Source organism: Carassius auratus, chromosome 27, assembly GCF_003368295.1.
Source record: "Carassius auratus strain Wakin chromosome 27, ASM336829v1, whole genome shotgun sequence".
NCBI lineage: Eukaryota > Metazoa > Chordata > Actinopteri > Cypriniformes > Cyprinidae > Carassius > Carassius auratus.
Window position 1 is genome coordinate 26,550,821 of NC_039269.1, and position 257,901 is coordinate 26,808,721.

General features: G+C 37.3%; 19 protein-coding genes, 3 long non-coding RNA genes, 1 other non-coding gene and 2 pseudogenes across 34 annotated transcripts in view; 15 read left to right on the plus strand and 10 right to left on the minus strand.

Moving 5' to 3' along the window:
* The window catches only part of LOC113046443 (uncharacterized), a 1,931-nt gene extending 827 nt beyond the window's left edge, over positions 1–1,104 (plus strand). The window contains exons 2-3 of the long non-coding RNA XR_003276083.1: positions 757–796; positions 967–1,104. This is a non-coding gene — a long non-coding RNA (uncharacterized LOC113046443). The remainder of the gene's footprint in view (positions 1–756; positions 797–966) is intronic.
* A 6,421-nt stretch (positions 1,105–7,525) lies between these two features.
* bcl6ab (BCL6A transcription repressor b) lies at positions 7,526–13,842 on the plus strand. Its single transcript, XM_026206905.1, has 9 exons — positions 7,526–7,675; positions 8,971–9,138; positions 9,229–9,450; positions 10,418–11,104; positions 11,193–11,284; positions 12,156–12,314; positions 12,397–12,527; positions 12,609–12,746; positions 13,198–13,842. Exons 2-9 carry the CDS (start codon positions 8,978–8,980, stop codon positions 13,321–13,323), a joined length of 1,716 nt encoding a protein of 571 aa, XP_026062690.1. The 5' UTR covers positions 7,526–7,675; positions 8,971–8,977; the 3' UTR covers positions 13,324–13,842.
* Positions 13,843–15,807: 1,965 nt separating this feature from the next.
* On the minus strand, positions 15,808–22,116 carry cmpk (cytidylate kinase). Its single transcript, XM_026206906.1, has 6 exons — positions 21,846–22,116; positions 20,360–20,506; positions 18,274–18,426; positions 17,886–17,962; positions 17,601–17,697; positions 15,808–16,640 (listed from the first exon to the last, which is right to left on the minus strand). The coding sequence occupies exons 1-6, from the start codon at positions 21,984–21,986 to the stop codon at positions 16,599–16,601; spliced, it is 657 nt and encodes a 218-aa protein (XP_026062691.1). The 5' UTR covers positions 21,987–22,116; the 3' UTR covers positions 15,808–16,598.
* Positions 22,117–23,694: 1,578 nt separating this feature from the next.
* fam78ba (family with sequence similarity 78 member Ba) lies at positions 23,695–26,477 on the plus strand. Its single transcript, XM_026206907.1, has 2 exons — positions 23,695–24,723; positions 25,737–26,477. Exons 1-2 carry the CDS (start codon positions 24,389–24,391, stop codon positions 26,257–26,259), a joined length of 858 nt encoding a protein of 285 aa, XP_026062692.1. The 5' UTR covers positions 23,695–24,388; the 3' UTR covers positions 26,260–26,477.
* Positions 26,478–29,548: 3,071 nt separating this feature from the next.
* LOC113046069 (UDP-N-acetylglucosamine transporter-like) lies at positions 29,549–35,142 on the minus strand. 2 transcript variants are annotated; one of them, XM_026206909.1, is made up of 7 exons: positions 34,824–35,132; positions 33,937–34,091; positions 33,285–33,407; positions 32,240–32,414; positions 31,982–32,100; positions 31,767–31,900; positions 29,549–30,046 (listed from the first exon to the last, which is right to left on the minus strand). In XM_026206909.1, exons 1-7 carry the CDS (start codon positions 35,017–35,019, stop codon positions 29,956–29,958), a joined length of 993 nt encoding a protein of 330 aa, XP_026062694.1. In that variant the 5' UTR covers positions 35,020–35,132; the 3' UTR covers positions 29,549–29,955. The 2 variants fall into 2 exon arrangements, 1 of the variants encoding a protein (XP_026062694.1); XR_003276053.1 differs by having other exon boundaries at positions 29,911–30,046; positions 31,767–31,857; positions 34,824–35,142.
* Positions 35,143–47,086: 11,944 nt separating this feature from the next.
* LOC113046071 (uncharacterized protein C1orf21 homolog) lies at positions 47,087–53,972 on the plus strand. 2 transcript variants are annotated; one of them, XM_026206911.1, is made up of 6 exons: positions 47,087–47,205; positions 49,838–49,976; positions 50,222–50,307; positions 50,411–50,475; positions 50,565–50,625; positions 52,737–53,972. In XM_026206911.1, exons 2-6 carry the CDS (start codon positions 49,886–49,888, stop codon positions 52,773–52,775), a joined length of 342 nt encoding a protein of 113 aa, XP_026062696.1. In that variant the 5' UTR covers positions 47,087–47,205; positions 49,838–49,885; the 3' UTR covers positions 52,776–53,972. The 2 variants fall into 2 exon arrangements, with proteins under 2 accessions (XP_026062696.1, XP_026062697.1); XM_026206912.1 differs by lacking the exon at positions 47,087–47,205 and adding an exon at positions 49,524–49,758.
* On the minus strand, positions 53,970–55,935 carry tsen15 (TSEN15 tRNA splicing endonuclease subunit). The gene is made up of 4 exons (XM_026206910.1): positions 55,341–55,935; positions 55,175–55,256; positions 54,943–55,078; positions 53,970–54,426 (listed from the first exon to the last, which is right to left on the minus strand). The coding sequence occupies exons 1-4, from the start codon at positions 55,392–55,394 to the stop codon at positions 54,258–54,260; spliced, it is 441 nt and encodes a 146-aa protein (XP_026062695.1). The 5' UTR covers positions 55,395–55,935; the 3' UTR covers positions 53,970–54,257.
* A 586-nt stretch (positions 55,936–56,521) lies between these two features.
* Positions 56,522–61,628, minus strand: acbd5b (acyl-CoA binding domain containing 5b). The gene is made up of 12 exons (XM_026207301.1): positions 61,532–61,628; positions 61,296–61,416; positions 61,086–61,158; positions 60,868–61,000; positions 60,669–60,779; positions 60,434–60,568; positions 60,151–60,209; positions 58,873–59,047; positions 57,445–57,659; positions 57,122–57,172; positions 56,907–57,013; positions 56,522–56,779 (listed from the first exon to the last, which is right to left on the minus strand). The coding sequence occupies exons 1-12, from the start codon at positions 61,617–61,619 to the stop codon at positions 56,770–56,772; spliced, it is 1,278 nt and encodes a 425-aa protein (XP_026063086.1). The 5' UTR covers positions 61,620–61,628; the 3' UTR covers positions 56,522–56,769.
* Positions 61,629–62,750: 1,122 nt separating this feature from the next.
* On the plus strand, positions 62,751–78,378 carry abi1b (abl-interactor 1b). 3 transcript variants are annotated; one of them, XM_026206913.1, is made up of 11 exons: positions 62,751–62,943; positions 67,279–67,446; positions 70,468–70,644; positions 73,226–73,240; positions 73,385–73,491; positions 73,659–73,799; positions 75,410–75,507; positions 75,761–75,973; positions 77,047–77,133; positions 77,590–77,775; positions 77,894–78,378. In XM_026206913.1, the coding sequence occupies exons 1-11, from the start codon at positions 62,788–62,790 to the stop codon at positions 78,067–78,069; spliced, it is 1,524 nt and encodes a 507-aa protein (XP_026062698.1). In that variant the 5' UTR covers positions 62,751–62,787; the 3' UTR covers positions 78,070–78,378. The 3 variants fall into 3 exon arrangements, with proteins under 3 accessions (XP_026062698.1, XP_026062699.1, XP_026062700.1); XM_026206914.1 differs by having other exon boundaries at positions 75,764–75,973; XM_026206915.1 differs by lacking the exon at positions 73,226–73,240.
* A 3,683-nt stretch (positions 78,379–82,061) lies between these two features.
* Positions 82,062–86,523, plus strand: LOC113046073 (uncharacterized). Its single transcript, XM_026206917.1, has 4 exons — positions 82,062–82,856; positions 83,125–83,651; positions 83,798–83,864; positions 84,993–86,523. The coding sequence occupies exons 1-4, from the start codon at positions 82,340–82,342 to the stop codon at positions 86,501–86,503; spliced, it is 2,622 nt and encodes an 873-aa protein (XP_026062702.1). The 5' UTR covers positions 82,062–82,339; the 3' UTR covers positions 86,504–86,523.
* A 2,172-nt stretch (positions 86,524–88,695) lies between these two features.
* Positions 88,696–95,510, minus strand: anxa13l (annexin A13, like). Its single transcript, XM_026206918.1, has 11 exons — positions 95,406–95,510; positions 94,494–94,569; positions 92,500–92,594; positions 91,815–91,985; positions 91,695–91,728; positions 91,496–91,575; positions 91,031–91,099; positions 90,079–90,180; positions 89,915–89,990; positions 89,643–89,755; positions 88,696–89,557 (listed from the first exon to the last, which is right to left on the minus strand). The coding sequence occupies exons 1-11, from the start codon at positions 95,442–95,444 to the stop codon at positions 89,438–89,440; spliced, it is 975 nt and encodes a 324-aa protein (XP_026062703.1). The 5' UTR covers positions 95,445–95,510; the 3' UTR covers positions 88,696–89,437.
* A 1,055-nt stretch (positions 95,511–96,565) lies between these two features.
* ap2m1a (adaptor related protein complex 2 subunit mu 1a) lies at positions 96,566–107,489 on the plus strand. 5 transcript variants are annotated; one of them, XM_026206920.1, is made up of 13 exons: positions 96,566–96,667; positions 97,757–97,875; positions 101,128–101,393; positions 101,619–101,701; positions 102,632–102,637; positions 102,765–102,900; positions 102,983–103,127; positions 103,311–103,325; positions 104,247–104,366; positions 104,440–104,575; positions 104,676–104,773; positions 104,849–104,960; positions 107,000–107,489. In XM_026206920.1, exons 2-13 carry the CDS (start codon positions 97,802–97,804, stop codon positions 107,132–107,134), a joined length of 1,326 nt encoding a protein of 441 aa, XP_026062705.1. In that variant the 5' UTR covers positions 96,566–96,667; positions 97,757–97,801; the 3' UTR covers positions 107,135–107,489. The 5 variants fall into 5 exon arrangements, with proteins under 5 accessions (XP_026062705.1, XP_026062704.1, XP_026062708.1 ...); XM_026206919.1 differs by having other exon boundaries at positions 96,574–96,714; XM_026206921.1 differs by having other exon boundaries at positions 96,586–96,710.
* An 87-nt stretch (positions 107,490–107,576) lies between these two features.
* pcyt1aa (phosphate cytidylyltransferase 1A, choline a) lies at positions 107,577–114,460 on the minus strand. Its single transcript, XM_026206924.1, has 9 exons — positions 114,253–114,460; positions 113,385–113,497; positions 113,202–113,301; positions 111,670–111,786; positions 111,428–111,579; positions 111,195–111,273; positions 110,903–111,045; positions 110,614–110,802; positions 107,577–109,829 (listed from the first exon to the last, which is right to left on the minus strand). The coding sequence occupies exons 2-9, from the start codon at positions 113,490–113,492 to the stop codon at positions 109,593–109,595; spliced, it is 1,125 nt and encodes a 374-aa protein (XP_026062709.1). The 5' UTR covers positions 113,493–113,497; positions 114,253–114,460; the 3' UTR covers positions 107,577–109,592.
* Positions 114,461–115,104: 644 nt separating this feature from the next.
* Positions 115,105–116,106, plus strand: LOC113046446 (uncharacterized). The gene is made up of 2 exons (XR_003276084.1): positions 115,105–115,270; positions 115,613–116,106. It is a non-coding gene; the product is annotated as an uncharacterized LOC113046446 (long non-coding RNA).
* Positions 115,406–115,541, plus strand: LOC113046501 (small nucleolar RNA SNORA13). The gene has a single exon (XR_003276100.1). It is a non-coding gene; the product is annotated as a small nucleolar RNA SNORA13 (small nucleolar RNA).
* Positions 116,107–119,084: 2,978 nt separating the features above from the next.
* On the plus strand, positions 119,085–134,788 carry dvl3a (dishevelled segment polarity protein 3a). The gene is made up of 15 exons (XM_026206925.1): positions 119,085–119,635; positions 123,121–123,190; positions 124,292–124,410; positions 124,532–124,647; positions 124,761–124,887; positions 126,356–126,449; positions 126,525–126,594; positions 126,790–126,929; positions 127,017–127,093; positions 127,189–127,256; positions 128,073–128,222; positions 128,741–128,872; positions 129,886–130,053; positions 131,097–131,300; positions 133,871–134,788. The coding sequence occupies exons 1-15, from the start codon at positions 119,475–119,477 to the stop codon at positions 134,194–134,196; spliced, it is 2,022 nt and encodes a 673-aa protein (XP_026062710.1). The 5' UTR covers positions 119,085–119,474; the 3' UTR covers positions 134,197–134,788.
* Positions 134,789–136,783: 1,995 nt separating this feature from the next.
* On the minus strand, positions 136,784–148,230 carry LOC113046478 (zinc finger and BTB domain-containing protein 41-like; annotated as a pseudogene).
* A 116-nt stretch (positions 148,231–148,346) lies between these two features.
* On the plus strand, positions 148,347–156,344 carry LOC113046479 (protein crumbs homolog 1-like; annotated as a pseudogene).
* A 1,207-nt stretch (positions 156,345–157,551) lies between these two features.
* LOC113046079 (alpha-2-HS-glycoprotein-like) lies at positions 157,552–160,453 on the plus strand. The gene is made up of 7 exons (XM_026206926.1): positions 157,552–157,869; positions 158,178–158,288; positions 158,369–158,453; positions 158,551–158,705; positions 158,791–158,895; positions 159,179–159,241; positions 159,894–160,453. The coding sequence occupies exons 1-7, from the start codon at positions 157,567–157,569 to the stop codon at positions 160,227–160,229; spliced, it is 1,158 nt and encodes a 385-aa protein (XP_026062711.1). The 5' UTR covers positions 157,552–157,566; the 3' UTR covers positions 160,230–160,453.
* A 4,744-nt stretch (positions 160,454–165,197) lies between these two features.
* On the minus strand, positions 165,198–166,605 carry LOC113046447 (uncharacterized). Its single transcript, XR_003276085.1, has 3 exons — positions 165,841–166,605; positions 165,573–165,707; positions 165,198–165,459 (listed from the first exon to the last, which is right to left on the minus strand). It is a non-coding gene; the product is annotated as an uncharacterized LOC113046447 (long non-coding RNA).
* Positions 166,606–167,716: 1,111 nt separating this feature from the next.
* On the minus strand, positions 167,717–172,582 carry LOC113046080 (profilin-2-like). Of its 2 annotated transcripts, none has more exons than XM_026206927.1 (3): positions 172,240–172,582; positions 171,014–171,206; positions 167,717–169,694 (listed from the first exon to the last, which is right to left on the minus strand). In XM_026206927.1, exons 1-3 carry the CDS (start codon positions 172,366–172,368, stop codon positions 169,597–169,599), a joined length of 420 nt encoding a protein of 139 aa, XP_026062712.1. In that variant the 5' UTR covers positions 172,369–172,582; the 3' UTR covers positions 167,717–169,596. The 2 variants fall into 2 exon arrangements, with proteins under 2 accessions (XP_026062712.1, XP_026062713.1); XM_026206928.1 differs by lacking the exon at positions 167,717–169,694 and adding an exon at positions 169,738–170,025.
* Positions 172,583–175,332: 2,750 nt separating this feature from the next.
* Positions 175,333–192,705, plus strand: LOC113046081 (TSC22 domain family protein 2-like). 2 transcript variants are annotated; one of them, XM_026206930.1, is made up of 4 exons: positions 175,333–177,263; positions 184,970–185,044; positions 190,451–190,502; positions 191,401–192,705. In XM_026206930.1, exons 1-4 carry the CDS (start codon positions 175,858–175,860, stop codon positions 191,686–191,688), a joined length of 1,821 nt encoding a protein of 606 aa, XP_026062715.1. In that variant the 5' UTR covers positions 175,333–175,857; the 3' UTR covers positions 191,689–192,705. The 2 variants fall into 2 exon arrangements, with proteins under 2 accessions (XP_026062715.1, XP_026062716.1); XM_026206931.1 differs by lacking the exon at positions 184,970–185,044 and having other exon boundaries at positions 175,334–177,263.
* Positions 192,706–205,109: 12,404 nt separating this feature from the next.
* On the minus strand, positions 205,110–213,599 carry LOC113046082 (neuromedin-U receptor 1-like). Its single transcript, XM_026206932.1, has 3 exons — positions 213,506–213,599; positions 209,285–210,167; positions 205,110–205,883 (listed from the first exon to the last, which is right to left on the minus strand). The coding sequence occupies exons 2-3, from the start codon at positions 210,144–210,146 to the stop codon at positions 205,534–205,536; spliced, it is 1,212 nt and encodes a 403-aa protein (XP_026062717.1). The 5' UTR covers positions 210,147–210,167; positions 213,506–213,599; the 3' UTR covers positions 205,110–205,533.
* Positions 213,600–228,453: 14,854 nt separating this feature from the next.
* On the plus strand, positions 228,454–242,832 carry LOC113046083 (vacuolar protein sorting-associated protein 4B-like). Of its 2 annotated transcripts, XM_026206933.1 has the most exons (13): positions 228,454–228,574; positions 229,414–229,525; positions 229,631–229,731; positions 236,888–236,999; positions 237,212–237,359; positions 237,883–237,941; positions 238,120–238,239; positions 238,389–238,545; positions 238,664–238,812; positions 239,009–239,090; positions 239,646–239,865; positions 239,983–240,123; positions 241,569–242,832. In XM_026206933.1, exons 1-13 carry the CDS (start codon positions 228,554–228,556, stop codon positions 241,668–241,670), a joined length of 1,524 nt encoding a protein of 507 aa, XP_026062718.1. In that variant the 5' UTR covers positions 228,454–228,553; the 3' UTR covers positions 241,671–242,832. The 2 variants fall into 2 exon arrangements, with proteins under 2 accessions (XP_026062718.1, XP_026062719.1); XM_026206934.1 differs by lacking the exons at positions 228,454–228,574; positions 229,414–229,525; positions 229,631–229,731 and adding an exon at positions 235,986–236,244.
* Positions 242,833–244,698: 1,866 nt separating this feature from the next.
* On the plus strand, positions 244,699–255,662 carry LOC113046084 (3-ketodihydrosphingosine reductase). Its single transcript, XM_026206935.1, has 10 exons — positions 244,699–245,117; positions 246,234–246,323; positions 246,772–246,828; positions 247,542–247,607; positions 247,696–247,791; positions 248,532–248,723; positions 248,818–248,901; positions 249,451–249,534; positions 250,393–250,494; positions 252,914–255,662. The coding sequence occupies exons 1-10, from the start codon at positions 244,929–244,931 to the stop codon at positions 253,040–253,042; spliced, it is 1,089 nt and encodes a 362-aa protein (XP_026062720.1). The 5' UTR covers positions 244,699–244,928; the 3' UTR covers positions 253,043–255,662.
* Positions 255,663–257,901: the final 2,239 nt, after the last annotated feature.

The window sequence follows — 257,901 nt, forward strand, 5'->3', positions numbered from 1 at the left end:
GCTGAAGGGGTTTAGATGTCTTGCATTGATATCACTTTATAAAAACGTTTTTAAAAGCACTTAATATTATGCTTATATCATACTTCATTGTTAGAAATATGCAACGGTGATTCAGTTATTTTTTTATGTATGTTTATACTGTACATGCATGTCATTATATAATATTTGTTAGTGACTTAGTAATGAAATTATCAGGAAACACTTTACAGTAAGGTCCCATAATGTTAGGTACAGCATTAGTTAAAATGATCTAACAATTCATGATTTGATAAATCTTTGTTAGTGTCAATTTATAAAAATACAGCTGTTTGTTGTTAATTGATGTTAGGACCATTAAATAATGTTAACAGATACAACTTTTCATTTTATTAATGTATTAGCAAATGATAAAATTTGCATTAAAAGAATAGTTCACTCGAAAATGAATTTTTGGTGAAAATTTACCCTCAGGCACTTTTGACTTCAAATAAGTTCTCTGTCCATAAAATGGCTTTCTCCAGTAAAGAATCTCGTCAGAATCAGGAGAGAAATAAGCACAGATCAAGCACCGTCATTGTCATCGGAGAAAGCATTATTATGGATCATGGACTCTTGCCAGAAGCAATAGTATAAAGTTCAAAGATGTAAACTGATGGACTGGAGTGGTGTGGATTATTGTGATGTTTTTATCTGCTATTTGGACTCTCATTCTGACGGCACCCATTCACTGCAGAGCAAGTTAATGATGCAATACTACATTTTTCCAAATCTGTTCAGATGGAGAAACAAACTGACCTACATTTTGGATGGCCTGAGGGTGAGTAAATTTCCTTTTTTTATTTGTATTTTTTGGATGAACTATTTAACTAAAATTAATAAATGCTTTTTAATTTGTTAGTTCATTTTACCGAATGTAAATTGTTACCTATTCTCAACTAAATTAAGTGATAATGGAGTGTTTCATGTGTTTATAATGCACTTATACAGGGAAAGAGCTGTCTGAACAAATAGTTTAATATTGAACAATGCTGCAGATTTGTTTATGGGCTCCCATCATGCCTTGCATCATGAATCAATAATGCCCGTGACTCTTATAGGATCATTGTTTTGATGGTTTCTGACTTCATTAATGCTGTTGTTGTTGTCAATGTTAGTTTTTGTTATGAAATGTCTTATCTGTCTGCATTTCCTTTAAAATTTTAACTTTTATTAAAGTTTTTTTTTTTAAGAAATTAATATTTTTATTCAGAAAGGTTGTATTACTCTAATCAAGTCACATTATCAACATGTATATTGTTTCACAAGATGTCTATTCCAAATAATTCCACATTCCTATTGCACAAATGCAGACTTCTTTGAAAAACATTTAAAAAAATTAAACCAACCATAAAGTTACTATTTCAAACTAATAAAAAAGATTTAGAGATTTGGAAATATTGTAAATATCCCATTCTTATATAATGTATTTTTGTTGTTTGTCTCATTCTTTTGACACCCACATCTTCACACAGTACGATCTGACCCCATTTGAACAAATAGGCAACTTTAACCGATTTGGCTGATTGTTACAGGCTGTTGTAAATCTTTGTTAAGCTGCATTGGATCTGCATCATTAAAATGTTTAGGAGGAAAAACGTCACACCAGCGTGAGGTGAGGTAACTGGATAGGGCAGTGCTTGATGGAGGAGAAAGTTAAGTAATCAGATCAGGAGCTGAAACAAGAGAATCATAGAAAGGGGTGAGGGATAAAGCTAGAAATCAGTTTAATCTATTTTGACGTATGATTTGGTGTATGATCCATATCTGTAGCAAAAAACGGGGCAGGGCGATTTATATGCCAAAGTTGAATTCTTAGGGATTTTGGGAAAAACCCTATAAGAATGAGCAATAGTGGTGTTTTGGAAGAAAAAAGCACTAATAATTAGGGGAAACACGGTACTTTCTGAATAAAAACTATTTTTTAATCACCTTCCGGTCTAAAACCTGACACTTTTGTTTTTTCTGAAAACTCGTAAAAGGGACAGTTCCTCAGAAAAGCATTGTTTTGTGTCACTGTTACACTTTTGATTATCTTCTAAAACAGAGTGAAAAAAGATTTATGACTCTCCACCGAAAATCAATTATACCGAAATTTTGATTCTTCAAACAGTTCATAAAACTTTGTAAAAGTAATCCATATGAACTGTGCAGTTTCTTCCAAGCAGTGTTGGGGAAAGTTACTTTTAAAAGTAATGCATTAAAAAATTGACTTACATTACTTTTGCATTACTTTTTAAATATGAGCAGTGCTTGATTGTTTTTATTATAAGAAGTTCTATTTATAGCAAATGTAGAAGCCCTTTAATGCCAAAAAGTGTGATGAATAAACCTCAGGCTGAAGGAAAAGTAAATTCATATCTGTACAGTAGAACACAGGAGAAGAAGGTTCAACACGCTTCAGCATTAAAATAAAAACAATGAAGCACAATTGTTAGTTTATCAAGTCATTTTTGCTTATTAATGTGGTTGAACTGGATCATCAAAGATCAGCAGCAAAGACATTAGTTAATAAAATGGGATTAGATACATTTTTTGTTATTCAGAGACTTCTAAGTCAATAAATGGGAAAACAACTAACTGGTGTTATTTCTTTGAAAAGTTACTCAGATATTTTCTTGTAAAACTTTACTAAAAAAGATTAGATAACTTGCATTACTTGTAATGCGTTACCCCCAACACTGCTTCCAAGTCTTCTGAAAAGACACAATCCCATGAAAACAAACCTCATTAATCTTCACGAGTCAGGCACGTGTAGCTTGGCTTCTGTTGACCATATTTGTTGGGCTTTGTATGTGCATTGATCGATGTTTAAACACTCTTAAAAATAAATGTTTCAAAAGTAGTTTTTTTCTTCCACAGTGATGCCATTCATGGTTCACAAAAGAACCTTCCAGTGAATATTAACAAAACTTCTGTTTTTTCTTAGTGTGAAGAACATTTAAAAAAATCTAAATAACCATTTTTTACCATAGAGGTTCCATAGAGGTTAAAGGAAACATAGATTGTAATAAAGAATCCTTTTGTTCCCCAGAGAACATTAAATATGTGATGAACATTTAACATTCATTCCAGAAAAGGTTATGGAAAAAGGTTTTTCAGTTGTTCATATAAAAATAAAAAATATTAATACTATAATAGTATAAAGTTTATAGTATTAATATTTTTTATTTTTATATGAACAACTGAAAAACCTTTTTCCATAACCTTTTCTGGAATGAATGTTAAATGTTCATCACATATCCATTGATGCCAATAAAGAAACTTTATTTTTAAGAGTGTACCAATTCTACTTTAATTAATTCATTAAATTATAGAAAGTTATTGTGTCTCTTCAGTAGACTAATATTTGGGTGAACTATTCCTTAAATGTCAAAGACTGACATAAATTTCTCACCCTCATGTCACTCCAAACCCGTAAGACCTTCATTTATCTTCAGAACACAACTATTTTTGATGAAATCCGAGAGCTCTCTGACCCTACAGAGACAGCAAGGGATCTGCCACGTTCAAGGCACAGAAAGGACATTCTCCAAATGTGACAGTAATAATTAATTCATTACATTAAGATAGCGCTTTTCTGCATTTTTCTAAGCACTCAAAGCACTCTACGATTGTGAAGGGGGTTTCTCCTGATCCTCCTAAAAATACATTTATTTGTGGGTTAAAGATGACAAAAATGTTAAGGGTTTGGATCGACATGATGACATTATTTTCTTTTTTTTTTAAAGAATTATCCCTTTTTGTAAATGTCTGCATTATGACCTCTGTCACTTCATCGATCAGTACTGTTCAAGTATCAAGCAATAGCAGTGCCATTCAATACAGATTCATTCAAAAGTAAACCATAGTTTGGTGCAGTGCTTGACCTTAGATTCTGTACTGTTGAACTGAGGCTACATACTCAATGGATGAGCAATGAACTTCTGGATCTGTTTGGTTAAGTAGTTTTCCACAGCAAAGCGGGCCTTATGTTTCCAGTACGAGGTCATGTGTGCTGAATCGATCCTGACCAGAGAAAACCGACACATGTGTTTCGAAAGTACACGCAGGTGCAAAATGCAGTGCATGTGTGTGAACTGGATCCAGCTCTGCCTGGCGATTACAGCTTCAAACCCCTGTGAAAGCACGTGTCCTGCGTGTTGATGTGTTGAAACAGGACCATATTGAAGGGCCAATAGGCTTTAGCTATGGATTTGCTACTTGCTTGTTAGTTGCAAAATGGCATTTAATTGAATAAACTATCATTATGGAAAGTGTTTGATTGTGTATTATTTTTTGATCCATTTGACAAAATGAATGTATACCTTTAAATGAAGTTGTAAATATTTAGCATATACATAACCTCAAAGTACTGTTATAAAATGACCTTTATAACTCTCATGACTTTAATTTTGTGGTAACTTTAATGAATGTTTTGTGTGCGGGAATGATCCCATGCTAAAATAAATGACATGCAGTATTTTCTAGAACAGTGAAAAGTTGGAGCTACCAGTTATATCACTGGGTGAAAGTTTCTATTAAAGGCATAGTCCATCCTAAAATGAAAGTCCTGTCATTATTTACTCACCCTCATGTTGTTCTAACCCTGTATGACTTACTTTCTTCTATCAACAGGAAGCAACATTTTTTTTTCTTTCTTTTTTTATAACTAATGTCTAGGAGTGCATTAGTATATATGCTAAGCTAATAAAAATAATATGTCATTACAAGCCATGCAGCTCATATTTTTAAATGTATATTGACACACTTGACAACAAACAACACTTTCACACACATTTCAACTCAAATTGTGTTTTATCCAAAGCTTAAGAGAGACAGCGTCTTAGTGTGTTTGTCAAGGAACGAGGGGTTCACCCTGAAGTGTGCAATCAGGTTTTACACCACTGTACTGTAGGTGCAACCTTGCAGATCACTACAGAACCTGGAGGACTGAGATAACCACACTAGACGACAGTCACTGAGTCATCTATGGCCTATATATGAATGCTTTTCTTGGAACAGCCTGACAATTTTCTGAACTGTGTCTTTGATATGTGATAGTGATGAGTAAAAATGACACAGCATTGTTGCCATTGACAAGTGTATTGATGTGTGTTTTTGTGAAATGTATTTAATCTATGTTGATATGAATAATTTAGCATTCAAACTAGAGTTATAAATCAGAATGGTCTATTTGAAGAAATGGTTGGAGAATTCTGACTCTAATTCTGAGATTGGCAAAAAAAAAATTTTTTTTTAGGTGAGTCATAAAATGACCAACAAACAAAAAGTATAGTACCCCGGGTGGGGTGAGCTGGGCCTGCCAATAAATATGTAATAAATCAATTATGTTTCTGAAGAAAAGAATGACATCCACTTTCCACAAAACCAAAAGCACTGAAAACAATATATAAATAACGCAAAACAAATTTCTGAAGAATAAGTCATCGTCCGTATGAGTATGAAAGGTCTGTGACAGCAGCGTTTATTTCCGATAGGGCACGTTCCTCTTCTGAAGAAAGAGGAAGTGTGTATTTGGATGTGTGAGAGGTGGGGGCAGTTTCACAGTGAGGTTTAAGATATATGACATGTTGCCAACCTTTCACAATGAAAGAACTTCAAAAACGATTTCCCATACAGAAGCAATACAGAACTTCACTTAGCTGTCAGGAAGATTTGTAATATCAAAGCGCTACACTGTAATGATTGTCTCGGCATTGCATACATTTCTAGGCCAGTCGTTCATCTCTTCATTATGCCCGTCATTACTAGCATGCTTTGATATGTGATTATATATATATGTGGGGGGGGGGGGGGTCACACTATTGTGATCTTATTAAAGTCATTTTAGTACAATTTTTTTTTTGACCTCTGGCCCTATTTCTTGAGGGAATTCACGATCGTATATTAGTTTTCAAAATATTATGCTTTGTTCTCGGAGTACCTGAAGCACAGTGTGTTAAATGAGATTTCTCTGCACAACCGAATGTGCATGTTTTCAATATCTCTTTGGAACTGATATATAAATAGTGTTGAGAACTTTGTGCACTGCATTATGGTCCTGAATAGCTGCTTTGTTGAGTGTTAAGTTACAGTACACTGCTGAAGCAGTCATGAGTTTAAGTGTGTGTGTGTGTGTGTGTGTGTGTGTGTGGGACATATCAGGACACAACTCTGTATAATGACATGGGTATGACACAGGTATTACAAGAGAGAGGGTGACTTATGAGGACATAACCCATGTCTCCATTTTTCAAAATGCTTATAAACCATACAGAATTAGTTTTTTTGAGAAAGTAAAAATGCACAAAGTTTCCAGTGAGGGTTAGGGTTAGGGGTAGGGTTGGTGAAGGGCCATAGAATATACAGTTTGTACAGTATAAAAAAAATTACGCCTGGGATGAACAAACTTTTCACAAAAACAAATGTGTGGGTGTGTGTGTGTGTGTGTGTAAAAGACCTTATTTGCCTCAGTTGCCATCTTAATTCTAAGCTGTAATCAATCTGTGACCTCCCAAATATTGTGATGTTACTTTAGAGAGCATGTAATTAGAAAAGGACAATGTTAAAAAGATTAAATTCATCAAAAAAGGTATATATATATATATATATATATATATATATATATATATGATCGCCTTCTTAGAGTATTAAAAAGCATTGTTTGCCATCCCAGACAGCAACATAGTGTTGGCCCAGATCCGGCCCACATCTGGCCCGCATGAAATCCATGCGGGCCAGATATGGGCCAAACCTGGGCCGAAACTGCTTGCTGTCTGGGATATTATTCTTCATTATTATATTATAGTATGTTAAAGTATTATTATAATGCTGCCACACATTCCCTAATTCATTAAAATACATGTGGATACAAAGAATATTATTCTTGTAAGAAAAAATATATTTTAACAGGCTTATGTTTCGTTCTTATTTATTTATTTAAACACACAGTGACAAGTGGTTCGATATTTGATCTATTATAAACTGAGCAAAAACTCAATCTTACCGATTTGGAAGAAGTGTCTCGACCTTTTATGAAATAGACAACTCCCAAAAAAATTTAAATAACAATGTGATAATAATGTAATTATTATCGTTATTGTTAACCTAGAACTGAAGAATAGCTATCAAACAGCCACTGTCATAATTATTACACACCGTATACGAAAAGTAAACTTATCACTAATGGATAGGTTTTTCTGTGTGATTTCAAAGTTATTTATCTTAAATCTAACTTATGACGACAATAGCTGAGTTAATTCAATATGACATAATATACACGTTATAATGGAGGGGTCACATCGGGAGAAACCATTTCTGCCGGATCCGTGGGGTGGGAGGAGGAGTGACGTAGATTATGACCGCGTCTCTGGAGCGAACCACTACCTACAGTGGCGCGGAGTGTAATTACTCCGACAATGATACTAGATAAGGTGCTAAACACAATAACATATAGCATACATGTTAGTCTTAAAGCTTCCAGAATGACTGTCGTCATGTTTCTGATAAGCAATAAGTTGGCACTACAGCAGCGCGAGGACAGAAAGTCTGGATGTCCCCTCCTGAGTCTCAGTGGTACAGTCCACTGGTAAAATTCCGAGAATTGCGAAGTGCGTCTTCTCAGAAGAGTTCTTCCAAGAACTGTCTTCGGTGGACACTTCCAAGAAAAATACACCAGGTGATTTTCTTCTATCTAGCAACAAGTCTAGACTAAACACGATACGCTCTAAAGAAACAAGTTATTTCTATAGTTGTTTTTAATTTTGTTTTACGCCAGACTACTTTCTTGTATTTAGAGCTGTCGTGTTATAATTACGCAACTCGACTTCTGTTGGCCTGATTGCGTGAAATACTAATCTCATTCGTCTCTCATTTGTCAGTTTCACTCTCTGTATTAGATTCAGTGAGGTTAAGCTGATTTAGGAAGCTCTGAATTGTATAATAAAGACAGGTTTATGCAACTTTATATGGGAGGGAAACTAAGTTTATTTCCTATAATAGACAGCCTGCGTGGTGCTAAAACAGTAGACGTGAATAGATAATATACATTTTAAATGTCGAAAAGTTTTATTATTTTTCATAGGTATTCTCTGACTTTGTCATTCACTCATGCGCATGCGATTATATGCGCGTGAACTCTCAAATGTATCTATTTCATGGAAAATGTAATACATTATCAGTGGTTAATAAATCCAGCACGCGAATATGCTTTATGTTCGAGTGCTTCAGCATGCAAGCATATTAATGTCGCGTGGTTATTTATGTTTCACTGGAAATCGAAACGCTTGTTTGACACAAAACACCTGTAATAGAGTCTACTCATGTGGCTTTTATTCATAAACTTGTCGCCGTAATACTTTTAGTCAATATGCTACAAGGTTTGATATACCGTATGAGCAAGTGTCACTCACGGGGAAGTGTCTTAAATCATATATTCTGCTGTTCCCTGATGCAGAATTTCTGAAATAGTATCAAAAGGTTAAATACGTCGTCATTGAGATCTGGTTGATCGAAAATAGCAGGATTTTAAATAGTTGAGTATGTATGTAGTGTGCAGTATGTGTGCATATGTGTAAAACATCAATTAGAGATCTTACTATAAATGAAGAACTATTCAAACTCTTCAATAAAATGAACAGACTCAAAGCAAATGTTGACTAAAGAGACAAAGAATATTTAATACATAATATTGTTAGGCCTGAATGTAAATGTAGATCATATTTTCAGTTTGCAACAATGCAACTTTGTGGACATCTAGTGTTCATTTGACTAAACTTGCACACCTTCAGTTTTGACATGAAGATTTTAGGTTAATATAGCCTATTGTGTAAAATTAGATGTAACTATACATATATTTATTAAAATATATATCTGGTGTGATGTAGTTTATTTTTAAAAGTTTACTAGCCAAGTGGAAATATATGCATGCATTCATTCAAATGTTTTACTTGATTCTGGATGCTTTCTGTGCAGGGGAACAATGTCAGGTGCAGCAGACGGCTGCATTAAGTTCACTCGCCATGCTGGTGATGTGCTGTTCAACTTCAACCGCCTCCGTAGCAGAAACATCCTGACCGATGTCACCATTGTGGTCGGTGGGCAGCAGTTTCGGGCCCATAAGACAGTTTTGATGGCATGCAGGTAGTGCTATGATTTTTGCATTTTGCAAAATGTTAAATACATGACATGCAGAGCAAGTGACATTTGTATTGCATCTTGTTTTTTTCCCAGTGGCCTCTTCTACTCCATGTTTGCAGATGCTTATAAAAGCAACTTGGGCATCATAAGTTTAGATCCAAATGTGGACCCCGATGGCTTCGCCATATTATTGGAGTTCATGTATACGTCTTGCCTCACACTTAAAGATAACTTTATTATAGCCACCCTCAACACAGCCACATACTTACAGATGGAGCATGTGATGCACACATGCCAGAGGTTCATAGACTCCAGGTGAGTGCTTAGAAAACTACAAAAACATTCAAACACAGACACCTGACACTGATTTTTATTTTTTTATTTTTTTGTCTTAAATTATAACTTATTATTTGAATTATTAATTCAGAAATACATTTAAAAAAAGTAGTTCACTTCATGTATGATGAGATTATTTTTCATTTTTAAATTTAAATATTTATTTATTTGGGGGGAGGGGCTGCATATAGAAAATAATTAGAGTGATACAACTTACCTGATATCATAAAGAAGAATATATATATATATATATATCGTTTATTGTTGTTTCTTAGGGGAAAAAACTGGCTGCTAATATTACGTTTCTATGTTTTAAGTCTTTAATTCTCTTAAAATATAATATAATTTGACTTTTTTGGACATGGCAAAGTTAATTTACATTTGAATTTGTCATGTAGTCTAGCCCCCAAAACAATAAACATTATTATTCATGATTTTTGAAATTTTGTATACTGTAAATGTAATAATATAATAATATAATGTTCTAATATATATATATATATATATATATATATATATATATATATATATATATATATATATATATATATATATACATACAATTATTTATAATATAATAATTGTTTTATACTGTGGATATAATTTCTATGCTGTATATATAATTTTTTTTATTTTATTATAATATTTTATTTATTATAATATATATATTTTTTTAAATCTTTTTGAACATTTTAATGTGTACGTATACATGAAAGGTGTAAAAAAAAAAGGTGTGTTGTATCACTTTTTCTCATGATTACACCACATGACATTTGTTAAAGTTAGTCATTAAATCAAACAATGGTTAAAAATAGTATAAAGGTTTTTCAAAACAAAAGAAACCACTAAGAATACAAGGATTACAGAACTGGTCTTTAGATTTCCTTTCTTGATCTTAGACACTGTCATTAATCTCTGACTCATCATCTGCTGGTTTTCTCTAAAGGGGCTTGTGTGTAAAGCAGAGCCGAGCAGAGATGCTGGTTAATCACAGCTGTTTATCTTCAGAAGCTCCCTTCCTCCTCAGCGATGCCCTGAACACCCAATCCATGAACTTCAGCACTTACGCTCCTCCCAGCCTGCACTATGCAGTCAGCACTTCCACCGAAAGCCCTTCTCGCTTCTACAGACATCTACCTCTCCCCATGGACACCTCCAACACCACAAACCCGCTCTGGCAGATCCCAAAGACGGGCGTAATAGCCCGCCAGCAGCGCTCCCCTCCAGACAGCAGAGCCTCGGCTCGGACCGAGACTAACGGAGGAGCCACGGAGGCCAGAGAGGAGAGGAACCGTCCATCTGTGCTCATCCGTTCAGCTCCAGCCGAGGGAGACAGGAAGACTCCTCTTCTGAATGCAGAGGTGGAGAACACTGAGCCGTGTCACAGCAGCGGTCCCAAGAGCCCTCTCAGATCCGACTGCCATCCCAACTCACCCGCAGAGTCCAGCAGCTGCAGTCGAGGAGCGCCGTCTCCTCCCGGCTCCTTCAGTCACCCGAAGGTGCGCAACTGGAAGAAGTACAAGTTCATTGTGCTGAACTCCACAGATGACAAGAGCTCACTGACTCCATCCCACCAGGCTGCAGAATCCACCAAGAGCAGTGAAGCTCGGGGGCAGCTCATTATGGATAGCAGGTCAGTGAAGCCAAACTTTAAGGATGGCAGAGTGGCAAGTATTAGTATTTGACGCTTTGTTCCTAAACACGGTGTTATTTGTCTTAAGCTCTGCAGATGAGTGCATCAAAAAAGAGGAGCACGACTCTTCACTTCCCAACACTTCGACAGAGGAGAGCAGCACACGACCCACACCATCAGGTGAACACACTTTCTGCACAGATGGATTTTGGACCTAAAGAGCAAAAAAATTATATTTATTAGTATTTAGGTATGATATTATATATAATGTAATGTAATACCTAAATTATATTAAATATTAATAATTATTTAAAAAAAATATATACCTAATAATAATAAAACAATAATTGTGTTCACTTAGAGGTTTCAATATTTTAGTATTTAGTATTGTAATTAGTAAATAATAATAGCATCTGTTTGTCAATAATAATCTTTAGTTATTACATAATAATAATAATGATAATTAGTAGTAATAGTAGTAGTAGTAGTATCAACTATTTACTAAAACCCCAGTGTTTTTCTGAGTTTGACACAAAAATAAAATGTGTGCATGTTCACTTAAGTATTTTAATATTTTAGTAGTTATTCACTATTATTATTTTAATTTTTATAAAAAAAAATATTTAGGCATAATATTTTATGTATGTGGGTTATATATCTATAATTGACGATATGTAATAACCTATTTAAGTATCAAATAGTAACAAATAGTTTAAGTCAAATTCAATAACATTCAGGAATTACATTGTGTGTGTGTATATATATATATATATATATATATATAAATATTGAACAATATTTAGGTATTAAATTATATATTTGAACTAAACATACCTGAGTTTTATATTTATTCAGTATTTTCCTGTTGTTGTTTTGTTTCTCTTTGGGGCCCCCTGTTGGTCACAGGGCAGTATGTGAGGTGGATGTGAAAAAAACAGCCGAGTTTAAGAATCTTCTTGTTATTACATCATTATTATTATCACACTCTGAACTATCAGATCTGATCTCCAGTGTGTGAATGAATCCTAATAGCTGTGGTGTTGTGTTTCAGAGCGGGACAGAATCTACTGTAACGACTGTGAGTCCAGGAGCGAATCTGATGCAGAAAGGCCACGGTGGCTGCAGGACGGGAAACCGTACAGATGTGACCGCTGCCAGGCCATGTTCTGCTATAACGCAAGCCTAGCGAGCCACAAGTCCGTCCACACAGGTAATTCTGCAGTGCTTTGGAAATCACTCAATCCTGTGTGTTGCACTTTTAGATATTTATACTGGTTTGTTTGTTATAACAGGAGAGAAACCGTACCGCTGCAGCGTGTGTGGAGCACAGTTCAACAGACCTGCCAATCTGAAGACTCACTCACGGATCCACTCGGGAGAAAAACCATACAAATGTGAAACCTGTGGCTCACGCTTCGTCCAGGTACAGTCAGACCCCAGCGTGTTTCTGTACTGTGACAATGCAAAGCACATGCTCTTCATCTTCTGCTTTGGGTGGTTTCAGGTGGCTCATCTGAGGGCTCACGTACTGATCCACACCGGAGAGAAACCGTACCCGTGTGACATCTGCGGCACGCACTTCCGCCACCTTCAGACGCTGAAGAGTCACTTACGAATACACACAGGAGAGAAACCTTATCATGTGAGCATCAGCCATAAGAAACCGGTTTATTTGTAGAAACGGCCAACAATACATTGCATGGGTTCAAAATTATACATTTTTCTTTTATGCCAAAAAATCTTTAGGATATTAGGTAAAAATCATGTTTCATTTTGTAAATGTCCTACTGCAATAAAATTGTTGATTATTAATATGCATTGCTAAGAACTTAATCTAGACAACTTTTAAGGTGATTTTCTCAGTATCTAGATTTTTCTTTTTTTTTTCTTTTTTTTTGCACCCTCAGATTCCAGATTTTCAAATAGTTGTATCTCAACCAAATGTAATCTGATCCTAATAAACCATACCTCAATGGAAAGCTTATTTATTCATCTAAAAAAAACCTCATAAATGGTTTTGTTTCACATATCAGTATTGAATATTTGGACTGAGAAAGCATTTGCTGTGAACTCTTCTTGGTTTCTCATTTCAGTGTGAGAACTGTGACCTGCACTTCCGCCACAAGAGTCAACTGCGTCTGCATCTGCGACAAAAGCACGGAGCCGTCACCAACACCAAGGTCCAGTCCTGCAGAAGCTCCTCCCTCGTGACCTCTTGAAAACACATCAAGCTCTTCAGAGACGTTTAACAGTTCCTTTAGCCAGAAAAGCCATCAGAAGATACATGGATCTCTGTCTTGCCAATGTCCGTGTTTACTCATATGGTGACGCTGCATATTATTTGTTAAATATGGATTAGTGCACCAGCACTTTCAGGTTCAGCCTGCATGATTTCATCATGATGCTTTAAGATTTTAATGTATATACTGTCTTCCAGGCATCGTACGTCAAGCTCTTAGTCATAGTCTAAGATAGTGGGAGATCTCTAGTATTTATTTTTTATTAAGAATGCTATTTCACTCCCTTTTAAGTAAAACTATGCAATGTATATAATATATGACAAGGAATATAGGTACAAAAATAATTATGCAAATTGCAGTGTGTATGTTTTGTCAGTGTGGTACATTTAAAGAAGCTCTGCTTTGTCTGACAGTCATATTGGATTTAGATGTATTTGTACAGCTGTTTTTTTGGTACTAGAGGACCTGAGGTCCTTGCAATTAAATATTTCATACCAAACAAATGCAAAGTTCTGGTTTGATTATCATTATTTCTTTTTGCATATTTAATAATCTTACATTTACATACACATTTTTGATATTATAAAGTTAAATGCTAATAATAACATACAGCCAGATCACAGTTGTGCTGACATTCAGTGATAAAAACCTTTTTTTTTATTTGCTGAGTATACTTAACAGAAATTTTTCATACCAAGAAATTTAAGGTTGGTTTGTGTAGCTACAGTTTTACACACTATTTATAAACATTATCATGATTAGTTTACATGAAACTGTCATTTTTGTGGTGGTGTTTTAGTAATATATATTTTGTTTCAGTTTTATTTATTTTTTCTAAATATTACTATTTTAGTTCAGCTTCATTTACATTTTTAGGTTTTTTTAAGAGCTAACAAATTTACAATGAATAGCTGTATTATTAACTAACATAAACAAAAATGAATAAATACTATAGTACATTGTAAGTTGATGCATTATTGTAAAGTTTTACCAAAAATGCTTTTGTCTCACTGCAGGACCAGACAAATAGACAAATCAGTCACTTCACATAAATATACATATTCACTTTCCTTTCAACAAATGTGTATATTATTTAACCTAAAATCTTGATGCAGAATAGAGTCATGTCAATGAACATATTATATGACATTCGGGCAAGTTAGTGTTGCATACAATAAATATTTAGAAAAAAAAATGTATTCGTAGAAAAAACAACCTGATCATGGAACATATTTGCACATTGTTTAACATTAGATGGTGGAAGCGTCACGCTGATTCGTTCACTGATCTCACTTATCAAGCACTTCTAGTTCTTCCACACAACACAAAACCATTTCTGTATGAATGTAGCTCTGTGCGAAGGGTTATTGTTGTGCAGAAACATGAGAGGTGTTTTTCTCAAGCACGGATTCATTCAGAAAGGCTTATCTGCTGTATGTCACAGCTTTACACCTACACTGCATTTAAAGAGCGTCAGCTATTATTTTCCTCCATTGCACGCGAACAACTGTCAAACAGTGTGAGCACATGCTTTTATACTTGAGAAACTAGATATTTGAATCTTTACTTTTGTACTTGTGTGTGAAACAGAAATTCCCAAGTTGCTTGTTGAGAATCATCTTCACATCACAAACTTTCCATCAGTTGTTGTATATACAGAAGTTCCCAGGTAACATACTGTCTAACTGACTGTAACTTTTTCTGTTGTTTAAGGCTTTTATTGACTGTCAGCCCTGTGACGTTTAATACTGTAATGTAACAACACACTGAAACAGAATGACATACACAACCATTAAGATTATTTCAATGTAAAGTTTTTCACACTGCATTTATTTGAATGCAAAAACAGTAATTTTGTGAAATATCATTACAATTTTAAATAACTAAAATAGTGCTATTGTAATATATTTTAAAACATAGTTTATTCCTGTGATCATAACTGAATTTCCAGCATCTTTATTCTTGTTTTCAGTGTCACATGATCCTTCAGAAATCATTCTAACATGCTTTGATTCTCAAAAAACTATTTTGATTATTAATTCTGAAAACAGTTGTGCTGCATCATATTTTTGGAAAACAAAACATCTTATATACATATATGTAAAAAAAAAAAATACTGACCTCAGGCTACTGATCTTAGAAATATAAGTTCTTTTAATTAAATATTTTTTTTTTTAGAAATTACTAAGAGCTTATGAATCATTATTGAATAATCCTAGGAAAAAATGCTGCTGCTAAGAGACAATAATGCTGGATCTTTTTATTATATATATATATATATATATATATATATTAATTTATTTATTTATTAGTATTTTCAATTTATTTCCTGAGAAGATAACATTTGGTTATGCATATAGTGCCTGTCATATACATGTAAAACTAGCATTCATCTTTTCTTTTCCTGTAGTGCAGAATAGTGAATTACTGAAATTCAAAAGGAGCATCAGATTGGAGTCAGAAGACATTCAACATCAGAACGTTTATTTTTTTTTTCAGTGGGTTCTGTCATCACTGATATTTCATAAATTGTTTTGTGTTATCTATGGAACGGTCACATCAATATGACAAATTCAGTTTCTTCATGAACAACACAGAGATGCTGAGACAATCAAATAAAAGCATGAGCCCCCTTCCCCACATCTTAAAATCTACTGCCTGAGCAAAGATGGCATGTGTTTGGAATACATCAGCCAAAATATGATAAAAGAAAAACATACAGCTAAAACTCAGCTCTCCAGCAAACGGTCCTCAGAACCTGCTGTGGATTATTATACAAAACAATGAAAAAATGTCACCAAATAGGACACAAACAGGTCTGGAAATCTTACTTCCTGTTGGTCATTTAGAGCTCAGAATGAAACGGTTAAGTGCAGGAGCCAATAGGAACTGTAATATTTTCCAACCTATTCTTGGCTTATTTCTAATTGTGTTTTATACACTTAATGGAAGATTATCCTGAAGTTAAGAGCAGAAGCGTGCATGTTCTCTTCCTACAGAAGTGCCCTGATCATTATTGCTCAAGCTTGCTTGATTCTCCAATGAAATATTGTTCTTCATCACTTTAATATTGAGCAAGAAGGATTGCTTGCTCAGCAAAAAAGTGTTCTCCTTTCAGACTTACAAACATCGATAGAAGCACACACTCTCGCATCTAAAAAAAACAACAACTTATTTTACTGTTGAAGGAGTAAAAATGCAGACAATACACAGACACCTTAATGTTCAAGAATTTGGATTTTTGCTGTGGACGTTTAGCCTTCTTTCTCCAGAATGTTCTTCACATCTGCAAACACCTGAAAGAAAAGAAAAACAGACAAAAGGAAGCAAAGTGAAACTTTAAAAGAATGGACATTATTCAACTCGACTGCACTATGCCACAGTAAAGCACTTTAATATTATTTCTATATTATAATAGTATTTAATAATACATCAATGTATTAATATGGTATAAAAACTAAGAAAACACATTAATGCAAACTCAATTTCAACATTTTTCACTTTAATTTTAGTTTTAGAAGTTTTGTTATGTGCTTTTGTAAGTCTTATTTTAATTTTTCTATTTAGCTCCGATTTATTTTAGACTAAGTATTTTAATTTCAGTTAGCTGTCGAGGCAACACTTCCCTTTTGGTTTGTTTGAAGCTCATGTTTTTCCATTTAATAGGTCTATGCACAACAGAATAACAGCATTTTTGTATAGCATCATTGTTATATGAGGGACTGTATATTAAATTTGGGATTTTGAGGAAATTTTTCCTTTTGAAGGAACGGTTCACCCAGAAATGACAGTTTGCTGAAAATGTACTCACCCTTGGGCCATCCCAGATGCAGAGGAGTTTGTTCCTTCATAAGAACAGATTTGGAGAAATGCAGAATTACATCACTTGCACAGCAGTGAATGGGTGCCGTCAGAATGAATGTCCAAGTGGAGTGGTGTGGATTACTGTGGTGTTTTTATCAGCTGTTCGGCGTCTCATTCTGACGGCACCCATTCACTGCTGTGGACCCATTGTTGAGCAAGTGATGAAATGATAAATTTTTCCACATTTTCTAAGTTAAAGAAATTGTTGAAGAATTGAAGAAACATATCTCCTCCATGTTTCGGAAGACCTGAGGGTGAGTCAATTTTCATTTTTGGGGGAACTATTCCTTTTATTTTTATCAGTATGCTTTTATGTCTTTCAAAAACTTTTGATTAATAAAGCATAACAAAATAACTTTAATGCAGAACTGCACTAAAGCCCTCAGTCGTACCTCATCCACTGATCGGGAGGCATCAATGGTGCGCACCTTCCCCTGCTGCTCGTACTGCTCTATGATGGGCCGTGTGGACTGGAGGTACGTCTGGATCCTGAAAAATCAAACAAGGAGGATTCGGAAAACTTGAGGGGAATCAAAAGTGCAAACATACGTTTCCATATAATGCCAAATTATTCAATGACTTCAACCAAACACAATGCATATTTCTGAGGTCTGCTAAAATGATCACAGTAGATCTACTACATGCTTTGCATACAGCTCAATTCATCTGAGATCTACCTTTTCTCTAGACTTTCTCTGTTGTCATCGGTGCGTCCGCTGCTCTTGCCCCGCTCTAAACATCTGTCGATACAAACCTGAAACACACAACAGCTGAAGATCACTTTCAGTTGGGATCTTTTGGGTGTTTACGATTGATCAGCTTTACTACTAGTTATAACATGATATAAAGATCTGTCATGTAATCACTCGATCAGTGTTTCAACCGCAGAACGACATCAGTACAACAGCTTGTAAACAAAAAGTGCTGCTCCATCATAATTGTGTGTCGTTGGAATTTCTAAAAACTATTCCATTATTCATTCGCAAAAGATACATCAATAATCAGCTGGTACTTCGGTCAGCCGTAATGGTAGTGTAATAAATAACTAAAACAGCTGCTCCTCACCTCATTACCGCAGTCAAAGAAAAGCACAAACTTGACATCGGCCTTCCCGTCCATGACACGGTTCCAGCCCTGCAGATTGTCCTGGTTTCGTGGGAACCCATCGATAAGAAAGCGGAAATTCTTTTCATCGGCTTTCATGGTCTCTTCCATTGCCTGACAAATACAGATGTTCCTTCAGTAAAGATAAATATCTGAAAACATCCATCTTTAGAGAAGATAAACGACTAATCTGCTCAGAAAAGGCCTTCAAAAGGCTTAATAATGGTATCGCAGTTATGATTTATTCCTATTATGAGAAAAGCTGGTCCATTTGTGTCTCTCATGTGCCACTCTTTGAATTCTCCTTCCCTCCAGCCAAAAACAGGAAACGTTTTGTGTGTTTTTCCTGTTCGTTTACATGACAATGGTGTTTTGGGGACTATAAGTCGCACTTTCTTTCATAGTTTGGCTGGTCCTGCGACTTATGGTGAGGTACGACTTATTTATCAAAATTAATTTGACATGAACCGAGAGAAAACATTACCGTTTACAGCTGCCAGAGGGCGCTCTATGCTGCTCCGTGATCCTGTAGTCTACACTGAGCAGCACAGAGCGCCCTCTCGCGGCTGTAGACGGTAATGTTTTCTCTTAGTTCTTGGGTAGGGCTGGGACAACGCGTCAAGGTCATCGATGCAAAAATACGTCGACTCAAAATATACGCATCGATTCGACGACCTGTTTTTATTTCTCTAAAAAAACGTTTGCAAAATGTTTACCGTATGTGTGCTGAATATACGCGATGGCCGGATCAACATTCTGTCCAACGTTATATAACCAATCCAGGGGTTGTTCTGCATTGATCTTTTTTTTTTTGGCGGCTGTCAAAGCCTTATTTGATCGCTGTGCCTGACAGGGTGCGTACGAGAGAGAGCCCCGGCTGCGCGCGCACTCACAGTGTTCAAACAACACGAGCGCTTCTTGCTCTCTCTCTCTCTCTTTCTCTCTCTCTCGCTCTCTCCCTCGTGCATATTAACCAAAATCATTAGACACGACAGAAAAAGGGCGGAACGCCAAAGTTTCACGTGGAGCATTCAGGTTTTTTTTTTCTCCATGACATGCTGCTGGCTCCCACAGTTAATTTTTACTTATTTATTTTTTTGGAAAAGCACTCTCTGTATTAGCTTAAAGCCCTACATTGGTTACTGTATTCTTTCAATTGCTCTAAACAATTATTTTGGGTGACCTTTTTTATTGAATGCTAGACATCAAGTTGTTGTTATTTTCATCTGAAAGAAGAAATTTTTATTCAGTAAGCTAGGCCCTATGTGTTCAGTAAGCTTGTTTCAGTAAGCTATGTGTTTTCAAGGCTTCAAGGTTTTATTGAATGCTATCTCTATACAAGTGCAAAGTAAGGCATTCTTAGTCAGTCTTTTATTTTGTAATTTTAAGAGCAATAAACATATATTGTAATGTTAAGGAATTCATGTTCTTTTTTCATTCAGATGTAAATCAACATTTATAAATTGTTAGTAGTTAATTAATGGGGAGATAATCGAAATCGAATCGGTCTGAAAAAATTATTCGTTAGATTAATCGATGCATTGAAAAAATAATCGCTAGATTAATCGTTTAAAAAAATAATCGTTTATCCCAGCCCTATTCTTGGGTCTAAATAAATGCGACTTATACTCCAGTGCGACTTATAGTCCGAAAAATACAGGATTTTTGAAAAAGTGCAAGTTTTAAAAAATGCCACCATTATTGTTTCCGTGTAAACACCCAATACAGGAATCTTTGAAAATGGTGACGTCATGCGTGTGCGTGGTATGTGTAAGGTTTTGTGCAATACGTGTTGATTTTAAAGGCAAGTGCGAACAAACATTCACAACGATTGCAGAGTAGTCTATTACTGTTGTAAGACTGTTACTGTTTTATGTCTATTACGAGCCGTTCTTTGCACTCTCCTCTCCTGATAGTGAAACTGCTGGAATTTGTAATCAAGGTCACGTTCAGTAATAAACCTCCACCGCTAATGTTCCAGTTTCCTTCTACAATCACCATGAGTCATGATGACCTGGAATGCTTTGGCTCGTTAAACAGGACGGACCTTTTTCAGCAAGCTGATGGTGATTTCAACAGGAACTATCTTGCCCTCTTTGATGTAGGTGTCGATGAGCTGCCCAAACTCAGAGCCGCTGCGGCTGCGCTCCTCTCTCAGCAGGTCTCCGGCAGACAGGTGAGTGTAGCTGTAGTTCTGAGCGCAGGAGAAAAACACATCACAGTCAACCAACCTGGAAGACCAGAAGCGTCTTACAAAAGGAGCATGACAGCTGTCATTTATCTGAATAGGATAAAAAGAGGGGTGTGTATGGGTTTGGTAACTGAACCGGCAGCTTTGTTGCAAAGCCTGTCCAGACACTTCTGACAGATCAAATGTTGTTTAAGATCACGAGACACATTTTCAGTCGTCTGTCCAAACGTGTGGCCTCAATAAGCATCCACAAACTCATTTCACAACCTTGCTCAGATGTCATGTGGCTTATAGAGAAGGTTTTGTTTTTCTAGCACTCAAAAGTATAGTATAAAAACAGAGATTGGATATTTTTCGATAAATCTTTTGCTTTAAATGCAACCTAAACAACATAGTTATAAGAAACCAGTAGCTGACGATGTTGAAGTAATGTGGTGTGAGGTTATTCTTTTAAACGATATATCTAAAAGCATTTTAAACTATTATACCCATTATCCAAAAGAAAATGAACCAGAAGAGTCAAAAAACTTTCCTTAACCCCTTCCTTTATAATAATCTGGACAATGTCTAAAACTTTGTATTATGATCACTTCCTGAGTTTATTTACTTCTTTATGATAAATCATTTCATACTCCTCTATTGCAAGTTACTTTGGATAAAAGCGTCTGCTAAATGAATAAATGTAATTAAGTTTTTTTAAGTCTCTTTTATGCTCACCAACAATAAAATAAGTTGATCAAATATACGGTAAAACAGCAATACTGCACAGAATACAGAAAGTATTCAATATTACAGTTTTTACTGTATTTTTGATCAAACTGATGAGCGTAAGACTTTTTTTTTTTACAAGCTAAAATCAAAAAATACAAAAGAAACAAAATAAATAAGTAATTAATAATAACAACTAAACATTCAAAGTCATATCAGTTGTGTGTCTCACACATGTTTTTTTTTCTCAATGCTGATGCCAAATGATGACTGAACACTGCACAGACAGCAGGGTGGGACCTGACTGAACACAGCTCCTGTTCATAACCAGGATATATGAATATGACTCGATGCACATTTTAATTATGATAAAATTAACTTTCTATCAAATGTATTATACCACCATGTCATATGAAACCCAGTATCGCTGTTAAAGGAACCAAACGTCGTTGGGAAATGTTTTTTTCTTATGAAGTGTCTTAGAGCACACACGGAAATAATGAACGATCCTTGCTGCTGCAAATCTGAATCATTAACCCTCTACGGCCCCATAAACCCTCGCTGTCTTGAATAAAGCGCTTCTATAGTTCTCTCTATGAATATGATAAAAGACTTAATGCTACATCTCTCTCACCTCCACGATTCTCGCGCATTGTGTCCCCTTCCCCGCGCCAGGCCCGCCCAAAACAAACACGACCTGCGGATTCATCATCACACTCAGCCTGTGCACGACGCGTGGGATCTCCTTCAGCCTGTGCAGCAGAGCCACAATCATACACCGAGCAGATAAGAGAGAGCTGCACTAATGAATGACCATCGACCCCTGCGAGGCAGGAACAGAGCTGCTTGAACGACCGGCTGATGCGTGTCCAGGAAGTGCGCGGGGCAGATTCCACTTCCGCCGTACACGTGTCCGACCAATCAGAGAGCAGAGGAGTCACTGGCGTGACGTCATGTAAATCACGCCCACAGCTCTGGAAGCTCTCTAGAACGCGCACCCCTCCTGCGCCTGGGGTTCGCGCGCCAGCATCAGCACCCGTGTTGCCATGTCCGCTTATTTAAGATGTTTATAAATTAAATGCGAGCATTCCCAAATGTAGGCCTAATGTTCAGAGTATATTACCGTATTTCAGTTTTGCTGATGCTTGACCTTTATCAAAGCACAAAGAATGACAAATCACAGTGTTTCTGCATTTTCTCAGAAGAAAAGTTCGTCTAAACTACAGAAGTATAGCTAGTTATTTTTTCTAGCACTTAAAGTACAAAACAAGAACAAAGATTGGATCTTTTTTTTAATAACTCCTTTGCCACAACCCAAACAACATGGTCTAAACTAAAAAAAGTTTAATGTTTTTATGTATATTTAATTAAAATATAAAATATATTAACACAAGTTAAGTGACATTAAAAGGTTTTATTATAAACCTTAATCATGTTAGACACCATACTGAATTGAACAAAGATGAAAATGAGTATGTGAGAGGTTCATAATTATTATTTTTTTGTCTACTGAACCTTCTTTTTCAGAAAGATATTTCATCAGCTGTACAATCTGTATTTTGTTAAGCAACAGTACAATCCACTGAAGATACTGTACTTTTACACTTCAAAACTTCGTTTTCATTCCTGTAAAAATAAGTAGACGGCCCTAAATAAATAAATACATTGATTATAGCCCCTTCTGGCCACTTTTAACTAGTTAAACATAATTTAAACAGATAAACTTTGAAAACAATTATTTATTGTGTATTTTGAAAGAACAGTTTTCTCAGTATTGTTTAGCCTATGTTAAGGTGCATATAAACATAATATTAAATAGTGCAATCATAAGCACGACAGAGATCATTTTTCACTTATTTAAATCTAATTTATTTAATTACAAAATAATAAGGTGCAATTTAGCATTGCTTGATCCAGCCTTTATGTTAACATGTCCAATTTGGGTCGCAGGGATTTTGCCAAATAAGACATGCTCCTGGATCAACATCTTTTGATGATCCTGGATCAACATTATTGTCCAAAAATATTGACTTAACACCCCTACCCCTAAACTTAATTTATTCCTAAAATCAGTGGGAAATGATAGCTGATTAACAAGGGTGTAAAAAACACCTAACCCTGATTATAAGCATAAAACTGACATTTCCTGAAAAATGATATCTGAATTCTGATTAGTTGATTAGAAAGTTGTTCCAGGATCAACAAGGATGTTGATTTATGAACATGTTGTAGTGAAATCACGCTCACCGTCCAGGTTGCTTGTTTTTCTTTCGCAATCTGGCAACACCGATCAGCACCTCACTGCAACTGAACAGCGACCATATAGGCACATGTCTGCGTTAAGATTCTCTGCTGTTTTTCATTGGAGGAACATATTTAAAAAATCACTGCGCTATATGATGTTACATGGATTTAGCATGCGCTGTTTTTGCTATTACCTCCATCACCATCTTCGTGTTCTTCAAAGATTTGCACAGGGTGTCTTCGCTATGGATGCAAGGGATGGAAACACACAAAGGAAAACACAAAATTAGTCTAGTGATGCCCATGACATGCATTGCGTTTTTAGAAGTAGCACCCAAGTTTGCATTGTAAATCAGATGCACTGAATCCCTGCTTGGCCGGATCCGTCTGTGTGTCGCTTCCCCCTTTTCAGAAGGAGCCGCATCAACAAAATGTTGGGTAGGTCGTTCACCTGGAGGAAATATAACCAGCGTACCCTCTCTATGCAGCACCGGCTCCCTCTTCAACACTGACATGCCCGAGCCCAGAAGGAAATCCAGGATCAGAGGGCTCATAGCTACAGCTGGACGCGTGAACTGGAAGGAGGACGGGAAACAGGCGCACACCGGGTGTCCGAATCGGTGGAGGCCGGATCACATCTGCTGGGGACGAGCATCAAGGGCAGTGCGGCACTCCAGCGCTTCTAGAGCAGGCGACACGGATCATCCACACACCCTCACCTCCAAAACAGCACCGTAGTCCCGTTACACTTCTCCATCGGTCTCAAAGATGCGCTAGAACAACGCACGCGCGCGCGCGCTCTGAAATGCATCAAAACATGTCGACAGCAGACATGCTTTTCAGCGCTTCCACCCGAAGGGTTTATCGAGAAAATATGGAGTTGGAAATGAAGACGAGGGTCTGTCAGCGTTTCAAGGCGTGTAAAAAGTGCAAATGAATATATTGCTCAAATATATCCTCCTTTTTCCGTCATTGGCCACATTGACACCCCTAATAAGCAGGACCATGGGTTGCATTCAGAGCATCGCCTGCAAGCCCCGCATCCGACGGGAGAACATAGTGGTCTATGAGGTCTCAGCCTCCATTGACCAATGCCCGACCATCATTGAGGAGAATTCGCCCATTGTCCTGCGATACAAGACCCCGTACTTCAGAGCATCGGCCGGGATCGTGATGCCCCCGGTCCCCAGAAACGAAACATGGACCGTGGGCTGGATTCAGGCGTGCACCCAAATGGAGTTTTTCAATACATATGGTGATATTGGCATGTGAGTAATCAGTAAACCAAACAAACAATGACAAGCTCAAGTTTCAGTGCGTGTTACATGATGTTGATAGTCAACTCAAACTAAATGTTGGAGGTTTTTATATGCAATAGTGTTTCTGTTGGGTTTGTGGTGGTCTTCTATTGTTGAGAAATGAATGAGTATCAGGTTGCAAAGTTTGACATCTCTTTATCTTTGTAGAATCTGTTCTTTGTATGTAGTATTTATTGAAGGGTGGACCATTCAAAAAAGAACTTAGAATTATTTTAAAACTCCAGCAAAGCAGCAAACAGGATGCAGAACTCCAATTCAATTTTGAATGAAAAGTAGATTGAAATAGATATTTGTATAACGGTATTTTGACATAAAAAAATTAACGTAATAAAGCCTCTTTCCAAAGTTGTGGAAAAGTTGAAAAAGCCTTAGATTTACTGGTCTTGTGGAGAGGGAATTCATTACCCAGAATATACTTCCTGTATAGAATTCCATTTCTACTTCTACTTCCTGTGAGTTGTGCCCCATTAATTTTAAAATGCACTTATGAATTAAAAGGCAGGCAATGCTTCAATTCAGAATTCTGATCCAAATATATCAACCATTATTTTGCCAAATTGCTCCTAACATTGCCCTCTAAAATTGAGGGAAATGTTGTTGTTCAAGCCCCAAATCAAGCTTTAAACTTCACCCTAAAATACAGGATCATCAAGGAGACCATCAGAGTAGAAGAGAAGCGGACAGAGACAGCTTAGGAAGAGATAATTAAAATGAGTGGGAAGGGTAACTGAAAAAACAAAAACAAAAAAAACACGTTCATGAATATTTCATTCACAGCCCCATGTCTTTTAATCACTGTTTTACCATATTTGTATGAGACACTCTGTACTGAGCAGGTCTGTGCTCACCCGCCGTCCCATCTCTATTCTCTCACCTCGTTCGCCCGTTTGATGTATTAAAGCACTACCGCTCTTTGGACTCATGCCTCTTTTGTTTTCCTGACCGCTATTTCCCTTCCGCAGGTCCAGCTGGGAATTACCTGAGCTTCGAGAAGGACGGGTGAAGGCCATAAGCGATTCTGACGGCGTCAGTTATCCCTGGTACGGTAACACCACCGAAACAGTGACCCTCTCAGGCCCCACGTCCAAGCCGTCCCGGCTAACGGTGAGTATGAACGACAACTTCTACCCCAGCGTGACTTGGGCGGTGCCCATCAGCAACAGCAACACGCCCATGCTCACGCACATCACCAGAGACCAGAGCTTCATCACCTGGCTGGTGGCGCTAAACGCAGACACCAAAGAGCGTATCGTTCTTCAGACGGTGCGCTGGCGTATGCGTGTAGACATTGAGGTGGATCCTTCCATGCCGCTTGGTTCTCGTGCCAAACTGATGGGACGGCAGCACCAGGAACAGCCACACATTCTCAGCAACAACGAGCCCATCCCGCCCAACGCTCTGGGCAGGCCCAATGCCAACGATGCCCAGGTGCTAATGTGGAGGCCCAGGAGAGGACAACCTCTGGTAGTGATACCACCCAAATAGGGGTGTCTTAATAGTGCCTATGGGACATTGAAGGCTGCATGCACTGTTTGGCCGTTGTGGATTCCCAGTTTTGTTGGGTTTCTCAGTTGCTCTGAACTAGTCAGTGGAGAAGGGAAGTCTCTGCGTGCACCATGAGGTTTAACTACCTTTACTTGGTCAGACAGCAAATGATCAAGAGTAACTAGTACTACATGAACCCACTAGGTTTAAGGAATAATTTGCAGAAAAAAATGAAAATGTACTAACCCTCGTGTTTTCTATTTTCTTTGTTCTGCAGAACACAAAAGAAGATTTGCGACCCTGCACCACTAAACCAGTCATAAGGGTCAATGTTTTGAAATTGAGATTTATACATCATCTGAAAGCTGAATAAAAAATGTTTTCCATTGATGTATGGTTTGTTAGGATCAGACAATATTTGGCAGAGATACCACTATTAAAAAATCTGGAATCTGAGGGTGAAGAAAAATCTAAATACTGAGAAAATTACCTTTGAAGTTGTACAAATGTAATTCTTAGCAATGCATATTACGAATCAAAAATTAAGTTTTGATGTTTTCATGGTAGGAAATTCACAAAATATGTTCATGGAACATGTTCTTTATTGAAAATCCTAATGATTTTTGGCATAAAAGAAAAATCTATCATTTCGACCCATACAGTGTTTTTTTTTTTTTTTTGGTTATTGCTACAAATTTACCAGTGCTACTTATGACTGCTTTTGTGCTCCAGGGTCACATGTTTTGTAGAATGTTTCAGCTGTTTTTGTCCATACAATGAAAGCCAATGGGGTCCAAACATTATGTATCATAACATTAATCAGTGCAACTCGACTGGTATCTTTCAAGTCCTCCGGAGCAATGTGATCGCTTTAAATGAAAATGTTAAATCATTGATTAGAATGACGTGAGGGTGAGAAAATGATGACAGAATCTTCATTTTTCAGTGAACTGTCCCTTTTGGAAAACCTTTAGTGGAAATATCTGTACAATTATTACTAAGAGTATTATGTTAAGGTTTTTTTGTGCAACAAGGCCCTAAAATTTCAGGACGGATGTTATCTAATGCATGAAAAAGATTGAATGTTTGGTCCCATACAACACAAAGTGAATCCAGTGACATTAAAAGAACCAAGGGAGGTCACCAAAAGTCCAGTTGGAAATGTACACTTTTGCTTTATAGGACAACTAGCAAAACTCTTTGAAACTTCTTTCAGTCGATTGAGACTTGTGGCTTAATTTCAAATGCAAGCAATTATCTTTTACGAAAGATAGAAAAAGACCGCAGAGTGCATGAAGACAGCCGCCTGTTGAGGCGGAGAGTATTTAGTAATGTCGATGATGCACTGGGGCTGTTCATCCAATCAGACACATCCTGGCACCGGCGAGTCGATAGGAGTTTGTTTATGCTCGCACATGGGTCCGTTTGAGTTTACGCAGTGGGGGCTGCACCATAGGCATTCACCAGATTAGTCACATGCCATACACACTCCATCTGTGCCATTCCACGTCCCCGTCTCCCTCCGTCCTCTCCCACTGAGACTCCTTGTGTAAGTATGACACAGACCAAATTGAGTTTACATTACAAATGTCAGGTTTACCTGTCAAGGGATAAAACGTAAACCCCAAAATGACAATTCTTTACCCACCTTTGTGTCGTTACAGACTTGCATGTTTTTTTTCTTTTGTTGGGCAAAAAGATGTTTTTAGGACTGTTTTGTCCATGCAGTGAATTTTCAAAACAACAAACAAAACATCCTTGACTTTTCTGAAAACTTTTATCTATGTAAAATCATATCCCTTATTGCTGTACATTTTGGACTTACTTTCAAAATAATGCTTTTGCTAATAAAAAAGAAATTATACAGGGCTGTTTAAATATATATAAAAAAGGAACAATAATGATAATATTCTGCCTGCTGTCTTGGCACGCAATGCAAATGAATATTTAAATAAAGATTTATATAAAGATAGCAGATGTTTTTTTTACAAAGAGGGTTCAAAGAAATCAATGTGAAAAACACATACATATATAAAAAATGTTTTAATCCAATATACATTTTTTACTTTTAGGTTCTTTCATCTTTCTCTGGAGACCAACAAACTAACATGCATAAAGCATAAAGTGTGTGGCTAATTCTTTCATGAGACACTGCTAAATGAATACTTATAAATTACTTGATAGATTTATTCATTATTTGCATGCTTTTGATTTAGTGAATTGTATTGTTTTATTGTGCATTGCATTGGACTGGTTGGAAATGAAGAGGTGATATCCAGTCTGGAGATATAATGGAAAATAATAACAATGACTAACTCTTAAATCTAACAGAGAATTTATTCATGCCTGATGCTTTGCCTAAAATCACTTTCAAAGGAAAGTTGCATTGAAAGGTGAGATGCATGCAGTACGACTAAAGCTTGGAGCAAGGTAGAATTCATCACATGATAAATACCTCACATCATCTCCCTCGATCATTTCTCAGTTACATCTTCTGTATCTCTGTCAAAGCCATATTCCTCTTCAAGATGATCATCTAAATAAAGATGCATTCAAACATATAAAGTCATGATCTGAAAATGCAAGAACACCAGCAGCAAATTACTGGTTTTTAGTGATTTCAGCATTTCTTAGAACAGGAATGTGTGCTGAAATGAGGAATAAAAATGTTGCTTAAATGGTTAAAAAATAAATACAAAAATGCAGTCTGCACACTGAAAAATACTGCTCCATACAAAAGTGTATTTAATTATTTACAAGGCAACGTTTCGACCCTCAGGTCTTCATCAGGCCTGATTGTCTTGCACCTGGCCCATATTTGGGTTCATGTGATGTGCACACCACTTCTGTGTGTTCTGATTCTTAAATGGTTAAAACCCACTTTATTTCATACCCCCATGCTTTCCCACTGCAAAACAAGTCTATGCAATGGAAGAGACGGAGTTTACTGTGGAAAGTTTCATAGCGTTGCATTAAGGGCGAGAAAGACCCAGTTAGAGGGGGAACTGATTTTTCACCTCCCTTTTTGCATGCAAGTTGTTTCTGCATAAAACAAACTGTGATGCACCCTATATATATATTTCCACTGAAACCCCCAGCTGAGAGCAACAAGGTCTGACAGTTCACTCTGTTCATTTAAGGACTAATAAAAATGCACTGCGCATCTCTCAGGAGTGTTTTTTCCACCCACAATGCCAGATTATTAGACAAATCAAAATGCAGTCATTACTCCTAATGGTTCAACGTTTTAGAGTCCACTTGTTTTTATTACCAGAATTTGACAGGAAGACGCTTTAGAAACACTTTTTATTGAAAAATGATGAAAATGATGTTTCTCAAAGGATACATTCAAGTAAAACAATCTCTTTTCTCATGTATTGCACACAAAATAAATATGAAACTGTAACATGTTGAATTTGTGAGGCTCTGTCTCAGAGATTCATATTATATGTAAACACAAAGTCCTTAAAATCCTCCGCTGAGTGTAACAAACAGCCCTGCTACCTAATACGTCAGAAGCAGGAGTTTCATTTCTGGTGTTAGTGTGTTGACGTCGTGAAATGATATAACTCAAGTTTTGCACGGTTGAATGTTTTTTTGTGCTACCTTCTGATAGCGTCCTTACAATATCACCGGTTCTCTTGTCCTGAAGTAGAGCATCTCCTGATGACGGTTTATCATCTCATGTCCAGTCTTCTATACTTTACTCGGGTTGACGGCAGGTGTGCTCTCATACCCGTAGAGAAACGTAGCAGCGATAACCAGCATCGCACCAAAGAAAAACACACTACAAAAGAAAAAAAGCTTCATTCTCCTCAAGTTCTGCCAAGTGCAATAAGTGGGTCATTCCCAAGAAACGGTGCCATTTTCAAAACTTTTTTAATAATTTCATTTGAAAAGGTTACTGCTGAACTGCCAAGAAATCATATTTTCGCATCTCAGGCTGAAATTTCCAGGGACACTGCTGTCATAGACGTTCAGGGATCACCGCAGGGGAGACATTTCCAACAATATTCAGATTAGAGCAACATTATATCAACCCTATAAGCTACAACTTCAATAGAGTACTGAATAATAGCAGATACCTTTGTTACAAATAAATTCATAAATGTAACCTTAAATATGTGGAAACACAAAGTTTTTGCATTCCATATCACATTTTTCTCCATAAACCTGACTGATGCGCTCACATCTTTTGCATCGTATCTTTCCTGGCACTGATCAACCGCTTTAAAAACTTGAATTAATAGTAGTTGCAATTTTAAATAACACACCTCTTCCATTTTTTCATTTCACTGTGTCCATATCGCTGTGTGTCCACCAATGTGTTTTTTTTTTTCAAACTGTGTCAATATTAGCGTTGCGTAACTTAAAACGGCAGCACCGTGATGAGAGTCTATTTCAGACTGAGCGCTGCATGTCTGGTTTTTTTCTAGTTGGGAAAACCCTGAGTTGTTTTATTCCACCCCCACACATTTTTAAAAACACAAAAACACGTTTTATGTGCATCTTTACATACAATGGATAATTAGCATACCAGAACACAAAAACGCATTCTGTGTGAACGGCTCCTCAGGGTGCTTCGTCTTCGGAAGGTACAAATACGTGTTTTTTTTAAGTTTAACTTTTTAACCCGAGTGCCTCCTTTTATACTGCTTTATATGTGCATATTATGTGCAAGGTGCAAGATGCAAACTCAACGTTCAAACATGTTCACCTATTTAGCGTTGTGCAAACGTAATAATTTAGTGTGAAATTCACTTTTCTATTGATGGTAATACTTTTCCTTGAAAACCCTTCATCTTCTCAGTGTTTCTCTGGGAGAGCTGTGTTACCCACAGATCCAGTTTCAGACGCAAATATTGTGTGTGTACTTAAAAGAAACGTCCCACCGCTGCAAGCTACAACATACAACACAATAAATTCAAACGCATCTGCTCTGCTGCAGCCTAAAATGGAAAATGATGACCATATCAAACCAATATAATGTATGCACACAAACCTCTGATTTGTTTTTCGGTGGATCCACGCCACGTCTTTATCACACCTGCTATAAATGGACTGTTTGATGGCTTCTTCAAAGGAAATGATAATGTGCTCATGCATAATTTAAATATGTAAAATGACACAAATGTAAATGAACAAAAATGTAAGTGACAAACAAAGGTGTTGTAAAACAGTACAAACCGAACACCTGTGTGTGGATCTACACAAACATACATCTTTAGATAAACCATTTGAAGTGTGAATTAACTGTCTAAGAGCACACTTCAAACAAATCAAACGATTGCTCTGTTTGTTGACCCATCCCAAACAGTTCAACACAGTAACGATTTGCGTGAGTTTAGGGTGGGATGAACTCTAGCCACGTACACACTCAAGTCAAATACACTTGTACTGTGTTTACACTTTGATTATTCAGTATCTTGTGAATTTTACCAGTAGTAAGGGACACACATGGCACCGTTTCCCAAAGAAAGACCCAAATACAAATGCAACTGCCTTACCTAGTAGGGTCAAAATCTTCCAACAAGAAATAAGAGATGAGGGTGGACAGAATGATTGAGATGGATGTGGCAAAGCCCTTCAGGATGTTATCTGCATATTTGATGACAGCTGCAATCACTAACCCACCCAAAGCCTACAGGAAGTATGTGAAGCACGTTTAACACAAATAACACCATGTGGCATGTGCTATTATGAAAAAGAAGTGGAGATGTACCTGAAGAGCCACCACAGTCCACGTCACATGATTGTACCCTTGAAAGAGTCCATTCTCCTGCACTCTTTCTCCGTCGTACGCAAACACTCCCCCGAGTCCAAAAACCAGCCCAAATAAACCTGGAGAAGAACGATGGAACAACAGTGGAGGAGAAAGCACTTGTAAACGATGGCTACCAAAGCTGAATGTGTTTTTGTTTCTTTTCAGGACAAAAATGGGCTGTTTCTAGGTTCACATTTTTACTAAAGATCTGCAGACCTAGCTGAATATTACGGATCCAGACGCTCTGCTTGCTCTCTTTGAGGATCTTTTCAAAGTACACGCCAGCAAATCCGCTGGAGAAGCAGGCCACGAGCACAGCCAGCAGACCCATCAGCTGAGAGCCGGCGGTCAGGTCCTCCTGCTCGGTGCCGGATGAGACTTCAGCTGGCCACTGTTGGGTCAGGGTAAACATGGAAGGAGTCATACTTACAGCATAGACAAGCCTTTTTCTGTTTTGAGAGAAAAACAGTGCTAGAACGAAATAAAAATAAATAATACATCATAGAATTATTTTTATTTATTTATTTATTTATTTATTTAATCAAATATTAAATTAAAATAAATCAAAAATATAATTATTTAAAAAATTTAATTAAATTAGAATTATATATAAAACAAATAGTGAACAAAGATAAATATATTTGTATGTATAAAAAAATTACACATATATACAAATATATACAAATATATATATAATATATATATTTACATTTTATATAAATTATATTAAAAAAAACGTTATTGTTTGCATTATATATATATATATATATATATATATATATAGTTAGTTATATAACTTGAAAATATTTTACAAAAAAATTAGATTATATAATATTAAAACTGATTTGAGAAAACTTTTTTTTAATGATTAAAGATTAAAATAAACAAAGAATTAGGCATCTGTATATATAAATACTTATTTACCTGTTAATACAATATAATATAATATTTGTACAAATAAATTGTTTTTTACTTTTTATACAATCACACAATGTGCTGCAGCAAGTTCAGAGGAAATAAACATGAAAGATGATGGACAAAAGCGTACAGTTTGAGGAAACAATATTCAGTCTAAATAAGAATTAACTGTGTTGACCAATATTTGTGTCTTTTATGTATTTTTATGCTTTTTACAATATAGCATGTTTAGGTTAGCAACATGATAACAACAAACTCTCAGTCAGCGTCCATTTTAACGGTCACAAGGACAGATCAAAGAAATCTGACCTTTATTTAAACAAATAAAGGCTACTGTCCTTACCTGGACGAGTGCAATGCCAGTCATCAGAATGACTAGAGAGAGCCACTGGTAAATGCCCAGTCTTTTCCCCAACATGGACACGGAGAACAGCGCTGTAGTGAGAATTTTCAGCTGATATGTAACCTGGAAAACCAGTGAGAAGGTAAATAAAGTGTGCCTACAGAAAAAAACACATTCGTTATTTTTTTTTTTTTTTTTTTTAGAGAAGAATTTGTTTATTTTCCATTGAGAATGATCTCTGAAGGATCATGTGACACTGAAGACTGAAGTAATGATGCTGAACATTCAGCTTTGCATCACTGGAATACATTACATTTTAAAACACATTCAAATAGATCACATATTTCAATCTGTGATGATATCTCACAATGCTATTTCCATGGGACCTGCAGGTTTCTGTAGAAATGTCAACAGGTTTCTGAAGAATTTGAATGTTTGTCATTCATCAACTAACTCACAATAAACATCTGAATCGGAGTGATAGAAGAAGGAGTTTACTGAAGGAAAACATCACAGCTAACTATATATAAATATAGATATATTTCTAACAATAACAAGTGTTATAAATTGATTATTTGGCTCCATTTTGAAGACATATCTCAATAAATACAAATGTTTATAGCTGTCTTCCTCTGGATTTGTGCTCTCTCACCTGGTAGGTAGCTGCATCTAGATTTGACAGAGCCACATAGAGCAGGTTGTTCTGCAGGGTGTAGATACCTGAGGGAATGGCTAGCTTCAGCGTTAGCAGAGGCTTGTTGATTATTTCCTCCTTCAACACCCGATTCAGTCCACGAACACTGAAACCTAAGAGGCACACACAGCACTGAACATTAGACAGCTCTCCTCTGCTGCTCTGAGCTCCTGACAAGAATGAGATCGCTGTTTCAACGACGCTATCAGACAAAACACAAAGGACACTGAACATTACGCTTGCTATAAACAGGATAAAACATTTAGTTTACTGGGAGCGTTCTTCTCACAGTTCTTGACTGTCAGACACAATCTCAAAATTGAAATTGTGACACACTGTCACACCCCTGGACTGTTTTTGTTGTGTTTTCATCCATCATGTGCGCCATGACCTAGTTTTCCCTCATGTTTGATTGTGTTCAGGTGTGTCTTGTTAACTGTCCTCGTCATCACATGTATTTAAGCCCCAGTCTCCTGCCTGTTCTGTCCTGGATTTACCCTTTTGTGGATTCATGAAAGACTATTTGCATTTATGTTTTATCTTCTTTGTTTGTTTATCTCACCATTGTGTGACACACACAGCCACAATTACCTTTTTTATATTTTAACACATGGTGAAAATAACCTAAAATAACATAAAATATACGTAGCATAGAGCCACAATGACATAAATCCCGGGAAATAATAAAAACAATACATTGACAAAGATATGGATTAGACCGTGAAACCCTGGAGACAGACAAAGAAGAACAAAAGATAACTACTATCTAGGGATCTAATGCATTACTGAAAGACTGCAGGAAACATTAGTTTCCACACATCAGAGATGAGGAGGTGCAAACTCACTGTGTTCTCTGAAGACAAGCAGCAGGCATGCAGCAATCTTTAAGACCTCAGCAAACACTACGGCAGACGACGCCAGGTAGCGCGGCCCGTCGGACTGCAGAGTACGTGAGTAACGCATTGTCAGCACCAAGGAGGTGGTCTGCAGCACCAGCACCCCCAGAGAGACATACTTCAGTCGTGATGAGGTGGACGACATGGAAATACTGGACACCTCCGATGACACAGAGACTGAGGAGAGGGACGACTGCCCTTGTTTGGTCTAACAGAGAGAGACAAACAGAGCTGATTAAAGCCTGATACCTTTTTATATGACATGGGATATGGACATACATCATTACTGTTCAAATGATTGGTTCAGTGGGATTATTTATTTTTTTAATGTTTTTTTAAACATTAAAATCTTGTCTTTATGCTCAAAAAGCTGGATTTATTTGATTATAAATATATACTTTTTATTACTATTAATTAATTCTCTATTTATTTATCAAAAATAAAAGATTTTATTTTATATGTGTGTGTACTGTGTATATTTATAAATGCTGGTATATATTTAAGAAAAATGTTCTATTTGTAAATTAAATATATATATTTAATATATAAATATATATTATATATATATATATATATATATATATATAATATAAATTATAAAAATATATAATTGTAAAAATGTCTAAATATATACTGTATGTGTCTTTATATATACATAATAAATATACACAATACACACACACATTTATTTTGTAAACAAAAACTTTTATTTTGGATGCAATTAATCGTTTGACCACTAATATATACAGATAATCAAATATCAAAATATCAATTTAAATAATTAATGAACAAATACCTCTTTTCAAATGATTTGTTATTATATTTAATAATATACGTGTGTCAGACTGTTTCGCACACATACAGGTGCATCTCAGTGAACTAGAATGTCGTGGAAAAGTTTATTTCTGTAATTCAACTCAAACTTGTTTGAGTCTTTGTTTTTTTTCATTGTGATGATTTTGGCTCACATTTAACAAAAACCCACTAATTCACAATCTCAACAAATTCACCCTTCCTCCAGACACTAAGACCTTGGTTTCCAAATGAAATACAAAACTTGCTCTCACTGAAAACAGGACTTTGGACCACTTGGCAACAGTCCAGTTCTTCTTCTTCTTAGCCCAGGTCAGATGCCTCTGACGCTGTCTGTGGTTCAGTAAATTCCTTAACACATCTGTGTGTGGTGGCTCTTGATGCCTTGACCCCAGCCTCAGTGCATTCCTTGTGAAGTTCACTCAAATTCTTGAATCGATTTTGCTTGACAATCCTCCATAAGGCTGTGGTTCTCTCAGTTGGTTGTGCATATTTTTCTTCCACACTTTTCCCTTCCACTCAACTTTCTGTTAACATGCTTGGATACAGCACTCTGTGAACAGCCAGCTTCTTTGGAAATTAATGTTTGTGGCCATTTTGAAGGCTCATGAAACCCCTGCAGGTGTTTTGAGTTGATTAGCTGATTGACATGTCACATATTCTAATTTGTTGAGGGGAAATGGTGGGTTTTGTTAAATGTGAGCCAAAATCATAACAATTAAAAGTATCAAAGACTTAAACTACTTCAGTCTCTGTGCATTAAATTTATTTAATACACGAGTTTCACAATTTGAGTTGAATTACATTCTAATTTATTGAGATGCACCTGCAGGCCGCCCAGGTATATTAACGGCCGCCCAAATATATTCTGTATGGAGATTGGATTATATGTATCCTTTTTTCATCTGGCCAACATAATGAAACCATCCCGATCGATTAACTAGTGGAAAATCTCCCTTCTACCTCGTTTCGTATCTGCTCATTCTGTGTGATCGATAATGGTTTACTACCGCTGACATACCCACGAGTGCTGCACTACACAGACACGGCGGATATATCACAAAGACAAGGGCAGAGCTCGACAGTGCAGGCCCTTCTGTCGCAAATAAAAATAGATGTGCACGAACTGTAAAATGTAAGGATGAGCTGTTGCAGTTTCAACAGTCTCGCTCAACAACGCTTCTGACTGCTTCAAAGTTATTCTCAATCAGTGAATAGCGCACATTTATGTCAAGCGATTGCTTATGCACTCGAGTTGATGAACTATGACAATGTCTACATTATGATCTTTATATAATATGTTTTAGACGGTTGTAAGAATGCATATTTTCTTTCTCATGTGAAGGATCATTTCAAAACAAGAGTTCCGGTGTTGTTTTCCCTGTGTTTTTTCCTTCTGTGTTTGATCTTGGATTGTGTATACTGACTGTGATTCTCTGCTGCCTGCCCTGACCTCTGCTCATTTCTGTTGCTGATTTTGGATATCCCCTGACATACCTGACGCCATTCCTGATTTCTGCCTGTCTGACCATTCTTTAATAAACTACTGCATATGGATTCGAACATCTCTGTCTCATCGTTACACATTCATAGTAAACTATTTCTGACTGGAATGCTTCCCCATTCCAAGGAAGAAAAGGCTTAACAAATTATTTGATATATAGATTTTACTAGTAAAATATGTGTCCCATTCACTGAGAGAGAATCTACCATTAAAATGCTGTAATTTTGCATAATTTACTATACATATAATAATGCATAATATAGGGTATGTAATTAATTGTAATTGTAGCCTATGTAAATAAAATCAATTTCAATAAATTTAAATATTGTTTAAAAATTACACATTATTTGTCACATGTAGTAGACCATTTTTGTGCTGTGGTAATAGGAGGAATTTCCACCCGGCTACCACTGTAAGTATATTTCATACCTGTAGGAAGCACTTATAACTTATATGATATAATATATATATATATATATATATATATATATATAAAGATTTATTTATACAGAGTGAATAATTAACAACACTACTTGGTATAAACCCATAATGCATTACTAATGCATTTCTAATAATTTTCCCATGCCTCCAAACCATTAGAGCATTATACATCACTAAATGATAATGGCCTGGTTTGATTATTAACACCTCAAGGGAGACGTCGCAAAAAGTCATGTAACTGTTCATTTGTCAGTGTGAGCCATTTTAAAATAAAATCTGGCCTTCACCATGAGAAAATGCCATCTACCTTCAGCACTCATGCATATTAACTCTGGCTTTAAATAAGCTCTCATCTATCATGCCTTGAGAGTCCACATGTCTTTACAATACAATATACACAAACTCTGACAGTTTCACAGATCAATTATCCTCACTCACCCCAGTTAAAACCATCACAGCGGTGTCATTGCTGAGTTTGCATTCAGTCTTTTTGAGCAGCTGTGTTTCAGCAGATACAGCGTCCTCTCAGTGTAGTTACTGAGAAAGCATGCATCAGACTTGTGTAAAAAGCAAAGAGGCCAACATGACCACTCCCACTGACTAACAGCCGGATAGAAGGAGGATGTGATATGGTGTTGTAATCCTATATTTTCATGCAGTTTTTGTTTCACAAAGGAAAAAAAACTATTTGCACACTGCCAGCTGAAAAAAAGCATAGTGATTAAGACAAATGGAGTCTCAAGGTCATGGAAAAAGAGATTGTAGTTTTAAATTAATAGATTTACATCAGTGCAAATATGACTTGGCAAACAGAAGGTTTGGGTGGGATTGAGAAGGCTGGCCAGAGGTGGGGCGTACAACACACACAGGCAGCCTTATGCAGCTCTGAGGCTTCGGTGAGGGGGGTGAAGCACACAATCCTGCTCTGTGTGCAGGAGGACAACTCCTCAGCTCCTGTCCATTGAGATGCCCCCCGCCACCTCCAGCGGCCTCAGTCATGAAGACATGCATTTAATGTGAACACATGACAATTTTGCCTAAGAACGATTCATAAAACATCCAAACACACTAAAGATTTTCCTAAATACACCCACATTATAAATCTTGTCAGGAATATTTAAAACAAGAATCATTCATTAGATGACATTAGAACACTCGGTTAAAGGATTACAGTGTAGTCCCCAAAAACAAATTCACTGTGTTTTTAAATATTTATCTTATCTTTGTCATGAACCATCAAACAACAAGGTTTTAGCCATTTATCATCAAAACATTTCTGAAGATTTAAAATAGAATAGAATTCTACATGACCACTTTATGTTAAATATTTTAACAAGTCAGAATGAAAGGTTTGGTGTTATATTTGAACAGAAATATAGATACTACGCTGAATAACATTTTTGACCTTTCTACACATAATAAAAACTTTTGTAGATTAATTTGATGTGGTCACCAAAATTGGATGTCTCATCTTTGACGGGGTCAAAATTATACACACACACACACACACACACAGGTCATATAATTAGAATATCATCAAAAAGTGTATTTATTTAACTTATTCCATTCAAAAAGTGAAACTTTCATATTATATTCATTCATTACACAGAGACTGATATATTTCAAATGTTCATTTCTTTTTCTGTTTATTTTGATGATTATAACTGACAATTAAGTAAAATCCCAAATTCGGTATCTCAGAAAATTATAATATTACTTCAGACCCATCCAAGAAAGGATTTTTAGAAATCTTGGTCAACTGAAAAGTATGAACATGAAAAGTTTGAGCATGTACAGCACTCAATACTTAGTTGGGGCTCCTTTTGCCTGAATTACTGCAGCAATGCGGCGTGACATGGAGTCGATCAGTCTGTGGCACTGCTCAGGTGTTATGAGAGCCCAGGTTACTCTGATAGTGGCCTTCAGCTCTTCTGCATTCTTGGGTCTGACATATCGCATCTTCCTCTTCACAATACCCCATAGATTTTCTATGGGGTCAAGGTCAGGTGAGTTTGCTGGCCAGTTAAGAACAGGGATACCATGGTCCTTAAACCAGGTACTGGTAGCTTTGGCACTGTGTGCAGGTGCCAAGTCCTGTTGGAAAATTAAATCTGCATCTCCATAAAGTTGGTCAGCAGCAGGAAGCATGAAGTGCTCTAAAACTTCCTGGTACATGGCTGTGTTGACCTTGGACCTAAGAAAACACAGTGGACCAACACCAGCAGATGACATGGCACCCCAAACCATCACTGACTGTGGAAACTTTACACTGGACCTCAAGCAACGTGGATTCTGTGCCTCTCCTCTCTTCTTCAAGACTCTGGGACCCTGATTTCCAAAGGAAATGCAAAATTTACTTGCATCAGAGAACATAACTTTGGACCACTCAGCAACAGTCCAATACTTTTTGAAGCGAGATGCTTCTGATGCTGTCTGTTGTTCAAGAGAGGCTTGACACAAGGAATACGAAGCTGAAACCCATGTCTTGCATACGTCTGTGTGTAGTGGTTCTTGAAGCACTGTCTCCAGCTGCACTCCACTCTTTGTGAATCTCCCCCACATTTTTGAATGAGTTTTGTTTCACAATCCTCTCCAGGGTCTTGTTATCCCTGTTGCTTGTACACTTTTTTTCTACCACATCTTTTCCTTCCCTTCACCTCTCTATTAATGTGCTTGGAGACAGAGCTCCGTGAACAGCCAGCCTCTTTTGCAATGACCTTTTGTGTCTTGCCCTCCTTGTGCAAGGTGTCAATGGTCATCTTTTGGACAACTGTCAAGTCTTCATATCAGTCTGTGTGTAATGATGAATTAATATAATATACAAGTTTCACTTTTTGAATGGAATTAGTGAAATAAAATCAACTTTTTGATGATATTCTAATTATATGACCAGCACGTATAGGTGTGTGTGCGTGTGTGTGTGTGTCTGGGGCAAAACCATATGAGACTTTAAAAATGAAGATTCCTAAAGAAACCTGAAGTATGCAGAAAATATTTGCACTCAGTATGCAAGCAACTGTTTCTATGGAGGAAAACAAGCTACATTTCTAGTTTCACCATTATTTGTTCTTCAAACATGCCCCTTTAAATACAGCAATATCAGCTGTATGCAAAGTGACCCACTCTTATTTTGTTTCAACCATGAAAATGGGTAAAATGCAACAATTTGGACATGGTACTGCATTGAAATCCCCATATCTACTAACGGACTGAACCACATAGGGACTTGAAAAGGAATGATGTTTGTCAACTAGAATCTAAAATCACGTCAATATCTTGAAAAAAAAGACGACATAAAGTGGAACTTAGTCATTTTCCAAAACCGCTTCGAACCAACCGGTGTAACAAAGATGGTATCAGTCACTCGATATGTACATTTAATGATGTTTCAAAGGTTTAATATTTATGAATTAGATAAACGTATCAACAGAGAACACATGCTTCTGATTGGCTCTGATATTTGATTGATTCTGTCAAAGCAGTCGCGTGTTGTTAAAATACGGCGTTATGTTTTCAAAGCTAGCATGCTCTTGCCCTCCCTAACTTGAAGCACAATAAGATGTGAAAGAGAACTGAACTTGCAATCGCATAATGACTGAAAGAGGCTCAGCTTCTTTCACAGCTACTTTTCACAGCTTTAGTGTTTACTATCACAGTTTTCATAAAATCGATACTTTCAGTGAGATCTATCCTGACCCAACATCCTGTTTGACAAGGAAGTGATTACATAATATACAGAAATGTTCAAACATCAGTATGGTTCATTCTTATCTTACAGTTCAATGAAACAACAATGGGTCTGGTAGGTAACGAGTTATTTATATAAAGAAAGAAAGAAAGAAAGAAAGAAAGCAGTGCTTAACTGCAGCTACACCACTGGAACCTGAAAGTGCAGTTTGAGAACCTGCTTTTTATTGTGAGAAGTTTCATCTCTGTCTGCTGTTAATCTGAGGCACATAACAACCTTCTTTTTGTTTAACCTGGAGTAATGTACATTAGAATGTACAAATGGTGAATTAACTTTCTGTCCTGTCAACAAAAGTGATGGAGGGTGTTAGCTGTAAATCAATCTTTCCCCTGATTAACCTGGACTTAACATTTTTCAAACATGGCACAAGCTTTAATAATCAGTTGCATTAAAAATATAAAGATGTTCCTTCCTATTATTTTGATACGGCAAGCTTTACATGGTTTAAACATTTATGAGAAAAATTATCTATGGTAAAACACAATAATATTAACGTGTTTTTAGGAATATGATACTGTACTTTCTGCACAGGAATGTTGGTGGTTATAGACATTTGATTAAAGTGGGTCTCTAAATCTGATGAGCTGCCTATCAGCATACAGCAATTTAGGGCACGTTTGAACGTCCGAATGCTGTCATGTTTGGTTCAGCTCATGTGGTGGCATCTGCAAGTATTCAGACACGTAAAGAGCGTGTAAAGAAGTGAAGTTTGTGCTGTACCTGGGGTCAGAAGTGCAGCTCAAGTTTGTATCGCTGAGTGAGCGTCGAGTCCATCAGCAGATCTCAGCTCTGACTCGTGCATCTCATCCACACTGTCAGCGCGAGCCAAACTGTGTTTGACACTCGTGTTTCTGTCGTGTCAGTTTTACCAAAACTAGTTTAAATGAAGGTTGCAATTTGCTTACAGTGGCATCTGCCGTTATGGGTGCGTAGTGCATGAAAGGGTGTGTATTTTTTCTGGATTTATTTTTCATCCCATAATAAATAGACACCCTTTCATGCAATATACACCTATAACTTAATGAAATAAATCTGGCTTATTTGCTAAACTTTCTGTCCAAAAAGTTTTGTATTCGTTTAAAAATGTATTGCAGATTAATTCAGTAATTTATTTTAACTGAACCTTAATTGGAATAAGAAATCTAAAAATCTATAAATTATGGTTTTTTTTTTTTTTTATTTTTTTTTTTTTTGTATAAATAACATGGACATTGTATTCATCATTAAGATTTTAGGTTACAATATATGTAAAAAATTAGTTGCACTATACTGTCAGTATATTTAACCAAATGCCTTTATCTTTGTTTATGATGTAATTGTGTGGTATGTATTAAAAATATTGCTGTCAAATGATTTTATCGCAAACAAAGTAAAAGTTTTTGTTTGCATAATATATGTGTTTTCTGTGTACGTGGTTAAAGTTTTAAGAAAATATCATATTGAGAAGAGGGAAGATTACACCAAGTAAGGAACTGTATTTAACTTAACAGCCATAACATAGTATATTTGTTTTAAGAGAATATATCTTTCTTACATAAACATGTCAATTTTTTAGAGGAAGTGAGTGATGAGCCAAAACAAAGCCATGACTTATGAAACAAATACATTTATGATCTCTCTATAGATACAACAAACTTAGTCGAAATATCAGAGAATTGGCACAGACTATTCAAGACTTGGACGAAAAGGATGGTTGGGAACCTCTGGATGATTTGTGTGCACTTGAGCCTGTTGAAAGATCGACTGTGTTTCACTTTGTTGAAGTTACAGTGTTGCTTTGATCCCGACCAAGTATCTGCATTCTGCAGGTAAGATGCTGCGACATTAATAGATAAACAACACAATGTGCTGAACTGGTCAAATCGAAGTTGAAAGCAACTTGTTTTATCTTTTGCCTGTTCCTCTTGTGTACTGTTTTTGTCTGATTGCTGTCATTTTCTGCAGAAGATGACTTCCCACAATCATGCTGAAGCTACATATGGCTCAGAACCTGAAGACTGCCATAACCTTCATCGAGCAGGAATGCATCTTTCATCATAAATCACACTGAAAAGAGTGGTTTAACCAAAAATGTAAATGTGTCCAAACATTTACTCACCCTTGGACCGTCCCAGATGTAGATGAGTTTGTTTTTCCATCAGAAAAGATGGATATTCATCATCCACTGCAGTGAATGGGTGCCGTCGGAATGAGAGTCTGAACAGCTGATATAAACATCACAATAATCCACACCACTCCAGTCCATCAGTTACCATCTAGTCCTCAAATTAACAATGGATTTATTTTTTTACAAGCATGCAGCTTTTGGTTTCACAGTATGTCTGTTGATGGACTAGTGAGGATAATTGTGATGTTTATATCAGCTGTTCAGACTCTCATTCTGACGGCACCCATTCACTGCAGAGGATCCATTGATGAATGCTACATTTCCTCAAAATCTGTTTTAATGTTCGGAAACTCATCTACATCTTGAATGACCAGAGGGTGAGTGCATTTTATTATTTTCTTGGCAAATTTAAATTATTTTTATATAATACTCTTTTATTTGAATCCGGGGCAACTGAAATGTTAAGTTATCGTGCAATACTCTTACAAGACTTTGTCACATGGTGGATTCATCCAAGATCAAACAACACATCATGAACTACAATGAGGAGGTATGTCAAAGTATATCATGAACATCATCCTGTAGAGTTTATACATGTACACAAGTTTGGGGTCCGTAAGATTATAATGCTTCTGAAAGAAATGTTTTAAAACAGTGGTCTCAAACTCAATTCCTGGAGGGCCACAGCTCTGCAGAGTTTAGCTCCAACCAGCTCCAAATCACACCTGCTTGGAAGTTTCTAGTAATCCTGAAGACCTTGATTAGCTGGATCAGATGCATTTGATTAGGGTTGGAGCAAAACTGTGCAGAGCTGTGGCCCTCCAGGAATTGAGTTTGAGACCAATGTTTTAAAAAGATAAAAAATAAGTGGTTTTCTTTTGAATATATTTTAATATTAGTATTTCTGTGATCAAAGCTGAATTTCCAGCGTCATTACTCCAGTCTTCAGAGTCACATGATCCTTCAGAAATCATTCTGATATGCTGCTCAAGAAACATTTATCATGAATGTTGTTGACCAGAAAGTTCAAAAGAAAATCATTTATTTGAAATAGAAGTCTTTTGTAACATTGTAAGTGTTTTTACTGTCACTTCTGATCAATTTTAATCTGGCCTTGTTGAATAATAAAAAAAAAGTACTGACTACTTCAAGTTTCAAACAGTCGTGCACACAAATCTTTTATTAATTAAATGATTTCAGGAAATTTTTCCTATTTAATTAATACAAACCTCCCTGTATAAACTAATAGCTTTATAGGACAGTTTATTTTTAAAAGGCACTAAAATGTGAATGTGCTACTATTGTGTAGTTGCCATTAATAACTTTAAACAATTACAAGTTTGTGCCCTTAAAAAAGCCCTTTTACATTTTGAATCCATCTCATAAATTCAAAATACATTTGATATGTTGTCCCAACAAAGATGCATCAATGCTCCACCACCAGCTACAGATGTGATTTCATGTAAACCCTCTCTTATTAACATCCTGAGCACAGACAAGGCATCGAGTGCATCTTTAACACCGACCACGGATATACATGTCCTAAAAAAAGTTATACGACAACAGCTTCATGAACTCGACAAAACTCCATGGATGGCTAGATTATGTGTCTCAAACAGACACAATCTCACAGCCAGAACAGACTCGTCCCAAAGAACGGACTCATTTTGTGAACGAGACCCTGAGAGTTTCTGCTTGAATTTGTCACACATTCACAGCCACCAGACGCGCACGTAAACAATGAGAGTGATGAGAATCACAGAGCTGGCAGCTACCTCAGTAAAAGTGGAGCGAGTGTTCAGGTACTATCGGCTGCAGATCCATGATGTGAATCTCCCGTTCCACCACATCCCAAAGCTACTCTACTGGACTGAGATCTGGTGACTGTGGAAGCCATTTGAGTAAAGTGTCATGCTCAAGAAACCAGTCTGAGATGATTCGAGCTTTGTGACATGGTGCATTATCCTGCTGAAAGTAGCAATCAGAAGATGGGTACACTGCAGTCATAAAGGGATGTGGTCAGCAATAATGCTCAGGTCTGTGGTGTTTGAACAATACTAAATTGATACTAAGTGGCCCAAAGAGTGCCAAGAAAATATCCCCTACGCCATTACACCATTACACCACCAGCACCCTGAACCATTGAGACAAGGCAGGATGGATCCTTTATGTCCTTTACACCAAATTCTGACCCTGCCATCTGAATGTCGCAGCAGATTGCAAATTTTTTCCAATCGTCTATTGTCCAATTTTGGTGAGTCTGTGTGAACTGTAGCCTCTGTTTCTGGTTCTCAGCTTACAGGAGCAGCACCCGGTGTACTCATCTGTTTCAGGGTTCAACGTGTTTTGTGTTCAGAGATGGTATTCTGCATAGCTTGGTTGTAACAAGTGGTAATCTGAGGTTCTGTTGCTTTTTTATCATCTCTAACCAGTCGGTCCATTCTGCTCTGACCTCTGACATCAACAAGGCATTTTCGTCCACACAACTGCCCCTCAAAGGATATTTTCTCTTATTCGGACCATTCTCCGTAAACCCTGGAGATGGTTGTGTGTGAAAATCCCAGTAGATCAGCAGTTTTTGAAATACTCAGACCAGCCTGTCTGGCTCCAACAACCATTCCACATTCAAAGTCACCTAAATCTCCTCTATTCCCCGTTCTGATGCTCAGTTTGGACTTCAGCAACTCGTCTTCACCATATCTAGATGACTAAATGCATTGAGTTGCTACCATGTGATTGGCTGAATAGCAATTTGTGTTACCAATCAATTGAACAGGTGTACCTAACAAAGTGGCTGGTAAGTGTATATATATATATATATATATATATATATATATATATATATATATATATATATATACACACACACACACACACAATTGTATTTTTGATCAGATGGACAATCATAGTTATATAGTTATTACATTTCTTGACAATTTTTGACAAACAATAAAAGTCATTAGATGCAGTAATATAATGTCAATAAAAAATCAGAATCAGAATCAGAATGAGCTTTATTGCCAGGTATGTTCACACATACGAGGAATTTGTTTTCGTGACAGAAGCTCCACAGTGCAACATAATAACAGTGACAGAACAAAAAACACAAAATGGAATAATAATAAAAATTAAAAAAATACAAATAGGTAGATGAGGGACGAAAATATACAAATTGACAAATGTTACAATGAGCATTATGTATGTACAGGTATATTAAATGTTTAACAAACTAAAACACATGCATGATTCACAATGTTTGATGTATTCATGGGTGCATTAAAACAATAATACTGTAAAAGTAAAAAAAAAAAATGTAAGAAGTACGAATTATATTAATATAATGCTTGATTTAATTTCCCAAACAACAACAATGAGCTTTGGGTTATTAAATCAACTTCGGTTAATATAAAATCTAAAAGTAATTTATGAATTAACAAACAAATGTGCAATAATAAATAACTATTTTATAAAAGGATGGTCCCTCAAGATTCGTCACGCTGATATAATAAAAAAAATATATTTTTTGCAATCTGTAAATCTGTCATCAGTTGAGCTGCTCTGTGCTCGACTGCTTCTTTCTGTGCGCGCTGAACGTTTTGCTCATCTTTTCGGAGCATCGATTATTGATGTCTGTGGACTGATCTGTACTGAGCTGATCGCGCTTGAACGCTTTTCCTGATCACGAACAGCACGATTAAACTCTGCATCTGCACTGAAGGTAAGATCCGCCGCGTGAAGTGGTTTCTTATGCCCTTACCTCAATCCGTGTACATAACTTAATTAATTAGAGTGAAGCGTATCTTTGTGTTGCGACCATTGTTGTTGTCCTGTTCTGCGGATTATCACCAACAAATCACATCACATCCAGTTTGATTTAATGTGCATCAATAACAGTTTGAGCCCGCAAGCGCTCGCGATGATCTGCAACTGGAGCGCAGCTAGCTGTGTGTTTGTTTATTATTTGGTTATGAAATGTTTATTATCATGCACGTTCACTACTAGGCCACAGTGCTCGCTTTCTACAAGATGCAATGTTAGTTATGGAAGAAAACCAGTCGTGGGTGCTCCGTGATGACTGTTATTAATATTTTTTGTTAGTTTTTGTTTGGTGCACAGACTGTAATCTCCGCATCACAGCGCATCTTTCTGTGATAAGAACAGTTGTCACTTGTCTGTATGTGAGGAACGACTCCGAGAGCGATTAGTTCTGCCTCACTGGATTGGCTGCTGCTGCTCGTAGCTCTTTTGATGCCACACAAGGGCCCTTTATGCGAGGCTCCAGCTGGACGTGCTACATGTCTGCTCTGATTGGATGATTCTCATGCAGGAGAAATGACGTCTTCCTTTAATTACAACAGTCTGCTTTTATGGGACAGATTGGTTTAATACTGATGACCATGTTAAAATATACCTTTATATAAAATATATGACCCTGGAGCACAAAAGCAGTCAGAAGGAGCATATATATATATATATATTTAGAAAGTTGACCAAATTAAGTCCTTAGCATTACATATTACTAATTAAAAATTAAGTTTCTATATATTTACAGTAGGACATTTACTAAATATCTTCATGGAACATGTTCTTGTTTCTTGGCATAAAAGAAAAATCACAAATTTGAAAAAATGTTTTTTTTTTTTTTACTTTTAATGAGTCATTTTATTTTAAGGTAACAGTATATATCATGATATAGTCATTTTTGCTTTAAACAAGGCCTTTATGATATCAAAATTAGACAAGTAAATAGTCTGTGATTTAACAGGAATAAGAAACTAATTACAAGCCATGGGACAAACAAACTATAAATAAATAAAAAATTCTACATACGTTTTTTATAAAGTAATCAAATGTATAAAAACACTGTATATTTAATATAGTATATTAGTATATACTATATAATATACTTTTCTTTTTAGTTACAAATGTGATTTAGTCAAGAGCAGTGAGAGAGTTTCTCTTTTGTTGTTTGATCAACATGAATAACTGCTGACACTTTAAGAGATGCCCGGATCGAATATACTGTTAAATGTTCAGCTAAAGCCTGGGGAAACTAACATCTGTTTCGGTTAAAGCAGTTTTGGAGGGTGGAAATTATTGCCAGAAATTGTAATGTTTGAAGCGTTTTGACTGTGAATAATCTATATAGAATACAGGTGAAGTAGTAAGAGTAACAAACCATATGGTAACCATAACAAAAAATGCAAAAGTAAAAAGTAAGTAAAATTTGTATGTATCTCACTGCCAAACAACTTCACTTGAAGAACTGATTTAATATTACCCAAATATAATTTATTTATTAAAACTTTGTGTTTGGTTTCAGTTTTCAGCTAGAAAAAAAAGTTATGCAAGTTCGGAACAACATAAGAATGAGTTATCAAATATATATATATATATTTTTTTACATTTATTCATTTATTTTTTGATTTTGCAAAATTCAAAAACTATTTGCCAAACTTCCATTTCGACATTTTGATACAAATCTGACATAAATGGTATCATATAAACATGTTTCCTTACTCTCAAAATATGCTAAATGCAAAAATACATATATCAAGTTGACCCAGCCATTTACTTAAAAATGCTAACTTGTTGTTTCCAGGATTTAGGATTTGTTCCCGCTTCTCCCATTCATTATAATAGCAGTGGTCCATCCCTCACAAAGTCTCTGGTTAAGCTCATTTAAATTTGTTTTATACCATTAGACATGAGAGTACAGTGCCTTGGAAGCCTGCCCGAAGCAAGTGTTCTCAGAAGGAACGTTGATACACAGAAACAGTGTTTAGTTATTGACCGACTGCACAACAAGCAAGCTGCACAATCTAGGCCACTTCTGGTTGTCACACGTCCATAGTTAATATGGCCAAACTGTACCTGCAGTTACATGCAATGACATTATTAATGGTTTAGCGTGCAAAGCATCTATAGAATTAGTTTTATTTCCCCAAGTATCTTTTCAAAAGGTTTTGTTCCAAGTCATTTTCATAGTAATGGGTAACTCATATGACCCTGTGTTTACGTTATATATGTTTAATCTTAACAAGCCTGTTTATTTCTTATCAGTTTCTAATCTATTTCTAATGACTGATGTCCAGACGCATCAGCATCCGCTGCTCAGGCCAGTGTCCCGTTAACCCGAACTTCATATCAGCTGCTCCGCACAAGCAGGAAACATACACGTGACACACCCAGATATGAAACTAAAGTTCAGCGTTTATCAGTACAGATGCACTAAGCTCCGTGTTAGACTACATACACATGCAATAACACGGTAGCATGCAGATTGCTTGGTTTGAGTACTAAATGCTTGGGGTTTGCTGCAGAACTCATGGCTGTGTTTGTTGGGTCAGGTGCAGTAGAGAGTGCCATGCAGGAAGGAGAGGAGAGGAAGTGAGGCGATGGGCTGCACCTCAGCCAAGCAGTTGTCATCTGTACCCAGTGATGAAGAGGGCCGGGGTAAGGCCTACAGCAATGGAGATGCCTTCTCCGGTCAGTGTCCCAGCTGTGTGTCCACAGATATTCACTCTAGATAATGTGATATAGAGCCGGAGTCGGTGTTGAATTTCATTGAGGACTCCAATTTGGTACTGGACTTAGAATTGACTTGTTTACTCTCTTACTATGTTACTGGAGTTACTATACATGATGCAAGTTACTTTAAATAAATATATTTGTGAGTAACTCTGAATCCTGTGTCCTGGTGATTTCAAGTGTACTTGACTCTTTCTGTTTAGATGAGTACAGACTGAAAGGAGTTGAGAAGGTGAAGCTCAAGCATGGAGAAGAGGAGTGCACGAACACACAAAACCAAGAGAACTTGGTAAAGATTGTATTTTAGTATTTTGTATCTCCAAATAATCAGAAAGTCACAAATAATCATACTATCCTGTAAAACTAATTTTTTTTCTCTACATGTCTTGCAGGAAAATAGCACATTTTTGCACAATGGTAGGCAAAAAGATGCCACTGGGAATAGTAATAAGATAAGGTGAGTATGTGTTCGGTTTCTGCTCTAGTATTCAGTAATGGAGAGACGGTGACCAGTGAGATGTTCACCAAGCCTTCATTGTTCCTCAGTATCCACTCTTCAGAGAGCCAGCAGGAGTTCTTCAGGATGCTGGATGAGAAGATTGAAAAGGTGATTGAAGTAGCATCAATGTTACTATTGCTCAAAAGTTCCTGAAGCCCATGGTGTACTTTGGTATTACGCTAGGGCATGTGTATAGAGTGCATGTTATATAAATATTATCACAATCACAGTATGCATGTACTGTACACATGCAGCCTTTTCTAACCATGTGTAAACATGCAGACATTTCACACTTTACACATTGTTTGTCCTGTGCACACTAAATGGAGTATACGTAGAAAGGCTATGTGGTCAGCTGTTTGTTTGCACCAAGACTAAAGTATACGTCAGGTTTAAGCGTTTGCGTAAAAAAAACGAAGTATACATTAGGCTTAAAGGGTTAGTTTACCCAAAATTGAAAATTAGCCTAGGTGTATATGACTTTCTTCATTAAAAATGATCCTTGCTCTTTCAAGCATTAGAATGGAAGTTGGTGGGTGTTGTTATTTGATTTTTTTCCAACAGTCCCAAAGTAGTCAAATAAAGCGCATCCATCCATAATAAAACATGCCTCACACAGCTCCAACCTATAGCGAACCGAATCGAGCTGTAAGAAAAATATTCATATTTAAAACCTATTAAACACTTTTCTCTCACTTCCAATAATTGTTATAGGTGGAAGGCGTTCCCGGGCTGGGTGATGTATGACGTAGCTGGTGATTAGTGATGAATGCAAAAGCATGAAGGACAGACAGCAAAACAAAATGCCGGTCACGAATTTAAGTCACAAACCGAGGATTTGTAAAGAAGAATTTAAGAGGATTTCGATTTAAGCCAGGAGGAGACAGGTTTTCCTTTGGTAAATTAAGGAAACTTTGCTTCCTTTGCTCAAACTTGCGAGACTAGCATATCTCCCCGGCGTGACGCATACATCCTACGTCATCCGCCCGGAGCGGCTTGCACGAATGACAGTTAGCGGAAGTGAGAGAAAATGGTTTATAATGTTTTAAATAACAATATTTGTCTTACAAAATTGCATTGATTCTTTATAAGAGGCCTTTCGGTGCGAGGAACGTTTTATTATGAATGGATGCGCTTTATTTTACTACTTTTGGACTGTTGAAAAAAGCACCCGCCTACTCCCATTCTAAAGCCGCCTTTCCACTGCACACGACATTCGGACACGATTGTCGCATTTCTCCCTCTAGCGACAGTCGCGCAGAACTTTCAAACTGGTCGTGCAGCAACCGTTACCTTGGCATATGATATGATATTCACCATGGTAAAATTAATAATTTTAATGAACATAGTTAATGTATGAATGCATCGTCACAAATCAGATGACCCCCAAAATAAAAAGAGTAGGTTTTATGGGGCTAATCAACGTAAATAATGGTTTAATAATTATTAAATAATTATTTCTGCCATAATTATTATAAACCACCATTTTACAGAAATAGTGTTTAAAGGATGTTATTGTTAACAAAATATTGGTAATTCTGACCTCGCACCGATAGTTTTGATTAGAATACATCACATCCGGTCAGGTGTTCGCATACGGTCTAGTCGCAGAAGTTCAAATATTTGAACCTATCGGAGGCTCAACTTGGAGCCGAAATTTCCGCATACGCATGTGATCGGAACTCCACGCAGCTCCCGCATTCCATTCCATTGGAAACGAATGACTTCCGGTCTTTCGCTTGTCGTTCGTCGGAGACAGTGGAAAGGCGGTTTAACGCTTGGAAGAGCAAGGATAATTTTTTTTATATGACTCAGATTAGATTCATCTGAAAGAAGAGTCATATACACGTTGGATGCCTTGAGGGTGATTAAAACATGGGCGAATTTTCTTTTTTGGATAAACTAACCCTAAAAGTGTTTGTGTAAAAAAAAAAAAAAAAACTAATTATACTTCAGAGTTAAGCATTTGTATAAAATCTGAAGTATACATTAATCACAAGGGTTTGCATAAAAACCCTAAGTGTACTTCAAGCTTAATCATTTGTGTAAAAACCGAAGTAAACTTTGGGCTTGGGTGTTTGAATCAATATAAAAGTACACTCCAGCTTAAGCATGAGTAATACACTTTAGAAAATGTGAAAATCTAGCATGTCTAGTTTAATTGCGTTTTTGTTTTGTTTTTGAGGTATCTTCCCTTAATATGACTTTTACATTTACAGGGACGGGACTACTGTTCGGACGAAGAGGATATGACATAGCACACTGAGACTTTTGACTCACGCCAACATTGAGTCAATCCTGTCCCAAAGTTCTTTACCCTTGCTTTCCATGCCCACTCACCCAACAAGTATGAATCTTCAAGAGTGGGTTCAAGTGACATTCAACCCAGTTATCTGCTCTGTTTACAATCTACACGCTCTCCCAAAAGTCTTACAGGTCAGTATTTGAGACTCTTCTGGACTAGTATTAAAACGGTATGGGGGCATGGAAAGGCCATGGTTAAGGAGACTGGGATTTGGCCCAAGATTTGAATGCGAAAGCCATTTTCAGACTGCTCCTCAATCCCTTGCCTTACACTACCCATAAGCCTTCTCCTACTCATAGACTACATACAGTGGAGAGAGCCATGCTGAGAATCCTGGACTTCATCCTCCCTTTAACATGGACACAACACACGCTGGACTAGCAGTGGAGATGATCTCTCCTGAGGAGGACATACCTACCGAGAGACTTGTGTGATTGTGTTCAGCTCGTCCTGTTGAGACACAGTAGGCGAGAGCGTATGGACAGAAACACAAGGCCATTTCTAGCATTCCAATAGTTTTTTTAACGAAGTATTTTTCACCCACAGTGTATCATGTATATGTCTTTTAGACCTTTTTCTTTGAGTTATGTTACAATGCTCAGGACAGCAGTGCTGTATGTATCATCACTAGATGTTTTAGTTTGATGAGGGCAGTGCAGTTCCTTCAGGGCCGGTCTTGAGGAAGTGTTGGACGGTGGAGATCGATCACAGCATCTTGCTGTGTTTAGAGACACCAGTTACAGCATCTTAAGGTCATGTAGTTTTCACATACTCATTTTACTCTATATAACAGGTGGATATCATGGGTTCGCTTGACATTTATAGTCACTATTCTAGAGTTGAAAACCAGTGCAAGTTTCAAAACCAGCCGTCAGAAAGTTTTACATAGATATGTTTTTATTACCAGGAAGTGCTTCTTCCTTTTACAGTATGACTAATTTGCCATAGCCTTAAGCACACAGTGTTTTCTTTTCTGAAATGAGATACAACAATAAGCCATTAATTTCTGTATTTTCACACTAAAGTGAACCGTATCCCTTATGTATGCTTAAGTTCTCTATATACACATTTGGGCCAAACAAAATTGCCAAAAATGCAAGTGTGATGCTGAGTGAAAAAATAAATAAATACACTACGACCAACTAACTAAGAAAAAGCATCTGGTTTATTGATGTTTTTTTTCTTCATAAAATGAAGTCAATGCAGTGGAATGTTGTTTTGTATTTTTTTACAGAAAAATGTAAAAGTCATTTAGATTTGGAATGAGGGGTGAACATATGAAACGTTTTGGGAGAACTGTTCCTTGGTTCACCCAATCGCTCATCTTCAGAGATAAAAATGAGTTCAGAAATGTATTCAAACTGTATGTGCTACCCAATCCTCACATCTGGAGATTTAGGAATCCTAGACTGTGCGTATCGTCTGGGTGTTCGTCTCACATCTGTAACCTCCGTTTGCGATGCTGTCGACGGCCTTGGTCCCGAATGTCCACCGGAGGGTCAGGGGTCAGGAAGCCGTCACACAGTCTCTGATACACCAGCGTGGAGTCCGAAGCCACTGCACACAAGAGCATCGGGGCACCTCTGTCCAATATACACCGCAACCTGTGAGAGACAGAGGAAATCACATTATCATACGTGTTGAAGCACAATCACATTAAGGCTCACAAGGCAGGTATGAGACCTTGTTTCCAAGTCATGTGTTCTTGCCAAATACCACCTTAACAACATCTTATGCTTGGTAACACTTCATGTAATATTTGTTGGTGGGTGATATGAGATATATGTGCAAAGCTAATGTATGAAAATTTGTTTTATGACCTTTTCAAATGTACATTAAAGCCACTAACCAAACCAAACAGCTGCAAATCACAACATTACAAACTTGTTTAATTAAAAAAAATAAGTATTTGAAAATGAGACAAAAAATTAAAGTGGAAGACGGTGTACTTAATTGAGAGAAGAGCTCCCCATTGGGAAACCTGTTTGGAAACAGTCCTTTCAATTCCATTGGTACTGCTAGGGGCCGCATAAATCAATCATAGAAGCTTTATCATATCCTGGCTCAAAAGCTGCATCTTAGTGATGACAGTATTGTAGTAAAATCTGCTTGTCTCCTACTCTCTGTGTTTGATGGATCTGTGTGAAGGCAGAGGATAGATCATATGAGCCGTTTCTCCATCCTTCTCTCGACCTTCAAGCAGAACCGCCTGTAACTCTGGGCAGGAAACTCCAACCACCTCTTTCCATTTACGCACTGCAAATGAAAAACACACACACACAAAAGGGTTATCAATCATTTTATAAACTTTGTGTTCAATTTCTAACAAAGTACTGCTGTATTTTTCCTCACCTTCCGTCAGATCCATGTACACCAGGAAGGCAGCATATACTTGAGCACTGTCACCAACATCTAAATGCATCAGGTCTTGATACTAAAGAGAAGACTGAATTAAATTACACTTGTGTGAATATGCAATGCATCAGTTTACATTAACAGGAGTGTTACTCGCTCTTACGACGGCGTGCTGTTGGATCCAGTTCGGAGGATCTGCTCGATGTACTTCGTCCATAATAATATTAAACTCTACTCCTTTTATTTCTTAAACCGCAAACTAAATAAATAATGCATGTCACAAAAAGAAAACAGTTTACAGATTCACCACGTGCACGTATATCTATCCGCTCTCGTAGACTACGAATCCTACTACTGCAAAGGCATGGCTCATGAATATTAAACAAGTTGGGGCTTAACGGTCCTCGATCGTCCAATCACGTGAGTAAGTTATTTGTGGAAGCAATATCCGAGACGTTCATTCGCCAGTTTACTGGCGTGTAGCGTCTACCAGCAAATCAGCGTCGTCTACTGCGCGAACGTCATATAACGTAATTAATATTCGTAAGCCTTCGCCATAGTAGTGTTCTTAACTGCACAAACTATTCGTCCTAAATGTTTTGTCCGTAAAAATGTTGCTCTGTAGTTACACAATTAATTTATAGTTCTTGTATGGACGCAGCAGCTCTCAGACCACCTTCCAAAGCCGTGTAATACTTATCTACACCGTGTACATGCTCATAAGTTTAGACACAACCATTGTTATTGTCCTCCCTTTACAGAAGTCCGTGTGGAAAACGCGACATTATCTCATTGCCTGTCTGTCTTTTCAGCAGTCAAAAACACAATTAACCATTCAAACAGTTTATTCATCTTACAAACAAATTACCCGCTTTACAATAACATTCTTATAAATAATGCACGTCTGCAGCTTAGGAAATGGACTTCTTACATTCTTGTCCTTTTAATGGTCCACTCATACTCAGCTATTCTCTTTGATACAGTGAATTTGTCTACACAGTGATTTGCAAAAGCCATAACAGAAAAAGCTGATACGTAAACTACCTGCACTCATAGTCAAATAAACAACCATTAATACACAAAAAACATCTGAAAATATTTTGAACACTACCGTTCAAAAGCCTTTTAAAATACAGTAATACTGTAAAATATTATTACAATTTAAAACTATTTTTTATTTTAATATATTGCAAAAAAATGTCATTTATTCCTGTGATGCTAAGCTGAATTTTCAGCATCATAACTCAAGTCACATGATCATCAGAAATCATTCTAATATGCTGATTTGCTGCTCAAGGAACATTTCTGATTATTATCAGTGTTGAAAATAGTTGTGCTGCTTCATATTTTTGTGTAAACCTTGATACATTTCATTCAAAAATACAATGTTTATTTGAAATGGAAATCTTTTGTAAATTATAAATGAATTTTATGTTTCATGGATCCTAAACTTCTGAACAGTAGTGTGTGTCCTTATGAAGGTCCCGAGGCTTAGTGTGGCTTCACAATATTCACTGTTGTGTTTATATCAGATACGACTCCAGACAACTTCAAAGTCTTCAGGATCTGCGTCTTCACTTCGAACTGAATCTTCACTTCACTCTTAACCATCGAGAATCACAGCACAGACAGTTTTAATCAACATTATTTGTTCACATTGAATATGAATAAAATGGGTACTTTTATCAACATATAGTTTATAGTTAACAGCGCATGAATTAAATCTTACCTCCTCCTCTGTAAGTAAAACTGCACCAGCCAGTGCACAGCAAAGGGCCAGATAACTGTCAGTGCTACAGTGATAGGGGACGAGTTTAAAGGCCACCAGAGCAACCTCTAAAAACCAGGATAAATACAGAATACCATTAATAATTTTATTATTATAAAGTGGCATTTCAGACAATGATGTTGCAAGTATATAAAGTTAACAAACCATAAACAGACCTTTTTTGGTGACTTTGACAAGTGCCGAGTTTTGAGAGGAAGGATTTCAGCCTAAAATAAAACAAAAACAGTAAATCAGCATCTTAGACTGATTTCTGAAGATCATGTGGCACTGAAGACTGGAGCAATGATGCTGATAATTCAGCTGCACATCACAGGAATCAATTACATTTTACAATGCATTACAATATAAAACAGTTTTTTAATTGCAATAATATTGCACATTGATCTTAGTTTATTTGGATCCAAGTAAATGCAGCCTTGGTGAACAGTCTAGGCTTGAGGTGTACATGTATTGAGCCATATTTTGGTGCTGGTCTTACTTGTGATGCTTTGAGGAGCTCCAGTGTGGTCAGTCTGTGCAGCACATCCTGCATATCGTCCTGTAACTGGGACAACATCACAGCGATCTGTGGGTCAAACGCACGCTTGTCCGCTCTCTCTTCAGTCTCACAGCACTGAGCACTTCCTTGGCAACTGCCCTCTGATAAGTTATCATGTTCATCTGGTACTAGCTCAGTTCCTGTCAACTGACAACCTGAGAATATATGAAATATAAATCATCCATCTATGCAATAAATGGTTTCCAGATAAAAACAAGAGTGTATCTCCAGAAGAGAATCTCTGCTGCTGACATTGTTACGTAATTAAACACAGTATATAATGAAACAACAACATTTTAAATACTTTAGCCCTACAGAGCCTACTTTATCAAACTTACATTTACATTAATTCATTCAGCAGACGTTTTTATCCAAAGTGACTTACAAATGAGGACAGTGGAAGCAATCCAAAACAACAAAAAGAGCAATGATATATAAGTGCTATAACAAGTCTCAGTTAGCTTAACACAGTACACGTAGCAAGGGCTTTTAAATAATATAATAAAGAAAAAGAAAGCAGAATAGAGCAAGCTAGTGTTAGAGTTTATATATATATATATATATATATATATATATATATATATATATATATATATATATATATATATATATATATATATATATATATATATATATATATATATAATAAATGAAAAGAAAATAGAATACAAAAAGATTAGAAAGATAGATTAGAAACTTTATACACAAATATATTTGGCCTCCAAATTACAAATCTGATCAACAGAATAACTTTTCTATTGTTATTAATATTTTAAGACAACCACTTAGTAGACTGAAGTAACTTGATTATCTATACACCATTATTTAGAAGGAAAAAAAATTATCTGATTTACATCAGAAGCTATCAGAATTCAATCTTTCATTTTGAGCATATAAATACCAGCAACTGCACCAAAATTAATATTTTTGAACAGTTTGACCCCTCTGAATAAAATTACTTTTTTTCCCTGCTCAAGTATGAGCTCCACTGATCTATCATTAGATCAGACTATATGATTCATAAAATCCAGATGTATTTAAATATGATATATTTGATAGATCATATTTGACACATCTGAATTCTATTAATTTTTATGTTTCAATAATTAAAAAAATTATAATAATAAATAAATCTGACTTATTTAATTGACCTTACATGCTAACAGTGATGAAAGATAATATAGAAAACAATAAATGCAATAGCAATAGTCTTGCCTTATTAGGAAATGATTCCTAGCAGAAGTATAATAGTATTCACTCTCATTGTACATTTACAAATATTGGTAGAAAATTGGCTTGTTGATCACATTATTGCTTGTTGATGTCACAGTGCTCAGGGACTTATTCAAACACTAACTCGAGCCCAACCTCTTCCACCTCGTTCTGACACTCTGTCAGTTCGGACCGGTCCCAGTGTCGGTGGATGGGGGACGAGGGGCTTTCCATCCGGACTCCCACACTGAGGCTCTCCGCTTCCCCCTTGTTGCATGTGGGCCCCCGCCACACTCACATCTGCCAAATGGACCCGGAGAACTCCCAAACCCTAGGGAACGCACCGCATACTCCCATTTATATCGCTGTGACATGACAGACAAATACAGTTCTTCTTTAGTTCTCGCTCTCTCTCCAAAAATTTCACTACTCTCTATTGATGGACTGCAGTTGATGTCACTTAATGTAGTTAAAAAATAAAATGTTTTTGCCAAGCATTTCGAGTCATACTTTGTTTTTTGCCAGGAATCACTTAACACTTCTGGTGATGCATGATGCATTGGGGTGACCTCATAATAACACGATGGATTCTATGGACTCAACCCAGATTATAATTTGCATTAGTGATTGTGAAGGGTTTGTGTGAATTTGAAGACTTCAACACTAAGGTCAACATGACATCAAACAGTTAATCAGCTTATTGAAAGAACTAAATGAGAATTATTTTATAGAGTGAATTTCACGAATCTCACACATTTCCAGGTCACACTGAACCTCAAAATAAAAAGAAAAGGTAATTAAATTAAAAAGGTAGAAAAGGCAAAAAAAAAAAAGGATATTTTTAGAACCTGTTCTTCTTGTAATTCCAAATATTCATAAACACTAGATATTTATATGAAAAATGTATTTATATATTTTCACAAAAATATTTTTTCTTTAAAACTATTTTTATCAATTCCATTTATCAAAAAAAAAAAAAGATTCATTTTACACAAGTGTTGATTATAACAAGAAATGTTTAAGAAATCCTCATATTAGAATGATTTCTGAAGGATCACGTGACACTGAAGACTGGAGGAATGATGCTGGAAATAAATAGGAATAAATAACATTTTAAAATATATTAAAATGAAAATAGTTATTTTAAATTGTAGTAATATTGTAAACTATTACTGCAAAATAAATTCAGCCTTGGTGAGCAAAAGAGACTTTCTTTCAAAAACATAAAAAAATTTCTGACTCGAGCCATAAAATTACTGCAATACAATATTTTTTTTTTAAATCATTATAGAATTTCTATATTACAGAGAATTATGATTGTTTTACACTTGGATTTGTTTTGATTCTGCAAAATGTATGTTTTTATTTTTTTTATTTTAAAGATTCTTGCGCCTGTGAAAGACTTGAAAACATCACTGGAGAGTGAGACTGTACCTTCTCTTGTGATGCTGGATTTCCCATTGAGTCACTGTACATCTCATCGTCTGAGTCATCTGCGTGATATTTGGTGAGAATGATGCCGTCAAATCATCTTTTTCAAACACAGATTTACTTTATGTGCCAATGTAGTTTCATGAAATTATTACTACATCTTTTTTAATCAGAATACAAAACAAAACTTAGCCCCCAAGTCTTGTATTCTCCAGCACAACTGCTAGTTGTGAGAAACTGTATAAACCTTGGGGCTAGAAATTGAGTTAAAGACCAGAAACTGTACCATAAACCAGTTCCTCCTCTTCCTCCTCTGTGTTCAGTGAACTATGAGCATCATCGGTTGAGGAGGACATGCTGTTCTCCTCTCTTTCATTAAACACTGATAAACCTCCTCTCCCTGCTGCAAATGTGCTTGAATCTGCAGAACAGAAAAGAGCGGAGAAGTCCTCAAATACAGCGGTATGAATCATTTCAGATAGCCAAGTTCACAAAATAAAGACTCCGAGTTGTTGCTGTACCTGTCCTCCTCTCCTCCATGTCATCTTGCTCATTTTCCCCATTAATTTCATTTTCCCCCTCTTCAGCTTTCTTAGCATCATCATCATCAGTGTTTTGAGCATTAGTGTTTCCTTTTTTAAAATTCATTAAAATATAAAATATTGATTAAACAGGCAGATATTGTAAGGATACATCTTTAAATGCTTCTAAATAAAGTACCTGTGGATAAGGGTGCTGCTTTACTGACTGCATCTTCGTCATCATCATCATCTTCAACCACTATCTCATAAAATGGGTCAAGAGCGTCCATTAATTCTGCCATCCTGTCTGTGAGCGGGATGGTTTCAATTATCTATGATAAAACATTTGATTGTTTGTGGATTAAACTATTTTCTGTATGATAGAGCTTTATCTCTGCAATCTATACAACTACCAACCAGCTGTATTTCCTGAACATATTCCTTCATGGCTTGTTCCTTCGACATGTTTCCCAAGTTTTTCCATGCCTCCCTGCAAAGAACACACATGTGTTTGGGTTTAATATTCATATTTATATTTACAAAAAGTTAACATTTCAATTGAATAGATACACCATATTTAAAATGGGCTTCTAGATTTTGATGTTTTTTTATGTGATTGATATTTACCATTTAGCTTTACCAATCGGATCCCAAGAGTTGGGTTTGGGGGTGTTACAGGGTCCTGCTGTAGCTTGTTTGTAGTAACTGTAGAACATAACCAGCATATCATCAGACAGAACATAGGAGCCTGTGTGAAATGAGGAAAGAATGATTAAAAGAGGATATGTTATTGTTATTTAAAAGGAAAACCATGCAGTTCAATAATTGACATTGACTTTTAATACTTAATATAGAGGTATTACCATCTTCAGGTAAACTTCGGATCACTTTAACAGCCGCTTCAAACCTCCTCTGAATGGATTTGGGCTCTTCCATTGCCCTTCGGGTCATGAACAGGTTACATCCTGATTGACAGATTGTCAGAAAATGCAATAAACATTTAACCCGCAGACGTAGACCAATATGCATATAATGTAAATAAGGTATTATTTTAAACGTAGACTTAATACTTTTTTAATATGTTAATTATATAGTTCACACTTTCGGTTAATTAGTAATATCAGGTTAATTAATTAACCTTTAAAAAATAAAAATGAACCTTTCGCCAAACTAAGAAATTACTCTATAAACGCTTTAAAAATATATCCGAAATTTTAGGACAAAAAGCAAAACCGCATATAAAATATTACCACTCGGCTCCCCGTGTTCCGTCTGAAAAAAAAATATTCTGTGCGTCCTCCTAGGGATTAACTGAAACAGTTGCAGTTGGGGTGATGTAGTTTTCAATGACGCAGGACCCGATAGTGATGAATAGAACGTAGCGCGCCTTAATCCTACATGATCCACAATGCCTTGCGAAAGTATATTTAAACGGTTTTTGATCGAGCTGAGATTTTTAGCAAGAAGCTGCACATTTTCTGAAAAATCTGAATAGATCAATTCACAATATACAATAGGTTTATAATTTTTGAACAGCATCTGCTCCTTTAGCTAATTTTACTAGGTCTTTGATATTTTTTATTTGTAAGGCTGTGGGTGTTTTTGTTTTTAAATCATTGTACGTCAGTTGTAGTGTTTAGCGCGTATATTTTTCATAACTTATTGCCGCATTATTATTAATTTATTTTATTATACCAATATTTGTATAGCATTATCATCATTGTATAGCATTATTAAATGATTTATTATTATGTAAAGCGTAGGATAACCTCTAAAGAAACTTAAAACAGCGGCACATTCTTAATGTGTAAAAAACTAAAAACAAAAAGTGGACAAAAAGTCTTAATACATCCCTTAGTGAAACTATTCAGCTTGTCGAATATCACATTCTGGTCAGAATGCTGTTGTAGAAAATCGCGGTGTTTCTCACCGCTGAGAAAATCGCACTTCTCTCCCATTGGCCAATAACGATTTCTCAGAGCCGAGCAGCCAATCACAGTCCAGTGCGTAAAGCGCTGCGTGGAGAATCGTCTCACTGCTGAAAAAAGAGGAGCCAACGGGAATCCCATAATGCCAGGCGAGGGACCTCCTGTCGGAGAGCGAAGCTCCGCTGGTTTCAATGAAAGAGGGGGAGAAGAGTAATGCAGAGGGATGTAAGATGGCAGAGCTACAAATGTTGTTAGAGGAAGAAATCCCGGCTGGAAAAAGAGCCCTTGTGGAGAGCTACCAAAACCTTTCAAGGGTCGCGGAATATTGCGAGAACAATTATGTGCAGGTATGGCTCGGAGAAATTACCTTCCCCTTTCATGTATTGTCTGAATCAGTGAGGATGTGATTGAAATGCGAGCACTGCATATGTAGCGTTACAGAGGATCCTGATCAAAACGCTCATCGAGGCGTGATATCTTCTTGAATATGAACGCTGAGCGTTTCTATCTGGACGATATTAGCGTTGTTTAAGGCTGATGCACACAATGCACGAATTCACTTTCAGAGGGTGTGTCAGAGACGAGCCGCTTTCTCTGCGATGGATGGAGACAGTTCTAGTTCTACAAAACATAAATAATAGCTTAATATTCATTATATCGATAGATATCCAGTCTAGTTTCACGATATCTAATCGCATATTGCAGGTCAAGCAGCGTCAATGTAGCGACTGCAAACGTGTTTGAAGCCAATACGTCATTTTTCGAACTAATACGTCATGCTCTGGATGTTACACTGTTGCATTTGTCCGCGGGATTCTTCTTTTTTCTTTTGAGGTCCAGACGGGTGTTGTGCCTCTTGGGTGACATAAATGTGATGAAAGCCCAGATATTAGATATTCATTTCAACCTCTAAACGCTGTTGAACTTCATCCACGTTTTGAATAAAAGCATTTCACCACCAGTGCGGTGAATGATGTGTGTGTGTGTTGTGTTAATGTGTACTGCCTGTGAGGTAGAATTGCGAGACGCCCAGACGCGAAATGTCGGTGATGGTGTGAATGAGTTATTGCTGACACACACCTGAGTGTTAATGTGTGTGTGTGTGTGTGTGTCTCACTCGAGCCCTTTCACTCACACACTGTGAGAAAGCCTGCTAGGGAGCATTGCTTAAGATGTCCAAATGTTGCAATATATTCTTTCAAAGTAAACGATAATCCTAGTAGTCCATTTAATATATGAATCTTTTGTTGTGATGCATGTCTATTGTTTTATTAAAGCCTGTGTGTGACATTCTGCTGTCACGATGAGCTGATCATTCCCTTCACAGGTTCATGAATCACCAAAGGGACATTTAGGTTGATGAAGATGGGTTGTTTAGTTAAACTCAAACCTGAGCTGGACTGACACAGCTTAGACACAGACACAAGCTTCACCTGATATCAGGTCTGATCTTGGCGAAATTTCTGATCTGTTCTTCATCTCATAGTCTGGTTTATGTTTATCTCTCACCAGTTGTCTTCAGACCATAAATCAATACTTCATATAGATTCAAATTTATTGAACTTAGGAAAAGCAATATAAATGTATGAGCAAGAGGTTTGTTTATTTATTTATTTATGTAAAGTTGTTCTTTTTCACAGCACTGTCCTTAGTTTTTGTCAAATTGATAAACGCTGCTTTGTTTTGGGGAAGGCTTTGGATCTATTTGGAAATGTATAGTGATATTTCTTTCTTTGCTGATAAAATGTGTTTAATGAAAGGGGTGTAAATTGAACATTTCCTCATGATATGATCTGACATCAATTCTCTTAGCCAGCAATATATAATATTTACTGATACAATACCTTATAGACCATGATGCAGTACTATTAATGTGAGTATGGTATTTGCCTCCTTATTGACATTTGTGCAATATCACAGTATGGTTCTACACTGGTGTATTCTGACTAATAAAAATACTTTTTAATACTTCATCTAGAAAGATACAAGAATGTTGGGAATCTAATGCTATGTTTTGCATTTTTCCTGTCTTTGAATCCTCATGTGAGATGATTTAGCAATGATGCTAATGTTCTCAGATATTCACAGAGGACTCATGAGAGGACTAAATGATTCAAAGATGTTTCTCTTGTGGTTTTGCTGGGTATCGTTCTGGTCTGAAGCAGTATTAAAACCATTTTTTTATGAATTCTAGAATGTGTCATGAAGAGTGAATCATAGTTTAGTAATGTTCATTTGGGTATGACAAAGAATTTGTACACTATGTTCAAAATCTATGGCAGTTTTCTTTTGAAAAGAATTGATGCTTTTATTTTGGAGGAATGCTTTACATCGAGTAGAAATGAGAGTGAAGGTTTCTTTCCCACCAGAATTGTTTAATTTTTATTTTTTTATAAATTATTACTTTTATTCTGTAAGGAGTCTTTGATTTAATCAAATTGACAGTAAAGACATTTGTAATGATAGAAATGACAAATGTTTTTTGAACTTTCTCTGTTCAAATGTTAAAGCATCAAAAATGTTAAGCAGCATGTGATTATTGATAATAATAAATGTTTCTTGAGCAGTAAATCCTCATATTAGAATGATTTCTGAAGGATCATGTGACACTGACACTGTGACACTTTTTTTATGTACTATTTTTTCAAAGTAGTACTGGTATCACTAGCCTATATGTTAATCAAATAAATGCAGTCTTGGTGAGAATAAAATAAACCATACACAAACCCCAAACTTTCAAATAGCAGTGTACATTTGTAAATATGAATATGAATAAAGGCTTGTTATGACATTTTTGCCCAGCGGTACCTGATAAATGCTCACGTTATTAATCATTAAAACCTTTTGCTTTACGCGGTCTAAATGGTAAGTCATTAACTGTCTTAGATCTGTTGGGCAGTAGTCTAGTAGGACATCATCACAGGCAGGACATTGATGTGTCCATTCATCTGTGTTTCCCCCGTGGTGACAGACACATGGTCTGAGAACAGCTGACGTGAAGGAACAGCTGGGGCAGGCCAATTGTTAACAATATAAGACTCGAGTCAGCTCTATGGGCTTCATGTATTCTCATCAGCTGTTGTATTCATGTCACGGTATTCTGACATGGTCACTATCAGTATGCCAAAGCTAATTCCTTTACATTTACATGCATGTTTTTGACTTTGAAGCAATGAGCAACCACATAGAAATGTGCTAAAATCATGTAAAACATTATTTCCATATGTTGTTTAATTTCTTTAAAAAACACAATGAGAAGTCCATGTGTGTTTAGTTTTAATGTCTGCTCATGTCTGTGACGCTAAGTCTCTGATGGAACGGGAAATTGTTTGGAATGTGAAATGTTTTGAATTTCAGCAACAATAAGAAATTGATTATGGCTGAAATGGTATCTGAGTTGCATCATGCTCTTGTCTGAAGACTGTTTAACTGTGGGCATTGCCTGCTGGTTTCATCAGATTTTTTAGGGTCATTTGTCACATTAGTTTACAGAATTTCCTGCTTTATTACATGACTGTATGAAATATAAACTATTGGTCATTCACAGCATTCTGTGGTCAAATGTTTGTGTCTAAACCATATCTGTCACTGAAGTCACTTTCTTATTTCTTCTCAAATCAGTATTTTACAGTATATCGAATTTACGTCAGACTTTAAAATGGAATCCATGCTATTATCCAGATTTTAGTGACCATTATTTTAAAATAGTAGATGTGTTTATTTAAACAACTTACAGTATATATTACCGTATGGTTGTTAAGATTTTTTTGTTTTTGAAAAGTATTTTATGCTCACCAAGTTTGCATGTTTGATAATAAAAAAGCATATTAAAATACTGTAAAAATATTGCAGAATATTATTATAATCTAAAATACCTTTTCTATTTTTCTATTTAAAAAAAAAATATATATATATATGTATATATATATATAATCTATTCTTTGTGATGCAAAGCTGAAGTGTAAGCATCATTGCTCAGAAATCATTCTAATGTGTTGATTAACTTATTGTTAAAAACATTATGCTAACAGTTGTACTACTTGATAATTTTGTGGATCCCATGGTACATTTCTTCAGGATTCTTCGATTGAATTGGAAGTTCAAAAGAACAGCATATATTTTTAAATTAAAATCTTTTGTAACCTCATAAATTACTTTACTGTCACTTCTAAAGAATTCATCCTTGCTGAATAAATGTATTTATATTTTTTAGAAAAAGATCATATTGACCCAAAACCTTTGAACAGTAGTACCCTTATAATGGATAATCCTGCAGAACTTTTATCTAGTATGTTCTTGTTGTCGCTTTGAGAATCTCTGGCCTTTCATTGGAAATCCAATTTTTTTTTCCCACATGACGGTCTGATCAGATGTAATATTTCCTCTAGAGTCCATTAGCAATTCCAGAATGCTTTTACATCATCATTCACAGAGGCACAACAGCTTTTAATTTGGGAAATGATTTCTTGTGGATGATAGGGCTGAATACAGTGGAAGTCAATGATCACCAAAACTGTTTGGTTACCAAAATTCTTCAAAAGACTTTTGTGTTCAGCAAAAGAAAGAAAATCAAACCGATTTGGAATTGCATGAGGGCGGGTAACAGATGACAGTATTTTCCTTTTTGTGCAAACTATGTCTTTAAAACTTGTGGTATCAATTATTTTGTGTTCTGTGCTTAGGCACAAGACAAGAGGAAAGCCCTTGAGGAGACCAAAGCCTACACCACCCAGTCCCTGGCGAGCGTGGCCTATCAGATCAATGCCTTAGCCAACAATGTGCTGCAGCTGTTGGATATTCAGGCTTCACAGCTGCGCAGGATGGAGTCCTCCATCAACCACATCTCTCAGGTCAGCCCTGGCCACCACAACACCAACAACACACAACCAGGTGTTCCTTCCCCAAAAATACATCAGTTATCTTCTCACTACTTTTAACACCCTTAGAATCAGGGTTTAAGCTGAAATTGTTCTTTTACTGTTACAAAATCCAGAACTTAAAGGCACAATATGTAAGTTTTTGCCGCTAGATGTCGCATTTTCAAAACATTAGCAAAGGCGAAGCTTGATGACGCTATGAAGGAGAGTGGAACGATGGGAGATGTTGTTATCACCATCCAGAGATGTATGGAATTCACGGATGAGGTAATTAATGATTTCTTTTTAATTACCTGTATGTACCTTTCTCAATTATCCAAACCGTGAATAAAGTACATTTATAGGTTCAAAGAATAAAATGACTGACTTTAGTCTAGCGCGAGTTTAAGCACTCTCAAAAAACTCCCCTTATAATCAGTAAAGCTGACTATACACTGTTTGATGAATGAATCTCTTGCATCATACGTACATCAGCACTTTGTTGTTTACGATGAGAGAATTTGTGAGAGCGCAACAGAAAACTCATCTGAACGCCTCTGATTGGACATAAGCTCAACAGACGTGGTCTAACATTGAGCAAATCTATATTTAATGTGGCAGCCGACACTTAATTAAATTTTTATTGTATGCGCGACAGTTTAATGGATTTAGTTTAACTGTACAGCAGCTTTTTTTTTTTTTTTTTTTGGAAACCGAGGATAACGCGGATATTACATCATTGATAGGCGACTAATAGTCATTATTTAAAATGGGAATTTCTCTGGATTTACAAATCCTTGGGAGCTTTTGGGATAACGTAAGTACACAACTGCAAGTGGTTTTTGGATATTTTATTACAAAAATCTTACATATTGTGCTTTTAGAACAAAGAGACAAAAATAGCAATGTACAATATACTGGACTAAACATGATTCTCCAATTTTAAACGCTGTTTATTGTAAAAATGCAAAGTTAAAAACGTATAAAATTCAGTTGGCATTTATTCATTTGTTCATTCATTCAGTTAAAATTAAAATAAATCTTAAACAAAAAATTGCAAAATAAAAAATATGTCAATAACAAATGACATTAATGTCAATTTTTTTAATCATTTCATGTTAACCTTCTGGCAGCTCCCCGTTTAAATTAATTCAAGATAAGGTAAATGACCAAAAGCCTTTCCATGATATTAGTATTTAAAAATATATATATATATTTTTACAATGACAAAACTAATTTGTGACAAAAGTAAGGCACACGATCTTGTTATAGGGATTCTGGCTGAAATCAGAGCTGCTACTAATTGAAATTACCATTGTCGCTTAAATGACTTCTTAAATTCTTAAATATCTTAAATTCAAATCAGGCTCTTTGCTAACCAACTAGTTTTCATTTAAGACAACCATTTGGATCTTTACTGATGCTTTCTGAGAAATATCTACTCTTCCCTAAAATTATCGACAACTTTCAATAAACATTTTCCTTCCTAATTTACCTGCCATTGAGTGCCATTTCGACTATGCTATTTTGTCATATAAGTGTGTGAGAGGAGCAGTGTTGGGTGTAATTAGTTACTGTAATTTAATGACTTTTTGTCTTGAAAAAGTAAAGTAAGGGACAACTCTTAAGTAATTGACGTAATACTGTGTATAGACTGTAAAACATTTATATGCTGTATACACAATAGTGGATTCAACATTAAAATTTAAAGTCTGTCCTTAAAATGCTTGCTTTTATGTACTTTTCTCACTTTAATAAGAATATTTGTAACAGTTTAGTGTCCAGTTCTCACTATTAACTAGTTGGTTAATAGCTTGAATATTACTGGGATATAAACGCATATTAATGTCTTGTTCTGCGAGACCTTATTCTAAGTCCTTAATTTAAAACTGAGCCTGAGCTCAGTCCTGTCTAACGTAAGCTTAGTTTTACTGCAAGCCGTGATTTGTAAAGAGCAACTTAGACACTTTTAGTCTGCTCTGTACATGCATCACCATTTAAACACAATGTAGGAGTGAATTCTTTCATCCAAAGTGGGAGATGGAGTGTGTTTATTAAGGATAATAAGAGATCCCGTTTCCCCATTATGTGCTAGAATAGATTTGCAGAGCCTTAATGGAAACTAGATCTAATGATTGGCCTTCTTCTGAAGTTAAAAGGCTCCTGTGAACTAGTTTGTCACCACTTGTCTCTAAGAAGATGGACAAAAATGGCAGGCAAATTATGGCAAAAATGGCAAAGTCTCAGATCCCAAGATAATGCCAATAACACTTGATCCAGTGAGAAATTGTTTGTTCTAAAATATTGGATTCTGGATCAAAGCTATCCGAGAAGTCATCGAAAATTCAAATTCCTTGCAAGTTCACAAACAAAACAAAAAAAGTTTGAGAATCAGATTTTATGAGCAGATTAGGAGAGCATAACAGGTGCAAAATCTACCTTTTTTCCAAAATTGTGTTATTACTTATATAATACATAATAAACAAACCTTCACAAATTATATTAAAAAAAATCTCATGTTCACCAAAGCTGGATTTATTTGAGAACATTAATATTGTGAAATATTATTACACTTTTTGCCATTGCTTCAGTCGTCAATGTCACATGATCCGTCGGAAATCCCTCAGAAATATTCTGATATGGTGCTCAAGAAACGTTATTATTATTATTATCAGAAACTTCAGTTGAACTGCATTTATTAAAAAAAGGTTTTCATAAATCATTGTAAATATGTCTTCTGTCACTTGTAATTAATTTATCACATCCTTGCTGAATAAAAGTACTAATTTATAAAAAATAAAAAAAAACTACTGTATTTGAACAGAGTATATATACATTTTCATTTTTTTTTTTTTTTACATTACTGTAATTATGTATACTGAGATTCATTTAACATGCCTACGAATACTAATGAGGTCACGTTTCATTAGTATTCACGCATCATTCTTACATCATTTGAAGCAGTATATACGCTAGGATAAGAAATAGTTACAATTCAAAATTTCTTTCACTTAGACTGTGGACATTCATAAAGAAAAAGTTGCTAGACGAGAGATCGGGATCCTCACCACCAACAAAAACACATCTCGGACCCACAAAATCATCGCCCCCGGGAACATGGAGCGGCCCGTGCGCTACATCAGGAAGCCCATAGATTACACCCTACTGGATGACGTGGGTCACGGTGTTAAAGTAAGTTTGACATGTCTGATGTTCACTAGACAAGCATCTTTCTTACTATCAGTATAAAGAAGGTATGTTGAAGAATATTTGTTACGTTCGCCATTGACTTCAATTGTATTTTTTCCATGCCATTGAATTTAATGGCTACCGTCAATCATTTGCTTACCATTATTCTACAGAATATTTTCTTTTGTGTTCAGAGTAAGAATGAAACCGATACAAGTTTGGAACAACATGAGGGTAAAGATGACATAATTGTCATTTTTGGGTGCTCTGTCCCTTTAAGTGTTGTTCAGACAGTTTAGAGTCATGACTGGATAACTGATAAAGAAATTGATGCATCATGATCTACTCTCTCTGTGTCTGTGTGTGTGTGTGTGTGTGTGTGTGTGTGTGTGTGTGTGTGTGTGTGTGTGTGTGTGTGTGTGTGTGTGTGTGTGTGTGTGTGTGTGTGTGTGTGTGTGTTTGTGTGTTTGTGGACCCCTCTCGGGTTTCCCTCACTATATTCATGTTATTAAATTATTCATGTCCATCAGTGTCAGCTCAGAGCTGTTATAATCACATCACTTTGCTCTCTGGACCCTCTTACCGATGTTATCACATTAGATTGTCGCTATCTGAAATGAGATGTAATTAAGAAAGCGGTCTTTGTCTTTTTACTTTGACCTTTATGTGTCTTTTATGGTTTTTATGTGATGAAGCAGTGATTGGTGTGGATGGTGTGTTGTCAACATTATTCTCTAGCTGTTCAGGCTCTTCATTCCCTGTACATATGACTGAGGCAGATCTTGAGGGCTCACCCGAGTCCTGTTTTAACGGCTTCATTAGTTTGGTGCTGATGTGCGCTGCCCCCCCCCCCCCCCCCCGGCGGAGTAAACGCCCGCAGGCTGCCCTCATACTGGCTCTGTAATTAGGACAGTTAACTCATCAAATGGTGCCCTCTCTGTGTCTGTCACCTGTGATTGACATGCTCCTCTCATATCCGCTATCAGACACAGCTTTATATTGCCATTATCATATTGGTGGATGTCGGATTGATACCAAAATTTCAAAAATCAATAATAGTATGAGTAAAATTTCAATTATGTTACCACAGCAAAATCTAATTTGTTACTGAACATACTAGTAATTTTTTTTTTGGTGTTTAAATGACAATTTTGTATTATTTAAATGTTTTACCTAATTAAAAGGTAATAAAGGAAGTACTGTCTATATATACCATGGTACTGAATGAACTACTGTACCTCATAAATAAATAAATAAATAATGTATGTATGTATCTAAGTCTGGATAGACAGATAAGAGAAATATATGTACAGAAAGAGAGAGTTATATACCGTATTTTACGGACTATAAGTCACACTTTTTTTCATAGTTTGGCTGGTCCTGCGACTTAGAGTCAGGTGCGACTTATTTATCAAAATTAATTTGACATGAACCGAGAGAAATGAACCAAGAGAAAACATTACCGTCTACAGCTGGCAGAGGGCGCTCTATGCTGCTCCGTGATCCTGTAGTTTACACTGAAGACATAGAGCGCCCCCTCGTGGCTGGAGACGGTAATGTTTTCTCTTGGTTTTTGGTTCTAAATAAATGTGACTTATAGTCCAGTGCGACTTATGTTTTTTTCCTCATCATGACGTATTTTTGGACTGATGCGACTTATACTCAGGTGCGACTTATAGTCCGAAATGTATATATATATATATTTCACAATGTTACTTTTATGTTCACCAAATGCAGTAGAGACTTCTGACTTCTATCCATTAAATATCAATTTATATATTTTTAACATATTCGTAATTGACTCTAAAGCAATTACCAAAAACTGTTAATTATTATAAGATATTTATTAATGACTTACTAAAAAAAGGTATAATATATTGTTAGCAACATGTTTGAGGAGTATGGGAGAGTAAAATTAAATTTTTCCATAATGTTATGACATAATAACTCATAGGGCTGGGCGATATGGAGCAAAAAAAATATCTTGATATATTTAAAATATATTTTAACAATCTAGTTAAGCTTATATGAGTTAATAGGGGTGCTATTAACTCATATAAGCTTAACTAGATTGTTGTGGGCCAAATATACCAACAATTCAGTGAAATGCATATTTGACGCAGTTTGCTTTGAAAGATGCTTTAAATACAGTATTTACTGTGCAACTATGATTATATATTTTAAAATGATCTGTAATATGTTCAATTAAATTTACACGTGAGTTGTTTACTGACAAAAAACATGCCATTGTCACATCGCGTTATAATTAAGAGCATTCGCTATAATTATTTTTTATAAATAGTGTAAGCTAGAAAAGACATTTCATAATTCTGCTTTATGTTGTAGATGAACCTGATTAGACGGTAATTATGACTGACGTTTATGCGATTATCGTTCAGTTGTTTTGTGCAAGCAGCTTTGACTTTCTGCTCTGTCTTGATTCGCATCAGTCTAATTAAATCAGTGTTTGTTTGTTCTTTCTTCAAAGGTCTTTTGTTTCGCTTCTCCTCTCTCACTCTTTTATTAAGTTAAATTGATTAAATAACATGATTTATCTTCTCTCTTCCTTAATGCTTTCGCTTAGTGGCTTAAAGCAAAGGTAAGTACAGCCTTACACAACCCACAATGCTTTCTGGCCCCTGCATCACTACCACTGGTTCTTTATTCCCAAACATCAAATTTTTTTTGTACAGTGTTGTCTAATGAAGATTATAGTGCATTTTCATAATTCAATGTCTTTCAGCAAGGGAATACCCAGCCAGCTCGGGGAGGTGGAGGAACATTATCCAGGACGAATCCCCCCACACAGAAGCCCCCGAGCCCACCCATGGCAGGGAGAGGTACCCTGGGGTAAATCACTATATTACACTTTTCCCAATGCTGTTTTTGTGTACCTGCATTATTAGAATGTTTAAAAAAAAATGTTATTTATACTATTAGAAGTCTGGCATCTGAATGTCATAATTTTCTGTATGTAGTTTCCACTGTAACAAATGTGTGTTTGTTTTGTTTTCCAGACGAAACACACCTTATAAGACGCTGGAGCCAGTCAAGCCTCCTGTGGTGCCTAATGACTACATGACCAGTCCGGCTCGCCTGGGCAGCCAGAACAGCCCAGGACGCACTGCCTCGCTCAGTCAGAGACCTCGAACGCACAGGTACAGCTCACGACAACACAGGCCTTCTGATGGGACACTGTGCTGGCCATACTGGAATATACACTACTGTCAGAAAATGAATGCTTTTATTCAGCCAATTACATTACTGGGGTACAACCAGAACACAAGTGAGTTCAGTTCCAAGTTAGGGAGATATTTAGTGAACCTAAAAACTATTTGAACAACTAAATGGATAGTTCATGCAATCATGAATGATAGTTAAAAAATTACATTTTTCTATTTGTTTGCTCACCCTCAGGCTGTCTAAGAGGCTGTTCTCTTTAGTAGAACAATAAAGCAGTTTTTCAGCTGAAACTGTGTTTTTTTATGGGGGGCAATTCATAAAATGCAATTCAGCAGCTACTGAGTGTAAAACAATTTATAAAAGCATATCAGGCCACACAAAATTAATACAGTGACTCCAACAATATATTGAGGTCTTAAGAAGCGAAACTATCAGCTTGTGCAAGAACTGAACTTTATTTATAATATTATTATCTGTAGCCTCATGCAAACCATCCAATGTGATGTCTGGTTTGGATGAAATGAATGTATTTTTATTGTTTCTCATGGTTTTTGTTAAAAGGTGAGTTGATTTAAAAGTAGTTTATTAACTTTAGACATAGTAAAACACCTATGTTTCACATCATTTTATGGTACTTCATTAATATAATTTCGGATATGTTAAGTCATTCAGCCAGGATGCATTCAATTGATCTGAAGTGACTAGATTTAGTTCAGTTTTCTGTTCATCAAAGACTCTTAAAAATTTAATGTGGTTTCTGTTTTCCTTAAAATATTCAGCAGCACAACTGTGTAGCATTGATAAAAGTAAGAAATGTTTCCTAGATTAATGTCATGTGAAACTGAAGGAGTAACAGCTGCTGAAAATTCAGTTTTGCATCACAGTAATAATTACATTAAAAAGAAAATATTACTGTATTTTTAATCAAATAAAAAAAAATCTCACTGACCCCAAACTTTTAAATGTTAGTTTAGTCTGAAATCAAAAATCTCCAGTTGAATTTTAGACTTTTACAAAAGCTAGAATGTAAAAACACCATCAGAACAGCCACACATCAGATATTTTTTTAAAGCTTGAAATTGTCAAATCACAGTTTCAGGAAATAGTCTCAATTTTGAGATATAAAGGCCCAGAAATTAGCTTTTGTGTGTTTCCTAACCATTAAAAATTATTTATGTTGATGCAACTTCAGAACATCTTTGAACTCTCATAATCTTTAATTCCTTTTCCTTTCTCAAAAAACTGATCAGTGAAGTTATGGCATTCACTTACCCTTATTTATCAGTGATTTTTGAAGTTCTATGGCACTGTTTAAATTGAAGTATAAATCTGGAGGTCTTCTTCTCTTAGCTCATAAACTTGATTCACCTCAGTGATTGCTTTCCCAGTGGGCTTGTTATACTCACTGAGGAAAACTGAAGGTGATTGAGGTTGAAAATAACCGTTAACTGTTTCTAAACCTTTGATTTATCACATTTATTCTCCAGATTCAAGTTCTAAAAGGTTTTGATAGTGGGCTGAATTTATGACAATGCATGCTGGTTGGTTTCATAGCTCTTTGTGACTCTATCTTTCTTTGTCTCAGTGGCAGTAGTGGGGGCAGCGGCGGTCGAGAGAACAGCAGTAATAGTATGGGAATCCCTCTGGCTGTGCCAACACCCTCCCCTCCCAGTATGGCACCAGGTGACCGCTCACATTTTTCACAGTGGTTATTAGCATTGGCCGATGAACAACATCATATCAAGATGATAAAATTTATGTCGATAACATTGATAATCAATATGGAAAATATTTTGGGGGGGGATATCGCCCAGCCCAAGTGGCCATGCTAGTTTTGAAACAGGTTATTTTGGTCATTCCTCCCACCCCTGATTGAGTCATCAATGTTTTTGTACTAATCTATTGTGACTGTCCTTTTCCTCTGTCCTGTCCGCAGTAGTTCCTCAAGGTCCAGGTTTGGGCCCGATCCCGATGTCTCAGTTCGGAACAATCTCCCGGCAGATTTCCAGACACAATTCCTCCAGCACTTCTTCCTCTGCCTCAATGGTGTCAGCCACCGGCACCTACCGGCGCGCCCCTGCCGGCTCCTCCCAGTTCTCTGTGCCTCAGCCCCATCTGAACGGGGGTCCCACATACCCCCAGAACACAAGTGAGTTCAGTTCCAACTTAGGGAGAGATTTGGTGATCCTAAAAACAATTTGAACAACTAAATGGATAGTTCATGCAATCATGAATGATAGTTCAAAAATTGAATCTTTCTATTCATTTACTCACCCTTAGGCCGTCCAAGATGTAGATTTTTTTTTTCTTTAGTAAAAAAATAAAGCAGATTTTTAGCTGAAACTGTGTTTTTTTGTTAATTTATAAAATGCAATTCAGCAACTACTGAGAGTCAAAAAAAAAAAAAAGCATATCAGGCCACACAAAATTAATACCATGACTCCCGACAATATATTGAGGTCTTAAGAAGTGAAACTATCATCTTGTGCAAGAACTGAACATTATTTATGATATTATTATCTGTAGCCTCATGCAAACCATCCAGACTGATGTCTGGTTTGGATGAAATGAATGAAATGTATTTTTATTGTCTCTCATGGTTTATGTAAAAAGGTGAGTTGGTTAAGAGTAGTTTATTAACTTTAGACATAGTAAAACATCTTTCTTGCACAGACAAATAGTTTCGCTTCTTAAGACCTCAATATATCATCAGGAGCCACAGTATTCGTTTTGACTCTCAAAAATGACAGTAGCCATTGACTTGAATTTTATGAATCACAAAGGACCACAATTTCAGGTAAAAATCTTCTTTACTGTTCCACTAAAAAAACCAAAAAGTTATACAATTAAATTAAATGGCCTGGGGATGAGTAAATTAACAACAAATCTGAGTTATTGGGTGAACCATACCTTTATTTTGCACTGAATGTCATTGCATTATAAAAACAAATATCAAGCGCAAATGTGTAATTTCTTAGCCTCTAGCAGCACCAATCACTTCTCTGTAATAAAGTAGGTTAATAGTTTCTAGCAGACCTAGTAACCGATGATCTGCCTGCTTTTCTGCTTTTCATGTCTTCATATCACAATAACTCACAAAGGCTTTTACTTTCTGTCTGTTTATCTGCCTGTGTGTAACTCTTTGGGCTTGTTTTTTTGCCTGTTATCATCTGTCTGTCTGGCTGAATGTGTATGAATGTGTGTGTGTGTGTGTGACTCCAGTGTCTATCGCTCCACCACCTCCTCCCTTGGCGCAGCTGACGCCCCAGATTCCTCTCACTGGCTTTGTGGCCAGAGTTCAGGAGAACAGTGAGTAATGCACACAGAAGCATGGTGCTTAGACCTTCACATATGGTCTCCATTCATCTACCTGCAGCCTGCACTCTCTGAATTCTTCTTCGAACCTGAAATGTTATATTTAATATTTCTATTTACAGGTGCATTTCAATAAAATAGAAAGTTGTGGAAAAGTTCAATTATTTTCGTAATTCAACTCAAATCGTGAAACTCGTTTATTAAATGCACATAAGACTAAAGTAGTTTAAGTCTTTGGTTCTTTCAATTGTGATGATTTTGGCTCACATTTAACAAAAACCCACTAATTTACCAATCTCAACAAATTAGAATATGATGACGTTCCAATCAGCTAATCAACTCAAAACACCTGCAAAGGTTTCTAGTTCTAATTTGGGAATCTGACATTAAAAATTAATTATGTCATAGATGATGTCATAGTGAGGGTTTCCCCCCTTCTTTGTCCTCCAGTAACAGACAGCCCCTCTCCCCCCCCTCCTCCGCTACCTGAGGACACGCCCTTGTTTGAGGAAGCAGCTCCGCCTCCTCCACCTCCACCTGCGGATTATGATGAAGAAGATGCAGCTCTGGTGCACTACAATGACCCCTATGCTGATGGAGACCCTCACTGGGCCCCAAAATCCTTCTTAGAGAAGGGTAAGAGAGCGCCCTCTGACTTGAGCTGACATCTTCTCACACCTTCATTGATGGATGGATGGATGGATAGATAGTATTTCTAACCCATGCCATACTAACCGTGTCTGCTCCGTTTCAGTGGTGGCCATCTATGACTACGCGAAGGACAAAGATGATGAGCTGTCCTTCATGGAGGGCGCCATCATCTACATCATCAAGAAAAATGATGACGGCTGGTTCGAGGGCGTGTGTAACGGTGTCACCGGACTGTTTCCTGGCAACTACGTCGAGTCCATCATGCACTACGCTGACTAAAGCTACATCCCAGAGACGGCGTATAATGCAGCAAATCAGTTACAAACATTGCAAAGTGCATTAGGATATGACTGAATGTTTGTTTTCGTCCAATCGCAAATGTATCCAAGCATCTGCAGTGCTGAAGGTTTGAGGAGACAGAAGAATATGAATAGAAAAAAGTCTCTCTGCTTTCTGGTTAGGTTGCCTCCTATATTTTGTACATATATTACAGTGAGACGTTGCGCTAGTGTTTGTTTTTGTGAGTGTTTTGTCATCGTATAGAGACCCGTGTTTGCCAAGTGTCAGCTAGGGCTAGTTAATTTAGTTTTTCTTTTTTTAAACTAAACTGTCAAGCTCTTCCTTAACGTGAGGAAGAAATGTTTGAATGTCATTCCTGGAAAAATAATTAGGCAACAATATAAAAAAGACAATTACATCTTTAACTATGTTTTGCATTCAGGTTAAGCTTATGTTTACTATCATATTACCTCATGACTGAAAGGTGAGGGAAAAGACCGATGCAGTAATGTGCAGAGATTCTCCTGCATATCCAGTGTTGCCAAGTCCGTGGTTTTCCTGCGGATTTGAGCTTCTTTAACACTGTTGCCTGCCGCGGGTTGTTTTTCATGCCCGCGGATTTAAGCTACATCAATAACATGAGATTTATCCCCCTAAAATGCTCATTTTACCAGAGGAACCCCACCATAAACGTGTAGTTTACCCCACCAGAATGCGATTTTTACCTGTGGATCCTCAAAACACGATGAAGCTAGTTTGGATTAGCAATTGAGCAGGTTTTGTTACAAATACCTGGCAACCCTGTGCATATCAGACTTAACTTCATAAACTTCAAAAGCATGACCATATATATATATCACCCCAAAATAGAAAAAAAAATGATTAAAAATATTATAATTACGAATTATATTTTGCTAATAGACAATGATGCCTATATTTTTTGCATTATAGCATTTTGTGACATTTAAGCACATTTTCCCCAAAATATTCCTACTATAATGCAAAAAAAAAAAAAAAAAATCTCATTCTCATTGCTATAATATTTTTCTTGAACTGCCATTAATTTATGCTGATTTAAGTATGAAAAAAAATGATTATAGTAATGATAATCAATAATGAGAATTCTAAGAAAAAGAAACGACTCTTTTTCTTTTGTTTTCATGAGATTCACCCATATACTACGAGTATAAACTGTGCCAAGCTGGTCTGTGATAGTGTTTTTGTTGAAACTGCTGAAGTATTGTGAACTTTATGATGTTGCACTGAGCGGGTGACACTGGCGCACTAGCATTGCCCACAGATTCCAGTTTGTTACATAAAGTATCAGAAATCAGTTTCTGTCATTGTATATTTCATGTAGGGGGACCATGCAAAGCTGTATTAGTCTTTCCGTCTTGGCCAGTTCAGAGGTTTTGCTGAATTTAGATGATAATCCATAGATTTCATGGGGGGAAAATAATCAAGTTTAGTGTATAGTACTGATGAATGTGAGCTCATAACTGTTAGCATGGCACAAATATCAAGATGATTCTGGTTTCTGGTTTTTAGAAGCGTCTCAAACTGCTGTTGAAGACAAGTTTTCATTTATTTAATCCAATGAAATATCTGTGAGAATGTAACTCACATAGAGCTGTCTGAACAATGACCAACTAATGTCAAGCATCGCAAGGCCTTGTCATATGATGTGCAAGTGATCTGTAATTTAAATGTTCCTTTGCAGATGATCTGCAAAAAATATAATCTCTATTATCGTTTTGTATATATAATCTGTTTTTCTTTTTATGTACAGTCTCTTTTTATAATAAAGCACTCTCCTGTGCAATATACTGTTTTAGATGTGCTTAGATGCTAGATGACCAAAGGAAGGTTTTTATTTGAGTTTATTTTTAATTCAACACAGTTGTTCACAGCATATTTTTATTCAACAGTACCTGGCAGGGTTTAGTCAGTAAAGTCATGAAAATGTACAATACAAATATAATCTATTTATTATAAAAGTAAAAAGACTTTCTACTACACCAACTCGGTGGGGATACCACAGTCCTATACTTGGGGTGATTTTCCTCCCAAAATGTGCTGATGGTGTCCCGTCAAGAATCTACTATTACTTTCCAATGAGTGTTGGGTAGTTTACTTACAAAGTAGAAAAAAAAAATTCTAAGCTAAAGCATAAAAGACAAAGAAAAATCTGAAACAAATAAACTATTAAAGAAAACATTTAATTCTCCATCTAAAAGTCCCTCTACAGAATCTGTTGATCTAAATGGACAGCAGAGGGGGATGTGGGTCTGAAAAGATACTCAAATCTTCATTTTGTGACACTAGAAGTGGCGTATATGTGCATCAACACAAGCATGGACTGTAAAGGCCGCTTCCTTATATATGATTCAGAAAGAGACTTTATTGAGTTCATGATAGCTTGTGTTCCTAAGATCCAGTTTTATGAACAAAACCTCATGTGCAAGCTTATGGCTTGGCTGAATATCTAATAAAAACGGTTTTATAGCTGAGAGGGATCTTACTCTGATGTACATGGAAAGGAAGCTTTATAATGTTGTATTTATTTTGATGAATCATTAGGACATTGTTTTTATTAACCAAGAGCCTGCCAACGGCTTTTACAAGAATAAACATTTTCTAATATAAAGCAGCCTAAGGATTTGTTAAAAGAATTCATTTGAGACATTAAAAAATACAAAATAGCAAAGTACAATATATCATTTAGTAGAGTGAGTTTTAGGGAACAGAATACTTTGTGTTGCAAGACACAATTTGTAAATTACCTTTCAGTGCAATAAACTGAAACTGCACTGGACTGTTCAATTAAACCATTTCCCAAAGATAAGCTGGTCAAATATAATACAGTGTTATTTTTACCATGCAGTCATGCAAAGAAAACAATCTGTATTAAAAATATTTATATTTTCTGCAAATTCAAGAGTAAAACAGATGTCCATTCGGCTTTAATGATGAGTTCTTTGAAGAGAGAGGACAATATCTATTGTTACCATATGAAAGTGAAAGCAGCGGATGTAAATCTGTTGGCCTCATGCTCTGGGAATAAAATGCATGCATCATTACAGAGAAATTCTGAAAATAAATATGAAACACTACAATACAATCATTTCAATGACCAAACAGGGGCGTTTATAGCTTTAAAAAATGTATAATAATAATAATTTAATTAGAACAAATAGTTTTATATCACCAAGTTCTCCCATTATATTCAGTATGTAGTGTGCTTGAGTAGGTCTGTATGTATTGCATCTGGCAAATTAAACTGTTACATGAAAGGACATAATAAAGACACAAACATGTCATTCATTCCTACACAATTACACATCAGTTGCATTTAAGAAGTGTGCATGACAAGACGTGAACGTGGTGGTTGTCAGAAGTAACACCAGAAGCTTTAAATGAGCCCACAAGCAGATGAAAACAAACACATGTCAGTTGTAATTAAAGATGTCGGTTGTAATTACAGATACTTAAGTATAAAATTAACCCTGAGCTAGCACGTGAAAGAGCTCAAATGATGATTTATCCCCACTGATGTATTTGGAAACACTGTTGAATATATATAATTTACACATATTAAAGAAACATATAATTAGGGAGATAGATTTCAGAAATAAAACAGTTGCTGTTTCACTTCTATAGCATTTTTTTTTTCAATGCTATGGAAGTCAATGGGGATCAGCAACTGTTTGGTTAACAACATTCATCAAAATATTTTATTTTCCATTCAGCAGAAGAAAGAAACTGGAAAAACCAAAGGGTGAGTAAATGCTGACAGAATATAATTTTTGTTTTGTTTTTTTGTTCAGTGAACAATCACTGTATTCTGAAACCAATACAACAATAACAATAAATGATTATAATTGATGAAAAAGGTGATGATTGAATTACCCTTTGAATTTTGATGCCTATATTTGTGTCCATCATACACCATGAGAAATCATGAAAAGTATTATATCTGGGTGCTCTATGGGTTAACAGAGGCTTGGAGAAACCTGTTGCCAATTAAGCGTCTGGAATGCCACATATAGACATTTCCTCAGACCTTCCACCACAGGTTTCAGAGCACATGTTCCCTTCCAGACAGACAATATATCCGCTTTAGGAGTTAAAAATGCTTTCACGGTTTGGAAACAGTTTTTGGAACTGACCATGTGGACAATGTGTTTGGCACCGCTCTGATTCATTCTCTGGATTACAGGAGACCCAAGCTTAAGTGTCTTTAGGATTTTTCTATTCCGCACAAGCTGCAATGGAAACTCAGAGGTTTTTGTTTCTCATCTGTCTAATGATGAGTGGAGGAGACACTGAAAGAACACCTGAAATCTGCACAGGAGCGCACTGCCAAAGGTCTCCATCCAGATCACCTGATTACCAGAGCAGATATTCAATTTATGCTCCAAGACGCCCATCGGTTCCCTTCACGGTAATACATCCACAGCACAGTAGGGCTGGCAGTCCGAAAGTAAACCCAAGGACCATCACGGCTGAGGTGTTCAACCCACAGGGATGCACGGGAGGAGGTTGTCATGGCTCGCCAAGACTGACAAATAATGATACGAAAGAGTGCAAGGGAATCGGATGTACACTACCTGTAAGGATGCGACAAGATTCCAAACAGCATTCCACAGGGACAGAGGTTGGGAGAAGCAGAGTTACGTTTGTCCATATGCAGGACAGAGCCGAGCAAGTATTAGGAGAATTTCCGGAGTTGGGAACCCGAGGAGGGCCATCAGCTGGAATTCAGTTAACATGCGACATCAAACCAGGTAAACAGTGATTGTGTGCTTGGTATTACGAGACCAGTCCTGTGTTTCTATAAAAGAGGTAGTACTTGTTAAAATCGCAAACCATGTGGTCATGACCATGTGATATTGATTAGATGTTGGATTGTTGGCTGCTACCTCAGGCAGTTTGTAGAAGCATGTCAATTTCATGACAATATTAAAGCATGCATGTTATTAGTGATTTATTGTGATGCAAATCTAAAGCATAATTTCAACCAAAAAGTCATGCTTTTCTTGAAATTTTGAACAGGCACAAATGAGGTCCCTTCTGAAGATGCATTAGTGTTGCATTTGCACTTGGCAACAGGTCAGGATAAACTGGTGGCCCAGTTGCAAGGGCAGCAAGCTGAAGTTAAGCAACTTCAGAACACGCTGAGAGAACAGCAACACACTCTACTAGCCCACCAAAGAGAAATACTGGACCAGCAACGGATTATGTTTGAAAAGATGGAAGAAGTCAAGACCCAGTATAACCTTCTTCTTGACGGTGTCAGACAGTTATCTGTGCAAGGCCCACAGGGCGTCATTGAGAGCCATTTGGATGGTCTCCAGTCCCAGGTTAGGACCTTTTCTCAGGAGGCCTTTGCAATGCATAAGATGAACATGGATGCTAGTGTTAAAGACGCTGAGAGACCTCTTCCTGGCTGTGGATCCTGCCGAGCAGATGAGTACTGTGACTTCAGTGCAGACCGGCCACGTTGTGAGAAATGCACCGTTTGCCCTCCGGGATTCTTTCTGGTGGCTCAATGTTCCATTCACGCTGACAGGATTTGCCAGGTAAATCTTCTGCTCTATTGCTGTAGCAATACACTGTCATTGAGGTTTATGTGAGTTCAAATACTGCAAATGAATACACTTGCTGTCAAAGCTTATTAGGTAAACATCTTATAAAATACAAGATAACAAATAAAATTGTCCAACAGGACAGAGACGAATGCCTGGAGATCCCAAACTTATGTAAAGAGCGCAACCAGTGCCTGAATACACCAGGTAAGTTGGCTACTAGACTTCCAAACTTGTTTAAAGTTGACATCAGATGCAAAATTTACTTTTACATGGTGTTTGCATATAAATGTGTCTTTTTTTATAATCCCCAAAAAACCTAAACCGTTTCAGTGATCATTCTGAGAAGCATAACATAATACTGCTCAAGCCCCGCCCACAACTGCTGATGGGCTGTCCAATATTAGCATATTACCAGAGATTGTCTTACTACAGGGAGATGAGAGGGTCTGTATTACTTACTATTGGAGAAAGTGTTACAGTTAACTTGGATCATGTGTCCCTTAATAATCAATCACATTACTGCCTTGATGACGTTTATGGATACTATAGTAATGAATGAGATGTGCCGAAAGCTGAGTCCTAGCGGTCGCAAAAAGTCAATGTCTTTTTTTTTTGCATTTTTGTTTATGGTAAACTCCAAAAAAATTTTCAATCCAAAAGTATTGTTTATTGTAAAAGATGTTTAAGATTACCTGGTAAGCTGTCAATTCATTGAATGATACTCTACTTCCTCTAAAAAGCTTTTTATTCAGTCTAGTGAAAACTTTCCTCCATTGACATCCATTCAAACAGCCTCTGTTCTCCTGTCCTGTGTCGAAGCGTTAGCATTAGCTGTTATGTTTTTTAGCTAAAGGTTGCAGGCTTGCCTTCTAGTGGCTTTGATATTCCCGCCCTCAGAAAAGGCTGTCTGCCATTTTCTCTGCACTCAAGCAGCTGTAACGACAACGTCTCATAAGCAATGCAGGTGTTTTGCATTTGTATGTAAAAGAACATGAACATAAGAGACTTATTTTTCTCCCGACATCAGAGTCTTTGAGGATTCAGCGGATTAGTTTTGTCTTTATGGTAACTTGTCACCGAATACACAAAGCTCATTAGCATTTAAAGAGACATGCACCGAAACGGCTCACTGTGAACAGAGTTGTTTTTGACATGGTAAAAAAAGGATTTTGTTTTTAAATTACCATTGAGTAATCCTAACTATTTCATGAAGACCCTAAATAATCATACCAACTTGGAAAATGGGCATCTGATGACCCCTTTAAGATTTACTTTCTAAGAGTTTTACTTTCTAAAAGATTTACTTTCTAAGCATAGTGCTTTTTGTTTCAGGGGGATTTCGCTGCTCCGGCCTGTCGGAGAGGGAAGCAGCCGCTGGGATGTGTGGGCACTCTTATTTTTACAGTTCTGAGATGGAGGAGTGTCAAGCCTGTACAGAATGTGATTCTCAGCCAATGACATCCCCATGTTCAGCCTTGAATGATGCCGTGTGTGCCAACCCCTCTGAAAGCAGACTCTCGCTGTCTTGGTCTGGTAACGTTGACCTAGCCAAGGGTAGTGCGTTTCCTGAAAAGCAACTTCACATCCGTGGTAACAGCGACGGAAGTCTTCTTTCCTGCACTGATGGTTGGATAGTGCTGCACCAGCATGGGCTTGTTTGGGTTGACCATAACCTTGCTTTAAAACACGGCTGCCGCAGCTTCATTCAAGCGTGTTTACGACTGAACGCCAGTGAAGATGAAGGCCGGGATCTGAGTGGGATGCGTTTGGAGCAGCAGGAGGGTAAATCTCTCCAGAGCGCCAGTGTGAGTGCAGCAACTTCTGTGGAGCCAGGTCATGTACTCTACCTTACTCTGAAGAGCGCCACCAACCAGTGTAGCCAAGACAGTGAAGACGTGCACCTTCAGAGCAGCCTAATCTCACCTTTCAGCTTGCTCTGGTTGTCCCATGACACCGGTGCGGTTGCAATGACTGCTCAGGCCGTTGCTTCGGCGCATTACCACACCAACTACCGTCCTGCCTTCCGTACATCATCAATCTCTGACCCCTACATGGTCGGCTTGACACATGATAACCGAGGGGTGCGCTTCAGAGAAAGTGGGACTGTGAAGTTTGTCCTCCAGCAAGCATTGTACTCCATGGGTCAAGCCTGTATCTCTGAGGGCTTCTACTTGCTTGCATACGTGAACCACAACGGAAGCAGTGCTGAGCTGACCCGTGCATTTAAACCTGGTGTTCACTACAGAGACACATCTATTTCTCTCTCAGCAGCCACCACTGTGGACTCTGGGGATATGCTCACCTTTGAGATCCTTGCTCCCGCACAGTGCAATGTGCGCTACTTCGGAGATGACTCTGGGATTAGCATGCTCAGTCTGGTGTGGATCCCTTCAACCATGTCCACTGCCTTGTCGGCCTCTGTGTCCAGGAAAGGTCTCCCCTCTGGTGCAGTGCGAAATAAACCCTTGCTCTTCCATCAGACAAGTCCAGCGGTTCCACAAGTTGCACTAGCTGGAAGCAAAGATCACAGAGACTTCATCTTTCGGGAAGCAGGGACAGCGAGTGTGGCTTTAGATCTGCGGCTTATCCACTCATGCAGTCTAATCAAACTCACCTTGCTCCAACAGAGCGGGTCTCAGGGGGTTCAGCCAGCTCCTGTAGCTCAACAGATTGGTGGACACATGCCAGAGGGAAGCATATGGGCAAGTGTGGGGCTGAGGGTATCGTTCCAGGTGCGTAATGGCACTGTGATCTTCGCTACAGTGGACTGCGTCAGAGGGCGCATCAACCAAATTGCCTATGATGCTGGAAGTAGTATGTCTATCCTCTGGACAGTTGCATAATCATGGCATGAATCTGGTAGCATGAAATAAAAAATAAAAATAACAGCATATGCTGGTTAGGTATGTTTAGATGCATGGAAGCTGGTCCTGAACTGGTTATAAGCTGATTATGAGCAGGAGCTAGTTGCTCAGTACCAGCTCAAACCGGCTGCATGCATCAAAACATAACATCAACCTAACCAGCATATGCTGGAAAGCTACTTTTAGATTATGTTTTTTATTTAGATGCAATTGATTTGGTTTCTTTTGAAAAAGATTTGTGCTGTCCAAGCAATTAGTTGAATTGTTTCAGAGTAAATTTCTGATTTAAGTAGCATTGTGTCATCAAGTATGTTATTTGATTTTATTTTGCTGCAATTTTTTTTTATTATGAAATAAACATTTATTCTTTTTTGCTTACAAATCTTTGTGATGTAGGTGTTTGTATGGTCTAATATTGTTAGAATAATTGCATCTACCAGTTCTTGTTTTCCTTTCATTATATTTGCACTTCAGTAAACTTCATGAATTATTTGCCTTGTCTTCCTCACAAGTGATCGTATGTCTTACAGCATGTTTTGTATCTTGCCTGTATCTTTGAATAAAAAATTCAGTGTTAGCCACATGTTGCTGTTTTTAATTCAGTTTCCAATAGCAGTTTATAATTAGTCACAAAACGTTGATTTACTGTTATAAGCATTTATTAAATCTTTGCAGGATTTAGTTAGTCAAATGTCCATCCAGATCCTTGCACAACAAAAGCAGAAAAAGGTTTTAAACATTTCCCAGGAATCAAATGCAGGTGTTTGCGGCACAAACAACCAGATGGCTTTGATTGTGCTCTTTAACATGCAGGGTTTATATAAAACAGAATAAAAGTAGCCCTCTGGCCTCCTTTATGTATGTGTTGTTATTCTTAAAACAGAAATTATGATATTTCATTTATTACAGGTAACAGTAACACCAAATCAAATGCATCCTTAATGTTTCTATAAAAAGACCACAGCTGAAACCATATCCTGAAGCTAAACTAAAACTGAAAATAGGTTTAGAAACTTAAGAAGCATGTACAAAGACTCGCGGTTTTCCCAGACATTTGGTTAATATTAAAAGCTTTACTGGGAGCAGGAGATGACGTTTATTTAAAGTTATTCCATAAGTGTGATAGACTGAACCCTTCAAAGGGCCAGCGTGAAACACTGAATTATGGCTACTATAATAACAGGGTCTGGACAGACGGCCCTCGCCATAAAGCCCTCTCTAAACCTTCACAGATATAAATTAATCAGTGTTTAAGAAAAAAATAGATGCTTAATATCTGATTTAACCATTGATTGTTCAGATCCCATCAATTTAGAAAAACAGACATGCAAATTTAAATTGAATAGCTACGATAATCTTCTTCATTCCTAACAAATTTTGAATAATGTATAAAATGTTACTAATCTAACATATATTACATGCGCTCTGTCAGGACAGCTGACGTGAACCTTGTGGCCTTCTGTGAGTGCAAGGGTTAAATGTCTGTTGAAGTGATGGTACAGGTGTTCAGTGTTAACACTGCTGCTGTGTTGAAGCCTGTGTTCACTTGAAGTAAAACATCTGGAAATGTTTAGGTTTCGTTGGGGGAGTTTAAAGTGTTGGATTCCTTCGGTTTACACTATGGGTTTGGTGAACTGTCCTAAGTCTATAAGTGAGAATAGATTGATTCAAATTCAAATTCAAATTCATATGATTTCGATGTACCTAGAGTCTTTTACAGAAATGCTTCATCTAAAAATGATTTTTACAAAATAAGATATTTGGAATATGTTTCAGTGTTTTGTTTTTTTGGAAGTCAGTTGCGATATATGTTATTTGGAGGTCATAACCTCTTCTTTCAGAGAAAAGACAAAGTGTGCATGAATGTTTTCCCAGAGATCCTCCAGACAAACTCTCAGCCATCCTAAAATAAAAAGAGGTACATTTAACTTAGTAATACTTTCATTTTAATTAACAAACATTCGTTAATTTTGAACAAGCGTTCAAATATATTGTGAAAAATTTGCCTTTAATTAATGTTCTTTCAATTTGTAGTCTTCAAGATCTGCATATTTGTATATGTTCACTGGCCACAATGCTATCTTTTGCAATCCCTTTTCTTCCAGTATAGCAAGAAAAAACAAATGATTTATTATTTTATAAGTCTATAAAAGAAGAATCCACAACAGGGGTGTGTTTGATCTCATTGAACATGCTTTATTGATAATGCGCACTCAATATTCTTTTGACAGCTAGTGGGATATTGTTCTCTAACCTGATATTATTAATCAATTTCATCGCAGTCCTTTTCACATTATCTCTACAAACAGACATTTATTTTGAAGCATTGCAATAATAAGTTCAAAGCGCTGCTTTACAATATTAAAGGTCACAACCGTATAACAACAGCTGTTCAAAAAAATAAATGCCCAGAGTTACCAAAGACTGACGTGCTAATCACCTTAGCTCTTCAGCAAGAAACTTTGAATATTAGCATCAGCCATACATCGACATATTTGGTTTATAGATGTGAAAACATACAAAGATCCCGTGTGAACAGACACAGACACAGGAGAGTATTAGATAAAGGATCACCCTTTCTGCTCCATGATTTAAATGATGAAGTACTGAGCTGTTACTCATGACTTTGTCAAGGCACGTGTGTTGTGAGTTAATGCAGAGGTCAAATTTAATGCAATAAAAACTCTGAAACTGTCAAATGGAGCACCATTTTAGTTTTGGGAATGTGTTATGGCAACGTTTTGAGATGATTCAAGCCATAATCAAGTACTGTCCTAACTGCACTCATGACAAATTGAGCTAACATGTGTTCACTTGTACAGTAAGAGGTGATCCTATGTGTTATTAAATGGCAGTGTTGTAAGGACTTTCTTTCATCAGTAGGGTTAGTTATTGTCTCCACCTTATGGTGACTCAGTGAAGTATTTCTATGAGGAGGCGCTTGAAGTCACCGCCGCACTCTGAGCTCAGGGCATCCTTCAGGGTCACGTCATATTTGTCCAAGTACATGTCCTTGATGGTCTCCAGATCCACCTGGAAGTGAACGTGAAAGTGGAAAAGACTATATAAATTTTTCCTTCTAGTATTTTCATGCTATCAAGGCCATAATAATCTCTACCTCAGAGCGTCCCACAATAATACGTATGAGCGTGTCCTCGTCTGTCCCGGCTCCTTTCATGGCAGCGTTCAGACGACGGGCGAAATACAGCTGCGGGTTTTTAGCACATCGCACTGTTCGGATAAAAAACAAATCACTTTATGATCTGCGTGGCTATCGGATATCAAACACACAAAGTCCTGCTGTATTCTTTTAGGAGCTTACGGTCACTGCAATATGACTCTGATTCAAAAGAGCGAATTTCCTAAAGGCTTTTGAATAGTTACAGTTACCCAGAGTAATGTAACAGTCCTTTAATGTTCCTGCAGCCTCACTGTCAATCGCATCCATGATATCGGTTCCAGAGAGCTATGGGAAAACACAAAAGAGAAAGCAGAAACTCAGAAAGAATGGTTCCTGTAAAGCAGCGGTGGGTATAGCTGGCGTTTGACCGTACAGTTTCATATATCTTGAAGGTGGCCTGAAGCTGTAGGTAGTTCCTGTGAGTGAGGATGTAGGTGAAAGTGGACTCGTCTGTGCCAAAGCGGCCTTCACCTGCCTGTGGAAAAACAACAAGTAGTAGGCCAGTCATTCAATCAGTCAACATAATACCGGGGTTGACAAAGATGGTCGAAAAATTAAATACATCCCAAAAACTATTAAAATGACTTAAAAAGAAGCACAAAACATACCAATACCAAAACACGCCACAGATTTTATTATGTCTTTCCTTTTATTTGTATCTAGCAGCTTTTTAGGAAGCAATTTTATAATATGAAATACAAAATGTATGCATTTAGCAGATGCTTTTATCCATTTTTTACCTAACATGTTCCCTGGGAATATAATATAATATAATGTAACACATTACATTACAATATAATATAATATAATATAATATAATATAATATAATATAATATAATAATTAGTGCTGTCAACTGATTAATCATCATTAATAATAATAATAATAATAATAATAATAATAATATAATTGTGATTAATCGCATCAAAAATAAATGTTTTTGTTTACATAATATATGTGCATGTACTGTGTTTATTTATTATGTATATACAAATACACACATACAGTATATATTTTTTAATATATAAACATAAAATTTTTCTTTAAAATATATATATATTGTCCACAGTATACACACGTGTACTATATTATATACTATATTTTGTAAACAAAAACGTATTTTGTCGTGATTCATCATTTGACAGGACCAAATATAACATAACATAACATAACTATCACTCATCAGCAGTTGGTTGTTAAAAATTCTTAGACTCAAATTTTGTTGATGTGAAACTAAATTTGCAGAACAGCAAATGAAAATCATGTACTTGGCAACTCAATAATCATATAAACTCATAAACTTCTTATATGCAGAGTAAAGCTCACCTCAAACAATGATGTTGCATCTTGCTCTGCCAGCGCTTCATCCACTTCATAAGACTCATCCCTGTTGGCCTGCAGACGAAGGTCAGTTCTTTATAGCAAATAACAACCCTGGGAGCTTCACTGGATACATTTTTCCTGGTTCATTTTGTGCTATAACTGCAGAGACTGTAGCACACTAACATTCTTTAAAAAAAAGAATCCTGCACCATATTATATATAAAGTAATCGTGACAATTTATCTTTAATAATTCATACTTTCCCCCCTCACAATTCTGAGAAAAAAAGTCAGGATTGTGAGATAAAAATTCAGAAAAGAGAGTTAAATGTCCTTTTTTCTTAGAATTGCAATTCTAAAAAGTTGCAATTACCTTTTATAATTTTTTTAACCTGTGCCGTAAACAAGCTTCCAAAAACAGCCAAAGCAACCTGATTAGACACAAGCTCCTTGGTGTTTTAATATTTTACCTGTAGAAGAGAAACCAGAAGATTCCTCACTTCTCCACTAGTGTCATCTTCAATATCAGCCTCCAGATCCCGCTCATGAACTGATGACCACAAGATCACTTACATGACTATAATCCTGCATTATTTGTATCACCGATAATATAACACTCACAATAATAAGGTATCAATAAATCGTACAATTATATCTGACCAAACTTACTTTGCATATACGTCTCTTTGCAATTCATAATATCCTGTTAATGGAAGATGTACAAAAGTGAGGTTTATAAGGAGGGATATATAGTCAGTGACTATCCCCTCTAATCTAACGAGGAGTCACCTGATTGGTGCTGGTGCAGAGGATCTCCACCAGCACGTCCTCGTCCGTCCCAGCACCCTTCATGGCTCTCCTCAGCTCTTTAGCCATGAAGATGTGAGGAGGGTCCAGCATGGCTACAATTGCTTTCTCAAAGTTTCCAGTGAGTTCATTCTTCAAGACTTCCTCCAACTCCTTGACAATGTGAGCACAGACCGAGAGGACAAAAATAAAATGGCTCAGATAGATGTACAGTATGTTGATTCACTGTATATATTAGTAACCTATCAATGAATGAATGAGAAAAATACACTCGCAAAAAATCACTATAGCTTTTAAGGATTTTGTTTGAATGTGTTATTCCACTAATATTTAGCATTTTAGTTGATTTAGAGACATTACATAAAAAAAAACAACAACAACACATTAATGGTTCAATACAATTCTTTCCAGCTTTCCATGAGTTTTACACAATTATTAAATGTGGAGAAAGCATAATGGTAGAAACTTTACACCAGTCTACACACAGTCTAAATCAATATAATGTGCTGGAGAGGAAAACTAGAAACCATTTGGTCTATGGCTCATGTCCTATACGAGAGCGTTTCTTCTGATAAGCCACTTTATATTTGGGAAAACTATATTTTCCATTGATTAGGATTCATAATTGGATTTGTCACTTAGCTGACATTTCAGAGATGTGACTCACGTCGTCATATTTCTCAAAGTAGGCTTGTTTAATCTCCACCCGCTGGGCTGCAGAGCGGTTTGCTAGGATGGAAATGATGGTCTCCTCGTCTGTTCCTGTGAACAACAGAAGATGAGCTCATACTTCGTAATATCAGTCATTCCTCCAGCAGACTACCGCCTCACAACTCACCGCTTCAGATTCAACAGGAAAGGGAAGCCTCAGGCCATCTAAAATGTATTTGATATTTAGAGATGAGGAGAAATGTAGCATTACACCACTTATTCATCAGCATATCCTCTGCAGTGAATGGGTGCCGTCAGTCCAAACAGATGATGACAACATCACAATACAAGAAATCCACACCACTCAAGGAGTTTTAATTTCAAACTGACTTCTGACCAAAATATGCTTCTAAAATCTATATAACGCCTCCTTCAGTCTCTGACGTCAGAATCCACCAACATATTTGTTTAGGGATTTCTGGACTGTTTTTGGAGCTTGATCTGTGCATAAGATGACTTTTCACTGGAGAAATATTTTTTTTTTGGATAGAGGACTCATATTTTAGCTAGAAACAAGAGTTAAAAACATCTTTGTTTATTACAAACACAGGTTTTTGCTTCACATGACCATCATCTTTCTGGACTCTCATTCTGACGGCACCCATTCACTGCAGAGGATCTATTTCTGAGCAAGTGATGTAATGCTACATTTCTCCAAATGTGTTCCAATAAAGAAACAAAGAATGGCCTGAGGGTGAGGAAATGTTCAGTAAATTTCCATTTTTTTGTTATATTTTCCTTTAAAGCCTGCATGAAATCAAAATTGACCTGATTTACTTTGTAAGTGCAGATTACTCGTCTTGTGGTGAACAATTCATCGGTGCAAGATGCTCTACAGCAGGAAAAAGTCATCTTTGCAGTCTTTAATCAAGATCAGAAAATTAGCATCCTCTTGGAATGACTTTCCTTCTCTGATGATTTCAGTTTGACTGTTTGGGAAGATGTCCACCAGCCTGCTTCAAGTTAGAAACTGTGAGGAGGTGTATTAAAAATAAGCCCCGCCTCTATTTGTTCTCATTCAGTATTCCATTCCATTAAACATGCGTCAGAATACTGAAGTGAAGCTGGTCATAAAATCAGTTTTTTTGCAAACTTCAAAAGTGCTATATAATATATCTGTGAACCTGGAGTAAAAAAAAACAAGTCTTAAGTTGACCCGATCTATTTGTAACAATAGGCAAACATTAGGGCAGCACGATAAATCGCATGCAATACTTAATGCGCATCTTGTCAGTAAAGTCGGTTCTGTAATCAGCGGTAAATCTCTACATGTGCGTGATTTCACATGGAGAAGCATTAAATAAACAGAGCCGTTGTTCACTGACAAGCTGCGCCAAACCACGATCATATTTTGCGCATGTTTTACACAGCTTGTCAGTGAACAATGGCTCTGTGTAGTTAATGCTTCTCCATGTGAAATCACGCACGTGTAGAGATTTACCGCATTAAATATCACATGCAATTTATCGTGCAGCCCTACCAAAAATACATTGTATGGATCAAAATTAGCAGTTTTTTTAATGCCAAAAATCATTAGGATATAAAGATCATGTTACATGAAGATATTTTGAAAATGTCTTACATTTTAAATATATCAAAACTTAATATTTCATTATGCATTGGTAAAAACTTCATTTGGACAACTTTAAAGGCAATTTCTCAATATTTCGATATTTTGGCACCCTCGGATTCAAAATTTTAAAATTATTGTATCTCGGCCAAAGATTGCCATATCCTAAGTCCTAACAAACCATACATCAACAGAAAGCATATTTATTCAGCTTTCAGGTGATGAATACATTTCAATTTTAAAAAATGTACCCTTATGACTGGTTTTGTGGTCCAAGGTCACATTATCAAATTGCAAAAGAAACACACACACAAAAAACAAATCACCCAATTTTTAAGTCAGTGTTTTTTCCAACAAGTGATTATTTTTATTCAACCTACCCATTCCTTTGCAGGCCTTACGGATGGCCTTGATGTCTGCCACCACATCAAAGTCTTCATAAGGAGTTACTGTGGGCTGAAATGAAGGTGGTGTAAGAAAAATAATGTGTTATGCAATTAAACTACTGCGCTTTTACAGTACATTTACACAAAGAGATTCTGAAATAGGTCAAGCAGTTTATTCCTTGTTATAGTGTCAAAAGATGTGATGGGTGAGTCCATCAGCATGTTTCTGAAGGCTTTGTGCATGAGATCACTGCAGCAGAGTCTGTGGAGGAGGAGGGGTCTGTATCTAATGCACACAGAGCTGAGTCATGGACGGAGAGAGAAGATAATCATATTATTATCTACAGAAACAGTATTCCTCTTCCTCTAAGAGAGTATTATACTGCTCAAATCACAGTAGAATACAAGAAATAATAGCAAATACAAAATGTTTATATATAAAAAAAATTGTTTAATGGTATAAAAATATTTAGTTTCGAAAAACGTTAAAACGTCGAGATAAAACATCAATATGTAACGCTAGAAGATCGTTTGCGTTTGAGTATTTTTTATTTAGTCTGCATATCACGGTGGACGAGCGCTGCGATTTCAGAAAACATGTAAATAGAAAAAGCACCAGCAAATAAAAAAAACATCTTAATCAGTTTGACAGCAGGTGCTGCAAATGCTCGCAACACATAGCCTTCCTTTTTTTGAGTGTGTTGTGAGCATTTGCAGCGCGTGTGTTGTCAAACTGATTAAGATGTTTGTTTGATTTGCAGGTGCTTTTTGTATTTGCAGCGCGTTGAGCTCTCTCGGACACCATAGTATATATTTGCTGCATCCGTAAAACAAACTATAACAGGCAACAAAAATAAACTGAAGAAAAGTGAGAAAAAGAACCAAACTGCAACTTCTTTTACTCACTTGAACGTTTCCCATCTTATGATGTTGATGTGTTTCCATGAATGTGCGCTCGCTCTCTCATGACGCATCTTTTGACTCCGCATCCCTGACGTCACTGCTGGTGATGTCACATACGTTTTACATATAAATGTACGTATATATTTTAAATAAATAATGTCCATGTTCTCAACAGAAAAGTAAAGCGTTATTGGTTTATATAAGCCAATAAAATGTGTTATTACTGCTTGTTGGCTAAAACCAAACCAAACCAATGAGATTGTTTAAACAAAAATATATTTCTTCATTCATCAGGAATGAAACAAATTTTCGTAGGCTGATACAACATTTAGTGAGTAGAATCAATTGATTTAAGACAAGAAAGTCTTTGTTAATTGTGTCCCAGCAGCATCAGCCTACTCGCTGATTGAACAGTGCTTTGATTTCGTGTTTACCACATTACTGACGTTTATGGCATATCTGTGTTTCCCTGTAAAGTCATATAGCCTATTATAGTAGGTCTTGCAACAGATTATCAATATTTTAATGAAAGTTTTATTTTATTTTTACACAGCTTATATATTATTTAGAGCAGTGCACATAATATTTCTACATTTCTAAAATAAGTAAACAGAGGCATGCATATGATCTCTTGCCCTGCGGGAATAGCAAGAAATGCGTCGGTTTCTATAATGGATAGAAATATTATTTTCAGCATTGATGGTGCATGAATGCACAACATGTTTCAAAGAACTCTTTCACATCTGACATGTGTAACCATTGATTCTAACCGATTTGACAAAAACTCTTATTTATGTTAGCTAACGCATGTGTTGATTTTTATTAAATAGTATTATTTATAATTCTGCTCTACTCTATAAACATATGTCTAGAAATGTGTTGGTCCATGTCCTGTTCTTTGACATTGAGAGCATCCATTCATCCACATCACACCAATGTGCTGAATACATGGCTCATGAATATTAAGTGAGGGAGGTTACTACGCAACGTCACTTTACGTTATTAATATTAATGACCTGCGCTTTTATCGAGCAAAAATAGAGAAAATAACTGAATACAGAGGATTCAGTATAACTACTTATACGATAACGAATTAAAACGCCTTCCATTTTTATGATAAAAAACAACATGCTAAATATTTGGTTGCGCTGTCGATTGTTATACGCACGCGCACTGTCGACTCTGTCAGCTGACTTCCGGTCTGAGGGCGGGACTGCTGCTAGTGTTCCGCTAATCCTTCAGATCCCGAAAAACACCCCGGAGAGGGAAGGGAACGGTCCATTCCACGCCGATCCGACCGGACATTAAGTAGGTAGAGTCACGTTTTTAAAAATAAGATCACGCGAGGACGAAAATCGTTTGAAATTTCGCCTGAGAAGAGGGTTTTCATCATCGAAATGTCGGCACAGGTCTCGAGGGATTGAACGGAGCAGTTCACGAGCTCACTTACTATTAATGACTCTTCGTCTGTTTAAATAATTAATATCAGTTACAAGATGAAGGATAATCGCGGTTGTGGATGTAAAAACATTTAACGTTACATTTGAAGAACCATCATGTCTTTGAGTTGGCAGACATCTTGTGCTAATTAAACCACACGGGAAGAATACTTCCTGTTCAGCCCCTGCGCGTTGATTCAATACTAACATCATTTGCCGTTACACATATATATATATATATTTACATAATCTCGCATTTTTGACGACATCATGACGTTTTGTTATATCAGAGCTATGCACCAACATATATACTTCTTTAGTTTTCAAGATATGTGAGCTTGGACCACACCATACAAAGTCTGAACGCTGAATAAATATGTTTTCATTGATGTATGGTTTGGAAAATATTTGGCTGAGACACAACTATTAAAAAAAATCTGGAATCTGAGAGTGCAATAATAATAATAAAATGGAGAAAATCGCCTTTAAAAGTTGTCCAAATGAAGTCTTAGCAATGCACATTACTAATCAAAGTTTAGATATATTCAAGGTAGGAAATATACAAAATATCTTCATGGAACATGATCTTTACTTAATATCCTAATGATCTTGGACATTTTAAGGGAAAATTGATCATTTCGACCCATTCAGCTATTGCTGCACATATACCTGTGTTGCTTCTGTCTGGTTTTGTGCTCCAGGGTTTCATATATGCTTTTAACACGGGTGCATGTATTTATTTTATCTCTTAAACTCCGTTATTCGGGTTGTCACACACAAGCCCAAGCTGTTGAACATCCTGTCTGCTTTATCTGCTCTCACTTGCAGGGCTCTCAAATCTTATCAAGGTCCCACAGAGCCCTTCTATCAAGCCAGCGAGCGTCATGTTCATTGTCATTGTCCTGTGAGTTACAGGAGTGAGGTCCCACCATGGAATGTGAAGTCTGAGGGGCAGCCACCATGATCGGAGGACTGTTCATCTACAACCATAAAGGGGAGGTGCTCATCTCCCGCGTCTACCGCGATGATATAGGGTGAGTAAGTTCATCATGCCCTTAAAACTGCTTGTGATCTCAAGGACTAGGCTTAAAGGGTTAGTTCACCAAAATATTAAAATTATGTCATTAATGACTCTCCCTCATGTTGTTCCAAACCCTTAAGACTCAGAACACAGTTTAAGATATTTTAGGTTTAGTCCGAGAGCTCTCAGTCCCTCCATTGAAAATGTGTGTACGTTATACTGTTATATTGTTGACTTATGACGTGTTTTCTGGTGCACTCAATTACAAAGATAACACATCAGCAGCGTCATACGTCAACAATCACAGCAGTCGCACTCAGAACAGACACGGAAGAGAAGACAATGCTGAATAAAGTGGCCATTTTTGTTATTTTTGGACCAAAATGTATTTTCAATGTTTCAACAAATTCTAACTGACCCTCTGATGTCACATGGACTACTTTGAAGATGTTTTTCTTAACTTTCTGGACATGAACAGTAGACCGTACACACAGCTTCAATGGAGGGACTGAGAGCTCTCGGATTAAATCTAAAATATCTTAAACGGTGTTCCAAAAATGAGGTCTTACGGATTTGGAACGACATGAGGGTGAGTCATTAATGACATAATTTTCATTTTTGGGCGAACTAACCCTTTGAAACCACATAATCCTGAGAGGGGCTGGTGTACAGCACCAAAGAACACATCAACCACCAAAAGCTGCTCAGAACAACTTAGTAACACATCTACCAATCTACTTTTGCACATGCAAACTCTAAATGTCTTTATTTTGGCTGTTAAAAAATATTACAATGCATTTTGCCGTGAATCGACTGGCCTTATTATTAATATGCAAGCTCAGCAGGGTTTAAACTCTTGTGTCTTTGGGGTTATCCGGCTAGGGAAGAGGAAGGATGCATTACTCCATTCCATCAGCATAACAAACTCAATTTCATTTTTGTGACCATAAATGGGGAAGTATTGTTTTTTCAAGTTTTTGTGCTCGTATAGATTTCATCAGTGTGTTTCCATTACTGCTGTCCATTTACACATGCAGCCCATGTTTGTCTTTCTCCATTTCCTTGTCATTATTCCCCTCATGCTGTCTGTACTGTTTTTCTCCATGTTCACTGTGGCTACTGTAGCACTAGGTAAGCGATCCCACTACAACCAGTGACCCGAAAGCATGTTTTTAGACCTCAGCAAGCAACCAATCTCTCTGACGCATGTCACCAGTGACCCTCACTCTAGGGTTGGGCAATATAGCCAAAAATATTTATCTATCTGTGTTTTAAGCCTTTTAATAATACTTGTACATTTTTAGTTTTGTATATTTTTTTTTGCAATGCAGAGAAAGAGCAAACACCGAAAATATTAAATTACAGCCAACAAGTCAAAGACAAAACATAGCATTTTGTATATTAAATTTTATATGATGTTTCAAAAAACTTAGTGAAAATAAAATGTCTGAATATGGGTGAAATAATGTTTCATCATCATTCTGCGTAACAAATATATTTATGTAAAGATGTGAGTGCTGTCAAACTATCAATCCCGATTGATCGCGTTCAAAATAACGTTAAATAACGATCGCGTTTATTTCTGCTAAATGAATAAATGTAAATGTAAAATAAGTATTTGTTTACATAATATATATATATATATATATATATATATATATATATATATATATATATATATATACACATACACACACACACACACACAGTATATATATTGAAAATATTAACATGTTTATAATTGATATATTCATATTCTTATAAATGTTTAATATATAAACTTAACATATTTTTCTTAAATCTATACATGCATGTGTTTGTATTTTTATATATGCATAATAAATAAACACAGTATACACACATTATTTAAACAAATACTTATTTTGAACTCGAGCAATCGGGATTGATAGTTTGACAGCACTAAAAAATAACAACTTATTCTGACTTGTACTTCTACATACATATATAAACAATAAGTGAAATAAAGAGATAAAACAATGTAACCATTAAAGCCCTGGCACACCAAGCTGAATGTAAAGCCATTGTTGAGCATCTGTCAGCTCAGTTTTTGCACTAGTTAGGCTCTACTTGGACCCTATTGACTGCTTTTTACCCTATTGGGCATTTTGAATCAAGAAGCAGTGCACGAGAAGAAAAGTGAAAGCGAGCAAAGAGGACACACACACAAAGGGCAGCTCTAATCTCATCTTAGCTCTGCATCCACACACATGTTCTCTCATGCAGGAGCAGTATGTTAGTGCCCGTTGGACATTGGCTGTAGTCTTCACAGTGTGTTCAAACACCACATTTTAGCTCGAAAGCAGGTGATGCGAGGCAGCAAGACAGTCAGCTTTCATTGCTGCTGATTCTTTGTCTGTTTGGTGTGTCACAGTCTTTAAACCATTGTTACCAAAATATAACATGCATAGACTTCCATGTACAGTTTGGAGTGGATGTCCATTAAATCAGTGTGTGGATCAATGAACCATAGAAGAACTGATTCCTATAAATAAAGCAAAGCTCTCAACTACTGATATTCTCAGGTGTTGTCATTTAAAGGTGAGTTGAGGTGTTTTCGAAATGGGCACAAAACTGTCCTAGTAACATGGTTTTTAGGAAATTTAAGACAAATGGAAAAAGCATGTAAAACTTTCCAAGAAGTTGCACCATTTGTTTGTTAATTTTGTATCATTTAAGCATATTGAATGTATTGTGGATATTCATATTGCCCAGCTCTACCGCAAGCATGTCACCTGACATACTTCAGTCAATCAGATATTGTCAAGATATGCAAATGCACCAACAGCAGACTGAAGTGACCATGATGCCCTTTCCCTTCTGATTGCACTCAGGCATGAGATGACACATCTTAATGAGTTTTGTGTATCTTGGCTATTTCGACCTGTTATGCACCTTTCTGAATTAAATGTGTGTCTTAAAATGGCTCATTTTGGCCTTGATGTTTATCGGATCGCAGTTGCAGCAGATTAAACTAGATGGAGTAAAAGAATCTGCCTTAAAATGTTTAAAAAGTAAAATGGGATTCTCTTTGTGTAAATCTCTTCAAAAGACGTTCTCTATTTTCTTTAGACCCTTTTGTCGGCGGGACCTTGATATTTCGTGAAAGCTTGGGTTAGCAGGGTCCATCCTTCAGTGCTTTGTTCGCTGACAGAAGGAGTGTTTTCTTCCAGGGTTCACCATGTGCTCACTCTTTCTGCCCAGCTCCATTATGTCTGGCTTGATCTGACGTTCTTCTCCTCCACAGACGCAATGCTGTGGATGCGTTCCGCGTGAACGTGATCCACGCCCGTCAGCAGGTGCGCTCCCCCGTCACCAACATCGCCCGCACCAGCTTCTTCCACGTCAAGCGCTCCAACATCTGGCTGGCTGCTGTCACCAAGCAGAATGTCAACGCCGCTATGGTGTTCGAGTTCCTCTACAAGATGTGTGACGTCATGGCGGCTTACTTTGGGAAGATCAGCGAGGAGAATATCAAGAACAACTTTGTGCTGATCTACGAGCTGCTGGATGGTAAGGCTGGTTCAGAAACACACACACTCCGTTCTCCTTGAGTTGGAGCTGGTCGTCCGTGTACCAGGAGTAATGGTGGCCAGGAAACTTCATCCAACAGCTGAGAAAATACATGGTTACCTGAATGAAACCTGGAGACAAAATCTGTTTAAAACAGTTTTTGAGGCATTAAGTGTCTCATTCCAGAATAAAGATTGATTTATTTCTTTGAGTGTGTGTTTGCAGAGATCCTGGACTTTGGATACCCACAAAACTCAGAGACAGGAGCACTGAAGACTTTTATTACCCAGCAGGGCATCAAAGGACAGGTAAGAATGTGTGTGTGTGTGTGTCAAACGATTAATCGCAATAAATTGCGAATCCAAAATAAAAGCTTTTGTTCACATAATAGTGTGTGTTTTGTGTATATTTATCATGTATATGTATATATATGTTTAAATTAATATAATTTATATATAAATATATTTAATATATAAACTTAAATATATACGTGCATCTGTGTGTATTTATACATACATAATACACACAGTACACACACATATATAATGTAAACAAAAACTTATTTTGGATGCGATTAATCATAAAAAGCATAAAAAGTTCTAAGCACCAGCAGATTAGTTTAAAAGAGACAAATTCTAATAAAATTATTAATTCTATTTTTAAAACATCAGAATTATGTTAGGAACCTCTTTTTATTGACATCCTTAAAGGTCAGGCCATTAGTTCAGATTTCACTGTCCCTAACACAAAAAAAAGTGTTTATTATAGATTGACATTTACATATTTTATATAAATGTTGAAAATGATATATAAATATTTTTTTCCATGCAAATAATTTTTATCGAAAGCATTTAAAATTATAAACATATACATATGTTTCTTTTCCAAACATTTTTTTAAAATCAAAACATTTTACATTTCTGAAATGCACATTTAAACATTTTAATATAAATATTTTTAAATATATAATCTGTGCATAAAAAAAAAAAATTATACGTGTTTTGTTTTCATAAAATGTTAAGTTTAGAGAGTTGACAGCCAAAATTTCCAATTGTTTACATGTGAAAGGGATAAAAATCCTTGTACATAGTACATTTAGCCCTGGCTTAATAGAGCAAGTGGGCCATCTTATTTCCATTTATTTATTATTTTTTTTAGCTCTGCCCATGTTTTCTGTGCAGATTCTAATAAACCATTTTTCTCTTCTTTCTTGCTTTTCTGGTCGTGTCTGGCTGCAGCATCAGGTATGTGTAAATGCATTTCATTTGAGGTCTTTCTCCGATTACACTATAGTACTAGCAGCCTCAAAGCTTCAAAATAGTCTGTGAGTGGGACCTACCTAAATCTTCGGTGGTCCATTATTGTCCTCAGACTAAAGAGGAGCAGTCTCAGATCACCAGCCAGGTGACGGGACAAATCGGCTGGCGTCGTGAAGGCATCAAGTATCGCCGAAACGAGCTCTTCCTGGATGTGCTGGAGAGCGTCAACCTGCTGATGTCTCCACAGGGTGAGACGGCTCTTCCTGAGGACTCGTGAGTGTTCAGTTATTAGAGCCAAACCATTCACAGATGTCTGTGTTATCCCGACAGGTCAGGTGCTGAGCGCTCACGTCTCCGGTCGGGTTGTGATGAAGAGCTATCTGAGTGGGATGCCTGAATGCAAGTTTGGCATGAATGACAAAATCGTCATTGACAAACAGGGGAAAGGAGGAACCACTGACGATCCTGGGAAAAGGTTTCAGAGAGCCTCATGCACTAATGCGCAGTTTTTATCCTCTATAATTTGTGTCTTTTTGTCTGGATTTTGTGTTTCTCGATCCAATTTCTTCACAAATGTTTGATTGTAAAGTGTGTGGTTTATTTCGCTTTTTGAAGCTGTGTGTGTTTGTTGCGTCTCTTTTTCTCTGTGCTCCCACAGTGAGTTAGGGGGAAGGTATTGTATATTTATATTTCTGTGTTCAGTTTTTTTAGTTGTGATTTTAAACTGTACAACATACGAGTGTCTTTTATTACTATTTCCATTAAGTTGTTTATATATTCTGTACATCGACCATTATTAGCATTTTTAAAATTGTATCATTATAAATTCAGGGATTTTATTTTTATTTCAAATTCCATCTAGCTACTTTTTTTTTTTCAAAGCCAGATTACAGAAGAACATACAAAGATTTTGTTCTAAACAATTTTTTTCAAATAACATAGTAATGTACCCTACTGTCCAAAGGTTTGGAGTATGTAAAATGTTTCTTACTTTCACCAAGGCTGCATTTATTTGATCAAACATGTAGTAATAATATTAATAGATTTTAAAACGTAGTTTATTCTTTTGATCTTTTGTTATCGTCACATGATCCATCAGAAATCATTCTAATCTGCGGATTCACCGCTCAAAAACATATCTTCTTCTTATTATTATCTTTCAGGGAAAACTATGATACTTTTTTCAGGATTCTTTAATGAATAAAGTAACAGCATTCTACTTGAATTTTATATATATATATATATATATATATATATATATATATGTATGTATGTAATTTTTTTTATTATTATTTTATGCATTAGCTTTCACTTCAGATAAATCTTTAATGCATCCCTGCTAAATAAAATTATTCGTTTACTTAAAAAAAGAAAAAAAGAAATAAATTCTTGACCTTAACTTTTTGAAACAGTAGTGTAGGTTATTGGTCATATTGAAAATAATGTAAAAAAAAAACCAACACATCCCTAGTTTTTAAAAGTACAGCTTTGATTTAATTAGATTGTTGATATTTTTGTCAGTGTTAATACAGTTTATTCTCATATTTGACAAATATCAAACTCTCACCGTCTTCATTTCTCTGATTTCTACCAGTGGCAAACAGTCCATAGCCATCGACGACTGCACTTTCCATCAGTGTGTGCGTCTCAGCAAGTTCGACTCGGAGCGCAGCATCAGTTTCATCCCTCCTGACGGGGAATATGAGCTCATGAGGTCAGTTCAGCATCCGTCTGTCTTCACACTCCAGTCTGACTCTGTCTCAGCACATCTCACTCTGCGTGTGCAGGTATCGCACCACTAAGGACATAATCCTGCCCTTCCGGGTCATTCCACTGGTTCGAGAGGTCGGGCGCACAAAGCTGGAGGTCAAAGTTGTCATCAAATCTAATTTCAAGCCCTCACTCCTGGCACAGAAAATCGAGGTCAGTTAAAAGAGAACATTTAGACGTAACATCACACACGTTGACGTTGTTTATGAAAAAGAGTTTGTCAGATGATCTATGAGCTGAATATTTTGAACAGGTGCGTATTCCCACACCTCTGAACACTAGTGGAGTGCAGGTGATCTGTATGAAAGGAAAAGCTAAATACAAGGCCAGTGAGAATGCCATCGTGTGGAAGTAAGTGTCACCGTCTTCTCCACATTTCTGTGTGTGTGTGTGTGTGTTTCTACTCATTCCTGTCTGTCTGCTCAGGATCAAACGCATGGCAGGAATGAAGGAGTCTCAGATCAGTGCGGAGATCGAGCTGCTGCCCACTAATGATAAGAAGAAGTGGGCACGTCCTCCCATTTCCATGAACTTTGAGGTGAGCGTACGGGTTTTTTTTTTTTTTTTTTTTTTTTACAAATGAGTGGTAAAGGGAGGTGCTGAAAGGGTTAGTTCACCCAAAAATGTAAAATCTGTCACTAAAGGAACACTCCCACCTTTTTTTTTTTTTTTTTTTTATAAGCTAATTTTCCAGCTCCCCTAAAGATAAACAGTGGAGTTTCACTGTTTTCAAATCCATTTCGCCCATCTCCGGGTCTGGTGGTAGGTATTTTAGCTTCGCTTAGCCATAGATCATTGAATCTGATTAGACCGTTAGCATCTCGCTTAAAAATGACCAAAGAGTCCCAAATGTTTCTATTTAGAACTCGACTCTTCTGTAGTTACATGTGCACCAAGACAGATGGAAAATTAAAAGTTTTTCTAGGCTACTTTCATTCCATACTCTCTTTACTGCTGGACCATGGGTTGAAAAAAAATTTAAGTGTTCCTTTAATTACTTAATCTCATGTCGTCCAAAACCTAAAAGACCTTCGTTAATTTTCAGAACTCATATTACATTTCATTTAGCAGACGCTTTTATCCAAAGTGACTTACAAATGAGGGCAATGGAAGCAATCAAAAACAACAAAAAGAGCAATGATATATGAGTGCTATTAGGATATGCAATAGCATTAGGATATTTTGAAATCCGAGAGCTTTCTGACCCTCCATAGACAGCAAGGTAACTACCACAGTCATGGCACAGAAATGTAGTAAGGACATCAGTAATAGTTCATGTGACATCAGTGGTTCAACCCTAATTTTATAAAGCATGAGAATACTTTGCGCGCAAAGAAGACTAAAATAACTTCTGATGTCACGTGGTTTATTTTACCGATGTCCTTACTACATTTCTGTCCCTTGATCATGGTAGTTACCTTGCTGTCTATGAAGGGTCAGAAAGCTCTCAGATTTCATCCAAAATATCCTAATTTGAGTTTTGAAAATGAACGTCTTGTAGGTTTTGAACGACATGAGGGTGAGTAATTAATGACAGATTTTTTCATTTTTGGGTGAACTATCCCTTTAACCTTCATATTATGTCTATAATGGCCGTTAAATTTTATTATACTGTTCTATTTTATTTGGTGTACTATAAAATAATATTTGCCCATGTTTGAATACACTTTAAAACCTTGATTTGTGCGACTTAATATGGACAATGGTAAGAGAAAAATTTTCAACTAAAAATAACTATTAAATAAGAAAAAAGAAGGGCTAATTTTTGTCAAAAAGCAGAGTAACAGGGTTGAGTGACTTTATATTTTATATATTTTTATGAGATTTGTGGTATTTTGACTAAATAAAACATGGACATCTTTGGATCGTTTAAATCCTTGATTTGTGTAATTGTAATTTAGCCATAAATATAAATATTGATTTAAAACATTATCAGAAAACATCTATTTATAACATAGGAACATTAGCTTTTTTTATCAACAGGGTAACAGGGTTGAATGAATTGATATTTTAATGGGTTTTTGTAATTAACTTAAATTTGGACATGTTTGGATACAATTTAAAACCCTGATTTGTGCGTTTTTATTTTAGCAATGCATACAGAAATGAAAAAATTAGCAACTCAAAATATTAATTTACCATCTTGCATTTCTCTTAAATTAAAATGGACTTTTTATCTTACAGGGTTGAATGGTATTTTAATATTTTTATGAAGTTTGCAGTGCTTCTTTTGAACTAAAATAACTTTGGATCCAGTTGATTTGTGATTGAATTTAGCATAAAATATAAATATATAAAAATAAAAAAAATATATCTAAATAATCAAATAATAGAAGAATGTTCGCTTGATGCTTTTTTTCCCCTCAAGCGAAGTTGAATTTTGTTTTTATTATCGGTTACATTTTTATGAGAGGTTTTACATTAGATTCAAACTATTAACTTTTTAATATTTTCATATATTTGTATCGTTATTGTATTATATTTGATGTAAAATAAGTTTATCTGACACGCATCTGTTTGTCAACAGTTAGCTCCGTTTAAGCAGCACACATGTGTGATGTATTTCCTCCGTCTCAGGTTCCGTTCGCTCCCTCTGGGCTGAAGGTGCGTTACCTGAAGGTGTTCGAGTCGAAACTCAACTACAGTGACCACGATGTGATTAAATGGGTGCGATACATCGGACGCAGCGGTATCTACGAGACTCGCTGCTAATGAGCCGCCGAGCAGAGGGACCAGCTCTTACTCTACTATAAATATACTATGTTTCCTTCCTTCCCCTCTCCTCAAGATTTGTGGATGAATTAAAAAGGTTAATTACAAAAAATATGCAAAATGTGAATCGTAGTTACCCGTATGTGTTTGTGCGAGTGCTGTAATGAACAGATCCAGTGTGTGTGTATGTGTGTCTGTCAGTCAAAGCCCAGCTTCCTGACTCGCTGTAGAAGGTCTTACGGGGACCACTGTCCATTTTGTCGTTGGTTATTCTCCCATTGGTCATCCTCTCAGTATCTTATCGCTATCTCTCTGTGACTGTTTAGTTCAGTATAAATAAATGATGAGGAAAAAACATTGCGTTGGTGTGTTTGTCATTCAAAAACTCCTTTCTCTTCGGTTTACATGTAACATCTGTGACTCTGGAGCACAAAAGCAGTCATAAGTAACTCAGGTTTATTTGTAGCAATAGCCAACAATACATTGTATGGGTCAAAATTATCCTTTTTTCTTTTGTTCTGATGATGATGGTAGAACAAAATACATAACCCTTTCTTGTGCATTAGACACTATTTATTTGTCTTCCTGTCTCCGTTGACATCCTGTACAATCAAAGGCTGACACAATAAAGGAAGGCAAAGTTAATAAAATAATAGTCTCTCCTAGAGTCACTTAATTTGTGCAAAGGAAAATTCAGAGCCTGGAAATACAGACAGTACCATAAAAATTAAGCATTAACTATTTGCATAACAATTGTTGAATTCTGACATCAGTGTAAGTCTGGACAGCAGTTTGTTGAGCCTCTGCCTCTCAACAGATCATAGATATTATAATCACTGGTGGTACAAACTCAATTTAAACACGTACTGTCTAAGTCTGACCACTGCATATCCATAAAAGTACATAACATTGATGACAAAGCTCTGTGTTAAGGGTTAAATACGAGTTAAGCTTCTGTCATTCGCCACAGTACGTCAATTTGTCCCTCAACTGATTAACAGTATAACTCTTAAAACAACTACACCGTATATAAGTCTTCTGTTCCACTGAACACTGACTGCTGAGTTTAACCCAGAATATTCCTTTTAATTGGTGTGATTCCTTAATTATCAACGGCTCCGTTGGTTAGACTTCAAAACGTGCGAGACTCATTACGCAGAACCTAATTATGTAATTATCAAGCTTGAGTCCACCGATCTAAACCGAACTTGAGAAACTAGTCCTTCAACCTATGTTTTAGGATATTCATGAAGAGCACTTTTAAAAAACACAATCACAGTGAGAGATAAACAGGGCATTGTGCGGTGATGAAATTGCATACTTTCATTTTTAAAGTTAAAACAGACTCTTTAGGTTATATAAGCATATGGTTTTGAAATACAGAGTTCAAATTTGGAATTCTGATATTTATTAAAGCGTGATACACCAAATCCATGCAGACAAACGATCATTTTCTACTCCGTCATGCCTGTATAATATTGGCGCGTTTTTTTAATTTGTAGAATTATCACCACGGCAACACTGATTATGCACCTTGTGATACAGACAAATCATTTTAATTTTTTAGCTTTTATCTTACAGTTCACCTTGCAGCGACATCAATCTCGCTCCCAAGAGACACATGACTTATCAGATGTCTAACAAAAATATATTACGATAAGAACATTAAAACTGAACTTAAAACAAAAATGAAACGCATTAATACCATGTGCACTCGTTTTAAAGGGTTACTCCACCCCAAAATGGACATTTTGTCATTAATCACTTACCCCCATGTCGTTCCAAACCTGTAAAAGCTTAGTTCGTCTTCGGAACACAATTTAAGATATCTTGGATGAAAGCCGGGAGGCTTGTGACTGTCCCATTGATTGCCAAGTAAATAACAGTGTCATGGTCCAGAAAAGTATTAAAGACATCGTCAGAGTGGTCCATCTGCCATCAGTGATTCACCCGTAACATTATAAATCGGCTGTTGAACCTCTGACGGCAGATGGACTATTCTGATTATGCTTTTCATACTTTTCTGGACCTTGGCAGTGTAATTACTCAGCAGTCTATGGGACAATCACAAGCCTCCCGGTTTGCATCCAAAAAATCTTAAACTGTGTTCTGAAGACGAAACAAAGCTTTTATGGGCATTTTACAACATGGGGGTAAGTGATCAATGACAAAATGTCCATTTTCGGGTGGAGTATCCCTTTAAAACACGACAAAGCCCTACCAAATTCAAGACGAGATGCTGGAGTTTGAGTACTCGCATCCCATCGCTGACAATGCCTTAAAACCCCCTCAAGTTGGAACAGACTCCGTCGCTAATGCTCTAGACATCGCTCTGTTTTTACCCTTCATGTGTGTTAGTAATACAGAGAGCGAAACCGATGGATGGTGTGAGGATTGCTTCGTTTCTGAGGTTGGATTGCCAGTATTGGAAGACAGATGCGTGGTGCGCTGTGCCACTCTAATCTTCGTCGTCCTCCTCGTCTTCGCTGATGGCAAGCCCGCGGGGGGCGTGGGTGTAGTCAGACAGGGCGCTGTCGTGATGGGACAAGGGCGAGGAGGGCGGGGAGGTTTTGGTGAAGAAGGGCAGGCGGAAGGTTGGAGACGGGGAGCGCTCGCGTGTGGGACTGCTGCTGGGGCTCTGCCGCGGACTGATGGCCTGAAGCATACGCCCTTTACCCTCCTTCAGCATGTGCTTCTGTTAGAGAGGAACAACAGCACATAGCATCATGAAGAGCAATGATATACAAGTGATAAAACAAGTCTCAGTTAAAGCTGCAGTCGGTAACTTTTGACGCTCTAGCGGTTAATAAACAGAACTGCTTGCGTCTTGCGGAAGAACATCGTAGCCGGAACTACTTCTCTCTGTTTATGTCTATGAAGAATCACAAAGGTACTGGGTTACTCCGCCGCGGTACCCCCGAAGCAATCTAAAATAGTCCGAATATAAACACTTATTATAGGTGCACCCTAGTGATTCAGGACAAGCTAAAAACACGGTTTGGAAAATGGATTCAAGGTGTACTCGCTTATTATATACATTTTTCTACATTTTGAACACAAACAAAGTTACAGACCGCAGCTCTGATTGGTTGTTTCTTACCGGGAGCGGTCTGTAACTGCAAATGGCAATAGGACCACTTAGGAGCTTGATTTTTTTCACAGATTATCTGTCTCATATTCTACTGTCAGGACATAATGACAGGTTTAACAAATGTAAAAAATATATTTTTACAAAAGTTACCTACTGCAGCTTTTTTGTATTTTGTTAGTTGTATAATAAATAAAAAGTATACCTATACCAAAAAAAAGATACACTAAAGATGCAATATTCTTATATGCATAAATATTCTGGAATCAACCGAGAGTCGCGTCCCTGATGTACAGTTTTGAGAGGCGTAGAGCATTGACTGTCTCACATATGAGGACAGGATGCAGAGTTTGCGGTTTTAGGATATAGCTATTGTTACAGAGATACCCACCAATGCTCCCTCCGGTCCAAACATCTGCAGGAAGTTTCCGATGAACTCACGGGACTTCTCTTCCCATTTCTGGATCAGGTCGATGCTCTTCTCCTCCACCTTCTGCACAAACTCTTTACTCTTCTCCTCCACGTCCTTCACCTTCTTCTTCACCTTGTCCACACGCTCCTGAAGGTTGTACTTCTTTTCCTGCATGTCGGTAATAACGCACAGCACAGCAAAATCTCATTTCTGGTATCGAATCTTAATCTCGAGAGCATTTTCTACCAGTAACCGAATGAAGGCTCACATTGATGAAGCTGACGTTAAGCTCTTTTGCGGTGTAGCCTCGCTGAAGATTCCGTCTGACGTAAACGTCATAATCTCGTACGATGCGTGTGATGACGTCAGAGGTAGAAATGCCCTCGGTCCGTTGGGTCGGTGCGAACATTCCTGCGGAAGGTTTTAAAGATTAAGAACAAGGACATTTCGTTTCTAATCAACCAACGGATGTCTTCGTACTCTGAAGTTTCAGATGCAGAGATTGAGCTCTGCTTCTAAAACACACAGAGGTTATTTCTTAAAGCTGGTGTCCTCCTCACCTGCTTCTTTGATGTCCTTGTAAACATCATCACTGTCAGCTGAGGAGTATGGGATATCATCATGGGCCACAAAGTCAATCTTAGGTATCGAAAAACACAGACGTTCATGACATGAAGACGCAATTAATTGGCTCACCACCCCCTGCAACCCCTCTTCCTCTCACACTAATAAAAGGGAAAATATAACATGACGTGTGACTGTTATACTACTGCTCAGTTCTCTCTCGTCTCACCCGATGCTTGGTGAGGAACTCAGGCGTGAGAGTCCACGGAGCATTTCGGACCACCTCGTCCACATAGCGACAGTGACTGACCGCGTCATAGCGTTCATCCTCGTTCATTACGGTGAAGCCCTTTAACTTGTGTGTGAGGTCATCACTGCACACTGCAGAGAGAGAGAGAGAGAGGCGCTAAATACAGACTGATCTGAATGATCACTGTGCGCTCAGGACTGAAGCTGCTCACGATTACTTACCGCCTACAATGAGATGAGTGTTTGGGAAAAGGCATTTAGCCTGCATGAGAGCGCGGGCATGTCCTGAGTGGAACATGTCGAAGATGCCATCAGCGTACACACGCACAGGCCTGTCGGCTGAAACAATAAGAAGGATACTTCAATTGAGTATGAATGGTAAACAACAGAAAACTAACTGTTTTAGGTATAAATAGTACTGTTTTTTTATTATTATTGAGAAATTATGCTTTTTTTTAAACCAAGTACATATTAAATTTATTAAAAGTTATAATATTTCAAATAAACGCTCTATTTATTAAAATAAACATGTCAGTTTCCACAAAAATACGAAGCAGCTTAACTATTTACAAATAGATTTCTGAAGGATCATGTGACACTGAAGACTGCCGAAAATGTAGCACGGGAATCAATTGCATTTTAAAATGTATCAAAATAAAAATTGCTTTTTAAATAGTTACAATCTGACTGTTTTGATTGTATTTTTAATCAGATAAATGCAGCCTCGGTGAGTATAAGATATGTCTTTCAACAATAGTGCCGTCAAATGATTAATTGAGATGTTTACATAATATACATGTATGTGTGCTGTGTATATTTATTATATATAAATAAATACACACACTTGCATGTATACATCTCAGAAAAATATAAGATATATATATATATGTATTATATGAATAGATTTAAATATTTTCAACAAAAAAAAATTATATATATATATATATACACACACACACACAGAACACACACATATATTATGCAAACAGAAGCTTTTATTTTGTACGCTATTAATCATGATTAATTGTTTTGACAGCACTTTTCAAAAATATTTGAAGGTAGTACAGATTAAAATACAAACATTCTAGAAAATTTGCAGAGTCATGGCCCAAAATATTGGCACCATTCCATTTTTGACAAGTAACGCAATGCTTCTTTCAAAATCTCTTTTGGCATCAACATATGTATTTCTTTTAGGGATCCACAGAATTGGCATATTTTAGTAAACGCTCTCTTTTCTCAAAGAAAAAGCAAAGAGATTTGTAATATCGATGCATCTAACCTTTCTTTGTTTGTTTTTTTTAACCAAGTTTCAGAAATCTATATGTCTCAGTCGAAGGTCACACACCCTTTTCATATTTCTCATAAGTTTCTATAGTGGAGAACGGAAACTACAACAAAATATCATTTGAAAACAAACAATGAGGTATGACAAAAGCCTGGAATTGTTTTCTATTCAGATGCGTATCCTACTGAATACCAATAACTATGTCTGGAAGTGACATATGAAAGAAAAAAAGTGGCCCAAAATGTCATTCGAGAGATGAGGGAATATTATGAAACACAAAGGTTCCTCCAAAGGTTGTAAATACAGTAAAAGTTAGTTTGTTATGGGCATTTTTGTTTAAAAATAAATATGTGGACACAATGTTGAAATAATGCAAAAATGTTGCAATACAAATATGGCCATGATTGTATATAATGGCCGTTGAGTTGAGCTTAATACAGGTATGTGAATGTGCAAAATAACCTACGTGGAGTGCCTCTGCGAGCTTCCTCCATGGTGACGCGCTGATATGGCTTATCTTCCACCGACTCCAGCTGATCTGCATACGGAGCCGGGTATTTCAGACCCTGCGGGGCGAGAAGCATCACAGCTTTAGGGCTCGAACAGCATCTCTCACCTGTACACACGCTTACACCTTCTTCTCACTCACCACTGTGCATCGCTTAACCTTCAGCGGTTTCTCACCCTCCTCTGCCTCTCCATTTGAACCTTCTCTCTTCCTCTTCCTGGACAGTCTTGCAGAGCCGTGGGCCTCCATTCAGGCTCTATTAACACACACAGGAGAAAAAAAAACAACAGGAATGATGATGATGATAATTAAAAGTCATTGAGTTGTACTCCATCTGGTCAGGTCCACAGCATCAGATTTCCAAGTCTGTGTTAACCCTTCCTCATTCCAATCATTCTTCATCGAAACACACAGCCTTGAGTCTCATCAGGGTTCAATGAAACAAAGGTAGGAATGTGACCCGAACACAACATTACATCCATTATAGCACACTCATAACTGACACAGGAACTGAACACAGCCCTGCTTTGAGATCTGGCACTGACAAACAAACCAAACGAAGGCCAGGCCGTGTTTCAGATGAACACAGATCAGCACTTTAGCTTATAATACAACCACAATCCCATGATTTCAGCCTCTTATCTAAGAGTCCAAACGAGCACACACACGCTCACTATTAAGAGCAATCCTAGTTTTGCGAGCGTGTGTATATAATATAAGTGTGATTAAAAGAGTAATTAGTTCACGTCCGTTATAATGCTCCACATTCTTAAAATGTTAACGTTACTGGATTTCAACTTAGTTTTGAGAAAAATATGAAAAACCATTAGAGAAGGGGTTTTGATACATTATGAAATAACAGTGGGAGTGTCTCAACAAGTGACAGTTTAGTTCAACTACTCAATCAAACAGCTAACTTGAAAAAAATAATCTTTTGATCTAGTTAGTCAACACACCAGCTGGCTCTTGTTGATGATCTTTAGGACGCATATGAACATTAGTGGCTTACCCTTGTGTTTTAGTGCAGTTATTCGCTCAGGCCGTGTTCAAGGTGTTTTGAAGGTGTGTGTTTCTTTAGGCTGAAGACTGACAGGAGTCGGAAGTGTCTTGTCTCGCGGTTTAAATGTTCCTGTGTTTGTAATCTCAGAGCTTCAGTTCCGATATGACAGAAGAGACTGCGACCAAATGAGTTCGGTTCGGATCCAAGATGGCAGCGAAACCGAGACGCTTTCAAAATAAAAGTCATTGCATCGTCACCGAAAGTTAAAAATACGATTGCCGTTGATCGTGATGTTAAATAAAATGCAAATTATACACACACACACATATATATATATATATATATATATATATATATATATATATATATATATATATATATATATATATATATATATATATATATATACACACACACACACACACACATATATATATATATATATATATATATATATATATATATATATATATATGATTTGATATACAGATTTGAAAGTTAAAAGTTAAGTTAAATTCTATTCTATTATAAATTCTATTTTTGTCCGTGTCAGTGGTTAAAAGCCTTACAATTATCTTCTAGTCGTAAACGATTTTATACTCAAGCATGTTTTAATGTAATTTTTCTGTTGTATGAAATTGAGTGAAATAAAAATATATAAATCGTGCCTATAATTAATTTGTAAATTCTTTTTATTTATTTTTTATGGCTTATATTGCTGTTATTTACTTAAAAAAGATCTCAGTTGGATGAGAGAGTGAACCGTGTGCAAAGCTGTAATCTAGACAAATCTGTTATTTATAAAATGTGCAAAATAGTTAACGATGAATAAGCAGGTGTGTAAACTTTGATTGCTTGTGGAAGCAAGTTTAAGTAATTGCGCTCAGGCGCTTTCTCAGTCGCCTACACTGGGTCCTTCATTCCTACCGAACGACTCTTCTGGTCGAGTGTCCACGTGGAGATGAGGAGATGAGAGGCATCACGCGCTCTTAAAGCGGTAAAGACGGCTTCATTGTGTAGCATGTGGGTAAGTAGTGAGCATTTCAACTCCAGGTGTGAATCTATGATTTGTATGAATTTGCTGATTTTAAATAATTTGATTAAAAAATAGAATAACGTGAAGCTGCAATGCAAGTTATTCCAGATGTACAGTTCTCTGTTTCGCCTTTGTGTTGCCCGTTCATTTCCCTTTAGATGAATGTGGTGTCAACTAAGGCGCACAATAACTCTTGAAATGGTCTAATCTGTGAGAGAACACTCTAATTGTTCCTCTTGCTCGTGCTGTGACAAGAACAGTGTTCACAATAAACTGCATTCATGACTCGATCATGTGTGTGAGTGCTTTAACAATCATATTCTGTCATTTCAGGACAGCAGGCCTGCACCAGACACATGGACCAGCTTACATGGCACGTGGTCTGCAGCTACATCTGTGCCTTTCAAAAGTCTCATGTTATGGACCACAATCGATGATGCATTTTACTACATAATGTAATCCATAAACATGTAAAGTCTAAAATCTTTTTTATTATAAAGGTTCTATATATTCACTGAGGAGTGATGCTTTCTAGTTGGAGGTAAATCACTCCGCATTCAAGAACTAGTGATTAACTCCATGACAAACCTGATTTGTTCCTCTTTTGCTGCTTTGTAATGATTTGTATTAGTAAAAAGTGTTGAATGCTTGACTTTGAGTTCAATAAGGTCTGACTTGGGCACATTGCTAGATTTTCAGCATTCATATGTTCATGCTGAGTCCAAGTGTTTCTGTGGCTTAATATTTCTCGTTCTCTTCCAGATGCTGTTTTCTGTGTATGTGAATTTGCACTACATTTTATAAATAAAACCTTGTGCTTAACAGTCTGTCTCTTGTGTGGATGTTTTATGGTCTCTTGAAAATCAGTTTAAATGTGGTACATGGCATTAAAAAGTAAATAGTCCAAACTCAAGTTTCCTCATTAGAAATAGTTGTTCGCTTTTCACTTGCATTGCTGTTAACAATTCAGACAAATTGCTTTCATTAGGGAATTATTTGTGGTGTCAGAATAATTTATTTGGTTTAAAATACAAACAATTGTATTGTGTACAAAAATGAACTTATTTTCTCACATTCATAAGATTTAATATTCATTATATTTAAATGCACTGAAACATTTGCTTTATTTTTAGAAATGCAAACTTTTAATTATTTTATAATCTTTTAGTGGATTGAACAGACCTCAAGGTTTCAGAGGAATATGAAATGTAGCCTAGTTTGCAATCAATATTAATTGAGCCACTGATGCTCTTTACCTGTGGCGGCTATTTTGCTGAAAAATCTTTTATGAAATAATTCATGGGTAATGTTTGGCTAATAAAATATATTTTATACATTGGCAATTCACCAATATGCATGATATGTAGTCTATACGTGAAAATGTGCATTTTTCTAACAACTCTGAAATTGAAAAAAATAGTTTTTAGCATTACAAATGAGTTTTCTCATGGGCGTATCTCAGATAGACATGACCCTTTTGACATATGGTCACCTGACAAACATTTAACAGTTTCTTAGATTATAGGAATGCACATCACAGGTATGAATAAGATATATTACAGTGAAAAAGACCTGACAAGTTTTCTGTCCACCTGGAAAAACGCAAGGTATAATTGGTTTATACTAGGGGTGTAACGGTACGCAAAAATCACGGTTCGGTACGTAAATCGGTTTTAAAGTCACGGTTCGGTTCATTTTCGGTACAGTAAGGGAAAGAAATGCAAACGTTAAACTGCAGGTTGTTTATTACTATATAACAATTTGTTTACACTTTAAAAAAAATACTTTTTAATAAAATATATATAAAATAAAAAAAGAATAAGAAATAAAATACTGCTGCAAAGTTCTCCACTAAATAAAATACTCTCAGTCTCAAACCAATATCATATAATAAAAAATATAAATAAATAACTATGATTACAGTGCAGCATTACCAATCCCAGCTTGTAGGCCTGCTCATATTTAAAAAATATATATATAACTTTTCCAAAGTGTAAAGTGCAGCATCAACAGTTTAAGTTTTTAGACCTGCTCAGATTTCGTTACTGCGTTGGACCGATCGGAATTAAGAGCAAAGGTCTGTTTAAATGCCGACGGGAGCTGCGTTTGAATTACAATCGTTTTTTTCCTAGTTATAGTGAAGTTCACACTCGCATGATGCCTTTTGAAAACCTTAGGCCCGTGATACACTGACATATTGCACCTGTCAAACATAGTCTATTTTGCCGTCAATACTGTTGACTGCGTCCTTCATCAGTAGGCCTTATATTTATGCTCAACATTGTTGTCGTGAAGACAAGATCCTGGTCCGTCAGCGGTCTCCCTCTATGTCACCAACAGTAGCAGCAGTGCGCCAGCGCCGTGTCAGGCACGATTCTCACGTCACGCAGCCAGTGTGTCACCGGCCTTAGAATCAGCTGCAGGACGGCATTTGCGCTAAACGCGGAGACTTCCGCCACTTAATATGTACCTATGTTCCGCACACAAAATATTGCATTCGGTCATTCCGAAAGCCCTGTACCGAAACGGTCTGGTACAAATACACGTACCGTTACATCCCTAGTTTACACTGTGTGAAAAAGTTCCATTTAAAGAACATTCTGGGAATTTCTATGAGCATTTGATGTGACTAATGACTTTGAGCATTTCCAGTGTTATATGATACAGAAGCCAAATCTGCCTGCAAACCACAGTGATTATAAACCAGGTCAAGTCATTGTATCGTCTCTTATTTTATCTAACCTACTTTAATGTGATTTATATTCAGGTTTAGTTTTATCAAGAGATACAAATGGTTTCATTAAGATGTGGTAGATTGTTCAGATGGGTACTAAGGAAACATTTAAAAACAAATAAAGAGAGAATATAAAATATATAAAAAAATGCTAGCTTTTAATATATTTTGTTTTTATTAAAACAAAATTCATTACGTTTGTTACTTTTCATATTTCACTAACAGCGCTGGGTAGTAACTGATTACGTTTAATCTGAATCACGCAGTCAGATTCCAAACATGTAGCACTTGTAATTAGATTCTGTTACATTTTAAAATGCTCATATTCCAAATGCAGTTATTTTTAAACCTTTATGTAATGTCATGTTTAATGCATTTCACAATTTTCTTTTAAATATATTTGATTACTCATTAATAGCAATAATCCTATGCAAATGTTAGGTCACAAGTAATCTAAAAGAAATGTAATAGTCAAAATGCATTACCTAAATTGAGTAATCTACTGACTACAGTTTTCATCAATTTGTAATCAGTAACTGACTACAGTTGTAAGTAATCCACCCAGCACTGTTCACTAAAATTTAGCAATTACATGCAATAATAATGTCTTAGGTTTTCTTTTAGTTTCGCTAAAGGATTTTATAAATGTTTTATCTGGCTATTAGAAAACCAAAACACAAGCGCGCGCACACACATATTTAAATATTTTAAGAAATATAAATCTCTGCTTTTTTGTAAATATATTATAGTAAAGCGTAATGGTACGTATGATAAGATTTTAGAATGGTAACCACTTAAATTATAACTATTACTTAAACAGTTATTGTGTTTGAATTTAGATAATTCATATGTACTTCATGACTTCTCTGGACATGACAGAGTTTATTCACCTTTTTTTTCAGAAGTGTTAGTGTATGTGATTCTAGTTGATATTAGACATATATTTAGACACATGTTCTCCATGCCTAGAGGACAAAGTAGGTGCGCGGCCCAGTTTACCCCACTCTCCAGATGGAATGACCCCAACTAACTTTTTGTTGACACCCACCACGCCTCTCCGCTAGAGGGAGCGCGTGACCCCGGGCATTCGGCGTCAATGAAAGCAATACAAAACCCTCTGGAAGGAGAGCACGGGGAAGCTCTCCGAGAAGACACGGCATTCCTGACTAAAATAAGCGTCGTTATCACGCATCTCACGCACTATACTCCTTTCTCAACATGCGGAACGCCGTGAAATAAGAGTATATGGGTCATTAATCGCCTTTCAAACCCCTCAGCTCATGGAATAATCGCGCTGATATAGAAGATTCCTGGGAACTCCAGAGGAAGGCAAGGAAGAAAGGACTGGATTAACAAAAAAGTCAACTGGCGGGTGGAAGCGAGCAAAAGCGCACTGTGGAGGGGCATCAGAGGAGCCCCTGAGCTGGATGACCCCCATACACTTCTCCCCAGCGGTCTGCAATGGGGGAGACAAAAGTAATATACCATCTCGACGACCAGGAAACTCCATACCTGGTCAAACTGCCCATCCCTGCCGAGAGGGTCACCCTTTTGGACCTGAAAAACGCTCTCAAGAAACCAAACTTCAAGTTTTTCTTTAAATCTATGGACGATGACTTCGGGTGAGCCTGCCGTACATTCGCTTTCTTCGCACTTCTGCGTCTATTTCTCGGGGTCTTCGCACAATTTAACTCCTTGTTTGGATCGTGGATCAACAGCCGTGATTTTTCAGAGGCTGTTGTAATGTATTTTATTAGTTGTGTTGGTCACAAGTGTGTGTGAAAGGAGTCAAATGAACACTGTTTGTGTTAGGGGTTCAGCAGGGGTGAATGTTAGGTCCTGTTCAATTGTCGACGGCATCCATTTTAAGGCTGGATTACCCTCAAATATGGCTTTTGGCCTGTCGGTACGAGTTTTGGGAGCAGTTAGTTAGTTAGTGGATGGTTGGTGACCGCAGTCAAAGTAATACAGGAGGGAGTAGTTTAGGATCCTTTCTTCTTGAATGTTCTTCAGCGTCAGTCTAAATTGCCATGGCTACACAAAAAGCATTCTTGGTTTTGGGGTTTCTTTATTCTTGTTATGTTCAGATATTGTGTTCGTAAAGTTTTTTTTTTTTTTTTTTTTTTACAAAGCACCTCCGCGAGTATCGCCGAAACTAAACCGTTTAGCCAAATCTTTGAGGAATGTTCCACCTCGATTCAAAAGCACAGAAGTACAGTAGAATAGATTTGAATGTGCAGTGCGCATGCGCCGTTCAACGGCCATATGCCCCCCCCCCAAAAAAAAAACATTCGAGGTGCGTTTCTATGGAATTTTGGACGCATTGAGGCATTGATTAGGCATTTAAAAGCATGCTTTGTATATTTGGTTAAGTAGACCAGGGCAGTGCTGTCAAACGATTAATCGCATTCAAAATAAAAGTTTTTGTTTGCATTTATATATGTGTGTGTAGCCTACAGTGTATAGTTATTATGTTTATTTAAATACACACACATGTAGAATATATATTTTTAAATATTTACAAGTGTGTGTATATATATTTTATATATTTTATATATTTTTTATATTTTATATAATATATAAATATATTTAATATATAAATGTAACATATTTTTCTTAAATACATATAATATATATGCAGCACACATGCATATATTATGTAAACAAAAACGTTTATTATGTATGCAATTAATTGTTTGCCAGGTCATGGAAAACCTGGAAGTATCGGGATTTTAATGTGTGGTACATTATGGAGATTAAACATATAATAAATTGGATATTACTCCTCTTGAGTGCTTGTAAAGAGGAAATTCTTGCTTGCAAGGTAGTGTTTGGAATGTCTTATTGGAGATAGTGTGTATTTCATATATTACAGTGTGATCATTCATCAAATAGATTCATTAAAATCTTCCCAGCAATATCTCTAGATTAAATTATTAATAAAATAAGAAATCATTTGTCAATCATCATGACTATTTCGAAAGGTCATGAAAACGAATTGACTTTGAGATTGACTTTTTAGAGCTTTTTCTTTATTATTTTTTGCATTATTACAATATGTTGTGCTTGACGGGCCAATAGTTACTTGTACATTGATTGAAGTAACTGGAAATGTTGTGAAACTTGGATTCATATTTGTTTTCTGGTTTAAAGGTGCGTTATAAATAACCCCAAGCTTGTGAATAAGTCTGATTGGAAGCACTGGCTAGTGTTCTTGTCTTGTCTGTCCGTTGCATTAGGCCCAAGAATGTTGACTTGGAACAACTGCAGGCAGTGACTGGAATGCCCTGATCGCTTCAGCGCTGGCAGCTTTACAACCTTCCCAAGTGAAATATGTCGTAGTTTGATCGTCCCGTTCCACTCCCCTTCAAAAAAGTTCATTAAAAGCTTAAAGACATTCGTCGTTGAAGGGGCAGTCTCAGATTTCTGCCAAATGGAAATGAATAGCTCAATTGAATCTTTCTCTATTGATGTTTTACATGTCTGTCAACACAACAAAGAGTCTTTTTACACATTTTTAAATGCCGTTATTGGATTAGGGTTTTTTTTCTGTTTTTTTTGCTGCGTGCACATCAAACAGGTAGTGTAGAATAACAAAATACTCTGGTTTTAAAATATTAAGCAACTGTAGCATGGTTTTAAATACCACAGTAAATAATTTTGACTTGTCCCTTGGTGAAGACCTTTCACTTTTGGAAAGTTGACATACTATAGTGCATGATCCAACTATACATATTGATTATAATAAACATAAACTATAGTACATATTATTTTGGGTCAGTAAGATTTGTTTACGTTCATAAAAAGTTATCTTATTCTCACCACGGCTGCATTTCTTTGATCAAAGAATTAGTAAAAACAGTCAGAATAGGTGTTGTCTAATTTAATACATTCATAAGTAATTTGTTTCTGTGATGCAGATCTGAATGTTCAGCATCATTACTCCAGTCTTCAGTGTCACTTGATCCTTCAGAAATCATTCTAATATGATGATTTGGTGCTTATGATTATTATCAGTGTGCATGTGTGTGTGTGTGTGTGTATATATTTGTTTTTTCTCCAGGATTTCTTGTATAAGTAGAAAGTTCAAAAGTGAAATAGTTCAACAGTGAAATAGAAATATTTTGTGTCAGTGTAAAAATCCTTTTTGTTACTTTCAGTTTAATGCATCCTCGCTAAATTAAAGTTTTTTTTTTCCAAGCAACAGCTAAAAAACAAACGAATCTCTTTCGAAGCTACTTGACTTCATCATACATTTTTTTTAATAATAATTTATCTTTATTTATTCCTTCTTTTTAGCTTGTACTTATTTGAACAATGTCTAAAACTTGATATTACAAGCACTGTGTCGGTTTGCCTCTTTAAGAGGCTTTATGTATCCCCCAATTTTAAGTCGCTTTTGATAAAAGTGTCTGCAAAATGACTAAATGTAAATTAAAGTATTAATTTCTATCCAAAAAAACAAAAAAAATTTTTTGCACAATAATGTACATGATAATTCAGAGCAAGCATGGAATATTTGTGCTTTTGACCACACCACAGGATAATTTAATTTTTAAGCATTGGTACATGTAAATGTAAATGTCTTAAAGAGTGGGAAACCTAAATTTATTGTTTGCCTTGTAGGAATTTATATAAATTTTTGTTGTATGTTTTACAAACTGATAGTGGAATCTAAATGATCTGTTTCAGAGTGTCATGTTACAATCTCTTTGGTTGTAAATGCTGTAAGCTTGTGCATTTGAACAAACAGGGCTTTTCATACAGATCTGCAAACTCTACTTTCTAGCGATACATTGTAGAGCTGAAATATCTTCATTCTGGATTCATGAGTTTAGGATCTTATCTTCTGGAGTCTCCCTGCGTTCAGTCCTTTGTGTGTTCTGTGAGCTCGTGTGTGTGCATGGTTATCTGATTTATTATGCGTTTCTGATCCAAACCGTCCTTTCCTTCATCTAATGACGTTGTCTCTTTTAGTTATTCTAATTTATTCCCAGCCAGACACTCTGGGGATCTCTAAAGCTGAGCTTTCTTTTTTGCAGTTCGCACCCAGACTGTGGTTGGAAAATAAGACCTATCTGTCTGTTCTGATTTTTTTTCTCTGCAGGGTGGTCAAGGAGGAAATCACAGACGACAATGCAAAACTTCCCTGTTACAATGGCCGTGTGATTTGCTGGGTGAGAACAGAAACACACACGCACACATCCCATCTAGTCCTGCATCTTAATTCCCAATTCCTGGTGTTTCTTGCATAATAGATCAGCCTTTTAATTCAGTGCATTCCTGGTTCTCTTGAGTGCTGGCTCTGCTGTGTTTGTATCTTTCAAAGAGTCTGCCAGTCATCCCTGCTTAAGGTTCACTTCTGTCTGATGCAGCGAATCAAAGACTTTGGTATGCTGCATAAGCTTCATCTAATGAGCGACTCGTTTATATTTAAATGGCATGCAACCACAAAGAACATCTTTTTCATTCTGAATGATAGCACACGCACAAACAGACACACGATTAATATATTACTATTTAAACAAAGCAGTTTTGGGTTGAGTACAAATGGCTTTCCGATTTCCTCACACCAGTAAGAGGAGAGATGAACGTGACTGGAAGTTTAGATGAGCAGCCAGTGATCCAAGCAGTATTCAAGAACCATGATATTGAAAAAGATAGATATTTTGTAAAACGTTTTTAAATTATTGTAATAGCGTGCACTGTTTGTGTATCATGTTTGCATGAACTGTGTGTGCGGATGGATGCAAATACATATGTTGACATGCAGCTAGTGCAGCCTATCATAGCACTCGGGCCGAGGGATGTGATTGGATGAATATTTTGTAGCCAAAGTCTATAAAGCCTCTTATAATATCAGATAGTTTGAGCTTTTAGTGACAAAGGCAAGGTTAGTTCAGGTTGCAAAATGTCATGTGGTGCAGCACCCCAAAAGAACATTAATATTTCATGATTTTGTAAAAAATACTTTTTATCCTGAAGAATATGATGATCGGGTGTACATTTTTACTTGACGGTTGCACCACATGACATTGAATACAAAAACAAGGTCTTGTTTTAAACTAGAATCACTTTAATTTGCCTTTCTATTGCTCTGTTTTTAAATGTTGCTTGATCCACCATAGTCAAAGTTCTCTTGGGATCTGGAACCATTTTATAGGCTATATATGAAGATTTGGGTTTTGTAATATAATATCAACCATGTATTGATTCACATATAACCACTTCAGGTCACTGTGAACTGCATATCATTGCTTCTGTGTGTGTGTTGATAGCTGGTGTCATCAGACGGCTCTAACTCCGATGGATGCTCGGTGGCAGAGAGTCAGTCCGAGCGGCCGCCGTCTTACGAGAGAAGCCAAGGCATTGGAGACTCCAGACCCCCGTCCTTCCAGTACGCTTGTTTTGCTGTGTTATACAAATGATCAGATCACATCACAAGTTGGCAGTAAAACTCAAAACAAGGAGCGTGTTCTCACGGTCTTTTGTTTCTGTGCTCTTTCTCTTGCACACAGCCCCAAGGCTGCAGGCAGCCGGCATGGTGTGGACGATGAGACGGAGACTGATTCTGTCGTGTCCCACAGGAGGGAGAGGGACCGATCGCGCAGGAAACACTCCCATGAGCACCCGGGTGCGTGTCAACACTCTCATCTCACTGTGCATGTCTTACCATGCCATCAGTAAAAGGTTCACATTTAAATATTTGGAACAGCTAAGCATTAACATCAGTGGTAATCGATCTAGGAGGAAGGCAGAATGGCTACTCACGGGGCGGCAGAGGTTATGAGATCAGTGACAGCCGTTCTTCCCTCATGAGCAGCGAACTGGAATCAAGCAGCTGTTTCGACTCGGATGACGGCTCCACCAGCCGGTGAGTCTCACAGCATTTGTTCCTTCTCAATATGATTACGACCACGGCGAGCCCCAGTGGTTTAGTGAGAGCTCTGACTTGAGCCGTTTGACAAGCAGGTGTGGGTAATCATAGTTTTAAATAAATGTATGTTAATGCTATTGATAGGCCTGGGAATCCCAGTTTGATAGGGTTGGTCATTTTATGGTAAGAGAGGTGCTGGTTAACGATTATAAGGAAATGCTAAAATTTTCCTTAATGTTTTGAGCATTGAATAGGGCTGCGCAATAATGGTTAATCATGATTATTTTGCTCAGAAATATAATCACGGGTATTGATTTGTATGTCAGATAAGCTCAAATCAAGGGAAAGTCAACGCATTTCACAGCAAACAGCGTAAATGGCCCGATGAAAGAACTTAGACTAGCTGTTGAGCTGTTCTCAGCGGTTTTTCAGTCATCTAGAGTGTGTAACAATTTAAGAGAAAATCTCTGTTTGGAGATATAAACTCTTGATATCTGGCAACCATAAGAGCTTGTGGAGGCTTGTTACCAATGCAAGATAATGCCAAATTAAAATGAAACCTTTGCAGGATAAACAACCTTTGGGCAAATATCGCAGACTGTTATGCCTAGCAAGCTGAGAGAAGCAGAAATCGTGACCACAATTACAATTCAATGTGCAATGCACCCCTTATTTGTTTTGGTATTTGGTATTGGTTTAGTATTTTCATTAATATAAATGTATTGGCTGCTCCCTGAAAAGTACTGAAAGTCATTACTTGGAAAAAGAAATACAAAAATACAAACTCGATCATCATTTTCTCACTCTAATGTCATTCCAAACTTCTGTATTTTTTATTTTTATTTCTCTCTCCGTTGAAAAACAGCAGCATCATTATATCTGTTTTTCATAAATCAATCATTTCTCATCCAAGAGGGAAGTTGTGGCCTAGTGGTTAGAGAGTTTGACTCCTAACCCTAAGGTTGTGGGTTCGAGTCTCGGGCCGGCAATACCACGACTGAGGTGCCCTTGAGCAAGGCACTGAACCCCCAACTGCTCCCCGGGCGCCGCAGCATAAATGGCTGCCCACTGCTCCGGGGGTGTGTGTGTGTGTGTGTGTGTGTGTGTGTGTGTGTGTGTGTGTGTGTGTGTGCGCGCACACTTTTGGATGGGTTAAATGCACAGCGCGAATTCTGAGTATGGGCTGTATGTCACTTTCACTTTCAAAAAAAAGTTGGTTTAAACTGCTGAAACGTCAGAGTTTTGGGGGAGTTAAATCTTTTAGAGGAGTGACAGAAGTCTCTCAGATCTCATTGAAAATATCTTCATATTATGGCATTTCGAGGGTGACACAATCTCCAGTTTCGGGTGAACTATCTCTATTAAATCTTTCTGATTCCTATCCCTAGTGATCAATAATGATTCACATTGCCTGTGACTCTCATGGGAAGTTCATGTACTCACTATTGTGCCATCCGTTCTTCAGCTTCAGCAGTGTTACGGAGCAAAGCGGCTCGTCCAGGCTGATGAGACGACACCGCCGGCGGAGACGCAAACCCAAAGCCCAGCAAATGGAGAGGGTGAGACAGCAGACAGAGCTCTTAAGTGTCTAATACGATCAAGAAAACATCCTGAATGTGTCTGTCTTTCTTCAGTCTTCATCTTTCAGTAGCATCACTGACTCCACTATGTCGTTGAATATCATCACTGTCACTTTAAATATGGGTGAGTGCTTTTGTTGCTTTTTAAATAAACCCTGATTATATGAACAATAAAATACAGCCGTGAGTGCCTTATTGCTTTAATTAAATTGGTTCTGTATAATTAAATTGTTAAGGGCATGTATGATTCGTTTTCTGCCCGAAGACTCTGATATAAGAACTATGCTGCTATAAGTCTCTCTTGGTTTAACTCATTTAGAGAAGTATAACTTCCTGGGCATCAGTATTGTTGGTCAGAGTAACGAGCGCGGTGATGGAGGCATCTACATCGGCTCTATAATGAAGGGTGGAGCGGTGGCGGCCGATGGGCGGATCGAGCCCGGGGACATGCTGCTGCAGGTGAGGACTGGATAGGGACGTGTTTCAAGATCGGAATCTGACACAGACTCTGGTTGCAGCAGTGCAGATTTCTGTTTTTTCTCACAGGTGAATGACATCAACTTTGAGAACATGTGCAATGATGATGCTGTACGAGTGCTGAGGGAGATCGTGCATAAGCCTGGGTGAGTCACATTACAAAACAGTCAAGCTATATGGGATGTGTTTAGCTTATCAGCAAAAGTGTGTTAACAGCTGCACCCATTTATTTTTTTTGCAGACCCGTGTCGCTTACTGTGGCCAAATGCTGGGACCCAAACCCAAACAGTTGCTTTGCTTTGCCAAGGAGTGAGTGTTCATTTTTTTCCTTCTCACACAATCATTTACACAGAAATGCAACATAAGATAAACTGTCATCAGCAGAGATGGTAAGTTTTTTTTTTTTTTTTTTTTTTTGAGAAAGGAATAGATTATTATATACTAATGTCACAAAATATATCTAACTTTCTATTTGATAAAAAAAAAAATTCAACCGTATAAATGTTTTCAACATTTATAATAATAATAATAATGTTTCTTGAGCTGCAAATCGGTATATTAGACTGATTTCTGAAGGATCGTGTGACAACGAACACTGGAGGAATGATGCTGAAAATTCAGCTTTGCATCACAAGAATAAATTCTGAAAATACATTCAGATAGAAAAGTGTAATAATATTTCAGAATAGTACTGGTTTTACTGTATTTTTGATTACCGGTGTATATATATATATATATGCAGCCTTGTTGAGCATTAGAGACCTTTTTTCAAAAACATCAAATTGTAAGGTATTGTGCACATATAGTGAAATCATATGATGTTATATTTCTCTGATAAAGCTCTCCAAACACAGATTTGAATGGTACATTAAAGTACAAGATTTGAAGTGATGTATCTCAATGTCTTTTTTTAATGTTAAGAAATGTTTCTTTATAAGAAGAACCTAAAGTGCTGCAAAGAACCACTGAATAATATACTGTGTCAGTTTGAACAACAGGGTTTAGATCATTCTCGGTCATCGTTCATCTTGATTTTTAAAGAAGCCTTGTAAATGTGTTGTGGTGAAAACTCAAACTCACCTGTTCTTTACTGCTTTGTTGAGTACTGTTCGTCTTCTGTCCCAGGTGAGCCCATCCGGCCCATTGACCCTGCAGCCTGGGTGTCCCATACGGCAGCCATGACGGGCGTCTATCCTCCCTACGGCATGAGTCCTTCAATGAGCACCGTCACCTCCACCAGCTCTTCCATCTCCAGCTCCATCCCAGAAACAGAGCGTAAGATATCTCTCTTCACTCATGTTGCCACGTTATGCCACACAATTGAAAATCTTGCTATGGCTAAATTTTGACCCCTAACTTCATCCCACAACAGTTTGTGTTATGGACAATAATGCTTAAAGATTTTTACATATGGAGAACCAGTCATTTGTAGGAAACATGCTTAGTTATAAATATTTAAAATGCTCAGGTGGAGTGACAGAAAATGAAAAACTGTCAAACCGCTCACAGTAGAAATATTTCACAAATGCTTATAGATCATGCTTTAGGTTTTTCTTAAATCATGGGGCTTGTTAAGGAAAGTTGTTCCATTCATTTTCTAAGTGATCAGACTTATTAGTAGACCTGGCAAATGACAAAACAGGTAAAAAAAAATAGCCCTAGTGACTTATATTGAGAGGACTTGAGTCATATTTAGATATTGGGTGTGGAACATGGGAGGTCCTGGTTTCTCGCAGCCAGGCAGATGCTTTGTGTATTGTGCTCTTGTAAACTGTGTGTTGTTGTTCTCGCAGGATTTGATGACTACCACCTGTCCGTCCACAGCGACATGGCAACAGTTGCAAAAGCGATGGCCTGTCCAGACTCAGGACTGGAAGTTCGAGACCGAATGTGGCTGAAGATCACTATAGCCAATGCTTTTATAGGTCAAGACACACTTTTTAGTGCTTAAAATTACTGACGGTGTTTTTAAACGACACTTTGCATCAGTTAACATTTAGAATTTGACTTGTTTATTATCTTAGTCAACATCCCTACTTGAAATGTTTATCTGTGTGAACAAATGAAGAATGAGAAAGAATGTGGATTGTGTCCATTTAAGAATCGATTGGATATTTCGATCACAGTTCGCTACTGTATTTTCCAGACTATAAGTCACACTTTTTTTCATAGTTTGGCTGGTCCTGCGACTTATAGTCGGGTGCAACTTATTTATCAAAATTCATTTGACATGAACCAAGAGAAATTAACCAAGATAAAACATTACCATCTCCAGCCACCAGAGGGCGCTATATGCTGCTCACTGCTCCTGTAGTCTAAACTGAAAACATAGAGCGCCCTCTTGCGGCTGTAGACGGTAATGTTTTCTCTTGGTTCTTGGGTGTAAATAAATGCGACTTATAGTCCAGTGTGACTTATATATGTTTTTTACCTCATCACGACGTATTTTTGGACTGATGCGACATACTCATGAGCGACTTATAGTCCGAAAAATACGGTAATTGCTGTGATCTTATTTGAATGACATGCTGCTGGAGCAGAGGGATTGTTGTTGATTATTGCATGGATGGAAAATATGCCATTGTGAGGTATTACAGAGATACAGAGAGCTGTGTAAAATCGGCATGAAATTAAAATTCATCGTTTTTTATTTTTAAATGCATGTTTATTGATCTTATTGATCCATCCATGTATACATATTTGTTTTTGATTTCATAACTCTGCTCTTGCAGTGAAAGACATATGCCAGACTTCTCCAGTCATTTACAGTAGTCCATTGCAAGTTCAAATCCGAAATCCAGTCAATAACTGATGGATAGAACCTAGCCACCCATTCATTAATTTTTTTTATAATTTAGATAATTTGTTACACTGTCAGACATCACACTAGGGAATGATTGGGTTGCTGTATATAATTGGTGCATATGTTGTCTTACAGGCTCTGATGTGGTTGACTGGTTGTTTCATCACGTGGAGGGGTTTGCAGATCGCCGTGAAGCACGAAAGTACGCCAGCAACCTTTTGAAAGCCGGCTTCATCCGCCACACAGTCAACAAGATCACCTTCTCAGAGCAGTGCTACTACATCTTTGGAGATCTCTCTGGCAGTAAGTACTTTTACCAAAAAGCTGTCCTGTGCTTTGTAACATGCAACACTTGATTTGCCATTTGAGAGGTATGGCTTTAATTTTCAATCCTCTCACAAAGCCATCATATTTAGCTTATTTCTAGAACTGCCCACTTAAGGCCTAGACGCACTAAACCGACATCAGGGAACTAGCGTCGACGAAGGCCAGTGTGAAAGTCATACGGATTAATAGCTTCTGTATGCATTCATTGTTTGTAAGAGAGCAGCTCTGAGATTCTCCCAAACATCTCCTGTTGTGCTTCACAGAAGAAAGAGTCACTTCAGTTCAGAAGAACATTGTAAATATATATATGACAGAACTGTAATTTTCCAGCTTATTCGTTAACACTAAGGATTTACAGAGTTTACAATTGGTACTGGTCCATTTTACATTTAAATAAACCTACTGCATTCTTTCATTGTGCACTAGTAAGAGAATTTGAGTTTGAGTTATTCCAGTTGTTCAGTATATGATTGTTTATGTAGTTGTATAAATATTCCAGTGCTATATTTAGTGTAGTCGTGTCCGTACAAGGGAAAATTATATTTCTAGCTCACCAGAGGCTAATACTTAATTTGTCCCAGTGAAAGTCTAGTCATCTTTATCACTGTTAGTGTTCATTTTGTCAGCTGGTTTTATATTTTGTTTTAGTCCCTTTTCAGATGTCTTTTTTGGTTTTTAACATATTTAGTCAAGCTTTCCTGTTTTTTTTGTTTTTTTTTGTTCAGTCAAGTTTAAAGTCCGGGAGCTTTAATCCAGTTTTAGTTGGAGGTTGACATTTTTGTATTTGGTTTGAGAAAATACAGAGTAATTTCGGGTATTTCGAGTTATTTTAATTACATTTTCTACATTTGTACATTGTAGTTACATTTTCTAATGATGTCAGTGTCATAACAACTTGAAAAACGGTCATCAACGAATATTTTTCATCATAGTTTTCGTTAACGTAATTAACATTAGTCACTGTACATTGTTTTACATTGTGCTGTCCCTCTTATCAACATGGCTGGGTTTTATTGTAGACATGGCCCATCTCTCTCTGCAAGACCATGACGGCTCCAGCGGGGCGTCTGATCAGGACACTCTTGCTCCATTGCTTCACCCCACTGAAGCTCCCTGGCCCGCTGCGTTCCCCTATCAGTACCCAGCAGCCCATTCGCTCCCGGATGCAGCTCACAGCTTCTCTGAAGCGGGTGGAGGCAGCGCAGGCAGCCAGCACAGCGAAGGTGAGTCGCCTCAAATCACAAAGAGTTTTCTGGTCGATTAGTAGTCGTTCATTGTAAGCATTAGTTGACTAGTTGAGCACATTTATTAATAAACAATTTAATTCATTATAAAGCACCTTTAAAGGGATACTCCACCCCCAAATTTTTTTTTTCATTAATCACTTGTCGTTCCAAACCTATAAAAGCCTTGTTTATCTTCGAAACTCAATTTAAGATATTGTGGATGAAAACCGGGAGGCTTGTGACTGTCCCATAGACTGCCAAGTAAGTTACACTCACAAGGTCCAGGAAAGTGTGAAAAGCATCCTTTCATGTCCGCTTTGACCCGCGGACAAGAAAATCAACCACAGACTTGGCAACACCGATTGGCATTTACTACACCGAGCCGCAATTCACTGACAATCTACACAAAATCGATGTTAAAATCGCAGGTGATTCTTTGTCGATTTTAAAAGCGGTTTTGTGTTAGTTGTCGGTAGACTACGGCTCTGTGCAGTAACTGCCGCTCCACCTGAACCAGTGTTGCCAAGTCTGCGGTTGTTTTTCATCAAGCAACCCCAATACCAATAACGTGATGTTTAGCCCCTAAAATGCGTTTTTTATCCGGGGGAAACCCTTCCAAAAAATTCATATTTTAACCCCGGGAAGCAATTTTTATCAGGGAACCTCCCGGAAAAACGCGATTGGGCTAGTTTTGGACTAGTTTTAACAAGCAACTGGGCAGGATTTGTTGTGAAAACCTGGCAACCCTGATCTGAATGCACATGCTGGAGATATACTTCTAATCACAGGAGCATCTTTACTGATGAGATGTGTATGAAAATCGCATTTGATTTTTTGCACAGCCCTAGAATAAAGTCATTATTTTTGTTTTCTTTATGTACAAAAAGTATTGCTTCATAACATTATGGTTGAATCACTGATGGCAGATGGACTATTCTGATAATGCTTTTTCATGTTTTTCCTGGACCTTGACAGTGTATTTTACCGTTTTTCATCCAAAATATCTTAAATTGTGTTGTGAAGACGAACAAAGCTTTTCCGGGTATGGAACGACGAGTGAATAATGACGACAGTTTTCATTTTGGGTTGGAGTATCCCTTTAATTGCCTAGCCTAATAAACACTTGCACATGCAGAAAGCTTGCCTCAGCACACCGGCAGAAGTAAGGATTGTGAATGTATCAGTGGAAAAACTGCAAGATGGCTGCATTAACATTTTAATATTTTTTTTAAAAACTTGTGCTTTCTTTGTTTTCGATTTAAGAGATGAAGTCAGCGACACTGATTCGTCAACTCTGCAGTAGACGATGAGCCTGTATGCATGTTCCATATGGATGACATAATATTTGTTTTCCTTTTTAATTGGTTCATTTAAAGTAGACATTTCTTGGTCCATAGATATATTTTTCATGTCTGTAAAGCAAGGATACACACAGTTACAGAGTTTCACGCTTAAGTTCACAGAGACCGAGACGGCAGAAAGCGAATCCTGTTTGCTTTCATTGTTTTACAAAAGTAACACCTAAATGTTGAGTCTTTACAGATTCGAAAGATATATTACTCTTATCTGTATGAGCAAAAATGACGTTGTATTTTAAGAGAAAGTGACCGCACCGGCGCCTCCATCTAACACACTCCGCACACACACTTGAATTGCACACATTTCTCTTGGTTAAAGGGATCACCAGGTATTAAGACAAGTATAGCTTAATATACCATAAATGATATCTCTTTTATGTAATAGAAAACCTGTGAAAGATGTATGTTATATATATATATATATATATATATATATATATATTAAAAAAAACTCTGTGAGCTACTGCCGCTATCTGTTGATGTTTTTACCGCAACACAAGTCGGAATAGACAACTCGGAAAATAAAATACTGATATGATGACTACAGCTACTGAAAGAGCTTAAGTATAGGCTTAAACCAAATGCCGTGCCATCGACTTTTCCCCCTTGGACTGAAAATTACAACCCAAAGCCACACAATGTGGTATCATATCAGTATTTTATTTTCTTGTCACGATAAAAAGCGCTAGGAGCTCGCTGAGTGCAATCATTTGACATCATCAACGCAGAATGTACTGTGCACATAAAATAATGGCGCCCCCCACAGTGTAAAAACGATGTTGATTTTTTAAAAATAACATACATCTTTCATGGGTTTTCTATTACATATTTCAATAAGAGACATCATTTATGTTATATTAAGCTATACATGTCTTAATACCAAAATGAATACCTGGGGATCAGTTTAAAGGGTTATTTTATCCAAAAATTAAAATTAAGCCATAAATTATCATTGTCATCTTAGGTGTATAAGACAGTCGGAGGTGTATCAAAAACATGTTTCATTGCATCGGTCCTTGAGAAGTTTAATAAAAAGCACATCCATTTAAAAAAAAGCTGCTTCTGTTTTACAACAGTGAGCGCAAGCAATTTTTTTTTTTTATTGCACTAAGTGACTAATAACATTTTGGTCCACCAAGCCTCAACGGTTAGCCTTAATGCTCACAATCTCAAACAGCAGCTCACTCATGTTAACATTACTGTCCGTAGGGAGCAGCGGTTCAAACTGCAGCTGGAGCAGGACGGAGGGGAAAACCGCAGCTGGAGACTTCAGGTTAGGAGGAGGAAGCGAAATGGGCGACACTCATGACTTTGACTTCCGCAGAGACAGAGCCCCCAGCGAGCGCTCGGTGCCGCCCACCGAGGGCAGCGTGCGCAGCTCACGATCTCACAGCTACAGCCTGAAGCAGGGATCAGCACGAGGCGGCCCGGGGTCACCGTCCGGCCGCCACCTTGCCAGCATTCCCCCCGAACTCACGGGCTCCCGACGCTCCTGCAACACAGCCAACGGGGAGTTCTTCGTCGACATCATGTGACCGTTGCAAGCAGAAGTGCCCAAACAGTTTTTTGCCTTAAAAAAACGTGGCCTACTAGTGCAGCCAATTAGAATTAGGATTAGTGCTGACCTAAAATGCAGTAGCTGGTGAGCCCCAACATCACTTAGGTCTTAGAAATTAGTCTACTAAAGCATAAGGAAACAATTCATGCTTACGAATATCACCTCAAAATATTTGGGAAATGTGCTGTTGGAGAAAAGGGAACGATGGGACAAAAAAAGAGAGAGATTTTGAGAGAAATAGCAATAATTGAATGGGATTTAGTTAAAACACTATATGGGTGTGAGGATGCAAGGTGAATGTAGTCCAACCAAGGACGTAAATGTAACATTTCCACATTTCTATTGCCCTTTTTTTGTGCGTATTTGGGAGTTTTTTTCCCTTTTTAATATTTTTTACTCTCAGTAAATGTCTCATGCAGATATTTCATTATTCATGGAACTTGTTTTTACTGAGAATATATTTTTCAGTGTTTGTCAGCAATATTTTATTGGGAGAATTTTTGAAGTACCATGTTAAGGGGATTTCTTTTTTTTATTTATAAATATAGTTTTATCATGACATGCTCGGAGTACACTTGTGTCTGTGTGTGTTTTATGGCTTCAGCTTGTGGAATGTAAAGGTTCTCGTCTTCATCTGAAATCCAGATGTTTCTGAGGTGGTGTCTCTGTCCACATCTGCTTCTATTGTTCGTCAGCTAATATTCACCAACCTTTTAAGAGCTTTAAAAGGTTGTCTTTCAAGTACTAAAAATTGTAGTATTGGTATTTGTTTGGGAAAATTTGATTTGAAAGTCTTTACATATAAGCCTTCAGTAAGTACTTTTGATATTTACTGAATAACAGTAAATTATAGGTGTTTAGATGAGTATGTGAATCCAGTTTCTGCATTGACTCCCACAACAGTGCTCATTATCTAATTTTGCAGCATTTTAGGATGTCAAATCAAATAGGCTTTATTGCCTTTTGAAAGCAATGAGGGGGGGAGAGGGAAGTTTTTGCCGCCAGTTTTTTACACAATTTAAATATCAAATATTTTGCATTTTTCAAAAAAGGGAATGACTTCATTCTTGAAAACTAGTAACAAACACAAAGAAAGAAAATATTGGAAAAATACTTTTTAGAATGAATTAAGTTTAAAAATCTAAAATAAAAGTAAGATGAGTCGGTCTCGTAAAGTAGCTGCAGTAATAAAGTTTTGTTTCGGTTGCCTCGATTACAGCGTTGAGCGTTCTAATTTATTAATGACGTCAGAAGCAGAACGTGTGCAGAAAGCAGAAAAACCATAGCGAGTCCCTCTCATACTAAATATAGCCTACTTTTTATATGAATCCTTTACCGCTATTTCATTACGCAATTCTATATGTCAGTAATTATGTCAAATTCAGTTTAAGACTGCATTCATTTGTAAATTAATTATTAACAGGATTGTGTACTCAACTCTACTAAACAACTCAACAGCCCTTGAAGGAGCATCTGTAGATGTTTCTGATGAATATTGGATATTTTGCTTCTGATAGACTTATGGTGATAGGTATTTATTTTCCCTCAATGCTATTGTTACTAAACATCAGACGGAGAAATTCACTTTTAAACTAGCGTCACGGAATGGAAACCAATGTTGGTTAGCTGGCTGGCCAGGTAAGTTTGCACCAATCCTGGGTTTTAGGTACCACGTAAGTGGCTTGGCTTTTAGCAGCATTCATTGCCCTAGTAACTTGCACTCCACGGCTGTTCTGGGTTAGAGATCTCAAACTGAAGCTGGACCAATCAGATGTGAGAGAAGTGACACACGTCTGACACAGTCACTCCAGTTTATCTTGCTCCAAATTAAAGTTCACTAACGCAAAAAAAAAAAAAAGAGAAATAGAAGCAGTATGATTTTAATGATAGTTACCGAGTCATTTTATGGTTTATATAATTAACAAAGCCGGATTGGAGAGGTTAGGTTTGGTCAACTCAAAACTAATCCTGTAACTCTGAATTTGTTCAGTTACCATCATGGTACAGGCCCCGGGACTAAAGATGATTCAACTGGAAACCTTGAATCAGTTTAACACGTGATCCAAAGGTGAGAGAAATAATATACATATAAATACCATACAGAACAGAATCCAGTACAGAGCTCATGGTCATGTACTTCACCTGAGATGAAATAGCAGCCAAACAAGTCAATGAGTTGTGTATCTGTCTTATTTTGGGGCAGAACAATGCAATCTTTCTTTACATAGTGAGAAAGAAACGGTGGACTGGTCATTAAACGTTTTAAATGAATTAAGTTTGCTTCCTTGCTTCAGATCAAAACGGTTGAGAGCCCAGAGTGTGTGTTGGTGTTTGACCACAGGGAGGCAGTGACACACTTCAAATGAAATGGTCAAATATTGTACCCTTTTTCTGCTGACCTTACTGTACATCTCAAACAACAGCTCACAGCACAGAGACAACACTGCTATATGAAAACCATCTTTAACTGTATACAGTGTCTTGGGCCTCTAAATGATCAACATGATCAAAACATCTGGTGCACACAATCTACTACATGCCTTCTGTTGATATATTAACCGCAGGTTATTTCCATGTCACCTATATGAACACACGGGTTATGGATCGAATTAGCAGAAATATATACACACACACATTCAATATACAATAAAAGATAAGTCATAATTTTATGATACTAATGCAATTCTTTTAAAATGAATATTCTGTATTTATTCCCCTTCATAACCTTCCACCATTTCTTTGCTTTGAATTACAAAAACAAATTCAGAGCAACATGCATCATTTTAAGAACAGCACAAAGACTGATGACTTCATGTGCTGAATTAATGCATATGTTCAGCACTAGACATGTTTTGCACAGCTGTAGCCGAGTCCTGTCCCAGGAGCGTTCCCAGGTAAGACTGCTCTCGAGGGTCCAGCATCTGCTCGGGCTGCACCAGGTGCACGATGTTGGTCGGCTGTGGCGTGAGGGTGTACTTTTCTAAAAACACCAGGTCAGTGGAGGACTGGTAGCCTGTCTGCTGTTGCTGGCTCACAGCTGGAAGGACCCCATGCGGCGTCCTGTGCACGGCAAGAACGCTTTCCTCAGTCATCTGTACGGGGACGAGGGTCACGGAAACAAAAGTCAGTCGCCACACCATGCAGCACGGTCTTCGGTGTGTTGTGGTGGGCTCTGGACGTGTTGATGAGGACAAAATATAGGATAAGGAAAAAATTGTGGAGCAGAAATGTCACAATTTGCCCTTAAAGAGAGACATTAGAGTCAAAAACACATATATTTTTTTTCATGCACTGGTCTATTTTTGAGCTATCCGTCTTTTCATCTGGTGTTAATTTAATTAACCTGTCTACTTGTACCTGTAGATTTCATCAATAATTTCCCTCAGTAATTTCTGAACCGGCATAACAGGGGCCCACTATGGGGCCTCAACAAACTTCCAAGGGGGCCTCAAAAGGACTTAAAAGCATTAATATCAAAGATATTTCTTAGTTTTTGGTTATTTTAATAATGAATATACATTGGTCGAGTACTAGAACACTACACATGCATCCACCAAAGATGACTTTTGATCCTATCTGTGTGCTTAAGTTGTCTGTCCATAGATATGTTTTCCTTATTTTACACACAATTTTTTAGTAAAGGGACCAATTCTCACTATTGACTAGTTGTTTATTAGCATGCCTATTGCCCATTGCTCCGGGTGTGTGTTCACAGTGTGTGTGTGTGTGTGTTCACTGCTCTGTGTGTGTGCACTTCGGATGGGTTAAATGCAGAGCACAAGTTCTGAGTATGGGTCACCATACTTGGCTGAATATCACGTCACTTTCTCTTTCACTTTCACTATTATTAACATATTTGCTGTTTATTGGTATTTATGAAGCACATATTCTGCATGACCATATTCTACATCTCTAATCCTACCCAATACCTGAATGTAACAACTACCTAAATAACTATAAATAAGCCACAAATTAGCAGTTTGAGGCAAAAGTCACAGTTATTGGTTTGTTAATAACGTGTGACCAATATGTCATTAAAAGCATTGTAATAAAAATAAAATTCTGGCTGCTGACAGTATTTGCTGATTTACGGAGCGTCATAAAGAGATGACAAAAATCTCCTCTGTAAAAACCTTATTAACCTCTGTTCTGGAGAAGTATGCATATAAGTACATAGTTAATTAAATAACGATGACTCATTTGCATATTTTAACATAATATTTCAGAAAATAAACAAAAAAAAATTACTAGGGAAATAATATCTATTAGTTACATTTTTTATTGTTTGTTGGATTTTTTTATTCTAATTGTTGATTTGATTTAAATAGTTGGTTGTCACTAAGATAGTAAAACAGCAATATTATGAAATATTATTTAAAATGACTGTTTTCTTTGTGAATATATTGTAAAATGTCATTTATTTCTGTGATGCGCAGCTTTATTTTCAGCATCATTCCTCCAGTCTTCAGTGTCCCACGATCCTTCAGAAATCAGTCTAATATGCTGATTTGCTGCTCAAGAAACATTAATAATACTTATTTAGAATTATTTTGCAGAAACTATCAAACATTGTTTTTAGGATTCTCTGATCGATTGAAAGTTCAAAACTCCATACATAAATTAGTGCATTATTAATATATTTTCTGTCCTTTGATCAATTGAAGTATATAATTTATTTCAGGGGAAAAAAAATATTTTGAATGGTAGTGTAATTCACCAGAATGTGTTCTGATATGCGACATAAGGTTGGTCTTCCCCTGAACTCTTTCTTGGACACCTGACACTGATGCACCACTGCTTTATATCTGTCAGGATACAGTACATGATCATGAAATCATCATCACAATAACAATAGGTCTCAGTTCACAACACGTGGAGACACGTGACTTTGTTTTTAAGCATTTTCTAATGTTTAAAGTTTACTAAATAAGTGGATATGTGCCTAGAGTTAGTTGTTTGCATATAACACACCCAAACTATCTCCATAGAAGGGCTTGGCACACAACCTTTCATCACTCTGAGCAAACATATGACAGTCTCTAAAGACATGCTCTCATCTTGAGTTCAAACACAAGGAACATGCAGACCCAGAATGTGAGAAATTGGTTCAGAATTTGTTTCTGAAATTGATTTTGCTATACCTTCGCCAGATCTTCTCTCCCAGATGAATGCTTTTATAATGGACAGTCAGGTGATCGGCACGTCGGAAGCATCTCCCCTCTCTCTCCCCTACACAAAAAAACAATACAAGACTTATCATACATACACTTTGATGCATTTTTAAAACATGCTAATTAGTCTTAAAAAGGAGGAAGCATCTCATACGGAGAGTCTAATAGTGAAATAATAACTTTTAAGTTGGATTCCAGTTTTTTACCCTACAGGTATAGGTATATACATTTTTGTATAACAAATAAAAAATATCTTTTTTATTATGTAAAAAGTATTTTATCAAAGATTAAGTCATACAGGTTTTAAGGTGAATAAACAATGGCAGAATTTACATTTTTGTGTGAACAATTCCATTAAATCACAGTTTTAAAACATTGGGCTTCCTCATTAAAACAGTAGACGGTAAAATGATGCAACCTGAATAAACTTATATGATACAGTATGTCAAAATGTAATTTTTTTACAATTTATAAATGGGGTTTCTGAGATCTTGACTCAAAAACATAGATTTTTTTTGTGTTTTTTGAGATGATAGTGGTGGATGAACGTTTTGCTGCATTCGTCAGCGCTTGTCCTCATGATGAACACGAAGGTGAAGCCTGAAAAAAAAAAAAAGAGACAAAATCTAGCAACGGCCCTGGTAATAAATAACACTATCACATGACCTGTTCTGACCAATCACTTTCAATCTTGTTTTTTTTAATACTTATATTTAAATATACATGTATTGATCATGACTGGATTAAACAAACAGTAAAGACATGCATGTTGTTACAAAATTGCTTCCACACAAAAAGTACTAAGCAAGACAAAATATTAAGCTTAAATAATATTTAAAGCACTAAATCAGCATATTCGAATGATTTCTGAAAGATCACGTGACACTGAATGCTGAAAATCCAGCTTTGCATCTCAAATCACATTTTAAAACCTATTCATATAGTAAACAGTTATTTTAAGTTGTAATAATGTTTAGATTTTTACAGTTCTTACTCACAGACCTGTAGGAGCTTCCATGACCGAAACTTGGTCCACAGATGCTGCACAGGTGAGGTTTTTCCCCGCTATGGATCCCTTAGATGCGCCCTGAGGGTTGTCCTGAAAAGATTTTCAAATGTTAGCAGCTTGCATTTGAACAAAACATCCATTCGCATTCAGTTTTGGTAACGTTTCAGCATTTTTACCTCTCTCGAACTGATTTGCCACACAGAATGCAGGTCCACTTCCTCTTCCCCCCATGTGTGCACTCTATGTGACGCTTGCGGTTGCCCGTGTCATTAAACTGATGACCACAGATGTCACAAGGGAAGGGTCCTGGATATTGGACACTTTTTCAATATTAAATGAATGCTCGAAAAATGAAAATTATGTAATTAATAACTCACCTTCATGTAGTTCCAAACCAGTAAGACCTACGTTCATCTTCAGAACACAGTTTAAGATATTTTAGATTTAGTCCGAGAGCTCTCAGTCCCTCCATTGAAGCTGTGTGTACGGTCTACTGTCCATGTCCAGAAAGGTAAGAAAAACATCATCAAAGTAGTCCATGTGACATCAGAGGGTCCGTTAGAATTTTTTGAAGCATTGAAAATACATTTTGGTCTAAAAATATCAAAAACTACGACTTTATTCAGCATTGTCTTCTCTTCCGTGTCTGTTGTGAGAGAGAGTTCAAAACACTGAAGTGAAGTGATATCCGGTTTGCGCACGAATCATTCGATGTAACCAGATCTTTTTGAATCAGTTCACCAAATCGAACTGAATCGTTTGAAACGCTTGCGTCTCCAATACGCATTAATCCACACATGACTTAAGCTGTTAACTTTTTTAATGTGGCTGACATTCCCTCTGAGTTAAAACAAACCAATATCCCGGAGTAATGCATGCACTCAAACAGTACACTGACTGAACTGCTGTGAAGAGAGAACTGAAGATGAACACCGAGCCGAGCCAGATAACGAACAAAACATTGACTCGTTCTCGAGTGAAGAACCGGCTGCATCGGTTTTCGGATCACCAGTAGTTCTCTTGGACAGGTTGATTCAATAAACCGGTTGAAAAAAAGTTCACCAGTTCTTTTGCGCTAACCTTATGGCATCATTTGCGATGATTGCCTTTGATTCAAGCCTTCGGTTTACCCGCGGGCTCATTACACTAGCACAGAATCAGTTCAGAATCAATCACCAAAAGAATCAGTTCAGTTCAGATGCTCTGTGTTGGTCTGCTTCACGCTGAATCACACATGCGCAGTATCATCGGCTCCTCGGTTCACGAATTGGATGTGTCTGACAGAAACGGTTCTTGACTCAAGAACGAGTCAATCTTTCGTTCGTTATCTGGCTCGGCTCGGTGTTCATCTTCAGTTCTCTCTTCACAGCAGTTCAGTAAGTGTACTGTTTGAGTAAATGAATTACTCCGGGATATTGGTTTGTTTGAACTCAGAGGGAATGTCAGCCACATTAAAAAAGTTAACAGTTTAAGTCATTTGTGGATTAAAGGTCCCCTTCTTCGTGATCCCATGTTTTAAACTTTATTTAGTGTGTAATGTTCTTGTTAGAGTATAAATAATATAATTCGCCTACAAAAAACGACCCGTTTGGACTACAGCCCTCTAGTTCCTGCAGTAATGACGTCACTAAAACAGTGTTTTGACTAACCTCCGCCCACGTGAATACACAAAAAGGGGGCGTGGCCTTGTTGCGCTCTGACGGAGAAGGAAGAGCTGCGTTTTTGTTTGTCATGTCGTTGAAACGCTGTTATTTTTATCTCTGAGTCCAATCATCTTTTTTGGGCTTCCCAGGGATGGCGTACTTGGAGATTAATGGTTCCAATTTATGTTTAACTCAGTTCCCGAAAATTATAATCCACATGTAAAACTAACGACAGCTTGCTGAGGACAGCTTCCTCAATCTAAATCAGTTTAATGCCGGATTCGCACAAAGATTATTCTTGAAAGATGGAGCAGTTCCCTCTTTGTCTGGAGAAGGTGTTGTTTATGGACCACAACTGGTAAGTGTATTTTATTATTTAAGTTGGTGCGTTTAACAGTTTCTGTAACTTATTACACAAAGGGCAACGCTGTTTAGCTTTGATAACTAGATGTTAGGGCTGTGCAAAAAAACGAATGCGATTTTCATGCACATCTCGTCAGTAAAAATGCTCCTGTGATTATAAGTACATCTCCAGCACGTGTGTTCTAGTCCAATCGCGTTTCGAGGAGGGCCGCGTGCTCTAAGCTGCTGTCGAATCACAAGACAGGAACCGCTGGCCCAATCAGAACTCGTCACGTATTTCTGAAGGAGCGACTTTATAGAACAAGGAAGTCATCAGCCCAGTTTTATGACAGTGAAAACAGAGGTATACAGATAGGTGAATTGTTTGAAAAATACTGTTTTTTTTACACGCGAAACATGAACACATGTTATATTGCACACTGTAAACACAATCAAAGCTTCAAAAAAGCGAGAATGACGGGGGCTTTAATGTGTATTGGAGACGCAAACCGTTTCAAACGATTCAGATCGATTTGGTGAACTGGTTCAAAAAGATCCGGTTACATCGAATGATTTGTTCATGAACCGGATATCACAAACTGCTTTGTTTTGAACTCTCTCACAACAGACACGGAAGAGAAGACAATGCTGAATAAAGTCGTAGTTTGTTATTTTTGGACCAAAATGTATTTTCGATGCTTCAAAATATTTTAACTGACCCTCTGATGTCACATGGACTACTTTGATTATGTTTTTCTTACCTTTCTGGACATGGACAGTAGACCGTTCACCAGGTTTCAATGGAGGGACTGAGAGCTCTCGGACTAAATCTAAAATATCTTAAAATATATAAACTGTGATAAACGGAGGTCTTACTGGTTTGGAACAACATGAGGGTGAGTTATTAATTACATAATTTAAATTTTTCGGTGAACTAACCCTTTAAAGCATATTGTGCTTGTAGTGCATCAAATATATCAAAGTAACTCATGTCACATTTCCAGCCTTTACTCTTCTTCTTCTTCTGAGAAAGAAACTCCTGGAGGTGGTCAGGATGAAATCTGTTGGCAGACGATGTGTTGGACTTTGGTCACAAACTGAGGCGAACAACAGCTCTGAAAGTGTGGAAACTGCAGCAATGTTTTTCCAATAGATGGCTACAGGAACATGTAAAAACTGAAACATAATGAAACATAACAAAACAGAAGAACAGTTGACACTTCCAGGAAGTGAATGGGAGACTACACATTTCCCGTTGGCTCCAAAAGCAAAAGAAAAAAATCAATGAGAGAGTTTCCACAACTTATCTAGAAACTGAAAATGGCTGTCAAAACAGAAAACTGTTACTGGATTAGAAACGCCACTGCAGCAGTGTGAACTATTTATTTTTTTGTAATTTAACATAACACAAAGTACAGCTTAATAAATGTAGATTACATAAAAATAACGGTCTAATCTGGGGAAATGTTCCTGCCATCTCTTAAAGGGATAGCTCCTCCCAAATATATAAAATACTGTCATGATTCACTTACCCTCATGCCATCGCAAACCTACATGACTTCGATATGTAGACCACAAAACAGTTTCAGTTCCAAAATAACTTCTATTGAATAGTACAAAAATATAATTTTTGGTGAAACTAAACTGTTTGGGCTACATATTTTATAAAAAAGAAATTTATTTCAATTATTTTGCTGATTTAAGTCACATCTTGCACCTCTCCAAAATTGACAGAAAACCAAAAATTATATTGAACGCGAAGAAACCGAAGCCTATCTTGAAGACCATTTTTATATTATTTATTTATCGATTATGGACACACATGCCCAAAATCTCCATTGGTAATGTTTTTATGTTGCACTTTATTTAGCTGATTATCTCAACGGTGATTATTAAAGTTGGGGGTGCACTGCATTCCCTTCACATCCAGCGAGGCTGGCTACACTGCCACCAATCTTCATGATAACATTATCTACGAACATCAGGTTCCTGGAGACGCTCTTGTAGCCTTGGGAGTGTCCGTGCCTGGCTATAATATCGTGTCTGACCTCCTGAGATAATTCCTTGTTTTTCTTTCTTTTGTCAATGCTCATTACTGTATATACACAGTGACACAAAACAGGAGAATGAGTCATCTTCCCTATTCAAACTGGCTCGATATATGATTGGAAAAGAAACAGGAGAGTTCAATTCCAAAGTACACAACAATCGGTCGCTTGAAATGGAAAGATTTTTAACTACAACTAGAAGGTGCTGTTGATATCATGCATTCTAGGATTTCTTCATGGTGCTATCTAAGGTTTAATAACTGTGGAATTTTAAAAGGGTATATAGGCTAAATATACCAGCACACTTTTTTTCTTCATCATGCTATTGAGAAACAAGCTGATGAAATTAACATTGCATTTCAAAAGCAATCTTGATAAATGATATAGGATATGCTCTGCACCTCTTGTCATGTTTGCTGAGAGTCTTCTTGCTGGCATGGAGTTAATGCAGAAGGGACACTTGTGCTCTTTCCTCTGGACGGGGGAATCACTGTCGTGTTTCTTCTTGTGCACAGTGAGGTTTGATTTGGTGGAGTAGCACTGAAGACAGATGTCACACTGGTAAGGTTTTTCTCCCGTGTGTACTCTGATGTGACTCTCATATTTACCTGCAAAATGAGGAAAAATAAAAGCAATGACTTGGATTCATTTTGTGGCTCTTTTACCGATGGTAATAATGAAAGACCATGCCGAAACTGCTCAAAGTTTTTTTTCCAAGAATGCACTTATTTTAATAGGTTTTTGCTTTTTTATGATATTAGAACAATTATAAAACTGTGACTATACCACCCAAAAAATATCACAATTCTTTTTAATACTGAAATTAAAAACATGTCAATCATAGAAGCGGTGTATTCAAGACTTAGCATGTATTTTCAAAAGCTTTTAATTTCATGGACATTAATGTATTTTAAAAACAAAATCATATTTAGCAAGATCACAATAAATTAATAACACTATAGTTTTTACATTGTTACAAATGGCTTCCATTTCTGTTCATTCAACGAAAATGTACCATGGTTTCGATAAAATAATTAAACAGCATCACTGTTTCAAAATATCATAATAGGAAAAAGTGTCATTAAAAAAATCATATTAAAATGATTTCTGAGGGATTTCGTGACACTGAGGACTGGAGCAATGAAGTTACAAAATTCAGCTTTGCACCACAGGAATAAATTATATTTAAAAATAAATATAATATTACTTATTATGGAATATTTTATTTTTTGTTTAGTGCATTTTTGATCAAATAAATGCAGCATTAGTGAGAATTAGAGACTTTAAAATAAATTAATTAATTAAAATCAACCCCAAGCTTTTGAATGGTGATAAACTTTGTTAATAATATGTGTCCCTGGAGCACAAAACCAGTCTTAAGTCTTGGGTGTATTTGTAGCAATAGCCAAAAAACACTGTATGGGTAAAAATTATAGATACATTTTTATATTATAAATTTTGCTTTTAGGCCAAAAATCATTAGGATATTAAGTAAAGATCATATTCCATGAAGATATTTTGTAAATTTCCTACCATAAATATATCAAAACTTAATTATTGATTAGTAATATGCATTGCTAAATATTCATTTGGACAACTTTAAAAGTGGTTTTCTCAATATTTATATTTTTTTGCACCCTCAGATTCCAGGTCTTCAAATAGTTGTCCAGTAATAATCCGCCTGTAGTAATGTTTTAATTAACTGTGAAATGGGTTTTCTCTCAGGTACGTGTAAGCTTCATTGTGAAAGTGCTTACCTCACTCCTGTCAACATAGCTCATAGTTAACAATAAATAAATATATATCTTGACTTTATCACTATGTTGGTAAAAACAGCAGGGGGGTGTACCTGCACTAAGTTATGTATGAATCATTGACAGTATGTCCTGAAAATGCCTGACAAGTTTGAAAACGAACATTCCAAAAGATTTTTACCAAATTTCTTATAGTTTATTCTAATTCTGATTCTATTCTTCACATTAAAAAAACCTTTGAAGTCTCAATACTGGATGATGCCTTTATAGTAGAGTTCTGCTGTCTAAGAATTGCTCTTGTAGTTTCCGTCCATAAGGTGAGGATCGAGAGCTCTCTCAGATTAGCCGTGGCTCCTGTGTCTGGCCTCACACCAGTTCATTACACATGTAAGTGCATTACCATAATCCCAAAGGATGTGTGAAGCCAGTGAGAAGTCAGTCCATCCTAAACACAGATGAATGAGGAAGAGCAAAGGAAGTCTGTAATGTTGTTTTACAAAGCTGGTTTTAGGTCTCCTTTCTGTTTAGTCGGTTTATAACGAAAATCATGTCAAGAGCAGGCATTTCTTTCTGGATTGTGCTGTTGCTCTACGCAGGTAACAATTCATAATAGTTTTATTTTGTGGCATGGTCATGAATTACATTAGAAACTTGTCTGTGCTCTTTTTTAGGAGGTTATTGTTTGCAGGCCTATTAATGTCTTTGATGAAACTTGTAGCCTATGAATGCATAATGTTTTTTTTTTTTGTCCATAAATCTTCACACATGTGATTTTAATAGTATTGGAGAGTATGCGATTGCAGTGTTTCTGTTAAAGCAAATCTTCATAATTTGCCCAAAATTTCAAGTTCATGAAGCACAAAATCTACGAAAAAGAAAAATCAGTTGGCAAAACAGTATTTTTATGGGTATACATACTGTTATGTTTACTGACTCAGTTAAAGTTGATCTGTGATTGCAGTGGACTAATATAAACAAAAATAATATTGTTTGCACATGCATGTGCAATCATTTTAAATTGAGTTCATTAAGCCAATTAAATTAAGTGGATATATTATGCAATCATATGATTTAGAACGGTTATAATTTTGGGGTAGACTGAGAAAGTTATAGGTACACCAAAATAAGCTGTATGTACTAATTTAATTATTTATCTTTTATAAGTTCATTATAAAAAAAGGTTTTCAAAGTTATAAATAAAACAAAGAATGAAATGTATTTTATAATAAAAATACAGTATTTCTACTTCAAAATGTGTTGTTTAATTCAGTGTGTTACTTGCATTTTTTCATAATTATTTGTGAATTTTACAAAACATTTCTGAGTGAAAACAAACTAAGCATGTTGAGCAGCCAGTTAGACCCTCACCAACAAACTTAACATTGTAAACACAAACGGTTTAATATTTTGAGTTGCTATGTTAAGTTTAAGAACGTTCCAAATACTATTAAACCATTGTTGATTTTTTCATACATTTCATTTAAATAGTTACGATCAAAAACAAATGTAATTGAAAAAAATAATAACTTAATCATCATTTGTTGTTTCTTTTTGTAAAACACAAAAGACGATAGTTTGAACAATGTCTCTATGTGCTTTTTGTCCAAACAGTTCAGTGTTATTTTGGATCTCACTGACTTTCAATGTATGGACAAAAACAATTGGGAATTTTAGTGTGTGTGTTCCAAGATAGAAAGTAACACCGTTTTTGAAACGCCATGAAGATGAGCAAATGATAGCAATTTATATTTTTTTTACTTTTGTGTGAATGTGATATCTCAGACAGATATTAAAAAACCAACTAGTTTCCGTCAGTAATATTGTTTCTTCTCTGCCTCAGGAGTCTTCAGTGAGGAGAATATCGATGGTTGTGATATGAACCTGTGCATGAACGGTGGTGTGTGCGAGAACCAGGATGGACAATACAAATGTCATTGTTCCCAAACGTGCTATAATGGACACCTCTATGGAGGGCCGTACTGAACAGTAATCCTGCTCGGCTGTGAACGTCACTGGTGCCAGAACCGTGCCACTCGCCATCCATGCTGAGTTAGTGGATGGAAGGCTACGGCATTTCCTGCAGAGAGCAATGAAAGCTGAAAGAGTTCTTCTAGAGCTCCCGTTCTAGAGCACACGGTCAAGGCCTCGCTGCATAACAACATGCTCGGGCTGAGTTTTACAGACCCGTCTTGTCTTGAGGACACGTGTCGTCTGGAAGTACAGATCGATCAGGCAGAGTCTGAACTGGGTTCAGGTCTGTCTGAGTTAACTGTGATGCAGAAAGGAGAGCAAGAGACTGCTTCGGCTTTCTGGGATGTATGAGGGATGTTTGGTTGGGCTGAGGACTCCCGCTAATCAATTTAATGTGAAACAGGGCTGCAGTGACTGAGACCCCTGCAAGGAAAACCCATGACAGAACAGAGGCAGATGTGTCAAGACTGGATGGAGGAGCTTTAGCTGTGAATGCCATCGGCCTTATGAGGACGAGCACTGTTTAGATGGTATGATCGCTCTTACATTATACTACTTGGGTTGGTTTGCATAGAACAGTATTTCATTTAAACACTTAAAAATGAAAATCCTGTCATCATTTATTAACCCTCACCTTGTGATGAACACACAATATTGGTAACCAAACCATTGCATGTAGCCATTGACTTCAATTATATATATTTTGTTCCAGGTTTGTGTGTATTATCTATTTAAGTCACATGTCGGAAAGTCATTGCAGTAGATTTCAAATATCGAAACAAGTGTGATCTGCAAACAAATTCTGCTACCTTTTAAATAAAATGTTCTAAAGAGGGGGTTTCACAGTGATATCATAAAACCATTTTTGGTTCCCCAAAGAACTTTTCATAGGAACAGTGTGTAGAATATTAAAAAAATCTAAAGAACCCCTTTTCCACTATAAAGAACATCAGAAAGATTCCATGGATGTTTTAGAGTATAGGACTTCTCTCAGAACTAGCTCCACTTTTGGAACCAATTATTGTTTTTTTTTAAATATATTTTTATTATGATTTTCACAAACATACAGAAAAAACAAACCACAACAGACATTCGTATAAAGACAATCTGTGCAATGTGTAAAATAAAGCATAAAAAAAGGGAGCATGACGATATACAAAAAAAATGTCCTACAGAGTGTAATTACCATAGTTATATAAAAATACTGTTACAGATCTGGAGTAACTGAATAAATCTTTTAGTCCTTGTGGCTTGAACCAATTATTGATGAATACGTTATTTACAATGTTCACAATTCTGAGATAATAATGCTGGACTTGAACCATATCTTTCTTTTTTTGTACAATTGGCTAATCTATCAAAATAATTTAAAATGTTTAACTATCGAAATATAAAATTATGAAAACATGATGAATTTTCATATATTATGAATTATACAAATGCTATTTTGTTTGATATTATTACTAATATTACTACTAATACTAAACTCTATACTTAGAAATATTTTATAAAAAAATGTATATTTGACTTTGTCAATGTCAGTTTGAACATGTTGTCCTTATCTGAACTATGAATCTTTTTCTTATTGAAAGAAAAGTTTGATGATGTCTCAGCAATACATCTGTGATCCCTATCCAGAGTTCAGTTATGTAATTGATAATTGTCATGTGTAGCTATACTGGGGATTTATGAAAGCTTGAAAGATTATCCTTTGTTGGATTTGCCACACCATATGTGCTTGTCCTGAGACCGTGCATTTGAGCGTGTTAATGGCAGGGAATCAATTGATTTTGAAATAGATTTTTTTGGAAGAATTGTTTAATCCAATTTAAAAGTAAAAATTGATAAAAGGGAAGTAAGATATGTAGTTGGTTTTGGAAGCAGCTTCTGAATCGGCTGAGGATTCTGTTTATATGCTGTATGTGCTATGATAGATCTATGATGAAAAAGCTGATCTTTTTTAATCTTCTGTTTGTGAGTTCCATGCATGTTATTAGATTTTTAGTACAGAAAAATGTAAGAAAAAAAAGGTTGCTATAACACTGATGCTTTTACCTGTCTGCTCTGCAGGTTTGGTGAATGTCAGCCTCCGCAGTGACAGCCACATAATAACAGATTGTGGCAATGGAAAAATACAGCGATACCTCAGCAGCATTTCAATGCTTTTCCATACCAGGCACCAGAACATGACTAAACTGCAAGCTGAGCACGATTCTCAGTTCATTACCATTTCCATTCACGATGGGCAAATAGTTTTAGAGCTGCAGGGACAAAAACAAACTTCCTATGTGTATATCCACAGCCTGGATCTGGTGAATGATTTGGTCAGTGGCACAGGGCAGACTTCAACATGGACAACCCAGTCTTCCAGTCATCCAGATGGAGAATAGTTCTGGACAAGCGCTGGGAGAAACCCTCCGTCTCCTTCACGGCCTCAGGAGATCTGGATTTCCTCCGAGAAGATGTGGACATCATCTTAGGAGGCTTGGGACCCCATTCGGAGGGTAACTTTGCTGGCTGTCTTGGTTTGGTGGAGATTGGAAGCCTTGCGTTGACATATTACAGTGACATGGAGATGAACCAACCCAGACCCCAAGAAGAGCAGTTTCTGAGGACTTCTGGGACTCCATACTTCAGCTGCTGGGGATCTAATGTTTGTGAGCCTGACCCTTGCTAGAATGGAGGGGTTTGTGAAGATCTGATCGACCTCTGAGCGATCTTAGTTGGATACGAGTGCTCGTGTGACGCAGGCTACACCGGCCGGTGCTGTGAAACAGAAGTGGACGTATGCACCCTCCACAAGTGCAGCAATGGTGGAACGTGTCCAAGAGGATTGAAATGTTATTCATGTCTCTGTCCAAGAAACACAACGGGTTATTTCTGCAGGTGAATATGTTTCCCATGCTCTTAAAAATAAAGGTTCTTTAATTGCATCGCTGGTTCCATGAAGAACCTTGAACATCCGTGGAACCTTTCAAATGCAGATAAGTTTCTTTCGATTTTTTAAAATAGTTTAAGAACTTTTCACCGAAAGGTTCTTTGGGAAACCAAAAATGGTTCCTCTATGTAATAATCACTTTTGGGGCCTTTATTTTTAAGAGTGCTGCATCTCGGCAGATTAAGTCTTGAGCAATATCTTGTTAGACACGCATGCATGCATTTAATGTTTCATTAATGTTTTGTTTTAATTTCAGGGAGAGAGTTCCAGTGCTTCCATGATATATTGACAGGTTTCTGTGAGTTTTATTTCTGAAAATAAATATTAATTATCAAACTGGGGACTAGAATGAGATTTTTTGAGGTCTGGGGGGAAAAGGCATATTACATGTTACATGTACTTACTATAGTAATAAGTTTAGGGATAGTTTACATCCAGCCAGTATTTATTCCAGAATAAACCCCAACATGGTGATTTCAAGTTAATAATTACAAATAATACTTATCACACAAGTAAATAATTAAATATGAAATATTGATTTAAATGTAAAAATATTTTATTAGTTTTTCAAACGCAAAGCTTCCACAAAAGAAAAACAGTTCCTAATAAACTAAGTTCAGACAAGGCATAATGTACAGTCGAATCACTAATTGCACAACTGTTTTTTACCACATAAATAAAGATGAGGACACAATAAAATAATTAGTAAAATCCTTTAGTACCATTAATTAAATGTATATTTCACAATGCAGAAGGAGAGAGGACTCAAATGCGAAGGCAGGTAATGTCTCTATAATTAACTCAGCAGGTTTTCACAAGGCAAAATAACTCAGGATGCCGTCAGGCAACTTCTCAAACAAAAATGTCTTTATAATCAATAACAGAAGAAGGCCGTCACTCCGCCAGTGAAAGCAGAGAACGGGTCCAGGTGAGTGGATGGTGCTACTGACGACAGTCGACTCAGCAGGAGGCTGGGTAGAGTAGAGATTTAGCGGAGAGCCATTCAACACACACCAAACTGGACACGACAAGACAGAAGGGGAGACAGCCAGGCTCAGGTACGTATGGGAACATGAGGTAATAATCTGGCGGAGAACAAAGGGGAAAGAAGACTAGAAATAAAGAGTCTAATCAGCGAAAAAAAGGTACAGGTGCAGAGATAGGTGAATGAAGGGCAGAGGGGATGAGAAATAGCTGTGAGTGATAATGAGATGAGTGGATGAGTGTGCGAAGGAGACTAACTAAGAGAGGGAGAAAGAGATACAGAAAAGGATACCCGGTTCATGACTGTACCCCCTCTTCAAGGAGCGCCCCCTGGCACACCTAAAGAGGAGGGCTGGCGAGCACGGTAGAAGTCATCAATCAGCGAGCGATCCAAGATATCCCGAGACAGAACTGAGCACCTCGAGAATACGAAATGGCCCAATAAATTTAGGGGCCAATTTGTGAGACGTGGACTGAAGGGGAAGGTTGAGGGTGGAAAGCCAAACCTTTTGTATAGAAGGCAGATCCTTTTCCTATTTGGCGCCTAAACTCTGGAATAGCCTACCTAACATTGTTCGGGAGGCAGACACACTCTTGCAGTTTAAATCTAGATTAAAGAACCATCTATTTAACCTGGCTAACACATAACATACTAATATGCTTTTAATATCGAAATCCGTTAAAGGATTTTTAGGCTGCATTAATTAGGTAAACCAGAAACGGGAACACTTCCCATAACACTGTACTTTCTACATCATTAGAAGAATGGCATCTACGCTAATATTAGTCTGTTTCTCTCTTATTCCGAGGCCACCGTAGCCACCAGATCCAGTCTGTATCCAGATCAGAGGGTCACTGCAGTCGCCCGGATCCAGTATGTATCCAGACCAGATGGTGGATCAGCACCTAGAAAGGACCTCTTCAGCCCTGAAAGACAGCGGAGACCAGGACAACTAGAGCCCCAGATAGAGATCCCCTGTAAAGACCTTGTCTCAGAGGACCACCAGGACAAGACCACAGGAAACAGATGATTCTTCTGCACAATCTGACTTTGCTGCAGCCTGGAATTGAACTACTGGTTTCGTCTGGTCAGAGGAGAACTGGCCCCCAACTGAGCCTGGTTTCTCCCAAGGTTTTTTTCTCTATTCTGTCACCGATGGAGTTTCGGTTCCTTGCCGCTGTCGCCTCTGGCTTGCTTAGTTGGGGTCACTTCATTTGCAGCGATATCATTGACTTGATTACAAATAAATGCACATACACTATTTAACTGAACAGAGATGACATCACTGAATTCAATGATGAACTGTCTTTAACTATCATTTTGCATTATTGACACACTGTTTTCCTAATGAATGTTGTTCAGTTGCTTTGACGCAATGTATTTTGTTTAAAGCGCTATATAAATAAAGGTGACTTTGACTTTTGACCGACGACGTAACGGGGGCTCTTAGTACGACGCCTGTTAGCCGCCCATCGAGTACGGGAACGAGTCTTGCATAAGGCAGCCCTTTTCCCTCTCCAGGTATGTTTGGCACGCTGGATAATGCGCTGACTGAAGGGACACTGGACTCGGCATCTTGTGAAGAAAAGAGCGGAGGCTGGTAACCAAGGCAACCCTGAAAAGGCGACAAATCGGTATCTGAGGATGGGGCGGAATTATGGGCATATTCGGCCCAGGGAACTGTTCAGCCCAAGAGGCGGGGTTGCGAAACGCGAGACTAAGAAGGATGCGGCCAATAATTTGGTTGGTACACTCGGCCTGCCCATTGGTTTGAGGTTGAAAGCCGGAGGAGGGACTGGCAGAAGCTCCGATAAGGCGACAAAACTCCTTCCAAAACAGGGAAGAGAATTGAGGACCCCTATCAGAGACAATATCGGAGGGGAGACCGTGAATCTTGAAAATCTTGTCAACGACGATCTGAGCTGTCTCCATCGCAGAGGGGAGTTTCGGGAGAGGGATAAAATGAGCGGCTTTAGAAAAGTGATCGACGACGGTAAGGATTACAGTGTTTCCCTCAGACGAGGGAAGACCTGTAATAAAATCTAAGGTGATGTGTGAGATGATTCGGACCAAGAGAATCACGTCTTCGCTGATGTGAGGGCAGAGAGAAGGACAGCAACTTGACTAAAATTTCAAATATACCGACAATAAAAATTGGCGAACCCCAGGAAAAGCTGAAGAGCAAGACGTGAGTTGGGTGGAGGCCATTCCATAATGGCACGAACCTTGGTGGAATCCATACTGATGCCATCAGCGGAAATAACTGAACCAAGGAACGTGACGGACTGGGCATGAAAAGTACACTTCTCTGCCTTAACAAACAAACGGTTCTCCAGGAGGTGCTTGAGGACCTGACGAATGCGCTGAGTGTGAATCTGGAGAGAGGGGGAAACATTTTAATGTCATAGAGATAAACATAAACAAAAATGTTTAACATGTCTCTGAGGACATCGTTCACTAACGCTTGAAAAACAACAGGTGCGTTGAGTGATCCGAAGGGAAGAACGCGATATTCAAAGTGCCCTTTGGGGTATTAAATGCACTCTTCCACTTGTGCCCCTCCTTTATTCAGACTAGGTGGTGAGCATTACGAAGGGTCTAGCTTAGTGGAGACCTTACAGAGGAAAGGGATAACGGTACTTGAATGTGATGTCATTCAACCCTCGATAATCGATGCAGGGGCGCAAAGAACCATCTTTCTTTTTGACAAAAAAACCCACAGCGCCGGCAGGAAAGGAGGAGGGAACAATGATACCTGCGTCTAAAGAGTCAGAAAGATACCTCTCGAGTGCCTCCCATTCTGGCGCAGACAGGGAATACAAGCGACCACGAGGTGGAGTGGTACCCGGAAGGAGATCGATTCTGAAGTCGTAAGAACGGTGGGGAGGAAGAGAAGTGGCCCGGGAACGCCTAAAGACTGCCCGCAGATCATGGTCCTCCTCCGGGACTCCGGACAAATCACCGGGTTCCTCCTGAAAAGCAGGAACAGAAGACACAGCTGGAAAGGCAGACACTAAACATTTCACATGACAAGACAAATTCCAAGAAAGAATGGAGCCGTTGGACCCGGTTCATGACAGTATAACTGTCTTTACATCTTAACACGTATTAGCAAATCAGAACAAGCACTGTAATCGACAGCCAGAGGCATTTCTGACTGACTCGAATTTTGTTTTAAACCAAATTTTGTTTTTGTTTTACTTGCTGTCTCAGGTACATGTGTGATATATTCTATGACATCTGTTTTTAAGTTAGATGTCTGGTATTTTAATATGGGTAATTAATACAAAAGTTCTATGAATGTACGAATCCAATTTCATCACGTTGTCATAGTCGTGACTTTTGACTGCAGTTGCGTCACTTCACTGCCATTCACAACTCCTCTCCCGTGGCCTCATGGGATAGTAAACAGTCCATCAGATGTGCACTTCAGTATCTCACTTGAAATAGGTCACCCAGGGACTTCTGGCCTGCTGTTTTATGAATAACTGTTAATGTGAATTCAGACATTCTACTCTGTTCACATACGTCTCTCTTGCTTATAGTATCTCATGCTATATATTGAAGTTTGCCATTCAAAATCATTACTTTTTGCTTTATCATGCTTTAGAAGTTAGTTGTTAATAGAACAAGTTTATTCTAAGTGTTATCCTTTTATCTAATTTGTCTCTAGTTTCCCTAAACTTCCTGTGTCTCTCTGCGAGAACGAGAGATGGAACTACAGTTGCTTGCATGGAGGGAATTGCTCTTCTGCAGAGGATAATTGTGACTGTCTGCCTAGATTCACTGGACAATAGTAAGAATATGAACCTGCAGAGGTTAAATTGTGTGATATTATAGTAAATATACATGCAAATCTTCCCTAAGCAATCAGACTTAATGGCAGATGATTAAATAAAGTTAGAATCCCATAGACTTGTATAGCAGGAGAGAGCTAGAAAAAAAATCTGTCTGACTGCTCTTCATCATGTGAATCTCTCTGTCTAAAACAACTGATCTTCTTTGACAGGTGTGAGCTGGAGCTGGATGAATGTGCATCTGAACCCTGTCTTAATGGAGGGTTCTGCCGCAACCTGATCAACAGTTTCCAGTGCGTGTGTGTGAGATTAGCTTTGCAGGAGATCACTGTCAGATCGACGTCAGTGACTTCGACGTCTATGTGTTCCCGCTCCTGTGGCAGAACATCTTCCAACTGTTGTCATCCCTGATCTTGCGTTTAGATGATGATCCAGAGGTTGAGTGGAACACAGCCAATGATGACTAGAACTAAAAAACGTTCCTTCTCAAACACTTTGAGGAAGATGTGGGCTGATGTTGAATGGACACAATAGGCGAAGGCCTTTAAATGTCATTAAACGGAGGAAATTGTTTTGAATAATAGTGATATACGAGAAAGAAAACTCATATCTGTGGATGTAATAGCATCTGAGAGTGAAAGGCTTTTCATTTGCCTTCCTTTTCCTCATTAATATCCATGTTTGAAAATGTTCTCAAAATTCTCAAAGTTCTACAAAAAAAAGTGGTAAATCATGATATATATAGCCCAATGTTATAACATACTGTCATATTCTAATGGTAATAAAAGCAGTTTAATATTCATGTGTTTTCACATCATCAAATGTTTCTTTTCTGTCAATATTTAATCCTGGACTTTTATACCTCAATGATCGATTTTCCATTATCTAACCCTTATAGCAGATTTCTTTTGCACAACTATAAACAAAAATAAGAACATCTAAATAAATATATTTTTAAATAAATATCAGTTTCAAACTGAATGAACAGCTATTTTCTGAACAAAAATGCTGAATGCATTTTGCTTTGTTGCTGAGATCAGAATATCACAAATTAAAAGTTATTAAGGTAAATGATCGGTGTTCTTTTTTAAAATGGAATTATGTGGAAATATAGACCATAAAATAGCATATTACTTCTCTAGATCAAATCAGGCTTTCAAACATCCTTTATATTGTTGACCACTGTACAGAACTGGATTTCCGCAATAGTCAGGCAAATAGAGTCCCTTCAGAAAAACAAGTTTTTGCATGTAGTTTTGTTTGCTTTTCATTGTGAGGAGTTTGATAAGCACAGCAAAAACACTTGTAGAAGCACCTTTAGAAGTAAGTGGTTGAAATCCGACCAAAGTTAATCAAATCAAACACTTTTACTTTTTGGATTATATTTGTTAAAACAACATGCATTGCATGAGCACATTCAAAAAAATAAATGTAAAAAACCCGTTAAATATTAACTGGAGAGGAAGCTGGATGTTTTCAATCCGGCTCCATTCATGTTAGTTTTATCACCAAGGACATGGTCAAAGTTTAAAAGCACCATAGCTTCCCCAATCCAAACTTCAATTTGAACTCCCACTCAAATTGCACAGTTCCATTTGTTTTGGCACCCAAAGATGGTTCACTGGTGTCATTTATGTAACAGAAGCCAGAATATCTTTACATTGACCATGTGGTCAAGACTAAAGTACAATGTATATATCTACCTGTATATATATTCTGCAAACCAAACTCAGTCACTTTCTGTGCGCACATTCGCTTCAGGAGACCAGGTTGTTGTTCAGCATGCAGCTCTGTGCTATTCTCACTGTTCTCGGGCTCCTGGTAACAGGGTCACGGTCGCAGGGGTTGATGCCCACCGTTAGCTTGCCCCCCTGTGATTCCCCTGAGGCTGAAGCAGCGGCTCTGGTGGCACAGGGATTCCTCAACGCTCAGCACACACACGGTTACAAATATGCCCTCAATCAAATTGATGAAATCAAGATCGTTTCCACGGTAAGATAAGGGATGATCATGAATAATGCTTGTGTGATGTAGGTTGTAAAAGTCATGTAGTGTGTGAGAGTAAGTAACATTGGTTTTAAAATTGTAGAGTGTATTATATGATTATTAAATGGTTTAGGAATATGAAAACACTTTACAGATTTTTTTTTTAAATAAAGTTACAGTTTTTGTTGCACACTTGTGATGCGCTTCTGAACATGTAACACTGTGTTCTATACATTTTTTTTTGTTTATCAAAATCATCAGCACATTTTATCACTTGTATAAATGGGTTTTAAGAGTCAAATGTCTTTTTGTAGCCACTTCAAGCGGACATGTATCATTTGGAACTAGATTTTCTTGAAACTACATGTCATGTCTTGGATCCAACACCTGTGAGCCTTTGTCCAGTCAGACAAAAAATTAATACGGTAAGGACTAACTTCATTTATGTGTACTGTCATAAATGTTGTATTGCAGTTAATTAAGTATATTTCTGGTTCTCTTCTAGGCAGTTGAGGCAGATTGTGATTTTGTACTGACAAATACAACTCAAGGTCTGTCTGTTGTTGCATTCAAGTGTAAAACTGAGACAGGTAAGATTAAAATGCAAATCATTGTAAAAACAGATGCATTTGTTGTCACCTGATCGTAGTGCAGGAAGGAGACATTTTTTTGTTTTTTTGTTTCTAGATTCAATAGATGAATGCTTAGGCTGCCCTCAACTCGTTCCATTAAATGACACCGATGGCCTCCAACTCATTAAAACCTCTTTAGATTATTTCAATAAAAATAATACTCTAAACACAAAATTTGCACTCCTTGAAATTGGACGCATGGGATCCCAGGTAACGTGCATGGAATACTAAAAATTATCCTCAGACAATAAAGCTTCTAATAGACAATATGGTACGGTTTTCTATTTGTTTGCAGATTGTCAGTGGTGGACCCAGGTACTTTGCAGAATATGCCATTATTGGGACGAACTGCACAAGCCAAGATGATGATATATGTATCCCTCAGAATCATGCTGTTGCTGTAAGACTATTGAAATATCTTTGAGTGTGGGAGACTTTGGCTGGTGTGCAACTGTGTAAATGTTTGTGCATCAAAGTCAACATGAAACCAAGCCCTCTTTATTTTTAAACCACACCCCATCCATTCGCCTGACTCCATTCAGCATGCCCACTTTTCATGTCCTAAATTTTTCTCCTGTTGAATATCCTTTTTTTCCTAAAATCAGATTACAGAAGCAAAATGGGTTGAACTGTCTTTTGTGTCGACTTCAAAGTCTCTAAACCATATTTATGATTATTTTTAGATTCACGGACTTTGTCTAGCTGAAGGTTCTGCCAGTGGTGTTGACTGCAAAGTCTTTGCCCCGGTAAATACCACTTTATTATTCCACATGAATACAATACAATAATTGTAAATATTGGAAATGTAATGGCTTCCTTTACTCAGTATTTGATTTGTGTTTAATCAAACACACAAACTGCAGTGGTAAGTTTATTGTGTCTTCGCTTCATCGGAACTTAATTACTGATCAAAAAATGTAACCGATCATAAAATCGAGTAGACTTGACAGGAATTGCTGGGACAAGTAAAATTGATGTAAACAAAGGTTTTCTTAAATGTGGGAAAAAAATAAAATTGAGCCGATTAATTTTTTGGTCAATTATACCATTTAGTTTTAAAACAACCTTATTGGTATAGTGTGTAATTTATGTGCCTCTAGATATGCCAGATAGACTTGCTAAAGTGAAATTGTAAATGTAAAAGTCCCTCCATTGTCCCTAAGTATGATAGTTTGAGTCAGTCACTGGGTCGATACCTTTTTAAAAAGTACACATTTGTACCTAATTTACCCCTAAAAGGGATGCATATTAGTACATTAATGTTTTAATATGTCAATTCCATTTGGCACCATTATTGGCACAGAAATTATGCCCCTGATCTATAAACCTCAAACTCAGATTAAGCTAAAGCAGAGTTAAAGACACTACAACTTTATTAATTCCTTTTATTCATGACAGACCCAAGCAACCAATGCCACAGTGCCAGTCCAAAAGCTTCTGCATGCACACACCTTTGGACCTCAGCACAACCTCGCCATTCATAGCCTCAAACATCACAAGCTGACAGCCCTCCATGACCCCTCAGGAAGTGGTCTGCTCTCTGAAGAATCGATTGAATTGGGGGAGGTATTGGCAGTGGCATCGCCAACAGCAAAGGTAGTTCCTGTTGTAAAGAGGGAAGTCACTGCACCAGAGGAGCCAGCAGTACCAGCAACACTGTCAGAAAAAGCAACCGTTCTTTCAAAGCCAAGTCTCCCTGCTCCCATTTGTCCAGGAAAAAAGAAACATTTTTGACCTACTCAAATTTCATGAACCAACCCAGATGATATAAACTTGTCTTGAGTTCTGAGGTTGCCACCAAGTTCATAAGTGCAGTCATTCAGGAGTAAATGTTTTAGAACAAAGCAGGTACATGAATAAACAAAACTAGCCTTCTTGTTATGGAAGCAATCAAGTCTGTGCCTGTGTTGTACTGTGGTGCTATAATAAAGTGTTTCCCAGTCTAACATAGATGTTTAGTTATCTGTGTTCAGTGTGTTTTTTCTATAAAGAATCAGTTTTCACCTTATGGAAATATGAAACAGTGTCCCACATAAAAAAAAAAAAAAACTGAATGGAGTCACATGATTGATATTTTTCATATATACAGGTCCTTCTAAAAAAATTAGCATATTGTGATAAAGTTCATTATTTTCCATAATGTAATGATTAAAAATTAAACTTTCATATATTTTAGATTCCTTGCACACCAACTTTTTTTTATTGGTCTTTTATTGTTTTAATACTGATGATTTTGGCATACAGCTCATGGAAACCCAAAATTCCTATCTCAAAAAATGTGCATATCATGAAAAGGTTTCTCTAAACAAGCTATTAACCTAATCATCTGAATCAACTAACTAACTCTAAAAACCTGCAAAAGATTCCGGAGGCTTTTAAAAACGCCCAGCCTGGTTCATTACTCAAAACCACAATCATGGGTAAGACTGCCGACCTGACTGCTGTCCAGAAGGCCATCATTGACACCCTCAAGTGAGAGGGTAAGACACAGAAATAAATTTCTGAATGAATAGGCTGTTCCCAGAGTGCTGTAACAAGGCAACTCAGTGGGAAGTCTGTGGGAAGGAAAAAGTGTGGCAAAAAACGCTGCACAACAAGAAGAGGTGACCGGACCCTGAGGAAGATTGTGGAGAAGGACCGATTCCAGACCTTGGGGGACCTGCGGAAGCAGTGGACTGAGTCTGGAGTAGAAACATCCAGAGCCACCGTGCACAGGCGTGTGCAGGAAATGGGCTACAGAGAAGCAGCACTGGACTGTTGCTCAGTGGTCCAAAGTACTTTTTTCGGATGAAAGCAAATTTTGCATGTCGTTTGGAAATCAAGGTGCCAGAGTCTGGAGGAAGACTGGAGAGAAGGAAATGCCAAAATGCCTGAAGTCCAGTGTCAAGTACCCACATTCAGTGATGGTCTGGGGTGCCATGTCAGCTGCTGGTGTTGGTCCACTGTGTTTTATCAAGTGCAGGGTCAATGAAGCCAGTTATTAGGAGATTTTGGAGCACTTCATGCTTCCATCTGCTGAAAAGCTTTATGGAGATGAAGATTTCGTTTTTCAGCACGACCTGGCACCTGCTCACAGTGCCAAAAGGTTTACGGACCATGGTATTACTGTGCTCAATTGGCCTGCCAACTCTCCTGACCTGAACCCCATAGAGAATCTGTGGGATATTGTGAAGAGAAAGTTGAGAGACGCAAGACCCAACACTCTGGATGAGCTTAAGGCCGCTATCGAAGCATCCTGGGCCTCCATAACACCTCAGCAGTGCCACAGGCTGATTGCCTCCATGCCACGCCGCATTAAAGCAGTCATTTCTGCAAAAGGATTCCCGACCAAGTATTGAGTGCATAACTGAACATAATTATTTGAAGGTTGACTTTTTTTGTGTTAAAAACACTTTTCTTTTATTGGTCGGATGAAATGTGCTAATTTTTTTAGATAGGAATTTTGGGTTTTCATGAGCTGTATGCCAAAATCATCAGTCTTAAAACAAAAGACCTGAAATATTTCATTTGATGTGCAATGAATCTAAAATATATGAAAGTTTCATTTGTATCATTACATTATTGAAAATAATGAACTATCACAATATGCTAATTTTTTTAGAAGGACCTATATACACATACACAGATTTTTATTCATGTTATCCTTTAAAAATAAATAAGGGCTCGAACTCAACACAAAACTTACAAAAACTGAAAACAAATTAGGGTTTTAAAAGAAAGGCAGATAACCGTTTTTCCCACTTAAACACTTTATCGGTTGGCACCATTTCCAGCTCTCCAGAGTCCTTGGTCAACGGTTGATTGATGCCTTATATAACCTATACATAAAAAAAAATAAAAAGGCACTTTAACAATGGTTATGCTGCACCTCCAATGGTTATGCATTTGGCCTGTAATTTTAGTTGTACTACAAATTTCAAATTTAGATATTTGAAGAGGGTTACTAACATGGTGATGGTTTTGGTGGTGGTAGAACACTGAAGGGTGTCCATGGGACGAACCAATTAGAGTTGGGGAAGCCTCTATTGGGGTAGGAGTGTGAACAACTTCAGGAAACGTAGGGAGTGAAGGAGTAGGATGTGTGTTTGGGGCAAAATCAAAGCTTAAGTTTATAGGAGGATCCTTAACAACTGTTCTATATGGAATCTCAGATGTTTGCAGCTTTTTAACTTGTTCAGTACCTTTCTGAAAATACGGTGGACCTGGAAACAACAGCCTCAGAGGTGGAAACCATATTATTTTTGGGGACAAGTGGCATTTCTGAATGATGTGGTGGGAAGGGTCTGTACCATGGATAGCGGAGAAGTTGAGGCCCTTTACTTTTGGGGCAGGTGTAAGTGGTTCAGGCTCTGGTTTTGGAGGAGCATGTGGTTCAGAGGGTCTCGCTTGGGAGGCCAGTAAGGGACCGGAGGAAAGACTGCAGAGGAGGGAGCAACAAATTCAGGTTTTACAGGAAATAAGGGATACAGCATACTGCTGGGAGGACACATAGGTGTCCACTGCACAGGAGGGACATTGGGCATGGTGAAGTCAACTTTGTCGGTTTTAGTAAGGGAGCGATATGGGCTTTATAAGCCTTGTTAGGATGCAACAAAGGTTTTCTTCGATAACGTGGCCCAACTGCACTTTGATGAGTGGGGTCAAGGGTAAGACCCAAGCTGGGCTTAGGGTATCAAGTTTAAGGACGTTGTGTGTCAGCAGGTGCTTGTGGCCTCTTGCTAATAGCGGTTGAGGGACCCACAATTTTGGGACCTTGAGGAAGAATCATTGGTCGTATATTTTGAGGAAAAAGGAGAAAAGGGTATCTAGGAGGAACACGTCTAAAATCTGGCTGGTCAGGAATGTAATAAGGGAAGAGAGGAGTGGTTTTAGTAGATGTAACTGGAGGGAGTGCTGAAGTAAGAGCATGAGGCATAGAAATTAGTTCATTTTCATGTACAAAATTAGTTGCATCTATAGGAAGACTAAGTGATAGTGCTGGGCAGGACAGATTAAACTCTCTCTCCACTGCCATGCTGAGAGTGAACATGCCATCCAATAAATCAAGGCAAAATATTAGTGCATTCGAGATGAGTGACTAGGTAAAATTCAGGTAAAAATCAGGATCATCGCATACCTTTGGCTCGGTGCATGGCATAAATGGTGCATTGATGACCACACCTTTTGAATGTGACACCAAGCTGTATCCACATCTAGCTGACCCTTTCAGAAGAGGCTGCCATTCATTCTTTACTAGATTTAAGCATTATTTATCAAATTTAGACCTATAAAGCTCACGTCAACCTACAGTCATAGCCAAAAGTTTTTGCAGTGACAAATTTTGTGTTCTACAAAGTTTGCAGTTTAAGTTGTTGTGGTGTTTATTCACATTGTTTCTAAATTGTGTAGAGTGATCAAATTAATTTTAAATAATTGCTAAAAGCTTCATTGGCCAAAAAAAGTTAACTTTTAAACACTCACAAAAAAAATCAATTTCACTGTTTTTTGATCCTGACACAAAATGACCAGCCAACACTAATATCAGCAGCACATGTAAGTGTGAATGAGTACTAGTCAGGTAAAATCATGATCATACTAAACAGATAGTAAAGGCAGACTGATTGCTATAAAAGGAGGGAGGAATCACTGCCAATCATTGTGTTCTTGTTAGCAATGGTCATCTCAAAAAGAAACACACAGCCATCATCGCTTTGCATCAAAAGGGCCTTACAGGCAAGGAAATTGCTGCAAAGAATCATTTACCAGATCATCAAGAACTTCAAGCAGAGAGGTTTGACTGCAGTGAAGTCTTCAGGAGGTCCCAGATTATCTACCAAGTGCCAGGACCATCTACTCATGAGGAGTCGGCTACAGAATCATGTCTCTAGCAGTGCAGAGCTTGCTCAGGAACTGGAAGCAGGTTGTTGTGAGAGCATCTGTATGCACAGTAAGGCCAATACTTTTGGACAGTGGCCTGGAGTACATAAAAGGGAGCAAAGAAGCCACTTCTTTCTAAGAAAAACATCTAGGAGAGACTGAAATTCTGCAGAACGTTCAAGGATTGGACAGCAGAAGACTGGTGCAAAGATATTTTCTCTGATGAAGCGCTCTTCAGACTGTTTGGGATATCTGTAAAATGATTGTTCTGAGAGAAGTGAATGCTACCATGAGTCCTGTGATGTGCCAACAGTTAGACATCCTGTGACCATCCATGTGTGGGGTTGCTTTTCAACCAAGGGAGCGGGCTCTGTCATCATGCTTCCCCAAAACACTGCCAAGAATAAAGAACTGCATCAAAAAGTCAGACAAGTGAAGCTTTTTCCATCAATCTATGAGCAATATGGTGAAATTTTGGATTCGTGGCCAGCTAACTCCCTGGACCTCAATTCTCTATAGAACCTGTGGTCAGTCCTCAAAAGACGAGTGGACAAGCAGAAGCCTACAAATTGTGATAAACTCTGAGAACTAATAATGAAAGAATGGATCACAATAAGTAAGGATTTGGCCCAGAAGCTAATATCCAGCATTTCAGAGGTTATGAAGAACAAGGGTCAACAGTGTAAAATGACTTTTGTCAATAAAAGCCTTTAAAACTTAAGATACGCTTATTGTGTTTCAGTATACCATAGAAACGTGGGAAAATAATCTACAAATATTGAAACGGCAAACTTTGCAAAACAACGTCACTGCCAAAGTTACCTTTGATCTTCATGTTCTCCGAGGTCAGTAAGGAACAAGACATTTTGACATGCAATCCCCAACCAAAGTAAGGGAAGATCAAAAGTGTCTTTCTGAAACCACAAGGGGAATGGTCAGAAAGGATAATATGCGCTATACTTGATTTACATTAAAATATAAATGCAAACCTCATGCATTACATAACATCCATCATATGGTATAATTAAAACAAAGTCTCTCCAAGTTCTCAAGAACCTATGGCCACATTCTGAGGGCAACTGTGACAATGGAATTGGTGGGACGCTTCCTAAAAGAAATAATAAAGAACAGCAGTAATCATTTTGGAAAGCATAAAAAGTAAGGCAATGGAGAAACAAACCTCAGTCAAGAAGAAAGTTGGAACCAAAAGTAGCCTCTTACATGAATTGTCAACGTCATTGAATCTCCATCACAATTCACCTTGGGTGTCATTCCAAGTAGCCTTTCCACTGTTGGTGTATGGAGATTTGTTTAGACTGTAAACCTGTCCCCAAAGAGATTGTGGTTTCATCCAGCCTTTTGATAAAACACACAAAAACGTTAACAGAAAGACAAATTCAGCTTGGAATTGTTAACATTAATATGTATTTTCTTTGCACGGAGATTGTACATTACAAATGTATTCAGCAGATCAGAGGCCCATAATTACCTGAATAATCTGATTGGTATGCGTCCTCATCGGGTTGACTGCATGAACTGAGCTCCGACGAAACACGGACACTCTCACCACCCTGTGATTCTGAAGCTTGGTCTTGCCAAATAAGAAGGCGCCCGACATGTGCTCCAGGTTTCAGCTTCTCGTCACCTCGATCAAATGACTCGCTTGTCCGTGCACTTTTATTAAAAGAGCCGGCTGAATCAACACCTTTTCCCTCATTAAATATCACAAAACCACTAACTTTAATAAAGCCAAGCCAAATGCAAAGAAAACACGTCGGGAATTGTTTCTCTTTAAACGCCATTCGATGAGACCGTTTTGCATACGCAACACACCACTGTGTGTCGAAAAATCCGGTTCACTTCAATCACCTGAAACATATAAGATCCTATGTCTACAATTAGTGCACGTCTGAAAAATCCGAAGCACCTGTTAAGCAGCCTAGTGAAGGGAAGGAAGGGATGAGTGCATGATGTGGGCTTATCAAAACTTCACAAAATCATGAGACATATATTTGGTGTGTGTATTGGGACACCCCCTTATAAAGAACAGGTTTGATTACTTTAGTCATTTCCATTAGTATAAATCTCAATGTTTAAGCATATAATGATGTTTGATTTTAAGTTTTTGGCTCAAGGTCTGTATTTAAACACACCAGAGGTGTTCAGCTGGAATTACAGACCAGTCAAGTTCTTCCACACTTACTGAATCAATCATTTCAGTCAGTGTGGAATTAACTAGAATATCATTACTGTATATGCATTTAGATTTGTACCAATGGAAATTAGTAAGATTGGAAAGTAGTCAACCCTGTTCATTAGAAGGGGGTGTCCCAATAATTTTGTCCAGATAGATAGAGAGAGAGTGTGTATATGTTGAGATGAAGATACCTACGATGACAAGAAATTGTATTGTGCCATCCAAGGCTATGTAATGTATTATATTACGACCATATTTCTACCTCATGTTTTGGTATTTTTTGCAAAGCCTGTTAAAGACACAAGCGAGATACTATAGTTTAATTCAAACTATATGATTTTTCTCACATATAGGAGCAGCATGTCCCTCTTTTCACTGCTATTGTTTCAAATTGTTTATTTATTATTATAGTTTTTTCATTCATGTGACCATAAACATGATTTTGGAGGGTGACCACGTCAATTAAGAAAAAAATATATATTTTTTTACAAAACATTCTTCAGCACACTGCACATATTTGTTTACATGTTACTGTAAAGTTTTACGATTGTAAAATGCATTATATTGTTTTGCACTTACATAGTTGTATGACATTAGTAAACAGTACATTTTTCAGTTTAAGTCAGTTCATTGCTTATTTAGCACATTACATTTCAAGAGATCTAATGTTTAAAGGGTGTTATAATCAGATAATACATCCGTTTGTCCGTGTCCCCTCACAGAACTTAAAATAGACTGATAAGGTTTAATCGTTAGGCAAGGAAGATTATCAGATCTTGGTCTTTCATGTGAAACCAGACCAAGACCTTGATGCTGAAATTTGTTTTCACTTTCTTGAACATTGCAGACTGGAGTGAGTCTTCCTATCCTAACCTATCTTTGCATTTTACACAATCTTTAGAAATCTTTAAGTGCATAAGATGAAACCAAGTCATCCGAGTTGGTGTACTTAATGTTTGTAATTATAGCGACCCCTTCAGGATGTTAGTTACAAATTAATGAGATGTGGTAATGTCAGCAAAGATATTCTGTTAATATCAATTCAGAAGCTCACATAATAAACACAGAAGTGCTTGGAAAAACACATTTTCTGATACCTACCATGTCGGTTGACTTGATTTTCTACAAACTGATAGAAAGATGCTTGAAGAAAAAAAAACAAGAACAATTTTCTGGTAGGAATAGGTTTATTGATCTGTCTGTAAACAAGGTGGTTAAATCATGGCATTTGTTTTTTTTCCTTTCCTTCCACGCGAATTGAGTTGAATATCAGCTGGTCAGGTGTAAGAAGGGAGAGAATTGGACAATTTAATGCTTTTCTTTAATCTGTACATTTTCCACATGGCCTGGAGGTTGAATTTATACCAAATATCCCAAAGGTGCCACTGAAGAGTTGACTTCTCACAAGGCAGCAGTTAAAATCCATCTCACAGTAGCAACAGATCAGATCTACATTATGGCACAGGATACACAGCTTTATTTAACAAGTTTCCACAATACAACGGACTTCGACTAGTGGTCTTTTTCCACCTAATACCACCATATCCCAGAAAAAGTTAGTGTACACAGTTTACTTCAGTATCTTTTTTTTTCTCTATTTAATGAAGCATTTGTACCGTGCTATGACAGTTTGATACATCGCAATTAAGTAGTTTACAAGGCAATGACTTCAAAACGGTTTCATTCTTGAAAATAACATTAAAAGTCAAAAATGAATTTATGAATTTTGAGGTGGCGTTAACAATAAGACTGCCATTTCATCTATTCAAGACATTCACGAGAAGAACTCTCAGGTAGTTATATATTTGATTTTTAATTACAAACTGTTAAGAGCCAGTAATAGTGTTTAATAGAAATGAGCTTGGTGTTACATTGTGTATCTGAAGTGTTGAGAATTTAGTGTTATAAAGTCGGCAACAGATGAAGCTAGCAGTCATCCTTCACAACAACAGTTTGGAGAAATTCAGTTAATCCCACTGGATGCATAAAAAAATTGGTCCTATAAGAGAACCCAAAGTGAAATGGACAGAACCAGAGGTACATTGGGATGGATGGCAGCACGTTTTGTCTTAAAAAAAAAAAAGGACAAACAAAAAGAAAAACATTTTACAGGAGCTGGCAAACAACAATTATAAGTGCCCGAGCTATTGTAGTGATGGAATGTCCAGACAGAGTCTGGGATGCAAAGACTCTTGGGTAACAACTTAACCCAAAACTTGTAAATGCTGATCTGCCACCACACTCAACATATTCCAACATTAGACCAATGACTTACAAGACCACATCCAAATACAACAGCAAAAGCATTTGATATAAGGTTCTCAAACTAAAGAAGGTAGAGGGCATTTAACAGTAGCTGGGGCAAAGGTGGTGCAGTTCATTAGGGCAGGGGCAGAGGGGCTTACTAAATTGATTCAGAATCAAACCGAATAAAGGAAAAAAAAAAAGTGTTACATGATTGGTTAACTTCATTCTCAAAGCTGAGAAAAGATGGTGTAGTTAGTTACTGGAAAGTGATGATTTTGACCTAAAAGATATGCATGCACGCACTTGTTCCATCCTGGACATGCTGTATACAAGGAAGACCACGAGAGCTCAGCAAGGGCTCGAAGCACTCGAGAGGCATCAATCTAAGCTGGTTCATTAGCAGTGCCTAAGGAAAAAAATTGGACCACGTAGTGACTATTTACTTGTGAATTCACACAAATTCCGGGTTGTCCAATTTTTTTGAAAAAATTCTTCATTTTACATCTATGGTTATGTACAGTAGTGTTTGTTATTGAACCTTCATGAAACCAACATGCTTGATTTACTGTGGCACAAAAAAAGATGTCAAAATTAAAGGACATGGAGCATTAAACAAAAGAAAACCTTCATTAAAATAAAACTGGAAAGATATATCTGGAGAGAGAACGATGCATCTACTAACTGTTTCTGGTAGTGCTGTCAAGATGACAAAAAGGGGGCGAGGATGAGGGTGAGTGGGTGGGAAGTGTGGTGCGGTGTATTAAAGTGAGCTGCTGTGTGGATGGATGGGAAGGGGCAGCTTTAGTATCCAACTTTCCTCAGGTACTCAGCCATGCCAAATGCTTTCTTGTTGAGCGATCCTCCGTGGGTACCTTCCTTTCCCATGACTATAACCAACACTGGAGTACATAAGAAAAAAAAAAAGATGACAAATGAACAAAACTGAAAAAAAAAAAAAAAAGTCCCCTCCCCCCACCCCGATAACACGGGGACATTATAGGATATTATCACCACTCTTCCCTTGATTGCTATTAAATTTTTTCAAGACATTAACTGCTTGAAGGAGAAAGCTTAACAGCAAACTTCTTTCTTCTTTCTGTCCCTCAAGTGAAACTAAACAAGCTTAATTACATTAGAACCCTGAATCCCTCAAGTATTTTGCCATTGAGTATGCCTTCTTATTCAATCCGCCTCCATGGACCCCTTCTTTGCCCATTACAAGAACCAAGACTGAAAGAGAAGAAATAGAAAAGGGGAAGTTGAGAAGTGTGGAGGTTAGGAAAAAAAGGAAACAATCATGAAACAAGAGGAGAAAGATTATCACAATTGCAAATCAGAAGTGTTTGCATGCGCATGCGTTTCACCATTAAAAGCAACCAAGTAGAGGAAAGTGATTCAGAGTATATGACAAAGAGGTCTGCAGCTGGCTGCTTGAGTTTTGTCGTGAAATATTTTAGTGTACAGGAAAGAGGAAATAGCAAGAGGAATTTGACGCTGCCACATTCCAAAGGACCTTCGACCCGGCCCACACACCCTAAATCCCTTTGAAACGGAGTTACCTTGCTACCATATCTCTGTAAGACTTTCGTAGGACCACAATGACACTATATCATCTATTAAGCATGTGCTAAAACACACTGAGCATAATAAAACTTTGCTTATGGGTGTCAGATCTTTAAAACTTACCATTGGGATTGACTTGCGCCCCTTTACCTGACATAGATAATAGGGTGTGATGGGCTGTTTACCACACAAGTGAAAAGATTGATAGCCCATACCCCAATTCATTAAACAGTGATAAGCTGTAGGGAAATCTCAGACAACTGTAGATTAAGAAAAGCTTGTACATGCACAGCGCTGAAATCCAGCTCTTGGAAGTTTTTTAAGGAGGAGTAGGGGACCGAAAATGTCTTAAAAAATATACTTTCGGCATCTGATTATTCTTATATTGAAAGAGGACCACAAAGGCAGACTGTATGAGTGGACACATCTGAGCATTAAAAATAATTTTCCTGGTGAAAATTGGTGAAATTAAAATGTTAAAATCGGAAGGAATTAAGACTTTCCCCAGGGTCGCCTCAGGCTAATCTATACTAATACTTGTTCTGAGCAGACTCAGATCCCTAATTAAATTAATCTATAGATTAATAATGTGCTTGTCACAAGCGATCTGAATATATCTGTGCGCTAAATTAAACATTTCATATGTATAGTTTACCTTTGCCAGCTCTGCCTATGGAAACATTGTATGTCGGCTCTCCATTGTGACTCTTTGTCCTGATGTCCATCGTCCAGTCCCCTTCCACATGAAGACTGTCTCTGATCACGGAGCACTTCTTTTTCCCTAAAGTCAGCCCACTGGTGAAGAAGCCCTCTCGGTCTTTGCCGATAATGACATCGATTTCATCAGGCTGAAAAATTAAGGACACTTATTTTAATATTCACATCTTTAAGTAAGATCTAGTATCCTGCAGGTCACAAAAGCTGTATAATTATACTTCTGTTGAAAACCTGAAAGGATTATTTGCATGCATTAGCACTGCTTGAGTGCAACCAATCTGACCCACTCTGGGAGTATTCAAAGTAATTGCAATTGAGGTTAAACCACTTTTTTTTTCCTTTTAAACCTTAACGGCACAACTAGCTCGAAATGTTCTCATACTAAAACAGTGATCTTTCACAGGCGACAGGACGCCATCTATGTGTTCCTTTCGGGAAAAACTTGAAGCACGCGCGCCTCTGTCTGAACTTCCTCCTCTCGTGGCCTAAGACTGCAGCTTATCTCAAGACTGATCAGACCGAGGCCGAGCTCTGGAACAATCCCGGGCTTATTAATAATCTAGGGAGGGCATCCATGCATCTCAAGCAATAATAAAATATAAAAACACAATGCGGGGATATTGCACAATTTGTTATTGCAGAATAATTCAAAGGGATATGTGTGATTTAATCAAAGCCAGATCCGTTTACATTCAATTGAAGTCGTGGAAATGTACAGAAAACCTGCTTTGCGGGTTCGGCCATTCAGCGGTTGCACTTTAACTAGGGTCGTTAGATAAGCATAATGTGTTTGATTGTGATATGAGTAATGAAGTCTCGAGGCCGTGGCCACAGCCCTGAGCTTTCATCCGGGCCTCGATCCATTCAGCAGACACACTTAAATTCAATCCGTCCTCTCGCTTTTATGGGATAAATATGAGACTCGGATGTACCTTCGAGGCTTTACTAATGATAAAAACGCTAATTAATTTAAATGTAAAATGTATGCTTGAAACGGTTAGCTCGCGCTGGACACGAGACCGGCTCCCCGTGCACGCGTGCTAAAGATGACTAGCTTGCTAACACCCGAATCTCTCCGCTCGCCCAAACACACAAATTACACCCCGTATTCAATGGAAACGAAGCGTTAACCGCACCGCGGGTGCTAATCTAGTAAACTCTTACCGTTATACCGCTAAAAGTACCACCTTCTGACGATGCCCAGACGTATTTGGCGTCCGAGTAGCCAACAATGGCGGTATCCTGGCAGCTGCCGTCGGCCATCAGGTTATCCACGTAGCTTTGCCAAGACATTTTTCTGTGATTTGAAAGGATATAAAGGACGAGCTGCACCAATTGGAGTAGATTTAACGCTACAAGTGCTATAGGTTGCGCGGATGGAGGGATTTGGCGTGTCCTGTGCTGTCTGGCTCGCTGAGGCTCGTGTGAAATCTCAGCTCTGGAAGGAAAGAAAGCCGACGGACTGAGACAGCGCCTGGGTGTAGTCCCGCGCTATATCCCTCCGCGCAGACGACTCACCGCCGCCACTGCGACGCTGCACGAAAATAGTCCCTCTGCTGTCAAAGTGCCAGCTCGATCTCATTATCACTACTTTAACAACACTTAGTTTCTAAGGTAAAATGTGCAAATCGCTTAAAGGTATAGTTCATCCAAAAAAGAAGAAAAAAAAAAAGGTCATCATTAACTCACCCTCATGCTTTCCAAACCTGTATGACACACAAATAACGATATTTATTGGTTTGTTTGTAACCAAATAATTTTGGTTACAGACTTCATATACGGGTTTATAAATATAGTTTATAACTAAATACATTTTCGTTACTTGAAATTAAATACGTTAACTCAAATAAAATATATATTAAAAAAAACATATTTTTGTTAATCTATTTGTCACAACAACAACATTTCTCATTTTCATTTAGTTTAGCTTGACGTATAAATATATAGACATATTTTAAAAAACAACTAATGAAAATGGAAAAAAATATATATAGGCCCAGTATATAATTAAAACTTAAATAAAACTAAAATTTAACATGTGACCCTGGACCACAAAACCAGTCTTAAGGGTCAATTTACTGAAATTGAGATTTAAACATCAAACACATGAAACAAATATTTAAATATCTGAAAGGTTGAATAAATAATAAATAATATTTCCATTGATGTATGGTTTGTTATGATCTGGAATCTAAGGGTGCAAAAAAGAAAAAAAAATAGGTCCAAATTAAGTTAGCAATGCATATTACTAATTCAAAATTAAGTTTTGATATATTTAAGTTAGGACTTTTGCAAAATATCTTCATGGGACATGATCTTTACTTAATATCCTAAAGATTTTTGGCATAAAAGAAAAATTAGTAATTTTGTCCCATACAATGTTGTATTGTTGGCTTTTACTATAAATATTCCTGTGCTACTTATGACTGGTTTTGTGCTCCAGGGTCACACATCAAAATAAAAATGAATGCAAAATATTAATAAAAATTATAATGTTATGCTATGTGAATGATTAAGGTCCACTGTAGTCATTTAACATCTAACAAATAAAATAAAAACTTAAAAGTACATTTTTTTTAGCAGAGAAATACAACTTGCAGAGAAGTGATTCACCACTCACATCTATTGTCATCAATGTCAGTACAGATCATGTGGTAAAATGGTGACACAAGTAAACCATGACATATTAATATTTATAAGCCAATCATTTGGGAGGCACACCCTTCGCCTAAGTCCTTTTATCTCAACTGACTTTTTCGAGAAAGCCAAAGAACATTATTGTAATAACCTGACTGTGTCACTCCTCTAAATCCAACAGATGACTTCATTTAAAAAGTAGTAACATTTTAGCTGCTTTTAGGCACAATATTAAAAAGGCAATTGAAGGATAAGGATATTATGCACATAAAAATGACAGATTTTACTAAACTTTTGGTAGAAAACTAAAAACTAAAAACTAAAAAGATTTCTGAAATAAATCTTTGAAATAAATCTTTGAAAAGTCCAGAAGCTGGGAGGCTCCTCACTGTTGAACTAAACCACTTCCTACTATTCCTCAAAGTAGGTTAATGGTCGTGAATTTACTGTGGGTTATTTTTATATTACACGTGACATGTGGAAAAAGCAATTATTATACTTCAGTATCCTTCGGACCAAAAAGAATGAAAAAATACAGCCATCAGATGATTCCAGAATGTTCAAGAGATGAAATTAAAGCAGAAGTCTGTGTGCAGAAAGCAATTTCTCCACCTGCTGGTTAAAGTTGATGTTCTGCACAATGCCACTGCACTATGATAGCCAAAAAATAATAAAATAAAATAAATGTTTCAATATGATAACAACACTGGAGGATGGCAGCTAGAGAGGAAGTACTTCAGATTAATATACAATATGATATGTGTATGTCTTAGAAGAATTGAACAACACTTTTCAACTGCAGTCACACAGATAAGATGTCACAATCTTTAAATCTAAGTAACTATTGAGTTTTTTTATTTGTAATTTTATGTAAAATATATATATAAAATTATTTTAAAAAATTATAGTTTTTAATATAAAATTATATATATATATATGCGTGTGTGTGTGTGTGTGTGTAAATGCCTATTTTCTCCAACTACGGTTTTATATGTTGATCTTGTTTTCTCTTAAATTTGATTGATTTTTTTTTACTGCAAATTATGTTCAAAATATATTTCAGAATTAGCTGCTGGGGGAAAAACATCAATATATTCAGACAAGATGAAAAAAATCTAGATTTTAAAAACAAAGCTACAACTGTCAAATAAGTTGTTTTATATAAATGTTTTATGTGTCATATTTATATACAGTTTCTTTATTTTTTTATACAGTTTCTGTTGGCTAAAATAGTTGTTGATAGATAGATAGATAGATAGATAGATAGATAGATAGATAGATAGATAGATAGATAGATAGATAGATAGACTGATTGATTTCGAAAATAAATGACTCTTGACTAATATTTACAGTAGCCTACAAGTGAATAAAAAAAAGATGAAAAAAAAATGCGACAAGCAGCCCTGGCCACCTCAATAATTTCGTTTATACTCACATATTTTGCTTAGCACTAAAATAACCCGTTTTATAATGAGTTTTGACATTACGAGTGTTATTTTAATCATATGTTTTAATAAGCGCTTATCGAAAAGGAAAGGGTAAAGGTGTTTACGCCACTGCACTAGTTTAACGTAGGATCCGTATTCATCATCCTATTTACGCGCCATGCCTGTTGCGCTCGTTTCCCAGCATGCATCGCGAATTTACATAGCCATCTTGTCGGGAGGTAATTTTTTTAGATTTTCTTTTTCCGAAGTCTGCTAACGTTAGTTATAGTTAGCTAAAAACTTTAATTCCAAACCGTTTTCGTGATTGTTTTTTTAACTACGCCGGAATCTAGTTTGCGAGTGTGGTGACGTATTAGGCGGCGTTCAAACGCGCCCGTTCAGGATGTGTTTGATTCTCATCTGTAGGTAGAGAAGTGAGAGGCAGCAGGGGGAGTGAACACAACCGAATCTACGACAGCGGCCTCACCGAGCTCCGATCGCCAGCATATGAGGATAAACTAATAACCGACACGTCACCTCGCGCACACCGCTCGCGGAGGTTGTGTTCGTCCGCCACGCGCGCGTCGAAAATGCAACAGGAGAGAAGAGGAAGACGGATGACGCACGACCGTCGCGGAAAACTGTGAAATTTGGGGCAACTGTTTGCTGTTTTGTCAAGTCAGCGGCGTCTTTAAGGTGTCTCAAAGAGCTGTTAAGCATGTCTAAGATGCCGGCCAAGAAGAAGAGCTGCTTTCAGATCACGAGTGTGACTCAGGCTCAAGTCGCGGCGAACAGCGCGACCGACGACACTGAGAGCCTGGATGACCCGGATGAATCTCGGACAGAGGACGTGTCCTCCGAGATCTTTGACACGGGCAGGACTGAGGTATGCGACAGGAGCTCCTCAGAGGAGACTCTGAATAATGTGGGGGATTCAGAGGGCCAGACCCCCCAGAACGGCGGGTTTGTCCCGCGAAACTCCAGTCAGGCCTCTGGGACTCAAACAGTCACTAGTTCATCAAGCGCCACGACTATAACCAGCTGCAGCTCTCGCTTCAGGGTCATTAAGCTTGACCACGGCACCGGAGAGCCCTTCAGGAGGGGCCGGTGGACCTGTATGGAGTTTTACGAAAAAGACCCCGAGGGCTCTGTGATGAGCAGGACTGTGGATAGTATAAGACACACCAATGTGATTGAGCCCGGAGCGGATAGAGACAGCGGCCTCGGGGCCACCGTCGGCTCCGTGATGGCTCCTGATGTAAATTCAGACGGGTCGTGTTTCCATCATAATCTAGAACCGCAAGGCTTCAGCGTGGCCCTGGGGTCCGGGTCACCGGAGTCCTTTAGTAATAAGCCAGTGCCTCCGTCAGCTCAGCACGAGGGAGGACACCCAGGTGCCCACCTTCAGAAATCTCCCAGCATCCCTCCGTCTCCTCAAGTGCAGCCGCTGCTTTATCAACCCCAGCCTATTATGCACCAACTGCAAAGCCAGCCGGCTCTGGTATCAACCAGTCAGCCTGATTTCGGCCAGCGCAGCGTGCCCATCACAGTCACCCAGACTCTCCCTGGGGTGAGCCTTTCCGCCGGACATGTCCTCAGTCAGGGGTCGTCCCCTCATCCGGCGTCGGCCACAGGAGGTGTGCAGGTTCTGGGTACAGTAGAAATGTCTGGAGTCCCTGGAGGTGTTCCCTTAGGGAGCGCACCGCTGTCGCCTGTCCCAAATCTGGCGGCGGGGCTGTTGAGCAGTGGTGCCCCGATGCCCTCCATTCAGCATCAGCAGCAAACGCTGGCCCAATACCAGGCCTCAGGAGTAATGCACGGTTTATCGACCGCTCTGCAAAGCACTCAGAGCTTGCCCGTAGCACCAGTGACGCTCGCAGTAGGGTCACCCAATGCCTCTGCACACAGCCAGGCTTCCCAGGCTCCCCGAAATGGGACGGCAGCAGGAATGGGGCCCAGCGTATTCAGCCAGATGGATGAGAGCCGGAGGATGTCTGATGCGTCTGCGCAGGTTCACAGTAAAGACATGGTGAAGCCCTTAATCACAGAAGGCCTGCAGTTGCACAGTCCGGCTGTCAACACTTTTTTCGGGATACCCATTTCCATTGATGGGGAGGACGACAGGTGAGGTGCCACTGGTGATCTGAATGATTTCGGGGTCTTCACTCTCATGCAGGGTTCCCACAGTCATAGAAAACTCGTTGGAATGATTATATAGTGGATTTCATTAACTAGAATTTGTTCTGTGCAATCTCTATTTAAAGAATTAATAAATAAAACTTTAACCAGCGATCATGGAATTCGGTCAAAAGGTGTGGGAACCCTACTCTTCTTTTGTTTTGTTTTTATTTAGTTTAGCTCCAGATTGTTTTTTTTAAATATTTTTTTAAGCAATACACACAGGTAAGATTGTTTGATATTAATAGGAATATTTTTTTTATGTGGAAAGTGTCAACAAATGTAGATGAACAAAAATGTAGCATGCATTTTGAATGATATTCAGCAGCTTAAGAGTCATTTGCTGCTTCATCTTGGTAATTTTCCATGCGGTGTTCGTAGCATTAATGGGCCGATCTCTGTGTGTGCCTGCTGTGGTTGTTTCGTGAGGAATGCAGTAACATGATGATTGATATTTGGTTGCTCTCATGACAGTTGTGACATTTCTTGCTATTTCACTACCAGTCAAAAGTTTGGACACACCCACAGATTTCTTTATTGATATACATATACATCTTTTTTTTATGCATGATTTGTATAACTAAAGTAATTTAAAACAATTGAATTATGTGAGGTACTCAATACACAGAAATGTTAAAGCAACTTCATATAATCTGGTTTCCAGCTCTGGGCTGCGTTTCTGGATAATGATTGGTCTTAGTGCTTAAGAGCGTTTTCTACGAGTCATTTTATGAACGTTCGTTTTTGTTTCTCACGTGTATTTCCCAAAAATGCACTTAAAACCATCGCAAGAAGCTGTGCTTTAATGCTACTTAGGAGTCACTTTCCATCTGTCAAGTGCTGAAATTTCAATTTATAGAATGACTCGTAGTTGTAGTATAGGCTCTTTTATTTAACTGTTGTTAACCTAATGCTACGTTCCAGAGAGCTTGTGTATGTAATATAATATACGAAAACAAATTAATGACCTTTTGACTGGTCATATCTTCTGATGTTGTTATCAAGTTGTTTACATTTCCACCAAAGTTTAATAGTGATGTTGGATTTTTATTTGTTGGTGATGAAGTTGGAAATTAAGCTTAATATACACTACTGTTCAAAAGTTTGTGGTCCGTAAAAGGCTGCATTTATTTGATCAAAATACAGTAAACTGCAATATTGTGAAATTATTACAATTTAAAATAACTGCTTTCTATTTGAATATATTTGACAATTTTCAGCATCATTCCTCACATGATTCTCCAGAAGTCATTCTAAAATGCTGATTTGCAGCATTTTTTATTTTTATCAATGGTGAAAACCGTTGTGCTGTCATAATTAGAAAGTGAAAAGAGCGATTATGTGAAACATTTTAACATTGTAAATGTCTGTCACTTCTGATAAATGTAATAATGCATACCTGCTGATTTTTTTATTTTTTTATTTAAAGAAAAATGCATATAAAAAGTACAAATATTGCTGACCCCAAATTGTTGAAAAGCGTATAAGACAAGTTGTTTTCAAAGTGACGTGAGGTTGCATCTTGATAAGATATGGTTACTGTACTACTCTGACAATCTGTCAGAGCCCTAAAAACAAACATTCAAACAAAAATGTTTCTTGTTTGTTTCCGGATGTCACAAGCATGCCAGAAATGGCAGTGACTATAAAATGCTTTCTCAATTGAAAAGCGACGGTGCATATCTGGTGACACAGTTTCAGTTGAGAAGTGTCACTGCTCGGCTTCCTCTTAGATGCTCGACTTTCGGTTCCAGCGTTGCAAGTTGTACACAATATATGATCTTGTTGGCATACTCAAGAGGAAATGGTGAACTGTCGAGAGCTTGAGATGACTCTGTGGCTTTAACTAACTTGGTGCTAGTCTGAACAAAGTAGATGGGGCAGGCAGTGGTCGTAAATGCAAGAGCTGGATCTCAGTGCAATTCCGCCTACGTGCCTTTCTCAATCGCCGGCCCGGGCTAAAGACGCTTGTCTCTGGTGACACCTTTTGTAGTTGATATGCCATGGGGGCCAGTTATAGTGAAGGCCTATCATGTAGCGAACAGTAGTCCTTCCCATATCTTTCACTTCTAGAGATAAGGTTGCTTCACTACATGGTTAAAAACATTTTTTCTTTTCTCTCTTGATTGCTCTTTTAAAAGACACAGACAGCCATCACACCCCGTTTATGACTCTAAAGACATGTTTTTCATCTTCTTTATGTCTAGGGGCATGAGTGTCCTTGATCATCTGACAGGCTGTTGTTCAGATAACATGTTGAGTGATTTCCTCAAGAAGATGGCACTCCTGTTCAGGAATGACTGAAATATGCCACGCATCGGTCTTTGTTCCCCAGCAAGCTTCATGAAAGTCTTTAAAATTGTATATTTAGCAGCCACTGTTTCTTTTGTTGCACAGTGCTGTAGGGCTGCATGATAAATTGCATGCGATTATTTAATTAGTATCTTGTCAGTAAAGCCCGGTTCTGTAATCAGTGGTAAATCAATATCAGCAGCGCACTTTCACATAGAGCAGCGTTTACTACACAGAGCCGTTGTTCACTGACAAGCTGCGCAAAATATGATCGTGGTTTTGTGCAGCTTGTCAGTGAACGATGGCTGTCTATATTTCTATATTACACGTTGCGGATGTTTTGGTTTACACCTGAAATATTTAATCAGTGCAAATGTACTTTAATGTTTCTAGCACATTTTTTTCACATTAGTTTTTGGGGATATAATAGATTTTTTGTAATTAAAATAATTTGTATAAGTTTAAACAACTTTTTTTTTTTTTTTTTACCAAAATCAAATGTAAACCAAAATAAAAATTACACTACTGTTCCAATGTGTAATTGTGGTCAATAATAATAATAATGATAATAATAATAATATAATAATAATAATAATAATAATAATAATAATAATAATAATAATAATAATAAACATTTATCCAGCAAGAAAACATTAATTTGATCAAAAGAAGACTTTTTAAACAAGTTTTCTTTTCATCAAAGAATTCTGAAAGGAATGTTTCCCCAAAAATATTAACATTTGATAATAATAAGAAATGTTTCTTTAGCACTAAATATTAGACTGATTTCTGAAGGATCATGTGACACTGAAGACTGGAGAAATTATGCTGAAAATACAGCTTTGGATCAAAATAATTATTTAAAAAAATTGATTAAAATAAAAAGTTACTTTTAAATTGTAATAATATTTTTACAACATTACTGCTTTTATTGTATTTTTTTGATCAAAGAAATGTGGCCATGGTAAACAGAAGAAACTTTACTCAAAAACTCCTACCGACCTCAAACTTGAATGGTAGTATTTTTCCATTGTTACATGACAACTCCATGAAGGTTAAATGCATTTATTGTTACCAATTCTCATTGCAGTTGTATGCATTTGCCCCAATGCAGTAAATTACTGTAATGTGTTTCCCTCTTTAAAAAAAAAAATAAAAAAAAAATACTGTGATTTGGTGATGAAAAAGGAAGAGGGTAAATGTGCTTAATATCAATTAAAATGTCACAAAGCAAATTTGAAAATTAAATTAATGTTTTGATTTGGTGTGAAATCTGACATAGACCTGTTGTTTGAAATCCACCCAGTTAGCTCAACCAACAAAACCCTGATTGCATCACGCAGTGATTCACAACACAGACCAGGTCCAAGTCCTGCGGCGTAACAATTCATAATTACTTCGTCCCGTATGTGATGCTTTTTGACATTGTAAGTCTTCGGATTATGAGTCTTAACATCTGAAAGTGTTTTAGATGAATTAGCTCATTGTGCACGTTGAGATCAGATTGTGCCCCATCTGCTGGTTAGTTTTGTTTTTCACCTTTTCAGAGAATGATGGTGTATGTCGGCATATAACATCCCCTGACAGATCTCCAGTTTTGTAAGCCTGACCAATAGATGACAACGATTAGCTTTAAAAGGTTAAAGCCTTACGCTGACATTATCTTCAATTTTTCAGTTTTTGTTTCTTGATTTAAAACAATTGTTTTGCAGTGAAGTGTCTTACATTTGATGCATGCGTCTCAATCTCTCAACAGCAGCGCAGGTCACAGTGTACCTTCTCCCCCTTTCTCTCTCTCTCTCTCTCTCTCTCTCTCTCTCTCTCTAATGCCTCTCATACCTGACAGCGTCTTTGTATCTGGCAGGCATTCACTCTTTCTTTTAAAACACGCTTCTCTCAGCACCTGAAGCAGTATATGAGCTGTCAAACTCTTCAGTACACAGTTTTCTGGTACTTCCTGTGGGGGAACTTCTGAAGGTCTTGTGTTGTCATCATCTTTCCGATCTCACTTTTGTGTTAAGAATAAAAGCTGCTGCTTTCGTGTTGTGTAAGCGCCAGTCATCACACTACATTTTTAAGCACAGAACTAATGTGAAGTGCACAAATTGATTTGAGTCGGTAAGCTGACATCACAATACTCGAAGCATAAAAAAATACACCGTGCACACAAATGGAGTACATTTTATTCTTTTTGTTGGAATGGATCAATAACACGTTTTTCTTTTTCCCATCCCGTACTGATATATAATCCCAAGTTATTTATAAACATGTTGATGACTGGAGCTTCCCCTCACCACTCTCTGCTCTCAGAACTGCTTTTCTAGTTTTAATAATCAGTTTATTTGTAATGAATGCACTAAAGCTATTTTTATATTTGATTAATTTGTTTGTTTTCTTCCTTCTGTTTAGATGCAAGATGAAAAAAGTAATGCACAATTTATTTTTTCGTTCTTATATATTTGTTCTACTGTTAACTTGCATATTTGTTCTAATCTTTAATAACAAAGGTAAAAAAAAAGCTTTATTGTGATTATTAATAAAGCAGTTCTTATTAAGAAAAGCAGTGGAGGCGAAGATGCAATGTTGCTTGGTGAATATGCTTTGGGATCTTCAGAAATCTTTTAACTGTACTTTTTTAAGCTGACTTTGCTGACTCTAATGGTATAGCTCATTCATTTTTTGGTTGATTCCAACAAATCATACATCATTTTGTCAACTTATGTTTGTAAATCTGCTTATTGCGACTCATTTTGCCAGCACAGGTCTCACACACATTTAGTTTTGTGATTTTGTTGGGGAGTTCCTGAAAATCCTGAGTTGCATCTGAAATGTTAGGTAATTTTTACTAGATTTTTATTTATTTGTTTGACACTGAATTATTTTTATTTTTGCTGAATGATCTGGAAAAATTTGGGTGTTCATACTTTTGATTTCCATTTAACAAGAACCATCTCAAACCTCTCTCGTTAACTATTTCATAAATTTTGTGTTTTGGTAAGCTGCGTTCCCTTTGTTTTTGAGCAATTGAATGACTATAAAAAATAATAATTAATAATTAAGTTTTTTATTAAGTAAAAATAGTGCTGTCAAACAATTAATTGTGATTAATCGCATACAAAATAAAAGTTTTTATTTACATAATGTGTGTGTGTTTTCGGATGTATATTTATTTATATATAAATACACACACGTATAAATACATGTAAACATTTTCAAAATACATATACATGCGTGTGTGTGTATTTTTATACATAATAAATATACAGAGCACACTTACATATATAATGTAAACAAACTTATTTTGGATGCGATTAATCGCAATTAATCTTTTGACAAAACTAAATACAAATATTAAACAAATATTTTGTAATGAAAACAATTTTATTTTACTGTGAAATTAAAGTAATATTATTTATGACTTAATTTCTTCATTTCGTAAAATAATCGTATAATTTGGGTGGGGTTTCGTCAAATCCCATTTTCAGAGTGAAGCCCATGATATCAGTGTTTCGCGGGGGCTCGAATCACAGTAAAGCTTACAATTGCATTAAGCCATATTGCATATTTCAAAATATCGTGCGGACCTGTTTAACATTAACAACCGTATAATATGTGTTTCTGTCCCATCTGATGAGACTCTATCTTACGAAGAAAGATTTGTATCAGACATACACTGGTTATCGGATTGGCACATCCTTAACTTTTCAGTGTTATATGAGTTGTATTTATGATCGCATGCACTGCATGCATAACTTTGCATACATGTAAAAGCAGAAAGTTCGTTGTGCTTTAGATTGCAGTATAATTTATAAATAAGGTCTTAAACAGTTTTTTTGTTGAAACCGTCCCTTTAGCCATGTTGGAAGGACTTTTCAAATGACTTGCATACTACCTTATCTTTATTCTACTTTAAACCTTGTTCTTATAACAAATCCATTTGCTTTGATCCACTTCAGAGTTAAAAATATGACCTTAGTGATAAAGCAGTAATATTTCCTGGTAGCCCACTATTATGGTTACCCTAACCTGGTTACCTTATTTCGATGGTATGTTTTTCATTGGCTTGTGGTTTTACAATCCGATCCAGCTAGCTCATGTGTAACATCATCTATACATTTGGAATCTGCAGAAAACACGTATTTGTCTCAACAAGTAGCTGTTGAAGCTGTCGAGTGCCTTCTAAAGCAATGATTCTGAAGTTTATTGGATCCAGATATAATCTGCCGTCCCCGTGAGGTTACATGCATGCTGAGAAGTAAAAGAGCTCTTTGGAGGCGTGTGGTTGTGGGGTCTCGGCCTCACCGCAGAGCAGCAGGAAAAGCTGTTTGCTCAGAGTCCACACATGCGGTAGTCTACTGTCCCCTCCCATTCCTATACAGAGAGGAGAGGAGGGTCTCCGGCCTCCCATCCCCATATAGTACATTCTGTCCTTCTCCTTTAAGGAAAGGTCCTGGTATTTGTGGGAGTGATTTTTCAGGTTTTTGCAACTGACCAATATTTATTTAGATGCTTGGGGTCATAATTCATATCTTTAAATGTCAGTGAGGTTTTTTGAAATTAGAATATACGTTGTGTGGTTTGACTATGACTGGGTTATAAACATAAAAATTATCTGAATATCTGTGCTTTTCAGTCTTTTGATTGTTCTAAAATAGCTTTAATATGAGCTATATTGCATTTTGTTTTTACAAAATGTATACTGTGAAAATTCAAGTGTAGCCAAAAATACATTGAATGGGTCAAGATTAAAGATTTTTCTTTTAACCCAAAAATCATTAGGATATTAATTAAAGATCATGTTCCATGAAGATATTTTTTTACATTTCCTACTGTAAACGTATTAAAACCTATTTTTTGATTAGTAATATGAATTAAGATCTTCATTTGGACTTTTAAAGGCAGTTTTCTCTATATTTAGATTTTTTTTTTTTTTTTTTTTTTGCACCCTCAGATTCCAGATTTTCAAATTGTTGTATACATCAATGGAAAGATTTTTTTTTCAGCTTTCAGATGATGTATAGATCTACATTTTTAAAAAATTGACCCTTATGACTGTCTATCTAAATCTATGAATAATATGATTCTGGCATGGTCATGAAACTTAATGGTCACAAAAGCTAATTGAAAACATAATAATAATCATGCCCTTGCCTAATTTGCATCAGCAAAAACATTGCAAATATATATAGTGAATATCTTTATATATGGCCTGGTTTACCTAAACTGTTTTTTGATGTTGTTTTATACACTACAGACTAAGCAGACTACAAAAAACACGGCTCTGATTTCCTCTTTGGCCTGTTCTTTTCGTTTCTCATGTAACCTTTTCTGTTTCTCTCTTTCCGCTGGATGGAGTGCAGGAATCCCTCCACAGCTTTCTTCCAAGCCTTCCAGTCTGGCAGTAGGCTGAAGGACTCAAAGATGACCTGTGATAGGTACAGTAACGGGACGGCCCTGGTGTGAAGGCAAATGAGGGTTGAAGTGTGCTGCATGGGCCAGGCATGGCTTGAGGCTTAAACGGTGCTTTTTGCAGTGGTGCTCAGCGCAAACATAACACGGGGCTCAAACGCAGATTGCAATATTGATAAATATGGGCTAAAATGTGATATTGAACCATGTTTCATGTTTAAAACATTGCTTTTTCACTAACGCAATTAATAAACTGAGTGTTGGGCTGCAAGGCTTTTATACAGCGGAGTGCCACAGTGTCCACCCACTTAGCTCCAGAAGTATTTTATACTTAAGAGTTACACTTCGTTTTAGTTTGTGTTCTTGCAGTGTACTAACTCCGGAAATACTGGTAACTACATGGGTTAAAGTTAGGTTCAGGGTAAGTACCTAGTTATTGCCCAGTTGTCGTAATTGCTATAATAATAATACATTGAATATACATGCAGAACAGGACTGTAAAATAAAGTGCTACTGATCTAAAGGCACTATGTAAGTTTTTCGCTACTAAAAGTGGCATTTTTAAAACAATAACATAGGCAAAGCTTGATGAAGCTATAAAGAAAAAAGGAAACGAAGGGAGAGTTCATGGATGAAGTAATGAATTACTTTATCACCTTTACCTTCCACATTTATTCAAACGGTGCATAAATTATGCAGAGAAAGCGAGCAAGAGTACACTCAGCGAAAAATCTCAACTGGGAATGACTCATCTGAATGCTTCTGATTGGACTTAGCATTCATAAACTCAACAGATTTGTGATTGGTTCATAATGCGCAACACTTTTAAAACGCGTAAAAAGAATCTAACTCTAAACATTTAATTTTCCTTTTTTTTTCACGACAGCCATTAGGGATTTAGTTTAAGTGTACAGTATCATTTTTTTGTTTGTTTTTATTAGGGAAAACCAATGGTCGTGCAAATATTATGTCATTAATTGCGACAAATATTAGGGAGTAACAGGGATGAGTCATTATTTAAAATGGGAATTTCTCTGGTAGGGCTGGGAAAACGCATCGAGGTCATCGATGACGTCGATGCAAAGAATATATAGACGCAAAATATGCGCATCAATTCGTCAACCTGTTTTTATTTCTCTAAAAAAGTTTGCAAAACGTTTACCTTATGTGTGCTGAATATACACGATGGCCGGATCAACATTCTGTCCAACGTTATATAACCAATCCAGGGGTTTTTCTGCATTGATCTTCTTTTTTTGGTGGCTGTCAAAGTCTTATTTGATCGGTGAGTGATGTAGAATAGAATGACTGCTGCGCCTGACAGGGCACGTACGAGAGAGAGCCCCGGCTGCGCGCGCACTCACAGTCTTCAAACAATATTATGCATATTAATCAAAATCATTAAACACGATATAAAAAGGGCAAAACACAAAAGTTTCACGCGCGCTCGCGCACTCACAGTCTTCAAACTACACGAGCGCTGTCTTGCTCTCTCTCTCTCTCTTTCTCTCTCTCTCGCTCTCTCCCTCGTGCATATTAACCAAAATCATTAGACACGATATAAAAAGGGCGGAACGCCAAAGTTTCACGTGGAGCATTCACAGATTTTTTTTTTCTCCATGACAGGCTGCTGGCTCCCACTTTTCATTTTTATTTATTAATTTTTTTGGAAAATCACTCTCTGTATTAGCTTAAATCCCTCAAGTTTACATTGGTTACTGTATTCTTTCAATTGCTCTAAACAAGTATTTCGGGTGACCTTTTTATTGAATGCTACACATCAAGTTGTTGTTATTTTCATCTGAAAGAAGAGATTTTTTTCAGTAAGCAAGGCCCTATGTGTTCAGTAAGCTTGTTTCAGTAAGCTATGTGTTTTCAAGGCTTCAAGGTTTTATTGGATGCTATCTCTATACAAGTGCAAAGTAATGCATTCTTAGTCAGTCTTTTATATTGTAATTTTAAGAGCAATAAACATATATTGCAATGTTAAGGAATTCATGTTTTTTTCATTCAGATATGTAAATCAACATGTATAAATTGTTAGTAGTCAATTAATGGGGAGATAATCGAAATCGAATCGGTCTGAAAAAATGAAACGTTAGATTAATCGATGCATCGAAAAAAAATCACTAGATTAATCGTTTAAAAAATAATCGTTTATCCCAGCCCTATTCTCTGGATTTACAAATCCTTGGGCACTTTTGGGACAAAGTACACAACTGCGTGAAGTATATCACACTGTGCAAGTGGTGTTTGGATATTTTATGACAAAAATCTTATATATTGTGTAAGTCTGTGTTGGAAGCGTTTTAGGTTATGAGCCAAACCAGAGAGCTAACAATATTATAAACAGATTTGATGGTTCGGTACATACTTCAGGTTTGAGTTCAAGGTTCAATATGGCTGAAAAATTGAAAAATGAATTGAAATGAAAATTAGCTTATAAATTACTTACCCTCAAGTCATCTCAGGTGTATATGACTTTTTTCTTGCAGACGAATCCAGTCGGAGTTATATTAAAAACTGTCTTTGATCTTTCAAGCTATTTTATGGCACTCAGTGAGTGCTGCATGTAGGGCAGGGCGATATGGCCTTAAAATAAAATCTCAGATTTTATTTTTTTTATTTCGATTTCCAATTTTTTTCAGATTTTTCCCCCCTACTTAAGAAAAGCAATAAGTACAAACAGCAGACAACTTAAAGCAAATTTTGCTTTTATTTAATCAAAAGTAGGGCTGCTCAGATCACGATCGGCTGATCGTTAATGCACATAAGCCGGTTTTCTAATCAGCGGTAAATTCCCTCAGGTGCGTGATTTCGCATAGAGCAGCTGTTACTACATGGAGCCGTTTGTTAACTGAGAAAGATACTCAAATAAATGCTTCAGGCAGCATGGGGTCTCTTGCTCCATGTCTGTCACAGCAAACCCATACCAGTTCCAAACAACAGATGATTTTATTCCTTTCTTGGGAACAAACTTCCAACTCTCACCGGTAGCCATGTTGTCGCTTGCTGTTTCGTGTGTGCTATGATGTTTTTTGTCGCTTGTCATACTGCCATGTGAAACTAACGCTACGGAAGCTCCTGGGAGCCAAAAATGTGCCATTACACAAATACTCGATTTACTTATTTTTTAAATCGGCTGTAACAAAAAAATTGAATAAATTCATTCAATCGATTTTTCGCCCAGGCCTAGTTGCATGTATCAGTCCAAAGAAGTTAAATAAAAGGCACCCATCCATAAAAAACAAAGTGTCTCACACGGCTCCGGGGGGTGAACAAAGCGTTTTTGTAAGGAAAATAATATCCATATTCAAAATGTAATAATCACTTTAATCTAGCATGCGCTCACTGTTGTTAACAGAAGTAGCTCTAGCTGATGAAGTATGAGGTCAGCGTTGCTCATGTGCTGGTGAGTCTCGTGAAAACCAACGTTTATTTACAGGAGCAAAGGTAGCAAAGTTCCCTTACTTTAGCAAAGGAAAACCAGTCTCCTCTTGCCTTATATCAAAATCCTCCGACAATCTTCTTTACAAATCCTCATTTCGTACTTCTAATTATTGACCATTGTTTTGTTTTCTCAGCTGTGCTTACACATTCGTCACTTCTGAGCGGCACATCGCTGACCTCCATACGTCATCTGCCTGGAGCTGCTTCAGTGTACAACTGTGAGCACATGCTAGATTAAAGTGATTATTACATTTTAAATATGGTTATTTTTCTTTAAAACACACATTGATTCGCTACAGAAGGACTTTGTTCACCCACTGGAGGCGTGTGAGAGAGGTTTTTTTATATGGTGGATGGGCGCTTTTTAATTAACTTCTTTTGGACCGATGCATGCAACAACCGCTGACTGACGTGAAACAGATTGAAAGATCAAAGACAGTTTTTTATATAATCCCAACTGGATTCTTCTGAAAGAAGAAAGTCATATACACCTAGCATGACATGAGGGTGAGTAACGTATGGGCTAATTTTCTTTTTTTGGGAAACTAACCCTTTACCAACAAAGCCCAAACTTAAATGTAATTACTATTTAATTTTAAATGTAGTAATCAACAGCAGTTTGAACTGAGGCATTTATACAGCGATCTGTCACACTCAATCCAAGAGCATCAAAACGGCATTTATTGCTTGAGTTTCCTGAAAAAAAGGACAATTTGAAAGATTAAACTTTTTCTTATCAAAACTAACACTATATAAAACTGTTTCCAATGAAGTTCCACATGAATACATGTACTGTTACACCCCTAATATATATATAAATAAATATGCATATACATTTTTTTTTACTTTGTGGGACTATGATGTGATCTCTCTTCCGAGTCAGTTCTATTTCTTGACAGTAACCTTAAGTTCTCACCACAGCATCTTTTAAAGATTAGAATAGCATTGCTTTTAAAGACAAGAATAAGTTAGGCAAGCGATCCTTGGTTTGCATGGTCAAGCCTGCCTTTAAATACCTTTGTTCGAGGTTATCGTTGCTGTGGTCTTGGATATGTTGCAGGACTGGATCTAATTTGTCAGTCGAACAAGTTCCCCAACATGCTGTTTCCTTAGGTGCAAAGATCCTGTTTAAAATAGTCTTTGGTCAGTATTTGGACTCGGTAGTATCATAGAGGATGATATGAGATGCCTGTCACTGCTGTTGTGTGGATATTAAAGAGCACACACACTCTTTGTACATGTTTGTGTGGCCTGAAGCTGCAAGACAGCACTCAACTTTTTGTCACTTTTGAACTTCTTGACCTTTATGAGACTTTATAAACTCTTCAGTAGTTATTTATGCATGTGTACATGTGTATGCTTGTGTAAGCTAGCATTACCACAACTTGGAGAGCAATTTAGTCTCCCAAATTGTGTCAGTGTGCTTTTGTGCTAAATGCATTTCCTCTTAAATGGACCTTTTATGGTTGATGGTTATCTGCTTTTCCTGTGCAAGGAAACTGGAGGGAAAAGTACAGAATGTTTCTAAATCAGTGTCATCGTTTGCTGTCTTTAAAATAGCCGTTTTCCATTTGAATATTTTTAAACGTAATTTATTTATGCGATGGGATAACACTCAATCTTCATTGTCACATGATCCTTCAGAAATCATTCTAATATTCTGATTTGCTGCTCAAGGAACATTTATGATTATTATTAATGCGGAAAACAGTGGTGCTGCTTCATATATTTGTGGAAACCTTTCCATTTTTTCCAGGATTTTTTGACCAGAGGTTCAAATGAACCACAATTGTTTACATACACTTTTGAACGTGTGTTTGTGTGCCACTACATACACAAAGGAAGTTTGGAGAAAGAATCTGCAAAAGAAACAGTGCTGTTGGTTTTTTTCTTTAATGTGCAGGTTTTAAACTTCTGCCAAATGGATATGATGTGTTTGTAAGCAGCAGATCTTTTTAATAAGACTTTTTTTTTTATTGCAGTGCATCTGGAGCAAGTGTGGTTGCCATTGATAATAAAATAGAACAAGCAATGGTAAGTTTTTAATTTTGTGCATTTCTATACTTTTTATTTTCTTTTTATTATAATATATATATATATATATATATATATATATATATATATATATATATATATATATATATATATATATATATATATTTTATATATATATATATATATATATTTATATATATATATATATATTTTATATATATTTTATATATATATTTTATATATATATTTTATATATATATTTTATATACACACAAATATTTGTAATTTTAAACTTTAATAACACAGATGTGCATCCCAGCCCTGCAAAAAAACTTAAATGTTTTTTCGTATTATGTATAAGTATGAGCTTTAATGCCAAAAGCTTTCATTTCAAGTTTAAAAAAAGATATAATTGTATAATATTTGCAAGTCACTTTGGGTAAAAGTGTCTGCTAATGGTAAATGTATACAAAATTTATAATTTACAATCTGCAAAATATTTTCAAATAAAACATTTTTCAACAATTTGAACAATTTAAAAACTTTTTTTTTCACAAAATCTGTAATTTTCTGTTGTAGTACCCACAAATGTAGCTGAACTGATCTGATCATGTTTGCATTTTCACTGGCCATAATTCTAACATTAAATTCAGGCTGAGGTCTGAAGTAATGTTTTCAGAATCATTCATACCTCCGAAAATCTGCTGAGAATTGAACAAATCCTTACACTCTGCCTCAGCGGAAGCACTCTTTAAAATAAAGGAGCTTCACGATGCCATAGACAAACCTTCTTTTGTCTAAATGCTTCCATAAAGAACCTTCAGATTATAAACAGAAAGAGATGGTTCTTTGACTGAATGGTTCTTTGTGGAACCAACAATGGTTCTGTGAATATGCACCATTTTCTGAAATGTCATGTTTTGTCCCCGTGACGCAGGATTTAGTGAAAAGCCATCTGATGTACGCTGTGCGGGAGGAGGTGGAGGTGTTGAAGGAGCAGATCAAGGAGCTCTACGAGAGAAACTCTGTGCTGGAGCGAGAGAACGCAGTGCTCAAGTCTCTGGCCAACAACGAGCAGCTCTCTCAGCTCCCCGTCCAATCCAGCTCCAGCTCCAGCTCCATCGCTCCCGTCCCAGCCCAAGCCCAGCCCCAGCTTCAGATGGACTCCACCCAGAGCGCAGACCCCCCGCCTCCACAGACGCAGCCCACCGTCACCTCCACCTGAAGCCTGTGCAGAAACCAGTCTCGTTCACTCGGACCACGCTCACCCCCCCACCCAAGCTGGAGAAATTGTGAAGAGAGTTATTTTTTTAATAAAGAGAATCCAGCCATGAAAGAGGTGTATTTTTTAGCATAAGAAGCGAGAGTCTATTTTCAGAGCCACCGTACTTCGTGTGATCTCCATTCACCAGTCGATTCAGTTGTACCGTCTGTTATTTATTATAGGGCTGCTATTTTCCGAGAGGAACAATGTCACAAAACCCTTCGATCCGACAGCGAGCGAGCGAGCGGCAGTCTTACAGTATCGATCATCAATGCAAGCGTAAACGGTGACCGAGTAGCAGTGGGTAGAGTGTAAACACTAACAGCGACGTTTCTCTGTGGATTTAAGAATGTGAACCTGGTGTGAATGTACATTTTGTATAGTGTAAAGATAAAAAGAGCGTTACAAGTTTGTACAGGTTTGTGGGCGAAGATCTAAACTGAATCCTCAATGGTCTACCCTGATGAAGAAAGCTTGTAGGATGTTGGAAAAAGAAGTCTGTTGCCATATTCTCCTGCCCCCTACCCTGACGTCTGGTATGTTTTTGGGTCGGGATTGAAAAGAAAAAAAGAAAACAAACTGTGAAGTTCTTCAATCTACTTTGTAACCAAAGATTCAAAGCTGTGTATTGCATTTCTTTGTTAAAGCACACTCTATGTAGTTTTTTTTTTTTTTCACAACCAACTTTTTTGTTGCTTTTAGGCATGTTCTGCATGATCTGTAAAAGTCAAACCACTTTCTTACCTCATTTGTATTGGGCACTTTTATTGTAAGTAGTGTGTGAATCGTGTCGGTGGGGGAAGGAGATATAAAGGCGATGGCGAGGAGATAAAACAGACTAGTGTGTGTGAGACGCACTAGCCACAAAATGAAGTGAGCCATGTTTTGTTCATTTAAATGGTGTTTGAATTTCATATGCCAATAGTTTTGTTACATTGCAAATTTTAATGTATTTAAATAAATGCAATATTCAAATTACAAAACTGTGTGTATCTGTTTTCATCTGATCCAGCAACATAGTCAAAAGCTAAATTTAGATGAAAACGGGTAATATTTCACCTGTATTACACAATCTATTTGCATTGTAGTTTCCCCATTACCTACATAAATGAACCACTATTAAGCTTCAAATGTCTTAAGTAACCAACACATTGTATGAGTCTAAACTAGCGATTTTTCTTTCATGCCAAAAATCATTAGGATATTAAATCAAGATAATGTGCATTAAAATATTTTTTACATTTTCGCTGTATTGCTTTAAAAGCAATTTTCTCAATATTTTTGCACCCTCAGATTCCAGATTTTTAAGTAGTTGCTCGCTTATTCAGCTTTCAGTTTCAAAATTGAGAAAAAATGACTCTTCTGACTGTTTTCATGGTCCAGGGTCACTACCTGTTTCCCAACACTGTTGATATCGAACTGCAGGGCGACTCGTTTAGGAGGGTTCCTCTCGGGCTCCTCTGGAGGAGGTGAGGAGCATGCTGGAGTCACGGGGTGCAGGGACCAGGACTGAGCCGGCCTGTGCGCAGCGAAACCAAACATCATTACTTCTGTGTTCCCAGACTCACATTCACAACATGCTGGAAAGGTCAAACCTGCCAAACTAACATGACAAGACGGAAACAAATGGATGGGAAATATGTGTGGCATCTTATCGGAGCGTCATTACAAATACAAAACAAACACCAATCATATATCCAAATATCTGAATGGCAACCATTGTGTGTTTTATGAAATGCTGCATCTGGTTCTAATCAAATGTAATCATACTTGGGCTGTGTTCTAGCTGTGGGGTTGTCTATTGACACAGTGAGGATGCCACTGCTGTTTGTAGAAGTTTGACCCAGAAAAAGCACAAAAAATAAATAATAAAAATTGAATAATGTTTACTTACGAGCGCGCTCTCTGTGTGAGTGGAGTAGACTTTGTCTTGTGAACTTGTGTATGAACCTATTAAAAACATTAAACTATTAATAGACAGGGAGCCAAATCAATGCTCTCATATTTGAATTGGCTTAACTTTTAATTCATATTGCTTCAAATAAAAGTAGTCATTTAAAGGGGGGGTGAAATGCTATTTCATGCATACTGAGTTTTTTTACACTGTTAAAGAGTTGGATTCCCATGCTAAACATGGACAAAGTTTCAAAAATTAAGTTGTACGTTTGAAGGAGTATTTCTGTTCCAAAAATACTCCTTCCGGTTTGTCACAAGTTTCGGAAAGTTTTTTTCGAGTATGGGTCTGTGTGACGTTAGATGGAGCGGAATTTCCTTATATGGGTCCTGAGGGCACTTCTCCCGGAAGAAGAGCACGCGCTCCCGTATAGCAGAGCACTGAGAACACAACAGACTTCACTGATCAGAGCGAGAGCGTCACGAAATGTCACAAAAGAAGTGTATTTTTGGTTGCCAGGGCAAGACAATCCTGCACAGATTACCAAAAAAACAGCATTAAGGGACCAGTGGATGGAGTTTATTTTTACAGAGCATCAACGGAGCTGTGCAAGTGTTTGTGTTTGTTCCCTGCATTTCGAAGATGCTTGTTTTACAAACAAGGCCCAGTTTGACGAGGAATTTGCACATCGTTTATTTCTTAAGGATAATGCAATCCCAACGAAAAAGGTTCACGATCGTGTGTTGGAACCACAGGCGGTGAGTAAAACTGCTTCAAATATCTCTGTGTTGTTAACTTAGCTATCGGCGCGTAAGCACATCAAGTAAACAACATGCGATGTTGTCATCAAACTGCACTTTCCACATGTACAGCTTAAAAAAAAAAAAGACGACAAAGTGGAACTTAGTCATTTTCCAAAGCCGCTAAGCAAATATATACAGTTTCAGTACATACCACATAGAGATGTCATTGCTGATGCTGCTCTTGTTAAATTTCAGCCTCTGGATCTGATTCTGGATCATAAATAAACGGCTGAATCTGACTGTTAGCCATGGTTTGTTGTGGATGTTTTTTTCCTCACGGTAATGTCACAGCTTCCACACGCTGTCAACACAAAAGCCTACTGGCGCTCGTGATTCTTTAGCTCCGCCCACACGTCACGTCTCCAGCCGGTCGTGTTTTTCCGGGAAAAATCGGTACAGACTTCTTTCTCTTATGAATATAATAAAACTAAATACTTTTTGGAGTTATGAAGGATGCAGTACTATAGGTACTCAAGATTAACACGATATTTAGTGAAAACGAGCATTTCTCTCCCTTTAAATGCGTTTTCATAGGAACATTCATTAATATAAATACTACAGAGCAACCATATTCTTAAAAACCTGTTTTCAAACACTTTAAGCATGCATGCTTCCTACATTACATATTTAAGTGAAGCAAATGGCTCCTTAAATGTGAGGAGTGTCACATGATCAGCACCCATGCATGCAGCTTTCTGCCCAGATTTCCTCTACATGTGCTAGTGACAAGTTATCAGCTTCTGTGCTTTACACACATCTGTGTGTGAACTCTAGGCAGGAAGTTCATTCGCTTCTTACTTTGATTCCTCTTCTGAAGAGGAAGGAGGCCTGTCGTGCTTCTCTCTGTGTTTGCTGAGCAGTCGGGAGTATTCCTGTACAGAACATGATCAACAAAAGGCAATCATTTTCACACTGAAACAAGTTCGAAAAAATAAACTAATTAGTGCCATCAAATGATTAATCTGATACAAAATACCGTATTTTTCGGACTATAAGTCGCACCTGAGTATAAGTCGCATCAGTCCAAAAATACGTCATGATGAGGAAAAAAAACGTATATAAGTCGCACTGGACTATAAGTCGCATTTATTTAGAACCAAGAACCAAGAGAAAACATTACCGTCTACAACCGCAAGAGGGCGCTCTATGTCTTCAGTGTAGACTACAGGAGCACTGAGCAGCACAGAGCGCCCTCTCGTGGCTGGAGACGATAATGTTTTCTCTTGGTTCATTTCTCTCGGTTCATGTCAAATTAATTTTGATAAATAAGTCGCACCTGACTATGAGTCGCAGGACCAGCCAAACTATGAAAAAAAGTGTGACTTATAGTCCGGAAAATACGGTAAGTTTATTTACATTACATATCTGTCTGTACTGTGTGCATTTACACACACACACACACACACACACAGTATACATTTAGAAAATATTTCCATGCATATATTTCTATTCTTTTCATTTATATTATATATAAATATATTTAATATATAAACGTACATTTTTTCTTAAATGTATATATGCATGGGATGTATTTATATATACACACATAATATATATGCACAGAGCACACACATATACAATGTAAACAAAATCTTTTATTTTGGATGCAGTTAATCACGATGAATCGTTTGATGGCACTAAAATAAATAAATCTTAATTTGCAATGGATAAGTCACACACCCTAATTTCTAAATTTAATTTTCGTGCAACACTGAGTTACAAATCTTACATTGACATTTTGCAAATGTCAATGTTTTTTTTTAAAGAAATAAATACTTTTAAGGATGGATTAAATTGATCAAAAGTGGTATTTATAATATTACAAAAGATTTATATTTCAAATAAATGCTGTACTTTTTAACTTTTGTATTTATCAAAGATCTCTGAGGAAAAAAAGGATCACAGTTTCCTTTAAAATAATAATAGCAACAAAATAAAAAAATAAATCAGTTGAAAGGTAGAATTCTGCCTGAAAAGATCCATCCTGGTCTCCTCTGACCATAAAATCTCATCTGAAAATGTAAAATCTTTCTTTTGGCAAATATATGCTTTCATGTGGACTTGAGTTGTGGCTTCTTCTGCACCATGTTTCTCATGTGCACATGCAACAACTCTAACTTTAACTATAATCTTAACATTTTCTGTGAAGCCGAATAGGTCTGTAAGAAATCAAGCCCTGAGGTTTCTGAGAGTCCATCAGTCTGTTTGGTCTCCTCTGGATCTGCATCTGACACCACTGGACAAATGGCTGAGATCTCTAAGAGAAGTGAGAACACGTGTAAATGTCGAGTGAAGCGTTTGTTCAAAACAGTTCCTACAGATGGCCAAAACAAAACCAGATGCAGAACATTGTCAGACATCAGAATCAGAATCAGAATGAGCTTTATTGCCAGGTGTTTTAACACATACAAGGAATATGTTTTTTGTGACAGAAGCTTCCACAGTGCAAGAGAATGACAGCGACAGAACAAAAACAATGAAAATAAAATAATACTTATATATATATATAAATCCAACAAAACACTGAAAATATTCTAAAAACTGAATTTATTATTATAATGCAGCGGTTGTTAATTTTTTTTAAATGTTAAAACATGCTTAGAGAAAGCGGAAAAGACACTTGGGTTCAATACAAAATTCATGTGAAAATAAAAAGAAGCAAGCATCAAATCCTGACCTCTTCTAAATGGTACAGATTTTTTCCCTTGACCTTTGACCGGGACTCTGCGTTCGTCCTTGGGGCCTGGAAGTGTTTCTGCCTCTTATTCAGCCGGATAATATCATCTGTACAATATATTAATACAATAAATTTGATCAAATCAGATCAAATGATACAGGTCACATCACACAGACTGCTGGGTTGCTCAACTGAAAACAAAGACATTAGTCAATACAAACTAATAAAAAATATTATAATAAATTAACTTTAATTCAAGTGTCCTAAAATTTGCTTTAAATAAATTACACTCAGGAAATGCTGTCAAGATCTTTAAACGCGTGTACCAATCAATAAACTAACCGTTTTATAACTAGATTTACTCATTCTGCAGTTCGCGCTGTGATAGAAATGAAAACGCAAACAACCAGCTTTCATTGAGCGCCCAACGGTCCTGCGCATGCGCCGAATAACGCACTTTGCGCGGAGGCACTTGGGAAATGTAGTTTGATGAAGAAGAAGAAAAACAAGCTGTACACGTCGTAAAATGCAGTGATACTTTAAATATACGATAATTGCTTGTATTTTAATGCTTTATGTCTAGGCTGCAAAAAAACTTAATGTTGTGAAATAGTGTTGCAAATTTAAAATAATTTTCTCTTTCAATATATTTTAAAGTATAATTTAAGCATCAAAGAAACTACGTTTCCAGATGAGATTTTATGGTCAGATGAGACCAGGATGGATCTTTTCAGGCAGAATTCTACCTTTCAAGTTTGGGGTTGTTTAATTATTTCAAAATAAATACAGCCTTGAAACGCATTAAAACGATGATTTAAAAAAATACAATACAATTTAAAATAATTGTTTTAATATATTTTAAATAACTTATTCTTGTAATGTGAAGCTGAATTTTCAGCATCATTACTCCAGTCTTCAGTGTCACGTGATCCTTCAAAAATCATTCTAATATGCTGATTTGATGCTCAAGAAACAGCATCATTAGCCCATCTTCTGTGTGTCTTGATTGTCAGTGTTGAAAACTGTTGTGCTGCCTAATAGACTTAGATTGAACAATGTTCATTTACTTTTAAATTGTATTATATGTAGAGACGTTTAGCATGTGCAGGAAGATGATGCGTCAGCCAGTGTGTTACTAATGGAAATAAATAGAAACATTTGTAAAACTATTCAGAGGCCACTATGCCTTTTAATATAATGCTTATGATTATGTATCTATTTATATATTTTTAGTGCTGTCAAACGTCCAAAATAAATTGCATCCAAAATAAAAGTTTTTGCATTCATAAAATGTCTGTGTACTGTGTATGTTTATTATGTATATATAAATACACACAAAAGCAGTATATATTTTTTAATATAATGAAGTACATGTATGTATTTATATTCATGTAATTTAGATTTTAAAACGGCCGACATAAAAGCCTTTAATGATAAACACAATGTTATAGATTTCAAAATTATATCAATAAACATCAACAGTGTTTCCTACTGGCTAAATCTCACAACGTTCAAATGAAATGACAAAAAATAAAAATACATTCATCAAAAGTGAAAATTCAGGATACATATTTATTAGAATTCTTTGAAGAATAGAAATTTCAAAAGAACAGTATTTATTTAGAATATATATATATATATATATATATATATATATATATATATATATATATATATTATTTCTTATACATTATAAATGCCCTTTACTGTTACTTTTGAGCTACTGAATTAGACCACACCCCTTTCCATAACCAGTGTTTCTGATTGGCCAAGGCTGCAGGGTCACTTAATCAAATCTGTGTGTTACAGGAATGCAAAAGCCTTGATATTCAGGTCCATCTGCTGTCAGGAGAACCTGACAGAAGCTGCCAAGCTTTGTTAAAAACTGGAAGTTTGGAGCAGTTGTCCCTGACTTTAACCTCCTCAGGATCCCTCTCCAGTGGATTGAGTCGGTTAAGAGACTCCTTCCGTCTGACATCCCTTTCATTCAGGTGTGATTTGCTGATCTGAGTCAAGGTTGATGCACATAACGTGGTGCCCTGCTGGGAATCGTCTGGGAAGCTGGAAAATGGAGCCAGGACAATACGAGGCAAAATAACTAAACCTCTGCAAGAATTCCTCACAGAGATTTATCTTGTGGACACTCATCCACACTCTGCCTCTCATACAGTAAAGGTTTGATCAAGGATTGCACAGTAGCTGTACCAGAGATGTGCTTGTTCTGTTTTGATGTAAATTTTTACATGGATTCTGATCTGAAGTATGATCATGTGTGACCCTGGACCACAAAACCAGTCTTAAGTATCAATCATGATAAATTAATATGAGTCGAATAAGGCGAATAAATAAGCTTTCCATAGATGTATGGTTTATTAGGATCGACAATATTTGAAAAATCTGGAATCAGAGGGTGCCAAAAAACAAACAACAACAAAAATCACCTTTGAAGTTGTAAAATGCATATTACTCGCTACTTGAATGCATATTTATGGAACATGATCTTTACGTAATATCCTAATATTGTTGGTATAAAAGAAAAATCTATTATTTTGACCAATACAGTGTATTTTTGGCTTTGCTACAAATATAACCCAGAGACTTAAGATTGCTTTTGTGCTCCAGGGTCATTCATAGGATCTTCAAAAGTACCTTTTTATTAACTGCCACACTCATATACAGTTCACAATAGTAGCCAGAAAATATGGGGAAACAAAATAAAAGAAAGAAAATGGGAGAAAAACTAACTGACACATAAAATCAACATGATACTGAGTTCTGGGCCTCAGATGTTACTCCAGGGATCCCTCGCCAGAACTAACTCAGCCCTAGACAAAAATCACACCCTTTTAACAAACCAGAGCAAACCATTTTATAATTACAGGGGGACTCAAGTCTGTACATCAAACCTAAATGAAAAAAGTATAATATACACACAAATGAACTCTATAAACATTAAATTCCATTCACCATAAAGCAATAATAAAATAAAATGGAAAGAATGCCCTTTATTATGACAATCTTACAATTAACAAACAATTAACAAACCCCTGTGGTACCCAAACTACATTTCCCATAATTCCTAACACAGGAAATAAAGGACATCAGGAAATGCAGCGCTCTTTTAATTACACCTTGGTTCCATGCTGCAGTCATGGATCCCGGTAGAACCACGGGTAAGACTCAATCGTTAAACTAATAAAAGAAAATAACCCATATCTTGTGTAGGTGTTTTTATTCAATCCCTAGCGTAGTAACGAATTATGTCGCTCTTTGATCTTAAATGAGACAACATGTACAACTAACACTAAATATTTGGGTTAGATCTTAGGGAGACAAAATAAATGCATAAAATTTATAAACAAACTATTAATCCCTTAAACAAATCAATTTCTCCCACAAAAGAAAAGGAATTAAATATCTACAACAAAATAAACTAGCCTGATTCATACTGCAAGTGTGGCCTTAGCCATCACATATATTTATTTGACATTAAAATGGTATAATTTAATTGATTTAAATTTCATAATATATATTTAATATTTAATACTACATTTGTTTATAAATGGAATTATTCCCCCCAAATTATAACAATAATAATAAATTAACTGATTAATTGTTTTTGCAGTAAAAACTGTAGATTTGGAATGATAATATCTAATTCTAAAAAAAAGCTACACATATTTAAAAAATAATAATTAATCTTTATTAGAAATAATTTAATAATTATTATTAAAAATAGCAATAGCAACAATATTATTATTTTTGTATTGTTGTTTTATTGAACGAGGAAAACGGGGTTCCCTTCTCTTTTTTTTCTCCTTAGCTGATCATTTGCCTGTTGTAATCTGTGAAGCACATGTTATGTTTTTTTTATTGTTAGCATTCATAAATTCATTATGACTTTAAACCCTGGTTCTACATAAAAGGTGTTTTCCCATCTTTTTCCAAATCTGTGTTTCAGCCAGTAGATTGGGAGGAGGTGCTGTCGTCTCTCCCCATGGATCCACGCCGGACAGTTTGCTGCTTTTGATGTTGTTCATGCAGTGCTACAAATGGGGTTCAAAACAATATTGCTGTATTGACAAAAATGTTTTTTGTGACCCACTGAAGTCCTGCAGGTTTGGAAAAAAAAGTGAGAGATTGACTTTTGATCTTTATTTTACACCATCCACTTTCTTCTAGATGTAGTTCAGAGGTTATAATAGTTGGCGTGTTTTCTCTTGAAGGTCAGTTGTCTGCTCAGCGTGTGGTGAATCAGCTCAAACGAGAGAAGAACGCCAGCAAGTCTTTTACTGAGGAGCTGGTGGTGCGCTGGGAGCTCGCTGACAACTTCTGCTTCTACAAACACAACTACGACAACATTTCAAATGAGCGCTAATCACTCGCAGGCTTAATGCAGCTCTTTTGTGCAGTTTTCAGTTCTAGTAGAAAGTCTTAAATTCATACAGTATAGTCTTTGCACTGGTGCATGCACCGCAAAGAATAAATATATCAGTATTTTTGTCTTGTTTTTTAGTTCAAATGTCTAAACATCCTTAAATCAAGACACATTTACTTGAGATGCAAAATGAAGATTGTTAAAGCCTTATTTTATGAGGAATTGAACAAAATTAAGTTTATGCTTAAATCTATATGAAGTTTGCGAGCTCATTCCAGGCCTTTGTTTAAATTGTAGATCTCTGTGCACAGGTGCGTATGATTGGGCGAAGAAGACATTACAGAATCACGCTAAGGAGTGCAGACACTACTTTTAGAAAAAAAGAGCAGCTGGAGAAGGTCAAGACCCATGACCAGCTGTGGAACGCTGCACAGGTAACTCAACATCTTCACTTCAAACACTTTAATCAAAGTGTAGTTTATATATCATAACATTAAACATCGAAGACATCGAAGTGTGGTTTCATAGTATACTATATATCATCAGTAATAAAAAATGTTGAAGCAGTAAATCCTCATATTAGAATTATTTCTGAAGAATCATGTGACACTAAAAACTGGAGTAATGTTGCTGATAATTCAGCTTTGCATCACAAAAAATTAATTGCATTTTAAAATATATTTCAATAAAAATAGTTCTTTTAAATTTGTGATCATATTTCACAGCATTACAGATTTGACTGCATTTTTGATCAAATAAATGCAGCCCTGGTGAATATAAGAAACTTGTTTCAGAAACTGACCTCTGACTGAACTTTTGTTTGTTTGATTTGATTATATGAATTATTTTATTCTTGCGGGTTGCATGTGGTCCGTCTGTGGCATCCATGACCAGGGCTGGGCGGAGGGGCCCATCTTTGGCAAAACTTGCTAGAAATGCAATGTATAGAAGTTGTATGTTGTCTGCATTTAATTTTTTGTTTTTTTTTATGTACAGTGGTGGAAGAATCAATCACCAAACATATCACATTTTTTAACACTACCTTTTGTTTTATAAACTAATTTATAAAATGATTTCACTAGAGGGCCTCAGTGGACTTCGAGCATGACTTAATGAGGAAAATTATTGAAATGAATATATTAAAATACTTAATTCTTAAATGCTAAAAAAAAAGTCAGTTTTAATAATGGCTGTTATTTTATTAAAGCATTAACTGGTGGAATTAAACAGAGATAAATTAATTGCATATTTCATGGCAGGTTATAAAAATTAGTGCAGTTCTTATGAAGTGTTTTCACACATATTAAAATAATATTTAAAACCGATACAAGTGTGAAAATGACAATTCAACTGATTTTTCTGTTCGTTTTAATGGATATCCAATGCATTTGACTTAAAGATGCATATTTCATTGAAAGTGATCGACATTACGTTAAACTAAAATTATCAGATTTCCAAACATGAAGAAACAAAAAGCATTGAAATAAACGTTATGTATAGGAATACAGATGAATCTATTTATTAATTGAAAAAGCATTTAAAAACAAGAACAAGAGTAACAACAGAAGATATTAAGTATAATAACAAATTATTCAAAGTATATCGTACTTGTTCTCCAGATCTGGCTATTAGGAATATTTACATTACTTAGAATAATGCATAAATATATTTGTTATTTAGCATATTATGCCAGTGACAATGTCTCATGACATAATCAGTGAAATGCAAGCACTTTTTATAATCTTGTATCTGACAGGTGATGTATTGCTCTGCATCGCAGAAGAAGATAAACAGGTGGAGGAGACCATTAAATGAGTTCGACAGATCTGTTCTCATCATTCCAGAGGAACATCACAACATGCAAACATCTGCAGAGTCAACATGACAAGACTATAGCCCTCATCATTCCTTCATATATGATGTGATAGTTCAGAACAGAAGTTGTCTTAAACGCCGTGGATTCATGTGTGTCACTGAACTGCTCACTAGAAGAAGGAACTGCACTTTATAACCACGTAGAACACAACTTATAACAAATATATATCTAATATGATCTCATCACACCATCACAGTGATATGAAATATGGCATCACTACAGTAGATTTTACAGTCTGTGAGAATGATGGGAAACTTGATTGCTTACTGGAAACACTTAAGATTTATAATTACTGTCAAAACTCCGACATTTTATTGGAGGTCGGAGCATCAGTGTTTTTCAGTGGAAACCTCTGTGGCTCCGCTCCACTCACATATGCTGTTCCAGTCCGGTTTTCAGTCTGTGTGTTCGCTGGTGACACGTAAAACTTGATGCTGTGGCTTCTTATGGAACTATTTACATTGGCCGAGAAGAAATATTTACATTTACATTTATTCATTTAGCAGACGCTTTTATCCAAAGCGACTTACAGATGAAGACAGTGGAAGCAATCAAAAACAACAAAAAGAGCAATGATTTATAAGTGCTATAACAAGTCTCAGTTAGGTTAACACAGTACACGTAGCATGGGATTTTAACTAATATAATAGATAAAAAGAAAACAGATAGAATAAAAAATAAATAAAAGAATAGAGAAAGCTAGTTAGACGTCTTTACACATACACACACACACACACACACACAAACACATACAATTGCATAATAAATGAAAAGAAAATAGAATGCAAAAAGATTAGAAAGGTAGTTAGATTTTTTAAAGAATAGAATTAGAATAGTGAGTGTTAAAGTTAGAGAGTCAAATAAAGATGGAAGAGATGTGTTTTAAGCCGATTCTTGAAGATGGCTAAGGACTCAGCTGCTCGGATTGAGTTGGGGAGTTCATTCCACCAGAAGGGAACATTTAATTTAAAAGTCCTTAAAAGTGACTTTGTGCTTCTTTGGGATGGCACAATCAAGCGACGTTCACTTGCAGAACGCAAGCTTCTAGAGGGCACATAAGTCTGACTGTAAACGAATTTAGGTAAATGGGTGCAGAGCCATTAAATATACAAACTAACTGACCATTTTCTTTTAAAGACGCATGTTTGGGCTTGTTTTAGACAGGACAGTAGGAGGAGAGGAGACAAGAACTGTACCAGTTACTTGATATAAATTACTTTTTTAATGTTTTTAATTTTAAAGAAAGGCTTTAGAGGAGCTTGTATCTGATGACATCATTAAGTGTGTTTACGTGCAATGTAAAACATTGATAGTAATCAAAAATGTGTTTTGGATGAGATGTGAAATTATATTGTTTTGTCCTATTTTGATGTCAAAATTTAAAGAAGGTTTTTTTTTGTGCACTCATACTACTGTTAAAATATATAAATAAATTTATATCTGTAAAAGAAAATATACTTTTATTCAGCAAGGATGCATTAAACAAATCAAAAGTGACAGCAAAGTATGTATTGGTACAAAACATTTCTATTGAAAAATGCTGTTCTTTTGAACTGAATCCTGGAAAAAAAATATGAAGGTGCTCAAGAGTTTTCATCACTTATAATAATTAATGTTTCTTGAGCATCAAATCAGCATATTAGAATGATTTCTGAAGGATCACGTGACACTAAAGACTGGAGTCTGGAGTAAAGATGCTAAAAATTCAGGAATTAATAACATTTTAATATATATTTACATGGAGAGCAATTATTTCAGTAAGACTTTATTTTATGGTGTCCTTGTTACACATGTACTTAGTATTATAATAGCAATACATGATGCATAATTACATGCAAGACAAACCCTAAACCTAACCCTGCCCACATAGTAAGTACATGTAGTTAATTAGTACTTAAATGTAGAATTACACTGAAACAAGAACACAATTTTGTCTGATTATATTTTCATTTTACTGTATTCTTAATCAAATAAAAGCAGCCTTGATGAGCATTAGAGATTTCCCTAAAAACATTTACAAACTGTACCGACCCCAAACTTTTGAATGGAGGTGTATGCATTGTGTTCGTATATATCTGTGTGTATATTGGCTATATTAACATGATTACATGAGCACTCATTAATGTAACTGTATACTTTGACGGCGCAACTATGAATGATAGTATTTGAATAAAATAACTACAGAGTGTGTGGGAGCCCACGAGGGTTGAATTTGACGGAAAACGAGACAGAATTAGAGGCAGAAAAAGAGGCAGAAACAACACTCCGTAATGTGACCTTACTCATTGAGAGCTGACGATGGTCTTTTTGACACACCACCTCACGGAACATTTCTCTGAAGCGTGAAGACATGAGGTTATACAGAATGGGGTTGACCACTGAGCTCAAATAGAAGAAGACACCAGAAAGAAGATGCACATACTCAAAGACATTGTGGTTCTCTGCAGTCCATTCATTAATGTAGCTCCACATGACACGATCGATGTGAAACGGAGCCCAGCAGATCCCAAACACAATCACCAATGCACCTGTCCAATACACAGCAAGTGCGTTAGAAATAACATATTAAAGCTGCAGTCGGTAACTTTTGACGCTTTAGCGGTTAATACACAGAACTGCTTGCGTGTTGCGGAAGAACATTGTAGCCGGAGCTACCGCCGGGAGCGGTAAGAAATAACCAATCAGAGCTGCGGTCCGTAACCTTTTTTGTGTTCAAGGTATACAAAATGTATATAATAAGCGAGTACACCATGAATCCATTTTCCAAATTGTGTTTTTAGCCTGTCCTGAATCACTAGGGTGCACCTATAATAAGTGTTTATATTCGGACTATTTTAGATTGCTTTGGGGGTACCGCGGCGGAGTAACCCAGTACCTTTGTGATTCTTCATAGACATAAACAGAGAGAAGTAGATCCGGCTACGATGTTCTTCCGCAAGACGCAAGCAGTTCTGTTTATTAACCGCTAGAGCGTCAAAAGTTACCTACCGCAGCTTTAAAGGAAATGTGTACAATAAATTCAATTCAACACCAACTAACAATAATAAATAAAACAAATGTTATCTTTTAATAATTTTATATATTAATTAGTCGGGTTCAAAGACAAGTGGATCATGTTCATAGATATAGAGATTAACATTTAGGAGACAGAACCTGATACATTCACTAAAAATCACCCAAACACAGGTTATGTATTCACTCTCAGGCCATCCAAGATGTAGATGAGCTTGTTTCTTCATGGAATCAGACCTGGAGAAATTTAGTGTTACATCACTTGCTCACCAACGGATGCTCTGCAGTGAATGGGTGCCGTCAGAATGAGAGTCCAAACAGCTGATAAAAACATCACAATAATCCACAAGTAATCCACAGCACTCCAGTCCATCAATTAACATCCTGTGAAATGTGAAATATGTGTGTTTGTAAGAAATAAATCCATCATTAAGGCATTTTAACTTAAACCATTGCTTCTGGCCAAAATGTAACCTCCAGTGAAAAAGTCCATACCCTGTTGTCTCTTACATTAAAATCCACCAATTTAGGAAGGTTTTGGACTATTTTTGCATATTTCTCTGCTGATTTAGATGAGTAGACTTTTAAGCCACATTATGGACAGCAGACTTTGACGTTTGAAATTAAAACATCTTGATGAAGAATTTACAGTATTTCGTACAAACACACAGGTTTTCACTTCACAAGACATTAATTGAAGAACTGGAGTGGTGTGGATTATTGTGATGTTTTCATCAGCTGTTTGGACTCATTCTGACGGCACCCATTCAATGCAGGGGATCCGTTGATGAACAAATGTAATGCTACATTTCTCCAAATTTGTTTGGATGAGAAGCAAACTCATCTGCATTAGATGGCTTAAGGGTGAGTACATTTTCAGCAAAAAAGTCATTTTGGTGAACTATTCCTTTAATAATCATTGCAAAAATAGGCTATGAAAAGTACAGTTAATTCTGAGAAAAGCTCTAACATCATTTGTTTGCACATGACACTATACGTGTTATCTAATGCAATGACATTCACACATTTTAAGTGTCCAGATACACTTCCAGATCTATTAAACAAACTGTTACTCCTGGCACACATCTGCATACTGACAGTGTTTATGAACTTGAGAATACATGACCAGATCTGAAGTATTTTGTTTGTATCTCAGTATCAAAGTACATGTTGAAATCAGTTGAAGAAGGCCACACAGCGTAGTGCTGACCAGCTATTACAATAAGCCAGATGCAGACAGACGCTATTACTAAATCAGATCTCCTTTGTGTTTATAATAACATGTTATGCGGCTGATAAAGCACAGATTAGTCATTTTCAGGACAGATGTTAAAAGCTCACGCATAAGACAACAATGTGTCATAATGACAAATTTGACTCTTTATTAAAATTAAGAAAAGAATACTTGAATTTTTCAGCTCTGAATAATGGACGTTTGAAGACTGTTATTAATGTTCATCCAAACTGCTCATACTGAATCCTGAGTTGCTAGGTTTTGCGATTTCACAATGTGCATTTCTAAACCTTGGGTTAACATTCTTTTTTAATATTTACAAGATTAATAGCATCGACTAGATAAGTATGACAAGCATGCAATGTTTTGCTTATTCATCTGTGGAAATATTGCAACATAAGTCTACTTCAGATGTTTTAAAGGAATAGTTCACCTAGACATTTAAATGGGTCACAAAATTTAAGAAGCAATTTATTTCTTATGTCATTATGTTGACAAACCTGTTATTATGCATCTTGTCACGCCATACTGATGAACCCAAATTCACAACTATAAAATGTTCCTCAACCCAGTGTTAAAAGTGGCATTAAAGTCAACATGAAGACAAAATGGACCCTTTTTACTTTCTTAATACATATTTGTGATCTTATTATGCAAATTTCTCCAAAATAAAACAATTTCGTCTGACAACACTTTAGATTAGGGAACATTGACTATTCACTCTTAAATAGCATATTACAGTTTATTAGTACGTCTTATTCTGCATTTTTTATTCCCCAACCTTATACCTTAACATAACTACTACAACATCTACCTTACTTCCTATCAATAAGCAAAAAATTATGTCTGTTTATACTTGGAAATATAAAAAGAAAATGGGTTGTGAATGTTGTTTTATGTTGCCTCTGAATGATTAATTCAGCCAATTTTGAAAGTTTGCTAAAAATGTATTCACTCTCAGGCCATTCAAGATGTAGATGAGTTTGTTTCTTCATGAGATCAGATTTGGAGAGATATAGCATACCATCACCTGCTCACCAATGGATGCTCTGCAGTGAATGGGTGCCGTCAGAATGAGAGTCCAAACAGCTGATAAAAACATCACAATAATCCACAAGAAATCCGCAGCACACCAGTCCATCATTAAGTTCTTATTAACTTCAAACTGTTGCCTCTGGCTTAAATATGAGTCAGTTATCCGTAATATTATTATCTCAACTCGTCTGAATCAGGAGAGAAATATGCAAAGATCAACCACCATTTACAAGTGAAAACAGTCCAAACAGTCCAGCTCTATGCACAAATATGTTGGTAGAATTTTTTTTTTGCTGTGAGAGACAACAGGGAATGGATTTTTCCATTTGAAGAAGCTATATTGTGTATTCTTAACTTATATTTCAAACATCCTAATTATTCATTTGTTTCTCATATATAAACAGCTTTTTCACTTCACAAGATGACTGGAGTGGTGTGAATTACTTATGAATTATTGTGATGTTTTTATCAGCTGTTTGGACTCTCATTCTGACGGCACCCATTCACTGCAGGGATTCCACTGCTGAGCAAGCCATGTAATGCTACATTTCTTCACATCTTTTTGAAAGAATAAACAAATTCACCTATATTTTCATTAACTTATTACTAGCAACCAACAGAAGGAGTGGCGGGGGAAACGGCACTCACAGAGCATTTTTGTGACTTGCCGATGACGTGCCCTCTGATTGACCCCATCCTGACTGAGCCCGATCTTTGAATCAAAACAGTCCCGTTCTCGATGCAGCTGCAGGCCGATCAGCACATACAACACAGTGATGGTCAGCATCGGCAGGAGGAAGAAGAGCAGTGCTGTCACCTGCACCAGCAAGTTGTAGATCCACCTATCGTGCACTACTGTACACACCCCCGAATCAGGGAAAGTGAGTCCAAAACGGGGATTTAATGTCTCCACACCATGCAGACTAGTATTGGGCAAGGCACACATCAGCGAGACGGCCCAGAGCAAGAGGATAACGCGCTTGGCATGAGCGTGCGTCGCCATGTGTTTGGCCTGCAGAGGATGCACCACCGCTCTGTAGCGCTCAACGCTCAAGGCGGTCACGTTGAGCACTGATGCAAAGCAGACGGTCTCGAACAGGCAGGTTTTGAAGAAGCAGCCAGTGACACCAAACAGAAAGGGATAGTTGCTCCAGAGTTCATAAAGCTCCAGCGGGAGACCAAGCAGCAGCACGAGGAGGTCAGAAATGGCCAAGCTGAACAGGTAGTAGTTTGTGGTTGTGCGCATCACACGGTGACGGGCGATGACTATACACGTCAGGCTGTTGCCCAGCACGCCGACTACAAAGATGAGCAGGTAGGTGATGCACATGGGCAGGAAGAAGGGTGAACGGCAAGGGCCCAGGTACTTCTCCAGGTAAGCGCTGCGGCTCAGACAGAGGTCTGACTGACTCCATGTTCTGTTGTGACACTCGTCCTCTCTGGTGGAGCACCATGACGCATTCACAGCAGCGTACAGGGAGTCTGGAGACGAGCAGTTGTCCTGGATCATTGAGTCTCACGAGGAAATTACCTGCAGAGGTTACAGCAAAAACAGGCAGGGTCAATAAAAAGCCTGCATTTACGTGACCAAAGATACAGTAGAATTGTCACAATGCTCCCGAGGAGGCAAGGAACGCAGAGACGATGGAGTGTAAAGAGTAACAGTCTTTATTTATCCATACAGGGGTAACAGGGCAGGCAAGAACACATAACGAACACATAGGTTAGAATACACTGAACAAAGGCACCAAGGCACAGACAGCACTTTTAAAACAGAACTAAACGAGGGTAATTAGCAAGACACTCCTGAATCAAATGAATGTAATCAAATAAGGGAGAAACTGGGTCACTGGGAGCACATGGGGACAGAAAACAAAAAAACAGCAACACCAGTCTGATATTACCTCCCCCTCCTGGAAGGCATGTCCTCGTGCCACTTCACTTCCAGAGGGGAGTGGGGGGGGGGCACCGGTTCCATGAACCATGGCGGAGCAGGTAGTTCGGGGTACCATGTTGGGAGGGTCTCTGGGGCTTGGTCTCAGAACTCAGCCTGGCCCATACAGATGGAGATGTAAAGTCCCCCCCAAATTTTTTCTTGGGGACGACTCTGGATTCCCTGTTTGTGCTAGGGCTGGCTCTGGGCTGGGCTCAGAAGCCCACTCCAAGCTGCATTCTGGAACACAAGCCCTCTTTGGGCTGGACATGGAAACAGGAGCCCTCTCTTGGCTAGATACAAAAATAGGAGATGAAGGAGGGCTGGACAGGACCAGTGGAGATAAAGGAGATGAAGGAAAACGAAGGAGAGCTAGATGTCTGGTTGAGCCCTGTGGACAGAGAGGGGTTCCTGCTGAGCTCTGGAGAGCATTCTGGAGCCCTCTTTCGACTCGGGTCAAGGGATAGTTCCAACAGTCTTTTCCTCCTCATTCTCCTCTTTTGGGCTGAAGTGAAGGAGATAGTTGTCATCTTCAAAGGGCTTGGGAGTTAATTGGCCGGTGGAGCAGCCACAGGTTCTGGGCTGAGGACCGGAATGGTTCAGGGAGTTTGAAATGGAGGAACTGAGGTGGATTTCAGCGCAGACCGAACAGATGTTAATCCTGAGTCTTCAACTTTAGCCCCCAGGTCAGCGCTGTTGGAAACCCACTTACGGGCTTGGGGAAATACAGGAGGAGATGGGTGATCAGGAATGTGAAGTGTCCCGTGTTGGGTGAGCTGGAGAGGCGAAGTGTGTTTCAGAGGGGGCTGGAAGAGGATGGTCACATTTTCCTTAGTTTCTTCTACTTCAAAATGTGAACCATTTAAATACGGGATGAGATTAATCAACTCGACCGAAGAGAACTCACACTCAGGAAGACTACAGCTAATCAGTTCCTCATCCAGACCCAAATGAAAACAAGCAAAGAGTGAAGCATCATGCCAGCTCACATCTTTCCAAAGGCCACCCCAGTGTTTTGTCACAATGCTCCTGAGGAGGCGAGGAACGCAGAGACGATGGAGTGTAAAGAGTAACACAGCGATAACACAGAGCAGGCAGAAACACACACAGAGCACAGAGTATAGACTACAACGGACAAAGGAACCAAGGCACAGACAACACTTTAAATACAGAACACAACGAGGGTAATTAACAAGACACAACAAAACAGGAACACCATTCTGACAAAAACCGATACATTGTTTGAAATATTAGGAACATTTGAAGAAAAAAAATTCTAATGTAATTTATTCCTTTGATCAAAGCTGTATTTTCAGCATCATTACTCCAGTCTTCAGTGTCACGTAATCCTTCAGAACGTTTGGGGTAAAATAGAACGGAAAAAAAAGAGAAAGAAATTAATACTTTGATTAATACGTTTGAATATTTATAGTTTTAATAAACGACGTCTTAAAACAAATTAAAATAGTTAACATTTATTTAAAATTAAAAAATTAATTAATAATGCTATTTTAATTTGTATTACTGTTTTTTATTTTAATGAAATTTAACTTCTCTAAAATAAAAAATTCACGGTAACAAAATCCCGAATGGACATATGTACTCATAATTTTTCTATATATTAATATATATAATTAAAATTAATACTAAATGATACTATAATACATACATTTCTAATGATGTAAGTAAAGTGAAGTTTATGTCAGATGTGAACACTGCTCCACCATGAGCCATAGTTTCGGCCGGTGTATATTCTGAACAGTAACATGTAGGTCTCTTGTATACTTTTCAGTTAAACTTAAGAGTAAACAGACCCAAACCCAATTGAATAAACATATTCATTTAAGGTATGAGATGTTTAATATGTGGTGCTCAGCCCTGCTTCTGGAGATCTAACTGCCTGAAGACTTGAGTTCCTGTTCTTACGCACGTTTAGTTTGTTCTGGAGTGGCTACTTAAAGATGGAAATAAACTCCAGAATAGCATGTTTGTTTTTGTGGTTATCATTGAACACAGAACACAGCTGGAAAAGTGTCATCAAAGGCAAATCTTTTTTGCTTTCAAACATTTGAATCAAATGTTCACATTTTTCAGTTCAGATATTCCACATTTTTTTATATTCTAATTTTTATTTCTTTATATTGCAAGAGTACAACTGCGGATTCAAAATAATCATCTATCAATAAATTATAATTAATAAAAACATGCATGCACACAACAATGATTAAATATTAAACATATATAGGCATTTCTAATACCTTAGCATTATCAATAATACGCAATATTAAAACAGACTTAATAAATTATAAATAAACTTAAATACTCCAAATAAAATATCCATAAATAGGAATACATTTTGAACATACTTAGAAAAAAGATATGAAATGGTATTTGTAACACCTTAGCATCACCAATAATAAGCTATTTTAATTTATTTTATAAATAGACTTGACTTAAATGTAATAATAATAAGATAATTTATAATAAAATAAAATGAAATCCCTATGAAGGAATGGACCTGTTACTTATACTTTGTAAATAATATTATATTAATTGACTGCTAATAGATGAGCTAATATAATATTGATACTTAAAGCATTGTAACTGACTGTCTAACTTACACGGCATACAAATGAAACACATTATTTTGTGTTAATTAATATTTGTAATTTTTATGACAATTGTATGACAACAAGCTGCTTATTATCAGAACAAATGCTGTCCAAAGCAGAAATATTAGTAAGATTAGCAACATTTTTATTTAAAATCTAATGCTCAAATGATTTATTTGTTAACAAACTGAGAATCTTCTTTTGCAAAGTTTTTTGAGAGTGCCCTTTTTGCATTATCTTTTTTTTTTTTTTTTGCAATGCATTAATGTATAAAATACATCTCATGTCATTATGTCATCATGGCGAGATGAAAGGAAAACCTACCTGAGTGAAATCAGTTGTTTCCCAGACTGGTGTTGCTGAAGGACTGCTGCTCTCTCCGCTCATCCTCACACATCCCTCCCTCTCCAGCAGATCAGACGTGTGCTGCTCGGCGCTAATCTGACATTACACAGTAAAGTCATGAAGAGAAATGCTCACTTCACATACAAACTCTCTCTACTAACTCTCTGCAGACATCTCCTCTGCCTTAAACGGAGACAGATGACCTTTCAAGTCAGAGTCGTTTCTACGTATGATGACTGGAATTGTCTGTGTGTAATATTTCACTAAAGCATGTGACGTAGCTGTTCACGGGCTTTCATTTATTCTTGCCCTAGTTATGACATGCATGCATATATATATATATTATATTATATAATACATATTTTTAAATATATCAAAGAATATTACATGCATCATTTTAGTTTAGGAAAAAGGTTTAATATACGCATGTTTTACTGTAATGATAGCATCACTGAAACTGGCATGAGACTCTACTAGTTTGTGCAAAACCTGATGATCCATTCATGATGATCCGCGGATGATTCCAGCATGATCCGAAGAAGAAAGGAAATCTATTTTTGTTCAAAGGAGTTCACATGCTCAGTGTAACACATTTGCTTACATTTGATTGGTGATCTAGAAACAGTGTAAAACCTTCATCAGACCATTATTTCCTCTTCATTTCACTTTTCTTTGCTTTCATTTTGTTTCCCCCAAAGAAATCCTAAAATGCTTCTTTTTCCAAGTTTCAAAAAATACTATCCAAACTAAGTGTTTAACATGGTATCAATAATGACTAGTTATAACTTATACACATCAGGCCTGTGTGGTTTGTATTAACCACACTGAATTGAAAATTATATTCTAAAATTAATAAATATATGTATGCATGTATATGTGTGTGTGTGTGTGTATGTATACACACACACATATTCACACACAACATTCACTTCGCACTTAAATATATTATTTCAAAAGACATTTTTCCATATGCTAAAGTGCACGTTGTTTTCATTATGTTGAGGGCATGAAAAAGAAAGTGACCTCATCTGTAGTAATAATCCATGTCACATCACTCAGACTGCGTTAACACAAAATGGAGGACTCTTGTTGTGTTTAATAACCCTAAAAGGAAGCGTGCGCTACGCTGACAGTGTTTTGGAAACCCTCCACCACTTCAGCACAAGCGCAGGAAAACTTTTATTACATGTTGAACACATAGCAAAATGTTCTTCACTGGAAACATCCTCAAATAACACAAAGCAATGTGAAAAAATAAGAATATATGCCTTTTATTATCACTGTATCAACATGGCCAGTGAGAGAAATAGCTAATTTCATGGTAGTTCAGCCAAAAATGAAAATGTAGTAGCATTTTTTTCATCCTCAAGTTGTTTCAAACCTGTATGAGTTTCTTTCATCTTTTGAGCACAAATGAAGCTTTTGGGCTTTTGGGTTACATACTTTCTTTAAAATATATTTTCTGGTTGTAACAACTTGACGGTGAGTAAATGACAGATTTTATTATTTTTTTCTTTTGGGGTGAACTATATCTTTAATAATAAACAGGTATATGTACTAGTAAAGCTGTTGCAATAATTCAGTTCACTTCTTTCATGTTTCAAGCTCTGGCAAATTGGAGCACCTGCAAAATCTTCAGATTAAAGAATAGTTCAGACTTCTAAAAGAAAGCATCTAAAAGAGCATCACAAACACAGCATGTGAAACACTGTGTGGCACAGTTTGTTGTTTATCTGAAGGATGACGTCTGCAGCGAGCTCTGGAGGAAGTTTTTCTCAAGTGCCTGTCTGTTTTGGATCAGTTCTTCACACCCTCAATCCTGACAATCTTTCGAACTGTGATAAGCCAAGGGATCATTCGACAATAATCTATTTCCTCATAATTGGAAAATTATTCAGTGCTGCGTGACAAACGCCATGATATGCATGATTTATTTCAAATGAACCAGTTCAACTCAGATGAGTTTGAATTCTTATGCAAATTAGGTATATTTTCAATTATTATTGTGAAAGAGAATCAAATTGAATGTCTTCTGCATGCCATGGAGCGTGTGTGCTAATGTCTAGACATCAGATTAGTGTTTTGCTATCCATTTAAGAGAGACTGGGGCTAATTATCACCCTTTTAAGGTTTACAGATTTACAGACATGACTAAATATACATGACTATATATGTACAGTATACTGTATGTACACACACACACACACACACACACACACACACACACACACACACACACACACACATTTAATAGAGTAACCAGTATAGGTGTTACCTGCTTTTATTCAGAAATCATAGTCTCATCTTTATGCCTTTATCCATTCATTTTAAAAAATTCAGTGTGAACATAATTTAAACATTTTAATGTTGGGGCAATTAAGTGCAATTAATTACAGAAAAAGTGTGAAACACTATATTTTGTAATTTATCCACAAATTGGCAAACTTCAAAACTAAGAAAGCAATATTGAATCAACTGATGTGACAGCTTGCTCTGAACTGGCATTAATTAAAAGTACATTTATTAAAAATTGTTCAGCCTTTCAGTTATAACATACCTTTATGACATAGCTGATTTTTATCTTAATGTATCCCAGTTTTATTTATTTAAATTTTTTACCCAGCAACTACAGAAAAATATGATGGAAAAGAATTTGAACAAATCTACCAACACACATGTGAGTTTCTTTCTTCTGCTGAACATAAAGTTGCTGGTAGCCGCTTACTTAAAAAAAATAAAATAAAAAAATACCATGAAAGCCAACTGTTTGCTTGCACCATTATTTTAAACATCTCATTCAGACAGTTAGTCCTGCTTGGGTCTTCTTGGATGAGTTCCTGTAAATTAAACAGCACAGCGTGTGTACTACAGCACACTTCAAAATACCAGCAGGCATGCACTGGCTTCCCATTCTTCATTCACCATTCGTTGGATTGTTTATACACAGATTACTCAAACTGCACTTCAAACAGCTGCATCTTCATTCTCCAGCATGCTATACACACACACACACACACACACACACACAGCAGGTCACAAGCATAAGCAGAAACAATACTTTTAAATGAACTGAATCGACTGTTCTCTCTGGATTTCCACTACATTTCCCCTCTAATCTCAACAGATTTTCAGTTGCTAGCGGCTAGCCAGGATTCTGAGGGCAGTAAAGCAGAAAATTGTCCTGCTCAGGATCCCCCAACAGCACTTAGCTCATCCAGAGGACTTTACTGGAACATTGTTTATCACAAGGTTGCGATCCAGTTCTGATGTGTGGAGATTATTGAATTAACCCACTCATTTCCCTGACTGCAGTGAAGGTGCCTTCCTGCTCATCAGTCAGTCAATAATAACAGTGGACTGCAGCAAGGACGAGCAGTTGAAGCATCATCATGTACAGCGGCCTCTTTTATTAAAAATAAACCAAAAATCCACAAACAGACTGGAGAAACTGGAGAATATCAATCAACTAAACACAAATGAGAATGGACAGAGTGAGGGTTATACAAATATACAGCATGGACAGATTACTAAACAAGCAACAGGTGAATAAAAACAATGAAACAGTGTAACCATAGCAACAAACTATCAACACCATGATAATAATAATAATAATATGATATGTTAAAAGTTGAACAGTTAAATGCATTTTACACACTTTTAATAGAAGTGTTGGGGGTAACGCATTACAAGTAATGAGAGTTACGTAATCAGATTACTTTTTTCAAGTATCTAGTAAAGGAATGCATTACTTTTTAAATTTATTTAATTTATTCAAAAAAAGTAATGCCAGCTACTTTGTTTTCACATTTATTGAATGAGAAGTCTCCTGTCCCCATACTGGGAGAAATCAGAAGTACAGAGTCGTTGTGTGCTCTGTGTGAACATGATGTTACTGGTTCTAGGCTAAATTTGAATGTTGATTAATTCATCCCACTCACAAAAACAGATTAAGTATTCATCAAAATGAATTAAAACTGAAAATGACGCAAACCTGCAATAATTAAACGTTAAATAACACAAATGTATGGAGCCCCGCACATATCGTGCAAAAAAAAAAAATTAAAAGAAAATCATATGCACAATTTACTAATTCGTTCAGCCGCAGCAACGACTACAGCAGGACGTCTCTATGTAGTATGTATTTAACCTGTATATATTTGCTTAGCGGTTTTGGAAAATGACTAAGTTCCACTTTATGTCGTCTTTTTTTTTTTTAAGGTGTACATGTGGAAAATGCAATTTGATGCCAACATGTTGTTTACTTGATGTGCTTACGCCGATAGCTAAGTTAACAACATAGAGATATTTGAAGCAGTTTTACTCACCGCCTGCGGTTTCAACACACGATCGTGACCCTTTTTCGTTGGGATTGCATTATCCTTAAAGGGAGTGTGAAATGCTAATTTTCACTCAATATCATGTTAATCTTGAGTACCTATAGAGTAGTACTGCATCCTTCATAACTCCAAAAAGTCTTTAGTTTTATTATATTCATAAGAGAAAGATAGTCTGTACCGATTTTTCCCGGAAAAACACGACCGGCTGGAGGCGTGACGTGTGGGCGGAGCTAAAGAATCACGAGCGTCCAGTAGGCTTTTGCGTTGAGAGCGTTTGGAAGCTGTGACATTACCGTGAGGGGAAAAAAAACCATCATCCAAAACAAACCATGGCTAACAGTCAGATTCAGCCGTTTATTTATGATCCAGAATCAGATCCCGAGGCTGAAACTGAACGAGAGCAACAGCAGCAACGACTCGCTCCGAGCGGGGCTCGAACCAAGGTCTCCGGCATGGGAGGTGGACGCACTAACAAGGAGGCAGAGATATTTTAAGCAGTTTTACTCACCGCATGCGGTTCCAACACACGATCGTGACCCTTTTTCGTTGGGACTGCATCATCCTTAAGAAATAAACGATACGCAAATCCGTCGTCAAACTGGGCCTTGTTTGTAAAACAAGCATCTTCGAAATGCAGGGAACAAACAAAAACACTTGCACAACTCCGTTGATGCTCTGTAAAAATAAACTCCATCCACTGGTCCCTTAATGCTGTTTTCTGTTGGTAATCTGTGCAGGGTTGTCTTGCCCTGGCAACCAAAAACACACTTCTTTTGTGACAATTCGCGACGCTCTTGCTCTGATCAGTGAAGTCTGTTGTGTTCTCAGTGCTGTGCTATACGGGAGCGCGCGCTCTTCTGGCAGACGTGCCCTCAGGACCCATATAAGGAAATTCCGCTCCATCTAACGTCACACAGAGCCATACTCGAAAAAAACTTTCCGAAACTTGTGACAAACCGGAAGGAATATTTTTGGAACAAAAATACTCCTTCAAACGTACAACTTAATTTTTGGAACTTTGTCCATGTTTAGCTTGGGAATCCAACTCTTTAACAGTGTAAAAAACTCAGTATGCATGAAATAGCATTTCACCCCCCCTTTAAGAAATAAATGATATGCTAATCCGGCGTCAAACTGGGCCTTGTTTGTAAAACAAGCATCTTCGAAATGTAGGGAACAAACAAAAACACTTGCACAACTCCGTTGATGCTCTGTAAAAATAAACTCCATCCACTGGTCCCTTAATGCTGTTTTTTTTTTTTGGTAATCTGTGCAGGGTTGTCTTGCCCTGGCAACCAAAAACACACTTCTTTTGTGACAATTTCGCTCTCATTCTGGTCAGTGAATGTCTCGTCTCTGCTCTACGGGAGCGTGCGCTCTTCCGGGAGAAGTGCCCTTAGGACCCATATAAGGAAATTCCGCTCCATCTAACGTCACACAGACCCATACTCGAAAAAACTTTCCAAAACTTGTGACAAACTGGAAGGAGTATTTTTGGAACAAAAATGCTCCTTCAAACGTAAAACCTAATTTTTTAAACTTTGTCCTTGTTTAGCATGGGAATCCAACTCTTTAACAGTGTAAAAAACTCAGTATGCATGAAATAGCATTTCACCCCCCCTTTAAATCAGTAATAGTTTGCAAAATAACAAAGGGCATAATTTGCCTATCTAAAAAAAAATTAATTGTAAATTTAATCGTTCATAAAATATATTATATCCTCTTAAAGCCGAAAAAACAACAACAACACATAATCCTTATGTTGGTGTCTTGATTTAAACACTTAAATAAATAAAAAATATACCCTATAAGACATGATACAACATCCAAAGTCTTCAATCTACATGTTTACCAACAATTTCAAAATATCACTCACAGAAATTATACAAGACTAAAAAATCTCCCATGAGTTTGCAAAATGGAGTTACAAAATAATTGGTGGTAATTTTTGTGGTTTTCTCAGCAAATATGAATAAAGACAGTTAGTTATGTAAATGCTATTGAAACTATTATCCTGTACTCTTGACCCAGTGGAGGGCCTGTGTGTTCTCAAACAGCTGGACAGTCAGACAGTGTCTGGAGGATAAACCTTGTGACAGGGACCCCGCGGCTCAAATGTCAAATCATGCAGATGAGCTGATGCTTCCTGACCTCAAACACCAAATCCAAATCCAAAACCTGGATGGTGAGCATTTATTACTGTAGAGACTCCACCGTCTCCTAGATGCTCTATAGTTTTGTGTGATTGCTATTATGAGAAGATTTGTGTCACTTTACACTGAATTGTGGTTGTGGTTATGCAACACAATGTAAATATTTATTTGATGATCAAATGCCATCTCCACATCCTCCACTGTCCTGGTGACCATAAGTAGAGTATCTCCGATGTAATTAATACTAAAAAAAAGAAAAATGTTCTCTTTTCACATTTACTCTGTTTACTCTGACCCTGGATTCCACCCTCCATGTGACCGCTGTTACAACCCTCTGGGGAGGCAGAATGGGCACGGGGAGAGTGGTGTAACCCTCAGACCAGAGGGCTGGGTTACTAAAATTGAAAGGGTGATCTTTGGGACAAAATAGCCCCAACCCCAACTCTGATGCATCCACATCCACAATGAACTGACGAGATGGGTCAGGTGTAGTTAAAATGGGAGCCAAAATTAAATGACTCTTTAAGTTTTCAAATGCAGTCTGAGCCTACGAAGACCAACCGTAAAGCTTCTTAGTGAAGGTGAGATCGGTCAGAGGAAGGGCAACCTGACTAAAGTTCCGAATGAACCATCTGTAAAAATAGGCAAACCCCAGAATTCGCTGGACCACTCTACAACTTTCCAGGGTGGGCCAGAGAGCAACTGCTTTTACTTTGGCAGGATCCATTTGGATACCCTTGGGAGAGAGTATAAATCCCAGTGCGTGAAACTTGCACTTCTCCATCTTGGTGAATAGCCAATTCTCAAGTAACTGCTGGAGCACTCGCTTGACATGCTGGACATGATCACGTTCATTCTGGGAGAAAATTATAATATCGTCCAGATATACAAAAACAAAACGGTCGACCATGTCTCTGAGCATGTCATTGATGAGTGCCTGGAAGACTGCCGGAGAGTTAGAAAGCTCAAACGGCATGACCAAATATTCAAAGTGCCCAGTGGGGTGATAAGCATTGCGGCAGTCCAACTTCGTGAAGATCGTAGCCCCCTTCAAGAGCTCGAAGGCGGATGACATCAATGGCAAAGGATAATGATTCTTCACTGTGATGTCATTCAACCCTTGATAGTCTATGCAGGGGCACAATGAATCATCCTTCTTCTCCACGAAGAAGAACCCTGCCCCAGCTGTAGAGAAAGAGGGTCGGATGATGCCAGCTACCTGAGAATCGTGAATATACCTTATCATGGCAACCCTCTCAGGACCAGACAGAGAGTAAAGATGGCCCTAAGGAGGAGAAATGCCAGGCAACAGGTCTATCGCAAAGCTGTACGGTTGGTGTGCAGGCAGAGATGAAGCTTGGGACTTACTGAAACTCAATCAAGTAACTGGACACTGAGCCCTCTCTTTACCGTAGTAGTGCCAGGGCTCATGCCGCTACAGTTCCTTGAGCTGAGCGATCAAACACTTTGCATAGTTAATTCAAGAAACTCTCAAAAGAGGAACAGCAGCTGTGCTCATTATCCCACATAGCCATTCACCACTCTCTCGCTATATCCACCAAAAGCATAATGGTGAAATCTACCTTGGATTGTTCCATAGGAAAACAAGAAGGCTGTAGCGAGAAAGTCAGAGAGCATTGGGACAAAAAGGAGCGACAAGTTTTGGGCTCACCCGGGTAAGGAGCAAGAGGATTGAGCCATGGTTCAGCGCAATGGCTACTAGATCCAACAGGGTCAGGAGGAGGGGTTACTGTAGGAGCCGTGATAGGGCTGTTGTGTAGCAGATACAACCATTCAACCAGCTGGTTAAGCTGGAGAGAGATCTCAGAGTATGTGCGGCAGGAAACCATGATCTCCTCCTGATGTTGACCCAGAAGTTCACCCTGCTGCATCAGGGTTCGATGCATCTCATCCTCCTCTGCTGTGTCCATAATTTTTGTTAAGTAGATTCTGTGACGGGGTAATGAGGACAGAGGACTCAAAGTCAGAGGATTAGATGCAATGAAAGTTTATTATCCAAAGGATAAATAAACTGTTGGTTAATCCAACTTCATTCGGCAATTAGATGCAAACCAAGAAAGTAGAAGATTGCCCAAGACTCAGCGCTCACACAGGACCAAAAAGTTGAGTGAAGCAGAGAGTTTAGTGAAGCCGAGAGGGGCAGTCCTTCTCTCTATGCATCCTGGGAACAGGGAAGACAAAGGTGAGTGTAACACCTGTTAAGAGTCAGCTGCCTCCTCCCTAATTATCATCAGAACCCCGTCCTAAATCGCCAGGCTCCTGACAGGAGTGGGTGTGTGAGAGAGTAGAGGTGCTGGATGAGCCAGGGTTGGCGGCGTGTGATGGTGCACACCTGATTAAGCCCAATGTGTCTCTCCTTGGGAGACCGGTCTCTTCCTCGTGCATGCACACTGGTTTCCTCATGGGTCCAAGAAGGGTGCGTTGAAGGACTCCCGCGCCACCAGAGATGTGAGCTGCCGTACCCGCGGTCCGGACGAGAACCGCACTTGTTTACACGGCCATCAGGTCAGAATGCCAGGCCATCTATCCCCTACAGGTGCCGCGGCCAGTGAGAAGGATGCAGCCGGTGGAAGAAGTCCCTGCACTTCGTGCCCTGGACTGAAGAGGGGAGCACGTGCGGTAGCCGGACTCTGCCCCTTACCTGGACCCTTCCTTCATGAACACTGCCCCACCTACACGAACCCCGTAGCAAGATGAGGACACCAGATTCCCTGTTTATTTTGGACACTTTCCCCCTTTGGACACTTTTATTCCCTCTTTTGTTTTATTTTCTGTTAATAAAAGCCTCTCTGAGGCCTGACGCCACACCCACTGTGTCTGTCTTTCGCTCCTCCCACCACACAACTCAGAATTATACAACCAGAACCTAGCACACAAAACACATAAAACACAAAAACAATCTACTCACAACAAGAACTGGATGGAAGAGAAATATGAAAGAAATGGGTAATCAGCAACAGGTGGGGTAGAGGCACCCAGTGATTAGCATAGCCCCAGTGCTGACTGCAATGATCACAAACTGCTGAAAAAAAGACATGACACACAGACAGCAAAGGGAGTCAGAGGGCACCCTGACCTGTGACAGAAAGTAGACATTTCTCTCTCTGTAGATACATTTTTCATTCAGAGTTTTGAAGTTTCTCGCTCAAGTTCAGAGACAGAGACAGCAGAATGTGCATACTCTCTGCTTTATTTTAAAGAAGCGCAAAGTTTCATTGTTATTTGGAGTGCACACAAATAAACGTAGAGTCTTTACAGATTCGAAAGATTTAAACTTTTATCTGTATGACCCAAAACGACAGAGTATTATAAGAGGAAGTGAGTGCGCTGGCGGCTCCATCTGTCCCACAGTGAGCTTGCAACTTTTCAGCTTCCACACTACGCAGACAATTTTTTTCTAGGTTAACATTAGATTTAGCAGCCATGTAAAGTTGTTACTACATACATCTTTCAGATGAAAAGCCATATTTGAGGTCGATTAAAGATAGGTGGGCCGGTGTTTGAATATCCTGCCCTATGTTTTCATTCACTTAACCAGCCACACCAAAGCAAACAAGAGGAGATCATAAAGAGACAGGGCAACTAGAATTGAGTTCAAAACTATTAATTATACAGTTTACTTATATACAATGTATATTTGTGTACATTTCAATGTACCATGGTTGAATCAATGTTGGATTATATTTCAATTTAGCAAATTGGATCAATCTTGATATTTTGACATGGTTTCACTGTTGTACCTTTCAACATGGGTGAATACACAACTGTAAAATCATTTAGAGCTTAGTTTGCATTAAAGGTGCCATGTGCAAAAATTGAGGTAAAAATATCCTAAAAATGAACAACAGGCATCAAAGAATGAGAAGAAATAAGGGTGATGATGTCATTAAAAAAATGTCAAGTTATAGTGCTGCAGAGATATCAACCTTAATTAGCATTAGCATTACTAGCCCCGGCCCGACAGGTGTCGTAAAACCAGTTTCGGCCATGGGAGGCGGTATGTGGGCAACATAACCACCAGCCAACCTGCAATACACAAATAACTTGCATGGCTTGTGGGCGTACTTGAACCTGATGTCAATCGTGTGGAAAGTACAGCCCACTACTTTCAGTTCAGGGAAGAGAGTGGAAGGATAGCTGAAGCCCTTGCCAAGAGACCACCACCCGCTACAGGGAAACAACCGTGCTCAGAATCACAAATCAAATCCGATAAGAAAAGGAGCCGAACCAGAGTAAACATCGGCACTGCTTTCAATCGCTGGAAACAACTGATGGACCTGAAAGAAATAAGGTTCAACTCCGAACTTGCAAAATTTATTTTGGATTGGTAAGTTAGATGCTGTTAGTATTTCGCTAGGTTTGTTTTATATGTTTGTGTATTTTTTCAGGAAGTTATAACATAGAAATGTATCGAAGGCTGTTCGATAAACGTGCTAATGTTAGCGATGGCTAACCGTAGCTGCGTTTGATAATTAGCTAGCTATAACTTACCCATTTTTTTATATCATAACTAACCTGCTCTGTCTAGTCTGTTGGTCTCCGTGTCCTCTTTGCTTCATGGTTTTTCTGTGCGTGAGAAAATTGATGTGTGGCGTGAAAGCGTGTGAAAAGAGTCAATTGCTTGTGTCTCACGGTGAATGCTTGAGAGTTGGCAGCTCTGGTTACGGTGGTTGGCGCTAGCTTGGTCAACATCAGCTGTTGTGAGAATGCTGTCTGTCAAATTAATTTAAAGGTGCTGTAGGGAACTTTTGTAAAAAAATATTTTTTACATATTTATTAAAATTGTCATTATGTCCTGACAGTAGAATATGAGACAGATAATCTGTGAAAAAAATCAAGCTCCTCTGGCTCCTCCCAGTGGTCCTATTGCCATTTGCAGAAACTCCATTGCTCCCGGTAAAAAATAACCAATCAGAGCTGTGGTCCATAACTTAGTTTTTGTTCAAAATGTAGAAAAATTTATATAATAAGCGAGTACACCATGAATCCATTTTCCAAACCGTGTTTTTAGCTTGTCCTGAATCACTAGGGTGCACCTATAATAAGTGTTTATATTCAGACTATTTTAAATTGCTTCGGGGGTACCGCGGCAGAGTAACCCAGTACCTTTGTGATTCTTCATAGACATAAACAGAGAGAAGTAGATCCGGCTACGATGTTCTTCCGCAAGACGCAAGCAGTTCTGTTTATTAACCGCTAGAGCGTCAAAAGTTCCCTACTGCAGCTTTAATTCAAATAATGTGTATATAAAACTCAAAATGTAATATGAACAAAACGAATATGAACATATTCACTGGTGAAGAGGAGTAGCGTGAAGATGTCATGTTTCAAAATCACTTGACATCACCCAACGTTCCTCTGGAGGCAAAACGTCCTCTTAGGCTTCGGCTATGGCTCTCGGGTTGTTGTGAAGGTAGGGGCGGAGCATAGAGACTTATGCCGTTTCTCATTTGTTACTCTAGAGTAGACCTTGTTACTCTAGAGTAGACCAATTCACTTTATTGAGGCATACTGCCCCCATCTGGTATGGAATGTGGAGTATGACTTGATTTTTTTGCCAGACATGACAGATGGCACCTTTAAGAGCAACATTGTACATGCAAAATAAGTTTAAAAACCAAATGACTTTACAACAACTTTAACTACCACATTCTCAATTTTGTAAAACAATTTTGGAAACATACTGTATAAAACCGATGACAATAACTGGATAGGTTTTGACGGGAAATTTTATAATGGCACTGCGTCATTACGTCACACCTGTAAACATAATAATTAGATGTCAAAAAATAATTTTGATGACAGATTGTATATATGCATATTTTGTGCTGCATTTGCAAGAGAAAACTTTGATCTTTTATTTTGGTGAAAAACTATATTTTCTGTGAAAACATGTTTTACTAATGAGTATCATTACAAGAGATTTGTGCAGTGAACATGTTGAACAGTTTGAGAATTGAACCTGCAATAGAAACCGTGTCGTTGGTAAAGGGTTATATAGGAGCATGTAACCACCTGTCTTGATTTTTATCGACAGCCACTGATAGATCAGTGTCGACAGCCAGAGATGGCACTAAATTTGACAGACATTCGCCGTAATTCTTTATGCAGGAAAAACCTTGCCTTGAATTAAATGCATTTAATATTTTATTTTTAAGTAGAAAAGTAAAAAAAAAAAAAACTAAAATAAAGATTAAATTAAAATGTTAATTAGCATTAATTTATATTTAATTTAGTGATTCTTCTGAGTAGCACTAGTACCCATCCCACATTTGAGAACCACTGCCTTAAACAAATCTTAATACATATAATTTGTACCGACATTTATGATTAACGTCATATGATATTCAGAAAACATGAACGGAGTATGTTATTTTTGAGACTATTATACGGTTAAAAATATAATACACCTAATGCATGGCATTCACATCAGAAAAATATGAAAAATCTCTAAAAGACAGACATTAAAAGGAAGGAAGTTTTTGAAAAAAGGCTCATTTTCCAACTTAAACAATTAAACAATTGAGTTTTACCATTTTCAAATCCATTCAGCCAATCTCCTGTAGCCAATCATTGAATCTGTTTTAGACCATCAGCATCTCACTCAAAAATGCCCAAAGAGTTTAGATATTTTTTTTCCTATTTAAAACTCGACTCTTACTGTAGAAAATGGCATTTCTCTGCACTCTCTCTGTACAGTCTCAGGTTCACTGCCAGATGCCTCAGTGCGTAATGTTTTGTTTCCATTATGTCTGTTCACATATATCTGGTGTATGTTATGTGTCAATACTCTGCCTGGTTTGTCAGGTCATCTTGGACACGATCCACCGCAGTGCTGTGCTGTATCCCATCTCATGCGTCAGATATTTAATCCTGTAGAGTTTTATTGCTATGTCTATGACATCGTTTTTGTCTTTCAGTGAGAATGGATTGAAATTAATGGGTTTTCTTCTTCCATTGTGAAATTTGTGAGTTGTCAGTCATAGTTACGGCCATAAAAAAAACTTCAAGGAGCAAAAACTTGAAGGACAAAATATTACAAGGAGCTTGAGATTTTAGGTTATTTAAAGGGGTCATATTACATTACTAAAAAGAACATTATTTGGTGTATTTTCTGTAATTATATGTGTTTATGTGGTTTACGGTTAAAAAACCACATTATTTTCAACATACTGTACATAATTGTTTGTCTTCTATGCTCCGCCATCATGCTGTGTAAACAAAACCATGTCTGCATTTGAGATCAGAGAAATGACATTTGTGATGTAGACATGTGGGGGTGTGTTTAAACGAGGTGTTCTAGGAAGGTGTTGTTGACTCTTAACTTTTATAAAGAATATCTCTTTGGATTTGAGACTTTAGTCTTTTCAACTTTACAGATCTTTTTTTTGCACCAAGAGCTTGTAACACTCCAAAGAGAAAGGAAACATTGAAATCGCATCATATGACCCCTTTAAGGTTCATCTTCTGCTAGTAGTCTTGCAATGAGGTCTATCCAGAGCAAAAGTGGGCGTTTATCACCTTGTGGGTGTTTTCAAACTGCCGGGTGTTTCTAAATCATGCAATCTAAATGATCCAAGATGATCCCCCTTACCCAACCCCACCCCTAAACCTAACGTCAATATGACGTCAGCTAATCAGGTATCATGGTGTAAAAACATCCTTATCTGGTAACTCCCATTACTTTCCTGCAGAGACCTATACTTGCGTGCAGTTGCATTTGATTTGGCGTTTTGGAAAGATTTTTTTTTTCTGTTTTGTAAGATGATCAACAGTGCCACATACTGACCAGCCTCAGACTCTACATCTATCCCTTACAATCTTATTTTTCATCAATTTAAATTAATTAATCAAAAAACTGATTTTATAGAATCCTAGAATTTTACACCACCATACAGCCAAATAAATAGATCAATAAGTAAAATCAGAACTAAAAGAATATACTGCTAATATAGATGTTAAAATATGTTCACATAAATATATTTCTTTGCTATTTTTGATTCTTAGTTACTTATAATTTTGGAAATAATTTACATATTGTATCTATGGAACTATAGCTATTTGTATTGCCCAAAATATACTTAAATATACACTTTGCATTTATTTATTTTAAGGTGGATTTTTTTGTTGTTGTTGCCCCTTAAAATACATTCTGTAATATTTTTTTGGAATTTGAAAGTTTAAACGAAATGTATTTTATTTTGTAAAAATATATATCTTTAAAGACCCCCCCCCCCCCCAATCAAGCCAAAATTAGAAATTAGAAATTATATATTTATATGGATAAACTGGTCTTTAGGTGGAACTAGAGGTGGTCAGGTCAAAAGGCATTCATGCATTCCAGCTATAATGATATTTTCCTGAGTGTGAGGATGTAGAGGTCGCTGTTTGTCGTGTTGTTCCTCATTATTATCATGCCTGATCTATGAGTCGGATGGGTGTTCACAGACTGGATATTCCACGGCCAACAATACCGAAACTCAACAGAGAGCGACTTCAAAACAAATCAGCGTGACATGGAGCCGACCAATTTACAGGTAAATAAACCCATACAGAAATCATGAATAAGTGTCCAGAAAGTGTAAATTCACAAGACTGAGTGTTGTTGTAGGCTAGTTTGTAATATTTAATAGCAGACCCGTGTCCATTTTCTTTTGTAAAAGTTGTTTTGGTTGTTTAGAAACCATTTTTACATTTACCACTCTTCAAATTATTGTCATTATGTATGAATGAAGTTAGAGTTGTGATTTAAGTTATCTATAAGTAAAAACTTAATCGTAATGAAGACACAGGCTTTGTTTTTAGACTTAGCAGTGATTCCTGAAGCCCACATGATGCCTGTAAATGCTGTCTATGTAGGCATCGCATTAGTTTTTGAGACACGGTCATAAGTCAGATTTCTCAAGATGTTATCAGTTTAAGGATGAAAACAGTTTTGGAAATATGTTTTTAAGGCATCACCCCCACCAGACCGCCAAAATAATTATAACTTTTAGCCAAAAATCCATATTTACTGGTGTATTAAAATTAATTGTGTATTATTATTTAAACCACACTATGGTCACAGATTGAGACTCATGATGTTCAATTCGTTATAATTAAGTTACGTGCATTTCCCGACTAATTCTTTGTTCAAGTTTATTGGCACCGAATAATATTTTGTACTAGTCAATATAAATCACTTTATATGTGCAATACATATAGTTTTACATTTTTAAGTAAATTTAAATTAAATTAAATTGTATTATGAAATGTTATTACATGTTGTGTAATGATGCTTTCAGAATATTTATACTTCTTACACCACATTTAAATCTCTGCATAGTGGTTTATGTCTTGAGACAATAAGCGCAATTGCACATGCTTCATTTTACAGAAAGCTATAGCTATAGCCACCAAAGCTTCACAAGAGGACCAGGATGGAAAGTATGAGGAAGCTGTCAAATCTTATCAACATGCAGTGAAATATTTTCTGCATATAATAAAACGTAAGTGCATAAATATGTGACTAACCTATTTACAACAATATGCAATGGTCTGATCAAGTTTCTTTTTCCTGTTTTTTTTTTATCCCTTTGTTTCCATGCATTTAGGTGAACCGCAGGGTAAGGAGGGCAATCAGAAGATCAGAGATAAGTGTAAGCAGTATCTAGACAGAGCAGAAGAGCTCCAAGACTATCTTGATAAGAAAGAGGTTACTATAAAATTATCACTGTCTCATTGTGTATTTATGAATATGTCCGAGCAATTTGGACCACAATAGACAAAAGAGTCTCTAAAAAAAAAATTAAGAAACATTCAGATAGATCATGCTGTCTATGTGCAGTCTTCATAAAACACCTGTCAACAGCAGTGTATTACAGTTTATTAACACAAGTTGGACATTAAAACATCTTTGGTCACTAATATAAGTGATGTCGAATAGTAAAAACAATTTAGCCCACTGCAAGAACACTAACAGTGCTTTGAAGCATGGAGGCACCATCATTCTGTGGCATGAACTGAATACATGCAGAGGGAAGATTGAGAAACATGCTGCGGTCAGCAAAACCACTGAGCACACTGACGTAGTTTGAAATCAAATGAAACATTACAGATGTGGCCTTATGGTAGTGCAAGTGCTTCAACACATTGAGCTGTTGCTCTCATATGGGTGGTGTGACTCTGAATCTAGCTAGCAACATTTCCTGACCTCATTTCCTCTCATTTACTTTTCCTTGAAATATACGTTTAGTGGGCTTAGTGGTTGCGATATTATATTATATTATATTATATTATATTATATTATATTATATTATATTATATTATATTATATTATATTATATTATATTATATTATATATTATTGCCTTTATTTAAATGGCACTTTATGAAATACACATAGTTTCAAAGCAGTTTTACAGTGATAAATAATATTTCAGTTGTGCAAATGATATTCAGTTCTGCTGTAAAGCAGCAATAGTAAATAGTAATTATTCAGTTTAAGTCAGTTCATTGTTTCAGTTTGGTTTAATAATTGTGAAAACTTCATCAGTTATATATTATTTACTGAAAGTAGCAAAGGATTCTCATTAAAATACCAATGAGCTTTGCAAACTGATATGGTCAGAAAATGAAAATAATGTGATTGTTTTGTGTGATGGTTATGTGTCAGAAAAATAAACAACAGTAGACTCAGTACATAGCCCTGGGGGTCTCCAGAAGCACTAAGCATGAAGGAGGCCTGTTTTGTGTCCTGACTGTGGTCTGTTGCATATTACAGTATCCATTTGCAGACTTAAAAAAAAAAGGTTTGACCAGGTATGCAATGGATTCCAGTTAGAGGGTGTACTTAGGGCATTTAAGACAAAAGTCTTAGATGACTGTTAATCAGCAAAACTTTGTCCTCTTGATCTCAAGTTCTGGCTGTCTAATAACAACTGGGTGTCTTGGAGTCAAGTCACCTTTATTTATATAGGGCTTTAAACAAAATACATGCGTCAAAGCAACTGAACAACATTCATTAGGAAAACAGTGTCAATAATGCAAAATGACAGTTAAAGGCAGTTCATCATTGATTTCAGTGATGTCATCTCTGTTCAGTTAAATAGTGTATGTGCATTTATTTGTAATCAAGTCAATGATATCGCTGTAGATGAAGTGACCCCAACTAAGCAAGCCAGAGGCGACGGCGGCAAGGAACCGAAACTCCATCAGTGACAGAATGGAGAAAAAAACCTTGGTGAGAAACCAGACTCAGTTGGGGGGCCAATTCCAGGCAGCAGCAAAGTGAGATTTTGCAGAAGAATCATCTGTTTCTTGTGGTCTTGTCCTGGTGGTCATCTGAGACAGGTTCTTTACAGGGATTCTGTATCTGGGGCTCTAGTTGTCCTGGTCTCCGCTGTCTTTCAGGGATGTAGCGTTCCTTTCTAGGTGCTGATCCACCATCTGCTCTGGATATGTACTGGATCCGGGTGACTGCAGTGACCCTCTGATCTGGATACAGACTGGATCTGGTGGCTATAGTGACCTCGGAATAAGAGAGAAACAGACTAATATTAGCGTAGATGCCATTCTTCTAATGATGTAGCAAGTACATCAGGTGTTATGGGAAGTGTTCCTGGTTCCGGTTTACCTTATAAATGTAGCCTAAAAATCCTTTAGCGGATTTGGATATTAAAAGCAAATTAGTATGTTATCTGTAAACCAGGTTAAAGAGATGGGTCTTTAATCTAGGTTTAAACTGCAAGAGTGTGTCTGCCTCCTGAACAATGTTAGGTAGGTTATTCCAGAGTTTAGGCGCCAAATAGGAAAAGGATATGCCGCCCGCAGTTGAGTTTGATATTCTAGGTATTATCAAACTGAGTTTTGAGAACATAGCGAACGTAGAGGATTATAATGTAAAAGTAGCTCTTTCAAATACTGAGGTGCTAACCATTCAGGGCTTTATAAGTAATAAGCAATATTTCAAAATCTATATGATGTTTGATAGCAGTGTTGAGAGGACTGGGCTAATATGGTCATACTTCCTGGTTCTATAGTAAGAACTCTTGTGGCTGCATTTTGGACTAGATGTAGTTTGTTAACTAAGCGTGCAGAACAACCACCCAATAAAGCATTACAATAATCTAACCTTGAGGTCATAAATGCATGGATTAACATTTCTGCATTTGACATTGAGAGCATAGAACGTAATTTAGATATATTTTTGAGATGGAAAAACAAACAAACCTGGCTTTCTAGAAACCTGGCTTTCTAAGGAAAGATTAGGATCAAATAGCACACCTATGTTCCTAACTGATGACGAAGAATTGACAGAGCAACCATCATGTTTTAGACAGTGTTCTAGGTTATTACAGGCTGAATTTTTAGGTCCTATAATTAACACCTCTTTTTTTCAGAATTTAGCAGTAAGAAATTACTCGTCATCCAGTTTTTTATATCGACTATGCATTCCATTAGTTTTTCAAATTGGTGTGTTTCACCGGGCCGTGAAGAAATATAGAGCTGAGGATCATCAGCATAACATTGAAAGCTGACAACATGTTTCCTGATGATATCTCCCAAGGGTAACATATAAAGTGTGAAGAGTAGCGGCCCTAGTACTGAGCCTTGAGGTACTCCATACTGCACTTGTGATCGATATGATACATCTTCATTCACTGTTCAAGAACTGATGGTTGTCATATAAGCACGATTTAAACCATGCTAATGCTCTTCCATTAATGCCAACAAAGTGTTCAAGTCTATGCAAAAGAATGTTGTGGTCAATTGTGTCAAACGAAGCACTAAGATCCAATAAAACTAATAGAGAGATACAACCATGATCAGCAGTCTCAGTACTATGATACGGTCTAAATCCTGACTGGAAATCCCCACATATACCATTTTTCTCTAAGAATGAATATAATTGTGAGGATACGGCATACCACCTTTTCTAGTATCTTGGACAGAAAAGGGAGATTATAGATTGGTCTATAATTAAGTAGTTCTTTGGGGTCAAATTGTGTTTTTTTGATGAGAGGCTTAATAACAGCCAGTTTGAATGTTTTGGGGACATATCCTAATGACAATGAGGAATTAATAATAGTCAGAAGAGGATCCATGACTTCTGGAAGCACCTCTTTTAGGAGCTTAGATGGTATAGGGTCTAACATACATGTTGTTGGTTTAGATGATTTAACAAGTTTATACAATTCTTCCTCTCCTATTGTAGAGAATGAATGGAACTGTTCCTCAGGGGGTCTATAGTGCACTGATGCGATACTGCAGCTTACGGCTGATGGTTACAATTTTATCTCTTAATAGTATCGATTTTAGAAGTGAAGTAGTTCATAAAGTCATCACTGCTGTGATGTTGGGAAATGTCAACACTTGTTGAAGCTTTATTTTTCGTTAATTTAGCCTCTGTACTGAATAAATACCTGGGGTTATGTTTGTTTTCTTCTAAAAGATAAGAAAAGTAATCGGATCTAGCAGTTTTTAATGGTTTTCTGTAGGATAGGTTACTTTCCCGCCAAGCAATACGAAATACCTCTAGCTTTGTTTTCCTCCAGCTGCGTTCCATTTTTCGGGCTGCTCTCTTTAGGGTGCGAGTATGCTCATTATACCATGGTGTCCTACTGGTTTCCTTAACCTTCCTTAAGCGTAAAGGAGCAACTGTATTTAAAGTGCTAGAAAAGAGAGAGTCCATAGTTTCTGTTACATCATCAAGTTGTTCTGAGGTTTTGGATATGCTAAGGAATTCTGAAACATCAGGAAGATAACTTAAAAAGAAGTGATGGCTCATCCATACTTTTAACAAGAAGTAGAATTTACAATTTTGGCTATATGAAGTTTGCACAAAACTAAATAATGATCTGAAATATCATCAGGTGGCAGGTGAAGTGGTTGTTCTGTGATTAGACAGTGACGCATTAGATGCTCTTTCATTGTTAAGTATTGTTCTTGAAGTTTATTTTTAGGGTGTTGGCTTTTTTAAAGTTTGGTGAGTCTTTTTTATTTTTTTTTACAAGTAAAAGTTCTGTCCTATCAGTATCATCAGACTATTACAGATACCGAAACTCAGTGTTTTTTTGAGGGGCCCGGAGGAGCTCCTGTATGTCCCCATTAGAACTTGATGTGTAGCCTATCTCTCAGAGGTGTGTCAATAGAAGTGGCACACAACTTTAAATTCTTTGGTGTGTCACTACACTGATGACTTCACATTTGCACTGAACACCATCCTTGTTGAAGCAGACACAATCAACACACTCTTATGGTAATTTCTAAATGTTTTTAATGGATGGCTTAAGGTGCAGACACACTTTGGTGATATTCCGTGGGCAAAAAAAGTTTAATTGCATATTGCAAGTAAATAAGAAGCACGGCTCACGTAGAACAAATCTGTGTGCATCTTTCACTCTCATGTGAAATTCCAGCTTGAGTTGATTTGTATTGACATTACTTGATTAGATCCATGAAATGTTGTCAAAGAGCAGTCAGTGTTACTTAATTTGATTTAATTTGTCTGATTTCAGTCGTGCATTTTTGTGCAATCTTATATCACATCGATGGTTAGGTTTATTGGTGGGGTTAGTGGTGGACCTTCATGCTTTATTTTTTTTTAAGACACATTTCCAGATTAATCACATTATACACATTCCTACAAAATCACCACTTTGTAAAATAGCTCTCTTGTGAGATCATGTTGCTTCCACTTCCTACAGTGATGCATCTAAACTGAAGAACCCTTAAATCTCTTGTATTAAAAAGGTTCAAAGGGTCCATTTTGATTTCATGTTATATAAAGGTATTGGACCATGTATATTTAAAAAAAGATGCTATATATATATCTATATTCTGTTTGGCTACACTACATTCTGTTTTTGTGTTTCCTTACATAAATGTTTGTACTTGTTTACTCTGGTGTCTGGTGTTCTCAACATGGTTCTAAAGGAACAATAGCAACAGATGTTGTTTATTATAGTCTGCCATATTGCCATAGGCTATAATGTCTGATAATGTTTAAGCAATGATATGGCTCATGCCTGTCGATGACCTCTCAGTTTAACAATGGAAACACTTGTTTATATCTCACCGATGACTTCAGACTTTTGGTAGCTATATCACTAAAATAAACACACTGGCCTCTTTAGATGTGAATGTGCACATTTCTAGTAGCCTTAAACCAACAAAATAATACAGAAGAGACTGGAGTTATTTGTCACATTTTTTATTAGGCTACACTGAATAATTCTCAGGGTGGGCTGGGAAATATAGTTCGCTGACGGGTAAGTTGACATGTTTGGAACCTATCATTAATATTGAGATCTAACATTAGAGAAATGTCTAATTAGGTGATGAGAATAATTCATTCTACGTACCAAGAGCATAATTAATTAAAACATAATGTAATGTATGGCAAATTATGAATCCAGTGATTTGGCAAACAGAAATTTTCATTATTAAAATGGATACAATTAAAACACATTATATTTGAAAAATCTGATATTAAAAACGCCAGGTTTTATTGTGTTCACTTATTTACCTTACAGATATTACATAAGTATTTTGATGGTATAAAATATCAGGTGTTGAAACCATGAAACCAACATCAACCCAAAACCAGACATGCAAGCATTTCTGTATTTAAAGTTTGAGTGTCAGATTTCTTTGTGTCAGCTTTACTGAATCTCCCAGATAATCAGGGCAAATTAATTATTCTTTAAGTAACTGTAATCACTGTAACTTGGGTATTCAAAATCTTACAATCAAATGCTTGCATATGATTTGTACAACACGCTCATGTAGCCTAGTTATAATTGTTAATGTTTGGTGGCATCAGCTTGAGAGAATCTTTCTTTTTGTTACTTATAGTAAATATTGAATATATCAAGTAAAGTTTTCATTACGTGTATGAATTACTTTTTTCCTGAAACCGTGGGCGTTTGTAAGGGCGCGCCGAATGTTGGGCAGGTCTCGCGCGTGTGACGCATTACATTTTTGAAACACGTGAGCGTGAAGGCGGAAGTGACATTCGACGTTTTAATACGGAAGTGTTTTTTCCTTCTTTTATTCTCCGATCTCAAAAATAAGTATTGAAAAATCATCAATTTACAGTCTTAGTTGTTTGTTCGTAAAAACACGACAGTTTCTTAATATACCACTGTGTTTATATTTCCGAAACACGCCGTTCGTTTTTGTTTTTTTCAGCCCCTATGGCTGCCAACAACAACAACAACTTACAGGTAAGTTACCAAACAATTGATCTCAGAGTTTATCGAACCGACTGTAATACCATTAACTTATGGATTTAACGTTACTTTAGAGAAATATTACGTTTTATCGTATCTGTAATTTGTATATTTTGAAGGCAATGGTTTTGTTGTAAATATAAAGAAATTGTCGCCCATGTCTTGCTAGCAGCCTCGTGTTTTCTTTAATTTCTGTCATATAATCTAAATATACTAACAAACCATTACGGTCGTAATCACTCTTGATTAATTGATAGGTTATAAATGTTATTTTGTATGTTAATCAGCAGGTAAAGATCAGAAAAGATAACAATAACCAGTCAGGTGTTGGGTTTAAAGTGTAGCACTGCCTTTTGTTATCTGCTCATGAACGCAATTTTAACATCTATTACGATGTATTTAATCGTTCCTTTCCCTCAATTATTATAGTTTCTCTGTGGTGAACAGATGTCACATTTATCCTTTTGTAGTTTGTTTGAGAATTAAGGTGTGATTAAGTCTTATATGCTTTCATACAACTGACTTGAAACTCCCTTATACTGTCTTTGTTATGGAAATAAAACTGGATTAATTACTTAATAGCTACATTGCATTTTCTGAAATCCATTCTGAAATTACTATGATATTTACCACTCAGAAAGCTATAGATTTGGCCAGTAAGGCAGCTCAGGAGGACAAGGCTGAAAACTATGAAGAAGCCCTGCGTCTGTATCAACATGCTGTTCAATATTTCTTGCACGTTGTCAAATGTAAGTATGCATAAAAAAGAACGTTTTAGCCGTGGAATCAGACAAACATTAAGTATATTGTTTCTATTGTACTATTTGTTTTTATCCAGAAAGTAGTAGTTTCCCTTTGCCTTACACATGTTGTAATTAGAGTGTTGATTTTTCAGGCATTGCAGTATTTGACACAAGAGTGGCCTCTATACATTTAACTTTTTTTTTTTTTTTTTGTAAAGATGAAGCACAGGGGGATAAGGCCAAACAAAGCATTCGGGCCAAATGTGCCGAATATTTAGACCGGGCTGAGAAGCTGAAAGAATACTTGAAGAAGAAAGAGAAAGCCCCGGCGAAACCTGTGAAGGAGTCTCAGTCCAGTGACAAAGGGTGGGTGCTGTTTATTGGATGAATACAAACATACACATGCATTCATTTGAAACGTGTGCTTGAGTTCTCTGAATCAAAATGCATTAATTGCTAGTTGTTTTCAAGCACAATAACGCTTTAAAAAATAAATCTAATCTCGCTGTGATGGACATTAATAACACACAGGACTTGATCATTCTGAAAGCCCATAGCGTCTGCTCTCATGTCTATGCAAAAACAGGTTAGCAACTGAGACTGCGAACTTCCTCCTTTGCTGTTGTGCTATTTATATAACCATTCATTAGTCACATGATCTTCAGAAATCATTCTTATATGATGATTTGATGCTCAACAACCATTTCTGATTGTTAGCGTGTTGAAAACCATTTCAGTCATTTAATAATAGAAACTTTTAAAATAAATCAATAATTTGAAATAAGTATTTTGTTACGTTATATATGCGTTTACTATCACATTTGATCAACTGAACAAAAACTTGCTGAATAAAAGTTTTAATTTAAAAATTATATATTTTTAATCATAGGACTGAAAGTGATGGAGAAGACGATCCAGAGAAAAAGAAATTTCAGAATCAACTCTCAGGCAAGTAATTTCCTCTTCAAGAAATGGTCTACTCAATTATTTTACTCAATTCAGTTATATTATTTTGAGTATGTTTTATTACTTGTAGTCTAAAGTGATACTAAGAAAAGCGGTACCTTTTTTGGTAAGACGTTTGATGTGTTTTAGTTTGAATCTGATTTCTGATCTATTATCACAGGAGCCATTGTCATGGAGAAGCCAAACATTAAATGGAACGATGTTGCTGGGTTGGAAGGGGCCAAAGAGGCTTTGAAAGAAGCCGTCATTCTGCCAATCAAATTCCCACATCTCTTCACAGGCAAGTGGCTATATCAGTATCAACCAATGGGCACTGCTTTCACAGAACACTCTTTAGTATTCAGAAGTGCCAGTATAGTTATATCAAAGCTGCAACTGAACCATTACTCTGTTGAAAGAATACCTCTAGTAAAACAATTTCTGTCTCAGGTAAAAGAACTCCCTGGAGGGGCATCCTTCTCTTCGGGCCTCCTGGAACGGGCAAATCTTACCTGGCCAAAGCAGTAGCAACAGAAGCCAACAACTCCACCTTCTTCTCCATCTCCTCATCAGACCTGGTGTCCAAGTGGCTGGGAGAGAGTGAAAAGTGAGTCTTGTGAGGAATGCTGTGGTTTTCATGGCCACATGAGGTCTCCAGTTTTGATTGGTTAAAGTTGCATGTCATCTGATTAAATGGGTAAAATGATCTCCTTTCATCCCCTCAGGCTGGTGAAGAATTTGTTCACTTTGGCTCGAGAGCACAAGCCCTCCATCATCTTCATCGATGAGATCGATTCACTCTGCGGCTCCAGGAGCGAGAATGAAAGTGAAGCAGCTCGCAGAATCAAGACCGAGTTTCTGGTTCAGATGCAAGGTGAGCCTTTTAAACATGTTATGACCGTCTGTAATAGGGATGTCCAACATGCTCCCAACCTTATTAAACACACCTTAAAGAAACTAAAATACTGTGATACTGAAAAAAATATTTCAATCGTAAATTCACATACACACACACACATCATGTTGGTATTTGTTAGTTTTAATAAACCATTAATAAAAATTCATTATAGGTGTTGGTAATGACAACGAAGGGATTCTGGTGCTGGGAGCCACAAACATCCCCTGGACGCTGGATTCTGCCATCAGAAGACGGTAATAATTTGTTTTCATGAATTACTACAGGGAAAACCGAGAGAAAACCGTCAGAGAGGAGTGATTATATCAGTGTCTGTCAGATAAAGATTATTTCACCAGTGTGATGCATCGTGACTGGATGACATCACTGAGTGACATCAGCTAGAACAGGTTATTCAACTCTTCAGTGAATCACCTGAAATGTAAATATGAAAGATCTACAGGTCTATACAATTTATTGAATAATCTATGTATGTGTGTGTGTGTGTGTGTTTGTGTGTGTATATGACTGCTTTTACTGTTTTCATGTAGCCTTGTTGAGCATAAGAGATTGCTTTGAAAAACATAAATAAATAAAAAACTTTTGAACAGTAGTCTATGCACCTGTGACCTACACAAAGGGTGGCACTAGAGAATCTCACATATAACATATGACTCCCATGCCTCCATTTGTGTTATTTCATTGTCTGACTGTTGTTGTAATATGTGAAAAATGGTAACAAAGAATAAGTGTGTGTGTGTTTGTGTGCCTTTCACTCTTTAACTGTAAGAGTATATGTTCATTGTGTTTAGATTTGAGAAACGCATCTACATTCCTTTGCCGGAAGAGCACGCTCGTGGATTCATGTTCAAGCTGAATCTGGGCAGCACACCGAACAGTCTCACCGAGTCAGACTTCATGACTCTGGGCAAGAAGACGGACGGTTACTCTGGTGCTGACATCAGCGTCATCGTCAGAGATGCCCTCATGCAGCCCGTCAGGAAGGTTCAGTCCGCCACTCACTTCAAACGGGTGAGTCCTCTGACACGGGTTACATCAACACACTGAGCAAATCTGAAATGATTCTTACAATAATACATCTTAAATGAATTCCTCCCCATTCTAATCATAAACATTTTCTTTCATTAGGTACGAGGACCATCAAGAAGTGACCCCAATGTCATAGTCGATGACCTTTTAACCCCTTGCTCCCCAGGTGATCCACAGGCTATTGAAATGACATGGATGGAAGTCCCTGGAGAGAAACTTTTGGAGCCAATTGTTTCCATGGTGAGCATATTTTTCCCACCAACCAGTATATAATAATTGTGCTTAATACAGTATGTGACTATTGTTCATAAGAAAAAATGCTGCTGTGTCCCTGTGTCAAGCTATTTTTTGTCTTCCCAGAAATATGTTCTGCTTTATTTACATGCCCTTTAAATGTATAAATACAGTACTGTTCAAAATTTTAAGGTCAATAAGATTTTTAAAGAAATTTAAAGGATGCTTTAAGTGACTAAAGAGTTTCAGAATGCTGGAAAAGATTTCCATTTTAAAATAAATTGTTCTTTTAAACTTTCTATTCATCAAAGAATCCTGAAAAAATGCATCACTGTTTCCCCCCAAAAACTATTAAGAGATAGTGTGTGTGAGAGAGAGAGAGAGAGAGAGTGTGAGAGAAAGAGGGTGAGGAAGAGAGAGTGTGTGTGTGAGAGAGAGTGAGTGAGAGTGTTAATGTGAGTGAGAGAGTGTGAGTGAGAGAGTGTGAGTGAGAGTGTGGGTGAGTGTGTGACAGAGTGAGTGAGTGACCGAGAGTGTGAGTGAGAGGGTGAGAGAGTGTGTGAGTGAGAGAGAGAGTGAGAGTGTGTGTGAGAGTGGGAGGGTGAGAGAGAGTGAGAGAGTGTGTGACAGAGTGTGAGAGTGAGTGTGTGACAGAGTGAGTGAGTGACAGAGTGTGAGTGAGAGGGTGAGAGAGTGTGTGAGGGAGAGTGAGAGAGTGTGGGTGAGAGGGTGAGTGAGTGTGTGACAGAGTGAGTGAGTGAGAGGGTGAGAGAGTGTGTGAGTGAGAGGGTGAGAGTGTTAGTGTGAGAGAGAGTGAGAGTGTGAGTGAGAGAGTGTGGGTGAGAGGGTGAGTGAGAGGGTCAGAGAGTGTGTGAGTGAGAGGGTGAGAGTGTTAGTGTGAGTGAGAGAGAGTGAGAGTGTGAGTGAGAGTTGGAGAGTAGGAGGGTGAGAGAGAGTGAGTGAGAGTGTGTGACAGAGTGTGAGAGTGAGTGTGTGACAGAGAGTGTGAGAGTGAGTGAGTGACAGAGTGTGAGTGAGAGAGTGTGTGAGAGGGTGAGGGAGTGTGTGACTGTGAGTGACAGAGAGAGTGTGAGAGAGTGTGAGAGAGAGGGTGAGCGAGTGAGTGACAGAGAGTGTGTGAGTGAGCGTGTGAGTGTGAGAGTGAGAGAGTGTGAGTGAGTGAGAGGGTGAGAGTGAGTGACCGAGAGTGTGAGTGACAGAGAGAGTGAGAGAGTGTGTGAGTGAGAGAGAGTGTGAGTGAGAGAGAGTGTGAGTGAGAGAGTGAGTGAGAGAGAGTGAGTAGGTGTGGGATCGGGAAAGGTCCGTGAGCTGAGACTCTAACTCAGGATGCCAATTATTTGTATTGTTTTATTTTATCAGAAACCTGTTGAATTGCAAGACGATTATGGTACTTTTATCAATTCCTTATCATGCTCTGCTCACACCCACAGTCAGACATGCTGAGGTCCCTCTCCAACACAAAGCCCACTGTCAACGAGCAGGATCTGGAGAAGCTGAAAAAGTTCACCGAGGACTTTGGACAGGAGGGCTGAACAGAGCCGGTCTCCACAAACCAAAGCAAACAGATTGTGATTGTCACATCTTCTCTCGTGCCCTTCACACGCCCCTCTCTTCCTTTCATACCCATGCTCTTCCTCTGACTGACAAGCCCCCTCAGCTCAGGCTTAAGGATAAATCTAATCTGAAATGTGTATCTCCTAAAGCCCACCTCAGTTTTTCTTCACGTTAATAGCTGCTCTGACTGCAAGGATGCCATCAGTACCTTGTGACCATCATGCATCACTTATCATTAATAAGCGGTCTCAATCATAATTATCTGTGCTTTCTATGAATAACACAGTCAGCAGGCCCTACAACAGATGTGCTGTAAAACAATTAGCAATTATAATTTGTTCCTAAACTAATACTAATGTCAGTTTTGTTTACATTCACATAAATCTGAATGGACAATAGTTAAGCTCGGATGACACACGAAGACTTTCCAGCTCCATTTTAAAATGCTTTTGTTGGAAAATCATTCTAATGCTTTTCTTTACAAGGGTGGTGAGATCTTTCTAGAGCTGTTTTCCTTCTTGTTTGAGAACGTCATGGTTTCAATCTGTGTATTGGGATTTGATAGAACACTCAGAGATCTGCATTCTTTACACTCACTCTTTACAGGCACTCTTTACATATACTACATATGTTTTTATCTCCATGTACATCATTACTTTCAGTATATTACTGTAAAATGTGCTATTCCTTCACTGAGATATGAGTTACATTATATGTTCAGGGGCTAATGTTGGACGTTCATTTAAATTCACTTGCTGAGGCTCAGAACACAATGTGCCTTCTTCGCATTTCCTTCTGTCTGTCTCTCTCGATCTGCATACGCATAGATGCACAAATGATGCTTACTGATGGTTATATAACTGTTTTTATAGGCAAAAGGTTTGGGAATAATTGGATGATATTTGCACATTTCATTTAAAACTTTTCAAACATATATATCAATCTGTATACACTTATAGGGTGTTTGGTTTGCTGTTTAAAAACCTATTAAGACATTGTACTATTAGAATAACAATGTAGACGTACTTGGTTTGTTTTGAGGATAAGTCTTGTTAAACAGACGGTTTGCATACTGTTTAAAATTGGTTTATCGTGTTCATTTTAATATTCACATGTAAATAAAGGTTGAAATGAAACTAACTTGACGTATTTGTTCCTTTAATGCATACTAACTCCTAAAACGCTCACTCCCTGTCAATCTATCAGTTCTGTGTTTTTTATTTACTTATATTTTTGATAGCGGGTTGACTGACAAGCCATTGTGGGCAGTGTTTTTGAATAAAGGACTTGCAGGAGCATCTCCGTGAATTAGAATGTCATGGAAAAGTTCATTTATTTCAGTAATTCAGCTCAAATTGTGAAACTCATGTATTAAACAAATTCAATGCACACAGACTGAAGTAGTTTAAGTCTTTAGTTCTTTTAATTTTGATGATTTTGGCAAAAAAAAAAAAAAAAAAAAAAAACATTAGAATATGGTGACATTCTAATCAGTTAATCAACTCAAAACACCTGCAATGGTTTCCTGAGCCTTTAAAATGATCTCTCAGATTGGTTCACTAGGCTACACAATCATGGGGAAGACTGCTGATCTGACAGTTGTCCAGAAGACAATCACTGAAACCCTTCACAAGGAAGGTGAGTCACAAGCATTCATTGCCAAAGAAGCTGGCTGTTCACAGAGTGCTGTATCTAAGCATGTTAACAGAAAGTTGAATGGAAGGAACAAGTGTGTAAGTAAAAGAAGAACAACCAACCGAGAGAACCACAGCCTTATGAGGATTGTCGAGCAAAATTGATTCAAGAATTTGATTGAACTTCACAAGGAATGCACTGAGGCTGGGGTCAAGGCATCAAGAGCCACCACACACAGATGTGTTAAGGAATTTGGTTACAGTTGTCGTATTCCTCTTGTTAAGCCACTTCTGAGGCATCTTACCTGGGCTACGGAGAAGAAGAACTGGACTGTTGCCAAGTGGTCCAAAGTCCTCTTTTCAGATGAGAGCAAGTTTTGTATTTCATTTGGAAACCAAGGTCTTAGTGTCTGGAGGAAGGGTGGAGAAGCACATAGCCCAAGTTGCCTGAAGTCCATTGTTAAGTTTCCACAGTCTGTGATGATTTGGGGTGCAATGTCATCTGCTGGTGTTGGTCCATTGTGTTTTTGAAAACCAAAGTCACTCCACCCTGTTTACCAAGAAATTCTGGAGCACTTCATGCTTCCTTCTGCTGACCAGCTTTTTGAAAATTCTGATTTCATTTTCCAGCAAGATTTGGCACCTGCCTACACTGCCAAAAGCACCAAAAGTTGGTTAAATGACCATGGTGTTTGTGTGCTCGACTGGCCAGCAAACTCACCAGACCTGAACCCCATAGAGAATCTATGGACTACTGTCAAGAGGAAGATGAGAAACAATAAACCAAAACATGCAGATGAGCTGAAAGCCACTGTCAAAGAAACCTGGGCTTCCATACCACCTCAGCAGTGCCACAAACTTTTCACCTCCATGCCACGCCGAATTGAGGGAGTGATTAAAGCAATAGGAGCCCCTCCCAAGTATTGAGTACATGTACAGTAAATGAACAGTTTCCATAAGACCAAAAATTCACTAAAAATGATGTTTTTTTTTTGTTTTTATGTGAGCCAAAATCATCAAAATTCAAATAACCAAAGACTTAAACAACTGAAGTCTGTGTGCATTGAATCTAATACACGAGTTTCACAATTTGAGTTGAATTACTGAAATGAACTTTTCCACGACGTTCTAATTTATTGAGATGCACTTGTATGTTTGAATCGAATTCAGTGGTCAAGGGATGGCAACAAAAAATACCATTACAAAGCTCCATAACATGAATCAAGAAAGTGACAGTTATTAGTCTTCCTGTTCTGGAAAGAAGGTTGAACTTTGGAACATGTAGTCCACTTTTCCATAAAATGCGCATTCTGACGTGGTAATCGGAGGCTTAAAAAACTACAACTCCCATAACCCCGCCTCTCAAACGCAACCATCATTCGTTCAAATTGGATAGATTCTCTGTTTTGGTTAATGTAGTGAACGGAGAGTTTTGCTTGAATTGAGTATTTCATCTACAGCACAAGCCTCTAACACGTCACTAGATAATAAGAGCATAAACGGCTCGTCCGAAGGCCTGTTATCTTCTGTCCCCGTGACGGAGGAGTGTCTGGAATTGCACATTTAGCTTGTGAGCTAACGTCAGCAGCATCAGGTTGACCCATGTCCTCTGAAGAGGCTCTCGGCTCCACGCTCTCAAACTGGCTCTCCTTTAACTCCTGGTGGCTGCTTCTGCCTTTCGTGATGCTCCTGGTAGTGGCTGCTTTCATCGTGGCCTTCGTGCTCCTGCTGTACATGATATCCCCGTTAATAAGCCCCAAACCGCTCAAACTGAACGGGGCCCATGTGGTGGTAAGTTCATGTAACTCTGTTATTTAAATATGTTAGAAATTACAGATCTCATAACATCAGAAGCAGCTAAGCTAACAAGAAACTAATGTAACAAGGTTGTTGTCAATAGGTCCTGTAGTCCGTCTATCGAAAAAGCCTAATAATTTAATTGCATTAACGCATTGATCGTGCTTTTTTCATTAAGTGTTTATTTTGAATTGATAGTAGACAATCATAAACCCAATGCAGCTGTGATTACTGATAATTATTCATTATGTCACATGTAACTCATACAGCTGTGCAGATGTCCATTTGACTTGATCCGTTGCTGAAACTGTTATTGCTCTAGATTGCAAATGCTTATCAAATTAACTAATATTCATGTTAAAGGTCATATTTTACTGGAGGCCAAACAAGTGTAATTGTACTGGTTATGCAACCATTTGTTACAGGGCAATGGACCTTTCAAGCGGGTACTGCATGTTTTCGCATTTGCTAGGGTTCATAGTTTATCAAGAGCTCAGACTTCTCTAGTTGTAAATGAACAGCATGTTGAGCTAGAAATATGCAGTGTTCATCTGTGATTTCATGGGATATTTTGCAAAGCATTGTAAATAAAATGCCTATTCATGCTTTATGCAGTTGATTGTATTCATAGAAACATCAGAATTAATTCACACATATAGAGCATTCATACATTTTCACAGCACATCTAATGAAAAGCCATGATTCTGTTTGTCCCATTTGTTGTCGCCTATATATGCACGACCAGTTTTTCATATGTTTTTTTTTTTTTTTTTTGAGTATCATATCTGAAAAAACTTCAGTTGGGCAAAAGAAGGCATTGTGTACAACAGGAAAGTATTGCTCATGTTCAGTAGACTTCATAGGGTTAAGTCATGATTCAAACCATCAGTCTTGTGCATTATTGGAGTCTATGAACAGGATTTTTAACATCTGCTACCTAACTGTTGCACTCTATATCTACTGGATGAGAGCAGATGCACATTCTGTGGCACCTGCGGTGTAGATAATTGCTTGTTTGTTGAATTTGTTTGTAGTCGTGTTTGCATATTTTAGTAAATTGTATGAACCATGACTTGCTTGGTTTGTAATAAATGGCGTGTCCGTCATCAGGTGACCGGAGGCAGCAGTGGGATCGGGAAGTGTATTGCCATGGAATGCTACAGACATGGTGCCTTCATCACCCTGGTGGCACGAGATGAGGTCTGTCACTCACTCTATACACTAGCGTCAAAAGTTTGTGGTCCAGAATCTCTAATGCTCAACAAGGCTGCATTTATTTGAACAGAAATACCGTAAGAACCATAATATTGTGAAATACTATTAAAGTTTTCTATTGTAATATATTTTCTAATGCAATTCATTCCTGTGATGCAAAGCTGAATTTTCAGCATCATTTCTCCAGTCTTCAGTGTCACATGATCATTCAGAAATCATTCTAATATGAGGATTTTTTTTTAAACCGATATCAATTACCTTGTTTTGTAACATAATAGATATCTTTGTCACTTAAGACCAGTATAATGCATCCTTGCTATTAATTTCTTTTTAGAAAAAAAATGCTGAGCCCAAACTTTTGATTGTTAGTAGACATAATAATCATTGCTGTCATTGGAAGTAAATATTTGTGGGTGTACATATTTTTCTACAGCACAAACTGGTTCAAGCCAAGAAAGAAGTGGAGAAATGTGCCATAAATGATAAGCAGGTATGTGTTTCTGTGGTGTCAGGTCCTTACACTGGTTTCCAGCTACATTTAAGATTGATTTTAAAGTACTTTTACTCCTCTATAAGTCACGCAGTGACCTAGGACCGAAATATATTGCAGATATGTTCACTGAATATAAACCTAACCGAGCACTCAGATCACTAGGATCAAGTCAGTTAGAAATACCAAGGGTTCACACAAAACAAGGGGAGTCTGCCTTTAGTTACTATGCTGCCCGCAGTTGGAATCAGCTTCCAGAAGAGATCAGATGTGCTAAAACACTAGTCACATTTAAATCTAGACTCAAAACCCACCTGTTTAGCTGTGCATTTATTGAATGAGCACTGTGCAATGTCCGAACCGATTGCACTGTATTTTACGTATTCACTGTATTTTATGTAAAATAATTTTCTATTTCTAATTGTTTTAAATTCATTTTAAATAAGTTAATTTTTAAATCATTTCCAAAGTTTTAAAATTGCATTTTTTAATTTTTATTATTTTCTTCATGATTATTTTACTTTCTTTTATGTAAAGCACTTTGAATTACCATTGTGTATGAAATGTGCTATATAAATAAACTTGCCTGGCCTTGGCATGGTTCTACATCTTTAAATGTAAGGATGTATTCTTTTTGTATTTTTGGCTAGAGCACTCAAAATCAACCCAAAAACCTTAAATGGGTGTATGACTATAGTTTTGATCACCTCTAGGTGGTGCTTTGCATTTCTGTTGACGTGTCGAAAGACTACAACCAGGTGGAGAGCGTCATTAAACAAGTATGTTTACATTTAACTGCTATTAATGTGTTCTTCAGGTGGTTTGTGGTGAGGTCGCTGACCGTTGTGTTGTGTGTTTGCTCCACAGGCTCAAGAGAAGCTGGGTCCTGTGGACATGCTGGTCAATTGTGCTGGGACGTCTATATCTGGGAAGTTTGAGGAAGTGGAAGTTGACCGCTTCAAGGTAAGATCAATATATCATAGACACTCATGTGGGCATTTTCAGATTATGCTAGTAAGAAACCACCTCGCAACACCCTCTGACCCTCAAGAGCCACCGTCCTGCAGAGTTTAGTTAACCCTAATCAAACGCAAACAAAGGCTTTGTCCAAACCCGCTCCTTACTGTAGCATATTAATTTTTAACATTCATAACTGTCGCCTTAGGGTGCTATGACATCTTTTATCGAAGAGAAAAAAAACGCTGCATGGGGAGACACTAAAAATAATAAACACATACAATGATGAATACTAATAATTGTTTTATGTTTGTTGGCAGTGTTTAATTATTCATTGAATGATTGTGAACACATATGAAGCATTACAAACCAAAATAGTATTTATTGTATTATTGTACAATAGACAAAACCACAAAGCTGGCATAGAGGTATGTGTAATTACAAAATAAGTTTGTTATAGTTATTTTTAATAAATGCATGTATGATAAAATGACATGAGTGATGAAACCGTTTCCAAATTCCAAAGCGTCCAAATTTGAGTAAACCAATGAATATTTAAGCCATTTTGGACACCGCTTCCGGATTACTAGTTTTTTACTAGATTACTAAATTACAAGCTGGTGAGTTTGATCAAGGTTGGAGCTAAACTGTGCAGGAAAGCGACTCTAAATACCCTAACAATTCCTTTAGCATTATAATGGTGAGAAATCTGTCCCTGAGGTGAAGTGTGTGCTCTCTTTAAACAGAAACTGATGGAGGTGAACTATCTGGGCAGTGTTTACCCCACCCGGGCAGTGGTCACCACCATGAAGGAAAGGCGGATGGGCCGCATCATGTTTGTGTCGTCTCAGGCAGGGCAGATCGGCCTCTTTGGCTACACGGCCTACTCACCGTCCAAATTCGCCCTGCGTGGTCTGGCTGAGGCCTTACAGATGGAGGTGTGTGTACGCGTTCTGCTCGCTTAATATCTACCACATTACAGTCCGTTGAAACTTTGATTTTAATTCAGTCTCTCGTCCTGGTCTTTCTTAGATGAAGCCCTATAATATCTATGTGACTGTGGCGTATCCTCCAGACACTGACACTCCAGGTTTTGCGGAAGAGAATAAGACTAAGGTGAGAGAACGGATGTTTTTTTTTCCTTAATAGAATATTATAATGGAACATTAATATTAATAGAATATTTAACAGTGAAGGATTTCTAATAATGCATGTCTGTGCTCTGTTAAAAAGTTGGTTCGTTCTTCTTGAATTTAAAAAATATTAAGTGCTATTATTGGGTGGCTTTTTGTCCCTGCAAAAAGCAATGCTGGATAAAAAACACTTTATTTTAAGGACCAATGCTCATCACTCTAAACTAGTTGCTTATAAGCATGCATATTACTAGTATACTAGCTGTTTATTAGTATTTGTAAAGCACATATTAATGCCATATTTTGCATGACCATATTTCAGATCCCTTAATCTCTATCCCTTACTTAAACTTTTGCCTTACTATTAATAAGCAGCAAATTTGGAGTGAATTAAGGCAAAAGTCATAGTTAATAGTTATAGTTAATACTGAGAATTGCTCCTCAAACTAAAGTGTGACTCTTTACTTTACTTTTTTTTTTTTCTCTCTCCTGTCTGTGTTTTATTCTTCTGGTTTGACTCTCTGTTTGACAGCCTCTGGAGACTAAGTTGATTTCAGAAACTGCTGGAGTCTGTCAGCCTGAGCAAGTAGCAAAGATTGTAGTGAAGGATGCAGTGGTAAGTAGGGATTGGTCCAGCAATAGTTGAATTTTGATCATTTCCAGACTTGTATGACTTGTATGAATTTGTTCTGCATGTGGAACAAAAAAGACATTAGGGTTTTTTTGTCTGTGGTCTTCAAAATATCTTAATTTGGGGTGAACTATATCTAGGGCCGTGCAAAAAATCGAATGCGATTTTCATGCACATCTCATCAGTAAAGGCGCTCCTGTGATTAGAAGTACATCTCCAGCACGTGCGTTCAGATCAGGGTTGCCAGGTTTTCACAACAAATCCTGCCAACTTGCTTCTCAAAACTAGTCCAAAACTAGTCCAATCGCGTTTCCAGGAGGTTCCCTGATTAAAAAATTGCATCACGGGGTTAAAAAACGCGTTTTTTTTGGCAGGGTTGCCTTGGTAAGATTCACATTTTAGGGGCTAAACATCACGTTATTGGTATTGGGGTCGCTTCAACCCGCGGACGTGAAACACAACCGTGGACTTGGCAACCAACACTGGTTCAGGTGGAGCAGCATTCACTACACAGAGCCATAGTCCACCGACAAGCTACAGAAAATCGCTTTCAAAATCAACAAAGAATCACCTCCGTTTTGAAATTGATTTTTGTGTTTATTGTCAGTGAACTACGGCTCTTTGTATTAAAGGCCAACCAGTGTAACCAAGTCCGCGGTTGTGTTTCATGTCCGTGGGTCGAAGCAACCCCAATACAACTAATGTGATGTTTAGCCCCTAAAATGCTAATTTTACCAAGGGTACCCCACCAAATTCTAATTCAGTTTGATATTGAGCCTAAAACATAGTAGTGTGTATATATATATATATGTAATAACTATTACTGTCTCTGTTCCATCACAGCAGGGAAATTTCACCAGCTCATTTGGACCTGATGGTTACATGCTGTCAGCGCTGACCTGTGGGATGTCCCCGGTTACCTCCATCACTGAGGGGCTGCAGCAGGTACGGCCCATTATCACAAAACACAGAGAGTCTGAGTCTAGTGCAACAGTGGCATCATATTCGACTCACTGACAGTACCTTAGGAGATGGAACTGGATGACTCCTCCCTTTTTGTGTAATTATTTCTGCATCATGTGTCTTTCATCATCCTGCCTGTCCTCTGTATCTTAGTAACATCATGTTTGCATCCAGCTGTCGTAGGGCTATTTGAGTCAATCACAGTCTTCCATATTCCCTTTGAAGATTTTAATGAGCCTCTTGACTTTTGCTCTTCTCTGACTCAAAACTGAGGAATAAACCTGAGAGATCAGCCAGGCGGCATTGTTTTACTGCTGCTTTTCTATGAATTCCTTTGAAGAATTGAAGATCGAGTCACAGCAGATTTTAAAGTAAAACGGATTCAGATGTTATCAGCATGTGAGGAAGGAATCTTTGTGTGCAGAACCATTTTTAAATCCTTTCTGTGACATTCAGCGTATTTTCCATATGTGAAGAGAGTCTGCAGATTCAGTCTGTGGCCGTGTTACTTCTATTCTTCTACTCTTTATATCTTGTTGACAAAATTATTATGAGGTTTCTAAATCAGTCCAGCTGTCTGATGTCATGGCAACTACCCACAGTTTGGATTCTTACAGTTTTAACCTAATACAAAATTTACAAAATCAGAGTTTAAAAATGGCTGGGATGGATGGATGAATGGACAGAATATCTTGATGGATGAATAGACAATATCTAAGTAGATGGATGGATGGATGGATGGATATATAGACAATATCTAAGTAGATTGATGGATGGATGGATAAATAAATAGATCAATAGATCAGCATTACCAATCCCAGCTTGTAGGCCTGCTTCACCAGAACCGTGCTGTGCCTGCTGCTGTAGGTGACAGGGAGACCGCCGACAGACCAGGCTCTTGTCTTCATGACAACATCTATACTTCATGTTGAGCATAAATATAAAGCCTACTGATAAAGGACACCGTCAACAGTATTGACTGCAAAATAGACTAAGTTTGACAGGTGCAATATTTGAAAATCGATAATTATTCATTTATTTTTTAAATTACATTTATATCTGAATTTATGTCAACCTATAGACATTCAAACATCAAAGTGTCATGAATTAATATGTATTTGTCAGGCTGCAAGGAAGTCGACCAGAAGTTGAAGTCGGCCGGGTGCCGCCATCTTTTAGCAGATCTTCACTTGCGTTAGCATTCCCATTGACTCCGATTCATTTTGATGTCACTTTGACAGCGAATAACTTTACATCTGAGGCGTTTAAAGACTCAGTTTGTCCATTATTTATTTCTAAAGATACACGACAATGTATAAAGGGCTCCATTACCTTCTATGTTACATTATGGCCCCATAGAAACCGTTTTTGTAAAAATAGGCTAACGATTGCATCATAACCACGCAACTCTCCGTCGCATTACCGTACAGACAGGAGGAGAAGCTCGCAGGCAATTAACTTAATATGGCATACTGCCGTTACATTTTAAAATACTAAATAAAATAATTAATCAGAATACTTACTCCTGCTCACGCCACATAACTCCCCGCTCAAGCCCGCCGTCTCTGCAAGATTAACGATGGTAGTTTGCACGCACAGCTACTAGAAGATTAACATCTGTCAGACAGGTTGCTGACGTCGTCAAGCTTCGTTTGAGTCTGCGCGTCAGAAACGGAAGTGCTAAAATACGCTTCACTTGTCTCAATTGAGTTCCAATGGGGTCGCTGTGTCCATTTCTTTTACTGTCTATGGTATTTGTGTATAAAATTACATATAAACATATATTTTCCTATTCTATTTTGCCTGGAAACGCTTCCAACACGCTTGCGTTTCGCGTGAAAAATAGGCATCCGTTCTATTTCTAGCATGCACGTGTTTTCCTCACGGCTCGAACCGTGCCTGAGACGGGCATCTCACGCAGGCAGTCTGCAAGCTCTAAACCTGTTAACATGGGAGCCGAATTAAAAAATGGATGCTTGCTCCACGCATCCAATGGGTCGCCGGCCTTAAAGTCCGCTGCAGGGCGGGATTTGCGCTGAACACGGAGACTTCCGCCACTTAATATGTTCGTTTGGAAACACGAAAATGTACTTATAATCCGTGCACAAAATATTGCATTCCGTCATTCGGTACACACGTGCACTGTACCGAAAGCCCTGTACCGAAACGGTCCGGTACGAATACACGTACCGTTACACCCCTAAGATAGATGGATGGATGGATAAATAGACAATATTTAAATGGATGGATGAATAGACAAGATCTAATTAAATAGATGGATAGATAAATTGATGAATAGATGGATAGATGGATTGATAGGTAGGTAGATTTTGTATTTAGTTTTTAGATGATCTTTAGTTTTTCTGTTATGTTCAGATGGTCATTATGTCATTCTGTGCAGATTGTGACGATGGGGTTGTTCCGCACCATCGCTCTCTTCTACCTGGGCAGCTTCGACAGCATCGTCCGCCGCTGTATGATCCAGAGAGAACAGTCCAAAGCAGCAGACAAGAGAGACAAGAGGGAGTAGCACCAGCCTTCCCACCACATGCACCTCCGTCAGCACCCCTAACACACACACACACACACACACACACACACCTCACAGCACGCACCACCCGTCCTGGCAGACAAGTTCAAATGCATAGAGGTCTAAACTGACAAAACATTGTTTTTGCTAATATTTTTCAGTAGACCTGTAATAGGCGTCCATCTTTCATGATGTGTCTTTCAGGACCCCGATCATTCCAGTGCATGCTGCATCAATATTTCCAGCTCTTTAAAACTTTATATGCATTGAAATGATTTACTCTCTGGTTCTCACTGCCTCTAGTACATTCTCTCGTTAATGAAAGTTTGTGGTTGTTCTCAAAACCACATGCTCTCTAAGTTCTTGTTCTAGCCTGTTGGCCTAATGTTATTTTAACACTAGAAATAATTTCAGTCAACTTTTATTTGAATTGAGATGTTACCATTTGCCGTATGGGTAAAAAAACAACTTCACTTCCTTATGTTACAGTGAGGTGAAGAACTCTTCTTTTGACTGGTCTGTGATTTTCATAGTCAAGCACTGTATCTTCCTGCTTTTAGATTTCATAGTTTTAAGGTACGGATACAGGACATCTGTGTTTTCGGATGAAACAGCCGGAGTCTGCCACTCTGCCTTATCTCCTTTGCTCTGTGTGGGGGTTTCTGAAGGAAATGTTTACCTTATAAATGCGCGTGCGAGTGTGTATGTATATTTTTCTGCTTGTATGCATGCGTTTAGGTGACCTCAGGGGCTTCTAAGAGTTCACTGAACTGAATGAAGGATGTGTCAGGAAAAGCCATTGCAGAGGTTTAAAGGCTCGCTGGCTCGAGTCAGTGCACCTCTCTGCCAACAGGTGGAGCTGGAGATCCAAACGGATCAGGTGTAACCTGAGCAAAAGCCTACATGTGCAGCAGCCCGTGTTTAAAGCTGATCTAGAATCAGTCATAGTCAGATGGTTCCATGTCCACAACCCCAGATCTCTGTAGTATTAAAGGTAAATAAATGCGGGTCCATCTAGTGTTCACGCAGGTATTTTAAACACTGTAGATGTTGTGAAGCTTGATCAGATTTTGACACCAAAACAAGCAATATGGCTTCCACAGGACAAGTGAATATCCTCGTGCTCTGCTCTGTCGTAACGTAAAATAGATGGTTCCAGCATATAAACTGTGTTTTCTGCTTCCAAACCTGCCCCTCGTACCTTACTGACAACACAATAGCTAGAGAGAAAATGACACTTACTCATGCTGTTGTAATATTTGCCTTCCTCACTGTCACAAGCAAACGGGAGCATGTGATGCGATCACACCCTACAGTTATGTGAGCGGATGTTTATGAGGACTCCATCTCTTGAATGCCTGAATGCACAGAAAATAATCCATTTAAATAGTTCACCCAAAAATGAACATTGTGTCATTATTAAGTGTTTACTCACCCTCAAGTTCTTTCAAACCCGTAGGACATTCTGTTTTCAGTACAACACAAAAGGAGAGGTTTAGTGGAATGTTCCTGCTGCTCCTTTCCTTGCAGTGAAAGTGAATGGGGCCTGCAAAGCTCCAAAATAAACAAAAAAGGACTGTAAAAGTGTAAAATATTATTTCTTCTGAAAAAGCATTATTGATTTGGGTTAGAAACAGAAAAATCCCTTGAATTAAGATCTTGAATTTACTGTGCATGAAATATGGGAGTTATGGCATGTACAGTTTTCTGAGTCAAATTTTTGCTTCAGTACTTCAAATTTAATGTGCATGATTCGTATGAACTACTTTTAATAGTGCTTCTTTTCATTTTGTGGAAAAGTGCAGCATAAACGTTTGGCTAAATTTCTCTTTTTGGTTCCCCAAAATAAAATTAAAAAAATCCTATGGTTTTGGAATGACATGTGAATAAATGATGACCGAATTTCATTTTTGATTGAAGTAACACTTTCTTTCAATATGATGTTAGTTAAGCTGCTGTTTTTCCTAGAACATACCTGCAAACTCATCACCTTTTGTTTTTTTGTCTTGGCTACAGGGTTACCACTGTATTACTGCTTTCCCATAACGTATGTAATCATTTAATAGCTTGTAACATGGTTATCCATTGCTGTTTAAATTAAAACTGCAACATGTTTAAATCATAGTGGTAATTTTAGAGTTTAGGTTAACGTACACATGTGTTGCTATTTAAACAACATGTAGATATTATATAGAATTTTCCAAGAAAAAAAATCCCTCTTTTCTATTCCCTATCAGCTTTTTTTTAAACGAGCCCGGAGTTTGCAGGTATACTAGAAACCTTTGACCAATGCAGTCAGGCACAGTCATGGACGCCCATTTTCAAGCCTTAAGAGATTCTGACAGACCACTACAAAAGCTATAAGGGTTGATACCTCCACATCCAACTATGGCATAGCTTGTGTATGGTTTACGCATATTGGTTTCAGTATGGAAAAAGACATTGTTTTTGTTTGTTTGTACATTATTTGCTATGGATATTTTTTTACAAAAAGACCCGAAATATGAGAATGAGGATGCATGAGTCAAAACGACGATGTTCTCATTTGATATTGGCTCAAGGCAAGTCGTCCAGCACATAGTAGCTATAAGTTAGGTGCCGATATGTCGGACATACGATTCTGTCGTGCCCTTTTCCATAACACATGGACGTAGTCAGTTATTTAGTGGTTAAGAAGCTAACAGTAGAGAAACTGTTTTAAACTCCTTAAAGCTATGCAAATCAAGCCTGTGCTCACCATTCAATCAAACACAAGAGGACACTAGTGTTTTTTTTTTTTTTTTTATCATCTGCTATAGCTCACTGTTTGGTTGACTGATGTTGAGATATTTCTGAGAATAAGATGTATAGTTTGAGTAACAAAAAAAAAAAAAGACCAACTTGGATTCTTTCTTCTTCTGTGTTTTGTAAGTTTCTTTTTTCCTTACTCATTCGTTGCCAAACTTGCATAAATTTCACCTTGTGTGCCATGGGAGAAAAAAAAATGTTGTTGCTTTTGTCTTATTTTCTTATATAATGAAAATAAATAACTTTTGAAAGGTAATTCAGCCTGATCATTTACTTTGTATTCCTACTTTGAAACACTTTAGTGACTGGTGTCAGTCTGAAATAGAAAAACCAAAAGCCTGAATAACTCGGTCAGAACTGACAGAGGGAAAAAGCAAGCTGAAAGATCAAAGGTCTTGCTCTGTTTAAAGAAGTTCCAATGCTAATTTTGAGGTGAGGCTGAGGACCAAATTATGCTTTGCCTAAACAGATGCTTATTTCCATTTCATCTTATCCTGACCTGAACTACAGATTAAATTACCCATGCATTTTATTTAAAAGCAAAGTGCCAAGCAAAAAAAGAAATAATAAAATGATCTATATGTATATTCCCCTTACACCAAAAAAAAATATATATATATATATATATAAAATACACATACAAATATACAAACACGTATGTAATTTGTATTAATATTACTTTTAATCATTTTTATTTAGTTATAAAGATATTTATAAAGGTGCTGGTCATAAAATTAGAATATCATCAAGAAGTTGATTTATTTCACTAATTCCATTCAAAAAGTGACACATGTGTATTATATTCATTAATGACACACAGACTGATATATTTCAAGTGTTTATTTCTTTTAATTTTGATGATTATAACTTACAACCAAGGAAAATCCCAAATTCATTATCTCAGAAAATTACTTCAGACCAATACAAAGAAAGGATTTTTAGAAATCTTGGCCAAATCAAAACTATGATCATGAAAAGTATGAGCATGTACAGCACTCAATACTTAGTTGGGGGTCCTTTTGCCTGAATTACTGCAGCATTGCGGCGTGGCATGGAGTCGATCAGTCTGTGGCACTGCTCAGGTGTTATGAGAGCCCAGGTTGCTCTGATAGTGGCTTTCAGCTCTTCTGCATTCTTGGGTCTGGCATATAGCATCTTCCTCTTCACAATACCCCATAGATTTTCTATGGGGTTAAGGTCAGGTGAGTTTGCTGACCAATTAAGAACAAGGATACCATGGTCCTTAAACCAGGTACTGGTAGCTTTGGCACTGTGTGCAGGTGCCAAGTCCTGTTGGAAAATGAAATCAGAATCTCCATAAAGTTGGTCAGCAGCAGGAACCATGAAGCGCTCTAAAACTTCCTGGTATACAACTGTGTTGACCTTGGACCTAAGAAAACACAGTAGACCAACACCAGCAGATGACATGGCACCCCAAACCATCACTGACTGTGGAAACTTTACCCTGGACCTCAAGCAACGTGGATTGTGTGCCTCTCCTCTCTTCCTCCAGACTCTGGGACCCTGATTTCCAAAATGCTAATTTTAATTTCATCGGAGAACATAACCACTCTGTTGTTCAAAAGTGGCTTGACACAAGGAATACGAAGCTGAAACCCATGTCTTGCATACGTCTGTGTGTAGTGGTTCTTGAAGCACTGACTCCAGCTGCAGTCCACTCTTTGTGAATCTCCCCCACATTTTTGAATGGGTTTTGTTTCATAATATTCTCCAGGGTGCGGTTATCCCTATTGCTGGTACACTTTTTTTTCTTCCACATCTTTTCCTTCCCTTCACCTCTCTATGAATGTACTTGGACACAGAGCTCTGTGAACAGCCAGCCTCTTTTGCAATGACCTTTTGTGTCTTGCCTTCCTTGTGCAAGGTGTCAATGGTCATCTTTTGGACAACTGTCAAGTCTTCCTCATGATTGTGTAGCCTGCAGAACTAGACTGAGAGACCATTTAAAGGCTTTGCAGGTGTTTTGAGTTAATTATGGCGCGTTTCCATGGAAATTACCCGGAACATTTGTACCAGGAACTTTTTTCCCCCAGACCTGTTGCTTTCTGCGT

What these genes read in the sequence shown, in the direction of transcription:
- bcl6ab (XM_026206905.1), top strand. Translation starts at nt 8,978, where the DNA reads ATGTCAGGTGCAGCAGACGGCTGCATTAAGTTCACTCGCCATGCTGGT. An exon ending in ACAGTTTTGATGGCATGCAG is followed by an intron (nt 9,139 to 9,228) that starts GTAGTGCTATGA and finishes TTTTTTTCCCAG; the next exon opens with TGGCCTCTTCTACTCCATGT. An exon ending in CCACAAGTCCGTCCACACAG is followed by an intron (nt 12,315 to 12,396) that starts GTAATTCTGCAG and finishes TTGTTATAACAG; the next exon opens with GAGAGAAACCGTACCGCTGC.
- fam78ba (XM_026206907.1), top strand. Translation starts at nt 24,389, where the DNA reads ATGAATATATTGCTCAAATATATCCTCCTTTTTCCGTCATTGGCCACA. An exon ending in ACATATGGTGATATTGGCAT is followed by an intron (nt 24,724 to 25,736) that starts GTGAGTAATCAG and finishes TCCCTTCCGCAG; the next exon opens with GTCCAGCTGGGAATTACCTG.
- pcyt1aa (XM_026206924.1), bottom strand. Translation starts at nt 113,492, where the DNA reads ATGGAGGCCCACGGCTCTGCAAGACTGTCCAGGAAGAGGAAGAGAGAA. An exon ending in CAAGGACATCAAAGAAGCAG is followed by an intron (nt 111,046 to 111,194) that starts GTGAGGAGGACA and finishes AACCTTCCGCAG; the next exon opens with GAATGTTCGCACCGACCCAA. An exon ending in TTGGACCGGAGGGAGCATTG is followed by an intron (nt 109,830 to 110,613) that starts GTGGGTATCTCT and finishes CCTCTCTAACAG; the next exon opens with AAGCACATGCTGAAGGAGGG.
- acbd5b (XM_026207301.1), bottom strand. Translation starts at nt 61,619, where the DNA reads ATGACCCGAAGGGCAATGGAAGAGCCCAAATCCATTCAGAGGAGGTTT. An exon ending in GTCAGAACGAGGTGGAAGAG is followed by an intron (nt 57,660 to 58,872) that starts GTTGGGCTCGAG and finishes ATATATTCTCAG; the next exon opens with GTTGTCAGTTGACAGGAACT. An exon ending in TGTCAAAGTCACCAAAAAAG is followed by an intron (nt 57,014 to 57,121) that starts GTCTGTTTATGG and finishes CCTGGTTTTTAG; the next exon opens with AGGTTGCTCTGGTGGCCTTT.
- LOC113046073 (XM_026206917.1), top strand. Translation starts at nt 82,340, where the DNA reads ATGGAAACTCAGAGGTTTTTGTTTCTCATCTGTCTAATGATGAGTGGA. An exon ending in ACGCTGACAGGATTTGCCAG is followed by an intron (nt 83,652 to 83,797) that starts GTAAATCTTCTG and finishes ATTGTCCAACAG; the next exon opens with GACAGAGACGAATGCCTGGA. An exon ending in CCAGTGCCTGAATACACCAG is followed by an intron (nt 83,865 to 84,992) that starts GTAAGTTGGCTA and finishes TTTTTGTTTCAG; the next exon opens with GGGGATTTCGCTGCTCCGGC.
- LOC113046080 (XM_026206927.1), bottom strand. Translation starts at nt 172,368, where the DNA reads ATGTCTTGGCAAAGCTACGTGGATAACCTGATGGCCGACGGCAGCTGC. An exon ending in GTACTTTTAGCGGTATAACG is followed by an intron (nt 171,207 to 172,239) that starts GTAAGAGTTTAC and finishes TTAATTTTTCAG; the next exon opens with CCTGATGAAATCGATGTCAT. An exon ending in CATAGGCAGAGCTGGCAAAG is followed by an intron (nt 169,695 to 171,013) that starts GTAAACTATACA and finishes TATGTACTCCAG; the next exon opens with TGTTGGTTATAGTCATGGGA.
- LOC113046071 (XM_026206911.1), top strand. Translation starts at nt 49,886, where the DNA reads ATGGGCTGCACCTCAGCCAAGCAGTTGTCATCTGTACCCAGTGATGAA. An exon ending in CACAAAACCAAGAGAACTTG is followed by an intron (nt 50,308 to 50,410) that starts GTAAAGATTGTA and finishes CATGTCTTGCAG; the next exon opens with GAAAATAGCACATTTTTGCA. An exon ending in TGGATGAGAAGATTGAAAAG is followed by an intron (nt 50,626 to 52,736) that starts GTGATTGAAGTA and finishes TTACATTTACAG; the next exon opens with GGACGGGACTACTGTTCGGA.
- LOC113046082 (XM_026206932.1), bottom strand. Translation starts at nt 210,146, where the DNA reads ATGATCCAGGACAACTGCTCGTCTCCAGACTCCCTGTACGCTGCTGTG. An exon ending in GCAAGTCACAAAAATGCTCT is followed by an intron (nt 205,884 to 209,284) that starts GTGAGTGCCGTT and finishes TGTATTGGACAG; the next exon opens with GTGCATTGGTGATTGTGTTT.
- LOC113046081 (XM_026206930.1), top strand. Translation starts at nt 175,858, where the DNA reads ATGTCTAAGATGCCGGCCAAGAAGAAGAGCTGCTTTCAGATCACGAGT. An exon ending in TCAAAGATGACCTGTGATAG is followed by an intron (nt 185,045 to 190,450) that starts GTACAGTAACGG and finishes TTTTTATTGCAG; the next exon opens with TGCATCTGGAGCAAGTGTGG. An exon ending in ATAAAATAGAACAAGCAATG is followed by an intron (nt 190,503 to 191,400) that starts GTAAGTTTTTAA and finishes CCCGTGACGCAG; the next exon opens with GATTTAGTGAAAAGCCATCT.
- LOC113046084 (XM_026206935.1), top strand. Translation starts at nt 244,929, where the DNA reads ATGTCCTCTGAAGAGGCTCTCGGCTCCACGCTCTCAAACTGGCTCTCC. An exon ending in TGGAAGTTGACCGCTTCAAG is followed by an intron (nt 247,792 to 248,531) that starts GTAAGATCAATA and finishes CTCTTTAAACAG; the next exon opens with AAACTGATGGAGGTGAACTA. An exon ending in TTGTAGTGAAGGATGCAGTG is followed by an intron (nt 249,535 to 250,392) that starts GTAAGTAGGGAT and finishes GTTCCATCACAG; the next exon opens with CAGGGAAATTTCACCAGCTC.
- ap2m1a (XM_026206920.1), top strand. Translation starts at nt 97,802, where the DNA reads ATGATCGGAGGACTGTTCATCTACAACCATAAAGGGGAGGTGCTCATC. An exon ending in GTCTACCGCGATGATATAGG is followed by an intron (nt 97,876 to 101,127) that starts GTGAGTAAGTTC and finishes TCTCCTCCACAG; the next exon opens with ACGCAATGCTGTGGATGCGT. An exon ending in GATCTACGAGCTGCTGGATG is followed by an intron (nt 101,394 to 101,618) that starts GTAAGGCTGGTT and finishes GTGTGTTTGCAG; the next exon opens with AGATCCTGGACTTTGGATAC.
- tsen15 (XM_026206910.1), bottom strand. Translation starts at nt 55,394, where the DNA reads ATGGACGAAGTACATCGAGCAGATCCTCCGAACTGGATCCAACAGCAC. An exon ending in GTACATGGATCTGACGGAAG is followed by an intron (nt 55,079 to 55,174) that starts GTGAGGAAAAAT and finishes TTTCATTTGCAG; the next exon opens with TGCGTAAATGGAAAGAGGTG. An exon ending in AGATCCATCAAACACAGAGA is followed by an intron (nt 54,427 to 54,942) that starts GTAGGAGACAAG and finishes TGTCTCTCACAG; the next exon opens with GTTGCGGTGTATATTGGACA.
- anxa13l (XM_026206918.1), bottom strand. Translation starts at nt 95,444, where the DNA reads ATGGAAACACATCAACATCATAAGATGGGAAACGTTCAA. An exon ending in ATAAGATGGGAAACGTTCAA is followed by an intron (nt 94,570 to 95,405) that starts GTGAGTAAAAGA and finishes CCTTCATTTCAG; the next exon opens with CCCACAGTAACTCCTTATGA. An exon ending in TAAGGCCTGCAAAGGAATGG is followed by an intron (nt 92,595 to 94,493) that starts GTAGGTTGAATA and finishes TGTTGTTCACAG; the next exon opens with GAACAGACGAGGAGACCATC.
- LOC113046069 (XM_026206909.1), bottom strand. Translation starts at nt 35,019, where the DNA reads ATGTCGTCCACCTCATCACGACTGAAGTATGTCTCTCTGGGGGTGCTG. An exon ending in TAGATGCAGCTACCTACCAG is followed by an intron (nt 33,408 to 33,936) that starts GTGAGAGAGCAC and finishes CTGGTTTTCCAG; the next exon opens with GTTACATATCAGCTGAAAAT. An exon ending in GAAGATTTTGACCCTACTAG is followed by an intron (nt 30,047 to 31,766) that starts GTAAGGCAGTTG and finishes TTTCTTTTGTAG; the next exon opens with TGTGTTTTTCTTTGGTGCGA.
- abi1b (XM_026206913.1), top strand. Translation starts at nt 62,788, where the DNA reads ATGAAAGAGGGGGAGAAGAGTAATGCAGAGGGATGTAAGATGGCAGAG. An exon ending in GCAGGGAGAGGTACCCTGGG is followed by an intron (nt 73,492 to 73,658) that starts GTAAATCACTAT and finishes TTTGTTTTCCAG; the next exon opens with ACGAAACACACCTTATAAGA. An exon ending in AAAATCCTTCTTAGAGAAGG is followed by an intron (nt 77,776 to 77,893) that starts GTAAGAGAGCGC and finishes GCTCCGTTTCAG; the next exon opens with TGGTGGCCATCTATGACTAC.
- dvl3a (XM_026206925.1), top strand. Translation starts at nt 119,475, where the DNA reads ATGGGGGAGACAAAAGTAATATACCATCTCGACGACCAGGAAACTCCA. An exon ending in ACACTCCCATGAGCACCCGG is followed by an intron (nt 124,648 to 124,760) that starts GTGCGTGTCAAC and finishes TAATCGATCTAG; the next exon opens with GAGGAAGGCAGAATGGCTAC. An exon ending in CTTTGGAGATCTCTCTGGCA is followed by an intron (nt 130,054 to 131,096) that starts GTAAGTACTTTT and finishes GTTTTATTGTAG; the next exon opens with ACATGGCCCATCTCTCTCTG.
- LOC113046079 (XM_026206926.1), top strand. Translation starts at nt 157,567, where the DNA reads ATGTATATATCTACCTGTATATATATTCTGCAAACCAAACTCAGTCAC. An exon ending in CAAGTGTAAAACTGAGACAG is followed by an intron (nt 158,454 to 158,550) that starts GTAAGATTAAAA and finishes TTTTGTTTCTAG; the next exon opens with ATTCAATAGATGAATGCTTA. An exon ending in TTGGACGCATGGGATCCCAG is followed by an intron (nt 158,706 to 158,790) that starts GTAACGTGCATG and finishes ATTTGTTTGCAG; the next exon opens with ATTGTCAGTGGTGGACCCAG.
- LOC113046083 (XM_026206933.1), top strand. Translation starts at nt 228,554, where the DNA reads ATGGAGCCGACCAATTTACAG. An exon ending in TCTCAGTCCAGTGACAAAGG is followed by an intron (nt 237,360 to 237,882) that starts GTGGGTGCTGTT and finishes TTTTAATCATAG; the next exon opens with GACTGAAAGTGATGGAGAAG. An exon ending in TGGAGCCAATTGTTTCCATG is followed by an intron (nt 240,124 to 241,568) that starts GTGAGCATATTT and finishes TCACACCCACAG; the next exon opens with TCAGACATGCTGAGGTCCCT.
- cmpk (XM_026206906.1), bottom strand. Translation starts at nt 21,986, where the DNA reads ATGATTGTGGCTCTGCTGCACAGGCTGAAGGAGATCCCACGCGTCGTG. An exon ending in CCATCAGCTTGCTGAAAAAG is followed by an intron (nt 18,427 to 20,359) that starts GTCCGTCCTGTT and finishes TGTATTTGTCAG; the next exon opens with GCAATGGAAGAGACCATGAA. An exon ending in TCTTTGACTGCGGTAATGAG is followed by an intron (nt 17,963 to 18,273) that starts GTGAGGAGCAGC and finishes TGTGTGTTTCAG; the next exon opens with GTTTGTATCGACAGATGTTT.